At 45.3% G+C, this 279,158-nt stretch overlaps 1 protein-coding gene across 1 annotated transcript; it reads right to left on the bottom strand.

The window, feature by feature from the left end:
- Positions 1-36,312: 36,312 nt before the first annotated feature.
- On the bottom strand, positions 36,313-194,555 carry LOC110531155 (membrane-associated guanylate kinase, WW and PDZ domain-containing protein 1; the record flags this gene model as incomplete). The annotated part of the gene is made up of 22 exons (XM_036986939.1): positions 36,313-37,936; positions 40,066-40,204; positions 40,363-40,506; positions 41,125-41,188; positions 41,335-41,422; positions 43,042-43,245; positions 53,085-53,387; positions 53,614-53,809; positions 54,861-54,952; positions 75,640-75,904; positions 82,141-82,175; positions 125,919-126,545; positions 126,801-126,986; positions 128,396-128,518; positions 132,494-132,585; positions 133,039-133,096; positions 134,607-134,642; positions 136,554-136,636; positions 137,641-137,863; positions 139,063-139,272; positions 140,259-140,378; positions 194,531-194,555. Coding segments are annotated over 22 exons (4,449 nt in total), but the record flags the coding sequence as incomplete, so codon positions are not given.
- Positions 194,556-279,158: the final 84,603 nt, after the last annotated feature.

Here is a 279,158-nt window from a genome sequence, read left to right as displayed (position 1 = left end):
AGTCTGGAGTTTTTTTTCCTCTGGTTGCACATGTGACATGCTGGTAGAAATTAGGTAAAATGGATTTAAGTTTGCCTGCCTTAACTTCCCCGGCCACTAAATGCGCCGCTTCTGTATGAGCATTTTCTTTTGCTTATTGCCTTATACAGCTCGTTAGGTTTGGTGTTAGTGACAGCATCAGTTTGAGGTAGTAAATAGACAGCTATGAAAAATATAGAAGAAAACTCTCTTGGTATATAGTGTGGTCTACAGTTTATCATGAGGTACTCTACCTCAGGCAAGCAATGCCTCGAGACCTCCTTAAGATTAGACATTGCGCACCAGCTGTTATTGACAAATAGACACACACCCCCACCCTTCGTCTTACCAGACATAGCTGTTCTGTCCTGCCGATGCACGGAAACTCCTGCCAACTGAATATTTTCTGTGTCGTCATTCAGCCACGACTCGGTGAAACATAAGATATTAAAGATTTGAATGTCCCATTGGTAGGATATTTAGAGCGGAGATCATTCAGTTTATTTCCCAGTGATTACACGTTGTTGGCCAATAGAACGGATGGTAGAGGCAGGTTACCCACTTGCCAACAAATCTTTGCACCATGTATTTACGTCTTCGACTTCACGCGAATGATGGGGATTTGGGCCTGGCCTCGGAGAAGCAGTATATCCTTCAAGTTGGACTCAAATAAATAATCTTTGTCCAGTTCGAGGTGGGTAATAGCTGTTTTGATATCCTGAAGATCTTTTCGGTCATATGACACAGTAGCAGCAACATTATATACAAAATAAGCTAGACACAATTGAAAAATAAATACAAATAACACAGTTGGATAGGAGCCTGTAAAACGGCAGCCATCCCCTCCTGCACCATTATTAATTTCCTGCTTTTACTTATGCAGGAAAATAAAAGTAAGGCATGTCTCGTATCAGAAATAGTGTAATGGAATTATAGTCAATCTACAATATTGTCATAATTATATTTTATGCAGGTTTTATACACATGTTCCCTGACCAACATGGCTGACCTTTGGACCATCTTACAGTTTTTCTCAATTGCTAAAACACTAAAACCCATTGGCTGAACAAAGTTCTCAGTTGCATGGACTCATTTAGCTAATTAGGCAGTCTGTTGTAAATATCTTAAACCATTTCACACACCATTTCAGCAAAACTCTAAACACATTCTCATTCTCAAAACACATTCTGCACTCGAATGCACATGTCATCCATACTGGTAAACACAAGTGGCAACAATCAAATACAAATAGAGAACATATGTCATTGATTGAACACAACCATTCAAAATTGATTTAACCTGTTTCAAATGATACGACACAACCAATATAAACCCGTTCAGAGAGCAAACAGGTTGTTGAAGGTGGGAAGGAGAAATTCTGAGAATGGATACTGTAGTACAGTATTGTAGGCTGCATTGTCACGACTTCTACCAAAGGTAACTCCTCCTCCCTGTTCGGGTGGTGCTCGGCATCGCCGGTTTACTAGCCGCTACCGATCCCTTTTTCCTTTTCTTGTTGTTTTGTCTGTGTTCCTTTTCACACCTGGTTTCAATTGCTTTTATTTCTGTGTATATATAGGGCACCTGTTGCCTGCCTTAATTCGTGCAGGATTAAGCTTGTGGGTATTTGCGTTCGATTATCTATGCTGTTTATTGTTTTTGCTATTACGTACATGTATGTAGTGTCGGAACTGTGGTTGTTCCTCCGTTTATTGACACGAGTTTCTGTTCCTTCGAGAGCGTAGTTTTGGATTCTGTGCCAATTTTGTATTGGTGGACTATGTGTGTATATATATATATATATATATATATATATATATATATATATATGTATACATATATCTATATTAGACACGCTTCTCAGAAATCCCTGCTCTCCTGCGCCTGACTCCTACACCTCTCACCGAGACGCACCTTATCACATGTATACTGTACAATGGACAAATTGTATGGCCCTGAACATTGTGCTTTCCATTTATTATGTATTTTTTTTATGTATTTTCTATTTTTCGTGTATTGTTTACTGACTGCTTGAGAGTGTATATCATTTTGATCACTTTGTTTATGATTTGAGAGCCGTGTTTGATTTTGAACACAGGTAAAACTGTTTTGAGGCGAATGTTTCATTTTGCTAGAGGAGTCAGAGGTTATGTAAATAGTGCTTGAAGATGAGGTTTTGTGTTTAATGTTTTCAGGAAATTGAGCAAGGTTTCAGAAATTGTGTTTTAGCAATTGAGAAAAACTGTAAGAAGGTTCATGTCCATTTGAGTAAGAGTGGTGCCATCTGATGTGAGAGCTATAGTAGGTATGCATATTCCTATAAATAGGCTACACATTATGTACAGTGAATATAACTCTCTTGCACTTGGATTCTGATCCATCTGTAAACTATATGAGAGAGAGAGAGAGAGAGAGAGAGAGAGAGAGAGAGAGAGAGAGAGAGAGAGAGAGAGAGAGAGAGAGAGAGAGAGAGAGAGAGAGAGAGAGAGAGAGAGAGAGAGAGAGAGAGAGGTGAATTATTACTATAATTAATTTACATTTTTTGTAGGGGTTGATACATTTTTGATAAGGGAAAATTAAGTCTAAAATTTAGAAGTGGAAATTGCAAACTTTAGAAAGCTTTTAAACCTCGAATACATTACAAGTTTACATTTCTTGTTGGGTAGGAAAATTCCCAGCAACAAAATAGTGATCGAATTAAGATCCTACATCTGTAGTACCGTGTCAGACATCCCTTTGTGTCCAGAATAGCCTGAATTCTGCGGGCCATGGATTCTACAAGGTGTAGGAAATGTTTGTTGCTCAATTGGTTTCAAGGGACCTAAAGTGTGCCAGGGAAACATTCCCCACACCAGGACACCACCGCCACCAGCCTTTACCTTTGACATCAGGCAGGATGGGTCCATGGATTCATGTTCCTTATGCCAAATCCTTCCATCAGCATGACGCAATAGCATTCGTCAGACCAGGAGATGTTTTGCCGCTCCTCACTTGTCCAGAGTAAGTGATTGCGTGCCAATTGGAGCCGCTTTTTCTTGTTTTTAGCTGACAGTAGTGAAACCCGGTGTGGTCGTCTGCTGCAATAGCCTATCCGTGACAAGGATCAACGAGTTGTGCATTATGAGATGCCATTCTTAACATAATAGTTGTACTGCGCCATTATTTGTTTGTTTGTGGCCCACCTGTTAGCTTACACGATTCTTGTCGTTTTATTTTGACCTCTCTTATCAACGTGCTGTTTTCGCCTACAGGACTGCCTCTGACTCTATGTTTTTTGTTTGTCGCTCCATTCTCGGTAACCCTAGACACTGTTTTGCATGAAAAGCCCAGGAAGGTGGCCATTTCTGAGATACTGGGTCTGGCGTGCCTGGCACCGACGATCATACCAAGTTCAAAGTTGCTTAGGTTACTCTTTTTGCACATTCTAATCGAACAGTAACTGAATGCCTTGATGCGTGTCTTCCTGCTTTATATAGTAAGCCACGGCCACGTGACTCACTGTCTGTGGGAGCGATCCTTTTTGTGAACCGGATGGTGTACCTAATAAACTGGCTAATGAGTGTATTTTATACTCATAAATATTGTAAATATAGCATCAAAATGTTGAAAATTCGATTTTTTTAAAGTACAAGGTGAGGGTTGTAGATTTCTGTAGTGGTACGATTATATTCGTCAGCCCTTCTTCCTCTATCCTTCCTTCTCTGCATTCCTCCCCTAATCAAAACATTAACCATTGGTGTGGAAAATGCTAAACTGACCCTAGATCAGCGACTATGGGGCAACTTCACCCTACTCTCTCTCTGGTCACCTGATCACCCACCTGAGTCTTCCAGAATTGGGATTTACCTGGTACGCAGTATGGATAAAGCTATTTAAGGAGAATGTGAATACATGTGAAAACAATAAAATTAGGCTAATAAATTAAATGTAAACCATTATTTTTTTTAAATATCCCGGAATGAGTTGGTTCAGAATTAAAGACACCCAAGAGGAGTCCCCACATCCGTTTTTCAGGGGTAACAGAAGTTAAGTTGAAAATACTGTATCCCTGAATCCCGGAAACATCAGCTTTCTTCCGACCCGCAGAGAGGGCAGGTTCCATGTAGTCATGGCTCTATGAAGTACTGTGCGTCTCCCATAGTCTCTTCTGGACTTGGGGACTGTGAAGAGACCTCGGATGTCATGTCTTGTGGGGTATGCATGGGTGTCCAAGCTGTGTGCTAGCATTTTAAACAGACAGCTCGGTACCTTCCGCTTGTCAACACCTGTCACATAACAAGCAATCTCTCTTCCACTTTGAGCCATGAGAGATTGATATGCATGTCATTAATGTTAGTACTTTTAAGGGCCAGCCGTGCTCCCCTGTTCTAAGCCAACTGCAAAAAATCCATCTTTGTGGCACCTGACCACACGACTAGTCCAGGTGCAACAAAACCAGGGCCTGTAAGACCTGCCTTGTTGATAGTGATGTTAAGAAAGCAGAGCAGCACTTTATTATGGCCAGACTTCTCCCCATCTTTGCTACTGTTGTATCAATACGTTTTGACAATGAAAGTTTACAATCCAGGGTTACTCCAAGCAGTTTAGTCATCTCAACTTGCTCAATTTCCACATTATTCATTACGAGATATAGTTGAGGTTTAGAGTTTAGTGAATGATTTGTCCCAAATACAATGCTTTTAGTTTCGGAAACATTTAGGACTAACTTATTCCTTGCTACCCATTCCGAAACTAACTGCAGCTCTTTATTAAGTAAATCAAATCAAATCAAATCAATTCAAATTTTATTTGTCACATACACATGGTTAGCAGATGTTAATGCGAGTGTAGCGAAATGCTTGTGCTTCTAGTTCCGACAATGCAGTAATAACCAACAAGTAATCTAACTAACAATACCAAAACTACTGTCTTATACACAGTGTAAGGGGATAAAGAATATGTACATAAGGATATATGAATGAGTGATGGTACAGAGCAGCATAGGCAGGATACAGTACATGGTATCGGGTACAGTATATACATGAGGTGAGTATGTAAACAAAGTGGCATAGTTAAAGTGGCTAGTGATACATGTATTACATAAGGATGCAGTCGATGATATAGAGTACAGTATATACGTATGCATATGAGATGAATAATGTAGGGTAAGTAACATTATATAAGGTAGCATTGTTTAAAGTGGCTAGTGATATATTTACATAATTGCCCATCAATTCCCATTATTAAAGTGGCTGGAGTTGAGTCAGTGTCAGTGTCAGTGTGTTGGAAGCAGCCACTCAATGTTAGTGGTGGCTGTTTAACAGTCTGATGGCCTTGAGATAGAAGCTGTTTTTCAGTCTCTCGGTCCCAGCTTTGATGCACCTGTACTGACCTCGCCTTCTGGATGATACCGGGGTGAACAGGCAGTGGCTCGGGTGGTTGTTGTCCTTGATGATCTTTATGGCCTTCCTGTAACATCGGGTGGTGTAGGTGTCCTGGAGGGCAGGTAGTTTGCCCCCGGTGATGCGTTGTGCAGACCTCACTACCCTCTGGAGAGCCTTACGGTTGTGGGCGGAGCAGTTGCCGTACCAGGCGGTGATACAGCCCGCCAGGATGCTCTCGATTGTGCATCTGTAGAAGTTTGTGAGTGCTTTTGGTGAGAAACCGAATTTCTTCAGCCTCCTGAGGTTGAAGAGGCGCTGCTGCGCCTTCTTCACGATGCTGTCTGTGTGAGTGGACCAATTCAGTTTGTCTGTGATGTGTATGCCGAGGAACTTAAAACTTGCTACCCTCTCCACTACTGTTCCATCGATGTGGATAGGGGGGTGTTCCCTCTGCTGTTTCCTGAAGTCCATAATCATCTCCTTAGTTTTGTTGACGTTGAGTGTGAGGTTATTTTCCTGACACCACACTCCGAGGGCCCGCACCTCCTCCCTGTAGGCCGTCTCGTCGTTGTTGGTAATCAAGCCTACCACTGTTGTGTCGTCCGCAAACTTGATGATTGAGTTGGAGGCAGGGAGTACAGGAGAGGGCTCAGAACGCACCCTTGTGGGGCCCCAGTGTTGAGGATCAGCGGGGTGGAGATGTTGTTGCCTACCCTCACCACCTGGGGGCGGCCCGTCAGGAAGTCCAGTACCCAGTTGCACAGGGCGGGGTCGAGACCCAGGGTCTCGAGCTTGATGACGAGCTTGGAGGGTACTATGGTGTTGAATGCCGAGCTGTAGTCGATGAACAGCATTCTCACATAGGTATTCCTCTTGTCCAGATGGGTTAGGGCAGTGTGCAGTGTGGTTGAGATTGCATCGTCTGTGGACCTATTTGGGCGGTAAGCAAATTGGAGTGGGTCTAGGGTGTCGGGTAGGGTGGAGGTGATATGGTCCTTGACAAGTCTCTCAAAGCACTTCATGATGACGGAAGTGAGTGCTACGGGGCGGTAGTCGTTTATCTCAGTTACCTTAGCTTTCTTGGGAACAGGAACAATGGTGGCCCTCTTGAAGCATGTGGGAACAGCAGACTGTTATAGGGATTGATTGAATATGTCCGTAAACACACCGGCCAGCTGGTCTGCGCATGCTCTGATGGCGCGGCTGGGGATGCCGTCTGGGCCTGCAGCCTTGCGAGGGTTAACACATTTAAATGTCTTACTCACCTCGGCTGCAGTGAAGGATAGTCCGCAGGTTTTCTTTGCAGGCCGTATCAGTGGCACTGTATTGTCCTCAAAGCGGGCAAAAAAGTTATTTAGTCTGCCTGGGAGCAGGACATCCTGGTCCGTGACTGGGCTGGATTTCTTCTTGTAGTCCGTGATTGACTGTAGACCCTGCCACATGCCTCTTGTGTCTGAGCCGTTGAATTGAGATTCTACTTTGTCTCTGTACTGACGCTTAGCTTGTTTGATAGCCTTGCGGAATAGCTGCACTGTTTGTATTCGGTCATGTTACCAGTCACCTTGCCTTGATTAAAAGCAGTGGTTCGCGCTTTCAGTTTCACGCGAATGCTGCCATCAATCCACGGTTTCTGGTTAGGGAATGTTTTAATCGTTGCTATGGGAACAACATCTTCAACGCACGTTCTAATGAACTCGCAAACCGAATCAGCGTATTGGTCAATATTGTTATCTGACGCAATACGAAACATGTCCCAGTCCACGTGATGGAAGCAGTCTTGGAGTGTGGAGTCAGCTTGGTCGGACCAGCTTTGGACAGACCTCAGCGTGGGAGCCTCTTGTTTTAGTTTCTGTCTGTAGGCAGGGATCAACAAAATGGAGTCGTGGTCAGCTTTTCCGAAAGGAGGGCGGGGCAGGGCCTTATATGCGTCGCAGAAGTTAGAGTAACAATGATCCAAGGTTTTTCCACCCCTGGTTGCGCAATCGATATGCTGATAAAATTTAGGGAGTCTTGTTTTCAGATTAGCTTTGTTAAAATCCCCAGCTACAATGAATGCAGCCTCCGGATAAATGGATTCCAGTTTGCAAAGAGTCAAATAAAGTTTGTTCAGAGCCATCTGTGTCTGCTTGGGGGGGGATATATACGGCTGTGATTATAATCGAAGAGAATTCTCTTGGTAGATAATGCGGTCTACATTTGATTGTGAGGAATTCTAAATCAGGTGAACAGAAGGATTTGAGTTCCTGTATGTTTCTTTCATCACACCATGTCTCGTTAGCCATAAGACATACGCCCCCGCCCCTCTTCTTACCAGAAAGATGTTTGTTTCTGTCGGCGCGATGCGTGGAGAAACCCGCTGGCTGCACCGCCTCGGATAGCGTCTCTCCAGTGAGCCATGTTTCCGTGAAGCAAAGAACATTACAGTCTCTGACGTCCCTCTGGAATGCTACCCTTGCTCGGATTTCATCAACCTTGTTGTCAAGAGACTGGACATTGGCGAGAAGAATGCTAGGGAGTGGTGCACGATGTGCCCGTCTCCGGAGTCTGACCAGAAGACCGCCTCGTTTCCCTCTTTTTCAGAGTCGTTTTTTTGGGTCGCTGTATGGGATCCATTCCGTTGTCCTGGGTGAAAGGCAGAACACAGGATCCGCGTCGCGAAAAACATATTCTTGGTCGTACTGATGGTGAGTTGATGCTGATCTTATATTCAGTAGTTCTACTCGACTGTATGTAATGAAACCTAAGATGACCTGGGGTACTAATGTAAGAAATAACACGTAAAAAAACAAAACACTGCATAGTTTCCTAGGAACGCGAAGCGAGGCGGCCATCTCTGTCGGCGCCGGAAGTAGGAGTACGCAGTCATTTCAGTCACTGTAGTAGCTAACGTGTATAGTGTTGAGTCATCCGCATACATAGATACACCGGCCTTTCTCAAAGCCAGTGGCATGTCATTAGTAAAGATTGAAAATGCAAGGGCTACCCTGCAAACAGCTACCCTGGGGAATTCCTGATTCTACCTGGAATATGTTTGAGAGGCTTCTATTAAAGAACACACTCTGTGTTCTGTTAGACAAGTCTTTGTCCACATTATAGCAGTGGGTAGCAGTGGGTGTAAAGCCATAACACATATGCATATATTTCACACATATTATCCAGATACTGACTGTTAGCACTTGGTGGTCTTATATCAGCTTCCATCAATAATGGGCTTTAGGTGAGGCAGATTAACCTGTAGCCATGTTACTTCAAGAGCATTTAACATTAGATCGTCTCTAAGCTTTACAGGAATGTGGTTCTGAATATAGACCGCAACACCGCCTCCGTTGGCATTTCTGTCTTTTCGGTAGATGTTATAACCATGTATTGCTACCACTGTATCATCAAAGGTATTATCTAAGTGAGTTTCATAGATAGTCAGAAAATGAATGTCATCTATTCCAAGCAAGTTATTGACTTCATGGACCTTGTTTCTTAGGCTACATACGTTAATATGGGCTATCTTTAGCACTTTTCTGGGTTGCTTGATTGTTTTTAATTCTTTACTGGGAAGCTTATCAGAGGTAGACTTGATATTGCAGGGTGAGCTGCACAAAGTGGTCTTCCTACTGGGGCACATCGCCTCAGTGCTAACAGTGTAACTCTGGTTCATAGGCTCATGATTACTGCATACAATAGCTGTAAGATTAACAAAGGTATTCAGGGAAATTAGGGAGACGTAAATTAAGTTACTTACATTGTGTCTGCCAACTAGGATAATGTACATTTAATGCAGCATTATGACAACTCGTTGTCTTATTGGCAGGGATTAGCTGAGCTGGTCTTGGATCATTGATTAGTCATTGTTTCAACGCAGCCCTGAAATACATGGACAGAGTCCAGGAGCCAAGAGGATTTGGATGGACTCTGTCATTCCTGTAGAATATCTTCTGTTTCCAGAAGTTGTCAAAGTTATCTGCAAAAGTGATTCCAGCAGAACTGCAATACTATTTAAGCCAGATGTGTAAGCTGGGCTTCTGTGTCTCTCCCCCTCTGCAGAATCTGGAGGGATCCCGGGACAGACAAGCAGCGCTCACAGCAACTAAGCCCAACAGAGCCGCTGGATCTAAAATAAAATAAAAGTATATAAAAACATTGTCAGCTTTACAAAAAACAATAAACCGGCGTTCAACAGCGTTCAACAAAAAAAAGGGAGAGACTCCTGATTAACTAATTACCAAGACAGTCAATGGATCATTTAATATTCTGCATATAGTGGAAAGGTCATTTGGTGATTGATATCCAATCACACACTCTACACATGGTATTGTACATTAAAGCCTATTTCTGTGAAGTGCAGCTGCCTGCTGAGATGTGCCTTTTTGCCACAGCTTCGTCTTACTACTGCCCCCTCTAATCCTTATTGATGCTGAGAACCACCAACTCACAGAGAAATCTGGTCATGTTGATTGCTCTCCACTAGAGAGCACACTTTACCTACACATATTGACATATTGAATTCTTGGGAGGTTTTTGTGGTCTAGGGAAGGAGGAGCAGTATCTGAAGTAGGGGAAAGGGGGATACCTAGTCAGTTTTACAACTGAATGCATTAAACTGAAATGTGTCTTCGTGTATTTTACCCAACCCCTCTGAATCAGAGAGGTGAGGGGTCTGCCGTAATCAACATACATGGTGCCCAGGTAACAGTGAGTTAACTGCCTTGCTCAGGAGCAGAAAGACAGATTTTTATCTTGTCAGCTCAGGGATTCGATCCAGCAAGCTTCGGTTACTGTCCCAACATTCTAACCACTAGGCTACCTGCCGACCTGTAAGTAACCATTATACCTGTTATGTTTAAGGATAGAAGCGGCCACTGATGTCAGAGTTAACAGCATTCTTTTAATCATAATGTCCACTGAACAATACAGTACGTGGGGGTCGTAAACATGCCCCAGGGTCAAACAATGTAACAATGTTTCACGTCACTGACATATGTTTTCATGTACGGACATAACATTTATTTTCCTCCCCGTCACAGGAACCTGGGTGTGGAACTCAGTGTGAAAGTCATGCAGGTGCTCAGGCCTGCTATGAGTACAGACTTGCCTGGCTGAGGCCTGGTAGGGGTACGGACTGGCCGGGGCTCAGGCACTATGATGGCAGGTTGGGGAACTGTGACTTCAGGCTGAGATAGAGGTACCTGGGCGGCAGGTAGTCTAGTGGTTAAGAGCATTGGGCCAGTTATTGAAAGGGTACTGGTTTGAATCCCCGACCTGATTGGGTGTAAATTCTTCTTTGTGACTTTGATCAGGGCACACTTTCTAAATTAAATGGTCTATTTTTGGCTTTTTCTTTGCAACTCTACCCAGAAGGCCAGCATCCCGGAGTCGCCTCTTCCCTGTTGACGTTGAGACTGGTGTTTTGCTGGAACTATTTAAGGAAGCTGCCAGTTGAGGGCTTGTTAGGCATCTGTTTCTCAAACTAGACACTCTAATGTACTTGTCATTTTGCTCAGTTGTGCACCGGGGCCTCCCACTCCTCTTTCTATTCTGGTTAGAGCCAGTTTGCGCTGTTCTGTGAAGGGAGTAGTACACAGCATTGTACTAGATCTTCAGTTTCTTGGCAATTTATCGCATGGAATAGCCTTGATTTCTCAGAACAAGAATAGACTAACAAGTTTCATATTCTGGCCATTTTGAACCTGTAATTGTACCCATTAAATGCTGATGCTCCAGATACTCAACCAGCCTAAAGAAGGCCAGTTTTATTGCTTCTTTAATCAGCAACAACAGTTTTCAGCTGTGCTAAACACAATCGCAAAAGGGTTTTCTAATGATCTATTAGCCTTTTAAAATTATAAACTTGGATTAGCTAACACAATGTGCCATTGGAACACAGGAGTGATGGTTGCTGATAATGGGCCTCTGTATGCCTATGTAGAGATTTAATTGAAAATCTGCCGTTTCCAGCTACAATAGTCATTTACAACATTAACAATGTCTACACTGTATTTCTGATCAATTTGATGTTATTTTAATGGTCAAAAGATGTGCTTTTCTTTCAAAAACAAGGACATTTCTACATGATCCCAAACTTTAGAACAGTAGTGTATATACACATGCCCAAATATATATATGTATATATACATTAATTCATATACATATACATATTTACACATACACTGTAACGCTCATCTGAAGAAGAGGGAGTGGGCCAAAGCGCCGCATGGTAAGTGTTCATGATGTTTATTAAAATCTGAACACTAGAACAAAATAACAAAGAGCAAAAACGACAACAAACAGTGCTGTCAGATGCAGAAGCACAAAACAGAAAACAGCTACCCACAAAACACAGGTGGGAAAAAGCTGCCTAAGTATGATTCTCAATCAGAGACAACGATAGACAGCTGCCTCTGATTGAGAACCACACCCGGCCAAACACAAAGAAATAGAAAACATAGAAATGAAGAAACTAAAATGCCCAACCTTGTCACGCCCTGGCCAAACCAAATTAGAGAATAAAAGCCTCTCTATGGCCAGGGTGTGACATACACACTTTTTTTAGAATATACTTTCATTTACTATTCCCCTCTAACCCTACCACCCTTCCCCCAATTGGAGTAAACTAATAAACAATAACACTTCTACCTTCTATCTAACGCTTCTACCTTCCGTTTATACATACTATATACATTTTACAGACACAATCTATGTTACAATAGTTATAATTTGTTTGTTTTTTGTCCTGGCCTACCTCTGTTTCTTATGTCCATCCAGTTTGATTTCTATTTGCCATATATTTGGAACTTTGCTACTTCATAAAACTTCTGAGCCTGTATACATTTTACAGACCACGTATGTTTTACATTTGTTATCTTGTTGTTATTAGTCCCACCCTTCAGCTCCATTCAACCCCTCCCATCTATCTCTAAATCCCATCCATATTGGATTCCTATTTGCCATATATTTTTCAACTGTACTGTGATGATTCACAAAAGTACTGAACCTTTCTATTATCATAGTTTCCACAGATTACAAATTAAAGATAAAAATTGTTGCTAAAATAATTATTATATTATTGATCGATTGACTATGACTTTTCAAATCACCCAGTGTCTGCAGATTGTATTCCCCATGCGTATAACATTATATTTGTTACAAGAATTCTGTATAATAATTTAAATAAAAAAATTGTACGTTTTGAATCAGACTACATTTCATAAACCATGTGCCATGGAATCGGTTCATCGAAAATCTCTTCCCATCTACAGTCTTTTGCAAGTTATATGGCACAGCTGTCAATTTTTTGGTCCTTAAAATAAACTGTTATGTATTTTTATTTTATATTTTAATGCAGGGCTGACAGACAAGTTCCTTACTTTTCTCCCCTTCCATTTGTCTCTTCCATTTTTGTGGTTTTGCTGCAATTAGTTACTTGTAATTGTGGGTAGAGCAGACATTTCCATATGTCTGTGTTAGCTGCATGTGTGACATATCTCCACCAGTCCTATTTATGATATAGGTTACAAAAATTATACCTTTTTTTTAAATGCCACCAGGGCCACAATAATATGGCCCCTCACTGAATGTCTGAGTGTGACCACCTCCCCATGGGTTACTGCAGCTAGTGTTGCCAGCACTGCCACTGCCTGTGTGGGGCCACACCACCGGAATCCCCACCGGCTAGGTACAAGGTCGTGAAGGTTCTCATTAGCAGCTTTGAGAATTTCCTTGTATATTATGCTCTCCTTTCAGGGGGCTTTGGCTTTGCAGGACCAACCCAGCCAAGCTGGCTCGGAATCTTGACGGGGCGGTGCTGCTCTAGGTTTCTGACAGCATTTTGGGCTCTTACAGCAGGTCCATAAAACAGTTAGGGACTTCTGGGTCATTCTGGTGTCATATCAGGGTCATTCTGGTGGGTGTCTACGGTATAGGGCTGTGGACCATTCCATCAATATAGGATCATAAATAAATAAATTAGATGTATAATATATTTAAAACATTTTGTTCCCCATGATAGGACAATAAATACATTCTATGAATAATTTATTTTAAAACGCTGTTCCACCATGATAGGACAATAAATACATAAATAAGATGTAAAATTCATTATAAAATGTACATCCCTCATCTGAACAACATTGAGTGCTCTGTCACAGCGCCGCTCACAGCAATACATTGGTTCTGGGAAATGCAACCATTTCCTTATCACTCAACGCTTATTACTCAACGCCAAAAACACACACCACACCATTGATCCTGTGCCTTCTGTTTACTGAGTTTTTATCTCCACCATGTTGAATTAGTGCTTTTGTGTTCCAAATAGTTATATTTGAAGATATATTTTTTGTTGTATTATTACAATCCATAACAGGGCTAGAATTGTGTGTTTCCTTATTTGCCTCCTCTATGAGAACTTGATACTTTTTAAAATAGCCAAGGAGTAGTCTTTGTGTCTCTGAACAACTGGTTATCAATATACAGTTTAACGGCGGCGAGAGCTACTCGTTTCCCTTTCAATCTATTTTCCTTGAAAATTGGATACAGAACTTTATGCCGTTCTGCAATTTCCTCCGGGAACTGTTCATTCATGCCAATTTTCATGCCAGCAAGACGTTCACCCAGGCTTTTAAAAATTATTTTATCTTAAAGAAAGCACATTTGGCAATGATTGGGCGTTCATACCTCTGCCCTCTCTGTCCGAAGAGGTGTACACGTTCGAGTTGGATTTTGTCGATAGCTTCGCGTGGGATCTGAAGTTCTGTAAGGAGGAACTCTCTAACTACACATTCAGGAACGTCTCCTTATTTCTCTTGGATACCTGTAAGTATCAGATTTTCTCTCGTGGATCTAGTCTGTATGTCAAGTAAGGCTTCTCTCAGAATGACATTCTCCTTTTTAAGTTAATTAACTTCGGATTCAATCTTATTGACTATCCTTTTTAGCTTGTTTGTATCTTTCTCCAATGTCGCAGCTTTTTCATCACTCATCTCAAAGCTTGCCTTCAACCCATTTATATCCTTACTGACTAGTTCAAGTATACCCAGTTTGTCATTTTTTTATTTTAACAGATCGGTTTCGACCTTTACCATTCCCGGTGGTGAAAATATTAAATTGTCTGTGTCTGTAGAAGAGTCACGTTTTCGTTTTGTTGTAGGACCCCCTGTCTTACTCTCCGTCATGTTTGGGTGCTGCTTGTTTTCATAATATTTGTCGATAAATTTCCCTAGTCTTATGATTTGTTTTGTGTTGTTATCCAGATGGAAGGTTATTACACACCAGGTTGTGTAGTGCTAATATTTAGTCTAACTTACCAATATTGAATATTACGTTTTTACCTTGAGGTGGTATACATAGCTGTGTTCAGTCCGCCATCTTGCCACATCCATATCACTTGATGATAAACTTGGATTAGCCAACACAACGCACCATTGGAACACAGGGGAGATGGTTCTATCATTATTGTATTAAAGAAATCCTAAAGATGTTGATGAAGAAGCCACATTTGCTTCGGGATCCATCCCAGTTGGTATTCTGTGGAACCATGCATTTTCGGTGCGGCTCATTGTCCAGCCCTTTGTCCACTGATCTCCACGGATGGTTGTCGGCATGGTTGTATGCTCTGCAAAAACACATACACGTTTTTAATAGACAATTATTGATTTTATTACACAGTATGCCTATACATTGATAGGCTATATACCTACGGTAGGACAACAGTATATCTAAAAATATTTTTTTCATATCGACGTGTAGGTCTCCTGATTTAAACCTGATCGAACTTGTTTGGCATCAACTGAAAACATTCATCCGTAACGATATACTTCTCCCCCTACCCTCCTTCTTGGCAAGAGTCTATATCCCTGCTAATAGCCCATAATGGGTGGATTGATGGCTTATTTTGTATTCCAATGTATTGAACGAATGTATTAATTACAGTTATTTACCATTCTCATTCTCGGACTGGAAACGTTGTTTGCAGAGTTCATGATCTCATTTTCAAGTCCTACATTTTGGATATATTTTGGAGATTATTTCGTTTTCAAATAACCGAAAGTGAGTGGCTGTAATCTGAATAAAGGGAAAAAGGCCAATCTTGAACATGGGGTATGTAACGATCTTCTTCATCTGAGGAACAGGAAAGATCGGACCAAAACGCAGCGTGGTAAGTGTCCATGTTAATTTATTATAACTGAAAACGAAATACAAAATAACAAAGTGAAATAACGAAAATCGAAACCGTCCTGAAAGGTGACACAACACAAAACAACTACCCACAACCCATAGTGGGAAAACAGGCTGCCTAAGTATGGTTCTCAATCAGAGACAACGATTGACAGCTGCCTCTGATCGGGAACCATACCAGGCCAAACACATAGAACTATAACACAGAGAACAAACATAGAATGCCCACCCCAACTCATGCCCTGACCAAATTAAAATAGAGACATAAAAAAGGAACTAAGGTCAGGACGTGACAGGGTGAGACAATAGGCCCTTTTCATTTTGTCTGGCTTGCCATTCTAAATAAAATTGAATATATTTTGCTAATATAATTTAAACAGGTCGCTCTCCGCCAATGCCACCTGGCAATCAACCAAAAACTCAATATCTACCATGGTATTCAATTTCCAGCGAGTATTCAAGCCGTCGACTCACTGAGGGTTGAAGATGATGAGCGAGTGCTGCAAAACCAGTTCAGATTTAAGTATAACTTCTGTGTGACTGTCGCCTTTAGTGAGAGGTCTAATGTATTAATGTTTAAGCATTTCTGCCCTCCGGATTCATATTCATTATACAAATTGGCCCATGTGCACCTTCATCAGATAAACTTCAGCTAAAGCGATTTAATTCATGAATGCATAAAATCAACTAATGTCAGGATTTAATTGCTTTATTATCCAAATGTTTAAAGTACGTGTTGGCGACGGAGAGAATGCATTTGACTGTTAGCGCTTTCAGGAGGAACAGAAAAATGTGTGTCAAATCATAAAATATGTGTCATCGAAAATCTCTTCCCAACTATTTTGCAATCTGTATGGCTCTTCGCCAATAATTACATTTAGAGGATTGAAGGTTTCTAAATGAATATCTAAGGGGCATTTTTCATTAGGGCAAATCTGGAAAATGACATGAGCAAGAGACGGGGGTAATATTTATCCTTTTAGAGACTATAATGCATGGCATCCAGGTCAGGATAACCAACATTTTTTTTTATTAAAGACTATCAGAAAGAATGTTGGTACTTATTTATTTTGACCCAAAGCCATGAATGAGTGAGTCACTCAGCTTTATGTAGGTGCCGAGGCTATGTGACTGTGCCATCAACTTGATTATTTAGCAGACATCACCTAATTATATTTAGACAACACATACATCTTACGAATATCATGGAAAATAATTTAAAATTGTAGTTTCTAAATTCAATCACCTTCTTCAACCTCATCATTCAGTTTATTTAAATTCAATTTTGAAGTTGTGCACAATTATCAGTTTCTATTTGGTTTATATCACCCATTCATTATCAGGAAGAGACATATTTTGGCATCTTGGTACCCAAAAGCATAATCAGTGCTCTAACTCCCCCTTGCACTGGTCTGGAGCAATGAAGCAATGACGCAGGGTAACGTACAAACCACAAATTACCTCTAAATCCCGCAGTATAATCTCTAAACTTTTAGTTGAGCAACCACTGTATACCAGTGTGTTTTAGCTAGCTTGTGTAACGTGTGTCTGTGAGATGTCTCATTCTACACCATGCTGCTCTACCAGGAATACAGCAGTACACAATGATTGCCCATGAATGTTTAATAGTGTTTTCGTCTTTCTCTCACAGACACACCGCTTGGATTCAAAGAAGTTGATAACTCTCAAGAGGAGATGGGAAAGGTCCCATAAGAACAAACTCTCTTTGTATCAAATTGACTCCAAACACCTCACTGCACCACCAAAACAAACCGTATGCAAGTATTCCCTTTGTAGAACTGTAGTAATTATTATAAGCATTAGTAATATATTTCTGTTCTACTGTATATATGTCATACATTGCCATAACTGTTTCTGCATACTGCTGTATAAACTCACCATGGTCTCCAGAGCAAATAAGTGTTGTCTTTGTATACAAGCAATTTTTACTTATTTGTAAAGTTGACAGATTAATCTACTGTTTAGTTAAAACATGTTTACTTGCCAAAAAATTAGTTTAAATATACACCAACTCCCTGCATCGTTTATTTTAGCAGTAGACTGAAGCTAGTATGCAAACACATGTCATGAAAATCACAATATTTGATCAAGAAGTTGAAGTCAGTTTCTTATGCAGCTGGAATCATTCAGTCACTTGTATAAAAAAAAAAGAAAATGTATACATACGGTATGAACAAGAAGAAGAATTTATTAAAGAATAATGTGCAAATATTATACAATCCAGGTGTGCAAATTTGGGGCGGCAGGGTAACCTAGTGGTTAGAGTGTTGGACTACTAACTGGAAGGTTGCAAGTTCAAATCCTCAAGCTGACGAGGTACAAATCTGTCATTCTGCCCCTGAACAGGCAGTTAATTAACCAACTGTTCCTAGGCTGTCATTGAAAATAAGAATTTGTTCTTAACTGACTTGCCTAGTTAAATAAAGGTAAAAAAAAAAAAAATCTCTTAGAGACTTTACCCAGAAAGACTCACAGCTTTAATCGCTGCCAAAGGTGATTCTAACATTGATTGACTCAAGGGGTTTAACATTCAGGTAATCAAGATATATTAGTGTTTATTTTTCGCAATGTTACAATATTGTAGATTTTTAGTCAATGGATACCATCAAAAGTTTTCCAAGGCTTCTTGAATACAATACATTAAATAGCAAATAATAAAAAAAACAGTGCCTTCGGAGAGTGCCTTCACCCCTTTACTTTTCCCACATTTTGTTACATTTCAGCCTCAATCTAAAATTGATTAAATCATTTTTTCCCCCTAATAAATCTACACAATAACCCGTAGTGACAAAGCAAAAACAGGTTTTTAGAAATGTTTGTTAATTTATAAAAATTTACACATGTAAATATTACATTTACAATAGTTTTCAGACTCTTTACTCAGTACTTTGTTGAAGCACCTTTGGCAGTGGGTATGACGCCACAAGCTTGACACACCTGTATTTGGGGAGTTTCTCCCATTCTTCTCTGCAGATCCTCTCAAGCCCTGTCAGGTTGGATGAGGAGCATTGCTGCACAGCTATTTGCAGGTCTCTCGAGAGATGTTTGATCGGGTTCAAGTCTGGACTCTGGCTGGTCCACTCAAGGACATTCAGAGACTTGTCCTGCCACTCTTGCGTTGTCTTGGCTGTCTGCTTAGGGTCCTTGTCCTGGTTGTTGCCTGTGTGCTTAGGGTCGTTGTCCTGTTGGAAGATGAACTTTCACCTTTGCCTCGATCCTGACTGGTCTTCCAGTCCCTGACACTGAAAAACAACCCCACGGCATAATGCTGCCCCCACCATGCTTTGCCATAGGGATGGTGCCAGGTTTCCTCCAGACGTGACAATCAAGCCAAATTGTTAATCTTGTTTCTCATGGTCTGAGAGTCTTTAGGTTTCTTATGGAAAACTCCAAGCGGGCTGTCATGTTCCTTTTACTGACAAGTGCCTTCCATCTGGCCACTACCATAAAGGTCTGATTGGTGGAGTGCTACAGAGATGGTTGACCTTCTGGAAGGTTCTCCCATCTCCACAGGTGAACTCTAGAGCTCTGTCAATTTCACCATCGGATTCTTGGTCACCTCCCTGACCAAGGCCCTTCTCCCCCGATTGCTCAGTTTGACTGGGTGGCCAGCTCTGGGAAGAGTCTTGCTGATTCCATCCTTCTACCATTTACAAATGATGGAGGCATTTACAAATGATGGAGGCCACTGTGCTCCTGGGGATCTACAATGCTGCAGAAATGTTTTGATACCCTTCCCCAAATCTGTGCCACGACACAATCCTGTTTCGGGCGGAGCTCAAGGATAATCAATGGAAACAGGATGCACCTGAGATCAATTTCAAGTCTCATAGCAAAGGGTCTGACTACTTATGTAAACAAGGTATTTATGTTAATTATTTGTAATAAATTCAAAAAAATCTTAAAATCTGTTTTCACTTTGTGTGTGTGTAGATTGCTCAGGAATGTTTTTAATTTCATCCATTTTAGAATAAGGCTGTAACGTAACAAAATGTGGAAAAAGTCAGTACTTTCCGAAGGCACTGTATGTTGTGCACAGTTAAGTGTTATCATAGCTTTGGTAAAGATTTAAAGAAGGGAACAGTAATCTGATGTCAATCACGTCATCTTGTACTGAGAATGTAATGCGACTGCATGCTACTTATAAGAGCGGAGCAGGCGTGACAAACATAACATGAGTAGATGACAGGTCAATTGGCTTTAACAGCGCTCACGGGTGCCCCTAGTGGATGGTTTCCTGCCATCCTCAGACATGGACGGATGTCGAATACTGACTTGAATCACGGGTGACCTGGCTGGACAGGTCATCTTGTTATTGCCCCTGACTGGTACAGTATAGTCTAAGGTATAGCATGCTCTAGTTTTACTGTGGCTTGCTGAAACTGAATCAATCAAACTTTATTTGTCACATGCACTGAGTATATCAAGTGTAGACCTTACCATGAAATGCTTACTTACAAGCCCTTAAACAACAGTGCAGTTCAAGAAGACTAAAGAAAATATTTACGAAATAATAAACTAAAGTAAAAAAAAGTAACACAATAAAACGACAATAACGAGGCTATATACAGGGGGCACCGGTACCGAGTCAGTGTGCGGGGGTACAGGTTAGTTGAGGTAATATGTACATGTAGGTAGGGCTGAAGTGACTATGCATAGATAATAAACAGCAAGTAGTAGCAGTGTACAAAACAAATGGGGGGGTGTCAGTGTAAATAGTCTGGTGGCCATTTGATTCATTGTTCATCAGTCTTATGGCTTGGTTGGTAGACGCTGTTAAGGAGCCTTTTGGTCCTACACTTGGCGCTCTGGTACCGCTTGCCGTGCCGTAGCAGAGAAAACAGTCTATAGACTTGGGTGACTGGAGTCTCTGACAATTTTATGGGCTTTCCTCTGACACCGCCTATTATATAGGTCATGGATGGCAGAAATCTTGGCCCCAGTGATGTTCTGGGCCATTGAAACTACCCTCTATTGCGCCTTATAGTCAGATAACGAGCAGTTGGCATAACAGGCTATGATTCAACCAGTCAGGATGCTCTCGGTGGTGCAGAGTGTTTAACTTTTTGAGGATATAGGGACTCGTACCAAATCTTTTCCCTCTCCTGAGGGGGAAAATATTTTGTTGTGCCCTCTTCACGACTGTCATGGTGTGTTTGCACCAGGATAGTTTGTTGATGATGTGGAAACTCTCGACCCGCTCCACTACAGCCCCGTCAATGTTAATAGGGCCTGTTCGGCCTGCCCTTTCCTGTAGACCATGATCAGCTCCTTTGTCTTGCTCACATTGAGGGAGAGGTTGTTGTCCCAGCACCATACTGCCAGGTCTCTGACCTCCTCCCTATAGGCTGTCATCGTTGTCGGTGATCAGGCCTACCACTGTTGTGTCGTCAGCAAACTTAATGATGGTGTTGGAATCATGTTTGGCCACGCAATCGTGGGTGAACAGGGAGTACAGGAGGGAAAAAAGAACACACCCTGAGGGACCCCAGTGCTAGGGATCAGCGTGGCAGACGTGTTTCTGCCTACCCTTACCACCTGGGGGCGGCTCGTCAGGAAGTCCAGGATTTAGTTGCAGAGGGAAGTGTTTAGTCCCAGGGTCCTTAGCTTAGTGATGAGCTTCGTGGGCACTATGGTGTTGAACGCTGAGCTGTAGTCAACCAACAGCATTCTCACATAGGTGTTCCTTTTGTCCAAGTGGGAAAGGGCAGTGTGGCGTGTGATTGAGATTGCATCATCTGTCATCCGTCATCATTTGTTGGGGCGGTATGCGAATTGGAGTGGGTCTAGGGTATCCGGGAGGATGCTGTTGATGTGAGCCATGACCAGCCTTTCAAAGCACTTCATGGCTACAGACATGAGTGCAATGGGGCAATAGTAATTTAGGCAGGTTACCATCACTTCCTTGGGCACAGGAATTATGGTGGTCTGCTTGAAACATGTAGGTATTACAGACTCGGTCAGGGAAAGGTTGAAAATGTCAGTGAAGACAGTTGCCAGTTGGGCCGCGCATGCTTTGAGTACACTTCCTGGTAGTCCATCTGGCCCAATGGCTTTTGTGAATGTTGACCTGTTGAAAGGTATTTCTCACATTGGCTACTGAGAGCATTATCACACAGTCATCCAGAACAGCTGGTTGTCTCATGCATGATTCAGTGTTGCTTGCCTCGAAGCTAGCATAAAAGGCATTTAGCTCATATGGTAGGCACTGGGCAGCTCGAGTCTGGGTTTCCCTTTGTCGTCCGCAATAGTTTTCAAGCCATGACACTTCAGATTAGTGTCAGAGCCGGTGTAGTAGGATTTAATCTTAATCCTGTATTGACACTTGGCTTGTTTGGTGGTTCGTCTGAGGGTGTATCGGGATTTCTTATAAGCGTCCTCATTTGTACCCCGTTCCTTGAAAGCGGCAGCTCTAGCCTTTAGCTCTATGTGGAAATGCCTATAATCCGTTGCTTCTGGTTGGGATATGTACGTATGGTCACTGTTGGGATGATGTCTTCGATGCACTTATTAATGAAGCCGATGACTGAGGTGGTATACTCCTTAATGCCATTGGATGAATCCAGGAACATATTCCAGTCTGTGCTAGCAAAAACGTCCTGTAGCGTAGCATCCTCGTAATCTGACCACTTCCGTATTGAGCGAGTCACAGGGGCTTTTTTATTTTATTTTATTTTATTTTTATTTCACCTTTATTTAACCAGGTAGGCTAGTTGAGAACAAGTTCTCATTTGCAACTGCGACCTGGCCAAGATAAAGCATAGCAGTATGAGCAGACAACACAGACAACACAGGCTTCCTGCTTTAGTTTTTGCTTGTAAGCAGGAATCAGGAGGATATAATTATGGTCAGATTTGCCAAATGGAGGGCAGGGGAGAGCTTAGTATGCATCTCTGTGTGAGGTGTAAAGGTGGTCTAGAGTTGTTTTCCTTTGCTTGCACATGTGACATGCTGGTAAAAATTTTGTAAAACTGATTTAAATATGTCTGCATTCCCCGGCCACTAGGAGCGCCGCTTCCGGATGAGCATTTTCTTGTTTGCTTATGGCCTTATAGAGTTGTTTGAGTGCCTTCTTAGTGCCAGCATTGTTCTGTGGTGGTAAATAGACGGTCCAAATAATATAGATGAGAACTCTCTTCTAGATAGTGTGGTTTACAGTTGATCATAAGGTGCTCTACCTCAGGCGAGCAATACCTTGAGACTTCTTGAATCAGTTTCATCATTGAGTCATTGAAAATATGAGTTTTGCGACTTTTTTCAATCTGTGTAAAGTCTGTGCTATAAACTGTGTCTGTCTGTGTAATAAATGACAGCAACTCAGGGGGTGACGTGAGATTCCTTCACCTCAGTTGTGCAGAAATATCTGTCATACTGGAGCAAAACAAACACCTCGAGAACTCTCTCATAATGACCTTCATAGCGTAGCCATAGCAACCGTCATACCATCGGATCTCTAGTTGAATACAGATATGCTCCCTCGCCAAGGAACATGCTCCAATCCAGCTCCAGCAGAGAGAGGCTGAGGAAAACAACAACAAATCAATCACTGGCCACAGACCAGATTAAGGTCTGTGGTGAAGACAGGCAGGGAGTTGTAGGAGCATTACTTCTCATGATTTCCAATTCATACTATATGGAAGGCTTTCATCAATTCAGATGAAACAGGAACGTGACGTACTGTAAACAAACAAATGAACAGTGTTGGGGAAGCTACTCTGAAAATATGCCAAGCTACCAATTACTTCACAATAGAACATTTAAGCTATACTTAAGAAAAGTATATAGTTTACTTAACTGAAGTTACTTTCAAAAAGTGTTTCACTACATCCAAACTACTTTGTGAAAAAGGGTCATATCTAAATCTGAAATGTCATTGACTATAAACTGCAAGAACAGATCACTCTGGAGTCAGATGTTACCAGAAAGTGTCATTTAGGCCTAGATTAAATCCGATTAAGCGTTAACCGGTGACAGCCGACACCCTCATAGTTGATGTTTTGGCATAGCTGTCAAAATGGTGAGCAGCTGCTCTTGATCATTGTCAGGAAGTCACACCGTCATTAGAAGTTCAGTTCCAGAAAGTACTGGCTATATAATAATTGTGCTGAAATTGAAAGTCATTAAATTAAATAACTAGGATTTCTATCAGCCTAACCGAGGTGTAGATTACATCTCACATTCCAGTGTTTGAACTGCATGGGATTTCTATAGCAATGTCCACTTCAGCTATAATGCCAGCAGTGGCTTGTTGATTTGACAGCTCTAACGCAGTTCCAGGAGTGGCTTATGAATTTGACAGTTCCAACGCAATTCTACCTCCGCTATGCGGATGTCGGCTACAGCGGATCTGATTGAATAGAGCCCTAAACCTATTTAGCACAAAAAGTGAGAATTAGGAACTACCACCAAGCTACTGCAAAATGTAATTAGCATGTAATTATACTAGTTGAACTACATGCAGTTTATATAGGTACCTCCCTGGGAAGATAACAAATGTTGAAGTGGCTTTGCTTGGTGAGTGAGAAACGTGCAAAGAACTTGTTCAAATCTGCTTTAATTCACATATTGTACTGCAGTGTTATGCGAGCTAGCACACAAGCATTTCTCTGCATCTTTTATACCTGCTGTAAACTCTGTACGTGATGAATACAATATTTGATCCAAAATGCTTTTTTCATCTAGATGGTAGAAAAACACATTCATAAATCAGCAGTTAAGCTATGAGTGAGTCATGCAGTATGCTGTGAAGGCTCAGTTCTGTGCGTGCTTCCACATATATTAGCTATGGTATGGATCACTATGGAGTAATATTAAAATGCCTGCATGTCTATTCAAAGTTAATTTACATGCTAAGTAGCAACCCTATTATGTTCATATTTTTTAGACTCTTTTTTATAATTGTATTTTTTTACCCCCTTTTTCTCCCCAATTTTGTGATATACATTTACTATCTTGTCTCCTCCAAAACATGACCCGCTAAACCGTGCATCTTAACATCTTCCCGCTTAACCCGGAAGACAGCTGCATCAATGTGTTGGAGGAAACACCTTTCAACGGACTACCGAAGTCAGCCTGCAGGAGCCCGGCCCGCCACAATGAGCCAAGTAAAGCCCCCACCCGGCCAAAACCTCCCCTAATCCGGACGACACCCTATTTATTCTACATAATACTGCACTACTACTTTTGACCAGAGACAAGTAGTGCTCTATATAGGGAATAAACAGACAGACACAGCGTAAAGAGTAGACTGTTGTGCTATCATTACAGCCTCAGCCTGAATTTGTCCCCAGTGTAGGCTAGGTTTCTAATATGGCTTGTGTGATAAGAAGAAGACCCTTCTCAAGTTTAAAGTAATGGATGTTGCTATGCTTTTCGATGCTTGCAATGGAAAAAACACAGAAGGACGATACAGTAGCTGAAAGGCTGCCTCAGGGTTGCTTGTTAACAGCTGTGGATATCCATACAGTATGTGCTAGTGTAGTAGCAGTTTCCTGACATTCCATCCCAGTACCTTATCCATTATTAACAAGTAGATTAATTTCACTTCCGTGATGTACATACTGAATTATTCTGTCAACGGGTAACAATAAGATATTGATGTGATTTAATATACAGTTAGACATTCCTATTTTATCTACCGAAACCTCTGCTAGCCTGACAAATCTGAAATGTCAGATAGACACGTGTCACAACTTCCGGTTTCTCTCCTTGTTCGGGTGGCGTTCGGCGGTCGACGTCACCGGTCTTCTAGCCATCGCCGATCCACCTTTCATTTTCCATTTGTTTCATCTTGTTTTCCCACACACCTGGTTTACAACTGCTCTTAAACGCTAGTAAAACCAAATGCATGCTTTTCAACCGTTCGCTGCCTGCACCCGCACGCCCGACTAGCATCACCACCCTGGATGGTTCTGACCTAGAATATGTGGACATCTATAAGTACCTAGGTGTCTGGCTAGACTGTAAACTCTCCTTCCAGACTCATATCAAACATCTCCAATCCAAAATCAAATCTAGAATCGGCTTTCTATTTCGCAACAAAGCCTCCTTCACTCACGCTGCCAAACTTACCCTAGTAAAACTGACTATCCTACCGATCCTCGACTTCGGCGATGTCATCTACAAAATGGTTTTCAATACTCTACTCAGCAAACTGGATGCAGTTTATCATAGTGCCATCCGCTTGGTTACTAAAGCACCTTATACCACCCACCACTGCGACCTGTATGCTCTAGTCGGCTGGCCCTCACTACATATTCGTCGCCAGACCCACTGGCTCCAGGTCATCTACAAGTCCATGCTAGGTAAAGCTCCGCCTTATCTCAATTCACTGGTCACGATGGCAACACCCAACCGTAGCACGCGCTCCAGCAGGTGTATCTCACTGATCATCCCTAAAGCCAACACCTCATTTGGCCGCCTTTCCTTCCAGTTCTCTGCTGCATGTGACTGGAACAAATTGCAAAAATCGTTGAAGTTGGAGACTTTTATCTCCCTCACCAACTTTAAACGTCTGCTATCTGAGCAGTTAACCGATCGCTGCAGCTGTACATAGTCCATCGGTAAATAGCCCACCCAATTTACTTACCTCATCCCCATACTGTTTTTATTAATTTACTTTTCTGCTCTTTTGCACACCAGTATCTCTACCTGCACATTGATCATTTATCACTCCAGTGTTAATCTGCTAAATTGTAATTATTCACCTACCTCCTCATGCCTTTTGCACACAATGTATGTAGACTCTTTTTTTATATATATAAAAAATTATACTGTGTTATTGACTTGTTTATTGTTTACTCCATGTGTAACTCTGTGTTGCTGTCTGTTCACACTGCTATGCTTTATCTTGGCCAGGTCGCAGTTGTAAATGAGAACTTGTTCTCAACTAGCCTACCTGGTTAAATAAAGGTGAAATAAAAATGAAAAAAATCCCTCATTACGTGACATGTATATAACCCTCTGTTCCCCCCATGTCTGTGGAATGTTATGGTGAGTGAATGAGGACCCAAAAGCGAACTAACTTAAACAGAGCTTCTTTAATAACCAAACATAGGTAGGCTCAGATAGACCGGCAGATTCCGACAGGACAGGACAAGGTTACAGCAAACATGACGATAGTCTGGCTCAGGCATGAAACACAACAAACAAGAATCCGACAAGGACAGGAACAGAAACAGAGAGAGATATAGGGACCTAATCAGAGGGAAAAAGGGAACAGGTGGGAAACGGGGTGAATGGGTAGTTAGAGGAGACAAGGAACAGCTGGGGGAAAGCGGGGGAGAAAAGGTAACCTAACAACGACCAGCAGAGGGAGACAGGGTGAAGGGAAAGGACAGAGACAAGACACAACATGACAGTACATGACAGTACCCCCCCACTCACCGAGCGCCTCCTGGCGCACTCGAGGAGGAAACCTGGCGGCAACGGAGGAAATCCTCGATCAGCGCACGGTCCAGCACGTCCCGAGAGGGAACCCAACTCCTCTCCTCAGGACCGTACCCCTCCCAATCTACGAGGTACTGGTGACCACGGCCCCGAGGACGCATGTCCAAAATTCTACGGACCCTGTAGATGGGTGCGCCCTCGACAAGGATGGGGGGGGGGGGGAAGACGAGCGGGGGCGCGAAGGACGGGCTTGATGCAGGAGACATGGAAGACCGGGTGGACGCGACGAAGGTATCGCGGAAGAAGAAGTCGAACTGCGACAGGATTAATGACCCGAGAAATACGGAACGGACCAATGAACCGCGGGGTCAACTTGCGAGAAGCCGTCTTAAGGGGAAGGTTCTGAGTGGAGAGCCAAACTCTCTGACCTCGACAATATCTAGGACTCTTAGTTCTACGCTTATTAGCAGCCCTCACAGTCTGCGTCCTATAACGGCAAAGTGCAGACCTGACCCTCTTCCAGGTGCGCTCGCAACGTTGGACAAAAGCCTGAGCGGAGGGGACGCTGGACTCGGCGAACTGAGATGAGAACAGCGGAGGCTGGTACCCGAGGCTACTCTGAAAAGGAGATAGCCCGGTCGCAGACGAAGGAAGCGAGTTGTGGGCGTATTCTGCCCAGGGGAGCTGTTCTGACCAAGACGCAGGGTTACGAAAAGAAAGACTGCGTAAGATGCGACCAATAGTCTGATTGGCCCGTTCTGCTTGACCGTTAGACTGGGGGTGAAAGCCGGAAGAGAGACTGACGGAAGCCCCAATCAAACGGCAAAACTCCCTCCAAAATTGAGACGTGAATTGCGGACCTCTGTCCGAAACGACGTCTGACGGAAGGCCATGAATTCTGAAAACATTCTCGATGATGATTTGTGCCGTCTCTTTAGCAGAAGGAAGCTTAGCAAGGGGAATGAAATGAGCCGCCTTAGAGAACCTATCGACAACCGTAAGAATAACAGTCTTCCCCGCTGACGAAGGCAGTCCGGTGACAAAATCTAAGGCGATGTGAGACCACGGTCGAGAGGGAATAGGAAGCGGCCTGAGACGGCCGGCAGGAGGAGAGTTACCGGACTTAGTCTGCGCGCAGACCGAACAAGCAGCCACGAAACGACGCGTGTCATGCTCCCGGGTGGGCCACCAAAAACGCTGGCGAATGGAAGCAAGCGTTCCCCGAACGCCAGGGTGGCCGGCTAACTTGGCAGAGTGAGCCCACTGAAGAACGGCCAGACGAGTAGGAACGGGAACGAAAAGAAGGTTCCTAGGACAAGCGCGCGGCGACGGAGTGTGAGTGAGCGCTTGTTTTACCTGCCTCTCAATTCCCCAGACAGTCAACCCGACAACACGCCCCTCAGGGAGAATCCCCTCGGGGTCAGTGGAGGCTACTGAAGAACTGAAGAGACGAGACAAAGCATCAGGCTTGGTGTTCTTAGAGCCCGGACGATAAGAAATCACGAACTCGAAACGAGCGAAAAACAGCGCCCAACGCGCCTGACGCGCATTAAGTCGTTTGGCAGAACGGATGTACTCAAGGTTCCTATGGTCAGTCCAAACGACAAAAGGAACGGTCGCCCCCTCCAACCACTGTCGCCATTCGCCTAGGGCTAACCGGATGGCGAGCAGTTCGCGGTTACCCACATCATAGTTACGTTCCGACGGCGACAGGCGATGAGAAAAATACGCGCATGGGTGGACCTTGTCGTCAGAGAGGGAGCGCTGAGAAAGGATGGCTCCCACGCCCACCTCTGACGCGTCAACCTCGACAACGAACTGTCTAGAGACGTCAGGTGTAACAAGGATAGGAGCGGATGTAAAACGATTCTTGAGGAGATCAAAAGCTCCCTGGGCGGAAACGGACCACTTAAAGCACGTCTTGACAGAAGTAAGGGCTGTGAGAGGAGCTGCCACCTGACCGAAATTACGGATGAAACGACGATAGAAGTTCGCGAAGCCGAGAAAGCGCTGCAGCTCGACGCGTGACTTAGGGACGGGCCAATCAATGACAGCTTGGACCTTAGCGGGATCCATCTTAATGCCTTCAGCGGAAATAACAGAACCGAGAAATGTGACGGAGGAGGCATGAAAAGTGCACTTCTCAGCCTTCACAAAAAGACAATTCTCTAAAAGGCGCTGGAGGACACGTCGAACGTGCTGAACATGAATCTGGAGTGACGGTGAAAAAATCAGGATATCGTCAAGGTAAACGAAAACAAAGATGTTCAGCATGTCTCTCAGGACATCATTGACTAATGCCTGAAAGACAGCTGGAGCGTTAGCGAGGCCGAAAGGAAGAACCCGGTATTCAAAGTGCCCTAACGGAGTGTTAAACGCCGTCTTCCACTCGTCCCCCTCCCTGATGCGCACGAGATGGTAAGCGTTACGAAGGTCCAACTTAGTGAAAAACCTGGCTCCCTGCAGGATCTCGAAGGCTGAAGACATAAGAGGAAGCGGATAACAATTCTTCACTGTTATGTCATTCAGCCCTCGATAATCTATGCAGGGGCGCAGAGACCCGTCCTTCTTCTTGACAAAAAAAACCCCCGCTCCGGCGGGAGAGGAGGAGGGGACTATGGTACCGGCGTCAAGAGCTACAGACAAATAATCTTCGAGAGCCTTACGTTCGGGAGCCGACAGAGAGTATAGTCTACCCCGGGGGGGGGTGGTTCCCGGAAGGAGATCAATACTACAATCATACGACCGGTGTGGAGGAAGAGAGGTGGCCCTGGACCGACTGAACACCGTGCGCAGATCGTGATATTCCTCCGGCACCCCTGTCAAATCACCAGGCTCCTCCTGTGAAGAAGAGACAGAGGAAACAGGAGGGATAGCAGACATTAAACATTTCACATGACAAGAGACGTTCCAGGAGAGGATAGAATTACTAGACCAATTAATGGAAGGATTATGACAAACTAGCCAGGGATGGCCCAAAACAACAGGTGTAAAAGGTGAACGAAAAATTAAAAAAGAAATGGTTTCACTATGATTACCAGAAACAGTGAGGGTTAAAGGTAGCGTCTCACGCTGAATCCTGGGGAGAGGACTACCATCCAGGGCGAACAAGGCCGTGGGCTCCTTTAACTGTCTGAGAGGAATGTCATGTTCCCGAGCCCAGGTCTCGTCCATAAAACAGCCCTCCGCCCCAGAGTCTATTAAGGCACTGCAGGAAGCTGACGAACCGGTCCAGCGTAGATGGACCGACAAGGTAGTGCAGGATCTTGAAGGAGAGACAGGAGTAGTAGCGCTCACCAGTAGCCCTCCGCTTACTGACGAGCTCTGGCCTTTTACTGGACATGAAGTGACAAAATGACCAGCGGAACCGCAATAGAGACAGAGGCGGTTGGTGATTCTCCGTTCCCTCTCCTTAGTCGAGATGCGGATACCTCCCAGCTGCATGGGCTCAGCACCCGAGCCGGCAGAGGAAGATGGTAGTGATGCGGAGAGGGAGGCGACGGAGAGCGCGAGCTCCTTTCCACGAGCTCGGTGACGAAGATCAACCCGTCGCTCAATGCGAATAGCGAGTTCAATCAAGGAATCCACGCTGGAAGGAACCTCCCGGGAGAGAATCTCATCCTTTACCTCTGCGCGGAAACCCTCCAGAAGACGAGCGAGCAAGGCCGGCTCGTTCCAGCCACTGGAGACAGCAAGAGTGCGAAACTCAATAGAGTAGTCTGTTATGGATCGATTGCCTTGACATAGGGAAGACAGGGCCCTGGAAGCCTCCTCCCCAAAAACAGATCGATCAAAAACCCGTATCATCTCCTCCTTAAAGTCTTGATACTGGTTAGTACACTCAGCCCTTGCCTCCCAGATTGCCGTGCCCCACTCACGAGCCCGTCCAATAAGGAGAGATATGACGTAGGCGACACGAGCAGTGCTCCTGGAGTAAGTGTTGGGCTGGAGAGAAAACACAATATCACACTGGGTGAGGAACGAGCGGCATTCAGTGGGCTCCCCAGAGTAACACGGCGGGTTATTGATTCTGGGCTCCGGAGATTCGAAAGCCCTGGAAGTGGCCGGTGGATCGAGGCGGAGATGGTGAACCTGTTCTGTGAGGTTGGAGACTTGGGTGGCCAGGGTCTCAACGGCATGTCGAGCAGCAGACACTTCCTGCTCGTGTCTGCCTAGCATCGCTCCCTGGATCCCGACGGCTGAGTGGAGAGGATCCGAAGTCGCTGGGTCCATTCTTGGTCGGATTCTTCTGTTATGGTGAGTGAATGAGGACCCAAAAGCGAACTAACTTAAACAGAGCTTCTTTAATAACCAAACATAGGTAGGCTCAGATAGACCGGCAGATTCCGACAGGACAGGACAAGGTTACAGCAAACATGACGATAGTCTGGCTCAGGCATGAAACACAACAAACAAGAATCCGACAAGGACAGGAACAGAAACAGAGAGAGATATAGGGACCTAATCAGAGGGAAAAAGGGAACAGGTGGGAAACGGGGTGAATGGGTAGTTAGAGGAGACAAGGAACAGCTGGGGGAAAGCGGGGGAGAAAAGGTAACCTAACAACGACCAGCAGAGGGAGACAGGGTGAAGGGAAAGGACAGAGACAAGACACAACATGACAGTACATGACAGGAATTGTTTGTTGTAAAGTGTATGTGCATTTCTAACTGGTTTGCGACGGGTTATTTAAACACGTATTTTGTTGCTTCTGGGTGCAGTTTGTTTTGCCTAAATAAACTGCTCTGGTTGTTACCTATGTCTGCTCTCCTGCGTCTGACTTCCCTGCAGCCAATTACGCACCTCTTACAACACTTTATGTATTTTTTGCAGATATTCTGTTACTAAAGCATTGCGTTTACATATGCTGAGGTACCTTGGTGAATCATAAATCAATCTGTAAATGCTGCACTCCAAGGGGAATCTAAAATGTAGATCTTGTCAATAGGAATTCCCTGGAAATATAATTGCAAGCCACTGTAGAAAAAAAATATTTTGAATTTGTATGGAAAACTTTATTTGATAATAAAAATAGCATTCACAGACTTCTTTTGATAGCTACATATACATTGTGATCCCTCTCAAGGAAATAAGCTTTACTGGATAAGTCCACATTTACTTGTACTTATTAAACTAATGTTATGTATAGCTTCATGGGCCAAATAAAGCTATGAACAATGTAGTATTTATATATGCATAGTGTTTTATAAAAAAGATTGGCCCATATGCATGTACTGCTTTTATCAACACAGATATAGCATTATGTCTGGAGCACATTGCAAGAAATAATGCTTAAAGGACACAGACTGCATACAAGTGCTTTATAATACAAAGGCAGGCTAACCATCAAGAGATATTCAAACCAACAAACAGCTTCTAATTGACCAAATACAGTCGTCCATTTTTAGAATATCTTTACATACCTGATTCAGAGTACATTAACATATTTCCCATGAATCATCAGGTCCATTTCAGAAATATAAACACAATATCACATTCCTCACTGCAGAGGTTTCTCATAAATGTCTCTTTTGTACAAGAAAAAGGCAGCAATTTATTCCTTGACAAGTTCCTATTAGTTACATAGTAAAATTCTGTGCAGGCGGTGGCCGGCAGGTTATATTCTTCTTTAAATGTCATTTTTTTACAGTACCATGGAAAAAACAGTGATAAAAGAATGCATTGGTTGTAGTTTTTCCTATATCATTTTAGATGTTTTGTGAAACATAAAACATAAAATATACAGAAAAACAAGGTTAAAGCTGCAGTCATACTCCAGTGGTGTGAAAGCATGGCAGATACTTATGTATCGGAACTTTCCATATGTTACCATCACAACAACTTACCTTACATGATTACATCATCACCTCATTTCCTTGGACAGGGAGAGGAAGAGAGGAATTAATCCCATTTCACCTGTATGGGATCAGTGGGCCATTGATCTATATTTTCTATTGAATCTTCAAGCCAATCAGATGTGGTGGTTTAGCTTTCCTCACGTCTACATCGGTATATAGGATCAATTCATTCTAGGACTGTGGTTACATTCAAACCATTTGACCTCTCTTAGTCAACCTCTCCATGTTGCTTATAACTGTGAAACAGGTTTCATGTTACAGGCTCCCAGTCAGTTAACATGTTGCTTCTACTTTCCTCTGAATAGGAATACAAAACTTTGTTGAATTTTATTTCCACCACAGGCAGTCTACTCAGACACCTCTGACTGAGAGAAGAGGAGATGGATGTTAGTTTCCCTCTTTGGCGATTCTACAGCAAATCCAGCAGGGATAACAATGATTCTTATTTTCAGGTTATGGGGCATATAACTTGGTCCTTTAAGCTTTAACCAAGCTTCGTTGTGGTATGTGCCAATTGAAAATAAATACCAGGACAAATGCAAAAAGGTTGATTTCAAATATATTATTTCTAAAATTACTATTGGTTATAAAAATGTGAGTTTGCCTTTACTCTGTATGATATTCATTTAGGTATGCACACTGCAGTTGTCCATAAAATGTCACTACTACCAACATCTTGTGCTATAGTTTGCTTTATAAAGCAATTCTGAGGTGGAAAATGACATCAAAAACATAAAAAAAAGCCCACCATGAAGTACCAGTTACCACAGTAAGGAGCATGTTTGAAACCTCAGAGGGAACACATACAGTCGCTAGTGAAAGTCTACACACCTCTGGCAGTCGTCACGTTTTTGCTAACAACATTTGTATCTAAAAAGGGATTACATTCGATTTTCTTTTCTATAGATCTACACAACCTACTAAACATTTTTTTTAAACCTTTTGCGACTAGGGGGCAGTATTTAAATTTTGGGATAAAAACGTTCACATTTTAAACGGGATATTTTGTCACGACAAGATGCTCGACTATGCATATAATTGACAGCTTTGGATAGAAAACACTCTGACATTTCCAAAACTGCAAAGATATTGTCTGTGAGTGCAACAGAACTGATGTTACAGGCGAAACCCAGATAAAAATCCAATCAGGAAGTGCCGCATTTTTTTACACCGCTTCATGCCAATGACTCCTTATATGACTGTGAATGGGCTACGAATGAGCTTACACTTTCTACGTATTCCCCAAGGTGTCTACAGCATTGCAACGTCTTTTTACGCAATTATGTTGAAGAATAGCCGTAAGGGACCACATTGAGCAAGTGGTCACATGATGGCTCCCGCAGAAAATCTTGCGTAAAGTACTGAGGTAGCCATTTTTCCAATCGCTTCTTATAAGAAACCAATTGTCCCGATGGATATATTATCGAATAGATATGTGAAAAACACCTTAAGGATTGATTCTAAACAACGTTTGCCATGTTTCTGTCGATATAATGAAGCTAATTTGAAAAAAAGTTTGGCGTTGTAGTGACCGCATTTTCCGGTCGATTTCTCGGCCAAACGTGATGAACAAACGGGAGCTATTTCGCCTACAAAATAATATTTTTGAAAAAAAGGAACATTTGCTATCTAACTGGGAGTCTCCTGAGTGAAAACATCCAAAGTTCTTCAAAGGTAAATGATTTAATTTGATTGCTTTTCTTATTTTCGTGAAAATGTTGCCTGCTGCCAGCAGAGCCTAGCATAGCATTATGCCATGATAAACTTACACAAATGCTTGTCTAGCGTTGGCTGTAAAGCATATTTTGAAAATCTGAGATGACAGTGTGATTAACAAAAGGCTAAGCTGTGTCTCAACATATTTCATTTGTGATTTTCATGAATAGATTTTCTAGGAAGATGTATGTCCGCTGCGTTATGCTAATTAGTTTGAGGCGATGATTACGTTCCCGGATCCGGGTTTTGAGAGTCACAAGAATTATTAAGTGAAAGAAATATTATAGAACATAAAAACAGAATAATTTTGAATAAGATTTTACCAACTCTTAGGGCAACATAGCTCCATTGTTTTTGTCAAAATTGCTCAAGCTCAGTAAATTTGGTTGGGAACCATTGGTGGAAAGTAATATTCAAACTTTGTCTGTGATTTTAAAGACTATTTAAGTCAGGACTAAGACTGGATCACTCAACACCTCCTGAAAAGCCAGTCTGGTGTGTCTACCACTAATTACCTCTAGGTTTTCAGAAGACTTTTCTCAGACTTTTGACCTGTGCTTTGCTCCTTTCATATATTTTTTTTGATCCTGACAACCCCATTTCCTGTCAGTGACAAGCATACCCATTACATGATGCTGCCACCACAATACTTGAAAATACAGAGGATCAACAACATTGCATTCATTCCACATTAGTGGCCAGTATGATGAAGTGAAAAGAAGGAAACCTATGTTAAAACATCCACACCAGGCCTCCCGGGTGGCGCAGTGGTTAAGGGTGCTGTACTGCAGTGCCAGCTGTGCCATCAGAGACTCTGGGTACGCGCCTAAGCTCTGTCATAACCGGCTGCGACCGGGAGGTCTGTGGTGCGACGCACAATTGGCATAGTGTCGTCCGGGTTAGGGAGGGCTTGGCCGATAGGGATATCCTTGTCTCATCGTGCACCAGTGACTCCTGTGGTGGGCCGGGCGCAGTGCACGCTAGCCAAGGTTGCCAGGTGCACAGTGTTTCCTCCGACACATTGGTGCGGCTGGCTTCCGGGTTGGATGCGCCCTGTGTTAAGAAGCAGTGCGGCTTGGTTGGGTTGTGTATCAGACGACGCATGACTTTCAACCTTCGTCTCTCCCGAGCCCGTACGGGAGTGGTAGCGATGAGACAAGATAGTAGCTAGTAAACAATTGGATACCATGAAAAAGGGGTAAAAAATTCAACAACAAAAAACATCCACACCAAATCATCAATTATGTTTGCAACAAGGCTGTTAAATAATACTGCAAGACAAAACAGCAAATACATTCACTTTTTGGACAAAAAAAAAAATGCTGATTTGAATCAAATCTAATGCAACACAGAGGAAAACTCTCTCTGTATTATCAAGTATTGTGGTGGCAGCATCATGTTATGGGTAAGCTTGTCACTGGCAGGGATTGGGGAGTTTGTCAGGATAAAAAAAGCCCAGGTAAAAACCTGCCGTAGTTTTCTGAAAACCTAACCCTGGGACAGAGTTTTATTTGTCAGCGGGACATTTACACACATTTTAATACCAAAGACCCGCCAGGAGGGCTTTCGAAGAGGTGTAAAGTGTGAGTTTTCCAGTCTCAGTGCTGACTTAAATTTGCTTGAAAATCCGAGACAAGCCTGAAATATTGCTGGCCATCAATGATTCCCAACCACATTTACTGAGCTTGAGCAATTTTGACAAAAACAATGGATATACGTTGCGCTAAGAGTCATGCAATCAATAAAACATATTTGGAAGGGGGGGGGGGGGGGGGTGTTCTATAATTTTTCTTTCACTTCGAAAATGTGGAGTAGGTTTTGTAGATAATTGTTCTACCAATCTAATTTAATAAATGTTTGGATTGCATTTCGAGGCAGCAAAATGTGAAGACTGTGCAAGTGGTGTGTAGTCTTTCACTAGCGACTGTATGTGTTCCCTCTGAGGTTCCAAACAGAGATGCCCAAAAAAAGCTAAATCGCCATTTGTGATGTGATAGGCACATACACATACCTTCACTACAGTATTAACAACTGCCGTAATGCTCAAAATAATGTGAACAGAAGCAAAACATACAGTACAAACAAAAAAAAGATTGTACTCCTGCTGTGGTATGAATCTCTGTCCCGGATCACAAGTAGTCAAATCAATGAATCAATCAACCAGGCGATTGGATAAATCACGAGTTAATCTCCTTAGAAGTCCAAGTCCAGTGTATGTGCTGTGGCCTACACAGGTTGAGGGGTGAGAGGCCAGGGTCCAGGCTCTGTCCACTCAGATGCTGAGGTCCTTCGGGATCTCTTTGTAAAGCCTTCTCATAGGCACGGGGAACTGGTTCTGGGCGCGACCTACTCCGTTGTTGTGTCCTGCTGCTTTGTTGTGTCCTGCTGTGTTGTTGTGTCCTGCTGTGTTGTTGTGTCCTGCTGCGTTGTTGCAGTGTCCTGCTGCGTTGTAGCCTGTGTGGTTGTGAGTGGAGGCATTGTTCTTCAGTGTACTGCAGTAGTTCAGCTCCTCCCTGCTATAGCTGCTGTCTGGAGATGAATCTCTCTCTGACCTGTACCGTCTCTCTGGCGTTCCGTTCATCCCATACCTCTCCTCCCTCGTCTCAACCGGCGAGTCCCTCAGGAGGTTGCCGTTCTTCAGGCTGCCTCTGTCAGGAGTCCACCCCCTGGAAAGAGACAGGGAGGAAGCCCTTTTGTTCAGGCGCTCTGGGGTGGTGGCCTCTAAGTAGGCTCGGCCCAGGGTCTGTGGTTCCCTCAGGAGCCTGCGGTCGTAGAGTGGTTGTTCAGGAGTAGCCGCATGACTGATGAAACCTCCGTCCTCGCTCTCCTTTTCGGGTGTGCGGCCTCGGTGTGCTCGCTCAACCCTGCGGTCCATGGACTTGGCCCGCCGTCGGTCAGGGGAGGCTTTATGTTTACGGGTGGGCGAACGGTCGAGGGAGCCGCGGCGTGGTCGACTGTACCTCGGGTCTAGAGTACTGCTACTAGCGGAGAGCTCCCGCTCTCGTTCTGTAGCTGCCACTGCAGCTGCAGCCTTCTTCCTAGAGCTGTCCTTACGCAGAGTCTTTAATAGTTTTGAGATGCCGCTCTCTGACTCTGACTTGTTGACTTTGCGTCCCCGGCTCTTCTTATTGTTGCCGCCACTGTTTTCAGGGTAGTGTTGGCTGGGGGTGGTATGGCTGTGGTTGTTGTTCCAGGTGTGATGGTGGTGGGGGTTAAAGTGCTGGCCCTGGTGCTCCATCCTGTCCCTGTCTCGGCCCTGCGCAGCATCCTTGTGGCGTGATGGTTTGTGAAGGTCTTGTGGATAACTTGACTCCGATGAGGTGTGATATCGGCTGTTTGGTGGCAGGGTTCTCACTTCCGGAGAGTTTTGTGCCCCGGGTGTGGGAGAGTGCCCGTCATGGCTGGAGTCTGTATGAAAACAAAGGAAGAACATGAGAGACATTCTCAGACTGGATGGAGTTTAAACTAACTAAATAATATAAGCTTGGTAGCTAAGACAGTTCTCAGAAATTGCTTGAATCAATACAGATACAAGCAATACAGATATTGGTATTTAGTCAATACAGATATTTTTATGGAAACCATGTACTGCCATGCACTTCCATAAACAGTGACTTGTTTGAAAATTGGGACAATAAATATACTGGGGAAAAAGGGTAGTATTAAATATTCAAATTTGTACACAAATGACTTACTTTGATCCTCAAAATCAAAGTAAACAATTGCTACAGTATATTTTCAATGGGAGCATTGGGTTGCTACATGTAGGTGGCAGCAACACAACAAGTGCAAAACATTGCAAGTGGAGGGTTGGTGTTATCAATGACACAACAAGCAGCTATGACGTTAAAATAAAAATAATTTAAAAAGTCGATTATCATCGTTTGGGAATGGGAACTGCAGAAAAACAAAGAGCCTGAGAGAGGAGAAAACAAAAAACTGGAGAGTATTCTGCCCATGACTCTGCCCAATTAGTGGTTGTTATGGTAGCAGCAGGAGGCGAGCAGTGACATGAATCCTTCCAGAGGCGGGAGGAGGAGAAGCAGTGCATTCAGTGTGAATGGGTTCACATGGGTCATGAAAGCACAGTGCAGGTTGAGGAGTGAGCCAGGCCACACAGAACCAAACACATACCCATGGAGGTGCAGGTAGTGGGAGAGGAGGAAATGGTAGGGGGAGATGGATTAAGTAGGTGAGAGATGTTGGGGTGGAGGGTAAACAGTTAGGAGGGTGGGTTGGAACAGACTTGGCTACAAACCGTGGTCTGATTTTGGCCCATTAGGTAGAAACAGGGCTCTCCCATCTTGTCATTTCTCATAGTACCAACAGCGAGATGAGGAGCCATCATCGCTGGAGGGAGGAGGAAGAACCCAGAGAAAAGAAGTGGGGAGGAAAGAGACAGCAAAAAAATAAACAAAAATAGAGACAACAGAGGGCTTAGATCCTCAATAGAGATAAGAAAAATAAATGTAGTTGGTTCAGTTGACAAGTTTTTCTGTCAGGCACAGAAAAGGAAAACCTATGAAATTGACGGCTGAGTGGGATCCTTTGACCTTCTCGGCAGAAATAAGGAGAAACAATCCCAGATTAGGAGTGAGCAGAACATACATTATTTGGACAATAACAAGACTTGATTTATACAGGAAGAGGAACATTACATACTATGGCCAATGAAGGTTGTGAGTTTCATTGTCCTTGGTATCCACATCACCAGTGAACTATCCTGGTCCAAACATACCAAGACAGTTGTGAAGAGGGCACAACAACACCTTTTCCCCCTCAGGAGAGGCATGGGTCCCCAGATCCTGAAAAAGTTCTACAGCTGCACCATCGAGAGCATCCCGACCAGTTGCATCACTACCTGGTCTGGCAACTGCTCTGCATCTGACCATAAGGCACTACAGAGGGTAATGTGTATGGCCCAGTACATCACTGGGGCCAAGCTTCCTGACATCCAGGAACTATATACTAGGCGGTGTCAGAGGAAGGCCCAAAGAACTGTCAAAGACTCCAGTCACCCAAGTCATAGACTGTTCTCTCTCCTACCGCATGACAAGCGATAACGGAGCACCAAGTCTAGGACCAAAAGGCTCCTTAACAGCTTCTACCCTCAAGCTGAACAATTAATCAAATGACCACCCAAACTATTTACATCTATGCATTGTCACTTTACAAATGACCTCAACTAACCTGTACCCCCACACATTGACCCGGTACCGGTACCCCTTGTATATATCATTATTATTATGTAAATATCTTGTATTACTTTTTGATTACATTTATTTTTCTTTAGTTTATTTACTAAATATTTTCTTAACTCAATTCCTTGAACTGCATTGTTGGTTAAGGGCTTGTAAGTAAGCGTTTCACGGTAATGTTGTATTCGGTGCGTGTGACAAATAAAATTGGATTTGATTTGCTCACAGCAACAATAAACTGCAGACTACAGTGTCTGTCCTGTGTGTGGGGCCTAGTCAGAGTCAGTAATGTTAGTCATAGTATGGAGGGAACCTGTATCACATCACATCTCCACACACCATATTCAGGTACAGATCCATCGCCCCTCTTGAGGACCAGGTGTGCCCTCCGGCCACCATTCTTGATCAGCTCGATGGCCCGTGCGTGCTTCATGTTCTTTGTGCTCTCGCCGTTGATCTCCAGGATCTCATCTCCCACCTTTGTGTGCAGAGAGAGAGGAGGGAGGAGATTTATTGAGACAACCAGATAATTGATCCCAGGCAAGCTGAACTGTCTGTTTGTCAGAAATATTAGAATCCAAGTGCAACAGAGTGACAGGCCTCCAATAGTTGATATGATTTTTTCATGGAGCATACCCTCATCTTGCCATTCCTGCCAGCCGCCCCGTCCTCAGCCAGCCTCAACACATATAGGTCCATGTTGTACTCCCGTCCTCCTCTCAGGCTGAACCCAAAGCCTTTACTGTCCCGCTCCAGATCCACAGAGTAGAACTCGGCATCCTGAGAGAGTGAGAGACAGAAAGAAAGAAAAGTACATATTTACAGAGCAGATGTGCAAATACCCACAACTCATGGGCCAACAGGGGTGTCATGAAGTGTGTACTAAATTCAGGACTAATCAAGTCACATCCAGCAAAAACTCAGATAATAATATAAACCATTTAGCAGACACTTTTATCCAAAGTAACTTACAGTCATGCGTGCATACATTTTTACATATGGGTGGTCCCAGGAATTGAAACCACAACCCTGTCGTTACAAGCACCATGCTCTACCAACAGAGCTACAAAGGACCACACAAAATGAACAGGAGGTACAATACCCTGGAACCAATGAATAATTATTGCTGCCTGTGCAGAACACGAAGAAAGGGCACTGCAATGGCTGGACACAGGCTTACTGCACTCATCAAAAGTTTGGCTGTGGTACTGTCTCTCTTCCGTCCTCTTTTATTGATTATCTGATTCATTGATTGATTGCTTTGATGCTTTGAATGAAAATCTTTATCTCAGATTGAAGCTGCACTGTGTGTTGTTGTGAAGTAATGAATTACTGATTGCTTCCTTCTTTGGTGATTGATTGAAACAGACCGATAGAACATGTCTGTCTTTACAGTACCTGTGAGGGCTGAGCTTGTGTTGGAGGAGGTGGAGGAGGAGCCTGTTTCGACTTTGAGTTGTTCCTGGAAAATGTAATCATTCATATGAACACACAGATATGAAAATAAATAATATTCATATAGAAGTCATCTTTCATGCAATTGATAATATTTTACATTTGATTTAATCAAAAGCCTGTTTATTGATTGAGATCTTCATGGAAACTAACCGAGGCTCCGTGGCAGTTTGGGGTGTGTGCGTGGTGGTGATGGTGGCAATCTTCTCAGCGTTGGTCAACAGAGACGCGTTGGAGGACTCTGTGGAACCACAGTAGAGGATTGTGGGTAGAGGTCATAACTTCTAATCTATGAGTAATACATGGATTTTGGTAAGATGGCTTCTATCTTAGAGAAAAAACAAATGCGTCTGCTGTTAAATGATCTAAAATCGCTATTCTGCTAAACAATGTGTTTTGAGCCATAACTGATTCTTGGTCAGGATTGCTGTCTTTGACAACACATTTCCATACAAGAGTATTGCTCTCCAGAAAACACAGTCTTACCTCAAGGCTGCTCTGTTCAACCTGATGCTAATTGCCTACAATGTTGTCATCTACAATGTTGCTCACCGACACAGACAACACCAGTTCCACTCTACACAGGAACATCAAATCAAAACAAGCCTCTCTGCTTCCATCGTTCTGTTTTTCTTTAAATTCCAGGGGTAATTGTCCTTCCTTTCTTGCTGCACCACAAGCCACAACACGGCAGTTCACATTAGTCATCATAGACATTGGTTACTTATAGATGGAATGGGGTTCTGCCTGAAGTTAGCAAGAGCACCAGCCTGACTCATTCATCCCTCTCTCCCTCGCTACCCTGACAGCCCTGCCTGCCTTCCCCCATGATCACAAAGCTGTCTGGGGGACACAACCTGAACGGTTCAACCACAAATATCGCCACACAAAATTACACAGCCTAGTTGGGGAAGGTTGTGGCTGCATGGGTTCTATCTAGAGTTGTTCTACCATGAGAGAAAACAGTAGGCTATAAATAGATGCTATCATTGTGGTTGTTAAAACAAACTGCCATGCTTTATTTAATGACTGGTTTTGCATTTTCTCCTCCTTTGTGTGTGTGTGCGCCTGGCTCTCCTCCCATCTTAATGAAGCTACATTTTACCAGCTTTTCTGGAGAGCCCTTTAGAGGCAGAGCAGCAAACCTAGCACGCGCACGCACACACACACACACACGCACACGCACACGCACACGCACACGCACACACAGCTCATTGGTCCACAAGTCTCTCAGCCAATGACAGGCCATTCTAGGGGCTGGCTGTATTGTTGTTCTGGGACATGGCACAACTCAACACATTCCTACTCATGGGGATAGAGCCAATTTCCTGTCACAGCCTGTTCCTGCCAAAACCAGTATTACGTATGCATTTCCTGCCACCTTGTTCCATCCAGACTGAGGAGATTAACACTGATAGGAAACAGTGATTACACAGAAAACACATTTCACTGAGTTGATCATCTATTCATTTCAAAATGGCAGCTATTACCAAACTGGGAGAACGCAGTACATCCAAATGACATTATCAGTCTGCCTATTATACACTGTACAATCAACACACACATACTTATCAGCTTGCCCTCCCCAAATTCTAACCTTAACCATAAAAGGGGGGAAAGGTAAAACTGACTAGAGATACATATCTAGTGGCATCACCTCCCTACTCATTCACAGTCCCAACCCTCTCCCAGTTTGAAGCCAGGGCAGGGAGCATGGCCTCTCATAGCGCTAGATAGCTCCCCAGGTTGATAGAAAGTGCTTCTGCCAGCGCAGAGCAGTGATGCCCATTGACTCCAACTAGAACTATGAATAAGTCACCTCCCTACTGCATTATAAAACAGAAAGCCTCAAAGTCTTACCATCACCAGGAATGATCCTCAGAGAGACTGTGTTCCCGGCCTCCTTGATCAGGTTGACGATGTCCGAGTGGGACTTGTTGGTAATGGAGCAGCCGTTGACGGACAAGATGCGGTCGCCCACCTTCAGCTTCCCACAGCGGTCCGCAGGGCTCCCCTCGATGATGCGCCCTATTTTGTGGGGCATGGCCACACATGCATTGCCAGCTTTGATGTTAATGTGTAGTGTGTGTGTTTGTGTGATTTGGTTATTGATTATGTAATTTGATTATGAGAAAAGAAAGGGAAGGAAAAAAAGAGAGAAAAGAAGGCAAAGAGTTAAAAACTTCTTAGGGCTAGGAGGCAGTATTCGGAAGTTCGGATGACTGACGTGCCCAAAGTAAACTGCCTGTTACTCAGGCCCAGAAGCTAGGATATGCATATAGTTGGTAGCATAGGATAGAAAACACCCTGCAGTTTGAATGTTTGTGAGTATAACAGAACTGATATGGCAGGCGAAAACCCATGGAGAATCCATCCAGAATTTTTTGTTGTTGTTGTGACCACCCATTGAAATGCCTGTCTATGGGAAAATCAAAGGAAATCCTCACAGATTGCAGTTCCTATTGCTTCCACTAGATGACAACAGTCTTTAGAAAGGGTTTCAGGCTTGTTTTTCGAAAAATGAGCTCGAATTTGTAGTTTTTCAAGGTGGCTCTCATTTTGACTGTAGTGTTGTGGTGTCCGTGGATGAGGGCGTGCACTTCGTTATTTATCTCCGGTATTGAACACACTACTCTACGTCTTAAATTTGATTGTTTATTTACATATTAGGGTACCTGAGTATTGATTAGAAACAATGTTTGACTTTGTAACGCCTCTGCTAGTTTGGAAAATGTTTTTAATGCTTTTATACGTGGGCGCTGTCCTCAGATAATCGCATGGTATGCCTTTGCCGTAAAGCCTTTTTAAAATCTGACAAAACGGCTGAATTAACATGAAGTTAAGCTTTTAAATGATGTATGACACTTGTATTTTCATGAATGTTTAATATTATGATTTTTGTATTTTGAATTTCGCGCTCTGCAATTTCACCGGATGTTATCGAGGTGGGTCGCTAGTGGCACGTCTAGCCCAAAGAGGTTTTTAAATCATCCAAATCACCATAGGCCATTCACCCAGCCAACCGTGGCACTGGAAACTTGGTGCAATCACGGAGTATGCATCCGGATCACAGCTTACATCCCTAGTGGTGGACAGACTTATATTGTGTGGTCATTAAGGAATTCATGGACTCTGTTTTTGCCTCTGCTGTCATCCACTGCTCCCCTGATGCGTTAATCATTGGGACTTAAATCACCTGGAACTGGTCAGGGCCCTTTGTGGCCCCTGCTCAGCAGGCTATCAATGACCTTGACATGGCCTTACGACTGTCTTCCCCTTCCCCTCAGCACCAGGGACCACTGGGGAGGATGCAGCCTTTGCCACAGCGGAGTGGTTAGATGCTGGACGTGTCATTTGGTTTCTGACCCTTGTAACGGCTCAGAGAACGAGATGTATTACTAAAGAGTGATACTCAGAAATCTCAGGCTTCTCACCTATGTCAAGAGAGAATGCACACTTTATCAGAGAGGCTACAGACAGAGACATGCTAGCATTTCATGGGACTGTTTGCATACTGCGTGCTACACAAGCAAAGCAATACAAGCTGAGTGACAGCGTTCAATATAGCACATCTTGTTTACAGAGCAGCTCTGAACAGACTCTAGGGAGCTTTCTCTCTCTCTCTCTCTCCCTCCCTCCCTCCCTCCCTCCCTCCCTCCCTCCCTCCCTCATCCATATTTATCACATCACCTTGTGCGTCAAGCTCCCCTCCCTTCTTCTTGATTAAAAACTGCCCTTGTGTCCTGCCACTCTATCCAAATAATGAGATATGGGACATTACTGGGTGTGACAAAAACCCAGGATTTAATACCCATTCTGCTGATCACAACACCAGCGCACAGCAGCTCACAATGGTGGGATGGGCTGGAGGGAGAAAAGGGGTTTGCATAGTATGATGTATGGGAGAGGGATAAAGCCAGTGCAAAGCTCTTTGTCCGTCACAATACCCAAACATCTATGGCCCTCTCAGGCAAAATAATAATCCATAGATTGATCACAAATGGATGGAGGTGCACTATTTAATATTAATAATATCAATATTTACTCTTATGTCTCTCTCTATGTTGGACCTCCACTGGCGGTCGGGGAGATCTGGTAGAGAAGCATCTCCATCAGCACATTAATTCATCCCATCCCCACAATGAGACGGGAAGAAACTCTCAAATGATACCCACATGGGGCTCTGGTCTGGTCAGAAGCAATGCACTACATGGGGAACATAGAGGTCTGGCAAGAAGTAGTGCACTGCATGGAGAATATAGGGGTCTGGCCAGAAGTAGTGCGCTACATGGAGAATATCTGGTATAATTTGAGACACAACCAGAGACAGTTGAGACAGAAGTGTCACTGAGTCTGAGGATCCAGCTGCAGACAGTGCAGATGAGCACATTCAGGTCGCTCATAAAGAAAGACATCAAGTGTCAGTGGGATATCTCCTGCTTGTATAAATGATACGTAAACAACCTCTACTTCTACCTTCTATTTTATGGGGCTTCAACTATAGCTCAGAGGATCAATGGAACTGGGTCCATTGCACTGCACAGTAGCTAACAAAACATTAATTTTGAATTGAAGTAATATATACAGTACCAGTCAAAAGTTTGGACAACTACTCATTCAAAGGTTTTTCTATATTTGTATTATTTTCGACATTGTAGAATAGTAGTGAATACATCAAAACTATGAAATAACACATAGTGGAATCATGTAGTTACCAAAAAAGTGTTAAACAAATATATTTTATATTTGAGATTCTTCAAAGAAGCCACCCTCTGTCTTGATGACAGCTTTGCACACTCTCAGCATTCTCTCAACTAGCTTCACCTGGAATGCTTTTCCAACAGTCTTGAAGGAGTTCCCTCATACGAAGGAGTCCCACTAAGCGCAAACCAGGTTGGATGGCGAATCGCTCCAGAATGCTGTGTGGCCCCCCACACACACCATCACACCACCTCCTCCATGCTTCACGGTGGGGACCACACATGCGAAGATGAACCGTTCACCTACTCTGCGTCTCACAAAGACACGGCAGTTAGAACCAAAAATCTCACATCAAAGGACAGATTTTCACTGGTATAATTGGTCGTATTTCTTGGCCAAAGCAAGTCTCTTCTTCTTATTGGTGTCCTTTAGTAGTGGTTTCTTTGCAGCAATTCGACCACGAAGGCCTGATTAACGCAGTCTCATTTGAACAGTTGATGTTGAGATGTGTCTGTTACTTGAACTCTGTGAAGCATTTATTTGGGCTGCAATTTCTGAGGCTGTTAACTGTAATGAACTTATCCTCTGCAGCAGAGGTAACTCTAGGTCTTCCTTTCCTGTGACGGTCCTCACCACTTCATAGTGTTGATGTCTTCACTATTATTCTACAATGTATAATATAGTAAAAATAAAGAAAAACCCTTGAATGAGTAGGTGTGTCCAAACTTTTGACTGGTACTGTACATTTATTTATTTTTAATTTTTTTATTTCACCTTTATTTAACCAGGTAGGCAAGTTGAGAACAAGTTTTCATTTACAATTGCGACCTGGCCAAGATAAAGCAAAGCAGTTCGACACATACAACAACACAGAGTTACACATGGAGTAAAACAAACATACAGTCAATAATACAGTATAAACAAGTCTATATACGATGTGAGCAAATGAGGTGAGATAAGGGAGGTAAAGGCAAAAAGGCCATGGTGGCAAAGTAAATACAATATAGCAAGTAAAACACTGGAATGGTAGATTTGCAATGGGAGAATGTGCAAAGTAGAAATAAAAATAATGGGGTGCAAAGGAGCAAAATAAATAAATAAATTAAATACAGTAGGGAAAGAGGTAGTTGTTTGGGCTAAATTATAGGTGGACTATGTACAGGTGCAGTAATCTGTGAGCTGCTCTGACAGTTGGTGCTTAAAGCTAGTGAGGGAGATAAGTGTTTCCAGTTTCAGAGATTTTTGTAGTTCGTTCCAGTCATTGGCAGCAGAGAACTGGAAGGAGAGGCGGCCAAAGAAAGAATTGGTTTTGGGGGTGACTAGAGAGATATACCTGCTGGAGCGTGTGCTGCAGGTGGGAGATGCAATGGTGACCAGCGAGCTGAGATAAGGGGGGACTTTACCTAGCAGGGTCTTGTAGATGACATGGAGCCAGTGGGTTTGGCGACGAGTATGAAGCGAGGGCCAGCCAACGAGAGCGTACAGGTCGCAATGGTGGGTAGTATATGGGGCTTTGGTGACAAAACGGATTGCACTGTGATAGACTGCATCCAATTTGTTGAGTAGGGTATTGGAGGCTATTTTGTAAATGACATCGCCAAAGTCGAGGATTGGTAGGATGGTCAGTTTTACAAGGGTATGTTTGGCAGCATGAGTGAAGGATGCTTTGTTGCGAAATAGGAAGCCAATTCTAGATTTAACTTTGGATTGGAGATGTTTGATATGGGTCTGGAAGGAGAGTTTACAGTCTAACCAGACACCTAAGTATTTGTAGTTGTCCACGTATTCTAAGTCAGAGCCGTCCAGAGTAGTAATGTTGGACAGGCGGGTAGGTACAGGTAGCGATCGGTTGAAGAGCATGCATTTGGTTTTACTTGTATTTAAGAGCAATTGGAGGCCACGGAAGGAGAGTTGTATGGCATTGAAGCTTGCCTGGAGGGTTGTTAACACAGTGTCCAAAGAAGGGCCAGAAGTATACAGAATGGTGTCGTCTGCGTAGAGGTGATTCAGAGACTCACCAGCAGCAAGAGCGACATCATTGATGTGTACAGAGAAGAGAGTCGGTCCAAGAATTGAACCCTGTGGCACCCCCATAGAGACTGCCAGAGGTCCGGACAGCAGACCCTCCGATTTGACACACTGAACTCTATCAGAGAAGTAGTTGGTGAACCACGCAATCATTTGAGAAACCAAGGCTGTCGAGTCTACCGATGAGGATGTGGTGATTGACAGAGTCGAAAGCCTTGGCCAGATCAATGAATACGGCTGCACAGTAATGTTTCTTATTGATGGCGGTTAAGATATCATTTAGGACCTTGAGCGTGGCTGAGGTGCACCCATGACCAGCTCTGAAACCAGATTGCATAGCAGAGAAGGTATGGTGAGATTCGAAATGGTCGGTAATCTGTTTGTTGACTTGGCTTTCGAAGACCTTAGAAAGGCATGGTAGGATAGATATAGGTCTGTAGCAGTTTGGGTCAAGAGTGTCACCCCCTTTGAAGAGGGGGATGACCGCAGCTGCTTTCCAATCTTTGGGAATCTCAGACGACACGAAAGAGAGGTTGAACAGGCTAGTAATAGGGGTGGCAACAATTTTGGCAGATAATTTTAGAAAGAAAGGGTCCAGATTGTCTAGCCCGGCTGATTTGTAGGGGTCCAGATTTTGCAGCTCATTCAGAACATCAGCTGAGCAGATTTGGGAGAAGGAGAAATGGGGAAGGCTTGGGCGAGTTGTTGTGGGGGGTGCAGTGCTGTTGACCGGGGTAGGAGTAGCCAGGTGGAAAGCATGGCCAGCCGTAGAAAAATGCTTATTGAAATTCTCAATTATGGTGGATTTATCAGTCGTGACAGTGTTTCCTATCTTCAGTGCAGTGGGCAGCTGGGAGGAGGTGTTCTTATTCTCCATGGACTTTACAGTGTCCCAGAACTTTTTTGAGTTAGTGTTGCAGGAAGCAAATTTCTGCTTGAAAAAGCTAGCCTTGGCTTTTCTAACTGCCTGTGTATAATGGTTTCTAGCTTCCCTGAACAGCTGCATATCACAGGGGCTGTTCGATGCTAATGCAGAACGCCATAGGATGTTTTTGTGTTGGTTAAGGGCAGTCAGGTCTGGGGAGAACCAAGGGCTATATCTGTTCCTGGTTCTAAATTTCTTGAATGAGGCATGTTTATTTAAGATGGTTAGGAAGGAATTAAAAAAAAATATCCAGGCATCCTCTACTGACGGGATGAGATCAATATCCTTCCAGGATACCCCGGCCAGGTCGATTAGAAAGGCCTGCTCGCTGAAGTGTTTCAGGGAGCGTTTTACAGTGATGAGTGGAGGTCGTTTGACCCCTGACCCATTACGGATGCAGGCAATGAGGCAGTGATCGCTGAGATCTTGGTTGAAAACAGCAGAGGTGTATTTAGAGGGCAAGTTGGTTAGGATGATATCTATGAGGGTGCCTGTGTTTAAGGCTTTGGGGAGGTACCTGGTAGGTTCATTGATAATTTGTGTGAGGTTGAGGGCATCAAGTTTAGATTGTAGGATGGCTGGGGTGTTAAGCATGTTCCAGTTTAGGTCGCCTAGCAGCACAAGCTCTGAAGAAAGATGGGGGGCAATCAGTTCACATATGGTGTCCAGAGCACAGCTGGGGTAGAGGGTGGTCTATAGCAGGCGGCAACGGTGAGAGACTTGTTTTTAGAGAGGTGGATTTTTAAAAGTAGAAGTTCAAATTGTTTGGGTACAGACCTGGATAGTAGGACAGAACTCTGCAGGCTATCTTTGCAGTAGATTGCAACACCGCCCCCTTTGGCAGTTCTATCTTGTCTGAAAATGTTGTAGTTTGGAATTAAAATGTCTGAATTTTTGGTGGTCTTCCTAAGCCAGGATTCAGCTAGAACATCCGGGTTGGCAGAGTGTGCTAATGTTAACATGCATGAAACCAAGGCTATTACGGTTACAGAAGTCGTCAAAAGAGAGCGCCTGGGGAATAGGAGTGGAGCTAGGCACTGCAGGGCCTGGATTCACCTCTACATCGCCAGAGGAACATAGGAGGAGTAGAATAAGGGTGCGGCTAAAAGCAATAAGAATTGGTCGTCTAGAACGTCTGGAACAGAGAGTAAAAGGAGGTTTCTGGGGGCGATAAAATAGCATCAAGGTATAATGTACAGACAAAGGTAAGGTAGGATGTGAATACAGTGGAGGTAAACCTAGGTATTGAGTGATGAAGAGAGAGATATTGTCTCTAGAAACATCATTGAAACCAGGAGATGTCATTGCATGTGTGGGTGGTGGAACTAATATGTTGGATAAGGTATAATGAGCAGGACTAGAGGCTCTACAGTGAAATAAGCCAATAAACACTAACCAGAACAGCAATGGACAAGGCATATTGACATTAAGGAGAGGCATGCTCAGTCGAGTGATCAAAAGGGTCCAGTGAGTGGAGAGGTTGGTTGGGGGTCACGGCGATTTAGACAGCTAAATCGGTAGCAAGCTAGCATAGGAGCAAGCTAGCATAGGATAGAGGTCTGTTATTAGCCAACTCTTGCGTTCCGTCAGTAGATTAGTGGGTTTCCGTGTGGTAAAGGGGATTAATCCAAATCACACAACAACAACAAAAATAAAAACAATAGATATAGTTATAGAGGCCCAAGAAGAAAAATAAATAAATAAATAAAAATTAAATTAAATAAAAATTGTCCGATTGTCTATTCAGATAGCAGCCGATAAGATAGCCAACGGCTAGCAGGCCGCAGATGGGCGCCCAGGCAACGTTGCGTCGGAGGAGCCAGCCGGACAATTCCCTCGGGTAGACAACGTCGGCAGTCCAGCCGTGAAGGCCCGGTGGGGCTCCGCGTAGGCAGCAAAACGGGTCCGGATAGGTGACTGCAGCCCAGGAGTGATTGATGGAACTCTTCAGCTGGCTAGCTCCGGAACAATTGATGTTAGCTCCGGAATCGACGAAAGTCACACGGAGAGCAGCTAGCTAGCTGTGAGATCCAGGCATGGACGTCCAGAGCCAGCGGCCGAAATCCAGGGACATGGAGAGAAAAATTGGTCCAATATGTTCCGCTCCGAGCCGCGCTGCGCTGCACCGCGCCGTACAAAACTGGCGATAGATTCTCGAGCCAAAGGACAGCCGATGACCACAAACCGTGGTCAGCTGAGTACCAACAATTAGCCAGTAAATAAGCTAACTAGCTTCTGAACTAGCCCCTGAACCAGCTTCAGAGTAGCTTCTGGACCAGCTTCTGGCTAGCTCCCGGCTAGCTTCTGGCTAATTTCTGGCTAGCCTCGCGGAGGATCACAGATCTGAGGTAAATAATACTTTTTTATATAAATATAAATTGGTGAAGCGGATTGCAGGAGAGTGTTCTGAAGATGAGTTTTTGGAAAATTAAAAATGTATGTGAAAAAAAAGTTGTAAATATATATATATACGGGACACGACAGGACGAGGACAAAAATAAGTCTGAACTGCTATGCCATCTTGGCCATCTTGGCATGTACTGTAAGTAGGGGTAAAGTGACTATGCATAGATAATAAACAGAGAGTAGCAGCAGCATATGTGAAGGAATGTGATTGTGTGTGTGTGTGTGTGTGTGTGTGTGTGTGTGTGTCAGTGTAGTATGTGTGAGTGCGGGGTTAGAGTCCAGTGCGTGGCCCTGCAGTCATGGGTGAACAGGGAGTACAGGAGGGGACTAAGGACACACCTCTGACAGCCCCCAGTGTTGTTGGTCAGCGTGGCGGATGTGTTGTTGCCCCAGGATCCAGAGGGAGGTGTTAAGTCCCAGGGTCCTTAGCTAAATGATGAGCTTTGAGGGCACCATGGTGTTGAAAGCTGAGCTGTAGTCAATGAATAGCATTCTCACATAGGTGTTGATTTTGTCCAGGTGGGCAAGGGCAGTGTGAAATGCAATATGGATTGCGTCATCTGTGGATCTGTTGGGGCAGTATGCAAATTGGAGTGGGTCCAGGATTTATGGGATGTGAGCCATGACCAGCCTTTCAAAGCATTTCATGGCTACAGATGTGAGTGCTACGGACCCGAAGTCATTTAGGCAGGTTAGCTTGGCGTTCTTGGGCACAGGGACTATGGTAGTCTACTTGAAACATGGTATTAGACTAGGTCAGGGAGAGGTTGAAAATGTCAGTGAAGACACTTGCCAGTTGGTCAACGGATGCTCTGAGTACACATCCTGGTAATCCGCCTGGCCCTGCGGCCTTGTGAATGTTAACCTGCTTAAAGGTCTTACTCACATTGGCTTAAAATCCCTCTTTGACGGCGGAGTGACCTTAAATGGCGACAATTTCACAATTTTGCCTTCATACATAAACAGTACAGACAGCTATAGAATGTGCTCAGTGGAACTTAAATGACATGCTGAGTGAATCAGCCAGAACCGGCCATGTATTAACTCTGCCTCTGAATCGGTGTTGATAGTGTTTTTGATAAAGCATCAGCCAGCCAGTTATCCTGGGCACATAAAGAGATTTCTGTTTCCCTAAGCTCATGGTTATGGAGTTTGTGACCTCGAGCTGTACCATTAAGTCCACTCCCATCAGAAATTACTCCCTTGCCATTCATAAAGAAGGTGGGAATGAGGATACAATGAGTAGTGACTGTCAAAATATTGTAATTCCACCCCCAAGAAATGACATCAATCGTGTTGCTGAGTGGCGGGCGGTGTTGATGCACTTTAAGGGTCGTGTGTTTACTAGTGTGCAGCTTGGCAGACTCAGGTTGTTTCACGCACTGGGGCATCACTATTTCCCTGTCTCACTTTGTAAACTTTGAGAGGGACTTTTGATAACACAAGGAAATGGGCTGTCTAAATAACATCAGGGGGAGTGTTCTGTAGTCATTAGGCTTAGCTACGACTCAATCACCTCAGATCTTTTCAAGAGGATGTTTATTAATATATGCTTTTCATGCGTAAGTTAAGCCTTAAAGGGTTGGTTTTCAGAAAAGATTGTTAATATTGTAGAATAATAACCACAGTAAAGTCAAGCAGAAGAATCAGGATTTGCTCAGATTACAGGATATTTTACCAGATTATTACCCATTTTAACCCAGTTCAACCCATAACAAATTAAAACTGGTTCTCAGACCTGAGAACAGAAAATTGCAACTTTACCCAGCATAGCCCACTCTGGTAGTAGCAAAGCCCAGCTCACCATAACCCAGCCCAGCGTAGAATTGCCTACCCCACTCACCGAATGTAGTCCCAGCATCAGGCCTAGAGACAGATGACACAATGACGAATCCGAAGCCCTCATTCTCTCCACGTTGGATCTCCACGTCATAGGGCTGCAGGGCTGCGGTGACCACAGCACTGCCGGAGCCACCTCCTCCCCCACTGCCGATGCCACTGGTGGAGCCACTGCCAGAGCTGACCGTGTTGAGGGAGTTCTGGCTGCCCTGCGGGGTCCGCTTTCCCTCCGTCAGGGAGGGGGCCTGGGTGCTGCTGTGGTGGGACGAGGCAGGGGACGGGGGCACGTCACCCTCCCCTTTCGAAACTGTGGAAGAGATGGGGGAAGGAGGGGGGGATGAAGGAGGACAGGCAATACAAAAAAAGTGTTCAGCAAATATACAAACAACAATCAAACATTTGGCATGGGCTAGTAATAGTTAAATGAGCCACTAAGCACTAGGTCTCAGCCAGAACCCAGGCTTGTGTGGGTAGTGAGTGTGTGGGTGAGTGAGTGTGCATATGCCTGTGTAGTCTCTGTGACCTGTCCTCACCTCCGTATCCAGAGCTCTTGCGTCGGACTGTGAGGTTGACGTGGCCCTGCTTGGCGGCCTGCTGCATCAGCTGCACCACCAGCTGGTGAGACTTCCCCACCACCGCCGTGCCGTCCACACAGATGAGCTCGTCCCCAGAACGCAGGCGTCCGTCCTCATCTGCTGCACCGTACTTCACTATGTGTCCAATGTAGATCTACAAAGCGTATCACAAATCCATTAGCCCTGTAATTCACTTGCAGTTCATGTTCAATACAGCACAGTTAAATAAATCCCTTTTTTATGTTCCATGACAGGTTCCATGTTAGTCATAACTGAAGCTAAGCCTAGAGCGCATTGTAGTCTTTTGAGGCTGTAGAATGGATAGGGCTGGTCTTACTGCGTGGCGGAGGTGAGTGTGTGTGCGTCTGTAGGAAATTTAGTACAGGGTGTACCGCGGAGCATCCTTGGCACAAATAACAACTGCTAATTACTCTGTGGTAGGCTTGCTGCCTACAGTATCTCTATTTCTCACTCTCATCTCTCGCTCTTTCTCTTCATTATTTTTTCTTTCTCTCTCTTTTGCTGCCTTTCTCTACTTTTCTTTCTCTCTCTTCATGTCCCTTAGAAACACATTGCACAGAACCAAAGGCTTCTGGGTAAGGCCCTTACTTTCCCTAATAAGCTCTCTAAATGAACCTCCTGAGACCAGCATGCAGACCTACCTCATCTAACAGACAGCACCAGTCATCTCTCACAGTCAGACAGACAGCAGACTGTACATTTCTACTGCTCCCTATTATAGGTAGAGACTGGGGGAAGAACAAGTGATGCAGATGGAAGAGAGAAAGAAGACTAAGAGGCTGCCAGTTCTTGGCAGTTGGTTGAGCATCACAGTGTGAGTGTGATCTGACAGAGAATGAGTGTTGTGAAAGTGTTTGTGTTTGAAGCCTAACAAAGAAAGCCCTAAGGCAGGGACTCTGACAGGAAACATACCGTGATGAAGCTGTAACGGACCATTGAGGGTTCAGTACTATAGCTGCCCTTTTAACACACATTCATTAACATGCATTCATAACTCTGTTTAGTGTTTAACACAGGATGTAATTACCAGGCATGGGGAATGTTTAATCATCAGCCGTGAATAAGTGAATAGTGTGTCGTAAAGGGGAGTGGTTCAATATGAAAATGTCCCCTTTCCTTGGCACATCTAAACTAAACAGTGACAGAGAAGGGACATGGTGGAGGAATGGTGGAGAGATACTCACCGGCTCCCCAGGCTCATTTCCTCCAAGGATGCGGAACCCAAATCCTGTATCCTTCCGCCACAGGAAAATCTCCTGCTCCTGGCAATCTGGCTCTGAAACATACAACAACAAGAGCTCAGTGGAGGTGAAACAGGGAGCAGACCTGACACCCAGAAATGTAATTCTACGGCATGACTGTTGCATTAATCAATACACATTCAGTTAGGTAAGATCTTGTTATTAAACAATCTGGTATGAACACCCCCTCCTCTCTGCTCTCCTCTGCCTCACTGGGCATATTAGGTTCCTTCTCTCAGGTGTAAGGTTGGATCCCACAGGACAGGAAGAATTAAATGCCCGGATGCACTTGCTTTCTAGGTGAATGTGACCTGTTTTAATGAACACTTATACTCTCTCTACCTCTTTTTCTCTTTCCCCGTCTCTCGCTTTGGAACACACAAACTCACGCCACACACACACACACACGTTTGTAAGCCCTCTGCGGCTGTGGCAGGCTGTGTGAGGACTACAGCTGTTGCCGTGACCATATTATAGCCACACCGGCAGTCATGAGTCACGACCGCAGTACTCAGGGCTCTATGGTCCCTCTAACCACTCTGACAACAATGCAAATGCAATCAAAAATCATATCAAACATTTATCATCAAAACAGTAGGTCTATCATACTTTTAAAACTCAACTCACTGTGATGATCAATTTGAAGAACGAGGTTCAACAGCAGGTTGAAACCGTGTAAAACATGGTTGTGTAGGTTGTTTCAAAGCCTAATACAATGAAATGGACAGCGCTTTCTAAGGTGACGATTAATTCAAATAACCCGTACACATATTAGAGTTTATGCATAGGCTTATGAGCCCAAGCCAATATAACTGAATTAAAATTATGATTTTGCCATTACACAATACATGTGTTACGGTGCGTGAATGAGGACCCAAAAGCGAATCAACTTAAACAGAGCTTCTTTAATTACCAAACATAGGTAGGCTCAGATGGACCGGCAGATTCCGACAGGACAGGACAAGGTTACAGCAAACATGACGACAGTCTGGTTCAGGCATGAATGACACAAACAAACAAGAATCCGACAAGGACAGGAGCAGAAACAGAGAGAGATATTGGGACCTAATCAGAGGGAAAAAAGGGAACAGGTGGGGAACGGGGTGAATGGGTAGTTAGAGGAGACAAGGGACAGCTGGGGGAAAGCGGGGGAGAAAAGGTAACCTAACACGACCAGCAGAGGGAGACAGGGTGAAGGGAAAGGACAGAGACAAGACAACATGACAGTACATGACAGTACCCCCCCACTCACCGAGCGCCTCCTGGCGCACTCGAGGAGGAAACCTGGCGGCAACGGAGGAAATCATCAATCAGCGCACGGTCCAGCACGTCCCGAGAGCGAACCCAACTCCTCTCCTCAGGACCGTACCCCTCCCAGTCAACTAGGTACTGATGACCACGGCCCCGAGGACGCATGTCCAAGATTTTACGGACCCTGTAGATAGGTGCGCCCTCGACAAGGATGGGGGGGGGGGGGGGGAAGACGAGCGGGGGCGCGAAGAACGGGCTTAACACAGGAGACATGGAAGACCGGGTGGACGCGACGAAGATATCGCGGAAGAAGAAGTCGCACTGCGACAGGATTAATGACCTGAGAGATACGGAATGGACCAATGAACCGCGGGGTCAACTTGCGAGAAGCCGTCTTAAGGGGAAGGTTCTGAGTGGAGAGCCAAACTCTCTGACCGCGACAATATCTAGGGCTCTTAGTTCTACGCTTATTAGCAGCTCTCACAGTCTGCGCCCTATAACGGCAAAGTGCAGACCTGACCCTCTTCCAGGTGCGCTCGCAACGTTGGACAAAAGCCTGAGCGGAGGGGACGCTGGACTCGGCGAACTGAGATGAGAACAACGGAGGCTGGTACCCGAGGCTACTCTGAAAAGGAGATAGCCCGGTCGCAGACGAAGGAAGCGAGTTGTGGGCGTATTCTGCCCAGGGGAGCTGTTCTGACCAAGACGCAGGGTTGCGAAAAGAAAGACTGCGTAAGATGCGACCAATAGTCTGATTGGCCCGTTCTGCTTGACCGTTAGACTGGGGGTGAAAGCCGGAAGAGAGACTGACGGAAGCCCCAATCAAACGGCAAAACTCCCTCCAAAATTGAGACGTGAATTGCGGACCTCTGTCCGAAACGACGTCTGACGGAAGGCCATGAATTCTGAAAACATTCTCGATGATGATTTGTGCCGTCTCTTTAGCAGAAGGAAGCTTAGCAAGGGGAATGAAATGAGCCGCCTTAGAGAACCTATCGACAACCGTAAGAATAACAGTCTTCCCCGCTGACGAAGGCAGTCCGGTGACAAAATCTAAGGCGATGTGAGACCACGGTCGAGAGGGAATAGGAAGCGGCCTGAGACGGCCGGCAGGAGGAGAGTTACCGGACTTAGTCTGCGCGCAGACCGAACAAGCAGCCACGAAACGACGCGTGTCATGCTCCCGGGTGGGCCACCAGAAACGCTGGCGAATGGAAGCAAGCGTACCCCGAACGCCAGGGTGGCCGGCTAACTTGGCAGAGTGAGCCCACTGAAGAACGGCCAGACGAGTAGGAACGGGAACGAAAAGAAGGTTCCTAGGACAAGCGCGCGGCGACGGAGTTTGAGTGAGTGCTTGCTTTACCTGCCTCTCAATTCCCCAGACAGTCAACCCGACAACACGCCCCTCAGGGAGAATCCCCTCGGGGTCAGTGGAGGCTACTGAAGAACTGAAGAGACGAGACAAAGCATCAGGCTTGGTGTTCTTAGAGCCCGGACGATAAGAAATCACGAACTCGAAACGAGCGAAAAACAGCGCCCAACGCGCCTGACGCGCATTAAGTCGTTTGGCAGAACGGATGTACTCAAGGTTCCTATGGTCAGTCCAAACGACAAAAGGAACGGTCGCCCCCTCCAACCACTGTCGCCATTCGCCTAGGGCTAACCGGATGGCGAGCAGTTCGCGGTTACCCACATCATAGTTACGTTCCGACGGCGACAGGCGATGAGAAAAATACGCGCATGGGTGGACCTTGTCGTCAGAGAGGGAGCGCTGAGAAAGGATGGCTCCCACTCCCACCTCTGACGCGTCAACCTCGACAACGAACTGTCTAGAGACGTCAGGTGTAACAAGGATAGGAGCGGATGTAAAACGATTCTTGAGGAGATCAAAAGCTCCCTGGGCGGAAACGGACCACTTAAAGCACGTCTTGACAGAAGTAAGGGCTGTGAGAGGAGCTGCCACCTGACCGAAATTACGGATGAAACGACGATAGAAGTTCGCGAAGCCGAGAAAGCGCTGCAGCTCGACGCGTGACTTAGGGACGGGCCAATCAATGACAGCTTGGACCTTAGCGGGATCCATCTTAATGCCTTCAGCGGAAATAACAGAACCGAGAAATGTGACGGAGGAGGCATGAAAAGTGCACTTCTCAGCCTTCACAAAAAGACAATTCTCTAAAAGGCGCTGGAGGACACGTCGAACGTGCTGAACATGAATCTGGAGTGACGGTGAAAAAATCAGGATATCGTCAAGGTAAACGAAAACAAAGATGTTCAGCATGTCTCTCAGGACATCATTGACTAATGCCTGAAAGACAGCTGGAGCGTTAGCGAGGCCGAAAGGAAGAACCCGGTATTCAAAGTGCCCTAACGGAGTGTTAAACGCCGTCTTCCACTCGTCCCCCTCCCTGATGCGCACGAGATGGTAAGCGTTACGAAGGTCCAACTTAGTGAAAAACCTGGCTCCCTGCAGGATCTCGAAGGCTGAAGACATAAGAGGAAGCGGATAACGATTCTTCACTGTTATGTCATTCAGCCCTCGATAATCTATGCAGGGGCGCAGAGACCCGTCCTTCTTCTTGACAAAAAAAAACCCCGCTCCGGCGGGAGAGGAGGAGGGGACTATGGTACCGGCGTCAAGAGCTACAGACAAATAATCTTCGAGAGCCTTACGTTCGGGAGCCGACAGAGAGTATAGTCTACCCCGGGGGGGGGTGGTTCCCGGAAGGAGATCAATACTACAATCATACGACCGGTGTGGAGGAAGAGAGGTGGCCCTGGACCGACTGAACACCGTGCGCAGATCGTGATATTCCTCCGGCACCCCTGTCAAATCACCAGGCTCCTCCTGTGAAGAAGAGACAGAGGAAACAGGAGGGATAGCAGACATTAAACATTTCACATGACAAGAGACGTTCCAGGAGAGGATAGAATTACTAGACCAATTAATGGAAGGATTATGACAAACTAGCCAGGGATGGCCCAAAACAACAGGTGTAAAAGGTGAACGAAAAATTAAAAAAGAAATGGTTTCACTATGATTACCAGAAACAGTGAGGGTTAAAGGTAGCGTCTCACGCTGAATCCTGGGGAGAGGACTACCATCCAGGGCGAACAAGGCCGTGGGCTCCTTTAACTGTCTGAGAGGAATGTCATGTTCCCGAGCCCAGGTCTCGTCCATAAAACAGCCCTCCGCCCCAGAGTCTATTAAGGCACTGCAGGAAGCTGACGAACCGGTCCAGCGTAGATGGACCGACAAGGTAGTGCAGGATCTTGAAGGAGAGACAGGAGTAGTAGCGCTCACCAGTAGCCCTCCGCTTACTGACGAGCTCTGGCCTTTTACTGGACATGAAGTGACAAAATGACCAGCGGAACCGCAATAGAGACAGAGGCGGTTGGTGATTCTCCGTTCCCTCTCCTCAGTCGAGATGCGGATACCTCCCAGCTGCATGGGCTCAGCACCCGAGCCGGCAGAGGAAGATGGTAGTGATGCGGAGAGGGAGGCGACGGAGAGCGCGAGCTCCTTTCCACGAGCTCGGTGACGAAGATCAACCCGTCGCTCAATGCGAATAGCGAGTTCAATCAAGGAATCCACGCTGGAAGGAACCTCCCGGGAGAGAATCTCATCCTTTACCTCTGCGCGGAAACCCTCCAGAAGACGAGCGAGCAAGGCCGGCTCGTTCCAGCCACTGGAGACAGCAAGAGTGCGAAACTCAATAGAGTAGTCTGTTATGGATCGATTGCCTTGACATAGGGAAGACAGGGCCCTGGAAGCCTCCTCCCCAAAAACAGATCGATCAAAAACCCGTATCATCTCCTCCTTAAAGTCTTGATACTGGTTAGTACACTCAGCCCTTGCCTCCCAGATTGCCGTGCCCCACTCACGAGCCCGTCCAATAAGGAGAGATATGACGTAGGCGACACGAGCAGTGCTCCTGGAGTAAGTGTTGGGCTGGAGAGAAAACACAATATCACACTGGGTGAGGAACGAGCGGCATTCAGTGGGCTCCCCAGAGTAACACGGCGGGTTATTGATTCTGGGCTCCGGAGATTCGAAAGCCCTGGAAGTGGCCGGTGGATCGAGGCGGAGATGGTGAACCTGTTCTGTGAGGTTGGAGACTTGGGTGGCCAGGGTCTCAACGGCATGTCGAGCAGCAGACAATTCCTGCTTGTGTCTGCCTAGCATCGCTCCCTGGATCTCGACGGCTGAGTGGAGAGGATCCGAAGTCGCTGGGTCCATTCTTGGTCGGATTCTTCTGTTACGGTGCGTGAATGAGGACCCAAAAGCGAATCAACTTAAACAGAGCTTCTTTAATTACCAAACATAGGTAGGCTCAGATGGACCGGCAGATTCCGACAGGACAGGACAAGGTTACAGCAAACATGACGACAGTCTGGTTCAGGCATGAATGACACAAACAAACAAGAATCCGACAAGGACAGGAGCAGAAACAGAGAGAGATATTGGGACCTAATCAGAGGGAAAAAAGGGAACAGGTGGGGAACGGGGTGAATGGGTAGTTAGAGGAGACAAGGGACAGCTGGGGGAAAGCGGGGGAGAAAAGGTAACCTAACACGACCAGCAGAGGGAGACAGGGTGAAGGGAAAGGACAGAGACAAGACAACATGACAGTACATGACAACATGTCCTACCGCACATTACACATGGCGGAAAAAAAATAAAACAAAACTGATTTTAGCCTTTGAGTGTGGACTGTATTATTATGCATACTGGATGGACTTATGCTACACTCCAAAATGCAGATCCATGAGTGGGAGAGAATGTATAGGCCTAGGCGATGATGTTGTTTAACAGCTAGCCTACAATTACAACATTTGTATTTGATTTAGAATAGCCTAGTAATAGGTAATTTTATATTTTCATGATTAATTGGGTGACACATTACCTTTAGCTATACAGAATATCTCACCACTGTCATGACATTGGCCTGAGTGGGGGAAGATTATGACCCCCATAAATACCTTTCTCCCTTTCCTCTCTCTTGACTCTACAGAAGGACTCTTGAAAAGCCTTTGTTAAACATATCGAGTCTGGGAACATCAAAAGGTGGGGGGAAAGGAACCATATTTCGGTAATCCAACCAGTTGAAAATATGCGTTGGTACTTAATGAATATGATGCCAGATCAGTTGGCGTCTGAGACATTCTTACTAATGATAGGATGATATAAACTGTATCTTGGAAAGTCTACACATTATAGTTATCAGATTCACGTGGAATTATTGTGCAATTTAAATGTTTAAATATGGTGAAAAGATTAAATGTAATTTTAGCTTCCAAATGAGAGAATTGTCACGCCCTGGTCGAAGTATTTTGTGTTTATTTTCATTTATTTGGTCAGGCCAGGGTGTGGCATGGGTTTTTGTATGTGGTGTGTTGGGTTTGTAGCTTAGTGGGGTGTTCTAGTGAAGTCTATGGCTGTCTGAAGTGGTTCTCAATCAGAGGCAGGTGTTTATCGTTGTCTCTGATTGGGAACCATATTTAGGCAGCCATATTCTTTGGGTGTTTCGTGGGTGATTGTCCTTAGTGTCTTGATGTCCTTGTTCTGTCTGTATGTGCACCAGTATTAGGCTGTTTCGGTTTTCGTTACGTTTATTGTTTTGTAGCGTTTGTATTTAGATTTGTGTTGCTTCAGTTTAAATAAACATGGATCACAATCTACACGCCGCATTTTGGTCCGATCCTTGCTACACCTCCTCGTCAGAGGAGGAGATAGAAGAAAGCCGTTACAGAATCACCCACCACAACAGGACCAAGCGGCGTGTCAACAGGCAGGAGAAGCAACAGCGGCAGCAGGAGATACAAAATAAGGAATTCTGGACTTGGGAGGAGATCCTTGACGGAAGAGGACCCTGGGCTCAGCCAGGAGAATATCGCCGCACCAAAGAAGTACTGGAGGCGGCGAAAGCGGAGAGGCGCTGGTATGAGGAGGCAGCACGGCGACGCGGATGGAAGCCCGAGAGTCAGCCCCAAAAATGTATTGGGGGGGGGGGGGGCTAACAGGGAGTATGGCTACGCCAGGTAGGAGACCTGTGCAAACTCCCTGTGCTTACCAGGGGGCTAGAGAGACCGGGCAGGCACCGTGTTATGCTGTGGTGCGCACGGTGTCTCCAGTGCGGGTGCATAGCCCGGTGCGGTACATTCCAGCTCCGCGTATCGGCCGGGCTAGAGTGAGCATCGAGCCAAGTGCCATGAAGCCGGCTCTACGCATCTGGTCCCCAGTGCGTCTCCTTGGGCCGGCTTACATGGCACCAGCCTTGCGCACAGTGTCTCCGGTTCGCCTGCATAGCCCAGTGCGGGCTATTCCACCTCGCCGCACTGGCAGGGCGACCGGGACCATTCAACCGGGTAAGGTTGGGCAGGCTTGGTGCTCAAGAGTTCCAGTGCGCCTGCACGGTCCGGTCTAACCAGTACCATTTCCACACCCTTAGCCCTCCGGTAGCAGCTCCCCGCACCAGGCTTCCTGTGCGTGTCCTCGGCCCAGTACCACCAGTGCCAGCACCAAGCATCAGTCCTACAGTGCGCCTCGCCTGTCCAGCGCTGCCAGAGCCTTCCTCCTCTTCAGCGCTGCCGGAGTCTCCCGCCTATCTAGCGCTGTCAGAGCCTTCCTCCTCTACAGCGCTGCCGGAGTCTCCCGCCTGTTCAGCGCAGTTGGAGCCTTCCTCCTCTCCAGCGCTGCCGGAGTCTCCCGCCTGTTCAGAACTGCCAGTCTGCAAGGAGCTGCCAGTCTGCAAGGAGCTGCCAGTCTGCAAGGAGCTGCCAGTCTGCATAGAGCTGCCAGTCTGCATGGAGCTGCCAGTCTGCAAGGAGCCGTCAGAGCTGCCAGTCTGCAGGATGCCGCCAAAGCTGCCAGTCTGCAAGGAGCCGCCAGAGCTGCCAGTCTGCAAGGAGCCGCCAGAGCTGCCAGTCTGCATGAAGCCGCCAGAGCTGCCAGTCTGCATGGAGCAGCCAGGGCCGCCAGTCAGCATGGAGCAGCCAGAGCCGCCAGTCAGCATGGAGCAGCCAGAGTCGCCAGTCAGCATGGAGCAGCCAGTCAGCATGGAGCAGCCAGAGCAGCCAGTCAGCATGGAGCAGCCAGAGCTGCCAGTCAGCATTGAGCAGCCAGTCAGCATGGAGCAGCCAGAACTGCCAGTCATCCAGACTCTTCCAGATCTGCCAGTCAGCCAGACTCTTCCAGATCTGCCAGTCAGCCAGATTCTTCCAGATCTGCCAGTCAGCCAGACTCTTCCAGATCTGCCAGTCAACCAGACTCTTCCAGATCTGCCAGTCAACCAGACTCTTCCGGATCCGCCAGTCAGCCAGGATCTGCCAGAACCGCCAGCCAGCCAGGATCTGCCGGATCCAACTACCTGCCTGAGTTTCCTCTCAGTGCTGAGCTTCCTCCCAGTCCCGAGCTGCCCCTCAGTCCCGAGCTGCCCCTCAGTCCCGAGCTGCCCCTCAGTCCCGAGCTGCCCCTCAGTCCCGAGCTGCCCCTCAGTCCCGAGCTGCCCCTCAGTCCAGTGGGGTTCTGGGTGAGGACTACTACGGCTACTACGGCGGCGAGGGTGGACTATCCAGGGACGCGAGGAGGAGGGACTAAGACTTTGATAGAGTGGGGTCCACGTCCCGCGCCGGAGCCGCCACCATGGACAGACGCCCACCCGGACCCTTCCCTATGGTTTTTGGTGTGCGTCCGGGAGTCCGCACCTTGGGGGGGGGGAATTCTGTCACGCCCTGGTCGAAGTATTTTGTGTTTATTTTCATTTATTTGGTCAGGCCAGGGTGTGGCATGGGTTTTTGTATGTGGTGTGTTGGGTTTGTAGCTTAGTGGGGTGTTCTAGTGAAGTCTATGGCTGTCTGAAGTGGTTCTCAATCAGAGGCAGGTGTTTATCGTTGTCTCTGATTGGGAACCATATTTAGGCAGCCATATTCTTTGGGTGTTTCGTGGGTGATTGTCCTTAGTGTCTTGATGTCCTTGTTCTGTGTGTATATGCACCAGTATTAGGCTGTTTCGGTTTTCGTTACGTTTATTGTTTTGTAGTGTTAGTATTTAGATTCGTGTTGCTTCAGTTTAAATAAACATGGATCGCAACCTACACGCCGCATTTTGGTCCGATCCTTGCTACACCTCCTCGTCAGAGGAGGAGATAGAAGAAAGCCGTTACAAGAATTGGGTTTTCATAAGGTTAAAGCTCTGCTCACTCAGTAAGAGACATTGGTTATAAACTATGAAACACACCCTTCTCTCCCCACCTATATAAAGCCCTTGACGAAAATGTACCTTTCTGTTCAGAGGACGATAGGACGACGGTCCATACGTTAAAAATACTAACATGTCAACTACAGAACTAGGCCAAGCTCAGCGTGAGCTTTGGTTGAGAATGGTATGAACTCTTATTTACTAAAGAAGTGAGACATCCTAGTCGTTGAGTTAGCAACAGCAGCTGTAAACGTGGGCTAGGAAAGGACAGATAAAGTATCTGCCCTAACAAACAACACGATACTACCAAGTATCCAGTTTACCACCAGAGACATTCTTCAGAGGACAAGGAAGATCTCTGTTGGGCAACACGGCCAGCATCTACAATCAACCTACCGAAGTGCAGCTCAGAGTAAATATTTATTTCATTTTCCTTTTTCAAATGGGCGGTAATTTAGAATGCATAAGATACTGTATTTACAGCATAGCTGCCAACGGACCGATAGAGACATAGCTTCTCCCTCTGTTCCTCAGTCTTCCCGCTCCTTCATTTAAATCCAACCACCTCTATTTTTGTAACCAGCCATAATATCTGTTCTGTCCGCTAGGGACGTTTTCCTTTACGACATAATTTGAAATCAATGTATGATTCATTCTGTGTATATGTAATTCTGTGTGATTAGTTAGGTATTTAGTAAATAAATAATTAAACCCAATTATGTTTTGCTGATTCAACTTGTTAGCCAGCTTTCGTGAAGATAACCAAGAATTTACAACTTTCAGATGAGACTAAACAAGGTGACGATTAAATAATGACTGCTAATGATGTAGAAGATTACCAGGTCTTTAAGAGTTTATTCAGAAGATAACAGCTCTATAAACATTATTTCGTGGTGCCCCGATTTTCTAGTTAATTATTTACCTGATTAGCTTAATCAGGTAATATTAAATACAGAGAAATGATTTTATAGAATAGCATGTCATATCACTTAATCCGGCATAGCCAAAGACACGACACCACCATGCATTTCCATCTCCTCCTCTCCCTCCTTTGTTCCTTTCTCGAGCACACAGATGAGCTGACAACAGTTTAGTTTAAATATGTTTTGTTGCGGTGTTCTTGAACATATTTCACTTGGTTTCCCAAATGAAGCACTGGGTAGCTGCAGGAACAAGGTTGGAGACCCAATGGTATATAACGTTTGGGCAGAATATCACCTGTCGGGCAGTGAAAGCATGCTCCTCAAACAGTGGTTGATGCATGGAGTGAAATAAGTGTCCTTATATTTATTTCTCAGCTGCACATATTAAGCACACAGCCTCCATTCGCTATTCCAGTGCATTCCCCTGACCCTGCACATTTGATAAATGGGCCATTCGAAAAAGAAACTCATTTTACATATTATTAAAGACTAGATTAAATTGATAATAGTCTGATGGGTGAAAATATGATCACTTGACGAAAGAACAGCTGTGCAGCCTGAGGCAAGGAACAGAACACAAGCTATTTTTGCGACTTTCTCAAATCATCAATAATCTATAGTCACACCATGCAGCATACAGTGCATTGAGAAAGTATTCAGACCCCTTCACTCTTTCCAAATGTTTATACTTTACAACCTTATTTTAAAATGTATTTAAAAAATTAAATCCTCATCAATCTACACACAACAAGGACAAAGTGAAAACAGGTTTTTGGACATTTTTGCAAATATATATAAAAAAAAAAAACAGAAATACCTTAGTATTCAAACCCTTTGCTATGAGACTCGAAACTGAGTGCAGGTGCATCCTGTTTTCATTGATCATCATTGAGATGTTTCCACAACTTGATTGGAGTCCACCTGTGCTAAATTCAATTGATTGGACATGATTTGGAAAGGCACACACCTGTCTATATAGGTTCCCACAGTTGACAGTGAAAAAACCAAGCCATGAGGTTTAAGGAATGATCTGTAGAACTCGGAGACAGGATTGTGTCGAGGCACAGATCTGGGGAAAGGGTACCAAAACATTTCTGCAGCATTGAAGTTTCACAAGAACACAATGGCCTCCATCATCCTTAAATGGAAGAAGTTTGGATCCACTAAGACTCTACCTGGAGCTGGTCGCCCGGCCAAATTGAGTAATTGGAGAGAAGGCCCTTGGTCAGGGAGGTGACCAAGAACCAGATGTTCACTCTGACAGAGCTCCAGAGTTCCTCTGTGGAGTTGGGAGAACATTCCAGAAGGTTATCCATCTCTGCCGCACTCCACCAATAAGACCTTATGGTAGATGGTAAGACCTATGGTAGAGCGGCCACATGGAAGCCACTCCTCAGTAAAAGGCCCATGACAGCCCGCTGGGAGTTTGCCTAAAGGCACCTAAAGGATTCTGACTACGAGAAACAAGATTCTCTGATCTGATGAAAGAAAGATTGAACTCTTTGGCTTGAATGCCAAATGTCACATCTGGAGGAAACATGTCACCATCCCTACGGTGAAGCATGGTGGTGGTAGCATCATACTGTGAAGATGTTTTTCAGTGGCAGGGACTGGGAGGCCAGTCAGGATCAAGGGAAAGATGAACGGAGCAAAGTACATAGATATCCTTGATGAAAACCTGCTCCAGAGTACTCAGGACCTCAGACTGGGGTGAAGGTTCACCTTCCAACGGGACAATTACCCTAAGCACACAGCCAAGACAACGCAGGAGTGGCTTGGGGACAAGTCTCTGAATGTCCTTGAGTGGCCCAGCCAGAGCCCGGACTTAAACCTGATTGAACATCTTTGGAGAGACCTGAAATTAGCTGTGCAGCGTCACTCCCCATCCAACCTGACAGAGCTTTAGAGGATCTGCAGAGAAGAATGGGAGAAACTCCCCAAATACAAGTGACAAGCTTGTAGTGTTATACCCAAGAAGACTCGAGGCTGTAATCGCTGCTGAAGATGCTTCAACAAAGTACTGAGTAAAGTACTGGTCTGAATACTTCTGTAAATAAGAAATATTTTTTTACAATTTTTAATACATTTGAAAAAAATCTAAAACATGTTTGGGGTACCATGTCATTATGGGGTATTGTGTGCAGATTGATGAGGGAAATAAACTATTCAATTCATTTTAGAATAAGGCTGTAATGTAACACAATGTGGAAAAAGTGAAGAATACTTTCCAAATTTAACTAGGCAAGTCAGTTAAGAACAAATTCTTATTTTCAATGACGGCCTAGGAACAGTTCAGGAGCAGAATGAGAGATTTGTACCTTGTCGGCTCAGGGATTTGAACTTGCAACCTTTTGGTTACTAGTCCAACACTCTAACCACTAGGCTACCCTCATTCAAGGGTTTACCTTTATTTTTACTATTTTCTACATTGTTGAATAATAGTGAAGACATCAAAACTATTAAATAGCACACATGGAATCATGTAGTAACCAAAACAGTGATAAACAAATCTAAATATATTTTATGATTGAGATTCTTCAAATAGCCACCCTTGCCTTGATGACAGCTTTGCTCACTTGTTTGGCTACTACATGATTCCATATGTGCTATTTCATAGTTTAGATGTCTTCACTATTATTCAACAATGTAAAAAATAGTAAAAATAAAGGTAAACCCTTGAATGAGGGTAGCCTAGTGGTTAGAGTGTTGAACTAGTAACCAATAGGTTGCAAGTTCAAATCCCTGAGCTGACAAGGTACAAATCTCTCATTCTGCTCCTGAACAGGATAAATTAGTAAAAACAAAGAACAACCCTTGAATGAGTAGGTTGTCATGACGTTGGCCTGATTGGGGAGGTTTATGACCCCCATAAATGCCTTTACCCTTTTTCCTCTCTACTCTACCGATGTGACTATTGAAAATCCCATGGTTAACATTGAGAGAGAGTCTGGTGACATAAAAAGATGGGAACGGAACCATATTTCGGTAATCAAACCAGCTGAAAATACGCGTTGCTACAAAATGGATATGATGACAGATCAGTTGGCGTCTGAGACTTTTATTACTGATGACAGGACGACACACTGTATCTTGGAAAGTCTACACATTCTAGTTATCAGATTCACATGGAATTGTTGTGCAATTTAAATGTTTAAATATGAAAGTTTTTGTGAAAAGATGAAATGTCATTTTAGCTTCCAAATGAGAGAATTGGGTTTTCATAAGGTTGCACATGTGCACATGTGAACAGACATTGGTTATAAACTATGAAACACGCCCTTCTCTCCCCTCCTATATAAAGCCCTTGATGAAAATGTAACTTTCTGTTCCGAGGATGTTAGGGCGACAGTCCTACGTTAAAAGGGCTCAGATTATAAGCTGTTCCATGGATGTGAGGACTTGCGGTCCCCACGTTGAAAGGACAAAGGTCGCCTAAAGAACTAAGCCAACCTTAGCGTGAGCTCTGGTTGAATGACAAGAACCTAACGAAATTAGCATCGAATCTCAACGTGAAGGTGACGAGCTACACGGCGAAGGATGAATTTCGAGTATACCAGCCAGTATATAGCATGAGCTTAAAAGTATGGCAACTTGGTATGAATTTGGTATGAACTTTGAACTCTTATTCACTGAAGAAGTGATACCACCTAGCCATTGCGTTAGCAACCGCAGGTGTAAACGTGGGCTAGGAGAGGACGGACAAAGTATCCATTCTACCATGCTCCAGTTTACCACTAGACAGTCTTCAGAGGACCAGAGACCCATGCTGGACAACCCGGCCTACGATCTACGACCAATCTACCGAAGCGCAACTCAGGGTAAATATTTATTGCATTCTCCTTTTTCAAATGGGCGGTTATTTAGAATGCATAAGATACTGTATTTATCATAGTATAGCTTCTCCATTTGTTACTCATTCTTCCCGCTCTTTCACTCAAACTCCCCCCTTTTCTTTGTGTAACCAGCCGCTATATCGGCTCCGTTCACCAGGTCCATCAATGTATGATTTATTCTGTGTATATGTAATTCTGTGTGATTAGTTAGGTATTTAGTAAATAAATAATTAAACCCAATTTTGCGTTGCTGATTCAACTGGTTAGCCAGGGTTCGTGAAGGTAACCAAGAATTTACACCTTTCAGATGAGACTAAACAAGGTGACGATTAAATATTGACTGCTATTAATGTAGAAGATTACCAGGTATTTAAGAGTATTCGGAAGATAACGGCTCTATAAACATTTGTTCGTGGTGCCCGACTTTCTAGTTAATTATTTACCTGATTAGCTTAATCAGGTAATATTAATTACAGAGAAATGATTTTACAGAATAGCATGACATATCACTTAATCCGGCACAGCCAAAGACACGACAAGGTGTTCTAAAACTTTTGACCAGTAGTGTATGTTCTGATGTCTAAGACATTTTAGGGTTTGTATCATTCACAACTGAAGTTGCAAATTAACTCTAAATCTAGCATATAGGACCTGTTTCAAATGATCCCTTTTACACTCAACATAGCCATTTCATGTGCGTACTTTCTCCGTAATGGGAATTATATGTATACTTTATTCAGCTCAATTCAATTATATTCTTCTTAGTATAAAATCATATAAAATAAAATAATGGCACGGTACTTATAAGCATAGCTTGTCAGCCATAATGAAAAGACCAATGGCATAGTGTATAGGCAGATAACATACAGTAGTCCAACTCATATTTTGTTCCTCTGAAATACAATTTCTTAATCTCATAATGTTTCTTTACACTTGCCTAAAATAAATAATGGATGTATTATTATGGTGTGTATTACATTTATTTATTAGACATTTTTAAATGTAGGTGTTCCAAAGGGGCTCATCAACTGCTTGTTGTGTGGAGGCCTGGAAATGCAAAATGTGTCTATGTTAATTAACGGTCAATTACCGTGAGACCAGCAGGCTTTTGCATGACAATAACTGCCTGATAACATGTCATGACTTCCACAGCCCTAGTGAGAACACAGGCGATTTGGTGTCAGTCTGTTCACCCACAGGGCAAGTCTGAACACAGGGAACGGCCCATTTCTCCTGATCCGCCTTCTGTCTGCCATACAGTCTCCATTAGCCCTCAGCTCTGGGTCTGTGTGTGTGTCTGTGCTGGATAAGTCATTAGCCCTCCACTGATCCCTGTCCCTAGCACAGGGATCAGAGCTCTCACTTACACACACACACACAGGCACACACACACACGCAGCCTCTAAGCATCAGACAAAATGTTCTCTGCAGGAGGGTCCCAAGCATGGTCTCATCTCTATCTCTGTCTCAGTCCTGTCTCTGTCCTAGCCATCTCCTGGCACCACTAACACCACAGATCACCATAGTGCTGATATCTGTCCACAATCTACTACATGAAAACAGAGATGCGTCTGCATGTTCCTCTCCTCCTCCCACTCTCCAACCAATTCTAATAATCCAGCCCACTCAAACAGTAGGATCAGCTCCACAGCAGAGGGCTGCTGCTCCTTGAGGGGTTATCAAACATATATACCAATCAGGCTGAGCTTAAAGCAGCCCTCACCGGGCCCAGTTAATATTTAATCAGCAGCAGCAGACCTAGATTCTACTGGCTCTACTTTACCCACTGATTAACCAGAACTGCAACACCGCAGGCGCCTGCTAACACACACATACGACCAGGCTGAGGCTGGCTGGCAACTCGCACTAGTCATTTACATTCATCTATGGTGGGGAGTAACAGATTACATTCATCTATGGTGGGGAGTAACAGATTACATTAATCTATGGTGGGGATTACATTCATCTATGGTGGGGAGTAACAGATTACATTAATCTATGGTGGGGAGTAACAGATTACATTCATCTACGGTGGGGAGTAATAGATTACATTAATTATGGTGGGAATTACTTTCATCTATGGTGGGGAGTAACAGATTATATTCATTAGTATAGTCAGTGTAATCATGTAATCTGATTTGGGGAAAAAACTGTAATGTAATCGGTTACGTTATCATAATCTTTTGTTGTTTTTTAAAATCAGATTACAGATACTTTTGGGAAACCAGTTTACGTTTTAGATGATTTTTGTCATTTTGAAAAAGGATGTTTTCGGGGAAAAAAATACATTAACACCTTTCTGTTTCTCAATGACATTCAATTCAGCATTGAAAAAAGGTACAAGTTTAAGATTGTTCCACCTGAGCGAGTCTGACCATAAACCAGAGATCACTATGATGACACACCAAATGTAATTCATGGATCCTTTTCATCTTCTTCTAATTTCTCTTAAGGGGAAAGAATTCAAAAGTAATCAGATTACATTACTGACTTTGGGTAACCAAAAAGTTACGTTACTGATTACAATTTTGGACAGGTAACTAGTAACTGTGACAGATTACATTTAGAAAGTGACCTACCCAACCCTGGATGCATACACTCTTCAGCCCAAAAGACTACCATTAACACACACGCACACACGAACGCACAAACACACAAGCTGCAAAAGCACACGTAATGTGCATATTCTTCTGATGGGTGCGTTTTTAATACACCATACATGTAAACACATTATTGTAGACATCAGACAAGCAACAGCCAGCTGCTTATGAATTGCAAATGGCAATCGAGAAAAACAACATTACATCAAATCTAATCAAATCCATTTTTATTTGTCAAATACACATGGTTAGCAGATGTTAATGCTAGTGTAGTGAAATGCTTGTGCTTCTAGTTCCGACAATGCAGTAATAAGAAACGAGTAGTCTAACCTAACAATTCCAAAACTACTACCTTATACACACAAGTATAAAGGGATAAAGAATATGTACATAAAGATATATTAATGAGTGATGGTACAGAACACCATTGGAGTAGATGTAGATGCAGTTGATGGTATCTAGTACAGTATATACATATGAGATGAGTAATGTAGGGTATGTAAAAATAAAAGTGGCATAGTTTAAAGTGGCTAGTGAAACATGTATGACATAAAGATTGCAAGATGCAGTAGATGATATAGAGTACAGTATATACATATGAGATAAGTTATGTAGGGTATGTAAACATTATATTAAGTGGCATTGTTTAAAGTGGGTAGTGATACATTTTTACATCAATTTCCATCCATTTCCATTATTAAAGTGGCTGGAGTTGAGTCAGTATGTTGGCAGCAGCCACTTAATGTTAGTGGTGGCTGTTTAACAGTCTGATGGCCTTGAGATATAAGCTGTTTTGCAGTCTCTTGGTCCCTGCTTTGATGCACCTGTACTGACCTCGCCTGCTGGATGATACCGGGGTGAACAGGCAGTGGCTCGGGTGGTTGTTGTCCTTGATGATCTTTATGGCCTTCGGGTGGTGTAGGTGTCCTGGAGGGCAGGTAGTTTGCCCCCGGTGATGCGTTGTGCAGACCTCACTACCCTCTGGAGAGCCTTACGGTTGTGGGTGGAGCAGTTGCCGTTCAAGGCGGTGATACAACCCGACAGGATGCTCTCGATTGTGCATCTGTAGAAGTTTGTGAGTGATTAGGTGACAAGCCAAATTTCTTCAGCCTCCTGAGGTTGAAGAGCCGCTGCTGCGCCTTCTTCACAACGCTGTCTGTGTGGGTGGACCAATTCAGTTTGTCCGTGGTGTGTACGCCGAGGAACTTAAAACCTACTACCCTCTCCACTACTGTACCGTCGATGCGGATAAGGGGGTGCTCCCTCTGCTGTTTCCTGAAGTCCACAATCATCTCCTTAGTTTTGTTGACTTTGAGTGTGAGGTTATTTTCCTGACACCACACTCCGAGGGCCCTCACCTCCTCCCTGTAGGCCGTCTCGTCGTTGTTGGTAATCATGCCTACCACTGTAGTATCGTCCGCAAACTTGATGATTGAGTTGGAGGCGTGCATGGCCACGCAGTCGTGGGTGAACAGGGAGTACAGGAGAGGGCTCAGAACGCACCCTTGTGGGGCCCCAGTGTTGAGGATCAGCGGGGTGGAGATGTTGTTACCTACCCTCACCACCTGGGGGCGGCCCATCAGGAAGTCCAGTACCCAGTTGCACAGGGCGGGGTCGAGACCCAGGGTCTCGAGCTTGATGACGAGTTTGGAGGGTACTATGGTGTTAAATGCTGAGATGTAGTCGATGAACAGCATTCTTACATAGGTATTCCTCTTGTCCAGATGGGTTAGGGCAGTGTACAGTGTGGTTGCGATTGCGTCGTCTGTGGACCTATTGGGGCGGTAAGGAAATTGGAGTGGGTCTAGGGTGTCAGGTCGGGTGGAGGTTATATGGTCCTTGGCTAGTCTCTCAAAGCACTTCATGATAACGGAAGTGAGTGCTACGGGGCGGTAGTCGTTTAGCTCAGTTACCTTAGCTGTCTTGGGAACAGGAACAATGGTGGCCCTCTTGAAGCATGTGGGAACAGCAGACTGGGATAAGGATTGATGTCCGTAAACAGACCAGCCAGCTGGTCTGCGCATGCTCTGAGGATGCTGCTGGGGATGCCATCTGGGCCTGCAGCCTTGCGAGGGTTAACACGTTTAAATGTTTTACTCACGTCGGTTACAGTGGAGGAGAGTCCGCAGGTTTTGGTAGCGGGCCGTGTCAGTGGCACTGTATTGTCCTCAAAGCGAGCAAAGAAGTTATTTAGTCTGCCTGGGAGCGAGACATCCTGGTCCGCGACGGGGCTAGTTTTCTTTTTGCGATCCGTGATTGACTGTAGACCCTGCCACATACCTCTTGTGTCTGAGCCGTTGAATTGTAACTCTACTTTGTCTCTATACTGACGCTTAGCTTGTTTGATTGCCTTGCGGAGGGAATAGCTACACTGTTTGTATTCGGTCATGTTTCCAGTCACCTTGCCCTGGTTAAAAGCAGTGGTTTGTGCTTTCAGTTTCACGCGAATGCTGCCGTCAATCCACGGTTTCTGGTTTGGGAATGTTTAATCGTTGCTGTGGGTATAACATCGCCGATGCACTTTCTAATGAACTCGCTCACCGAATCAGCGTATTCGTCAATGTTGTTGTTGGGCGCAATGCGGAACATATCCCAATCCACGTGATCGAAGCAGTCTTGAAGCGTGGAATCAGATTGGTCGGACCAGCGTTGAACAGACCTGAGCGCAGAACTTCTTGTTTTAGTTTCTGTCTCTAGTCTGGAAGCAACAAAATGGAGTCGTGGTCAGCTTTACCGAAAGGAGGGCGGATAAGTTACAGTAAGTTCTGTTTGCTTGTCCCCCAGTCAGCCTTAACGTATATGTTGCAATGTAAATGACTCTTTAATATATTCCCCCGAGATGGGAATGAATGACCCATTGTTTGGAGAACAAACCATTTCTCTCAAGAGACTCTTGTAGTGAGTATAGTAAATAAGTGGGGTGGTTCCCTCCTTCCCATGAATAATAGAAGACCTGAGCTGTGATTGCAAAGGGAGAGCCTTAATTAACAGATGTTCTGCTTTTAGAATTCTAAATGGGTGTACATTCTATCGCCCCCGATGCTTAGAGAAAAAACTATTGTATGCGGCACACTATCAAATTAACGTTTTGGTCAATAGACTTCTTTTCTGCTGATTAGAACATCTATTGACGGAAACATTCACATTATTGTTATCAAATGGTTCTGCTTATCCACTAACCACAGTCACCCTCCAGTTGTGTTGCTGTACTCCTGCACAAGCAACACAGGAATAGCTCCTGACGTAAGCTTGGGTCAACATTGGATATATCATACTTAAATTCTGAGCCGTCAGCAAGGTAGGATGTATGTGACCCTTCATTTTTAACCCCTTCTTCCGGTGGCAAGGCAGTATACACACACCTACACAGTGTTTGGAAATGCAGGTGCTTCATATTGCAGGAGATGTCGATAGTACCACAGAGCAGGAAACACGTCTGTTTTTCAAGGAGACTATGCTCTCTGAGACACCTTTTGTCATAGAGTCAGGTTTGAGTCAGGTTTGAGTCATACCACACACACACACACACACACACACACACACACACGCACGCACGCACGCACGCACGCACGCACGCACGCACACGCACAATGAGCTGTTCCTACAAAGTACTCAACAATGATTCTCCTCCAGGATTCAATGCAACACCCACACACTTTCAATAAATTGATACGCTCTCTAGTATATTCCAAACAGAAAAATGTGAAAAGTTCCTCTCTTCCCACCAAACAACAGACAGGATTATTAAATACATGGCTCATTCACTAATGTCTCAACGTTTGTACCTGTTTGTACCTGTATCTGTATCTATAAAATATATATTATATCTAATATTTTTTGGCAACATTGTTGAACCTACCTTTATCAGTTGTCATCATAAACCACAATGAAGTATTTGATTTTGAGTCTACTCACGTCTGCTCTCATACATGCTCCTGGACTGGGCCCAGATCTTGAAGGGGTCTGGCTTCTTCTGGAGGGTCATGGTGCCATCTACAGGGTCCTGGGTGGGCAGCGGAGGCAAGCCAGGCAGTGGCTGAGTGGGTGCGGCCGGAGGGGGGGCCATGGCCTCACTGGGCATGTTGGAGGGGGGGTGGCTGGGGGAGTCTGTGTGGGTGCTGCGATGGCTGCACACACTGTGCTGGGAGCTGCTCTGACTGTCCTTCCTCTCCAGCTGCTGCTGAATGGACAGAATGGGGAGGGAGAGAGAGGAGGGAGGGGGGGAGAGGGTGCAACACGGGGGAGAGAGATAAGACGAGAGGAGAAGGTGAGGTGATAGTGAGAAAGGGAGGGTTAAGAGGGGAAGAAAGAGAGACGAATAAGATAGAAATAAGAAAGATGTGGAGAGAAAAGAAAGAGAGATCCGTAAGAAGGGAAGGTAGTAGAGAGCGAGAAGAAGGTAACAATAATCCAAGGTCAACATCATAGAAACACCAAGTGAATTGAGTGTGACTGTCAGTTAGAGCTGTAGTCTAATAGTGTTGGGGGAGAGATGGTTTCTATGACACCCACACACAGAAACACATGTTTTAAGTATGAAGTAGGCATTGGTCTGATGCCGAAATTCAAATGAGCACCACAATGCCTTCTTCATCCATGCTCTTTATTCATACACACACTACGTTCTACGTGTAAACACATTTATTGTTAAGATACTTTCTTTGATTTCAAATTCATATATTCAGTCCAAGACAAATCACTGAATACATGACCACTAAGCCTGGCTAAGACAAAGGGACATTTCGAAGAAGCTAATCAAAATGGACTGTGGATTAGTTCAAGGAAATCATGTCATCAAGTTGTGTCTATTTCAATTAAGATTTTTTACGGTTCAATTATATTTCTTATGGTTATTCAAATATTAAAACCAACACAAATCATGAAAAGAAAAGTTAACACATTTCAAAATAGTTTTGTTAGTAGAAACAAAAACACACTTACAAGCCAACACTTCATTTTGATCAAGAGAGAGTTGCAAATACACCAAGACAGTTGGGTCCTTCTTGCATATGGCAGTGTACTCTGAACACATATTTAAAGCCCAGCACCAGAGGCAGAACAGCTCTTAGAGGCTGACACAGAGTTGCATGCAGCCTGACATTTCAATGATATAACACAGAGGGGGAAAAGCCTGCTTTCCCCTGAGAAAAACTAATCAACGGTGACAGCCAACCAGGGTCACCATTGGTCCCTCTCGACCCCTACAGCACCCTGCCCCTCCCCCTCCCCCACCCTGTCACATGACCTCAATCGGCGACGCCCCTACTATGACTGATGCCACATCCCTGTTAATCTCTAATCCCAAATTTCCCAGCTTCCTGTTAACAGGAACACTGAAGTATGTATGTGAAGTATTATCCCTGCTGTAGTATACATGTATTCCTGTAGTCTACAGTACATACTTTATGGATGGCTCTGGGTAGAAGTTGGCCATAAGCACTGATTTTGACTATAGGCACCCTATGAAGACCTAAGGGTTGATGAATCGTCATAATAAAAACACACTTGGGAGAAGGAAATAGGGATTAATATATTTCCCCGAAAATCTACTACTAAGTCCCCGGAAATACGCGAAAATTGGAAATGCCAATTCAAAGCGTTTAACACAAAGTTTGGTCACTCAGGGTTCCCCAAAATAAGATTGTGGCTGTGCCACATTGACGTATTGGCTGTGCCGCTATTTATACATTTCACAGCAAATAAAATGAATATTTACAGTCTAAAATGAACAAAAATAGAAATGCTACATGCAACAATTTCAAAGGTTTTACTGAGTTACAGTTCATAAGAGGAAATCAGTAAATTTAAATAAATACATTTGGCCCTAATCTATGGATTTCACATGACTGGGAATACAAATATGCATCTGTTGGTCACAGATATATATTTTTTTTAAATGGACCTCACAATGGGCCTCAGGATCCCGTCAAAGTATTTCTGTTCATTCAAATTGTCATCGATAAAATGCAATTGTGTTCGTTGCCTGCCCATACCATAATCCCACCATGGGGAACTCTATTCACAATGTGACATCAGCAAACCCCTTGCCCACATGACGCCATTCACGTGGTCTGCAGTTGGGAGGCCGGTTGGACGTACTGTACTGCAAAATTCTCTAAAAGTCTGTTGGAAAAGGCTTATGGTAGAGAAAGTAATGTTCAATTCTCTGTCAACAGCTCTGGGGGACATTACTGAAGTCAGCATGCCAATTGCATGTTCCCTTAAAACTTGAGACGTCTGTGGCATTATGTTGTGTGACAAAACTGCTGATTTTACAGTGGCCTTTTATTGTCCCCAGCACAAGGTGTACCTGTATAATGACCATGTTGTTAAATCAGCATCTTGATATGCCACTCCGACACAGAGCACGCTCAGGACACACAGAGCACACCCAGAATAGGCCAGCATTGTCGATTCATTCAAACGTTGTAAAGCAGTCAAAAAAAGTCAAATGACCAAAGTTGTTAAGCTTGCTAGACAACCTCCAATGACGAATGACAGAATATTTGGCTAAATCGAGTTGATGATTATGCAGATAGCAGATCAGCTCATGAATAATGGGGAGGAAGTGAGGACATGGTTTATATATCAAGGGAAAAAAACGTTATTTGTTACTTTATTTGTTGCATGCGCAGAATAAAACATGTGTAGACCTTACCGTGAAATGCTTACTTACAAGCCCTTAACAATGCAGTTTAAGAAAGAGTTAAAAATATATAAAATATTTACTAAATAAACAAAAGTACAAAATAATAAAAAGGGGGTACCGGTACAGAGTCAATGTGCGGGGGTACAGGTTAGCCGAGGTAATTTGTAAAGTGACTATGCATAGATGTAAATAGTTTTGATTAATTGTTCAGCTTGGGGGTAGAAGCTGTTAAGGAGCCTTTTGGTCCTACACTTGACACACCGGTAACGCTTGCCGTGCGGTAGCAGAGAAAACAGTCTATGACTTGAGTGACTTTTTTGGGCTTTCCTCTGACACAGTCTACTATATAGGTCCTGGATGGCAGGAAGCTTGGCCCCAGTGATGTACTGGGCCATACACACTACACTCTGTTGCGCCTTATGGTCAGATCCTGAGCAGTTATCATACCAGGCGGTGACGCTACTGTTCAAGATGCTCTCGATGGGCAGCTGTAGAACCTTTTGAGGATCTGGGGACCCATGCCAAATCTTTTCAGTCTCCTAAGGGGGAAAAGGTGTTGCCATACCCTCTTAACCACTGTCTTGGTGTGTTTGGAACATTATAGTTTGTTGGTGATGTGGACACCAAGGAACTTGAAACTCTCGATCCGCTCCACTACAGCCCTGTCAATGTTAAATTGGCCTGTTCGGCCCGCCTTTTCCTGTAGTCCACGATCAGCTCTTTTGTCTTGCTCACATTGAGGGAGAGATTATTGCCCTGGCACCACACTGCCGGGTCTCTAACCTCCTCCCTATAGGCTGTCTCATTGCTGTCGGTGATCAGGCCTACCACTGTTGTGTCGTCAGAAAACATAATGATGTTGGAGTTGTGGGTGAATAGGGAGTACAAGAAGGGAAAAAGAACAGCAGACGTGCTGTAGCAGACGTGCTGTTGCCTACCCTTACCACCTGGGGACGGCCTGTCAGGAAGTCCAGAAGCCAGTTGCATAGGGAGGTGTTTAGTTCCAGGGTCCTTAGCTTAGTGATGAGCTCTGTGCCATTATGGTGTTGAACGCTGAGCTGTAGTCAATGAACAGCACTCACATAGGTGTTCCTTTTGTCCAAGTAGGAAAGGGCAGTGTGGAGTGTCATTAATATTGCATTATCTGTGGATCTGTTGGGGCAGGTCTAGAGTATCCGGGAGGATGCTGTTGATGTGAGCCATGACCAGCCGTGTGTGCTACCGGGCGGTAATAATTTAGGCAGGTTACATTTGCTTCCTTGGGCACAGGAACTATGGTTGGTCTGCTTTAAACATGTAGGTATTACAGTCAGTGAATACACTTGCCAGTTGGTTCACGAATGATTTGAGTACACATTCTGGTAATCCATCTGGCCCCACAGCTTCATGAATGTTGACCTGTTTAAAGGTCTTGCTCACATCGGCTACCGAGAGAGTTATCACACAGTCGTCCAGAACAGCTGGTGCTCTCATGCATGCTTCAGTGTTGCATGCCTCGAAGCAAGCATAAAGTACATTTAGCTTGTCTGGTAGGCTCGCGTCACTGGGCAGCTCGTGGTTGGGTTTCCCTTTCTAGTCTGTAATAGTTTTCAAGCCCTGCCACATCCGACGAGTGTCATAGCCAGTGTAGTAGGATTCAATCTTAATCCTCTATTGACGCTTTGCCTTTTTGATGGTTTGTCTGAGAGCATAGCGGGATTTCTTATAAATAGTCCGGATTAGTGTCACAATCTTTGAAAGTGGCAGCTCTAGCCATTAGCTCGATGCGGATGTTGCCTGTAATCCATGATTCTGGTTGGGATATGTATGTACGGTCACTGTTGGGACAACATCATCAATGCACTTATTGATGAAGCCGATGACTGAGGTGGTATTTTCCTCAATGCCATTTGATGAATCCTGGAACAAATGCCAGTCTGTGCTAGCAAAACAGTCCAGTAGCATAGCATCCGGGTCATCTGACCTCTCCGTATTGAGCGTGTCACTGGTACCCCCTGCTTTTATTTTTGCTTGTAAGCAGAAATCAGGAGGATAAAATCAACATACTACTGTTTCTTCATATCCTCACTCTGCTGCTGCCCGCCTTCACCTTGTTATTATCAACACCGGTTTACATCAACATACTACTGTTTCTTCATATCCTCACTCTGCTGCTGCCCGCCTTCACCTTGTTATTATCAACACTGGTTTACATCAACATACTACTGTTTCTAGAATTCTGGCTTTTTTTCTGGGTTCGGGCTCATTTAATTTCTGTGATGTCGGACCAGGCCTGGGTACGGGCTTCAGCCCACTGGGATTGGGACAGACCGGGATCGAATTTTCAGTTCTGATGAGAGCTCTAAACTGCATTCAGGTCTCCTGTGCAGACTGTCAGTGTCAATTATGTGTGTGCTTTATTTATGACAACTTTGTGTGAAGTAAATACTCTAGGTTATAGGCTTCCATCTGACAACCTGTTTGGCAAAAAATAAAATAGTACATTATCCAATCTGCTGCTGCACATTTCGTGGAATTGCATTAATGCAACATTGAGGGAAATGTTAATAATTTTCCAGGTCTTTTGTTTGTGAAATGTGAGATATTTACCTATTATAAACATTTTGAATATCACAAAAATTATAATTACACACACTTACCACAAAATGTACTAATTGTGATGGTATACATTTTTAAGAACCAGAAAGAAAGAAATATCAAGGTGACACCCCCACACCTATGATATCATTGAAAAGCCCAAAATGTCCTCTCAAAGGTACAACAGGACCTAACACATGGGCATGTATGGCCTTAGAGATACGGACCAAAAAACAAATGGACAAAAATGAATTGCTCGGTCTCAGGAGGATAGGTAGGCAGAACACAAAACTGACCTCAGATCAGTTTTTTGGGGACAACTTTCCCCTCTGGACGACGCTCCAGGGGATGCTATGGGTGTGTCTTTCACAGCGGTGATGGAGTCTCCTAACAGCCAGCATTGATTTCTCATCAGGTTACGATGAGTCGTAAAGATGAGGAGGCGTTTGCTCTTTAAACCTCAGAATAAAGTGATTGTCCCCGGAGAGACCATCCCACCGCTCCAGTACTGAGGTAGCTAGTCAGTCCCGTAGAACGGCTCCATCATTCCCTTCAGTTCTCTCCCTTATTCCATCATCATTTGTTAATCTCTCCTCTTCACTCTATCTTCACTCTATCGATACCTTTTGTATCTCTTTTCCCCTCGTCCTTGGCTCTGTGCATTTCAACTAGTTTCAACTAGCCACTGGTATAAGACAACCCCTCTCTCCTCTCATCCTCCTTTCCCCTCATCCATGACCCTGTGCCCTCCTTACCAGCTGGACACCATTACAATGACTCAATCAGGACACCCAGGCTACCCTTAAATCACTCAATGACAGCATGGGAGAGATGGAGGGAAGGAAGGGGTTAAAGAGAGAGAGAGAGAAAGACAATGGAGAGAGAGAAAATACCTAGGAGAGGGAGCAATGGAGAGCTTGCGAGTGAAAGAAAAAGGGGGTCACAGTGAGGGGGCGAGAGAGTCAAAGAAAGAAAGTGGGGAAAAAGGAAAGTAGCAGGGGAGGTCTATGGAAGGCTGGATGGAGAGCGGAAAAGGAAAGATTAGAATCCTGTCTTCCTTATCTCCATATCTTTTGTTCTTTAAATAGCCCCCACATCCATCCAGTAGGAAGTGGGCATGCACGGGGGGAATAACACAAACAAATGCAGAAGGGAGGAGATGAGGGAGAAGAGAGTTGTGGTGTACTCACCACCAGCTTGGGGCTCCTCTTGGCCGCCACCACTCCTGCAAAGCAGCGGCAGAGAGACAGAGAGAGTATCAATGGCAAGTGTAACTTTGTAACCCCCCCACTTCCCCCACCCCACCCAGAGCAAAAACAACCACTTCCCAGGAAGGACGGACGGACAGAGGGACGCAAGGATTGAGTGATGGACGACGGGTCCTGCTGCAGAGAAAAGTAGAGCTAGTCCAGCTCTCACTCGCTCTTCTTTTCACTCATTCCCTCTTTCTACAAGTGCCACTGCACTACATTGCGCGTTAGCCACAGCGATCTCTGCTCTGCTCTCTCTCACCCGCTTTCTCTCTCTCGCCTGCTATTAGGACAAGAGCTATTGATCTATCTGCATTAGTGAGGCTCACTGACTGATGCTACAGCTGCAGAGGGTTGCTCCCATCCACCGATCCACAGAGAGAGAACACTGAGCCACAGAGCGATTAAACCACCAAACAATAGGTTCTACCTCGGCGGGTCGGCAAGACGGAGCGCTCTGCAGGCAGAATTTCAACTATTACCAGCAGAGAAGGAGTCCAGGAGCTTGAGCATGATATGAAAGCCCAGCGTCAGCTCCCCTCTCACTGAGAGCATCTTCTGAACGTCTCTCTGTGTGTTCACCTACAGCAGGCAGCAGCTCCTCTGCTCAACACTCGCACATTGAAAAGCAGATTTTGTTTCCCTATGCCTTCCCTCTCCTTTTCCTTGCATGGTGTTGTTTGCTTGCTGGCATCCACCCCCTCCCCCCACCCCCCACCTCTCTCTCTCTTACCTCTCCTCTTACTTTCCCTCTCTCCTAATGAAATATTCACACAGGGAGTCAATTGTCTGGGGATACCACACAATACAAAACATGCAAGAAGTAATGGGATGAATATAATAATAATTTACATTTAAAGTTGACATCTTATTTCAAACCTCCCACACATACGATTTCTATTAATACAGCGTTTCTCTGTGAAACAGAAACTTATGTTGTCAAATCAACTGATAAAATCATCAACCTGTTTCAAACAACTGGTAAGGAATCCATGACAACAAGTACTGCCAGAACAACACAGAGACCGATAAGCTCTCTATTCTCCCTCACCTTTTTTGTCTTTGTATCAATTCAACAGACAATGTTTTTATCATTTGGAGAAAGAAAACTGTATATTAACTAGATGGGAAACTGTAATGAGGGTGTTTGACAATGCGTTCAACCTGTGGAAGAGCTTGACACTTCTAGAAGGTAGTTATCGAACAACAGCAGCACTTTCGGTTTAACAATAAGGCAGCATACTGCATCGGTACCTTCTAGAGAAGGTATTATTAATACCTCCTTGTGAGTATTTGATCCCTGAGGCATCTTCATCTATAGTACCTGAGCTCGGCGCCACTACCTACATCCACCTTAGATGAAGCCAATCCCACACTTTAGTCTTAAACTTATTTAAGTTTCACGTGTGGCCGATGCAGATATACCCTCAGGCTGTCACTATTCCCCGCGACCCAGCACAAAGAAAACACATGGCAAAGCCTTTTTTGAAAAATGTTTACTTTGTTTTTGTTCGTTTTTTAATACTGCAGATAGATCAATGTAATTGTCTGCATCACTTCCAACTCCCCGTATATATTTTTTGCAAATATATATAGGGAAAGGAGGGCTACCTAGTCAGTTGTACAACTGAATGCCTTCAACTGAAACACGTCTTCCGCATTTAACCCAACCCCTCTGAATCGTAGGCTTAATCAAATTCCACGTCTTCGGCGCCCGGGGAACAGTGGGTTAACTGCCTTGCTCAGGGGCAGAATGACAGACAGGGGCAGAACGACATATTTTTACCTTGTCAGCTCGGGGATTCAATACAGAAACCTTTCGGTTACTAGCCCAATGCTCTAACCATTAGGTTACCGGCCGCCTTAATAAAGTACCAGTCTGTACCAGTCTGGACACAAATCTGGACACATCTACTCATTCCACAGTTTTTCTATATTTTTACTATTTTCTACATTGTAGAACACATATGGAATCACGTAGTAACCAAAACAAATCAAAATATATTTTACATTTGATATTCCTCAAAGTAGCCTCCCTTTGCTTTGATGACAGCTTTGCACACTCTTGGCATTCTCTCAACCAGCTTCATGAGGTAGTCACCTGGAATGCATTTCAATTAACAGGTGTACCTTGTTAAGTTAATTTGTGGAATCTCTTTCCTTCTTAATGCTTGTGACAAGGTAGGGGTGGTATACAGAAAATAGCCCTTTTTGGAAAAAGACCAAGTCTATATTATGGCAAGAACAGCTCAAACAAGCAAAGAGAAATTACAGTCCATCATTACTTTAAGACATGAAGGTCAGTCAATACGGAACATTTCAAGAACTTTGAAAGTTTCTTCAAGTACAGTCCCAAAAACAATTAAACGCTATGATGAAACTGGCTCTCATGAGGACCGCCATAGGAAAGGCAGACTGTGTGAATCAGGCCTTCATGGTCAAATTGCTGCAAAGCAACCACTACTAAAGGACACCAGTGAGAAGAGACTTGCTCTGGCCAAGGAACAAGAGCAATGGACATTAAACCGGTGGAAATCTGTCCTTTGGTCTGATGAGTCCAAATATGGGATTTTTGGTTCTAACCGCCATGTCTTTGTAAGAATCAGAGTAGGTGAATGGATGATCTCCGCATGTGTGGTTGCCACGTGAAGCATGGAGTGCAGGAGGTGTGAATGTGTGGAGGTGCTTTGCTGGTGACATTTTCAGTGATTTATTTAGAATTCAAGGCACACTCAACCAGCATGGCTACCCCAGCATTTTGCTGCGATACCTCATTCCATCTGGTTAGCGCTTAGTGGGACTATCATTTGTTTTTCAACAGGACAATGACCCAACACACACCTCCAGGCTGTGTAAGGGCTGTTTGACCAAGAAAGAGAGTTATGGAGTGCTGCATCAGATGACCTGGCCTCCACAATCACTCAACCTAAACCCAATTTTATGTATTTATTTATTTCACCTTTATTTAACCAGGTAGGCAAGTCGAGAACAAGTTCTCATTTACAATTGCGACCTGGCCAAGATAAAGCAAAACAGTTCGACACATACCACAACACAGAGTTACACATGGAGTAAAACAAACATACAGTCAATAATACAGTAGAAAAATAAGTCTATATACAATGTGAGCAAATGAGGTGAGATAAGGGAGGTAAAGGCAAAAAAGGCCATGGTGGCGAAGTAAATACATTATAGCAAGTAAAACACTGGAATGGTAGATTTGCAGTGGAAGAATGTGCAAAGTAGAGAGAAATAATGGGGTGCAAAGGAGCAAAATAAATAAATAAATACAGTAGGGGAAGAGGTAGTTGTTTGGGCAATTTAAAGATGGGCTATGAACAGGTGCAGTAATCTGTGAGCTGCTCTGACAGCTGGTGCTTAAAGCTAGTGAGGGAGATAAGTGTTTCCAGTTTCAGAGATTATTGTAGTTCGTTCCAGTCATTGGCAGCAGAGAACTGGAAATAGAGGCGGCCAAAGGAAGAATTGGTTTTGGGGGTGACCAGAGAGATATACCTGCTGGAGCTCGTGCTACAGGTGGGTGCTGCTATGGTGACCATCGAGCTGAGATAAGGGGGGTCTTTACCTAGCAGGGGCTTGTAGATGACCTGGAGCCAGTGGGTTTGGCGACGAGTATGAAGCGAGGGCCAGCCAACGAGAGCATACAGGTCACAGTGGTGGGTAGTATATGGGGCTTTGGTGACAAAACGGATGGCACTGTGATAGACTGCATCCAATTTATTGAGTAGGGTATTGGAGACTATTTTGTAAATGACATCGCCGAAGTCGAGGATCGGTAGGATGGTCAGTTTTACGAGGGTATGTTTCGCAGCATGAGTGAAGAATACATTGTTGCGAAATAGGGAGCCAATTCTAGATTTAACTTTGGATTGGAGATGTTTGATGAGAATCTGGAAGGAGAGTTTACAGTCTAACCAGACACCTAGGTACTTGTAGTTGTCCACATATTCTAAGTCAGAACCGTCCAGAGCAGGTGCAGGCAGCAATCGGTTGAAGAGCATGCATTTAGTTTTACTTGTATTTAAGAGCAGTTGGAGGCCACGGAAGGAGAGTTGTATGGTATTAAAGCTCGTCTGGAGGGTTTTTAACACAGTGTGCAAAGAAGGGCCAGAAGTATACAGAATGGTGTCGTCTGCATAGAGGTGGATCAGAGACTCACCAGCAGCAAGAGCGACATCATTGATGTATACAGAGAAGAGAGTCGGCCCAGGAATTGAACCCTGTGGCACCCCCATAGAGACTGCCAGAGGCCCGGACAACAGGCCCTCCGATTTGACACACTGAACTCTATCAGAGAAGTAGTTGGTGAACCAGGCGAGGCAATCATTTGAGAAACCAAGGCTATCGAGTCTGCCGATGAGGATGTGGTGATTGACAGATTCGAAAGCCTTAGCCAGGTCAATGAATATGGCTGCACAGTATTGTTTCTTATCAATGGTGGTTAAGATATCGTTTAGGACCTTGAGTGTGGCTGAAGTGCACCCATGACCAGCTCTGAAACCAGATTGCATAGCTGAGAAGGTGTGGTGGGATTCGAAGTGGTCGGTAATCTGTTTGTTGACTTGGCTTTCGAAGACCTTAGAAAGGCAGGGTAGGATCGATATAGGTCTGTAGCAGTTTGGGTCAAGAGTGTCCCCCCCTTTGAAGAGGGGGATGACCGCAGCTGCTTTCCAATCTTTGGGAATCTCAGATGAAACGAAAGAGAGGTTGAACCGGCTAGTAATAGGGGTTGCAACAATTTTGGGATGGTTTGGGATGTGATGGACCGCAGAGTGAAGGAAAAGCAGCCAACAAGTGCTCAGCATTTGTGGAAACTCCTTCAAGACTGTTGGAAAAGCATTCCAGCTGAAGCTGGTTGAGAGAATTCAAAGAGTGTGCAAAGCTATCATCAATGGTGGCTACTTTGAAAAATCTAAAATATATTTTGATTCGTTTAACACTTTTTTGGTTACTACATGATTCCATATGTGTTAGTTCGTAGTTGTGATGTCCTCACTATTATTCTACAATTTCAAAAATAACAAAAATAAAGAAAAACCCTTGAATGAATATGAATGAATCCAAACTTTGACTGATAGGTAGGTACGTATGTACTTTTGACTGGTAGGTAGGTACGTACGTACATACATTCATACTAACATACATCATTGGAGTAAGCTTGTGAAAAACAACGCTTAGTTTCCACTTCCAGCTTAAGCATACTATATACATTTTGCACTGTCTATTTTACAATAGTTCTATTTTGTTTGCTTTTACTCCTGTCCTTCTTTTAACCTCAACCTATCCATCTATTTCTTTCACAAATGTTCTCAATCTATATATGTTTTACGGACCCAGTATGTTTTACAATAGTTATCTTGTTGTTATTAGTTGTTTTTATTCCCAACCTTCAGGTCCATTCAACCCTTCCCATCGCTTAACACCATCCATATTGGATGTATATTTGCCATATACTTTTCAAAACTGATTTTTTGGTAAAACATTTTTTTTTTACTCCAAGCACAAATAGGACACATGGAAATTAATTTCCTTAGGCATGAGTCAAGCATCATTGAGATTCAAACCTATAATCTTCAGTTCTCTATCCATGGAACTAGTCCACTGCACCACATAGATGGAGTCAGGATGCAATGTGTTTTCATGCATACAAATCTGTTCTAGTGTATTCAAACAGACCCCATTTCAAAGGAAACAAGCACTCATTAGGATCAGGTGTGGCCAATTGGTGGTGTGGCTATTACGTTCTAGCTGGGTTACCTAACGCCACTCAAATATATATCGATAGTCTAAAGAGCAGCAGCTCAAATACAGTGCCTTGCGAAAGTATTCGGCCCCCTTGAACTTTGCGACCTTTTGCCACATTTCAGGCTTCAAACATAAAGATATAAAACTGTATTTTTTTTGTGAAGAATCAACAACAAGTGGGACACAATCATGAAATGGAACGACATTTATTGGATATTTCAAACTTTTTTAACAAATCAAAAACTGAAAAATTGGCCGTGCAAAATTATTCAGCCCCTTTACTTTCAGTGCAGCAAACTCGCTCCAGAAGTTCAGTGAGGATCTCTGAATGATCCAATGTTGACCTAAATGACTAATGATGATAAATACAATCCACCTGTGTGTAATAAAGTCTCCGTATAAATGCACCTGCACTGTGATAGTCTCAGAGGTCCGTTAAAAGCGCAGAGAGCATCATGAAGAACAAGGAACACACCAGGCAGGTCCGAGATACTGTTGTGAAGAAGTTTAAAGCCGGATTTGGATACAAAAATATTTCCCAAGCTTTAAACATCCCAAGGAGCACTGTGCAAGCGATAATATTGAAATGGAAGGAGTATCAGACCACTGCAAATCTACCAAGACCTGGCCGTCCCTCTAAACTTTCAGCTCATACAAGGAGAAGACTGATCAGAGATGCAGCCAAGAGGCCCATGATCACTCTGGATGAACTGCAGAGATCTATAGCTGAGGTGGGAGACTCTGTCCATAGGACAACAATCAGTCGTATATTGCACAAATCTGGCCTTTATGGAAGAGTGGCAAGAAGAAAGCCATTTCTTAAAGATATCCATAAAAAGTGTTGTTTAAAGTTTGCCACAAGCCACCTGGGAGACTCACCAAACATGTGGAAGAAGGTGCTCTGGCCAAAATTGAACTTTTTGGCAACAATGCAAAACGTTATGTTTGGTGTAAAAGCAACACAGCTCATCATCATGGTGGTGGCAGCATCATGGTTTGGGCCTGCTTTTCTTCAGCAGGGACAGGGAAGATGGTTAAAATTGATGGGAAGATGGATGAAGCCAAATACAGGACCATTCTGGAAGAAAACCTGATGGAGTCTGCAAAAGACCTGAGATTGGGACGGAGATTTGTCTTCGAACAAGACAATGATCCAAAACATAAAGCAAAATCTACAATGCAATGGTTCAAAAATAAACATATCCAGGTGTTAGAATGGCCAAGTCAAAGTCCAGACCTGAATCCAATCGAGAATCTGTGGAAAGAACTAAAAACTGCTGTTCACAAATGCTCTCCATCCAACCTCACTGAGCTCGAGCTGTTTTGCAAGGAGGAATGGGAAAAAAATTCAGTCTCTCGATGTGCAAAACTGATAGAGACATACCCCAAGCGACTTACAGCTGTAATCGCAGCAAAAGGTGGCGCTACAAAGTATTAACTTAAGGGGGCTGAATCATTTTGCACGCCCAATTTTTCAGTTTTTGATTTGTTAAAAAAGTTTGAAATATCCAATAAATGTCGTTCCACTTCATGATTGTGTCCCACTTGTTGTTGATTCTTCACAAAAAAATACAGTTTTATATCTTTATGTTTGAAGCCTGAAATGTGGCCAAAGGTAGCAAAGTTCAAGGGGGCCGAATACTTTCGCAAGGCACTGTACATGTTGTACTAATGCATGTTAATGCGTCGTTCAGCACCTCACTGTGTCACAGTAGTTCCTGCACTGTGATATTGATGTACACCTATCTCAGTTCTGTCCTTGCTGCCACTGTGTGTTAAATACATATGATATGCACATATGATACAGGGGCAATTCCAATACTCTGAAACGGAACCATGAATCCGTTGGCCCGTTACTCCGTTGGCCCAGGCCCAGTCTTATGAATACTGAGCAGACCATGCTGTCTGAATGACTAAGAGGGCCTGGTCATTGTTATTATACTGTGAAGGGAAGTAAAAACCATGTTGGAGTGAAAGAGCAGTGTAGCCTGTGAGTTGAGCTTTAACACAGCTCAGAGAGGGACTCCTTGGGTCTGTTTCAAGAGTGTCAGACCCAGTCAGCAGACTAGATAGAAACAGCTATTAAATGGCAAGATTATGGGGAGAAAGTGTGTGTGTGTGTGGGGGGGGGGGGGGGGTCCCTGCATCCATATGTGTGAGAATGTATGCATATTGACATATGACAACACGTGCATATGCTGATGGGTTTGTACGTGTGTGTGTGTATGTGTGTGATTGTGTATGTGTTACAGTGTGTGGGATTGGGGGCTGGTTCTATATTTCATCAGGCCTTGAAAATATGTCCTGGCCATCTGTCACAAACTGTGTGTGTGTCTGTGTGTGCAGAAACCCTCTTCCTCTTTTCATGTCAAACACAGATGTAGTGGAATTGATGATTTCAAAACCATATATGTACTATGTCAGCACTGGTTTAAGATTAGCAAAAATGTGTGTTTGATTATGCGTGTGTAAGTGGGAATGTGAGAGTCAACTTTTGAGTGTGTGTGGGGGGGTGTATATGCGTGTGGGTCCATGACGTGTATTCTTTCAGAGTAGAACAATAACAGGTAGTAAATGGCTTGCTGTTTCTATGCTCGGATCAGGCTGCAGCCTTGGCTATGTTCTCAGCTGTGCCCACACTAAGGGAATGAATGGCCATTCTCAACTGCTCAAAAATCACAGTGCTACAAGAACCACATAAATGTCCTCTTTTGTTTGGCTAATCTTCTCTTTTCAATTTTAGTCCCTACTTCTGACTCTTTCTCTTTGCCACTCTTCCTTCCTTTATACAGTACATCCCCAAATTCTCTTTCTACACACCTCGCCATCTCTTCCTATTTTCTTGATATAACTCTTTTCTTCTTCCCATTTATCTCCTCTCTCTCCCTCCCTGCCTGTCAGTACAGTGATCTTGTGATCCATCATCACCCAGTGGACAGTTTCTCCTGAGGTGCTGCGAAGCATTGTCATGGCAACAAAGGCAAGATGGAGGATATGTACGACTTACCTCTCCAGGAGAGAGTAGGGGAGGGGGACGAGAAATGTTGTGGGTAGAAGGGTTTTATGGAGGAAAGGAGGAGAGGTAAGGGTGGGAGAGGATGAGAAGGGTTAATGTACTGTATGTTAATCTAAAACGTTCTCCTTCTCCTCTCTCGTGATATTATTATTTGGGTTCGTCATAGAAAATTAGGAGGCCCATGCATTGGGATGTCCTACATCCGAGCCAACATTCAAATCAACTCAGATACATTCTATTGTGGCAAGTATTGATGTAATGACAAAACACATTTTACAGCTAGACAATACGCATTCATTTAAATGTGTTACTGAGTAGCCAGCAAAACAGAACCCCTTACGGATAATCCATTTTCAAAGTGTTTACGTGAGGTTTTCTCCTCCATAAACAAACACATTTTACATTTAAAATAAACTATATTTTGCAGAAAACTCCTGGTCCCCTGGGGCAACAAGGATAAATGCTGAACTGTTGTTACATCATAAACAGTTTTCTGGCAAAGTTTAGTGATGACTATGACATGGCACATCTCTAATAATGCTGTCGTGTTGTACCATCATAAACAGTTTTCTGGAAATATTTAGGGAAGACTATGACATCATGGCACAACTTTAATAATGCTGAACTGTTGCATCATCATAAACCGTTTTCTGGCAATGTTTAGGGAAGACTATGACATGGCACATCTCTAATAATGCTGAAGTGTTGTATCATCATAAACAGTTTTCTGACAATGTTTAGGGATAACTATGACATCATGGCACATCTCTAATAATGCTGAAGTGTTATACCATCATAAACAGTTTTCTGGCAATGTTTAGGGATGACTATGACATGGCACATCTCTAATAACGCTGAAGTGTTGTATCATCAAACAGTTTTTTTGGCAATGTTTAGGGATGACTATGACATGGCAGATCTCTATTAATGCTGAAATGTTGTGTTATGTTTAGGGATTATTATGACATGGCACATCTCTAGTAATGCTGAACTGTTGTATCATAAATCATAAACAGTTTTTTTGGCAATGTTTAGGGATGACTATGACATGGCACATCTCTAATAATTCTGAACTGTTGTATCATCATAAACAGTTTCCTGGCAATGTTTAGGGATAATTATGACATGGCACACCTCTAGTAATGCTGAAGTGTTCTATCATCATAAACAGTTTTCTGGCAATGTTTAGGGATGACTGTGACATGCCACATCTCTAATAATTCTGAAGTGTTGTATCATCAAAAACAGTTTCCTGGCAATGTTTAGGGATAACTATGACATGGCACATCTCTAATAATGCTGAACTGTTTTTATCATCAAAAACAATTTTCTGGCAATGATTAGGGATTACTATGACATCATGGCACATCTCTAATAATGCTGAAGTGTTGTATAATCATAAACAGTTTCCTGGCAATGTTTAGGGATAACTATGCATGGCACATCTCTAATTATGCTGAACTGTTGTATCATCAAAAACAGTTTTCTGGCAATGATTAGGGATTACTATGACAAGGCACTTCTCTAGTAATGCTGAAGTGTTGTATCATCATAAAAACATAGTACAGGTGTCTGGCAATGTTTAGGGATGACTATGAAATCATTGCACATCTAATAATGCTGAATTGTTGTATCATCATAAACAGTTTTCTGGCAATGTTTAGGGATGACTATGACATGGCACATCTCTAATAATGCTGAACTGTTATACCATCATAAACAGTTTTCTGGCAATGTTTAGGGATGACTATGACATGGCACATCTCTAATAACGCTGAAGTGTTGTACCATCATAAACAAATTCCTGGTTATGTTTAGGGATGATTATGACATGTCACATCTCTAAAAATGCTGAAGTGTTGTATCATCATAAACAGTTTTTTTGGCAATGTTTAGGGATGACTATGACATGGCACATCTCTAGTAATGCTGAAGTGTTGTATCATCATAAACAGTTTTCTGGCAATGTTTAGGGATTATTATGACATGGCACATCTCTAGTAATGCTGAAGTGTTGTATCATCATAAACAGTTTTTTTGGCAATGTTTAGGGATTATTATGACATGGCACATCTCTAGTAATGCTGAAGTGTTGTATCATCATAAACAGTTTCCTGGCAATGTTTAGGGATAACTATGCATGGCACATCTCTAATTATGCTGAACTGTTGTATCATCAAAAACAGTTTTCTGGCAATGATTAGGGATTACTATGACATGGCACTTCTCTAGTAATGCTGAAGTGTTGTATCATCATAAAAACATAGTACAGGTGTCTGGCAATGTTTAGGGATGACTATGACATCATTGCACATCGAATAATGCTGAAGTGTTGTATCATCATAAACAGTTTCCTGGCAATGTTTAGGGATAACTATGCATGGCACATCTCTAACTATGCTGAACTGTTGTATCATCAAAAACAGTTTTCTGGCAATGATTAGGGATTACTATGACATGGCACTTCTCTAGTAATGCTGAAGTGTTGTATCATCATAAAAACATAGTACAGGTGTCTGGCAATGATTAGGGATTACTATGACATCATGGCACATCTCTAATAATGCTGAAGTGTTGTATCATCATAAACAGTTTCCTGGCAATGTTTAGGGATAACTATGCATGGCACATCTCTAATTATGCTGAACTGTTGTATCATCATAAACAGTTGTCTGGCAATGTTTAGGGATGACTATGACATGGCAGATCTCTAGTAATGCTGAAGTGTTGTATCATCATAAACAGTTTTCTGGCAATGGTTGGGGATGACTATGACATGGCACATCTCTAGTAATGCTGAACTGCTGTATCATCATAAACAGTTTTCTGGTAATGTTTAGGGATGATTATGACATGGCACATCCCTAATAATGCTGAAGTGTTGTACCATCATAAACAGTTTTTTGGCAATGTTTAGGGATGACTATGACATGGCACATCTCTAGTAATGCTGAAGTGTTGTATCATCATAAACAGTTTTCTAGCAACGTTTAGGGATTACTATGACATCATGGCACATCTCTAATAATGCTGAAGTGTTGTATCATCATAAACAGTTTCCTGGCAATGTTTAGGGATAACTATGCATGGCACATCTCTAATTATGCTGAACTGTTGTATCATCATAAACAGTTGTCTGGCAATGTTTAGGGATGACTATAACATGGCAGATCTCTATTAATGCTGAACGGTTGTATCATCATAAACAGTTTTCTGGCAATGTTTAGAGATGCTTATGACATGGCACATCTCTAATAATGCTGAAGTGTTGTACCATCACAAACAATTTACTGGTTATGTTTAGGGATGCCTATGACATACGGGCACATCTCTAATAATGCTGAAGTGTTGTAACATCAAACAGTTTTCTGGCAACGTTTAGGGATGACTATGACATCATTGCAAATCTCTAATAATGCTGAAGTGTTGTAACATCAAACAGTTTTCTGCAAATGTTTAGCGATGACTATGACATCATGGCACATCTCTAATAATGATGAAGTGTTGTATCATCATAAACAGTTTTCTGGCAATGTTTAGGGATGACTATGACATCATGGCACATCTCTAATAATGATGAAGTGTTGTATCATCATAAACAATTTTCTGGCAACGTTTAGGGATGACTTTGACATGGCAAATATATATTAATGCTGAACTGTTGTATCATCATAAACCGTTTTCTGGCAATGTTTAGGGATGACTATGACATAATTGCACATCTCTAATAATGCTGAAGTGTTGTAACATCAAACAGTTTTCTGAAAATGTTTAGCGATGACTATGACATCAATGCACATCTCTAATAATGATGAAGTGTTGTACCATCATAAACAGTTTTTTGGCAATGTTTAGGGATGACTATGACATGGCACATCTCTAGTAATGCTGAACTGTTATTCAATCGTAAACAGTTTTCTGGCAATGTTTAGGGATACTTATGACATGGCAGATCTCTATTAATGCTGAAATGTTGTATTATGTTTAGGGATTATTATGACATGGCAGATCTCTAGTAATGCTGAAGTGTTGTATCACCATAAACAGTTTCCTGGCAATGATTAGGGATAACTATGACATCATGACACATCTAATAATGCTGTAGTGTTGTATCATTATAAACAGTTTTCTGGCAATGTTTAGGGATAGCTATGATATGGCAGATCTCTAGTAATGCTGAAGTGTTCTATCATCATAAACAGTTTTCTGGCAATGTTTAGGGATGACTATAACATGGCAGATCTCTATTAATGCTGAACGTTTGTATCATCATAAACAGTTTTCTGGCAATGTTTAGAGATGCTTTTGACATGGCACATCTCTAATAATGCTGAAGTGTTGTACCATCATAAACAATTTACTGGTTATGTTTACGGATGCCTATGACATACGGGCACATCTCTAATAATGCTGAAGTGTTGTATCATCATAAACAGTTTTCTGGCAACGTTTAGGGATGACTATGACATCATTGCAAATCTCTAATAATGCTGAAGTGTTGTAACATCAAACAGTTTTCTGCAAATGTTTAGCGATGACTATGACATCATGGCACATCTCTAATAATGATGAAGTGTTGTATCATCATAAACAGTTTTCTGGCAATGTTTAGGGATGACTATGACATCATGGCACATCTCTAATAATGCTGAAGTGTTGTATCATCATAAACAGTTTTCTGGCAATGTTTAGGGATGACTATGACATGGCACATCTCTAGTAATGCTGAAGTGTTGTATCATCATAAACAATTTTCTGTCAACGTTCAGGGATGACTTTGACATGGCAAATATATATTAATGCTGAACTGTTGTATCATCATAAACCGTTTTCTGGCAATGTTTAGGGATGACTATGACATAATTGCACATCTCTAATAATGCTGAAGTGTTGTAACATCAAACAGTTTTCTGAAAATGTTTAGCGATGACTATGACATCAATGCACATCTCTAATAATGATGAAGTGTTGTACCATCATAAACAGTTTTTTGGCAATGTTTAGGGATGACTATGACATGGCACATCTCTAGTAATGCTGAAATGTTGAATTATGTTTAGGGATAGCTATGATATGGCAGATCTCTAGTAATGCTGAAGTGTTCTATCATCATAAACAGTTTTCTGGCCATGTTTAGGGATGACTATAACATGGCAGATCTCTATTAATGCTGAACGGTTGTATCATCATAAACAGTTTTCTGGCAATGTTTAGAGATGCTTATGACATGGCACATCTCTAATAATGCTGAAGTGTTGTACCATCATAAACAATTTACTGGTTATGTTTACGGATGCCTATGACATACGGGCACATCTCTAATAATGCTGAAGTGTTCTATCATCATAAACAGTTTTCTGGCAATGTTTAGGGATGACTATAACATGGCAGATCTCTATTAATGCTGAACGGTTGTATCATCATAAACAGTTTTCTGGCAATGTTTAGAGATGCTTATGACATGGCACATCTCTAATAATGCTGAAGTGTTGTACCATCACAAACAATTTACTGGTTATGTTTAGGGATGCCTATGACATACGGGCACATCTCTAATAATGCTGAAGTGTTGTAACATCAAACAGTTTTCTGGCAACGTTTAGGGATGACTATGACATCATTGCAAATCTCTAATAATGCTGAAGTGTTGTAACATCAAACAGTTTTCTGCAAATGTTTAGCGATGACTATGACATCATGGCACATCTCTAATAATGATGAAGTGTTGTATCATCATAAACAGTTTTCTGGCAATGTTTAGGGATGACTATGACATCATGGCACATCTCTAATAATGATGAAGTGTTGTATCATCATAAACAATTTTCTGGCAACGTTTAGGGATGACTTTGACATGGCAAATATATATTAATGCTGAACTGTTGTATCATCATAAACCGTTTTCTGGCAATGTTTAGGGATGACTATGACATAATTGCACATCTCTAATAATGCTGAAGTGTTGTAACATCAAACAGTTTTCTGAAAATGTTTAGCGATGACTATGACATCAATGCACATCTCTAATAATGATGAAGTGTTGTACCATCATAAACAGTTTTTTGGCAATGTTTAGGGATGACTATGACATGGCACATCTCTAGTAATGCTGAACTGTTATTCAATCGTAAACAGTTTTCTGGCAATGTTTAGGGATACTTATGACATGGCAGATCTCTATTAATGCTGAAATGTTGTATTATGTTTAGGGATTATTATGACATGGCAGATCTCTAGTAATGCTGAAGTGTTGTATCACCATAAACAGTTTCCTGGCAATGATTAGGGATAACTATGACATCATGACACATCTAATAATGCTGTAGTGTTGTATCATTATAAACAGTTTTCTGGCAATGTTTAGGGATAGCTATGATATGGCAGATCTCTAGTAATGCTGAAGTGTTCTATCATCATAAACAGTTTTCTGGCAATGTTTAGGGATGACTATAACATGGCAGATCTCTATTAATGCTGAACGTTTGTATCATCATAAACAGTTTTCTGGCAATGTTTAGAGATGCTTTTGACATGGCACATCTCTAATAATGCTGAAGTGTTGTACCATCATAAACAATTTACTGGTTATGTTTACGGATGCCTATGACATACGGGCACATCTCTAATAATGCTGAAGTGTTGTATCATCATAAACAGTTTTCTGGCAACGTTTAGGGATGACTATGACATCATTGCAAATCTCTAATAATGCTGAAGTGTTGTAACATCAAACAGTTTTCTGCAAATGTTTAGCGATGACTATGACATCATGGCACATCTCTAATAATGATGAAGTGTTGTATCATCATAAACAGTTTTCTGGCAATGTTTAGGGATGACTATGACATCATGGCACATCTCTAATAATGCTGAAGTGTTGTATCATCATAAACAGTTTTCTGGCAATGTTTAGGGATGACTATGACATGGCACATCTCTAGTAATGCTGAAGTGTTGTATCATCATAAACAATTTTCTGGCAACGTTCAGGGATGACTTTGACATGGCAAATATATATTAATGCTGAACTGTTGTATCATCATAAACCGTTTTCTGGCAATGTTTAGGGATGACTATGACATAATTGCACATCTCTAATAATGCTGAAGTGTTGTAACATCAAACAGTTTTCTGAAAATGTTTAGCGATGACTATGACATCAATGCACATCTCTAATAATGATGAAGTGTTGTACCATCATAAACAGTTTTTTGGCAATGTTTAGGGATGACTATGACATGGCACATCTCTAGTAATGCTGAAATGTTGAATTATGTTTAGGGATAGCTATGATATGGCAGATCTCTAGTAATGCTGAAGTGTTCTATCATCATAAACAGTTTTCTGGCCATGTTTAGGGATGACTATAACATGGCAGATCTCTATTAATGCTGAACGGTTGTATCATCATAAACAGTTTTCTGGCAATGTTTAGAGATGCTTATGACATGGCACATCTCTAATAATGCTGAAGTGTTGTACCATCATAAACAATTTACTGGTTATGTTTACGGATGCCTATGACATACGGGCACATCTCTAATAATGCTGAAGTGTTGTATCATCATAAACAGTTTTCTGGCAACGTTTAGGGATGACTATGACATCATTGCAAATCTCTAATAATGCTGAAGTGTTGTAACATCAAACAGTTTTCTGCAAATGTTTAGCGATGACTATGACATCAATGCACATCTCTAATAATGATGAAGTGTTGTACCATCATAAACAGTTTTCTGGCAACGTTTAGGGATACTTATGACATAGCAGATCTCTATTAATGCTGAAATGTTGTATTATGTTTAGGGATTATTATGACATGGCAGATCTCTAGTAATGCTGAAGTGTTGTATCACCATAAACAGTTTCCTGGCAATGATTAGGGATAACTATGACATCATGACACATCTAATAATGCTGTAGTGTTGTATCATTATAAACAGTTTTCTGGCAATGTTTAGGGATAGCTATGATATGGCAGATCTCTAGTAATGCTGAAGTGTTCTATCATCATAAACAGTTTTCTGGCAACGTTTAGGGATGACTATTACATCATTGCAAATCTCTAATAATGCTGAAGTGTTGTAACATCAAACAGTTTTCTGCAAATGTTTAGCGATGACTATGACATCATGGCACATCTCTAATAATGCTGAAGTGTTGTATCATCATAAACAGTTTTCTGGCAATGTTTAGGGATGACTTTGACATGGCAAATATATATTAATGCTGAACTGTTGTATCATCATAAACCGTTATCTGGCTATGTTTAGGGATGACTATGACATAATTGCACATCTCTAATAATGCTGAAGTGTTGTAACATCAAACAGTTTTCTGGCAATGTTTAGGGATGACTATGACATAATGACACATCTCCAAAAATGCTGAAGGGTTATATAATAATAAACAGTTTTCTGGCAATGTTTAGGGATGACTGTGACATGGCAGATCTATATTAATGCTGACCTGTTGTATCATCATAAACAGTTTTCTGGCAATGTTTAGGGATGACTATAACATGGCAGATCTCTATTAATGCTGAACGGTTGTATCATCATAAACAGTTTTCTGGCAATGTTTAGAGATGCTTATGACATGGCACATCTCTAATAATGCTGAAGTGTTGTACCATCATAAACAATTTACTGGTTATGTTTACGGATGCCTATGACATACGGGCACATCTCTAATAATGCTGAAGTGTTGTATCATCATAAACAGTTTTCTGGCAACGTTTAGGGATGACTATGACATCATTGCAAATCTCTAATAATGCTGAAGTGTTGTATCATCATAAACAGTTTTCTGGCAATGTTTAGGGATGACTATGACATCATGGCACATCTCTAATAATGCTGAAGTGTTGTATCATCATAAACAGTTTTCTGGCAATGTTTAGGGATGACTATGACATGTCACATCTCTAGTAATGCTGAAGTGTTGTATCATCATAAACAGTTTTCTGGCAACGTTTAGGGATGACTTTGACATGGCAAATATATATTAATGCTGAACTGTTGTATCATCATAAACCGTTATCTGGCTATGTTTAGGGATGACTATGACATAATTGCACATCTCTAATAATGCTGAAGTGTTGTAACATCAAACAGTTTTCTGGCAATGTTTAGGGATGACTATGACATAATGACACATCTCCAAAAATGCTGAAGGGTTATATAATAATAAACAGTTTTCTGGCAATGTTTAGGGATGACTGTGACATGGCAGATCTCTATTAATGCTGAACGTTTGTATCATCATAAACAGTTTTTTGGCAATGTTTAGGAATGACTACGACATGGCCCATCTCTAATAATGCTGAAGTGTTGTACCATCATAAACAGTTTCCTGGCTATGTTTAGGGATCATTATGACATAAGGGTACATATCTAATAATGCTGAAGTGTTGTATCATCATAAACAGTTTTCAGGTAATGTTTAGGGATAACTATGACATTATGGCACATCTATAAAAATGCAGAAGTGTTATATCATCATAAACACAGAAAACAGTTTTCTGGGAGTGTTTAGGGATGACTATGACATCATGGCACATCTCTAACAATGCTGAAGTGTTGTAGCATCATAAACAGTTAACTATCAATGTTCTGGGATGACTACAACATTGCACATCTCTAATAATGCTGCACTGTTGTATCATCATAAACAGTTTTCTGGCAATGTTTAGGGATGACTATGACATGGCACATCTCTAGAAATGCTGAAGTGTTGTATCATCATAAACAATTTTCTGGCAACGTTCAGGGATGACTTTGACATGGCAAATATATATTAATGCTGAACTGTTGTATCATCATAAACCGTTTTCTGGCAATGTTTAGGGATGACTATGACATAATTGCACATCTCTAATAATGCTGAAGTGTTGTAACATCAAACAGTTTTCTGAAAATGTTTAGCGATGACTATGACATCAATGCACATCTCTAATAATGATGAAGTGTTGTACCATCATAAACAGTTTTTTGGCAATGTTTAGGGATGACTATGACATGGCACATCTCTAGTAATGCTGAAATGTTGTATTATGTTTAGGGATAGCTATGATATGGCAGATCTCTAGTAATGCTGAAGTGTTCTATCATTATAAACAGTTTTCTGGCCATGTTTAGGGATGACTATGACATCATGGCACATCTCTAATAATGCTGAAGTGTTGTATCATCATAAACAGTTTTCTGGCAATGTTTAGGGATGACTATGACATGTCACATCTCTAGTAATGCTGAAGTGTTGTATCATCATAAACAGTTTTCTGGCAACGTTTAGGGATGACTTTGACATGGCAAATATATATTAATGCTGAACTGTTGTATAATCATAAACCGTTATCTGGCTATGTTTAGGGATGACTATGACATAATTGCACATCTCTAATAATGCTGAAGTGTTGTAACATCAAACAGTTTTCTGGCAATGTTTAGGGATGACTATGACATAATGACACATCTCCAAAAATGCTGAAGGGTTATATAATAATAAACAGTTTTCTGGCAATGTTTAGGGATGACTGTGACATGGCAGATCTATATTAATGCTGACCTGTTGTATCATCATAAACAGTTTTTTGGCAATGTTTAGGGATGACTACGACATGGCAGATCTATATTAATGCTGAACTGTTGTATCATCATAAACAGTTTTTTGGCAATGTTTAGGAATGACTACGACATGGCCCATCTCTAATAATGCTGAAGTGTTGTACCATCATAAACAGTTTCCTGGCTATGTTTAGGGATCATTATGACATAAGGGTACATATCTAATAATGCTGAAGTGTTGTATCATCATAAACAGTTTTCAGGTAATGTTTAGGGATAACTATGACATTATGGCACATCTATAAAAATGCAGAAGTGTTATATCATCATAAACACAGAAAACAGTTTTCTGGGAGTGTTTAGGGATGACTATGACATCATGGCACATCTCTAACAATGCTGAAGTGTTGTAGCATCATAAACAGTTAACTATCAATGTTCTGGGATGACTACAACATTGCACATCTCTAATAATGCTGCACTGTTGTATCATCATAAACAGTTTTATGGCAATGTTTAGGGGTGACTATGACATCATGGCACATCTCTTATAATGCTGAACTTTTGTATCATCATAAACCGTTTTCTGGAAAGTTTAGGGATGACTATGACATGGCACATCTCTAATAATGCTGAAGTGTTGTATCATCATAAACAGTTTTCTGGCAATGTTTAGGGATGACTATGACAAGACAGATCTATATTAATGCTGAAGTGTTGTATCATCATAAACAGTTTTCTGGCAATGTTTAGGGATTACTATGACAGCCAGGGAGCAGGTATCGAACCCTCGACCTTCTAGCCCGAGGTCCGGCACGCTATCGCCTGTGCCGCAAAAGCATGCACGTGTGGCAGGGTCGATTTCTGCGCTTATAAACCCAGGGTCGTTACAATGGCAGATAACTATTAATGCTGAAGTGTTGTATCATCATAAACAGTTTTCTGGAAAAATTTAGGGATGACTATGACATGCCACATCTCTAGTAATGCTGAACTGTTGTGTCATCATAATAAGTTTTCTGGCAAATTTTAGGAATGACTATGACATGGAACATCTCTAAAAATGCTGAAGTGTTGTATCATCATAAACAGTTAACTATCAATGTTCTGGGATGACTACAACATTGCACATCTCTAATAATGCTGCACTGTTGTACCATCATAAACAGTTTTCTGGAAATATTTAGGGAAGACTATGACATCATGGCACAACTTTAATAATGCTGAACTGTTGCATCATCATAAACCGTTTTCTGGCAATGTTTAGGGAAGACTATGACATGGCACATCTCTAGTAATGCTGAAGTGTTGTATCATCATAAACAGTTTTCTGACAATGTTTAGGGATAACTATGACATCATGGCACATCTCTAATAATGCTGAAGTGTTATACCATCATAAACAGTTTTCTGGCAATGTTTAGGGATGACTATGACATGGCACATCTCTAATAACGCTGAAGTGTTGTATCATCATAAACAGTTTTTTTGGCAATGTTTAGGGATTATTATGACATGGCACATCTCTAGTAATGCTGAACTGTTGTATCATAAATCATAAACAGTTTTTTTGGCAATGTTTAGGGATGACTATGACATGGCACATCTCTAATAACGCTGAAGTGTTGTACCATCATAAACAGTTTCCTGGTTATGTTTAGGGATGATTATGACATGTCACATCTCTAAAAATGCTGAAGTGTATCATCATAAACAGTTTTTTTGGCAATGTTTAGGGATGACTATGAAATGGCAGATCTCTATTAATGCTGAAATGTTGTGTTATGTTTTGGGGTTTATTATGACATGGCAGATCTCTAGTAATGCTGAAGTGTTGTATCATCATAAACAGTTTTTTTGGCAATGTTTAGGGATTATTATGACATGGCACATCTCTAGTAATGCTGAACTGTTGTTTCATCATAAACAGTTTTCTGGCAATGTTTAGGGATGACTGTGACATGCCACATCTCTAATAATTCTGAACTGTTGTATCATCATAAACAGTTTCCTGGCAATGTTTAGGGATAACTATGACATGACACATCTCTAATAATGCTGAACTGTTGTACCATCACAAACAGTTTCCTGGCAATGTTTAAGGATAACTATGCATGGCACATCTCTAATTATGCTGAAGTGTTGTATCATCATAAACAGTTTTCTGCCAATGTTTAGGGATGACTGTGACATGCCACATCTCTAATAATTCTGAAGTGTTGTATCATCATAAACAGTTTCCTGGCAATGTTTAGGGATAACTATGACATGGCACATCTCTAATAATGCTGCACTGTTGTACCATCATAAACAGTTTTCTGGAAATATTTAGGGAAGACTATGACATCATGGCACAACTTTAATAATGCTGAACTGTTGCATCATCATAAACCGTTTTCTGGCAATGTTTAGGGAAGACTATGACATGGCACATCTCTAGTAATGCTGAAGTGTTATACCATCATAAACAGTTTTCTGGCAATGTTTAGGGATGACTATGACATCATGGCACATCTCTAATAATGCTTAAGTGTTATACCATCATAAACAGTTTTCTGGCAATGTTTAGGGATAACTATGACATCATGGCACATCTCTAATAATGCTGAAGTGTTATACCATCATAAACAGTTTTCTGGCAATGTTTAGGGATGACTATGACATGGCACATCTCTAATAACGCTGAAGTGTTGTATCATCATAAACAGTTTTTTTGGCAATGTTTAGGGATGACTATGACATGGCAGATCTCTATTAATGCTGAAATGTTGTGTTATGTTTAGGGATTATTATGACATGGCACATCTCTAGTAATGCTGAACTGTTGTATCATAAATCATAAACAGTTTTTTTGGCAATGTTTAGGGATGACTATGACATGGCACATCTCTAATAATGCTGAACTGTTGTATCATCATAAACAGTTTCCTGGCAATGTTTAGGGATAATTATGACATGGCACATCTCTAGTAATGCTGAAGTGTTCTATCATCATAAACAGTTTTCTGGCAATGTTTAGGGATGACTGTGACATGCCACATCTCTAATAATTCTGAAGTGTTGTATCATCAAAAACAGATTCCTGGCAATGTTTAGGGATAACTATGACATGGCACATCTCTAATAATGCTGAACTGTTTTTATCATCAAAAACAATTTTCTGGCAATGATTAGGGATTACTATGACATCATGGCACATCTCTAATAATGCTGAAGTGTTGTATCATCATAAACAGTTTCCTGGCAATGTTTAGGGATAACTATGCATGGCACATCTCTAATTATGCTGAACTGTTGTATCATCAAAAACAGTTTTCTGGCAATGATTAGGGATTACTATGACAAGGCACTTCTCTAGTAATGCTGAAGTGTTGTATCATCATAAAAACATAGTACAGGTGTCTGGCAATGTTTAGGGATGACTATGAAATCATTGCACATCTAATAATGCTGAATTGTTGTATCATCATAAACAGTTTTCTGGCAATGTTTAGGGATGACTATGACATGGCACATCTCTAATAACGCTGAAGTGTTGTACCATCATAAACAGTTTCCTGGTTATGTTTAGGGATGATTATGACATGTCACATCTCTAAAAATGCTGAAGTGTTGTATAATCATAAACAGTTTTTTTGGCAATGTTTAGGGATGACTATGACATGGCAGATCTCTATTAATGCTGAAATGTTGTGTTATGTTTAGGGATTATTATGACATGGCAGATCTCTAGTAATGCTGAAGTGTTGTATCATCATAAACAGTTTCCTGGCAATGTTTAGGGATAACTATGACATGACACATCTCTAATAATGCTGAACTGTTGTACCATCACAAACAGTTTCCTGGCAATGTTTAAGGATAACTATGACATGGCAGATCTCTAGTAATGCTGAAGTGTTGTATCATCATAAACAGTTTTCTGGCAATGGTTGGGGATGACTATGACATGGCACATCTCTAGTAATGCTGAACTGCTGTATCATCATAAACAGTTTTCTGGTAATGTTTAGGGATGATTATGACATGGCACATCTCTAGTAATGCTGAACTGTTGTTTCATCATAAACAGTTTTCTGGCAATGTTTAGGGATGACTGTGACATGCCACATCTCTAATTATGCTGAAGTGTTGTATCATCATAAACAGTTTTCTGCCAATGTTTAGGGATGACTGTGACATGCCACATCTCTAATAATTCTGAAGTGTTGTATCATCATAAACAGTTTCCTGGCAATGTTTAGGGATAACTATGACATGGCACATCTCTAATAATGCTGCACTGTTGTACCATCATAAACAGTTTTCTGGAAATATTTAGGGAAGACTATGACATCATGGCACAACTTTAATAATGCTGAACTGTTGCATCATCATAAACCGTTTTCTGGCAATGTTTAGGGATGACTATGACATGGCACATCTCTAATAACGCTGAAGTGTTGTATCATCATAAACAGTTTTTTTGGCAATGTTTAGGGATGAATATGACATGGCAGATCTCTATTAATGCTGAAATGTTGTGTTATGTTTAGGGATTATTATGACATGGCACATCTCTAGTAATGCTGAACTGTTGTATCATAAATCATAAACAGTTTTTTTGGCAATGTTTAGGGATGACTATGACATGGCACATCTCTAATAATTCTGAACTGTTGTATCATCATAAACAGTTTCCTGGCAATGTTTAGGGATAATTATGACATGGCACATCTCTAGTAATGCTGAAGTGTTCTATCATCATAAACAGTTTTCTGGCAATGTTTAGGGATGACTGTGACATGCCACATCTCTAATAATTCTGAAGTGTTGTATCATCAAAAACAGTTTCCTGGCAATGTTTAGGGATAACTATGACATGGCACATCTCTAATAATGCTGAACTGTTTTTATCATCAAAAACAATTTTCTGGCAATGATTAGGGATTACTATGACATCATGGCACATCTCTAATAATGCTGAAGTGTTGTATCATCATAAACAGTTTCCTGGCAATGTTTAGGGATAACTATGCATGGCACATCTCTAATTATGCTGAACTGTTGTATCATCAAAAACAGTTTTCTGGCAATGATTAGGGATTACTATGACAAGGCACTTCTCTAGTAATGCTGAAGTGTTGTATCATCATAAAAACATAGTACAGGTGTCTGGCAATGTTTAGGGATGACTATGAAATCATTGCACATCTAATAATGCTGAATTGTTGTATCATCATAAACAGTTTCCTGGCAATGTTTAGGGATGACTATGACATGGCACATCTCTAATAATGCTGAACTGTTATACCATCATAAACAGTTTTCTGGCAATGTTTAGGGATGACTATGACATGGCACATCTCTATTAATGCTGAAATGTTGTGTTATGTTTAGGGATTATTATGACATGGCAGATCTCTAGTAATGCTGAAGTGTTGCATCATCATAAACAGTTTTTTTGGCAATGTTTAGGGATTATTATGACATGGCACATCTCTAGTAATGCTGAAGTGTTGTATCATCATAAACAGTTTTCTAGCAACGTTTAGAGATGACTATGACATCATTGCAAATCTCTAATAATGCTGAAGTGTTGTACCATCATAAACAGTTTTCTGGCAATGTTTAGGGATAGCTATGATATGGCAGATCTCTAGTAATGCTGAAGTGTTCTATCATCATAAAAGGTTTTCTGGCAATGTTTAGGGATGACTATAACATGGCAGATCTCTATTAATGCTGAACGGTTGTATCATCATAAACAGTTTTCTGGCAATGTTTAGAGATGCTTATGACATGGCACATCTCTAATAATGCTGAAGTGTTGTACCATCATAAACAATTTACTGGTTATGTTTACGGATGCCTATGACATACGGGCACATCTCTAATAATGCTGGAGTGTTGTATCATCATAAACAGTTTTCTGGCAACGTTTAGGGATGACTATGACATCATTGCAAATCTCTAATAATGCTGAAGTGTTGTATCATCATAAACAGTTTCCTGGCAATGTTTAGGGATGACTATGACATGGCACATCTCTAATAATGCTGAACTGTTATACCATCATAAACAGTTTTCTGGCAATGTTTAGGGATGACTATGACATGGCACATCTCTATTAATGCTGAAATGTTGTGTTATGTTTAGGGATTATTATGACATGGCAGATCTCTAGTAATGCTGAAGTGTTGCATCATCATAAACAGTTTTTTTGGCAATGTTTAGGGATTATTATGACATGGCACATCTCTAGTAATGCTGAACTGTTGTTTCATCATAAACAGTTTTCTGGCAATGTTTAGGGATGACTGTGACATGCCACATCTCTAATAATTCTGAACTGTTGTATCATCATAAACAGTTTCCTGGCAATGTTTAGGGATAACTATGACATGACACATCTCTAATAATGCTGAACTGTTGTACCATCACAAACAGTTTCCTGGCAATGTTTAAGGATAACTATGCATGGCACATCTCTAATTATGCTGAAGTGTTGTATCATCATGAACAGTTTTCTGCCAATGTTTAGGGATGACTGTGACATGCCACATCTCTAATAATTCTGAAGTGTTGTATCATCATAAACAGTTTCCTGGCAATGTTTAGGGATAACTATGACATGGCACATCTCTAATAATGCTGAAATGTTGTATCATCATAAACAGTTTTCTGGCAATGTTTAGGGATAACTATGACATGACACATCTCTAATAATGCTGAACTGTTGTACCATCACAAACAGTTTCCTGGCAATGTTTAAGGATAACTATGCATGGCACATCTCTAATTATGCTGAACTGTTGTATCATCAAAAACAGTTTTCTGCCAATGTTTAGGGATGACTGTGACATGCCACATCTCTAATAATTCTGAAGTGTTGTATCATCATAAACAGTTTCCTGGCAATGTTTAGGGATAACTATGACATGGCACATCTCTAATAATGCTGAAATGTTGTATCATCATAAACAGTTTTCTGGCAATGATTAGGGATTACTATGACATCATGGCACATCTCTAATAATGCTGAAGTGTTGTATCATCATAAACAGTTTCCTGGCAATGTTTAGGGATAACTATGCATGGCACATCTCTAATTATGCTGAACTGTTGTATCATCAAAAACAGTTTTCTGGCAATGATTAGGGATTACTATGACATGGCACTTCTCTAGTAATGCTGAAGTGTTGTATCATCATAAACACATAGTACAGGTGTCTGGCAATGTTTAGGGATGACTATGACATCATTGCACATCTAATAATGCTGAAGTGTTGTATCATCATAAACAGTTGTCTGGCAATGTTTAGGGATGACTATGACATGGCAGATCTCTAGTAATGCTGAAGTGTTGTATCATCATAAACAGTTTTCTGGCAATGGTTGGGGATGACTATGACATGGCACATCTCTAGTAATGCTGAACTGCTGTATCATCATAAACAGTTTTCTGGTAATGTTTAGGGATGATTATGACATGGCACATCTCTAATAATGCTGAAGTGTTGTACCATCATAAACAGTTTTTTGGCAATGTTTAGGGATGACTATGACATGGCACATCTCTAGTAATGCTGAAGTGTTGTATCATCATAAACAGTTTTCTAGCAACGTTTAGAGATGACTATGACATCATTGCAAATCTCTAATAATGCTGAAGTGTTGTACCATCATAAACAGTTTTCTGGCAATGTTTAGGGATAGCTATGATATGGCAGATCTCTAGTAATGCTGAAGTGTTCTATCATCATAAAAGGTTTTCTGGCAATGTTTAGGGATGACTATAACATGGCAGATCTCTATTAATGCTGAACGGTTGTATCATCATAAACAGTTTTCTGGCAATGTTTAGAGATGCTTATGACATGGCACATCTCTAATAATGCTGAAGTGTTGTACCATCATAAACAATTTACTGGTTATGTTTACGGATGCCTATGACATACGGGCACATCTCTAATAATGCTGGAGTGTTGTATCATCATAAACAGTTTTCTGGCAACGTTTAGGGATGACTATGACATCATTGCAAATCTCTAATAATGCTGAAGTGTTGTAACATCAAACAGTTTTCTGCAAATGTTTAGCGATGACTATGACATCATGGCACATCTCTAATAATGATGAAGTGTTGTATCATCATAAACAGTTTTCTGGCAATGTTTAGGGATGACTATGACATCATGGCACATCTCTAATAATGCTGAAGTGTTGTATCATCATAAACAATTTTCTGGCAACGTTTAGGGATGACTTTGACATGGCAAATATATATTAATGCTGAACTGTTGTATCATCATAAACCGTTTTCTGGCAATGTTTAGGGATGACTATGACATAATTGCACATCTCTAATAATGCTGAAGTGTTGTAACATCAACCAGTTTTCTGAAAATGTTTAGCGATGACTATGACATCAATGCACATCTCTAATAATGATGAAGTGTTGTACCATCATAAACAGTTTTTTGGCAATGTTTAGGGATGACTATGACATGGCACATCTCTAGTAATGCTGAACTGTTATTCAATCGTAAACAGTTTTCTGGCAATGTTTAGGGATACTTATGACATGGCAGATCTCTATTAATGCTGAAATGTTGTATTATGTTTAGGGATAGCTATGATATGGCAGATCTCTAGTAATGCTGAAGTGTTGTATCACCATAAACAGTTTCCTGGCAATGATTAGGGATAACTATGACATCATGACACATCTAATAATGCTGTAGTGTTGTATCACCATAAACAGTTTTCTGGCAATGTTTAGGGATAGCTATGATATGGCAGATCTCTAGTAATGCTGAAGTGTTCTATCATCATAAACAGTTTTCTGGCAATGTTTAGGGATGACTATAACATGGCAGATCTCTATTAATGCTGAACGGTTGTATCATCATAAACAGTTTTCTGGCAATGTTTAGAGATGCTTATGACATGGCACATCTCTAATAATGCTGAAGTGTTGTACCATCATAAACAATTTACTGGTTATGTTTACGGATGCCTATGACATACGGGCACATCTCTAGTAATGCTGAACTGTTATTCAATCGTAAACAGTTTTCTGGCAATGTTTAGGGATACTTATGACATGGCAGATCTCTATTAATGCTGAAATGTTGTATTATGTTTAGGGATAGCTATGATATGGCAGATCTCTAGTAATGCTGAAGTGTTCTATCATCATAAACAGTTTTCTGGCAATGTTTAGGGATGACTATAACATGGCAGATCTCTATTAATGCTGAACGGTTGTATCATCATAAACAGTTTTCTGGCAATGTTTAGAGATGCTTATGACATGGCACATCTCTAATAATGCTGAAGTGTTGTATCATCATAAACAGTTTTCTGGCAACGTTTAGGGATGACTATGACATCATTGCAAATCTCTAATAATGCTGAAGTGTTGTAACATCAAACAGTTTTCTGCAAATGTTTAGCGATGACTATGACATCATGGCACATCTCTAATAATGATGAAGTGTTGTACCATCATAAACAGTTTTCTGGCAATGTTTAGCGATACTTATGACATGGCAGATCTCTATTAATGCTGAAATGTTGTATTATGTTTAGGGATTATTATGACATGGCAGATCTCTAGTAATGCTGAAGTGTTGTATCACCATAAACAGTTTCCTGGCAATGATTAGGGATAACTATGACATCATGACACATCTAATAATGCTGTAGTGTTGTATCATTATAAACAGTTTTCTGGCAATGTTTAGGGATAGCTATGATATGGCAAATCTCTAGTAATGCTGATGTGTTCTATCATCATAAACAGTTTTCTGGCAATGTTTAGGGATGACTATAACATGGCAGATCTCTATTAATGCTGAACGGTTGTATCATCATAAACAGTTTTCTGGCAATGTTTAGAGATGCTTATGACATGGCACATCTCTAATAATGCTGAAGTGTTGTACCATCATAAACAATTTACTGGTTATGTTTACGGATGCCTATGACATACGGGCACATCTCTAATAATGCTGAAGTGTTGTATCATCATAAACATTTTTCTGGCAACGTTTAGGGATGACTATGACATCATTGCAAATCTCTAATGATGCTGAAGTGTTGTAACATCAAACAGTTTTCTGCAAATGTTTAGCGATGACTATGACATCATGGCACATCTCTAATAATGCTGAAGTGTTGTATCATCATAAACAGTTTTCTAGCAATGTTTAGGGATGACTATGACATCATGGCACATCTCTAATAATGCTGAAGTGTTGTATCATCATAAACAGTTTTCTGGCAATGTTTAGGGATGACTATGACATGTCACATATCTAGTAATGCTGAAGTGTTGTATCATCATAAACAGTTTTCTGGCAACGTTTAGGGATGACTTTGACATGGCAAATATATATTAATGCTGAACTGTTGTATCATCATAAACCGTTATCTGGCTATGTTTAGGGATGACTATGACATAATTGCACATCTCTAATAATGCTGAAGTGTTGTAACATCAAACAGTTTTCTGGCAATGTTTAGCGATGACTATGACATCATGGCACATCTCTAATAATGATGAAGTGTTGTACCATCATAAACAGTTTTCTGGCAATGTTTAGGGATACTTATGACATGGCAGATCTCTATTAATGCTGAAATGTTGTATTATGTTTAGGGATTATTATGACATGGCAGATCTCTAGTAATGCTGAAGTGTTGTATCACCATAAACAGTTTCCTGGCAATGATTAGGGATAACTATGACATCATGACACATCTAATAATGCTGTAGTGTTGTATCATTATAAACAGTTTTCTGGCAATGTTTAGGGATAGCTATGATATGGCAAATCTCTAGTAATGCTGATGTGTTCTATCATCATAAACAGTTTTCTGGCAATGTTTAGGGATGACTATAACATGGCAGATCTCTATTAATGCTGAACGGTTGTATCATCATAAACAGTTTTCTGGCAATGTTTAGAGATGCTTATGACATGGCACATCTCTAATAATGCTGAAGTGTTGTACCATCATAAACAATTTACTGGTTATGTTTACGGATGCCTATGACATACGGGCACATCTCTAATAATGCTGAAGTGTTGTATCATCATAAACATTTTTCTGGCAACGTTTAGGGATGACTATGACATCATTGCAAATCTCTAATGATGCTGAAGTGTTGTAACATCAAACAGTTTTCTGCAAATGTTTAGCGATGACTATGACATCATGGCACATCTCTAATAATGCTGAAGTGTTGTATCATCATAAACAGTTTTCTGGCAATGTTTAGGGATGACTATGACATCATGGCACATCTCTAATAATGCTGAAGTGTTGTATCATCATAAACAGTTTTCTGGCAATGTTTAGGGATGACTATGACATGTCACATATCTAGTAATGCTGAAGTGTTGTATCATCATAAACAGTTTTCTGGCAACGTTTAGGGATGACTTTGACATGGCAAATATATATTAATGCTGAACTGTTGTATCATCATAAACCGTTATCTGGCTATGTTTAGGGATGACTATGACATAATTGCACATCTCTAATAATGCTGAAGTGTTGTAACATCAAACAGTTTTCTGGCAATGTTTAGCGATGACTATGACATCATGGCACATCTCTAATAATGATGAAGTGTTGTACCATCATAAACAGTTTTCTGGCAATGTTTAGGGATACTTATGACATGGCAGATCTCTATTAATGCTGAAATGTTGTATTATGTTTAGGGATTATTATGACATGGCAGATCTCTAGTAATGCTGAAGTGTTGTATCACCATAAACAGTTTCCTGGCAATGATTAGGGATAACTATGACATCATGACACATCTAATAATGCTGTAGTGTTGTATCATTATAAACAGTTTTCTGGCAATGTTTAGGGATAGCTATGATATGGCAAATCTCTAGTAATGCTGATGTGTTCTATCATCATAAACAGTTTTCTGGCAATGTTTAGGGATGACTATAACATGGCAGATCTCTATTAATGCTGAACGGTTGTATCATCATAAACAGTTTTCTGGCAATGTTTAGAGATGCTTATGACATGGCACATCTCTAATAATGCTGAAGTGTTGTACCATCATAAACAATTTACTGGTTATGTTTACGGATGCCTATGACATACGGGCACATCTCTAATAATGCTGAAGTGTTGTATCATCATAAACAGTTTTCTGGCAACGTTTAGGGATGACTATGACATCATTGCAAATCTCTAATGATGCTGAAGTGTTGTAACATCAAACAGTTTTCTGCAAATGTTTAGCGATGACTATGACATCATGGCACATCTCTAATAATGCTGAAGTGTTGTATCATCATAAACAGTTTTCTGGCAATGTTTAGGGATGACTATGACATCATGGCACATCTCTAATAATGCTGAAGTGTTGTAACATCATAAACAGTTTTCTGGCAATGTTTAGGGATGACTATGACATGTCACATATCTAGTAATGCTGAAGTGTTGTATCATCATAAACAGTTTTCTGGCAACGTTTAGGGATGACTTTGACATGGCAAATATATATTAATGCTGAACTGTTGTATCATCATAAACCGTTATCTGGCTATGTTTAGGGATGACTATGACATAATTGCACATCTCTAATAATGCTGAAGTGTTGTAACATCAAACAGTTTTCTGGCAATGTTTAGGGATGACTATGACATAATGACACATCTCCAAAAATGCTGAAGGGTTATATAATAATAAACAGTTTTCTGGCAATGTTTAGGGATGACTGTGACATGGCAGATCTATATTAATGCTGACCTGTTGTATCATCATAAACAGTTTTTTGGCAATGTTTAGGGATGACTACGACATGGCAGATCTATATTAATGCTGAACTGTTGTATCATCATAAACAGTTTTTTGGCAATGTTTAGGAATGACTACGACATGGCCCATCTCTAATAATGCTGAAGTGTTGTACAATCATAAACAGTTTCCTGGCTATGTTTAGGGATCATTATGACATAAGGGTACATATCTAATAATGCTGAAGTGTTGTATCATCATAAACAGTTTTCAGGTAATGTTTAGGGATAACTATGACATTATGGCACATCTATAAAAATGCAGAAGTGTTATATCATCATAAACACAGAAAACAGTTTTCTGGGAGTGTTTAGGGATGACTATGACATCATGGCACATCTCTAACAATGCTGAAGTGTTGTAGCATCATAAACAGTTAACTATCAATGTTCTGGGATGACTACAACATTGCACATCTCTAATAATGCTGCACTGTTGTATCATCATAAACAGTTTTATGGCAATGTTTAGGGGTGACTATGACATCATGGCACATCTCTAATAATGCTGAACTTTTGTATCATCATAAACCGTTTTCTGGAAAGTTTAGGGATGACTATGACATGGCACATCTCTAATAATGCTGAAGTGTTGTATCATCATAAACAGTTTTCTGGCAATGTTTAGGGATGACTATGACAAGACAGATCTATATTAATGCTGAAGTGTTGTATCATCATAAACAGTTTTCTGGCAATGTTTAGGAATTACTATGACAGCCAGGGAGCAGGTATCGAACCCTCGACCTTCTAGCCCGAGGTCCGGCACGCTATCGCCTGTGCCGCAAAAGCATGCACGTGTGGCAGGGTCGATTTCTGCGCTTATAAACCCAGGGTCGTTACAATGGCAGATAACTATTAATGCTGAAGTGTTGTATCATCATAAACAGTTTTCTGGAAAAGTTTAGGGATGACTATGACATGCCACATCTCTAGTAATGCTGAACTGTTGTGTCATCATAATAAGTTTTCTGGCAAATTTTAGGAATGACTATGACATGGAACATCTCTAAAAATGCTGAAGTGTTGTATCATCATAAACAGTTGTGTAGCAATGTTTAGGGATGACTATGACATGGCAAATCTCTAATAATGCTGAACTGTTGTATCATCATAAACAGTTTTCTGGGAATGGTTAGGGATGACTATGACATCATGGCACATCTCTAATAATGCTGAAGTGTTGTATCATCATAAACACATAGAACAGTTTTCTGGCAATGTTTAAGGATGACTATGGCATCATGGCACAATCTATTTATGCTGAACTGTTGTATCATCATAAACAGTTTTCTGGCAATGTTTAGGGATGACTATGACATCATGGCACATCTCAAATAATGCTGAACTATTGTATCATCATAAACCCTTTTCTGGAAAGTTTAGGGATGACTATGACATGGCACATCTCTAATAATGCTGAACTATTGTATCATCATAAATGATGACAGCCAGGGAGCAGGTATCGAACAGGTATCGAACCCTCGACCTTCTAGCCCGAGGTCCGGCACGCTATTGCCTGTGCCGCAAAAGCATGCACGTGTGGCAGGGTCGATTTCTGCGCTTATAAACCCAGGGTCGTTACAATGGCAGATAACTATTAATGCTGAAGTGTTGTATCATCATAAACAGTTTTCTGGAAAAGTTTAGGGATGACTATGACATGCCACATCTCTAGTAATGCTGAACTGTTGTGTCATCATAATAAGTTTTCTGGCAAATTTTAGGAATGACTATGACATGGAACATCTCTAAAAATGCTGAAGTGTTGTATCATCATAAACAGTTGTGTAGCAATGTTTAGGGATGACTATGACATGGCAAATCTCTAATAATGCTGAACTGTTGTATCATCATAAACAGTTTTCTGGGAATGGTTAGGGATGACTATGACATCATGGCACATCTCTAATAATGCTGAAGTGTTGTATCATCATAAACAAATAGAACAGTTTTCTGGCAATGTTTAAGGATGACTATGGCATCATGGCACAATCTATTTATGCTGAACTGTTGTATCATCATAAACAGTTTTCTGGCAATGTTTAGGGATAACTATGACATGGCACATCTCTAATAATGCTGAACTGTTGTATCATCATAAACAGTTTTCTGGCAATGTTTAGGGATGACTATGACATCATGGCACATCTCAAATAATGCTGAACTATTGTATCATCATAAACCCTTTTCTGGAAAGTTTAGGGATGACTATGACATGGCACATCTCTAATAATGCTGAACTATTGTATCATCATAAAATGTTTTCTGGCAATGTTTAGCGATGACTATGACATAATTGCACATCTCAAATAATGCTGAACTGTTGTATCATCATAAAATGTTTTATATATATATATATATATATATATATATATATATATATATATATATATATAAATAATAATGCTAACGGCACAGTCGTTTTAATAAATACTTTCAGTATCCAAACCAGAGTCTTAACTCAAATGAGACCAAGTCATAGAGGATGCTAGATGGCTGTTGTCTGCCTACCTTCACAACTGCTGGTTATGAAGGTATTGATTTGTCGTCATGATGTACATCTCTTGTGTTTCTTGTGACATTGTGCTTTCAGTCATCTCACTCACTCTCAGAACAGATTGATGACTCACAGATCAAATAACATCTCATTGTATTGGTCACATGCGTCGAATACAACATGTGTAGACTTTACAGTCCATTCCCAACAATGCATAGTTAAAAGTAAGAAAATAATTGCTAAATAAAAAAGGAAAGGGTATACACAAGCAGTACCAGTACCAAGTCAACGTGCAGGGGTAAAAATGACTAGTCAATCAGGATATATAATAAACAGAGTAGCAGCAGCACATGTGAAAGTGTGTCTATGCATGAGTGTGGTGTGAATATTCATTTGTGTGAGTGTGCGTGTGTTTTGTCTGTATGAACGTACAGTTGAAGTCAGAAGTTTACATAAACCTTAGCCAAAGACATTCAAACTCAGTTTTTTACAATTCCTGACATGAAATCATGTCAAAAGAATTTCCTTTCTTAGATCAGTTAGGATCACCACTTTAATTTAATAATATGAAATGTCAGAATAATAGTGGAGAGAATGATTTATTTCAGCTTTTATTTCTTTCATCATATTCCCAGTGGGTCAGAAGTTAACATACACTCAATCAGTATTTGGTAGCTTTGCGTTTAAATTGTTTAACTTGGGTCAAACGTTTCGGTTAGCCTTCCACAAACTTCCCACAATAAGTTGGGTGAATTTTGGCCTTTTCCTCCTGACAGAGCTGGTGTAACTGAGTCAGATTTGCAGGCCTCCTTGCTTGCACACACTTTTTCAGTTCTGCCCACACATTTTCTATGGGATTGTGGTCAGGGCTTTGTGTCGGCCACTCCAATACCTTGACTTTGTTGTCCTTAAGCCATTTTGCCACAACTTTGGAAGTATGCTTGGGGTCATTGTTCATTTGGAAGAACCATTTGCAACCAAGCTTTAACTTCCTGACTAATGTCTTGAGATGTTGCTTCAATATATCCACATAATTTTCCTACCTCATGATGCCATCTATTTTGTGAAGTGCACCAGTCCCTCCTGCAGCAAAGCACTCCCACAACATGATGCTGGTTTTGGAGCAGTGGCTTCTTTCTTGGGACTAATTTAACTGTGGATATAGATACATTTGTACCGGTTTCCTCCAGCATCTTCACAAGGTCCTTTGCTGTTGTTCTGGGATTGATTTGCACTTTTCGCACGAAGGTACATTCATCTCTAGGAGACAGAAAGCGTCTTCTTCCTGAGCGGTATGATGGTATGATGGTCCCATTGTGTTTATACCTGCATACTATTGTTTGTACAGATGAATGTGGTACCGTCAGGCTTTTGGAGATTGCTCCCAAGGATGGACCAGACTTGTGGAGGTCTCCAATGTTTTTGGCTGATTTCTTTTGATTTTCCCATGATGTCAAGCAAAGACGTACTGAGTTTGAAGGTAGGACTTGAAATACATCAACAGGTACACCTCCAATTGACGCAAATGATGTCAATTAGCCCACCAGAAGCTACTAAACCGATGACATCATTTTCTGGAATTTTCCAAGCTGTTTAAAGGCACAGTCAACTTAGTGTATGTAAACTTCTGACCCCCTGGAATTGTGATGCAGTGCACTCGAAGTGAAATAATCTGTCTGTACACAGTTGTTGGAAAAATTACTTGTGTCATGCACAAAGTAGATGTCCTAACCGACTTGCCAAAACTATAGTGTCTTAACAAGAAATTGGTGGAGAGGTTGAAAAACAAGTTTTAATGACACCAACCTAAGTGTACGTAAACTTCCGACTTCAACTGTACATAGTGTGCGTGTGTGTTGGAGTGTCACTGTAGTATATGTGAGTGTTTGGGTAGAGTTTAGTGAGTGTACATAGAGCCATTGCAAGGGAATCAGTGCAAAAATAATTAAATAATTAAATTAAATAAATAATAAAGGGGGCCAATGTAGATAATCAAAAGGCTACCCAGACTAACTGTTCAGCAGTCTTTAGGTTTGGGGGTAGAAGCTGTTCAGGTTCCTTTTGGTCCCAGACGTGGCACTCCGGTACTGCTTGCTGGGCAGTAGCAGAGAGGACAGTCGGAACACCGCCGTGTAGCTCCCTGAGCTATTGCTTCTGGGCCGGGTCGAGGTCCTCATTGCTCGGGACCACCACTGGTCCCGTTGGCATCCTGGGTCCCGACCATAACACGACCAAGGCTGTCCTCTCATGCCACTTCTTCAACAGGTGCACGTGGTAAATCTATTGAAGTTTCCGTCTCCCCGGCTGCCGTACGCGATAATTGACAGCCATCTTCTCGACCACCTCATATGGTCCGTGACATGTTGCCAGGAACTTACTTTTGGCCGTCGTGGGGATCAAGAAGAACACCCTGTCTCCCACCTGGAATTCTCGGGGCTGGGCTCCCCGATTGTAGACCTGGGCTTGGGCGTGTTGGGCCTTCTCCATATGTTCCCTCACAACGGGCCATATGGCTGTCATCCGCTCCCTCATCGTCTTCATGTGCTCTACCATGCTGCGTAATGGGGTCGGTTGGGTTTCCCACACCTCCTTCGCGAGGTCCAGTAGGCCGCGTGGCCTCCTCCATAGTGGAGCTTGAACGGGGAAAACCCAATGGAGGATTGGGGTATTTCTCAGATTGAGAAAATCAGGTGGGGCAGTAGCTGGTCCCAGTTCTTCCCGTCCTGCTCGACGACCTTCTGCGCATTTGTTTGAGCGTTTTACTAAAGCGCTCGATGAGCCCATCCGTCTGCGGGTGGAAAACGAAGGTCTGGATCTGCTTGATCTGCAGGAGGGCACACAAATCTTTCATGAGGCAGGACATAAACTCCGTACATTGGTCGGTCAAGATCTCGTTCGGGATGCCCACCCGGCTAAAGAGGTGGAACAGCTCCCGGGCAATTCCTTTGGATACTGCTTCCCATAGGGGAATGGCCTCGGGATACCGGGTGGCATAATCTACTATCACCAGGATGTACCGGTGTCCTCGTGGTATTTTTACCAGGGTTCCCACCATTTCCATGGCGATGCATTCAAAGGGCACCCCGATGATCGGAAGGGGGACCAACGGGCTTCGGAAGTGGACTTTCGGGGGCGTGAGTTGACACTCCGGGCAGCTGCAACAGTAGTCTCCCACGGTCCTCCTCATCCCGGGCCAGTGGAACCGGGCGGCGATCCATTCCCGGGTCCTCTACAATCCCAGGTGCTCCCCAAAAAGGTGGGTGTGGGCCAGCTGATGAACGATCCCCGCGTACCGTCGGGGCAGCTACAATACCTCTCGAAGTTCCCCCTGTTGGCGTGACACCTGATAAAAAAGGTTATTCTTGATTTGGAAATGGGGTATCGCCAGTCACTCACACCCGGAAGTAGCTGTCCATCCACCGCTATCACTTGGGCTTTGGCGGTTTTCAAGTTCCGATCCTCCCACTGGGCCGTCCGGAATTGTCCCCTCAGTTGACCCCCAGCGGTGGTCTCGACTGGCCCCTCGAAATCTAGGAGGTGGAAGATGGGCTCTTCCTCCAGGGGTTCCCCAGGGGGTTCCGGTTCCGGTGCCCCCTCCGACTCCGATTCCAAAGCCGTAGACCCATGCTGGTTAACCGGTTGCTTCCGGGCCGCACAGGCTATTGGTCATCCCCGCTCTCTTTTTCGGCCGGCTCATACCTTCTTCCTCAACTCGTGCCCCCATAGGGCCACGAACAGTGGACAATCCCGTCCCACTAGGAGAGGTACCGGCAGCACGGGCACTACACCCACCGTCGCCTGGCAGCTCTCTTGTGGAGTCACGATGGAGGTCCATACGGTTGGATACTAGTTTGTGTCACTGTGAACACAGAAATGGACATCCTCCTACCCCTTTCGGTATCCTGGTTAAGCAGGCTCGTGGTTACGAGAGTAACCATACTTCCGGAGTCCAATAACGCTTTCGTGTTGTGTCAGTCAACCTTCACCGGGACCATGGGTGCAGTTGATTTAGAGTGCACCCAACAGGAGCTGACATAGCTCATGGCGTGACCTGCCTCGCCGCCGGGGCTCGCTGATGGCATCAACTCTTCTCGAGCCAGGCAATTCCAGGCAATGTGCCCCCGGGCGCCGCACTCATAACACCTCCTTTGGTCTCCATCTACCTGGGGTTCGCGGGGACAGTCGGCCTTACCCCAGCCATTTCTCCACGGGTTTGCGGTCCTTTGGCCCTGCGTGTTATGATGCGTCGTCACTTCTTCCAGGAGGCCCTCCAAGGTTTGATGCGCGCATAGACTCGCTGCCCTCTTCATGTCGTAGGGTAGCGCCTGTAAGAAACGATCCAGGACCACTTTGTCGAGGATGCAGAGGGTGGACACGTCGGTTAGGAGCCATGCCCTGGTGACGCACAGTAGGTCGCTCATCTGTGTTCGGGGGAAGGCGTCGGCTACGAACCTCCAGTCAAGGAACCGTTGAGCTCGGACTGATGGACTGATGAACATCAAGGCTTTTAGAGATCCTTTTGTAACCCTTTCCAGGTATATGCAAGTTAACAATTCTTAATCTCAGGTCTTCTGAGATCTCTTTTGTTCGAGGCATGATTCACATAAGGTAATGCTTCTTGTAAATAGCAAACTCAAATTGTGAGTGTTTTTTATAGGGCAAGGCAGCTCTAACCAACATCTCCAATCTCGTCTCATTGATTGGACTCCAGGTTAGCGGACTCCTGACAATGCAGTGTATTAGACTGCTGTGCCACTCAGGAGGCCAAACTCAGTCATCATGTGCTGTTTTCTAAGGCTTTCCCCAAAAAAACTTCCCAATTAAATGTTGACTAAAAAGTAGGCCTACGTGGCAGAATGATATCATGATGATTTGTATCACGGGGCATTGTTTTGCAAACTCTGCTACAACACGTAGCCTGCACTGTAAATTGTACAGTACAAAAACACTGCTACCCAAACACAATGGTCTCTTGCTAGGTGTGCAATTGAGTTAAAGGGCAACTACAACCTCCAATTTTTGCTGTTCACCGAAAACAAAAGTGGTCTCCTGATGTGGTTTAAGCATTGTTGTGGACTTAAAACATCAAATTTTTTCCCCCTAGAAAATAAAGTTTGATTTTGATAGTGAAAACCTAAACAAATTAGGAATACTCAGAAACCAGGATTTTTTTTACCAAAAGATAAAACTGATTTTATACAACTTTTACAACTTTAGTGACTGTTCAAAATTGCTAACAATAACACTTTTTTATTGATTGCGCAAAAGTAAAACATTTTCCTCCAAACAATCAATGTAAAGATAGTATTGTCAAGTTCAAATGTAATTATTTGTGTATGAAGGGTAGGTTGTTATAGGCTATAGGGTACTTTCTCAGCCCGCAAATTAAAGATAATATAATTCACTTTCCCAGTCCAGTATTCTTTTTATTCAGGCCAGTATCTTTCAGTTGGCAATGTCCCGGTGTGCCACTGGCAAATTTACCTGAATGTCAAGCCCAGCAAAGCCTTGCTAATTTTAAATATGTCTAGTCATTATTAGCTTGGTTCTGAATAATTTGCTGGTGCAATCAAGTGAAAAAGTTGGAAGCATCAGTGCCATCAGTGGAAAAAGTTAGTCTTGAACCCTGAGTAAACAAGCCAAATTTTGGACCCTGCCATTGAGCCCTGTTGAGTCTCCTCCTCCTCCCTTTCTCTCGTCTCCTTATCCGCCTTCTCCTCACTCTCCTCTCTAAAACACATACACCTTGGACATTCCCCATCTTTGACTCCTCCCTCTTATTCTCTTTCCTGACTACCCTGTCCTCCTCCTTCCCGCTCCTCTGACCCTCTAAATGTGTTGTTTGTTGTGGTTTATGAGGCATTATGGCTCCTAATCACCAGAAAGGTCACCGCATCCACCTCCTCTGACAGCCAGCCAGACAGCTGCAGCTCCCTCCTCACCGACAACATCAATCTGCTGCTCTGCTGACCTGCTCACAGCCTCAAAGACAATCCAATCCTCCATAACAAAGTTAACACAAGCCCACAGTTTCTCAGTACCTCATCAGCAGGAAACTGACCCAGGCCCTGACATGGGTCTAGTGTAATGGTCACCTGCCTTCTATGCTAAGGAAGAGGCCAATAATGATGCGGACATTTAACACAATACAGCACTGTCATTTCAGCCCAGGCACACAAGGTCAACTCATTAGAAATCAGAATGGATGCTGCCTGCATATCCCCACCCTCAGCTAGTAGGGATCTAGGGCAGGGTTAGCAATTACACCAACTATGGGGGCTTAACCCACATAAGTGTCTTTTTACAAACTGTATGGATTTGGTTGTCATTAACAGTTTGTCTCTTGCTCTAGCCTCGCAAAAAACTTAGCAAATTATTTTAACACGGTAGGGTAAGAACGCTGTTGAGTAAGGTTTTAATGTACAGTGGTGGCCAAAGGTTTTGAGAATGACACAAATATTAATTTTCACAATTCTGCTGCCTCAGTTTGTAGTATGATGGCAATTTTCATATACTCCAGAATGTTGTGAAGAGTGATCAGATGAATTGCAATTAATTGCAAAGTTCCTCTTTGCCATGCAAATTAACTGAATCCCAAAAAAACATTTTCACTGCATTTCAGCCCTGCCACAAAAGGACCAGCTGACATCATGTCAGTAACTCTCTCGTTAACACAGGTGTGAGTGTTGACGAGGACAAGGCTGGAGATCACTCTGTAATGCTGATTGAGTTCAAATAACAGACTGGAAGCTTCAAAAGGAGGGTGGTGCTTGGAATCATTGTTCTTCCTCTGTCAATTATGGTTACCTGCAAGGAAACACGTGCCGTCATCATTGCTTTGCACAAAACAAGCAAGCAAGGATATTGCTGCCAATAAGATTGTACCTAAATTAACAATTTATCAGATCATCAAGAACTTCAAGGAGAGCGGTTCAATTGTTGTGAAGAAGGCTTCAGGGCGCCCAAGAAAGTCCATCAAGCGCCAGGACCATCTCCTAAAGTTGATTCAGCTGCGGGATCGGGGCACCACCTGTACAGAGCTTGCTCAGGAATGGCAGCAGGCAGGTGTGAGTGCATCTGCACACACAGTGAGGCGAAGACTTCTGGAGGATGGCCTGGTGTCAAGAAGGGCAGCAAAGAAGCCACATCTCTCCAGGAAAAACATCAGGGACAGACTGATATTCTGCAAAATGTACAGGGATTGGACTGCTGAGGACTAGGGTAAAGTCATTTTCTCTGATGAATCCCCTTTCCGATTGTTTGGGGCATCCGGAAAAAAGCTTGTCCGGAAAAGACAAGGTGAGCGCTACCATCAGTCCTGTGTCATGCCAACAGTAAAGCATCCTGAGACCATTCATGTGTGGGGTTGCTTCTCAGCTAAGGGAATGGGCTCACTCACAATTTTGCCTAAGAACACAGCCATGAATAAAGAATGATACCAACACATCCCCGAGAGCAACTTCTCCCAACCATCCAGAAACAGTTTGGTGACGAACAATGCCGTTTCCAGCATGATGGAGCCCCTTGCCATAAGGAAAAAGTGATAACTAAGTGGCGGGGAACAAATATCGATATTTTGGGTCCATGGCCAGGAAACTCCCCAGGCCTTAATTCCATTGAGAACTTGTGGTCAATCCTCAAGAGCCGGGTAGACAAACAAAAACCCATAAATTTTGACAAACTCCAAGCATTGATTATGCAAGATTGGGCTCCATCAGTCAGGATGTGGCCAAGAAGTTAATTGACAGCATGCCAGGGTGGATTGCAGAGGTCTTGAAAAAGAAGGGTCAACACTGCAAATATTGACTCTTTGCATCACCTTCATGTAATTGTCAATAAAAGCCTTTGACACGTATGAAATGCTTGTAATTATACTTCAGTATTCCATAGTAACATCTGACAAAATATCTAAAGACACTGAAGCAGCAAACTTTGTGAATATTAATATTTGCGTCATTCTCAAAACTTTTGGCCAGGACTGTATAGATGCACCTATAGGTTCAACTTCATTCCTCTACCAACGTTTTTGAGCAGGCCTATTATGTTTAATCTCCAGTGGTTATTCATGTTTGAAAGATGGTCTGGGTTGTAGTGACAGAGGAAGGTCAATCATAGACATTAATGATGTGTGAAAACAGCTCTTCTGCTGCTAATGGCCTCGACTAGCTCTGCCTCCCATTCACTTATTCCTCTAATCAGAATCAATGGCTGTTCTCTCTTCTATGTATCGCTTTACCTATCCCTTCCTCTCCTTTCACTCCACCTTACCCTGTGTTCCAATCTTTATCTCTTTTCCACTTTCTTTCTCTCTCTCCCATGGTAATTGAAAAACAAGACACTTTCATCAGAGTAAGACAGCGTCTTTGGCTGAGCCCTCTCACTGTTAAAACACCCAATAATACTCTAAGCAACGCAAACACAGAGCCAGAGATGAAGACAGACAGAGAGAGGGTGAGAGATTGTGTAAGAGAGATATAAAGTGAGAAAGAATATAGGAAAGACAGTGAGTGAGATAAAAAAAAGTTTGAGAGCTAGAGACCAGTGAAAAATAATAATTGAAATAGATAGAAAAAGACGAGAGAGAGAAAGGCAGGAGGGCCTATTTCACAGATTGACCTGACAGAACACACGGAGACTAGCGCTGTCTCAGCGGAGTCACTTCCCATCCATATTCATGACAGATAAGAGTCCCTGACCTAACGCTCTCATCTTCTCTTCTTCTTTGTCTCTTCGTCCATCCTGCCCCTGCTCTCCACCCTACCACCAAATCCTGCTCTCACTCATCTGATCACCTACTCTCTTCAGCTCTCACTCCTTCTCAAAGTTACACCCACTCCCTCCTTTATTCATCCACTTACTCACTCTTTCCCTTCATCTTAGCTATTCATGCTGTTAGCCAGACACTATGCCTTTTCTGGTGACACACCGCCATCCTTCCCGCTCCCTTCTGGGCGGTTGACATATCAGCATGACCAGACACATCTTGATCCCATCCCTCCATCCCTTTCCTCCTTTGCCTCCCTCCTGACCATGATCAGTGGACTACGTACCTCTCTGCACCAGCATGGTGACCTCGCTCCCTCTGGGACACTTGCTGAGCAGGTCCACCACCTGGTTGTGGCTCATGTTCTGGACATTCCTCTTGTTCACCTCCATCAGAATATCTGACTCCTTCAGGCCCCTGCAGCGGGGGTAATCCACGATCTGCTTCACCCTCTGACCCCCTCCCGTCAGGCTGTCAGCGATGGTGAACCCAAAGCCCTTATCGCCTTTCTCCATGTGCACTGTGATCAGCTCTGGCTGCCCAGCGATGGATGATGCCAGGGTGACCACGTCGCTGGAGGAGTAGCCGTGAGAGCCGTTGGACACCACCTCTGCCGAGGGACTGTGGGCCCGCGGCTCCCTCATCCCGTTAACAGGCCCTCCGGTCTGACTGCCGTGGCTGGACGGAGAGTCGTAGCTCTCCTGGCCATTGACGATGATGGGCTCCTTGTCCAGGATGGCCACGGAGGTCACCAAGCTGGTGTTGGGGTCGTCAGGGTCAAATGGCAGGGGGTAGCCGCGGCACAGGGCCAGGTCCACCATGGAGCCGATCGGGATGGACTGGAAAATCTTCACCACCTGGGCGTGGGTGTAGCCCAGAACGATGGTGTCGTTCACACTCACTATCACGTCACCTACAGGAGGGGAGGGAGGGAGACGGAGAGGACAGTTAGTAACACAGTAACAGGATTACAAGCACATTAGTATCACAGTAAGTAATACAATTAATGTACTATGTAGGGTGCAAGTAACGTGACATACTGTACGGCCCCTATATGTTTAACTCTTAGCTTACACAATCACTTCAACCACCATAGGAATGGGGCAAATGCTTCCTATATAAATGGTGCAAAACAGTGCCCTCGGTGGGCTGAAGCGGTGTACTGCACCTGTCTCCATCTTCCCATCCACAGCAGCAGGACCATCCAGGACTAAACTCTTGATCTGCAGGAACTCATCCGGCTCATCGCCCCCAACTACGGTGAAGCCGAATCCGCGGCGGCTCTTCTTCAGTTTGGTGTTGATGAAAGTTCCCTTCAGCTCTGCTGGGTTCCGTGTGAAGAATGGCTTCTCTCCTATAGAACACAGGGAAAGGAACATTATCTGGAACATATCTACATATCTCTGTCTGACTGTCTGCCTGTATGGGTCAGTTAGTCATGTATTACTTCACCATATTTGTCTACCTATGCCTTCAGAAAATATTTATACCCCTTGAACTTATTCCACATTTTGTTGTGTTACAGCCTCAAGGGGTTTGAACATTTTCTGAAGGCACTGTATGTCTGTCTGTCTATCCACCACCCTTAGCATCCATATACTGTATTTATTAAAATGATCACCATTTCATTAATCAGTGAAAACAGTAAAATGGTTGCCAGGAGAGAATGCTAATATACATTTCCTAGTGATCCATCAATAACGAATGAGTCATAGCTAGTTGAAATACATAGAGCTTTCATTATGGTTAAAGAACGTGTGGGCTGATAGACAGGTTAATGACATTATATGGTAACCCTTGATCATGAGGGTCGCCTGGTCTGTGCCTGGTCATGCATGTGTGTTGCACGTGTCGTGGCAGAATCAGAATTATTTAGGTAACATTTATAAATAATATGTTTTATTTATTTTATTGCATGCTTATGTGAGATATGTCATTAGAATGTCTATTTTTGGATAATAATGTTGGTTGGTTGCAGTTATCTGTTCTCTGTCAGGTTTCAGTTACTTGGGCTGCAGAGAGGGGAGAGGTCAAGCTTGTTTTCATATGTAAACATATATTTTAAACCATTTTAAGGGATGATTGAGGGGGAACCAATTATCTCTTGGCTCCACAATGTCTGTGTGCCAGTCACTGTGTCTCTGTGATCTTGTCCAGGAGGGGTGTATTTGATATATGCCTGTTGATGAGGTTTTGTTTTATGGTCCTGAGAGCGAGATAAGAACATAGTTTAGGAGACAAAGCTGAATGATAGCCAATGCTGTCTGGCTATGTGTGTCTTTGCTATAAAGGATATCAGTTGCAATGTGTAAGGACTCTCAGAGAATTCATTTATAGACACTGAATTGATCTGAGAGTCACAGGGTTGTGATGGAGCTCATATAATGAAAGATGGACTTTATGATAACTCTGACTTGTGTGTGGTTTGCTCTCATGATTTGGTAAATACAGGAAATTTACACTACACACGGTACACTGAAACTTTGTTACTTTTTCGATACTAGAACTGTTACTTTCGGTACTTCTATCAAATGTGTCTCATCATCTACTGATGGAGAGATGATCAAGTCTGTCTATCAGAGCAGCCCATGTCCCCTTACAGCGCGAGCGCACCGTGTCTGCTCCACTTAATCATTGCTACACTCTTAGAAAAAAAGGTGATATCTAGAACCTAAAAGGGCTCTTCGGCTGTCCCCATAAGATAACTCTTTGAAGAACCCTTTTTGGTTCCAGGTAGAACCCTTTAGGTGTAACCCCACTCACGTTTGGCCCCTCCCAGAGCAGGGGGCAGCGGGGGCGGGACCTGCGGGTCGCGGTACGTCTCTAGGTGGTTATTGGCATAGTTGGCCAGGGGAGCACCAGCTGAGGAGTGCTCCTCTATCCACTCTGTACAGAGAGAGAGACACAGAGGGACTGTGAAATCACACACACAAACACACACACACACACGCACACGCAGACACACACGCAGACGCACACCCACGATACAGAAAATACAAACATAGGTACACACACACACACATAAGCATCACATTCATGCATTTGCTCACTCAAACTTGCTCTACACAGTTAGTACATATACAATATACACCCAAAATCATTGACAGACTAACAAATTATTCACAATAACTGGCAAGTAGACGTTTATTCTAACCTAGTAAATTATACAATGAGAGAGACATGTATTTGTAAGATGTTTTAACATTACATGACGTTTTATCATAACACTGTGTCTCAGTGGTCCCAACACTTAGCAAGCATGATATCAGCAGCAGTTAGGGTTAAGCATGATATAACTAGCTGTTTGGGTTAGGAATAAGCATGATATAAGCAGCAGTTAGGGTTAAGCATGATATAACTAGCTTTTTGGGTTAGGAATAAGCATAATATCAGCAACAGTTAGGGCTAGCATTAAGCATGATATCATCAGAAGTTAGGGTTAGGGTTGAGCAGAATATCAGTATTTGTTAGGGTTAAGCATGATATCAGCAGCAGTTAGGGTTAAGCATGATATCAGCATTTGTTAGGGTTAAGCATGATATCAGCGTTTGTTAGGGTTAAGCGTGATATCAGCAGCAGTTAGGGTTAAGCGTGATATCAGCAGCAGTTAGGGTTAAGCATGATATCAGCAGCAGTTAGGTTAGGGATAAGCATGATATCAGCAGCAGTTAGGGTTAAGCATGATATCAGTAGCAGTTAGGGTTAAGCATGATATCAGTAGCAGTTAGGGTTAAGCATGATATCAGCAGCAGTTAGGGTTAGAGCTGAGCAGGATATCCGCATTTGTTAGGGTTACGCATGATATCAGCATTTGTTAGGGTTAAGCATGATATCAGTAGCATTTAGGGTTAGGAATAAGCATGATATAAGCAGCAGTTAGGGTTAAGCATGATATAACTAGCTTTTTGGGTTAGGAATAAGCATAATATCAGCAACAGTAAGGGCTAGCATTAAGCATGATATAATCAGAAGTTAGGGTTAGGGTTGAGCAGGATATCAGCATTTGTTAGGGTTAAGCATGATATCAGCAGCAGTTAGGGTTAAGCATGATATCAGCATTTGTTAGGGTTAAGCATGATATCAGCGTTTGTTAGGGTTAAGCGTGATATCAGCAGCAGTTAGGGTTAAGCGTGATATCAGCAGCAGTTAGGGTTAAGCATGATATCAGCAGCAGTTAGGTTAGGGATAAGCATGATATCAGCAGCAGTTAGGATTAAGCATGATATCAGTAGCAGTTAGGGTTAAGCATGATATCAGTAGCAGTTAGGGTTAAGCATGATATCAGCAGCAGTTAGGGTTAGGGCTGAGCAGGATATCCACATTTGTTAGGGTTACGCATGATATCAGCAGCAGTTAGGGTTAAGCATGATATCAGCAGCAGTTAGGTTAGGGATAAGCATGATATCAGCAGCAGTTAGGGTTAAGCATGATATCAGTAGCAGTTAGGGTTAAGCATGATATCAGTAGCAGTTAGGGTTAAGCATGATATCAGCAGCAGTTAGGGTTAGGGCTGAGCAGGATATCCGCATTTGTTAGGGTTACGCATGATATCAGCATTTGTTAGGGTTAAGCATGATATCAGTAGCATTTAGGGTTAGGAATAAGCATGATATAAGCAGCAGTTAGGGTTAAGCATGATATAACTAGCTTTTTGGGTTAGGAATAAGCATAATATCAGCAACAGTAAGGGCTAGCATTAAGCATGATATAATCAGAAGTTAGGGTTAGGGTTGAGCAGGATATCAGCATTTGTTAGGGTTAAGCATGATATCAGCAGCAGTTAGGGTTAAGCATGATATCAGCATTTGTTAGGGTTAAGCATGATATCAGCGTTTGTTAGGGTTAAGCGTGATATCAGCAGCAGTTAGGGTTAAGCGTGATATCAGCAGCAGTTAGGGTTAAGCATGATATCAGCAGCAGTTAGGTTAGGGATAAGCATGATATCAGCAGCAGTTAGGATTAAGCATGATATCAGTAGCAGTTAGGGTTAAGCATGATATCAGTAGCAGTTAGGGTTAAGCATGATATCAGCAGCAGTTAGGGTTAGGGCTGAGCAGGATATCCACATTTGTTAGGGTTACGCATGATATCAGCATTTGTTAGGGTTAAGCATGATATCAGTAGCATTTAGGGTTAGGAATAAGCATGATATAAGCAGCAGTTAGGGTTAAGCATGATATAACTAGCTTTTTGGGTTAGGAATAAGCATGATATCAGCAACAGTTAGGGCTAGCGTTAAGCATGATATCATCAGAAGTTAGGGTTAGGGTTGAGCAGGATATCAGCATTTGTTAGGGTTAAGCATGATATCAGCAGCAGTTAGGGTTAAGCATGATATCAGCATTTGTTAGGGTTAAGCATAATATCAGCATTTGTTAGGGTTAAACGTGATATCAGCAGCAGTTAGGGTTAAGCATGATATCAGCAGCAGTTAGCGTTAAGCATGATATCAGCAGCAGTTAGGTTAGGGATAAGCATGATATCAGCAGCAGTTAGGCTTAAGCATGATATCAGAAGCAGTTAGGGTTAAGCATGATATCAGCAGCAGTTAGGGTTAGAGATAAGCATGATATCAGCAGCAGTTAGGGTTAGAGATACGCATGATATCAGCAGCAGTTAGGTTAGAGATAAGCATGATATCAGCAGCAGTTAGGGATAAGCATGATATCAGCAGCAGTTAGGGTTAGAGATAAGCATGATATCAGCAGCAGTTAGGGTTAGAGATAAGCATGATATCAGCAGCAGTTAGGTTAGGGATAAGCATGATATCAGCAGCAGTTAGGGATAAGCATGATATCAGCAGCAGTTAGGGTTAGAGATACGCATGATATCAGCAGCAGTTAGGGTTAGAGATAAGCATGATATCAGCAGAAGTTAGGTTAGGGATAAGCATGATATCAGCAGCAGTTTGAGTTAGGGTTAAGCATGATATCAGCAGCAGTTAGGGTTAGAGATAAGCATGATATTGTGACGACCCTCCCACTCTGTCTGTCTGCCGTATTCTGTCTTTGTTCTTGTTTCCTTATTAGGATGCCGGTGGGCGGAGTTGAGAGGGTCGTCAGCTTCACCTGGGCCAGGTGTCTCCCAGGATAAATAGACCTCTTCCACATTCATGGAGGAGACTCTCTCCATGCAGACACCTTTGTAGATTGTGTTGTGGTTCTTGGTGGCCTTTTGTTTGCTTGCTTTGGCACCTTTCAACACCCTGCATTATCACATTCATGCATGCAAAACACTCACTTACACTACTGATTACTGATTACACACACCATTGTATATTTTCCTTAGTTGCTTTATTTAATAAATATATATTTTGTTACTCCTTATCTCCACGTTGTCTCCTTTTGTTACGGGCTTTGAGCCGGTTCGTGACAATATCAGCAGCAGTTAGGGTTAGAGATAAGCATGATATCAGCAGCAGTTTGCACATACAGTAGATGGCAGCATCGACAGCTCCAAGCCTCTGATGACAAATAAGCAAATGCTACAGTACATGCCTTGAAAGGATGATAATGATGCTTTAATGATCTTTAAACAAACTAATAAGTACCCAAACACAGACTGGACAGGACAACAGGGATGGGGTCAGTTCCACGTCAAATCCAGGATAATTCATTGAAATTCCAATTCTGAGGAACTGAAATGTGACACCCATTTTTAATGGCAACTTTTCAATATGAACTGGGATTTCAATTCACTTCCTGGAATGATTGAATTCAAATGGAATAGACCCCAACCCTGCAGGACAAGACATGAGACAAGACGTGACGAGACACAGACAAGACGAGACAGAGAGACATGAAGAAAGAAAGAAATGGTGCCTTGCCAGGGCAGGAAACGAACCTCGAATGTACCGCTCACCTTCAGGAGGCTGCGGCTGCTGCTGCTCCAGCTGCATCCTGCGCCTAGCCTCCACTATGGGGTTCTCATACTGGGTCTTCCTGTTGATGTGACTGGAGAGAGGGGGAGAAGAGAGAGAGCGAGACAGAGAGAGAAAAAGAGATTCATTGTCACCATGATAAATGGCCGTACACAGTGTTTGACATCCTCTGGCTCACAGCCTCTCAAATCCCTCCACCTCAGTGATAACCGCATAAAACACACTGGCCACACAAAATGGAGTCCAGGTTCAGTTAAATCTACATAGATTCAAACCTGTTATAAAACATTGAATTTATAACAGGTCTGACAGCTAGCCATTGAAAGTCAGAATGTGCGGTCAAATCGGAGAGAGGAAAGCGCTAGTCCAGCTGAAATGACGCAGTTTACAGTAAACTATATGAATATGCTGGCGCATAACAATCAATCCAATTGATTCAGTCTTATTCATTATTGTGGGATAAATGAGAGGAATGTGAAAAGAGCTAGCTATGAACCGTTAGGTGTCAGTGAGGTGTTCAACTTACTCTACGTAGTACACCCCATACACTGGGTCATCTATCTTCTCCCATCCTGCAGGCAGCTCTGAAACAGAGTAGGAGCAGCCATGTTACATCACTGTAATGATACATTCACTACAGATGCTGGTGTTGTAAGAGTGGTCAGAATAGAGTAGTGTGGTGTGATGATTCTCAAATGAGCTCAGTGGTCAGATGAGTATTTATAAGGGGTAGTGTTCTCGTTCAGGAAGTTTTTCCGAGGGTGACGCTGTCCTGTTTTTCTTATTCAAGGTCTCTCAGGTGAATATACTGTATGTTTACCTGACCTGACTTTTGCTTTATTATTCATACTTTTTCATTTTTCTCTGCATCATCAGTGGGCCACGGTGCAGGCATGTAATAATGGAGTCAAACGACTTGCTCTACCTCGTTGAGCAAGGCACACACAGGCTATATACACAGCCAGCTGTCAGGGGAGTCTCTGAACTAAATTACAGACTGCAGAGATTGACTGCTGCCTCCTCCTCGATGGACTATTCATACGTTCAGGTCTAGCCCACTCACAATGGCTCCAGATGGGTCGTTTTTATGTCTGTCTTTAGGACAGAACCAGGTTGTTTTCTATACAAGGAGTCAACTGCTACAAACAGGATAGATGTACACAACTGCATGCCTCACGCAGGTTTGACAGAGAGGGCCTACTCCAGTCTACTTTTTAGCTCAGTTATCATCTGATTTACTTCACAAAAGGTACATCTCAATAGGTTGTCCAGCCAGCCCAGGTATCCTCATGACACGGCACAAGAAGGGGGCGTTCCTCTTTTGTTCCTTATTGATCCTCTATTGTTCCTAGAGCAATAGTGAGGCCAATAACACAAATCCCCATCAGACCAACTCCTTGAATGCCCTACTCCTTGAAGTTTACAGTCTAAAAAACATATTGTTTTACCTTTTAGTGTGTGTACTTTATTGTATTGATACTTGGGATAGTAAAAGTAAAACAAATTGCTGTAAGTCTCTTTAAACTAACACACTCCTATTAAAGCGATAGCATCTCATTTTCCTCAACACTGTATTTGATTTCGTACAAAGACATTAGCGCCGTGTGTTAGCGTGGGCTGCTGCCAACTCCCATAAACACTTTTGGAGCGGGCTGGATTTCACAATCGATAATCAGACTGCCTGCTTCTGATGTACCAGAAATAATAGGAGCCCATAGGCCCGACTCAGAGCCCTGAAAGAGTCAGAGATTTCATTCCCTTTCAAGAGCATGTCTGTTTCTGCCAAATAGTCTACAAAGTGGCCTGTGAATCAGCAGTGCTATTTTCCAGTCTGTGGAGCTGCTCAAAGTACATAGATGAACCTGAGTTGTCCAACCAAACACATTCCTAATGTGCTCTGTTGCGTTAACGGAAATCACTCCTGCCACTCCCTCAGTAGTTCAAAGGAAGCAGTACATCACATTTGAGCTAAAATCTAAGATGATTCTAGTATACAAAAGGACAGATTTTGACAGCCAATAGCAAACGCAATGACATAAACAGAGAGAGAGAGAGCGAGAGAGAGAGAGAGAGAGAGCAAATAAAGGTGCATACCTAGTTCATTGTCTGGTTCCTCAGTATGTACCCCTTCTTCTCCAAGGTGATGAGATGGAATGACGAAGAAAGGGATAGAATGACAAAGAAGGGATGGAATGAGGAAGAAAGGGATGGAATGAGGAAGAAAGGGATGGAATGAGGAAGAAAGGGATGGAATGAGAAAGAAAGGGGAGGAATGAGGAAGAAAGGGATGGAATGACAAAAAGGGATGGAATGAGGAAGAAAGAGATGGAATGAGGAAGAAGGGATGGAATGACAAAGAAAGGGGAGGAACGAGGAAGAAAGGAATGGAATGAGGAAGAAAGGGATGGAATGAGGAAGAAAGGGATGGAATGACAAAGAAAGGGGAGGAATGAGGAAGAAAGGAATGGAATGAGGAAGAAAGGGATGGAATGAGGAAGGAAGGGATGGAATGAGGAAGAAAGGGATAGAATGAGGAAGAAAGGGAAATAAAGAGACGGAGTAAAGTAATATTACAGAGAAAGACAAGTAGGTAGAGAAATAGATATCTTTAAGTCACAAATGAGTATTTACAAAAAAATAGATGTTCCATAATCCATCAAATCAGTGACATATTGAAACTAAGATATGGTGGTGCATTTTCTGATATTGGTTTTTCTGAATTTGAGTACCAGTTCCTGTGTTCTCAAGATTCACACGCCGACATCTTATCATTACTTGTTTGTTCTTAAACAAAATGTATGTCACATTCTTACATAGATATTTGTTTAACTACAATTTAACAGTGGAGTAACAAACAAATCTTTAAACAAGCTATTAGACAATTCCTTAGATGGAAAGCCAATCTCAAAGTAATGACAGGACCAGTGAAAACTGACCGCCACTTTAGAGATTCAAATCACTTTATTGGCCAATTGTACAGGTCCAACCCAAATCTCACTACCCCTCGGAAAGGGGTTGGGACCTAAAAAACACAAATGAGTTACCTCTGGTTTGTTTAGCCAGACACACCGGTAGGATTGTCAAACTTTTGCCTGCCAACAGTACTTAGCATCTCTGAACAGAGTGTCGGCAGTCAGTCTATTTTGTGTTCACACAGCAAATACCTTTAAGTTGTCAACCACTCAGCCTTGTTAAAATACTCCAAACCAGGAGGTGGCAATAGCGTTGTTTGTCTGTGTGTTGCTTAGTTTATGGTCTAGATTCCAATGTTAGCTAGCTAGCTAGCTGTGCTAATGTAATTTTTTTTGTAGAAAGCCCTTGTTGACACTAGCCAGATGGCCACAGCTAGATAACTAACTAGCAAGATGACGTAGAAACAATTTAATTCACTCTCCTTAATCCCATAATGCCAGTTCCAGCCCATAGCCATATGTTTAGCTAGCTAGATTACGTTAGCATATTCACTAGCCAACGCAACATAGCTAGCTAGCTAAGGACAGTGCACTAATTTTGCAGCTAACACAGGCAGCTGATTATGGAAACAAATCCATTGTGATTTAATTATGTCAATACTTGCTAGAACAAAAGTGGTACCTGCTGCGTGCCGACCCGGCAGCAACGAACCTGCTCTTTCTACTAATAGAATCGTAATGCTTGTCAGTGGCCAACAACTTGACTTTGAGCCAATCACAGAGCACAAATCCCCATTTGGGGGAGTCAACAGTAGTGCCAACAAAAAGGAAAAAAGAGAACATTTTCTCCATACGTCCACGGTTAAATATTATGGACCCATAAGCTTTGTCCAAAGAGCCACGACGGAGTTGTAGTGCCTACAAAAAGACACCATTGCTATTTCTATCTATTGAAAAACACTTAATCATATTTATATCTGTGACTAAGAGTTCAGTAGCACCATCTACTGATTGCATCAACAAGGTGCAAGATTAGGTGGTAAACAATACAGCACAGAAATGAGTGTAACACAGCTCACACACACACACACACACACACACACACACACACACACAGGGCCTGGCTTACCATCATCCTCACACTCTTCCAGAGGTTTCAGAGGTTTCTCAAGACACCGGGGGTCGATCCACGATGTGGTCTTTGTGTTGTGGCTGAGGAAACAACACATACACAGAGCTGTTAAAGACTGGCTCTGAAGTCAAGGTGATAAGCACAAAAAGCAACAAAAGCCCAATGATCTCATCAGCACATGGATGTGAGGGGTTAATGTCTATAGGCTTGTCGCTAAAACAAACAAGTGAAATCAAAGAGAGATCAATTCTACAATAAAACAGACTCTCCCCCATTGAGAAACACAAAGAAGAGGGTTGGAAGGAGACCTGTCAGTGCTGACGTGTTGTATAGAATAGGTGGCTGGTGCCTCAACATCACCACACAAGCTCTCCTTTCAATTCTCTTGACTTTGCCAGTCCAATAATAAAAGCAGACCAACATGCAGGTGATGAATGCACCCAGCCATTTCCTCATCCTCTCCCAGCTAGTCAGGCAGGCAGCCCCAGCTCTGTGTGTTGGTCTGAGGACAGAGGGCTGGGCTGCATGGAAGTGGTCAGGTGATCTGACCTGCCTGTGATCTCTAAGGAGATCAGTCTATGGAGGATTAACGGCCTAGAGAGAACTGAGCAATGACAGGCCTGTCTGGGGGAGAGGAGGAGGGAGAGTACAGGGAAACAGGAACGAGAGGCTTGTATAGTATAGTAGTATACATAGTATAGGGAGTATACAGTATAGAGTTCTGTTTGGGTATTTAGTCTATGAAGTAGACCTCTCTGTTCTTGGTACAAGATAAGAGTAGTTACTGTACATAGGGTAATAGGGTGAATATGTACACTATGATGCAAGCTATTGTGGGTTGTAGGATGACGTGTATAGGGTATATCATATATACTTTGTAAAGTACATGTTCTGTATAGGTTAACAAAAGGCTAAGCTTGAGAGCTAATATATTTATTTCATTTCATTTGCGATTTTCATGAATAGTTAACGTTGCGTTATGGTAATGAGCTTGAGGCTATAAATAGGATCCCGGATCCGGGTTTGCTCGTCGCAACAGGTTAAGGGTGGGTGGGGTATATGGTATAAGATATATTATAAATACTCTATAAAGTAGACTTCTCCATTCTCTGTGTAGGCCATCTCCCAGTTGTCTGGCAGGGGTCCCAGGGGGTCTTCAGGAGAGGCCTGGGGTTGGGCATGCGTCTGCTGCCCGTTGTCCGAGGTGGAGGCGGCCACGTTGTTCAGACCATAGGACGGAGCATTCTCGCGCGCGGGATATGGCCGAAGAACACCGCCGCGGCTCTCGTCCTGGTCGCTAGAGTTACCTGTGCACAACAAGGGAGAGGGGAAGAGACTACGCACTAAGGATCCTGGGTATATAAGGAGCACAACACGAAAAAAACAGAGAGGGAAGGTTTAGGTTTCATGCAGCAATCGGAATGTGTGAATCTACAGGTGGAATGATAAGACACTTTATGCTAAGACGACTGTATGCATTATATCAATGCATGACCTGATCATGACCACAAAACATCCTTCCCGCTTTATCTTCTTTCTCTCCCTCCCTATCGCCCTCCTTCTGGTAACCCCCTGGCTGTTGGTCCAAAAGGAATGGGGCCCAATGACTATAATGCATAAGCGGTCAGCTTCCATTTCTCTAAACCCCAACTCCTAGTTCCTCCCTTCCCTCCAGGCCTCCCTCACATCCGTGAGCCGTTCAGGGGTGATCAAACGCTAATTCACCACTCTGCCAGGATGGCAGGACACACAGAGAGGGCCATAGATTCATACCGTCCGCCCACCCGACTAGGAAAAAGCCCCTCCATCTAGGAACTGACTGAATGTCTCACACACTCTCCAGGATGGAACAGACTTCAAAGAGAGGGAGACGGACAGAGAGAAAAACACTCATCCGTGCCCATCAGCTAGCTTTATTTCTGGGCAAACACATTAACACCGGTTCTGATAGGCAATATTTCAAACTTAGTTAGACACAAAGTGATATACTCATCACCTTAAATAGGTGGGAAATATTAACACTCTATTAACAGATAGATTAGTGCATTAGACGAAGACACAAATGAGAGGAAGAGAGAAGAATGAGTAGAATAGAGAGAAAAAGAAGAGGGAGAGATAAAAAAATGAGTGGAAGAGAGAAGGAGTAGAACAGAGAGAGAAAAAGATGTGAGGGAGAGAGAAAGAGTGACAGAGGAGATCGAGGCCCTATGAATTCTGCTTGTACTGTGTTTCTCCCCTCCTCGCAGGCAGATGGCAGTGTTAAGACTCACACAAAGAGAAATCAGCATCACAAAGACATGATGCAACCTCCAGACACCCAGCAATACAGAGCAGAAGAAAGCACAAACACAGGCACACTCCCTCACATGCTCTTTCACGCGTGTAGACATACTAGCACACATACAAACACACATGCACGAACACACACACACCACAGTGAACACCAGCCTGGTTTGGTAGTGTTCGTCTGTATCTAACTGTCTGACTGCAATGTACAATGACTCACCTGTAAAACTGTTGTTCATTTCCGTGGTCTGGTCGTCATCCTCGTAGTCAGCAGGCACTACTCGGGTGTTTTGCATGTCATTGTAGGACTTGGTGTGCTTGGGAGTTGACTGCTGGGAGCCTGGGGGGCCGTTGAGGAGCACAGCATTACTGAAAATCACTGTCCCAACCACGGGCTGCCTCGGCGGCTTGGGGGTCCCATAATAGTTACCTAGGCAACAAGAGGGACATTAGCATGCCTGAGAGAGAGGGAGGGAGGAAGAGAGAGGGAGGGGAGAGAGAGGAACAGAGATAAAGAGGGGGGCAAGAAAAAGATCCAGAGAGAAAAAAGGAAGGGAAAGAGAGACAGAGGACAGAGATAGCAGGAAGGAGATCTATAAAATCTCTAAATCTTACGCAGGGGAAAAAAAGACAATGCCAGAGCACAATGCATCCTGAAATGGTGGGAATAAGCAGCTGCTGGAAAAGCAGGCTTTTCCCGCTAGCCAATGGTGTTATAGACTGAGAGGGGAGAGCTCTATTGTCTGGGAGCAGGGAGCATACACAGATAATACAATGGACCGGCTCAGAAGGGAAGAGAATCTTTACCTCGTTAAAGTATACATTCAAATGACTGGCTTACATTGGTCAGTGCCAGATCTGTTACTAAGATGTATTTCCCACAATGCAATCCAAGAGATAGCAACACATGTTCATAACAAAACACAAATTGTATGTCATTATCTACAACTGAAGCTGTATATCCTGAAAGTATCTTTAAAAAGTCTATCCACAATTCTCTGGGAAAGTGACAATTTTGGATATGAAAATGCAACTCTTATCTCAATGCCACTGCATGTCATGTCACTGACACACTGTACGTAGGTCTGCTTTGTATGTATTTGTATTTGGAAGGCAATAGGCTCCTGTGGACAGGCATTTGACATTGTCTGCGGGGCAGAGAGAAAGGTGTCAAACACACAGTGGTACAGGCACCAAGCAGATTAACGCTGTTACACACACACAACCCACACACACACACAACACACAGGTGGATTGTAGTTTCTGTCAGGACAGAAGACTTATCACTGCGGTGCACTGTACTAATCTAGGTGAGGAGAATCTGGTGAACTGGTGAAAGATCCTATTCTCCACTCCTACAGTCTACCATCATCACCACCACCACCAAACCAACATAACCAACATCACCATCCTCACCTTCATACGTTCCTATTTCCAGTAGTGTTCCACACTGCTCAAGATTTAGGAAGTCCTCTATGGACATAAAGTTGTAATCAACCCCAGGGACCTCACCGTCTCGAGGGGGGCGTGTCGTACCTGTGGAAAGAGGAAACCAAGGTCATTAATCAGCATTACTACCAACCAGCTTGACCTAAAACGAGGGAGCAGTTTTGTTGGTGGTTAACTCAATGGCAATTACATTTGCCAAAACATAGGGCTCAATTAACAAACACAAATGTTGTTGCCTCACTGTGGGCGGAAACCAAGATTGAGAACGAGGAAGGAGCAAGTAATATATAGTAAATATTCAAACACAGCTAGGTCCATTAATCATAGGACTGAGAGAGAACCACTCAGAAGAACAGGTCCCCACAAACAGGAAGTGTGGGAGTTGAATGCAGGCCAGCTCACCCATTAGGCAGGATTAGGCGGCCGCTTATGGCGGCAGATTGGCAAAGGCGGCATTTTCCGAGCTTAGTTGACCAAGACGCACCTCGGGGGGCAGGGTAGCCTAGTGGTTAGAGTGTTGGACTAGTAACCGGAAGGTTGCGAGTTCAAACCCCCGAGCTGACAAGGTACAAATCTGTCGTTCTGCCCCTGAACAGGCAGTTAACCCACTGTTCCCAGGCCGTCATTGAAAATAAGAATTTGTTCTTAACTGACTTGCCTGGTTAAATAAAGGTAAAATAAAAAAAAAAAATAAAAAAGACGCACCTCCAACAACACATAATTCTTCCCTAAAAAACAAAAAAATGTATCTCAACCAGTGGCAGTCATATGGGCTTTATAGGTGAGCGCTGATGCCGCCCTGAGATAAGCAGTGCCCACTTTGTCAAAGGCAGGGGCGTAAAACATTTTGCTTGTCCATTCCCAGCGCATCTTGGTGCTGTTGGACCAAATCTGAAACAATCATAGACGTCTATGTTTGGTTCAGATTTGGTCCAGTCTGAAACAGCCTTGATTTGGTCAAAACATAGACATCTATGAATTACGTATTTTCAACTTTAATTCTTAACCGAAAAGAAACCTGATTTCAAAGTCAAGAAAATACGTATTTTCAATGTCCGGGATAAAGACATATTTTAAACATGAGGGAAATATGTATTTTCACCTTTCATTCAGAAAATAAAATATACAAATTTCACCGCCTGGAAAATATGTATTTTATAAATCTTTTTAACATAATTTTGCTTACTGGGACTATTCTAGTTTTGCGGGAGTACAGGAGGGTGGCAGAACGTCCACGACCGTGTCTGGCTGAATCTGACAGGGTGCGATTTTGGTCACTGCTTGCTTTGAGACTGCAGTGAACAAAGCAGGTGGACGTGGACATGATGCGAGGAACCAGGAAATTAAGAAAGTCTCACACACACCCCTATCTACTAGTGGTGGCATATCACAGGCTTTAAACGCACACAGGAGGTAAAAGACGGGTCATCTTTATCAACACAGAGGAACTGACACTATCGTCTGGGTATTTTATTTCCCTTCTGGCATTGTGATCATACAGTATGGCTCAAAAAACCCTCTGTGATAGTTTAATTTTAAAAGATTTGTCTTCATGGTCTAACTGAACCACGAATAGGCCCATATTTGTCTCCAAAGTTCATCTGTAGTATAAAGGCCTACCTATATCACCATGAAAAAATGTGGACTATGTTGTTACACATAATGGTCTGAAAAAAAACAACAAATGTGTGGGCTATTCAGGGGAGATTACTTTCTACTACATCTGGTCAATTCATTTTCTCCTTATGGCCTGCACCTTTAAAGTTAGCACTCTTCTCAATATCAACCATCTGGCCACGTTTTCAGTTAAAAGGTTGGCTAATGTCAAAATGAGCTTCAAGTTCCTTGGCGTCCACATCACTAAGGACTTAACATGGTCCACACACACACCCGTATAGTTGTGAAGAGGGCACAGCAGCGCCTCTTCCCCCTCCGGAAGCTGAAAAGATTTGGCATGTGCCCTCGGATGCTCAAAAAGTTCTACAGCTGCACCATCGAGAATAATAAAATAGTAACACTACCTCGTTCAAAGAAACTTAAATATGTTGTCTTTCAATTTAACCCTCTGAATGGAGCATATACACAATCCATGTCTCAATTGTCTCAAGGATTAAAAATCCTTCTTTAACCAGTCACCTCCCCTTCATCTACACTGATTGCAGACAGACAGACAGACACAGACACAGACAGACAGACAGACAGACAGACAGACAGACAGACACAGAGCCTCAGTATCACTACAGTGGGAGGGAGTGAGAGAAGACAATAGAGAGAGGGGTCATTGAGGTCCTCTCTTTACAGAGACAGAGATGACAGGAGCCGTCACACACCTGGCAGATGGCTGACTGAAGTCGTAACCCATCTGTGAGTAGGAAAGTCAGGACACACACGCACACATTGCCGTGGAGGCATGCACGCACACACAGCTTGGTAAGTGCTCAAAGTTGCCGTCCAGAACCAAAGCTGTTTCTCTGACACAAACATTCAAGCACTATATTTGAACTCGAAGCATTTGATCACTCAGGAAACAACGTGTCTCTAAACATCTCAAAATAACTACAGTTCATCGTGGCACAGACTTAAGATTTAGTGTCTTTTCTCTTTTCCATTTTAAATGACAGAGACAATGAACTACAGCAGCAGCGGTTTCATACTAAGGCCATCTCCCTATTAAAGAGCCATACAATACCCTTTGATGAATCACCTAATTGGCAAATGTATTGGGATTATACTGTCCTTCTGCCGCTCTGTGTGTGTCACAGTGACCTGAGTTGAAGAAAATAAAGTTTGCTGGGAGTTTGAGTCATCGTCGTTGCCATACAAAGTGTGTCCCTTGATGATCTATGAGTCTGTGGTAATCTAATGAATGTCTCTGCTGTGGAGGGAGTGGATGAGCTGTTCTCTCTCTGGTAGTATTTCCCACACTGGGGGCATTTGATGCAGGTGTGCTGATAGAGTAGCTCAGTACTTCTGTAACAAGTACTGTATCATTGAATAATTCTAAAGCAGCTCCACCAACTTGGATTGAGGCTTGTTGGGTTTTAGAGAGTTGCAAGTTATTTTCCAAGCCAATGTTTTTCAATTAAACTCCTCCCAGTCTGAAATAGTAGGACTCTTTTTTTTAGAAAGGCTCAAAATGCTCAGTCATCACCGTCATCTTAAAACCATGAAACACTGTTCAAAATAGGAATTCAAGGTTTCTTTCAAATTCAAACCCTATTGTCAGTTGTGCTCTCAGCAGCTCTGGACATGTGAGATACATGACATAATGGATTCTCAATGCAGGCAGGCAGGCAGCAGGCAGACAAAAGGCTCAGTGAAGACAGGCTTGGCCTCATTACAATCTGTGTCCCTCTTCTCAATTCTACAGGAACAATGAACTGGGCCTAACTCAGGCTGATGAACTTCCAAAACCACTCAGCATCAATGGTAGGACTCTTTGTCTAGTCGTGAGAAGCTCCAGTTTCTTGTATGAATGGAAAAAATAGAACACAAGTAATCATAACTGTTTCAGCAACGAAAGACCTTGGGAACTGTACAAATCGGGAATAACTATAGCACTGGTCTTCTGTTCCTAAATACAGTGAGAGAAAGTAGGATCGAGAAAAATGGTCTCTCATTACTGTTTTCAGCCTCACCTCTTACAGTAACAGGCCAAATTCAAATTCACACAATTTAGTTTTGATGGTAAATAATCCCTTTAACTGTTTGTACTAAAGTAACTACTGAGTGTAATTATGACTGACCCCTGAGGTGTGAGAGGGAAATATGCCCAGGCAAAACACATGCACCAGAACAGATAACAGACACATTCAGTAGAACTAGACTGCTACAGCTTCTGTGCAACATTCAGTTTCAGACCTGTTGCTAAGGACAACCAGAGATGAGGTTTACATGTTGCACTTCCTGTGTGCAAGAAAACCCGAAAGATTAAATATTTATCAGGATATAAACGGCAGTGTGTGTGTGTACAGAGTTAGAGCTTGATGATATACATGAATATTGTTGCTAGAATTGAATAGAATACTGTAATAATTTAATAGAATGTCCTTGTATAATTGTGGCCTACTGTATGTCATGTTTAGGAACTGAGTAACTGAGTGATTAATGAATGACTTACCTTAGACACATAATTTACAATACATGGTATTAGCACATCATACAGCCTGGCAGTGTTACACTGTCTGACTTTGACTTTGTGTTGACATGAGGAGTGGCCTACCTGTTAGTATCGCTGTCCTGTTTACAGTAGCGTCAACACAGGAGACATAACCTCTCTCCCCAGGGAAGACCTGCTACCAACAGCACCACACCAATTATACATGTTCCCAGTCAGAGCATGGAGTCATTACACTAGCATACGACATACAGGAGCTGAAAGACACACGTCAGTGCAGTGCACAGTGAACTAAGCCCTGTGTAGAAAGCATTAGAAAGGGACTAACATAAGAAAATGGTCCTGATGACCTACAATAGGACTGTGCCTTTGCTTAGAATATTATTATGATTAGGCTATATTTCAAATGTAAGGCAGGAATTGTTTTCACTTTCACTAGCTTTGCTAGACAACAGATAAATTAACACGTAGGGAGGATGTGTGGAATGTTTCTGTCTCCTTACTCTCTTTATCCCTCTCGTTTTATCCTTCCCTGTTCTTCTCTCCTATCCCACTCAAGTGAATTCCAGCCTATCTCCCTATCTCTAACCCTCTCTCTCTTCCTATCTCTAGCTCTTGAACCATCTCGCTATCTCCTTCCTCTGCTCTCTCTCCATCCATCCCTCTATGTTACATGGCATTAGCGGTAGAAAAATATGCCACTAGTTGTGACGAGGTGCCCGGCACGCGGCTGACGTTCTCCTGCTACTGGGGAAGGTTGGGAAATAGAGCACGGATTGTCCAATCAGCATCAATCCCCCACCCCTCGCAGCCTCAACATCAATCAGCAGCTGTCATCCACTCCACCAGGGGTGAAGGGAGGGGGCTGTTGTTGGGGGGCTGCAGCCAAATGGTAGAATGTGGCGGTGGGAAAAGAGTTTGGGGGAGCAGAAAAATATAATTTATGAGGGAGAGAAAGAAAGAGCGAGAGCGCTCAAGACAGAGAGAGAGACTGGCCGTCACAGACAACTCTGGCTACCCAGAGAGGATAGGTTGTGCTCACTCTGCCCTGAGACAGATCTGCATTTTCTCCTACCCGGCGAGAACTACACAGACTTACGGCAATTTTATTTCACAAATTGAAAACAAATACATTATTTTTAAACAAAGCAGAAAAGGAGAAAATCCAATATCTATTGGGAGAAAAAAACCTTTATGCCATATTAGCTGCAAAATATGTAGCTTCCTGCCACACCCGTAGGGATAGCTAGTGGAGTGACCAACCAGAGCAATAACATTGTTACATGTGTCTTTCTCACTATTTCATTATTGTCCTCATTCATTTCTTACTGTATTGTCAAGTTACTTGTTACTAATCATTGAATATTACTATTTATCTGTGTCATCATTGATTTGATCTATATGTTTGCTTGGCAATGTATGTGGGAACAATTTCCATGCCAATGAAGTCATTTGAGAGAGAGAGAATAAAAATACCAAATAATGAATGCAGAGCAGATTTAGGATGATCCCTGCTAATTATCAAAATCCCAACCAAATCATTAGAAAACAAAAAGATAATTACTTGACACATTGGAAGGAATTAACCAAAAAAAACAAGTGAACTGGAAGCACAGTGGCAGAATACCTGACCACTGTGACTGACTCAAAATTAAGGGAAGCTTTGACTCAGTGAGCACAGCCTTGCTGTTGAGAGAGGCCACTGTAAGCAGACCTGGCTCCGAGAGCCCACAAAATGAGGTGCACTTCCTAACCTCATTCCAAATGTATGACTATATTAGAGACACATATTTCAGATTATACCAACCCACAAAGAATTTGAAACAAAATACAATTTTCCAACAAATAACCTCCCACATCTATTTAGTGAAATACCAGTGAGCCATCACAGCAAGATTTGTTACCTGTTGCTACAACAAAAGGTAAACCAGTAAAGCACAAAAGGCGACAGGAAAAACAATCACCTAATGGGTGTTTAAACCACTCTCCAGCACAAAAACTTTCCGGCTATCCCCCACTGCTCCTCTCGTTGTCTAATAAACAAGACAATACCAAACTGCACAAACGCACGCACAGTCCAATATATACATAGAACCCCTGGCTTGTTTAGCACACTCTATCTCAATCCCTGTCTGTTTGTGCAGTTTCCCTGTAGGATCAGGTCTTCACTATCATTGGGAGCATCTTGTTAAGGATCTCTCCTTCCTCTTTCTCGTTTACGCTCCATGTCACTTCTTTGTATTCGTCTGTCTGTGTGTGTGTGTGTGTTGTGTGTGAGCTGTGAAGTATCGATTGAAGCCCTGCTAAAAGGATGAGGAGGCAGAGGCAAGACTGTCTGTGAGTCTGTCATGTCATCAACATTGTTCAACATTGTTTCCACAACCTGCCACTGAACTGCAGCATCATCGAAAGCTCTCTCTGTCTCTCCGCTCTGTGTACATAACATTACACTTTAGCTAGGTCTCAAGGCAAAACAATTGATTGTCCAACGTCTGCCATCAGGTATAGAATTTTAGTGTGCTGTAAACACTAATTTAGTCACTCAGTTAGTCACAGACACGCACACAGGCACATACACACACATACACATGCACACACAACCCATATAAAATACAAACATGCCATATAAAACGTGTGAACTATGAATAGCTTATAGCAAGAGCTAGTTCCTCTCCTTGCTGGCAGTTCATAAAACGCTGCTGTGGAGCAGGATCAGTAGCAGGGGAGCAGGGGACGAATGTCCCTGAAGTGGCCTGTAGAGTGTCTCCTCTGACCCATATCCTGCCTCCCAACACTGGGCCGCTCTCTGGGCTGGGGCCCGGTTCCTTAATCAATCAACAGCTAAAGCAAGAGCAATGTTACTGATCTCAGTGAATGGTCATCACAAGTCGTCACTGGCATCACTCTCCCTTGATATTTTCACTCAATGTGATTCCCTGGTGATATATTGGTTATAAATAATAATGTCAACAAAACTTAGTGATTTAGACAGACATTTGGAAATTTCGGAACTTTGTCTAAGTGCCTAAAGTTCTCTGACATAGTGTTGGACTGTTTGCCAAAGTGCGGACCTCTCTAACTTTAGGAGGAGAGCGAGGAGGAGAGCGAGGTAGAGCGAGAGTGAGTGCTACGCCACAACCCAGCTATCACATTTGGTTCCTAGGAAGTTGTTGGAAAGTAAGTGTAAGTAAGTGTTCGGTTTCCCATTGGTTCTGGGAACGACGCCCAATACATTTCCTGACCAGTAAAACCAAACGTTTTTTAAATGTTCTGAGAACAGAAGTGAAAATGTTGCCTGTTCTGTTTAGGTTGCAGGGAGGTTCTGAGAATGTTTTATTATGGTTCCCTGAAAGTATTCCTGGGAGGTTTAATTAACGTTCTGAGAACAGACATTATAAGTTATTTAAAAGGTAATTAAATAATGTTCTGAGAACATTCTAAATTTTGTGAATAAATTAAACTAAATGTAAAAGGTTATTTGGAGGTTTTTGAATACTTTTAATAACACTGCTAGCTTAGTTTTGGTTAACTGCTTGGAACTCTAAGCACAAATAGGACACATGGAAATGAACTTGCTTAGACAGTAATCAAACAAACACATTTCACATTCCACAGCGTCAGTGATACGAACCTATCCATGAAATTAGTCCACTGTGCCACCAGGATGGAGATAGCATGCCATGTTTGTTTTTTTACACGTACAAAGCTGTTCATTTTAGTCTTTTCAGGTACTAGTTGGTGCGGCCAACACACCTGAACACACTTAACAAAGTAGAAGATAGAGTTTTGTTGACGCTGAGAACAGAATGTACATGTTTTTAAAGAACATTCTAAGAAAGTTCTCTGACCACCGTTAATATTTTCTTCTTAATGTTCTGAGAACATGACTTCAAATAGAACCATGAGGAAACCTACAGAAGACGTTATGCTGAAGCACTGAAATTCCCACAGAAGAATGTTGTTATAATATGCTACGTGAGTGAAAGTTTATTTATATATATATATATATATTTTTTATATATATAAATATATTTTGCAAACTGCTCGTGACAGTGTTGTGTTCATGAGGTGTGTTGCACACGCAGAAAGCTCTGCTTGCTTGGCTGAGATCTCAGTAAAGGTAAAATTGTGAACCTGTGACCAAGCCTCCAGTTTGTTTGTTTGTGTGTATATCTGAGTGGTTGGATAAAAGTAGTAAAATACTAAATTTCCATCTCGGGTGGATTTATCAAGTATATCTTATCTTAAGTCAGAGATGTTTAGGAACTTTCCTAAATTTGACATTGTTCCCCTATAAGTGATCAGACATCATGCCTAATGCCCATATAATGCAGTCAGTAGACTATCGGCAGATTTTGGACTCGCAGAGAAACACAGCGAGTGCCTGGTGGAATTCCAGATCAGTGTGGACCAGAGACAGCAGCAGCATCTCCCGGTGAGGGGGCAAGATGGAAAACAACAGCCCTGCCAGGACACCACACTGATAAGACTAATATGAGGCCCTTTATCTCAGAGAAAGGGGAACAGCACACTAACCTACATATACCAGACACTACAAAGACTCTGCATTTCATAAGAATCTATTTTAATATCAAGGCACAATTTTGAATCCCCATTTTACGTACAGTATGTCATTCTCCACTCTCCTCTATTGTAGCCATGGCTGGATTGAGGTGCCTAGGTATGGCTTTCAAATATAAGGGGATGCAATTAAACTAGAAACAGGTGTACTCAATGTACTCAATTGCCTGCAGAGTGGGAAGGTGTTGCCAATCCAGCTGACAACTCTGAGAAACAAAAGGGGGAAACAAACAAGTAACAAAATAAAATGTGTAGAGGTTGAATCCATTTGGAGCAACAACACATCTTGTGTGAAACAATCAGAACTGGGTTCAAATACATGTACTTGGGTGTCTGGTTTTTAAAACATATTTTTCTCTGTATTTGAGTATTTCTAAATACTCAGCCCCCCCACAAAAGTACTTTTATTTGAATATGTGTAAGTACCAAATAGTCTACCAACTGTATTTGAGTATTTTCAAATACTTATTTCAAATAAGAGCACTTCCTCCCAGCTGCCCACTGAAATGAGGCTAGGAAACACTGTCACTACCGATAAATCTTCGAAAATTGAGAATTTCAATGAGCAGTTTTCTACGGCTGGCCAGGCTTTCCACCTGGCTACTCCGACCCCAGTCGATAGCCCTGCGCCCCCCACAGCAACTTGCCCAAGCCTCCCCCATTTCTCCTTCACCCAAATCCAGATAGCTGATGTTCTGAAAGAACTGCAAAATCTGGACGACTACAAATCAGCCGGGCTAGACAATCTGGGCCCTCTCTTTCTAAAATGATCTCCCGAAATTGTTGCAACCCCTATTACTAGCCTCTTTCGTGTCGTCTGAGATCCACAAAGATTGAAAAGCTGCCGCGGTCATCCCCCTCTTCAAAGGGGGAGACACTCTAGACCCAAACTGCTAGAGAACTGCGTAAATCTATCCTACCCTTCCTTTCTAAGGTCTTCGAGAGCCAAGTTAACAAACAGATTACCGACCATTTTGAATCCCACCTTACCTTCTCAGCTATGCAACCTGGTTTCAGAGCTTGTCATGGGTGCACCTCAGCCACGCTCAAGGTCCTAAACGGTATCATAACCGCCATCGATAAGAGACAATACTGTGCAGCTGTCTTCATCGACCTGGCCAAGGCTTTCGACTCTGTCAATCACCACATTCTCATCGGCAGACTCAACAGGCTTGGTTTCTCAAATGACTGCAACGCCTGGTTCACCAAATACTTCTCAGACAGAGTTCAGTGTGTTAAATCGGAGGGCCTGTTGTCCGGAACCTCTGGCAGTCTCTATGGGGGTGCCACAAGGTTCAATCCTCGGGCCGACTCTTTTCTCGGTATACATAAATGATGCCGCTCTTGCTGCTGGTGATTCTCTGATCCACCTCTACGCAGACCATATACAGACACCATTCTGTATACATCTGGCCCTTCTTTGGACACTATGTTAACTAACCTCCAGACGAGAGTCAATGCCAAACAACTCTCCCTTTGTAGCCTCCAACTGCTCTTAAATGCAAGTAAAACTAAATGCATGCTCTTCAACCGATCGCTGCCCATACCTGCCCGCCTGTCCAGCATCACTACTCTGGACGGTTCTGACTTAGAATATGTGGACAACTACATACCTAGGTGTCTAGTTAGACTGTAAAATCTCCTTCCAGACTCACATTAAGCATCTCTAATCCAAACCTAAATCTAGAATCAGCTTCCTATTTCGCAACAAAGCATCCTTCACTCATGCTGCCAAACATACCCTCGTAAAACTGACTATCCTACCGATCCTTGACTTTGTCGATATAATTTACAAAATAGCCTCCAACATTCTACTCAGACTGCATCCAATTAGCTATCACAGTGCCATCCATTTTGTCACCAAAGCCCCATATACTACCCACTACTATGACCTGTATGCTCTCGTTGGCTGGTCCTAGCTTCATATTCGTCGCCAAACCCACTGGCTCCAGGTCATCTATAGGTCTTTGCTAGGTAAAGCCCCGCCTTATCTCAGCTCACTGGTCACCATAGCAGCACCCACCCATAGCACATGCTCCAGCAGGTACATTTCACTGGTCACCCCAAAGCCAGTTCCTCTTCGGCCGCCTTTCCTTCCAGTTCTCTGCTGCCAATGACTGGAACGAACTTCAAAAATCACTGAAGCTGGAGACTCATATCTCTCTCACTAGCTTTAAGCACCAGCTGTCAGAGCAGCTCACAGCCCATCCAACTACCTCATCCCCATGCGGTTATTTACTTTATTAATTTTGCTCCTTTGCACCCCAGTATCTCTACTTGCACACTCATCTTCTGCACATTTATCAATCCAGTGTTTAATTGCTATATTGTAATTATAACGCCACTATGGCCTATTTAATTGCCGTATCATACCTAATTTGCACACGTTGTATATAGACTTTTTCTATTGTATTATTGACTGTATGTTTGTTTATTCCATGTGTAACTCGGTGTTGTTGTTTGTGTCGCACTGCTTTGCTTTATCTTGGCCAGGTCGCAGTTCTTGTTCTCAACTAGCCTACCTTGTTAAATAAAGGTGAAATAAGAATAATTTAAAAATAACATTTTTGAATACCTGGGTTAAATGCATGGTAGTGTATTTGAGTTAGTGTATTGAAGTATTATCAAATACTTTCCAAGTATATTTCCAAATACATTAACATATTAAACTACTTGTCTCGTGAAATAAAATATATCTGATGACTTACTTTGAATGTATGTGAAAGTAATTGAGATATTTGAAATCGTATTTGAACCCAGGTCTGGAAACAATCACAGACCATAACACAACACTTTGGTATTCTGAGTAGTGGCCCAGCTATAAATTCTAGGGAGAGAGAGAACGTTTTCTGTAATGTTAACCGTAAAGTTCCCCTGATGTTTGAGTGTCCAGTTTTCAGTTAGTTAGGGGAACATTCTATGTATGTTAGCAAAAACCTCCTGAGAACCTATTTAGCATGTTTTGGCATGAAGAGTTAGAGAGTAGCATTCCCTTAATGTCAATCCGAACTTACCCAGAATGTACAAAAAAGTGTCTAGAATATTCATATCTTATATTTTGAGAACATGGCAACCATGTTCTGTGTATGTTTGGTGTGACGTTGATGGAATATTCTGCTTAGCCTCAGAAAACTGGACACTTCCACGTTCCAATGAAACGGGTCTAGAACAGTCATATTGAATATTCTGAGTAAGTGGTAACAACGTTCTGGGTAAGTTCAGTTTCACATTAAGGGAATGGTCTCTTGAAAACAGCCCTTGCACATCACTGGAGCATTCATATGAAAACGTTAGGTAACGACCTAATGAGACTTGTGTACACACAAAAAAATACCTTGAAGTCATCAGCCACTCAGCCTTGTTAAAAAAAAAACAGGTGGAATTAGCGTTTTTTGGCAATGCATGTCTGTGTGTGTTGCTTTGTGGTCTAGTCAATGTTAGATAGGTAGCTAGCTGCGCTAATGTTTCAATTGTTGTAGAAAGTCTTTGCTGATACTAGCCAGATGGCCACAACTAGCTAGCAAGATGAAAAATAAACAATTAAAATTCACTCTCCATAATCGCATACAGTCCATACATAAACTCAGCAAAAAAAGAAACATCCTCTCTGTCAACTGCATTTATTTTCAACAAACTTAAAATTAACGTGTAAATATTTGTATGAACATAACAAGATTCAACAAATGAGACAAACTGAACAAGTTCCACAGACATGTGACTAACAGAAATGGAATAATGTGTCCCTGATCAAAGGGGGGGTCAAAAGTAACAGTCAGTATCTGGTGTGGCCACCAGCTACATTAAGTACTGCAGTGCATCTCCTCCTCATGGACTGCACCAGATTTGCCAGTTCTTGCTGTGAGATGTTACCCCACTCTTCCACCAAGGCACCTGCAAGTTCCCGGAAATTTCTGGGGGGAATGGCCCTAGCCCTCACCCTCCAATCCAACAGGTCCTAGACGTGCTCAATGGGATTGAGATCCGGGCTCTTTGCTAGCCATGGCAGAACACTGACTTTCCTGTCTTGCAGGAAATCAGCCATACTGCTCGTTCTGTGCGTGGTGGCATTGTTATGCTGGAGGGTCATGTCAGGATGAGCCTGCAGGAAGGGTACCACATGAGGGAGGAGGACGTCTTCCCTGTAACGCACAGCGTTGAGATTGCCTGCAATGACAACAAGCTCAGTCTGATGATGCTGTGACACACCGCCATAGACCATGACGGACCCTCCACCTCCAAATCGATCCCGCTCCAGAGTACAGGCCTTGGTGTAATGCTCATTCCATCGACGATGAATCCAGACAAAACCGCGATTCGTCAGTGTAGAGCACTTTGTCAGTCCTGTCTGGTGCAGCGATGGTGGGTTTGTGCCCATAGGCAACAGTGTTGCGGGTGATGTCTGGTGAGGACCTACAGTGCCTTGTGAAAGTATTCGGCCCCCTTGAACTTTGCGACCTTTTGCCACATTTCAGGCTTCAAACATAAAGATATAAAACTGTATTTTTTTGTGAAAAATCAACAACAAGTGGGACACAATCATGAAGTGGAACGACATTTATTGGATATTTCAAACTTTTTTAACAAATCAAAAACTGAAAAATTGGGCGTGCAAAATTATTCAGCCCCTTTACTTTCAGTGCAGCAAACTCTCTCCAGAAGTTCAGTGAGGATCTCTGAATGATCCAATGTTGACCTAAATGACTAATGATGATAAATACAATCCACCTGTGTGTAATCAAGTCTCCGTATAAATGCACCTGCACTGTGATAGTCTCAGAGGTCCGTCAAAAGCGCAGAGAGCATCATGAAGAACAAGGAACACACCAGGCAGGTCCGAGATACTGTTGTGAAGAAGTTTAAAGCCGGATTTGGATACAAAAAGATTTCCCAAGCTTTAAACATCCCAAGGAGCACTGTGCAAGCGATAATATTGATATGGAAGGAGTATCAGACCACTGCAAATCTACCAAGACCTGGCCGTCCCTCTAAACTTTCAGCTCATACAAGGAGAAGACTGATCAGAGATGCAGCCAAGAGGCCCATGATCACTCTGTATGAACTGCAGAGATCTACAGCTGAGGTGGGAGACTCTGTCCATAGGACAACAATCAGTCGTATATTGCACAAATCTGGCCTTTATGGAAGAGTGGCAAGAAGAAAGCCATTTCTTAAAGATATCCATAAAAAGTGTCGTTTAAAGTTTGCCACAAGCCACCTGGGAGACACACCAAACATGTGGAAGAAGGTGCTCTGGTCAGATGAAACCAAAATTGAACTTTTTGGCAACAATGCAAAACGTTATGTTTGGCGTAAAAGCAACACAGCTCATCACCCTGAACACACCATCCCCACTGTCAAACATGGTGGTGGCAGCATCATGGTTTGGGCCTGCTTTTCTTCAGCAGGGACAGGGAAGATGGTTCAAATTGATGGGAAGATGGATGGAGCCAAATACAGGACCATTCTGGAAGAAAACCTGATGGAGTCTGCAAAAGACCTGAGACTGGGACGGAGATTTGTCTTCCAACAAGACAATGATCCAAAACATAAAGCAAAATCTACAATGGAATGGTTCAAAAATAAACATATCCAGGTGTTAGAATGGCCAAGTCAAAGTCCAGACCTGAATCCAATCGAGAATCTGTGGAAAGAACTGAAAACTGCTGTTCACAAATGCTCTCCATCCAACCTCACTGATCTCGAGCTGTTTTGCAAGGAGGAATGGGAAAAAATGTCAGTCTCTCGATGTGCAAAACTGATAGAGACATACCCCAAGCGACTTACAGCTGTAATCGCAGCAAAAGGTGGCGCTACAAAGTATTAACTTAAGGGGGCTGAATAATTTTGCACGCCCAATTTTTCAGTTTTTGATTTGTTAAAAAAGTTTGAAATATCCAATAAATGTCGTTCCACTTCATGATTGTGTCCCACTTGTTGTTGATTCTTCACAAAAAAATACAGTTTTATATCTTTATGTTTGAAGCCTGAAATGTGGCAAAAGGTCGCAAAGTTCAAGGGGGCCGAATACTTTCGCAAGGCACTGTACCTTACAACAGGCCTTCAAGCCCTCAGTCCAGCCTCTCTCAGCCTATTGCAGACAGTCTGAGCACTGATGGAGGGTTTGTGCGTTCCTGGTGTAACTCGGGCAGTTATTGTTGCCAGCCTGTACCTGTCCCGCAGGTGTGATGTTCGGATGTACCGATCCTGTGCAGGTGTTGTTACACGTGGTCTGCCACTGCGCTGTCTTAGGCGTCTCACAGTATGGACATTGCAATTTATTGCCCTGGCCACAGTCCTCATGCCTCCTTTCAGCATGCTTAAAGCACATTCACACAGATGAGCAGGGGCCCTGGGCATCTTTATTTTGGTGTTTTTCAAAGTCAGGAGAAAGGCCTCTTTAGTGTCCTAAGTTTTCATAACTGTGACCTTAATTGTATACCGTCTGTAAGCGGTTAGTGTCTTAAGACCGTTCCACAGGTGCATGTTCATTAATTGTTTATGGTTCATTGAACAAGCATGGGAAATAGTGTTTAAACCCTTTACAATGAAGATCTATGAAGTTATTTGGATTTTTACAAATTATCTTTGAAAGACAGGGTCCTGAAAAAGGGACGTTTCTTTTTTTGCTGAGTTTACATGTTTAGCTTGCTGGCTAACATTAGCAACATTTTTAGCATGATTCACTAGCTAGCGAGCCGTTGTTCTAGCTAGGTAAAGTAAAGACACTGCATTGACTCTCAGCAACCAGCTACAGGCAGCTGCTTCAAGGAAACAAGTATAATGAATTCTAATGTTACAAGCTACAGTGGCCAGATTAGTAAAGCATGTGGTGTGGTGTGCATTGTGGTGCACTTACCACACAATTTGTTTCATATGAAGTGTGTGTGACTGCCTTTCTCAGTTAGCAAGTGAACGTTAGCTAGCTAGCTAATAAGCTAGTGCACATTATCAAACCTAACAAAAAAAATCCTTCTTCAAGCACAAAACGCCTTAGCTAGACAAAAAAAGAGTAAAAAACTTGATCTAGAAAAAAATGTATTATGCAGCTTTATTGTTTTAGTTTAGAACAATTCTGATGAAAAGGGTGGATTAGACCAAAAAGGCCCCTATTTCTTTTTCATTATTCTTTCATTTTTCTTGTCACTCCTGTCGGATTCTCCACATGGAGGTTAGCGCTCTCTGATTGGCTGAAAGTCAAGTTGTCGACCACTGCTGAGCATTGGGATTCTACAAGTAGAATCGGGAGTTTCTTCATTACCAGGTCGGTACATATTTTGTTCTAGCAAGAGAAGGAACGTAGGAGGTACTTTGATAATTTCGTAATGCACACACGCACGCACGCACGCACGCACGCACGCACACACACACACACACACATACATTATATAGAATTTGTATGATGCAACATCAATCTATATAATTACAAGAACGAAACACTTATGAATATACAATAACTCCAATCCCATTATTGGAAATCATCAAATCATCATTTGAGGCATAATATTTGGGATTCTTTGTGGGAGTGTTGAATTCCAACATCCCATAATAGAATGTAGTAAACACGTGAGCTCTTGGGAACAACATTCAGCCTCCATTTTGTCAGGTGTGAGATTTTCAAGCCATCTGGCTACTGAATCATTCACAATCCACAGGGCCCCACTTTGTCTGTTTAGTGGAGGGCAAATCGTGAAATCTCCTTTTTTTGAAATGCTATATCCCAAAATAGCATTTCAGTACTGGTACTATTCAACAATTCAAAAAAGACTATTTCAGGAAGTCTTTGTGATGAGTCTTGACTTTTAAAGTGAATATCAGAGTGAATATGACAGTGACATCACTAAGTTATTCATAGATGTGTGTGCATTGTGTTATCTTGTCACAGCCATATTTAGCAAGATGCAGAGAGGGGAATTATTCCCAAACTGCTCCGGCTTAATCAAAATAGTGTATATACAGTACCTATAGATTCATCAGTAATAACAGCTAGGTATACACTGGCAATGTGATCTGACCAGGTACAACTCTGAGCCCTATAATGTATGTGTATGGTATATGGGTCACGATGAATGACAATGTCAGCTGTGTGAGATGGCAATGGGCTACCAACCAATATGGCTCTCCACATCTCCCATGTTATTACTACTAGTTAGACAACAACAGAGTTCAGGAAAGACTTACCGATTTAAATGGAACGACATGCATAAATTATGCATTATTATTCCAAGCAATTGTAGTGCACTCTGATTTTCCAGTTCACCTTTCTGCCTAACAGAATTACTTGCCATTGAAAATACAACTAGCTATAATACACCCATACCAGAGTAAATCTTATTTTATTGTCAATAAAAAACAAAAAACATGGTTGGTCTAAGTGCCATTACTTGGGTAGTGTAGGGATAGGAACTTGCAGGATGCCACTAGTTGTGTTAGTTGATACAGTACTGAGAGAGAAGGCGGGTTGTCTGTGCATGCCGACTAAATATTTAACTGGTGTGACCCAGTGACTGTTTGCGTTTACTAAAAGTGGTCCAAGCCACCTCTTGAGAGCATGATGTGACTGAGGCAACATTACATGTACTGTAGTGTATCCTACATGCACAAGCAAGGGACCTTCAGAGTGCTGAAACTCCCTAATAATTCAACCTCTCAATAGAGTAAAGAGATGACTGTTATAAGGTTTGAAAACACCTAAAGGGATATACAGACAATACGCAAACAGGGCTGACGGAGTGCAGCGCAATTACTGTATGCCTATGTCCAGAGGAGGAGCATCTGTGTGGGCTGGTGAGACAATACGAAAACCCTTACAACCCTTCAATACGCTTGTTTTCAGACAAGCAAGCCAAAAACAACCGCTGTAGGAAGATATCACAACATTTGACCATCGACTACTGATAAGAAACATGGAGAAAGAATCGGGACCAGCAGGTTCACAATCTGAAAAGGGTTGACGGAGACGAGGAGTGGAGCTGCCAGTGGTTATCAGACAACAGGGTTGGCTTCGTGTTCTTGTGAAGCATCGTCAGACAGACACCAATATGCCAGATACGGAATGCACTCATCACGCAGCCGAGTCCTTTTGTACAGTTTGTGTGCTTGTGATTTTATGTCTAGCAGACCTAGTTAGAACATGTGAAATCAGCACTTTTCGGGATGGGAGAAACTATGAGTGGGAAATACTTATTGCCTAGGTTGTTATAATAATGATTAGCAGGGCTAGTTCAAACATCTGAAAACATACGAAAACAGAGTGTATTGTACGCGTGTTAATTAGATTGAGATGTTTATGAAATCAGTTTTTTAGGGGTAAACATCTCCGATGGAGATGTTTTAAGATTGCTTGTATTGTGTTCTAATTGTGTTTTGGACTGTCCAGAGAAGGAGCCGAGGTGGTTCATCTCCCTTTGATTCATCTCCCCGGCCTGGTTCATCACCTCTCCGGCCCCTATCCCCAACGCCCAGGCCCTTCTCACCAACACCCAACCCACCGTCCAGGTGCCCCATTTCTCTCTGCCCTGAAACTCCATCAACCTCCACCCCATCTCCCCGACTCAGCTCCAATGGCTGGAAGAGGAAGACACCTGAGGATCCTTTGGACACTGACATTACGCAGCGGGTGGATGACTTCAAGAAATGGCAGTAGGAGTTACAGAAATAGCATCAGTGTCCAGCAAATGTCGTCTACGACATAATGGCACCATGGATTCCTGCTGAATAACGTCTCCCATTTGTCAGGGAATTGATGTACTTTTCACAGGACCATCGTTCAGTACTGTGTCCACTCCGTCTGCTCTCAAGTGAGACAGAGCCCTCCGTCTGACGCAAAATCAGTTGTGTTTCTTTTTGTTTTGGTGGGTAATTTACTGTTTTTTTCCTTCATGTTTCTTATACTTATTTCCTCATTCACATGTTACTGGTGTGAACTTTGCATTTTTTTCTCTTATTTTTTGTAATTTAATCACACTTTTCACCTGTGAATTATATTGTGTTTAACATAGTGTTTAGTACTGTTTTCCAATTGTGATAGATAAATATCTAAAAAGGTCTGCAAATGTATTTGTCCGGGTAATTTTTGGTTAATATTACTGTTTTGAATCAGTCAATCAGTAAACTTGTACTTATTTGTACATGAGTGGCTTGCGAAAGTATTCCCCACTCTTGACATTTTTCCTATTTTGTTGCCTTACAACCTGGAAATAAAATAGATTTTTGGGGGGGGTTGTTTCATTTGAATTACGCAACATGCGTACGTACCACTTTGTAGATGCTACCACCAGCATACTTCACTGTGGGGATGTTGTTCGAGGTGATGAGAGGTGTTGGGTTTGCACCAGACAGCATTTTCCTTGATGGCCAAAAAGATACATTTTAGTCTCATCTGACCAGAGTACCTTCTTCCATATGTTTGGGAGTCTCCCACATGCCTTTTGGCGAACACCAAATGTTTTCGCATTTTTTTTTCTTTAAGCAATGGCTTTTTTTCTGGCCACTCTTCCATTAAGCCCAGCTCTGTGCTTAAAGTGGTCCTATGGACAGATATTCCAATCTCCGCTATGGATCTTTGCAGCTCCTTCAGGGTTATATTTGGTCTCTTGTTGCCTCTCTGATTAATGCCCTCCTTGCCTGGTCTGTGAGTGTTGATGGGCGGCCCTCTCTTGGCAGGTTTGTTGTGGTGCCATATTCTTTCAATATTTTTATAATGGATTTAATGGTGCTCCGTGGGATATTTTTTTTAACCCAAACCTGATCTGTACTTCTCCACAACTTTGTCCCTGACCTGTTTGGAGAGCTCTTTGGTCTCCACAGTGCCGCTTGCTTGGTGGTGGCCCTTGCTTAGGGGTGTTGCAGACTCTGGGGCCTTTCAAAACAGGTGTATATATTCTGAGATCATGTGACAGATCATGTGACACTTAGATTGCACACAGGTGGACTTTATTTTACTAATTATGTGACTTCTGAAGGTAATTGGTTGCTCCAGATCTTATTTAAGGGCTTCATAGCAAAGGGGGTGAATACATATGCACACACCCCTTTTCTGTTTTTTATTCTAGACACTTTTTAAACAAGTTATTTTTTCACTTCACTTAACCAATTTTGACTATTTTGTGTATGTGCATTACATGAAATCCAAATAAAAATACATGTAAATTACAGGCTGTATTGCAACAAAATAGGAAAAACGCAAAGGGGGATGAATACTTTTGCAAGGCACTGTAGATGAGGTTAATGCCTCAAGGGTCTAGCCTTATTGTCTACAGCTGGACAGCCATTCTCATTGTGTTTGGGTCCCCGGCCAGCACCCTGGTCTTGGTAGCGGCAGCTGGCCTGCAATAAGTTAGGAGCCGAACATTCTTTGTGAGAAGATTCCTGCATCTCCCGACCATATGCGCCCAACGTCGATCATGGTGAAGCAGTACCTTGCATCGCAGACTCTAATCAGGAACATTGAGAAAAAAACACTTGTCGTTGTAGTAATCACTTCCTGAGTTTGCCGGAGCTCGGATGCGAACATGTTATCCGTCGACAGCTCCTTAACAAAACGGATTATTCCAACAATCCCCAAAATCGTTGGCAATTTCTGCCCATTGTTCCGTGGAGGGCTAAGCAATAACATCCTCTTCAGGACATGCCAGATAGACTTGCGTGTCGATGGCCGAAACTCTTGAGATTACTACCTTACAACTCGCTGCCACTTTGCTGTGCGCTGCTACTCTCCAAAAACTGACAGCCTTTCTGCAGCACTTACGGGCAAGCTGTGAGTTCTCTTGTGTGAGATGTGAGGGGCAAGCCGCTGAAGCAAGTCGTCAAATCTGGCAACCGACATCCAAATTTGTTTCAAATGTCTTTCCTCGTCAATGCTTCGCATATGTTGGACAAGAGACAAGTATTCTCCATCATCCCCTCTTGTAGTGTTCTGTGGACAAACATGCCATTTTCTTAGTCTTTCTTTCTTCTCCTCCTAAGTAGTAAAAGCAGTTCAAGCTCTATCGATTGCAATTAAAGAAGAGACATATTTGTTCTGTGGCTAAAAAGTAGTGTCGTAAAGCATAGAATACCAGACTAACCTGACATGTAACTTGCATTTGTTAACAGGCAAATAACACCAAATCTAGAAGTTTAAACGTCGTCACTAACTAGAGTCAAAAAGAGTGCCTCGGTCCCTCTTGCTTGGTAAGCTACTCTGACGCCACAAGCCCCCTAGTGGATATACACTACACAAGGCGGACTTCCTCTCTGGGTGGAAAGCAGTGAAAGGAGACCGCTGCTGCCTCCCCCCCCCCCCCCCCCCCTCCAAAAAACGTTGATCAACAGAATAGAGCTTGAAGCCACCTCAAACCATCACCTCGCTGACTGTCATTTTTCTACATACATACATACATACATACATACATGCATGCATACATACATACATACGTGAGAATGCTGTACATTGACTACAGCTCAGCGTTCAACACCATCCTCAAAGCTCCTCGCTAAGCTAAGGACCCAGGGACTAAACACCTCCCTCTGCAACTGGATCATAGACTTCCTGACGGGCCAACCCCAGGTGGTAAGGGTCGGCAACAATACGTCTGCCATGCTGATCCTCAACACTGGGGCCCCTCGGGGGTGTGTGATTAGTCTCCTCCTGTGCTCCCTGTTCACCCATGCCTTCATGGCCAAACACGTTTCCAACATCATCATTAAGTTTGCTGACGACACAACAGTGGTAGTAGGCCTGATCACCGACAACGATGACAGCCTATAGGGAGGAGGTCAGAGACCTGGCAGTGTGGTGCTTGGACAACAACCTCTCCCTCAATGTGAGCAAGACAAAGGAGCTGATCGTGGACTACAGGAAAAGGCAGGCCAAACAGGCCCCAACAGGTGTCCACGTCACCAATGAACTATGATGGTCCAAACATACCAAGACAGTCATGAAGAGGGCACAACAACCTTTTCCCTCTCAGGAGACTGAAAAGATTTGGTATGGGTCCCCAGATCCTCAAAAAAGTTCTACAGCTGCCCCATCGAAAGCATCCTGATCGGTTGCATCACCAACTGGTCTGGCAACTGCTCTGCATCTGACAGTAAGGCACTACAGAGGGTAGTGAGTACAGCCCAGTACATCACTGGGGTCAAGCTTCCTGCCATCCAGGACCTATATACTTGGCGGTGTTAGCGGAAAGCCCGAAAAATTGTCAAGGACTCCAGTCACCCAAGTCATAGACTGTTCTGTCTGCTACCTCACAGCAAGCGGTACCGGAGTGCCAAGTCTAGGACCAAAAGGCTCCTTAACAGCTTCAAGCCCCAAGCCATAAGACTGCTGAACAATTAATCAAAATGGCCACCCAGACTATTTACATTGACCCCCCACCCCCTCATTTATTTTTTTCACTGCTGCTACTCGCTGTTTATTATCTCTACGTAGTCTCTTTACCCCAACCTACATGTACAAATTACCTCGACAAACTTGTATCCCCACACATTGACTTGGTACCAGTACCATATACCCCCTGTATATATCCTCGTTATTGTTATTTTATTGTTACTTTTTATAATTTGTTCATCTATTTTATTTGGGTAAATATTTCTTAACTCTTTCTTGAACTGCATTGTTGGTTAAGTAAGGAAGCATTTCAATTAAGGTCTACACTTGTTGTATTCGGCGCATGTGACAAATAAAGTTTGATTTGATATGATCTGATCCCCAAAACACCTCAAGAACTCTGCCTTCAACAGAAGAGGCAATGAAGACACCTGCTTTGTGTGGCACTTACCTTGCAAACCAATCAAACGGATGTATTCTGAGAGTATGGAAGCAAGTTTATCTTACATTTCCCCAAAGTATGTAGAAGCACCTCAAGTTCCTTTCACACCGTGATCTCCCTCCCATAGGCCTGCTGTAACCTGTGGAGCTGGTTACCAGGAGCTGAGGAAATGCTAACTTGGCACAACTTTCCATACAGTGGATATTCCACTGATCTTCTAGTGTCTTTGCTATTTTTTGAAGGGTCTATGTACTGTGCATGTACACATTTTAAATGATTAAGAACTGGATATTGCTCATCGTAGTTACACGATTATCCAGATTTAATAGCTTGTTTTTAAAATCAGAAATTAACCCCTGATTCGCTTTGATGGCACACCACAACAGCAGCAGCATTGGTTCTCCATAATCAAGCTCTCACAGACACAATATATTTTCCTCAGAATGTATAGCAGTTGCAACATCTAGAATGTATGCAGACACTCACACACCAAGAGACAAATACAGGTGAAATATTTACTCTCTGTCTGGTGGCATCTGATACCTTGAATCGACTTCCTCCTGTTATTAGTCTGGGCAGCTTCCACTCATTGTCTGATACACACACACACACGCGCGTGCGTGCAAACACACACATACGCGCGCGCACATGCACACACATGCACACACACACACACACACACACACACACACACACACACACACACACACACACACACACACACACACACACACACACACACACACACACACACACACACACACACACACACACACACACACACACAGCCAACCATCTGCCACTCTTAACCCCTGCTGGTTTGAGTGTGTATGCGTGGGGGGAGATTGTATGTGTCTTGTACTAGATACATTTCTCAGCTTAGTACAACTGACCTGAGGATAACATTAGCAGCACAAAACAGTGGATGTTTTCTATGTAAATTACTGAGCATCACTGCAGCAAAGACAGAATAGATGCTAGTGCTGTAGACAGGGTTAAAGTCGCACTCCAGTCTCCTTTTCACCTCATTTAACCCCTGATTTACTTAACAAAAGGCATATCTCAATAGGTGGTCCAGGTATCCTCATGACATGGCACAATTGGGGAGTGAGTGTATATTACTGTATTTATACATAAGATATTGTTTTTCAACAGGAAAAGTAAGAAAAATTGCTGGAGTGCATCGTTATAAAGAAAAAGAACATGGAACAAATAGCTGACCCTGAATATACAATTGATGTTTATTAGCTACCATTATTTACATTTCTTGCCATTCTATGGGGAGATACTATTGGCACACTAAAACCTGCACATTCTTTTATGTTTTTACACGTACCAACATATGGATGTGATCATTCTACAGTGGTCCCTGCAGCATATACTCAAACTGGTTTGATTAGAACGCTTATTTGGAACGTCCAGTTTCAATTGACGCAACAATCAGCATAACACAATCATCCAAACCGGGAAATCTAGGCTACATTTGTCCTAGCGCTAACTGAGTAAAGATTGACATTACACAAGCGGTCATATTTTTATATCTCGGCTGACAGAAACTGCAATATGAATTAGCTAATAGCAATGACTATTTATAATTAACCTCATTATAACATATTTAGTCTGACAGATGTTAACGTGACACCCAGAATGATTAGTATAATGTCAACAAACATGGCGCCACGCATACACATAGCTGGCAAATAGCTTAGCATTAGCTCATGATAATCAGTACAACCTTCAAAAAAGTATTTTACCTACATCATAGGTGTCCATTACAATCTAACTATTTGTCACCAGTACTTGAAAACATGTGAATAAAAGTGTAAATATATTATGCTCCATACATACATACATACATACATACATACGAGTCGTTCCACCTTTGAAAGTTGTGTCATACTGCATCACACCTTGTGGGCTGCAGCAGAATTCTATGACACCTTATTTAATTGTCAGCCATTGTTGCCATTAATGCTAGTTAGTGCTAGTTTGACCACCAGAGGGCATCTTTGAGAAGCATTTGACAGTTTTTAATATTGGCTGTACTCGAGAATTTAAAACCTTTTTTTGTAAGAACAAGGTATATGGGATAGATTTAAAGAAATGTAGGTTAATTAATTTGATTAATATTATGGTGTTTCTTTTCCAAGAAAAACAAAAAACAAAACCCTCAAGGTTTCCGTCAGGAAAATATGGTGCTGGGAGCTGGGGGGGGGGTGCAACTAAAATATAGCTGATATGTACTGTACAGTAGTTGAAATAAACAACTGCATTTTGAAAGTACTTTTTATTGTTATTTCATTAACGAAAGCATAAATATGTTGATTAACAGATACTGTGTAAAACGTTAGAGTACTTAAGTTAGGGGGATATTCACACCTACAGTAGCCGGGCTATTAAACTAAGTGTTGGATGACAGATTGGCTCTCGGAACTCATTAACTCCTCCTTCCCCTCGGACCGCTCTAAGACATCGTACCTCATCACGCTGATGTCCGGGAGGGCTCTCGCCTGGGCTACGGCAGTACGGGAACAACAGTCAGCCGTATGCTTCAGTCTAGAGGAGTTTGTGGCGGAGGTAAAGAACGTTTTTGATGCTCCATTGTCCGGGAGAGCTGCCTGGAAGTTACTCCAGCTTCGGCAAGACTCTCGCAGTGTGGCAGACTATGTGGTGGATTTCCGCACCTTGCCTGGAACCTGGAAGCGTTGTTTGATATTTTCCTGCACGGAGTATCGGAGGAAGTAAAGGACGAGCTTGCAGCCTGGGAACAGACGGATCTTGACTCGCTCATCACCTTGACCATTCAGATCAATGGGCGACTACAGGAATGAAGAAAGGAGAGGAGATTCGATTTCATTCATCCACCCAAGGATTCCACCTCGCCTCCGAGGCATCTCGGAAGTCCCTGACAGCTCCGTTGCCGAGAGAACAAAATAAAAACATCTGTCTTGTCCACGAGCAGTATACACAGACCCGTGTCCTATAGCCAATCAGAGCTACAGTAGGCCTTTATACAAACAAGCCATTTGCCACACGGGCCTGCCATCTTTAACTTGGAACTGAACTTTGTGTTTATAGGCAGTTACAACAATGCGGCTTTAGATCATTAAAACACATTTACCAAAAGCCACAAAATATCCCTGAATAGATTTCTGCAAATATGTAAACACCTCGGGAGTTCTTACATTTGGGAACTTTACAGTCCTGTTGATCAAACAACCATGAAAAGGTAGGCTCTCTCTCCTTCAGTTTTGCACATCAACAACAACAACAACAACAACAACAACTAATGCTAGCCAGAGCAAGATGAGCTAAAATCTAACAAAGGAATATTAGATAAACCCTCTCAAACGTTTTCAGTTAGTTGGCCGTAAAAATTGCACTGAGAAACGATGGGAAATTGTAGCCTCCTCGTCCTTCTGCAGTTTGCCTGCCAACGCATGCCTGTCCCAACCAAGCACCCAAGCTAACTGGATAATGTTGGCTAGCTAGCTACTTCCAGACACAAATGAGAGAACATCTCACTCTGACCATTTCATTCGCCATAGCAGAGCTAGTTAGGCTGTTTACTTATCTAGAGCGTTCTTGACTAACTATTACTATTTCTGTTAAGTTTTAGTGACACCGGCCTTAGACTCAGGAGCCCCAGCCTTAGTTACATTCGTCCGTTTTTGTCCAGAATATTGAGTCATTGAAACTGAAACAGTGCATCCCGAATATAGGCAACAAAAAATGTACCAGGCCAGCTGTGATTTGCAACCTGACAGCAATATTTTTTGGACTACTAAGACATGTCTTGGTTGAATTATATTAATCATGCAATGAACTGCATCCATCTATTCTGCCAACAATGCCTTAGTGTATATGTCATGGAACGTTGAGTCAAATTGAACCTATTTTTAAAGCCTCTTATAAAGTTGGCTTTGTACCATAAACTGGGAATTAGATATTTTTGACTGATATTATGATTTTTTTTTCCATATCTGCAAAATAGTTAAACTGCTGTCAGTTCCACTTTAACCTTTAGGTCAGTGGTTACTTTTTTTTAATGTTTTTTTGCAATGGGAAGTAATAGTTGTAATTTTCGATTGGGAAATACTTAATGGTTGTGTTTTTGTATTGTTATGATTGGGACCTGGCTTATTATGTCAGAGTGAATGGACTGCTTATCCTTGAACATCATGCCGTGTGTGACTGCTGTCTATTCATTGGCCCTATGCAGCCGTGCAGTGGTGCCTGGAGAAGTGGATATACGCAAAAGAATGGCAAAAAAAGTGTGAAAAATCCTGTTTTCTTATCTTTTTTAAATGAGTTTTTGTATATATTACAGGTTTTCACTCTCAAAACCCCTTTTTTATATATAGAAAAAAATCCAATAATGTGATGGCCTAAGTGTACAACAATGCTTAAACCACATCAATCTGATTGGGTGGGCCTGTTAGGGCCTGGCTCACCGGGCTCACCAGTGAATGGGCCTCTGTCCACCCAGACCCATCCTTGTCTACACCCCTGAACGCATCACCAGGGGCAAACTACCTGCCCTCCAGGACACCTACACCACCCGATGTCACAGGAAGGCCATAAAGATCATCAAGGACAACAACCACCTGAGCCACTGCCTGTTCACCCCGCTATCATCCAGAAGGCGAGGTCAGTACAGGTGCATCAAAGTTGGGACCGAGAGATTGAAAAACAGCTTCTATCTCAAGGCTATCAGACTGTTAAACAGCCACCACTAACATTGAGTGGCTGCTGCCAACACACTGACTCAACTCCAGCCACTTTAATAATGGGAATTGATGGGAAATTATGTAAAATATATCACTAGCCACTTTAAACAATGCTACCTAATATAATGTTTACATACCCTACATTATTCATCTCATATGTATTTGTATATGCTGTACTCTATATCATCTACTGCATCTTTATGTAATACATGTATCACTAGCCACTTTAACTATGCCACTTTGTTTACATACTCATCTCATATGTATATACTGCACTCAATACCATCTACTGTATCTTGCCTATGCCGCTCTGTACCATCACTCATTCATATATCTTTATGTACATATTCTTTATCCCCTTACACTTGTGTCTATAAGGTAGTAGTTTTGGAATTGTTAGCTAGATTACTTGTTGGTTATTACTGCATTGTCGGAACTAGAAGCACAAGCATTTCGCTACACTCGCATTAACATCTGCTAACCATGTGTATGTGACAAATAAAATTTGATTTGAACAGTGCATGATGACAATTGCACATCACAAATAGCCTACTAATCAACACTTAGGACTAAACTTTTTAAATGCCTGGTTTGCATACCCATTGTTGGCTTAGTTAGCATTTACCCTACTGGCTAATTCATCTGTGAGCTACTCCATGACAAAACCAGTTGAGAGCTGGACACTTTTTTTGCCTGCAGATTATATTCCGCTGAAACTAGACTGTGTGTGGCACGCATGTGAATATACTTTGTGCATGATTTCTCTATTGTACTACATAATTGATAAAACGTTTACTTACACTACTATACTTTGATAAGAATCCGTAGGAATTAAAACGTGAGCATACGCAGTGCCCACTGAAAAATAAAGTGGGTATCCGGCGTATAACTGCGTATAGACTCCACTACACCACTGGCACTTTGTGTTTTACAAAAAGTACACTCTCCATTATGAGTGCACTGGTATTATGGTTGCTGTCCTTTCAGAATCACCAACCTGTCACACACTGAAGGCCTATAGGTTTGCCACTGCACAAACATGTCTATCTATAATATATATAAATACTGTTAAAGTTACTGTATTAATGTTTCAAGAAAAGTGAATATATTTGGCCCGGGGAAGCGGTTTTCTGCGCTGACTGAATGAAGGCTGGTAATTATATTTTTTTTTACTCAGCTTGTCTCGGCTGGTCTAGGGAATACATTACTTGTCCTCACTGTCCAAGACCAAGTCAAGAACGAGTACAAATGTATCCAACACAAGGCCGAGACACTCAGAGGCCGAGTACTACAACACTGGTAGTAGCAACTACACAGGTTATTCAAGTAAGAGCATGATCATCATTCAAGATTCATTCAGACCCTTTGGCTCGAGCGATCTAAGCAGTCGATCCAAAGTGCCTCTCTCTAACAATTTCCTCACTATATTGCCAGTTCTAGAGGAAATAATTTCAAGGAAGAGGCTGAGCCCTGATTGGCATTCACGTAATGCCGTGCAATTGCAGGTTATTCAAGCAAGAGCATAATCATCATTCAAGATTCATTCAGACCCTTTGGCTCGAGCGATCTAAGCAGTCGATCCAAAGTGCCTCTCTCTAACAATTTCCTCACTATATTGCCAGTTCTAGAGAAAATCATTTCAAGGTAGAGGCTGAGCCCTGAATGGCATTCACGTAATGCCGTGCAATTGCAATATTACAGTGCCTTACAGAAGTATTCATCCCTCTTGGCGTTTTTCATATTTTGTTGCATGACAACCTGTAATTTAAATTGATTTTTATTTGGATTGGACATGGACATGGACATACACAAAATAGTCCAAATTGGTGAAGTGAAATGAAAAAAACATGTTTAAAAAAATATACATATAAAAAAATTGAAAAGTGGTGCGTGCATATGTATTCACCCCCTTTGCTATAAAGCCACTAAATAAGATCTGATGCAACCAAATACCTTCAGAAGGCACAGAAATAGTTAAATAAAGTCCACCTGTATGCAATATAGGTGTCACATGATCTGTCACACGATCTCAGAATATATACACCTGTTCTGAAAGACCCCAGTGTCTGCAACACCACTAAGCAAGGGCCACCACCAAGCAAGCGGCACCATAAAGACCAAGGAGCTCTCCAAACAGGTCAGGGACAAAGTTGTGGAGAAGTACAGATCAGGGTTGGGCTTTAAGAAAATAACCACAACTTTGAACATCCCCGGAGCACCATTAAATCCATTATAACAAAATATGGCACCACAATAAACCTGCCAAGAGAGGGCCGCCCACCAACACTTACGGACCAGGCAAGGAGGGCATTAATCAGAGAGGCAACAAAGAGACCAAAGATAACCCTGAAGGAGCTGCAAAGCTCCACAGCGGAGATTGGAGTATCTGTCCATAGGACCACCTTAAGCCATACACTCCACAGAGCTAGGCTTTACTGAAGAGTGCCCAGAAAAAAAGCAATTGCTTAAAGAAGAAAATAAGCAAACACTTTTGATATTCACCAAAAGGCATGTGGGAGACTCCCCAAACATATGGAAGAAGGTACTCTGGTCAAATGAGACTAAAATGTAGCTTTTTGGCCATCAAGGAAACCGCTGTCTGTCACAAAAAAACACCTCTCATCACCTCGAGAACACCATCCCCACAGTGAAGCATGCTGGTGGTAGCATCATGCTCTGGGGATGTTTTTCCATCGGCAGGGACGTTTTCCCCCTTTTTTTTAATCTACTCTGTCATTGACTTGTTTGTGTTATTGGCTTGTTTATTGTTTACTCCATGTGTAACTCTGTGTTCTTGTCTGTGTCACACTGCTTAGCTTTATCTTGGCCAGGTCGCATTTGTAAATGAGAACTTGTTCTCAACTAGCCTACCTGGTTAAATAAAGGTGAAATAAAAGAAAAAAATATTTTTTTTCAAACTGGTCAGAATGAAAGGAATGATGGATGGTGCCTTATACAGGGAAATTCTTGAGGGAAACCTGTTTCAGTCTTCCAGAGATTTGAGACTGGGGCAGAGGTTCATCTTCCAGCAGGACAATGAGCCTAAGCATACTGCCAAAGCAACACTCGAGTGGTTTAAGGGGAAACATTTAAATGTCTTGGAATGGCCTAGTCAAAGCCCAGACCTCAATCCAATTGAGAATCTGTGATATGACTTAAAGATTGCTGTACACCAGCGGAACCCATCCAACTTGAAGGAGCTGGAGCAGTCAAATGCACAAGGTCCTCTACTTCGACAATTAATCCACAGATAAAAGGGTAAACCGAGTTTGTTATTCGTAATCTCTTTCTCTTCAGGCTTCTTCTTCTTATTTGGACTTTATATGGTGGTTGGCAACCAACTTTAAGGTGCATTACCACTAAGGACTGGACTGGAGTGTGGACCTCAGTTCATCTTTCAATCACCCACGTGGGTATATGCTCCTAAAAACCAATGAGGAGATGGGAGAGGTGGAAATTGCAGCACGTCGAGAGTCACAAATAGAACCAAGATCTATTTTAGCGCTTGGCCACACAGACACTCGTTGACTCACGCGAGCAGTGTGGGTGCAATGATTGAATAACATGTACGCGTAAGTTTATTTTGCAACGCTCGCACATGTGATGTGAGTGGTGTGATCAGCATGTTAGTTCCAATAGAACCAAGATGCAAAATCTTTGAGTGAAGGGTCACTCTGGAGAATGTGCCAGTGTTTGAGAATGGGCGGCTCTATCAGTCTCTTGTGCTCGGTTATGAGCCATGTTGAGGAGACTGAAGCCTTGTTCAAGGAACCTCTTTTTCATTATTTCAGCTTTAGTCTCAAAATCATTTGATTTGCTGCAGTTCCACCTTAGTCTGAGTAATTGACCAGTATGAATATTGCATTTGAAAGGTTTAGGTTGATTTCTAATATACCTTAGAACTGTGTTCTTACTGAGACGTTTGCGAAAAATAGTAGTTCCAAGCGTATCACTGCCACCTTAAAAATAGTGAGGTCCAGGAAATTGAACAGGTTACTTAGCTGGTGTCTGGTGCGAGCTTTACACACATACATTAAACAGACCGGGATATCCAGTTATGTGACCAACTTTTTGCCTGTTTTGTTAATCCAGCTCTCGGCAGGGCGCTCCCGAAACAGCGTCTCTCTCCCTGGATCGTGGAGGCATATAGCAGCAAGGGTTACCTAGCGGTGTACACGCCCACTCCACAAAGGTTCTGGCAGCGTCTTGGGCATTGTTTAAAGGGTTAACTATAGGAGCTACAGTGCCTTGCGAAAGTATTCGGCCCCCTTGAACTTTGCGACCTTTTGCCACATTTCAGGCTTCAAACATAAAGATATAAAACTGTATTATTTTGTGTAGAATCAATAACAAGTGGGTCACAATCATGAAGTGGAACGACATTTATTGGATATTTCAAACTTTTTTAACAAATCAAAAACTGAAAAATTGGGCGTGCAAAATTATTCAGCCCCTTTACTTTCAGTGCAGCAAACTCTCTCCAGAAGTTCAGTGAGGATCTCTGAATGATCCAATGTTGACCTAAATGACTAATGATGATAAATACAATCCACCTGTGTGTAATCAAGTCTCCGTATAAATGCACCTGCACTGTGAGTCTCAAAGGTCCGTTAAAAGCGCAGAGAGCATCATGAAGAACAAGGAACACACCAGGCAGGTCCGAGATACTGTTGTGAAGAATTTTAAAGCCGGATTTGGATACAAAAAGATTTCACAAGCTTTAAACATCCCAAGGAGCACTGTGCAAGCGATAATATTGAAATGGAAGGAGTATCAGACCACTGCAAATCTACCAAGACCTGGCCGTCCCTCTAAACTTTCAGCTCATACAAAGAGAAGACTGATCAGAGATGCAGCCAAGAGGCCCATGATCACTCTGGATGAACTGCAGAGATCTACAGCTGAGGTGGGAGACTGTGTCCATAGGACAACAATCAGTCGTATATTGCACAAATCTGGCCTTTATGGAAGAGTGGCAAGAAGAAAGCCATTTCTTAAAGATATCCATAAAAAGTGTTGTTTAAAGTTTGCCACAAGCCACCTGGGAGACACACCAAACATGTGGAAGAAGGTGCTCTGGTCAGATGAAACCAAAATTGAACTTTTTGGCAACAATGCAAAACGTTATGTTTGGCGTAAAAGCAACACAGCTGAACACACCATCCCCACTGTCAAACATGGTGGTGGCAGCATCATGGTTTGGGCCTGCTTTTCTTCAGCAGGGACAGGTAAGATGGTTAAAATTGATGGGAAGATGGATGGAGCCAAATACAGGACCATTCTGGAAGAAAACCTGATGGAGTCTGCAAAAGACCTGAGACTGGGACGGAGATTTGTCTTCCAACAAGACAATGATCCAAAACATAAAGCAAAATCTACAATGGAATGGTTCAAAAATAAACATATCCAGGTGTTAGAATGGCCAAGTCAAAGTCCAGACCTGAATCCAATCGAGAATCTGTGGAAAGAACTGAAAACTGCTGTTCACAAATGCTCTCCATCCAACCTCACTGAGCTCGAGCTCAGCAAGGAGGAATGGGAAAAAATGTCAGTCTCTCGATGTGCAAAACTGATAGACATACCCCAAGCGACTTACAGCTGTAATCGCAGCAAAAGGGGGCGCTACAAAGTACTAACTTAAGGGGGCTGAATAATTTTGCACGCCCAATTTTTCCGTTTTTGATTTGTTAAAAAAGTTCTAAATATCCAATAAATGTCGTTCCACTTCATGATTGTGTCCCACTTGTTGTTGATTCTTCAGAAAAAAATACAGTTTTATATATTTATGTTTGAAGCCTGAAATGTGGCAAAAGGTCGCAAAGTTCAAGGGGGCTGAATACTTTCGCAAGGCACTGTATTTGTGCTGCGGTGAGTTGGCTATCACCACACACTTTTGTCAGGTTTTATGCTTATGGCTGGGACAGGGAAATGTCACTAGGCACGCACTCTATGTGCACAATACCCAGACTGCTGGATCTGGCGGGGTCAGATCTGGGTCGTCTGCCATGGGCAGTTTCATTTAGTATATGTTGGGGTCAGCTTGGGGCGTGATTATATTTCCATGTAGTATGTTGTAGTAAAGTTGACTGACTGAAAGGGAACACCTCTTTCTAATCTGGTTAGAGTCAGTTTGTGCTGTTCTGTGAAGGGAGAAGCGCTGTACGAGATCTTTCGTTTCTTGGCAATTTCTCGCATGGAACAGCCTTCATGTCTCAGAACAAGAATGGACTGACGAGTTTCAGAAGAAAATACTTTGTTTCTGGCCATTTTGAACCTGTAATCGAACCCACAAATGTTGATGCTCCAGATACTAAACTAGTCTAAAAAAGGCCAGTTTTATTGCTTCTTTATTCAGAACAACAGTTTTCAGCTGTGCTAACATAATTCCAAAAGGGTTTTCTAATGATCAAGTAGCCTTTTAAAATTATAAACTTGGATTAGCTAACACAATGTGCCATTGGAACACAGGAATGATGGTTGCTGATGATGGGCCTCTGTACGCCTATGTAGATATTCCATTAAAAATCAGCCATTTCCAGCTACAATAGTCATTTATATTAACAATGTCTACACTGTATTACTGATCAATTTGATGTTATTTTAAAGGACAAAAAACATGCTTTTCTTTCAAAAACAAGTTTTTTTCTAAGTGACCCAAAACTTTTGAACGGTAGTGGACATATTACCTCTATTATCTCGACTAACATCTGACCTCGCACATTGACTCTGTACTGGTACCACCTGTATATAGCATCACTACTGTTATTTTACTGCTGCTCTTTAACTATATGTTATTTTATATTTATCCATTTTTTACTTAACACTTATCTTTCTTAAAACTGCATTGTTGGTTAAGGGCTTGTAAGTAAGGCCTACACTTGTTGTATTCAGCGCATGTTACAAATACAATTTGATTTGATTTGACTTGAAACACAAGCAATGGACATTGGACCAGTGCAAATCTGTCCTTTGGTCTGATGAGTCCAAATACAATATTTTTGGTTCCAACCACCGTGTTTTTGTTAGAAGCAGAGTAGGTGATCTCCCCATGTGTGGTTCCCACCGTGAAGCATTGGGGAGGAAGTGTGATGGTGTGGGGGTGCTTTGCTGGTGACACTGTCGGGATTAATTTAGAAATTAAAGCACACTTAACCAGCATGGCTACCACAGCATTCTGCAGCGATACGCCATCCCATCTGGTTTGTGCTTAGTTGGACAATCATTTGTTTTTCGATAGAACAATGACTCAACACACCTCCAGGCTGTGTAAAGGCTATTTGAGCCAAGAAGGAGAGTGATGGAGTGCTCAGCATTTGTGGGAACTCCTTCAAGTCTGTTGGGAAAACATTCCAGGTAACCTCATGAAGCTGGTTGAGACAATGCCAAGAGTTTGCAAAGTTGTTATCAAGGCAAAGGGTGTTTACTTAAAAGAATCTAAAATCTAAAATATATTTTGATTTGTTTAACACTTTTTTGGATACCACATGATTCCATATGTGTTATTTCATAGTTAATGTCTTCACTATTATTCTACAATGTAGAAAATAGTTTTTTTTTTTTTTACTTAAATGAGTGTGTCCAAACTTTTGACTGGTACTGTATATTTTTTAAGCTTAATTATCCAGATACCTTGCTAAAATACACAAAACAAGTTTTCCCCTTTTTTCTTCTGTCCCTACTAAAAGCTCGGTCAGCACAGGCATGCAGGATGAAAGAGGGAGAAAAGAGCTTTAAACCGTCCATTTAGAACAACAAATGGTGCTGACAGATAGGGCTGCCATTCTTCTAGCTCTTAGGAAACTTTGCATTATTTTGTTTTTTTGTAGTATTATTTCTTACATTATTAGCCCAGAATTTTACATACAGTCATATTACATACAGTCGGGAATAACTTTTGGATATCAGAGTGGAGGTAACTCACCAGCATTACAACCAGGAATACTGTATCTTAGTTGATTCCGCTCTGACATTGCTCACCCAAATATTTATATATGCTTAATTCCATTCCTTTACTTTACATTTGTGTGTTTTGTTGTAAAATTGTTAGATAATACTTGTTAGAAATTACTGCACTGTTAGAGCTAGAAACACAAGCATTTTGCTACACCCACAATGACATCTGCTAAACATGTGTATGTGACAAATAACATTTGATTTGATTTTTAAAGAGTAAGCTGTGAGACGAGGAAGTTAGTACCCCATTCATAGATGCTAACTGCTTTAGTGCCTATTGACGATTGGGTCTTCTGACCGGGGGTGGTTTGTTAAGAGCCCCGACCCTTGCTCTAAATGTTAACACGCATAGCATGCAGTACAGTTTTGGAAACATAAGGAACGTATCTTTCATTTCAGCGAGAAACTATTTTCAAAAACCAAAAGGTTAAATTACTACACACCTTTATAGGGTTATGGTTCCCACATTGCCATATATCCATGTTACAGTGCTTGTTTACGGAAAACAGATGAAAGACAGGTGATTAGCACAAGTTGTCCATTCTATCTGCGTCTTCGAACTCCGGTGTATAAACGGAAGAGGGACACCACAAATGTGTTGTCACTGAAAAATACTGTCAGCTGCAACTGTGTTAAAACATTGTACAGTAAGTGTGTATTTTGCATTTGTGAAATTATCCTGATGTTATATGAAAGTATATGGATTCAAGTTTATAGAACCATTCCGCAATTGAGAATCGATTCATGTTTATGGAGTGTTTAGCTGTTTTGGCTGCCAGTGCCAATTCGACTTTAAACAGAACATGTAAGGTCTTTGGACTATAAAGAGTAACGTTAGTCTCATTTAGTCCATTATTGGGCTAGGGGTTAGTAGACAGGCACCGGCAGAGATTTATATATATATATATATATAAAGAGAGAGAGCAAGAGAGAGAGAGAGAGACGCTGTGCAGCCATACGGGATAACGTCCTTCAGCAATAGGCGAGTGTGTGAACAGATCAGCGTTTAAATCAGCCACTCCGCTCTTCAAACACTGTCTCAGCACACAGACAAAACACACACACTCAGACAAGTAGCTTCGTTATCTCACAAACGCACACACAATCTGCTCAGCCATCACACACACACAGACAACACATCACAGTTCAATATCACCACAGATCTGCATAAGCACGGATTCAATCAGTATTTCAACTTAACACACAGAAATATTCTCCCCCTCTCTCTTGCTCTATCCATCTATCATCCCCCACCCACACCAGCTAATCTCAGAAGCTAGGGCAACACTACACACAGGAGGAAAGGTAAATGTCACAGATTTACCTCAGTGGCTTTCCTGCTCCTCTCCCTCTCTTTTATTCCACAGAAATATTCCTAGCAGCATACATCCAAACAGGCTGAAATCTATGGGTCTTCCTCCACCCAAAGCCATCCATGGATCATCTAGTCATTCTTCTGTTAACATAGTGCTACCCTACTCCCCCGCTAGCTCATGCAGGCACACACAGGCAGCTATAGGCAGCTGCTTTCTTTCCTTCAAAGCTCTACAAGCAGAGCAAAGCAAATTAAAGGTCCAGCCCAGCTTAGAGCCTAAACCAATGTGAGCTATTCACACTCCAGCTCCTGTCTGAGGCTAATGGCTGCAGCCCCACAGCCCCCTGCATGCGTGCCCCCGCCCACAGCAACTCTGATATCCTCTCTCTCCCTCTATTTATCTGTTTCTGTCTCCATCTCCAGGGCCCTATAAAATCCATTACATTTTGGCCTGATTCCATTGAGTTTTTTTTCTAAGGTTTCCATTTCCCTGTTTTTTCAGGTTTACATTCTCAAAATCATACTTTTTAAATAGAAAACAAAATAATTAAACCACATCCGGTGTCTACTTTGAGGACTGGGATTTTTTGTTTTAATTTAGGTGGTTTTGCTCATTTTGAAGCTCTCTCTTTATCTCTAAATATCTCCCTCTTCCCCAAAACCCAAGCATTCAACCCTTTCTCCCTCTCTCTCTTTTACACACATACACACACACACACACTGTCATGCCCTGACCTTAGAGAGCGTGTTTATTTCTCTATTTGGTTAGGTCAGGGTGTGATTTGGGTGGGCATTCTAGTTTTCTATTTCTTTGTTGGCCGGGTATGGTTCCCAATCGCAGGCAGCTGTCTATCGTTGTCTCTGATTGGGAATCATACTTAGGCAGCCTATTTTCCACCTGAGTTTGTGGGATCATGTTTTTGCACAGTTGCTGTATAGCCCTGCAGAACTTTACGTTCGTTGATCTTTTGTTGGTTTTTTTGGTGTTCATATTTAATAAAGAAAGATGTACACTTTCCACGCTTTGGTCTCATTCCGACGACGGACGTAACACACACACTCATGACTCTTACCAGCACATGCTCCCTCCTGAAAAGACTAGGCATTCTGATCAGCCTCATGTAGGTATTGTAAAAGAGTGTAAATCAACACAGCAAGTACTGAGCTATGGCAGGCGGTAAGGGATATTGTAATGGCTGAGGTATGGGTTTGGGTGTAGACCCAAGGTGGGGGCAGGGGGCAGGGGATAGGGTTGGGGGGTACTGCATAAGAGTATGATTGGTAATGAAGATGGGGTTGTGGGTGGGGTAAGGGCTGCTAGATGATGTAAGAGTATAGATGAATGTGAAGAGGGTGGTAAAGCTATGGCTCTGGACTGAGAAGCTTGGATTTGGCCAAGAGGCAGGGCTACAGAGAGGACAAGGGGAGGATTAGTTTTGAGAGATGCAGACCTAGAGTAAAGCTAGATAAGGCAAGCCCATACCTGCATGGATATAGCCTGTTGCACAGGGTTTATACAAACTGCCCACCAACCATGTGAGCTGCACTCATGGCGACAAGACTACAGTTAACTTTGTTTACAGTTACCTTCAAATTCACACATTCAGAAGATTTTGCTCTTACCACCACAGACAGATGCTGGCACTAAGACCACACTCAGTCAGCTGTATAAGGAAACAAGCAAACAGGAAAGAACTCACCCAGAGGCGGCGCTCCTAGTGGCCAGAGACTTTAATGCAGGGAAACTTATATCACTTATACTAAATTTCTACAAACATGTTAAATGTGCAATCAGAGGGAATTTTTTTTACTCCGCACACAGAGATGCGTACAAAGCTCTCCCTCTCCTCTCCATCCATTTGGTAAATCCGACCATATCTCTATCCTCCTGATTCCTGCTTACAAAATTAAAGCAGGAAGCACCAGTGACTCGGTCTATAAAAAAGTGGTCAGATGAAGCAGATGCTAAATTACAGGACTGTTTTGCTATCACAGACTGGAACATGTTCCGGGATTCTTCTGATGGCATTGAGGAGTACACCACATCAGTCACTGGCTTTATCAATAAGTGCATCGAGGACATCGTCCCCACAGTGACTGTACGTACATACCAACCTGAAGCCATAGATTACAGGCAACATTCGCACTGAGTTAAAGGGTAGAGCTGCCGCATTCAAGATGCGGGACTCCAACCCGGAAGCTTACAGGAAATCCTGCTATGCCCTGCGACGCACCATCAAACAGACAAAGTGTCAATAAAGGGCTAATATTGAATCATACTACACTGGCTCCGACAAACTATAACAGGCTACAAAGGGAAGCACAGACATGAGCTGGTCAGTGAGACGAGCCTACCAGACGAGCTAAATCTCTTCTATGCTCGCTTCGAGGCAAGCAACACAGGCATGCATGAGAGCATCAGCTGTTCCAGATGACTGTGTGATCACGCTCTCTGTAGCCGACCTGAGTAAGACCTTTAAACAGGTCAAAATACACAAGGCTGCGAGGCCAGACTGATTACCAGGACGTGTGCTCCGGGCATATGCTGACCAACTGCAATGTGTTTTCACTGACATTTTCAACATGTCCCTGATTGAGTCTGTAATACCAACATGCTTCAAGCAGACCACCATAGTCCCTGTTTCCAAGAACACAAAGGCAACCTGCCTAAATGACTACAGACACGTAGCACTCAAATCTGTAGCCATGAAGTGCTTTGAAAGGCTGGTAATGGCTTACATCAACACCATTATCCCAGAAACCCTAGACCCACTCCAATTTGCATACTGGCCAAAAATATCCAAAGATGATGCAATCTCTATTGTACTCCACATTGCCCTTTCCCACCTGGACAAAAGGAACACTTATGTGAGAATGCTGTTCATTGACTACAGCTCAGCGTTCAACACCATATCACATCACTAAGCTAAGGATCCTGGGACTAAACACCTCCCTCTGCAACTGGATCATGGACTTCCTGATGGGATGCCCCCCAGGTGGTGAGGGTAGGTAGCAACACATCTGCCACGCTGATCCTCAACACAGGAGTCCTCCAAGCGTGTGTGCTCTGTCCTCTCCTGTACTCCCCGTTCACAAATGCCTGCATGGCCAGACACGACTCCAACACCATCATTAAGTTTGCTAACGACACAACAGTGGTAGGCCTGATCACCGACAATGACGAGACAGCCTATAGGGAGGAGGTCAGAGACCTGAACGGGTGGTGCCAGAATAACAACCTGTCCCTCAACGTAACCAAAACTAAGGAGATGAATGTGGATTACAGGAAAAGAGGACCGAGTTGCCCCCCCATTCTCATCGACGGGGATGTAGTGGAGCAGGTTGAGAGCTTCGAGATCCTTGGTGTCCACATCACCAACAAACTAGAATGGCCCAAACACAAAGCATATTCCCCCTCAGGAAACTGAAAAGATTTGGCATGAGTCCTGAGATCCTCAAAAGGTTCTACAGCTGCAACATCGATTATTGCATTACTGCCTGGTATGGAAATTGCTCGGCCTCCGACCGCAAGGCACTACACTGGGGATAAGCTGCCTGCCATACAGGACCTCTACACCAGGCGGTGTCAGAGGAAGGCCCTAAAAATTGTCAAAGACCCCAGCCACCCCAATCATAGACTGTTCGCTCTACTACCGCATGGCAAGCGGTACCATAGTGCCAAGTCTAGGACAAAAAGGCTTCTCAACAGTTTTTACCCCCAAACCATAGGACCCCTGAACAGGTAATCAAATGGCTACCCGGACTATTTGCATTGTGTGCACCCCCAACCCCTCTTTTACACTGCTGCTACTCTCTGTTTATCATATATGCATAGTTTATCATATATGCATAGTCACTTCAACTATACATTCATGTACATACTACCTCCATTGGCCCGACCAACCAGTGCTCCAGTACATTGGCTAACCGGGCTATCTGCATTGTGTCCCGCCACCCACTACCCGCCTACCCCTCTTTACGCTACTCCTTCTCTCTGTTCATCATATATGCATAGTCACATTAACCATATCTACATGTACATACTGCCTCAATCAGCATGACTAACTGGTGTCTGTATGTAAACTCGCTACTGTTATAGCCTTGCTACTGTATATAGCCTCGCTACTGTTTTTCACTGTCTTTTTTACTGTTGTTTTTATTTCCTTACTTAACTATTGTTCGCAAAACCTTTATTTGCACTACTGGTTAGAGCCTGTAAGTATGCATTTCACTGTAAGGTCTGTAAGGTCACATGCCTGTTGAATTTGGCGCATGTGACAAATACACTTTGATTTGATTTTATTAAGAGCATGTCAAATAGTATAATAATTGAGTGTCAAATGAAAGCTAAGAGTCTCTATTTTTTTTTAATTAAGGAATATATACATGTTTTCCAAACATTTTCCACCCTAAAAATGTGGAATAAGCAAAGGTTTAGATTTTTGTTCAAACTGATGGAAAAGGGGTCTCTATGGGATCGGTGTCGCTTCACCAGGATGGTTGAGCTAACGTGTGCTAATGTGATTAGCATGACATTATAAGTAACAAGAACGTTTCCCAGGACATAGACATGTCTTATATGTGCAGAAAGCCTCAATTCTTGTTAATCTAATGGCACTGTCCAATTTACAGTAACTATTACAGTGAAAAAATAACATGGTATTGTTTGAGGAGAGATCACGGCAACTGGTTTGATGCATTCATCTCTTAAGGTAAATAATGTACTTACATTCAGTAATCTTGCTCTGAGTTGTCATCCTGAGGGTCCCAGAGATAAAATGTAGCATAGTTTTGTTTGATAAAATATTTGTTTTATTCAAATGTAGGAACTGGGTTCTACAGTTTGAACCCCTGCTGTTTCTGAACCTATCAACCCCTATATATTTTAAGATATTTTCACATCTCTCTCTCACATGGAAAATAGAAGTTCGCAGAAGTAACAAGTAAAGGTAGCTCTACCAATTTATTAGTGTTTCTAATGATATCAAGTTTGTTTATGAATTAATAAGTGAATTAAAACGCCTTCTATTACCAAATCAATAAGGAAATTACTGCAATCGAATTGGCTATAATGGGAAATCATAGTAATCACAAACCCCAGATGGGTCACCTGCTACTGTTCTCCCTTCCACTGGCAGTTTTTTTTTCAATTTTTCTGTTGTCTGGTGATCAAAGACCAACTGTGAAAACCATCTGGACAATCCCTCCCTCTCACTCTCCTTGACACCTACCCTCTATCAATTTACTGTAACAAGCATTCTCACCCACTAAGCACCTGCCGTCCATAAGTAGTTGAAATTTGGTTAGTCCGCCCTGGCCGGACCAAATCTGAACAAATCATATTACATTTTTATTTATTTAACTTGGCAAATCAGTTAAGAACAAATTCGTATTTACAATGACGACCTACCCCTAACCTGGACGACGCTGGGCCAATTGTGCGCCACCCTATGGGGTTCCCAATCACGGCAGGATGTCATACAGCCTGGAATCAAACCAGGGACTGTAGTGACACCTCTAGCACTGAGATGCAGTGCCTTAGACTGCTGCACCACTCGGGATGTCTATGTTTCACAAGATAAAGACAGACCAGTGAATTAAAGAAAAGAAAAGTAGAATTGAGTTGAGTAGAATTCAGTACAGTACAGCACACTAGAGTAGAGTACATATCTACTTTACTGTACTGTACTGAACTCTACTTTACTCTGCTGTGCTGTGATGTCCAAACTTCTGAAACATAGATGTCTATAATTGTTTTAGATTTGGTGTTGTCTGGACCAACCAAATGTGGTCTTATTTGGGGGCGGAGCTCATTACAATTATAGCCAGTGTGTAGAATAATACTTGTGTTTATCTATTCAAGATAAATCACCATGAAGAGAATTATATTCATTTCCAAAATTATGCATTTCTGTATAGAACAGATTAGGGACCCATGATGTAATTCTGCTACCGTAACTCTGTTAACAGATACAAATCCACTTCCCCTACTGTAGTTGAATAACCAAAATAATTTATTTCAAACTCAAGGTGTCATGTCATAGCTGACACTGTCACTTCCACTCCCGCACGCAACGTCACAGGTCTACAAATCACCGGTTCTGGCAAACCATCTTTATGCACACCTGGACTTCATTACTCCCTTGATTACTTACCCTTTGTATAGCACTCTTGTTATCAGCCATTAGATTGTATTTTTTATTTGTATTTGTCAGAAACTTCTCTTGTTTTGTATTGCTCCATGTTCATTATTATAAAACTCACTAACTGCACCTACTTCCTGACTCCCTGCGTCTATGTTACAGAATACTACCTCAACAAATGGGAGCAGCAGTTAACTAAGACATCTACTAGATGGTCGGAGAACTAGTAACACCATGACAAGCTGTCTCATTTGGGGACGGTTATGGATGAGGTCCTCCGTGTTCTTCAATTAGTCAACATTACTCAAGGGGCATGATCTCCAAATAGCAAAGGATTCTCTACCGCAAGTTGACCCAGCAAGCCAGTACCCCATACAGCAGTCCGTCCTGCTCAGTGACGCCCGATTGTCCCTACCGGACAAATATGACGGGACTCCATTGAAATGCCGTGGCATCCTACTCCAGTGCACCATTTATTTCACTCATCAGAATAGAGTCCCCACCCCCGAGAGGTCCGAGTTTGCCACGGTTATTTCTCTGCTGACTGGACGGGCTTTGGAGTGGACCACGGCTGTCAGGGAGAGAGGAGAGGAAGAGCTGGGTTCCTATGAGAGGACCATGGCTCAGGGGGGTCTTTGACCATCCACCAGAGGACAGAGATGGGGGTGAGCACCTACTCCAACTATGGCAGGATGGCCAGACCACGGCGGACTATGCACTAACCTTTCAGACAGTGGCAGCATCCATCGGATGGAATGAGCCGGCGCTCCAGAGCCTATTCAGAAGACGATTGTGCGAAGAGGTCCAGGTGGAGTTGACGTACCAAGACGGAAACCTACCCTTGGACGCCCTCATTGATGGCCATTCGTCTGGATATTCGTCTTCGGGAGTGTTGGTATCCCCATCGCCTTTCTCCCTAATCTGTTGTCAGAGCCTGAACCCATGGAGGTGAGGGCCACACATCTCTCCGCGTCTGAGCGAAGCCGTCGTGGGGCTCTGTCCTTATTGAGGAGGGGGCACTAGCTTCAACTGTGTCCCCCACGTTCTAACCGGGGTTCAATGGGAGCAGAGGGAGAGCCACTTGAGTTAGGTTGTGAGTATTACATCATCATCCCATTCCACCAAACCTTTCTTCGTAATGATTTCACTGGCTGGCTGTCCTTCATGTTTTGTTTCTACAGCTCTAGTGGACAACGGTGCTGCAGGGAATTTTATTGACCAGGCCCTCACCACCTCTACTCTCCTTGTCCAGTTCAAGCACTGGATAGTCAACCACTGGGATCCGGGACAATCACACACATCACAGCACCACTCACCCTCACCGTGGACTCCATACATCAAGAAAGCCTTCCCTTCCTCATCATCAGTGCACCTGTATACAACATCATCCATGGCCTCCCATGGCTTCAATGTCATAACCCCACCATCTCATGGCCGAGGATGAAAATCACACTGTGAACCTTTATTTTTTATTTCACCTTTATTTAACCAGGTAGGCTAGTTGAGAACAAGTTCTCATTTGCAACTGCGACCTGGCCAAGATAAAGCGTAGCAATTATCGACACATACAACAACACAGAGTTACACATGGAATAAATAAAACATACAGTCAATAATACAGTATATAATAATAATACTGTTTTCCTAAGCCAGGATTCAGACACGGCTAAGACATCTGGGTTGGCAGAGTGTGCAAAAACAGTGAGTAAAACAAATTTAGGGAGTAGGCTTCTAATGTTAACATGCATGAAACCAAGGCTTTTACGTTTACAGAAGTCAACACATGAGAGCACCTGGGGGGTGGGAGTGGAGCTAGGCACTGCAGGACCTGGATTATCCTCAACATCACCAGAGGAACAGAGGAGAAGTAGGATAAGGGTATGGCTAAAGACTATACGAACTGGCCGTCTAGCACGTTCAGAACAGAGAGTAAAAGGAGCAGGTTTCTGGGCACGATAGCATAGATTCAAGGCATAGTGTACAGACAAAGGTAAGGTAGGATATGAGTACATTCGGCATTGAGTAATGAAGGGAGAGATATAGTCTCTAGAGATGTTTAAAACAGGTGATGTCATCGCATATGTAGGAGGTGGAACAACATGGTTGGTTAAGGCATATTGAGCAGGGCTAGAGGCTCTACAGTGAAATAAGACAGTAACCAGGACAGTAATGGACAAGGCATATTGATATTAGAGAGAGGCATGCGTAGCCAAGTGAAAATATGGGTCCAGTGAGTGGTTGGGCTGGCTGGGGACACAGCGATTCAGACAGTTAGCAGGCTAACAAGCTAAACAAGCTAGCAGCTAGTAGACCAGGGCATGCTAGCAGTTAGCAGGCCGGGTTAGCAAGCAAGCAGTTAGCATGGGCTAGCAGTTAGTAGACCAGGGCAAGCTAGCAGTTAGCAGACCGGGTTAGCAAGCAAGCAGTTAGCAAGGGCTAGCAGTTAGCAGACCGGGCAGGCAAGCTAGCAGTTAGCAGACCAGGGCCTGGCAGTTTAGCAGTTAGCAGACCGGGTTAGCAAGCAAGCAGATAGCAGGGGATAGAAAGTTAACCTTTGGGGGGGGGGGGGACGTCGCGATGGGGGTAAGTCTGTTTTTGCCTCTTCATGCGGTGACGTCGATGGACCAGTCATGGAATTAGTAGGGTTCTTTACCTCGATCGCCTCTCCTCTCACTTTTCTCCTGAAGGGTGGTTTCCTGAAGTTCAGATGGAATTCTCCAGCTGACGAAGCCTTCCGCCTACTGAAGGGTTATTTCACCTCCATCATGTTGCTTGAACACCAGATCTTATGCTGCCCTTTGTGTTGGAGGTGGACGCTTCAGAAGTAGGTGTGGTGGCTGTCCTGTCCCATCGTCTAGGTAATCCACAGAAATTGTATGCTTATTACTCAAAAAAGCTGTCTCCTGTAGAGAGGAACTATGATGTTGGCGATCGGGAGCTCCTGGTGGTGAAGTTGACATTAGAGGAGTGGAGACACTGGCTGGAGGGCCCCCAGGACCCATTTCTCATCCTCACCAACCATCAGAACCTGGAGTACATACGGACAGCGAGGCGACTGAACCCGCACCAAGCCAGGTGGGCCCTTTTCTCCACCAGATTGGATTTCATCCTGACACATCGCCCAGGTAAAAAAAAAACTTCAAAGACGATGCCCTGACCCATCTCTATGATTCGGGAGAGGATCCTGTCTTGAGTCCACCCATAATCACTCCCTCTCGAGTCATAGCCTCTGTGTTCTGGGAAGTAGATGTGGACATTCGCCTGGCCTCGGGGAGGGAACCCACACCTGCCACCTGTCCTCCTGAGCTCACCTACATTCCCACAGGGATAAGTGATCTGCTATTGACCTGGTTGCACACAGCTTTTGTCGCTGGACATCCAGGTATCACCGGAACCATTCAGTCCATCACTGGAAAGCCCACCTTGGCGCAAGGACGTAACTCGTTATGTAAACTCCTGTTCCATATGTGCCCAATCCAAATCCCCCCGCAATGCTCCAGCGGGGGAACTCCTTCCCTTTCCCGTGCCTCAGCATCCCTGGTCTCATCTGTCCATTGACTTTGTCACTGATCGTCCTGCACTGTTCCAGCAGGAATACCGGCACTATGGCCTTCTGGAGGATATCGTCTCTGATCGTGGCCCAGAATTCACATCACGTGTATGGAAGACTTTCATGGAGAAGCTGGGGGTCATGGTCAGCCTCACTTCTGGGTACCGGCATCAGTCTAACGGGAAGGTGGAAAGGATGAACCAGGAGATGGAGAGGTTTCTGAGGAGCCACTGCCAGGACCTGCAGGAGGAGTGGGCCCAATTCCATCAAATGTTATTTGTCACATGCACTGAATACAACAGGTAGAGCTTACCATGAAATGCTTTCTTACATGCCCTTATCCAACAATACAGTTTTAAGAAAAATAAGAGTGAAGAAAAATATTTACTAAATAAACTAAAGTAAAAAATTAAAGGGGAACAATTAAAGGGGAACAATAAAATAACAATAACGAGGCTATATACTGGGGGTACCGGTACTGAGTCAATGTGCGGGGTACAGGTTAGTTGAGGTAATTGAGGTAGGGGTATAGGGACTATGCATAGATAATAAATAACAAACAGTGAGTAACAGCAGCGTAAAAAAATTGGGGCGGAATCAATGCAAATAGTCTGGGTAGCCATTTGATTAGCTGTTCAGCAGTCTTATGGCTTGGGGGTAGAAGCTGTTAAGAAGCCTTTTGGACCTAGACAAGGCTCTCCGTTACTGCTTGCCATGCGGTAGCAGAGAGAACTGTCTATGACTAAGGGTAGCTGGAGTCTTTGGCAATTTCTAGGGCCTTCCTCTGACAACGCCTGGTATAGAGGTCCTGGATTGCATATACCAGGCCGTGTTGCAACCAGTCAGGATGCTCTCGATGGTGCAGCTGTAGAACTTTTTGAGGATCTGAGGACACATGCCAAATCTTTTCAGTCTCCTGAGGAGGAATAGGCATTGTCATGCCCTCTTCATGACTGCCTTGGTGTGTTTGGACCATGATAGTTGGACACCAAGGAACTTGAAACTCTCAACCTGCTCCACTACAGCATCGTCATTTCTGATGGTCCACAATCATCTCCTTTGTCTTGATCACGTTGAGGGAGAGGTTGTTTCCATGCACCACACCTCCAGGTCTTTGACTTCCTCCCTATAGACTGTCTCATCATTGTCATTGATCAGGCCTACCACTGCTGTGTCATCGGCAAACTTAATGATGGTGTTGGAGTTGTGCTTGGCCATGGAGACATGGGTGAACAGGGAGGACAGGAGGGGACTAAGCACGCACCCCTAAGGGGCACCTGTGTTGAGGATCAGAGTGGAAGATGTGTTGTTGCCTAACCTTAACACCTGTCGGTGGCCCGTCAGGAAGTCCAGGATCCAGTTGCAGAGGGAGGTGTTTAGTCCCAGGGTCCTTAGCTTAGTGAGAAGCTTTGAGGGCACTATGGGGTTGACCGCTGAGCTGTAGTCAGTAAACAGCATTCTCACATAGGTGTTCCTTTTGGGGCGGCAGGTAGCCTAGTGGTTAATGCATTGGACCAGTAACTGAAAGGTTGCTAGATCGAATCCCTGAGCTGCCAAGGTAGAAATCTGTTGTTCTGCCCCTGAACAACGCAGGTAACCCAGTGTTCCCCAGTAGGCCGTCATTGTAAATAAGAATTTGTTCTTAACTGACTTGCCTTGTTAAATAAAATGTTAAATTGTCCAGGTGGGAAATGGCAGCGTTGAGCACAATAGTGATTGCATCATCTGTTGGGGCGGTATACAAATTGGAGTGGGGTCTAGGTTTTCTGGAATGTTAATGTGAGCCATGACTTACACTTCATGGCTACAGACGTGAGTGCTTCGGGTCGGTAGTCAATTAGACAGGTTAACTTGGTGTTATTGGGCACAGGGACTATGGAGGTCTTCTTGAACCATGTAGGTATTACAGACTCGGCCATGGGCAGGTTGAAAATGTTAGTGAAGACAGTTTGTCAGCGCATGCTCGGAGTACACGTCACGGTAATCTGTCTGGCCCGGCAGCCTTGTGAATGTTGACTTGTTTGAAGGTCTTGCTCACATCGACTAAGGCGAACATGATCACACAGTCGTCCGGACCTGCTGTTGCTCTCATGCTTAACTCAAAGTAATTTAGCTCATCTGGTAAGCTTGTGTCACTGGGCAGCTTGTGGCTGGGCTTCCCTTTGTAGTCTGTAATAGTTTGCAAGACCTGCCACATCCAACGAGCATCTGAGCCGGTGTACTAGGATTTAATCTTAGTCCTGTATATATGCTTTTCCTATTTGATGGTCAGTCTGAGGGCGTAGTGGGATTTCTTATATAGGTCCATGTTAGATTACCGCTCTTTGAAAGTGGCAGCTCTACCCTTTAGCTCAGTGCGGATGATGCATGGCTTCTGGTTGGGGTATGTATGTATGCATGTACGGTCAATGTGGGGACAATGTGATCGATGCGCTTATTGATGAAGCCCGTGACTGATGTAGTAAACTCCTCAATGCCATCAGATGAGTCCCGGAACATATTCCAGTCTGTGCTAGCAAAACAGTCCTGTGGCTTAGCATCTGTGTCATCTGACCACTTCTGTATAAAGCGAGTCACTGGTAATTCCTGCTTTAGTTTAGGTAAAAAGGATTTAAGTTTCCTTGTATTAAAGTCCCCGGCCAAAAGGAGCGATGCCTCTGGATGAGCACTTTGTTTGCTTATGGTTTTATACAGCTCGTCGAGTGTGGTCTTAGTGCCAGCATCTGTTTGTGGTGGTAAATAGACAGCTACAAAAAAATATTGATGAAAACTCTTGGCAAATAGTGTCGTCTACAGCTTGGAAATGCATGGAAAAAAACAGCCAACTGTATATTATCCATGTCGTGGTTCAGCCACGACTCAGTGAAACATAAGATATTACAGTTTTTAAATGTCCCATTGGTAGGATAGTCTTCAACGGCGCTCATCCAGATTATTCTCCAATGATTGTACGTTGGCCAACAGGACAGATGGTAGAGGCGGGTTACCCACTCACCGACAAATTCTCACAAGGCACCCTGACCTGCGTCCCCTTTGGATTAAATCCTATGCGTGCGACTCAAAGAAAAAATCTTCGTCCAGTTCGAGGTGAGTAATCGCTGTTCTGATATCCAGAAGCTCTTTTCAGTCATAAGAGACAGTGGCAGAAACATTATGTCTAAAATAAGTTTAAAAAACAAGGTGAAAAAACACACAAAATAGCACAATTGGTTAGGAGCCTATAAAACGCCAGCCATCTTCTCCGGCGGCATTCTATTCACAATACGCCCAGAATTCATTGAGACACTCCTCCACCGGGCTAACTCCCTTCCAGTGTGTTCTGGGTTATCAGCCAGACCTGGCTCCGTGGACTCCGAGCCAGACCGAAGTTCCTGTGATGGACGAAAAAACAAGAGATGGTTTAGGTGCTTAGAAGAGGTATGGAACGATGCCCACGTGAGAGTCCAGCATGCCGTCCACTGTCAGAAAGTGCAGGAAGATTGTCACCGCAGTGAGGCTCCCGTGTTCCATACTGGTGATCACGTCTGGCTCTCCACCAGGAACCTCCCGCTATGCCTGCCCTGTAAGAAGCTGAGTCCACGGTTTGTGGGGCCGTTCAAGGTCCTTCGTAGGGTCAACGAGGTAACTTACAGATTGCAACTCCCCACTACCAGATCTCTTCATGTTTCCCGCCTCAGTCCGGTGGTTCCTGGTCCCTGGCTGATGCCGTCCCCCACGACACCCCTCCGCTTCCCATGGACATCGAGGGGAGCCCCGCCTGTGCCGTCAGATCAGTCATTGACTCCCAACGTTGTGGGGGTCAGCTCCAGTACCTGGTGGACTGGGAGAGATACAGTCCAGAGCAGCAGTGTTGGGTTCCGGCGGACAACATTTCAGATCCCAACATCATCCGAGATTTCCACCTTTGTCGTCCGGACCAGCCCGCTCCTGGCTCTCGGGGCAGTCCTTCTGGCCGGTGTCGTCCTGCGGCAGGAGCCACGAGTTGGGTGGTGGGGGTACTGTCACGTCCACTCCAGCGCTCGATGTCACCTGTCTACTAACCACCGGTCCTGGCAACCCATCTTCATGCACACCTGGCAACCATCATTACGCACATCTGTGTCTCATCATCAGTCACAGCTAGACTTCCTTACACCCTTGATTACTTACACTTTATATAGCACTCTTTTGTTATCAGTCACCAGGTAGTATTTTTTATGATTCTATGTAAGATGTATCTCTTGTTTAGTATCGCTCCATGTTCGTTATTATTTATCTCACTAACTGCACCTGCTCCCTGACTCCGCATTAGACAACCCATTCGTTCTGCAGACATCTTTGAATCTTAATTTGAACCATCATTTTGTTACCAAAACTTGCAACTGCACAATTCTTCCAGTAAATGTGTTTTTGTGAAATGTTCTGTGTAAATTGTTCAAAGTAATCGTTGTGCATATACTGTAGTTGCATGGTTTGTTAAACTTTGAAATCAATGTTTTTTGTTTAGAATACATTGTAAAATGTCAAATCTGAGTCAAAGCTTAATTCTGTTACGTGGAATTGCACTTTCATGGAAGATGTTTTCATGGTAAGGTGACATTTCTCAACATGTTACTACTGTATATCTAACCTGCTTCGCAAAAGATACCCACACTGGATGAACAAAAAATGACATCCACAGCAATATGTGTCTCTGTAGTAGTGAAGTTGAGTGAATCAGAATAGGATATCAGTCAGACGAATACAACAAAGTGTGAGACATCCCAAAGCCGTGGGAAGGAAGGAGCTGCTGCTATTTTTAGTCTTTTAGGATGAATCATTTCTCGCCCTGTGATCCTCTGATTGTTTTGTGAGAAATTATAGATGGCCACAGGAACACTTCCTGTAGCCTATCACACGCTCTGCCTGGAGTTAGCTGGCCTAACTCACAAAGAGCAACACACACGTACGCACACACAGACAAACACACGTGCACACTCACACAATATATGTATGAGAACAAATGTGGTTTACACAGACACCCACATACAGTACAGTAGTCACACAAACACAAGATCACACACAAGGGAGTCAAATAACTCTAGGAAATCTGACAGAAGCAGTGAATCTTTCTTCGTCATGAATAGTTGAACTCTGCCTGTCCTCAAAACATGATAGTAACATAATTAAAGTCCATCGTCCACCATTAATTCCATATCACTAGAGTCATTGGAAGAATGTCATGATGCTTTCCTGCTCTATTAATAGCTCAGAGAGATTGGTCTCTCTCTCTCTCTCTCTCAAAACATTTCAAATGTCGTACAACTATTTACAGTGTTGTAATGATGTGCAAATAGTTAAAGTACAAAAAGTATAGGTTGTATTTACAATGGAATGGTGTTTATTCTTCACTGGTTGCCCTTTTCTTGTGGCAACAGGTCACCAATCTTGCTGCTGTGATGGCACAGTGTGGTATTTCACCCAACAGATATGGGAGTTTATCAAAATTGGATTTGTTTTCGAATTCTTTGTGGGTTTGTGTAATCTGAGGGAAATATGTGTCTCTAATATGGTCATACATTTGGACGGAGGTTAGGATGTGGGCAGTGTGCACATAGCCGGTCTTCTCTTGAGAGCCAGGTCTGCCTTCGGTAGCCTTTCTCAATAGCAAGGCTATGCTCACTGAGTCCGTACATAGTCAAAGATTTCCCTAAATTTGGGTCAGTCACAGTGGTAAATTATTCTGCAACTGCGTACTCTCTGTTAAGGGCCAAATAGCATTCTAGTTTGTTCAGTTTTTTTGCAAATTCTTTCCAATATGTTAAGCAATTTTCTTTTTGTTTTCTCGTGATTTGGTTGGGTCTAATTGTGTTGCTGTCCTGGGGCTCTGTGGGGTCTGTTTGTGTTTGTGAATAGAGCCCCAGGACCAGCTTGCTTAGGGGGCTCTTCTCCAGGTTAATTTCTCTGTAGGTGATGGCTTCGTTATGGAAGGTTTGGGAATTGTTTCTTTTTAGGTGGTTGTAGAATTTAACGGCTCTTTTCTGGATTTTGATCATTATTTGGTATCGGCCTAATTCTTCTCTGCATGCATTATTGGATGTTTTACGTTGTACACAGAGGATATTTTTGCAGAATTCTGCATGCAGAGTCTAAATTTGGTGTTTGTTCCATTTTGTGAATTTGTGGTTGGTGAGCAGACCCCAGACCACACGACAATAAAGGGCAATGGGTTCTATAACTGATTCAAGTATTTTTAGCCAGATCCTAAGGTCTAAATTGTTCCTTTTGATGGCATAGAAGGCTCTTCTTGCCTTGTCTCTCAGATCGTTCACAGCTTTGTGGATATTACCTGTGGTGCTGATGCTTAGGCAGAGGTATGTAGAGTTTTTTTGTGTGCTCTAGGGAATCAGTGTCTAGATAGAATTTGCATTTGTGGAACACCATTTTTAAAAAAAATAATACTGCCAGGGCCTTAGTGCTGCTGTATGCCCTCCTTGGTTGAGGAAAGAAGCACCATATCATCAGCAAACAGTAGACATTTGACTTCAGATTCTAGTAGGGTGTGGCTTGATAGAATAGAGCACCAAACTGCATTTTTGTCTTAAAAAACAGTATCTGGTATCAGAATGAATGGTTCACTATTATGATGATGTATGACTTTACACAGACCATTGTGGTCATAGGTGTAGACTCTATAGTAACTCAAAACAAAACCAATGGAATATCTTAAAACCATCCAATCGCTAGGTGCAAAATCACCTTGTAGAAAAATGACCACTACATTAGCAGAAGCATACAATACAAAGGTAAAGAGATACATATCTGTGGTTGTTTTGGAGGAATTGCACATTGGTATAAAGTGTACCATAGTGAAAACAATGGCTGCCAACCCCAGTGCACTCTACTACCCACTCTTACTGTGGGGTTACCAATCACACTGACACTAAAACCACAATGAGGTTGTTTGGTCCATTTGTCCTGTCAATGACATCATTGTTATTGTGTATAGTGTGTGTAGAGTGTGTGTGTGTGTGTGTGTGTGTTCGTTCACATATTTAGGGTTGAATACAGCTTCAAAACACATACATTACACATACATGACAAACATGTTGTGTGCACACACACAACTCAGCACCTGTCATCGCGCCATTACTATGAACAAACACATATTTGCCCCGTTTCCTTAAAGCTATTGCTTCAACATTATAATTCTCGCACCAAATGCCATGATTGTTAGCACATGCGTTAGTCTGTGGCTACATGGGGGAAATATTTACCGAGTGACTGTGAAAATCAGGCTAACAGAAGCTGGGGCCCAGCCATCCGTTACAGGGCTGAATGGCCATAATTAGCATGAGGCTCTCCGGCAGCATCCTTCAGTGCAGCGACACATACACAATGGCGAGTGCCACGCTTCCCCCTGCCGTTCCCCCAGAAAAGCCCTTTGTCCCCGCAGCATCTGGAACTGACCTCCATGCATTCTGGGGCTGGTGACCCCCTCTCCTCTCTTATCTACCTCTACTCAAAAGGTACCTGCTAAAAGGGATCCTTGGAACGTCCTTACCCCATTGAAGTTTAAATAAAAAATGGTTAAGGTAAGGGTTAAGGGTAGGGGTTAAGGTAAGGGTTGGAGTTTAGGGTAGGAACGTCCCAAGGATTCCGGATAGCACTGACCCTCTGCCTCCACAGCAACCCCCCTATCTCTATATTCTTCCCTTTTTACAATCAAACACACCTCCCCCAGCCCTCCCTCTCTTTTAGCTACAGAGTGCAGCAGTCTCTGGCTCCTTGAAAAGAAGGTCTGTGTACTATTGGGCCCTTACACAAAGCCAGCGGGGTGAATTAAAAAACGAAAGAGGAAAAAAGCTCCATGGCTACTGGCCATCTGTCCCTCTGGGTTGGAAGTGCCTGGCCCAGTGTGCCTGCCTTGCCCTCCCCTTCCTTCACCTCATCCCCACCCCCAACCTCCAACCCCGAATCCCTTAACCTATATATACACACAATCAACCATAATAACATTCTGCCATGCATCTCCTTCCTTGCTTCTCTGCATACATCACAGGCTTCACCAAACAGATGATAGATGGCAACAACGAAGGAGACTGAGAGGAGAAGGAGAAATAAGGAGTGCTGCCACTTGCCTGGATGTGGAGAGCCGAAGCCAGTGAATCAAGCCGTAATCCTGTCTTTGTGTAAGCGGCAACCAGAAAAATGTGTCTCAATGATTTCCAGAGCTCGGCAGTGGAGTGGAAACGAGAAATCGAGAGAGTGAGGGTGAGCAAGAGGGAGGAAGGCAGAGAGTGAGTGAGGGAGAGCAAGCTAGAGAGAGAGCAGCAGCAGAAACGGAGACAGCAGGAGCGTGCGACAGAGAGAGAGAGGCAGGAGCCACCTTCAAGCCACAGGGACGCTGACAGAGAGAGGGAGCAGAGAGAGAAATCAGGTGGGGGAGGGAGGGTTGGTCAATTGGTTTGCTGCGTGGCTCTAACACTGGGATAATGCTGAGATAACCCTCATGTCAGAGCAGAGAAGCAGCTGTAGACGTGAGAGGGAGGTGAATCCCGCGCGCGAGAGAGAGAGAGACTTCTCTGTCAGTTGTGACATTTGGGGCACATGATAACAATGGCCATTTGTAGCAACAGGGCTCGGGAGGAAAGAGGGGAAGGAGGGGTAGTTATGGAAGGGGTGGGAGTTCACATGGCAAGTGTTCTCTTCCTAGAAACACAAAACAACACTCAAGCCTCTGGCGGAGAAACAGGCACCTGTTCGAGTCTGGCATAGGGAGACAAGCAGGGGGCAGAGAGACAGAAACACATGTGCAGGGATAGGTGAAGGAGGAGGGAGACAAAGGGAAAGAGAGGACAAAGGAGGAGTGTGGGTTCATTTTATTTCACTGCTTTGGCAGTTGAAGATTTGTCTTGTCATGGCATAGAAACATTTGAATTGAATTCAGTGGCATGGAACCGGGAGAAAGAAGGAGAGAGAGCCCAAGAGAAAAGACAAAAAGATGGACATACTGTACATGATTAGGATTGCACAATTCTGTAAAATTCCCTCCTGATTCCGGGAATCTTCCAACTGGTATTTCTGAAAAACCTATGAATTCTGAAAGTTACCAGAATTTTGCAATCCTGGACAAGATGTATCTCATGATGTATTTTTTCATTCACAGTTAAAACACCCTGCACTTGTTTTGGAGTCCATCTGTTTTTTCTTTACACTGTGACGTGTACAGACGATGACGACGTACGATAACTCACCAAATACTGTGAATTTTTCCACTATCCAGATGTTTAACATTCAGGCAAACCATTTTAATTTCAGATTTAACCAAATAAGATGGACTATGCATTAATTACATAGCTATATCCAGGGGCGACTGTCTGACTAAGCACTGGTCTCCCTCTATTTGAACTGTCCCTCCTCTTCACATTACTCTGCCCAGGGTTCCCCACTGAAATATAGGTGCATGAATTTAGGAAAGGACAATTGCATGCGTGTATATCCACAGTCAAGGTTTCAAACGTTTTATGCTCCTACCGGGACAGTATGGATCCTTTGGGAATCCCTGCTCCTTCTGTCTTCTGAGGCTGGGAGATAGTCATTTCCCCATCTCCCCGTTGGGCTCTTTTCTAAAGCTCAACATGTTCATCACATAATCAGGCAGCAAATCTATTTTCAATATATCAGAACATCATAATCCCAGTCAGGCCACCGGGCGAGCAGCTCAAGGAGGATTTACCAGTCACATGGCCCAGGCAGAGAGAGAGGAATGGGCGAACGAGAGAGAAAAAAAGAAAACGAGGGGAAGGGAAAAAAATGGAGAAAATATTAATCTAGCACCAGAAATACGGTTAAGCAGAGCCGCACACACACACAATCACACATATCCTAGATGCATAAAGGGGTGCTGTGTGGTATGGAAAGGCAATCTCCACTGATGGGATCGTGCCTGTGCAAACCTAGGCATGTGATCATAAAAACAACATCCCCAAGGAGACCACAACAACATATTCAGAACACACACACACACACAATGACACATGCGAGCACACACACACACAAACACAAACATTCACAAACACCCACAGTGTATTTGTGACCAACTTCTGTCAGGCCCTCGACAAGGTACTGTACACTGTGGTTGATCACAAAGGCTTCACTGATTCAGAGGAAGGTTCGGGCCTACAGACCACTCAACCAGCTACACACAGCCATTTTGGATCTTAAACTCCACTTTCAAAAACACTTTATATTTAACCTTTATTTAAAACCAGTTCCATCTCTAGGGGCGCTATTTCATTTTTGGATAAAAAACGTTCCCGTTTTAAGCGCGATATTTTGTCATGAAAAGATGCTCGACTATGCATATTCTTGACAGTTTTCGAAAGAAAACACTCTGAAGTTTCAGAATCTGCAAAGATTTTGTCTGTAAGTGCCCCAGAACTCATTCTACAGGTGAAACCAAGATGATAAGTCAAACAGGAAATGAGCAGAATTTCTGAAGCTCTGTTTTCTAATGTCTCCTTATATGGCTGTGAATGCGACAGGAATAAGCTTAGACCTTCTGCCGTTTCCCCAAGATGTCGGCAGCATTGTGACGTATTTGTAGGCATATCATTGGAAGATTGGCCATAAGAGACTACATTTTCCAGGGGTCCGCCCGGTGTCCTTTGTCTAAATTTGTGCGTAATCTTCAGGTGCGGGCATTTTCTCCTGGGATTCAGGAGAGAAAGCACACTTCCACGAACGATATATCATCGAAGAGATATGTGAAAAACACCTTGAGGATTGATTCTAAACAACGTTTGCCATGTTTTCAGTCGATATTATAGAGTTAATTTGGAAAAAAGTTTGCGTTTTGAGGACTGAATTTTCGTTTTTTTTTGGTAGCCAAATGTGATGTACAAAACGGAGCTATTTCTAATACACAAAGAATCTTTTTGGAAAAACTGAGCATCTGCTATCTAACTGAGAGTCTCCTCATTGAAAACATCTGAAGTTCTTCAAAGGTAAATGATTTTATTTGAAGGCTTTTATGTTTTTGTTGAAATGTTGCGTGCTGGATGCTAACGCTAATGCTTATGCTAAATGCTAACGCTAAATGCTACGCTAGCTAGCTACTTTTACACAAATGATTGTTTTCCTATGGTTGAGAAGCATATTTTGAAAATCTGAGATGACAGTGTTGTTTACAAAAGGCTAAGCTTGAGAGATGGCATATTTATTTCATTTCATTTGCGATTTTCATGAATAGTTAACGTTGTGTTATGCTAATGAGCTTGCTGATAGATTTACACAATCCTGGATACAGGGGTTTTTTCATAGCTAAACGTGACGCAGAAAACGGAGCGATTTGCCCTAAACAAATAATCTTTCAGGAAAAACTGAACATTTGCTATCTGAGAGTCTCCTCATTGAAAACATCTGAAGTTCTTCAAAGGTAAATGATTTTATTTGAATGCTTTTCTGTTTTTTTGTGTAAATGTTGCCAGCTGAATGCTAATGCTAAATGCTACGTTAGCCATCAATACTGTTACACAAATGCTTGTTTTGCAATGGTTGAGAAGCATATTTTGAAAATCTGAGATGACAGTGTTGTTAACAAAAGGCTAAGCTTGAGAGCTAGCATATTTATTTCATTTCATCTGCGATTTTCATGAATAGTTAACGTTGCGTTATGGTAATGAGCTTGAGTCTGTATTCACGATCCCGGATCCGGGATGGGGAGATCAGAAAGGTTAACTAGGCAAGTCAGTTAAGAACGGCCTACCCCGGCCAAACCCTCACCTAACCCGGATGACACTGGGCCAATTGTGTGCCGCCTTATGGGACTCCCAATCACAGCCGGTTGTGATACAGGCCGAGATCAAACCAGGGTCTGTAGTAACGCCTCTAGCATTGAGATGCAGTGCCTTAGACAGCTGTGCCACTCGGGAGCCACTTATTCAAATGTATCAGAGAATACAAGGAGTAAACTCTCAAATAGTGTTGCGCTGCAGAAGTGTACCATGGCAGCACAGATCCCATCCAACAGACAGTGGGCTGACCTCACAGTATCACAGTTGTCAGCTCTGGCATCCACCCGGATCATTGGCCCAACACACCACACATTCTGTACTGTAGCTATGTGAAACAGCTGGGAGGGCAGCATTCCCATGTTGGGATAACAAGTAGCTCCCTACCTGAAAAAAAGACTACAGTTTACCATAGAATACTATAGTACTTACTATAGAATTCCATAGAATCGTAGTATACAATACTCCACACTGTAGTATCCTTCGAATGTGAAGTGCCTGTTCCTGAAGTGCTGCAGGTACAGGATTTTGGGCCAATGAGGCACCACACCTGACAAACTGAGATAATTGATCAGTTCAGTGATTGCCTAAATTCAACACACCTGGTCTTCCAGGGCGGTAAAATCAAAAACATGAAGTGCCGACGGTACTCCAGGACCAGGGTTGCCTACCCCTGGTATAGTGCTTAAAATAGAATTCTGTAGTATACTGTACAATACTATCCGTTCAGACTCCAGTCCTAACTACCTACAGGTTATGGAACATTGGCTTAATATTTGTGTCACACCTTGATCTGTTTCACCTGTCTTTTTGCTTGTCTCCACCCCTCTCCAGGTGTCGCCCATCTTCCTCATTATCATCAGTGTATTTACACCTGTGTTCTCTGTTCGTCTGCTGCCAGTTCATCTTGTCAGGTCTTACTAGTGTATTTTCCCATCTCCCTGCTTTCTCAAGCTCTGACCTCTTCTGTAAGAGCCTAACTCTGACCCATTTACGAATCTCTGCCTGTCCTGAGCCCCAGAGCCTGCCTGCTGTTCTGTACCTTATCAACCCTGCCATGGATTACGGACCTCTGCCTGCCTTTGACCTGTCTTTTGCTGCCCCGTTTAGGTCAATACACATCTGTGACTCTAGCTGTCTGAATCTGAGACTTATCCTGAGTTCTGATAATTTGTTCAGTATGTGTCCTCAAGGAGAAAGCCCCCACTTCAATGTCAAATATAATAAAACAAAAACACTATAGTAAATACCACAGTAATGTCTGCAAAAACGCTACATTAATTACTATAGTATATACTATAGTTTTTTAACTAAAGTAATATTACAGTATACTACAGTAATGTCCACAAAACACTACAATGAATACTGTAGTATCTAAATATAGTAATACTACAGTATTTAGACCATAATACTGGCATTACAAAAAACAAAAAACAAAATATTTTATTAGATTACATCTGAATGGCTTGTTTGTGCCAATAGGTTCCACTTAAACTTTATGGATGGACCGAGAGGATGCAGAGGGGGTGGAGAAGGAATAGGAATAGGAGTAGGCTCAGAGAGAATGCAGAGGAGGAATAGGAGAAGGAGGAGACTCAGAGAGAATGCAGAGGAGGTGGAGGACGAATAGGAGTAGGAGGAGACTCAGAGAGAATGTGGAGGAGGTGGAGAAGGAATAGGAGTAGGAGGAGACTCAGGGAGAATGCGGAGGAGGTGGAGGAGGAATAGGAGTAGGAGGAGACTCAGAGAGAATGCGGAGGAGGTGGAGGAGGAATACGAGGAGACTCAGAGAGAATGCGGAGGAGGTGGAGAAGGAATAGGAGTAGGAGGAGACTCAGAGAAGATGCGGAGGAGGAGGAGAAGGAATAGGAGTAGGAGGTGACTCAGAGATAATGCGGAGGAGGTGGTGGAGGAGGACTAGGAGCAGGAGGAGACTCAGAGAAGATGCGGAGGAGGAGGAGAAAGAATAGGAGTAGGAGGTGACTCAGAGATAATGTGGAGGACGAATAGGAGTAGGAGGAGACTCAGAGAGAATGTGGAGGAGGTGGAGAAGGAATAGGAGTAGGAGGAGACTCAGGGAGAATGCGGAGGAGGTGGAGGAGGAATAGGAGTAGGAGGAGACTCAGAGAGAATGCGGAGGAGGTGGAGGAGGAATACGAGGAGACTCAGAGAGAATGCGGAGGAGGAGGAGAAGGAATAGGAGTAGGAGGAGACTCAGAGATAATGCGGAGGAGGAGGAGAAGGAATAGGAGTAGGAGGTGACTCAGAGATAATGCGGAGAAGGTAGAGGTGGAGGAGGAATAGGAGTATCAGGAGACTCAGAGAAGATGCGGAGGAGGTGGAGAAGGAATAGGAGTAGGAGGTGACTCAGAGATAATGCGGGGGAGGTAGAGGTGGAGGAGGAATAGGAGTAGGAGGACACCCAGAGAGAATGTGGAGGAGGAGATGGAGGAGGAATAGGAGTAGGAGGAGACTCAGGGAGAATGCAGAGGGGGTGGAGGAGGAATAGGAGTAGACTCAGAGAGAATGCGGAGGAGGTGGAGAAGGAATAGGAGTAGGAGGTGACTCAGAGATAATGTGGAGGACGAATAGGAGTAGGAGGAGACTCAGAGAGAATGTGGAGGAGGTGGAGAAGGAATAGGAGTAGGAGGAGACTCAGGGAGAATGCGGAGGAGGTGGAGGAGGAATAGGAGTAGGAGGAGACTCAGAGAGAATGCGGAGGAGGTGGAGGAGGAATACGAGGAGACTCAGAGAGAATGCGGAGGAGGAGGAGAAGGAATAGGAGTAGGAGGTGACTCAGAGATAATGCGGAGGAGGAGGTGGAGGAGGACCAGGAGTAGGAGGAGACTCAGAGAAGATGCGGAGGAGGAGGAGAAGGAATAGGAGTAGGAGGTGACTCAGAGATAATGCGGAGAAGGTAGAGGTGGAGGAGGAATAGGAGTATCAGGAGACTCAGAGAAGATGCGGAGGAGGTGGAGAAGGAATAGGAGTAGGAGGTGACTCAGAGATAATGCGGGGGAGGTAGAGGTGGAGGAGGAATAGAAGTAGGAGGACACCCAGAGAGAATGTGGAGGAGGAGATGGAGGAGGAATAGGAGTAGGAGGAGACTCAGGGAGAATGCAGAGGGGGTGGAGGAGGAATAGGAGTAGACTCAGAGAGAATGCGGAGGAGGTGGAGAAGGAATAGGAGTAGGAGGTGACTCAGAGATAATGTGGAGGACGAATAGGAGTAGGAGGAGACTCAGAGAGAATGTGGAGGAGGTGGAGAAGGAATAGGAGTAGGAGGAGACTCAGGGAGAATGCGGAGGAGGTGGAGGAGGAATAGGAGTAGGAGGAGACTCAGAGAGAATGCGGAGGAGGTGGAGGAGGAATACGAGGAGACTCAGAGAGAATGCGGAGGAGGAGGAGAAGGAATAGGAGTAGGAGGTGACTCAGAGATAATGCGGAGGAGGAGGTGGAGGAGGACCAGGAGTAGGAGGAGACTCAGAGAAGATGCGGAGGAGGAGGAGAAGGAATAGGAGTAGGAGGTGACTCAGAGATAATGCGGAGAAGGTAGAGGTGGAGGAGGAATAGGAGTATCAGGAGACTCAGAGAAGATGCGGAGGAGGTGGAGAAGGAATAGGAGTAGGAGGTGACTCAGAGATAATGCGGGGGAGGTAGAGGTGGAGGAGGAATAGGAGTAGGAGGACACCCAGAGAGAATGTGGAGGAGGAGATGGAGGAGGAATAGGAGTAGGAGGAGACTCAGGGAGAATGCAGAGGGGGTGGAGGAGGAATAGGAGTAGACTCAGAGAGAATGCGGAGGAGGTGGAGAAGGAATAGGAGTAGGAGGAGAAGCAGAAAGAAGGAAAATTAGGTGGAGAAGGTATAGGAGTAGGAGGAGACTCAGAGAGAATGCGGAGGACGTGGAGGAGGAATAGGGGTAGGAGGAGGCTCAGAGAGAATGGAGGAGGAGGAATAGGAGTAGGAGGAGACTCGGATAGAATGCAGAGGAGTTGGAGAAAGAATAGGAGTAGGGGGAGACTCAGAGATGATGTGAAGTAGGTGGAGGAAGAATAGAAGTCGGAGGAGACTCAGAGAGAAGGAGGAAGAGGTGGATAAGTAATAGAAGTAGGAGGAGACTCAGCGAGAATGCGGAGGAGTTGGAGGAAGAATAGGAGTAGGGGGAGACTCAGAGAGAAGGAGGAAGAGGTGGAGAAGGAATAGGAGTAGGAGGAGATGCTGAAAGAATCCGGAGGAGGTGGAGAAAGAATAGGAATAGGAGGAGACTCAAAGACAATGCGGAGGAGGTGGAGGAGGAATACAAGGAGACTCAGAGAGAATGCAGAGGAAGTGGAGAAGGAATAGGAGGAGAGTCAGAAAAGATGCGTAGGAGTTGGAGAAGGAATAGGAGTAGGAGGAGATTCAGAGAGGATGCGGAGGAGGAATAGGAGTAGGAGGACACTCAGAGAGAATGCGGAGGAGGTGGAGAAGGAATAAGAGTAGGAGGAGTGTCAGAGAATGCGGAGGAGGTGGAGAAGGAATAGGAGTAGGAGGAGACGCAGAAAGAATGACGAGTAGAAGGAGAAGGAATAGGAGTAGGAGGAGAGTCAAGAGAGAATGCGGAGGAGGTGGAGTAGGAGGAGACTCAGAGAGAATGCGGAGGAGGTGGAGGAGGAATACGAGGAGACTCAGAGAGAATGAGGAGGAGGTGGAGAAGGAATAGGAGTAGGAGGAGACTCAGAGAGAATGCGGATGAGGAGGTGGTGGATGAATAGGAGTAGGAGGAGACTCAGAGAGAATGAGTAGGAGGTGGAGGAGGAATATGAGTGGGAGGAGACTCAGAAAAGATGCGCAGGAGTTGGAGAAGGAATAGGAGTAGGAGGACACTCAGAGAGAATGCGGAGAAGGTGGAGAAGGAATAGGAGTAGGTGCAGACTCAGAGAGAACGCGCAGGAGGTGGAGAAGGAATAGGAGTAGGAGGAGACTCAGAGATAATGCAGAGGAGGTCCAGGTGGAGGAGGAATGGGAGTAGGAGGAGACTCAGGGAGAATGCGGAGGAGGTGGAGGAGGAATAGGAGTAGGAGGAGACTCAGGGAGAATGAGGAGGAGGTGGAGGAAGAATAGGAGTAGGAGAAGACTCAGAGAAAATGCGGAAGAGGTAGAGGTGGAAGAGGAATAGGAGTAGGAGGACACATGTAGGGAGAATGCGGAGGAGGTGGAGGAGGAATAGGAGTAGACTCAGAGAGAATGCGGAGGAGGTGGAGAAGGAATAGGAGTAGGAGGAGACACAGAGTGAATGCGGAGGAGGTGGAGAAGGAATATGAGTAGGAGGAGACTCAGAGAGAATGCGGATGAGGAGGTGGAGAAGGAATAGGAGTAGGAGGAGACTCAGGGAGAATGAGGAGGAGGTGGAGGAGGAATAAGAGTAGGAGGAGACTCAGAGAGGATGAGGAGGAGGTGGAGAAGGATTAGGAGTAGGAGGAGACGCAGAAAGAATGACGAGTAGAAGGAGAAGGACTAGGAGTAAGAGGAGAGTCAAGAGAGAATGCGGAGGAGGTGTAGGAGGAAAAGCAGTAGGCTCAGAGAGAATGCGGAGGAGGAATAGGAGTAGGAGGAGACTCAGCGAGAATGCGTAAAAGTTGGAGGAAGAATAGCAGTAGGGGGAGACTCAGAGAGGATGCGGAGAAGGAGGTGGAGGGGAATAGGAGTAGGAGGAGACACAGAGAGAATGCGGAGGAGGTGGAGAAGGAATAGGAGTAGGAGGAGACTCAGAGGATGAGGAGGAGGTGGAGGAAGAAGAGGAGTACTAGGAGACTCAGAGAGAATGCGGAGAAGGTGGAGAAGGAATAGGAAAGGAATAGGAGTAGGTGCAGACTCAGAGAGAATGACGAGAATGAGGAGAAGGAATAGGAGTAGGAGGAGACTCAGAGAGAATGTGGATGAGGAGGTGGAGGAGGAATAGGAGTAGGAGGAGACTCAGAGATAATGCAGAGGAGGTCCAGGTGGAGGAGGAATGGGAGTAGGAGGAGACTCAGAGATAATGCGGAAGAGGTAGAGGTGGAAGAGGAATAGGAGTAGGAGGAGACTCAGAGATAATGCGGAAGAGGTAGAGGTGGAGGAGGAATAGGAGTAGGAGGACACATTTAGGGAGAATGCGGAGGAGGTGGAGGAGGAATAGGAGTAGACTCAGAGAGAATGCGGAGGAGGTGGAGAAGGAATAGGAGTAGGAGGAGACACAGAGAGAATGCGGAGGAGGTGGAGAAGGAATAGGAGTAGGAGGAGAAGCAGAAAGAAGGAAAATTAGGTGGAGAAGGTATAGGAGTAGGAGGAGACTCAGAGAGAATGGAGGAGGAGGAATAGGAGTAGGAGGAGACTCGGATAGAATGCAGAGGAGTTGGAGAAAGAATAGGAGTAGGGGGAGACTCAGAGAGGATGCGAAGTAGGTGGAGGAAGAATAGAAGTTGGAGGAGACTCAGAGAGAAGGAGGAAGAGGTGGATAAGTAATAGAAGTAGGAGGAGACTCAGCGAGAATGCGGAGGAGTTGGAGGAAGAATAGGAGTAGGGGGAGACTCAGAGAGGATGCGGAGTAGCTGGAGGAAGAATAGGAGTAGGAGGAGACTCAGAGAGAAGGAGGAAGAGGTGGAGAAGGAATAGGAGTAGGAGGAGATGCTGAAAGAATTCGGAGGAGGTGGAGAAAGAATAGGAATGGAGGAGACTCAGGGAGAATGAGGAGGAGGTGGTGGAGGAATAGGAGTAGGAGGAGACTCAGGGAGAATGCGGAGGAGGTGGAGGAGGAATAGGAGTAGGAGGAGACTCAGGGAGAATGAGGAGGAGGTGGAGGAGGAATAGGAGTAGGAGAAGACTCAGAGATAATGCGGAAGAGGTAGAGGTGGAAGAGGAATAGGAGTACGAGGAGACTCAGAGTGAATGCGGCGGAGGTGGAGGAGGAATAGGAGTAGGAGGACACATTTAGGGAGAATGCGGAGGAGGTGGAGGAGGAATAGAAGTAGGAGAAGACTCAGAGATAATGCGGAGGAGGTAGAGGTGGAAGAGGAATAGGAGTAGGAGGAGACTCAGAGTGAATGCGGCGGAGGTGGAGGAGGAATAGGAGTAGGAGGAGACTCATGGAGAATGAGGAGGAGGTGGAGGAGGAATAGGAGTAGGAGGAGACTCAGAGAGAATGAGGAGAAGGAGGAGAAGGAATATGAGTAGGAGGAGACTCAGAGAGAATGCGGAGGAGGTGGAGAAGGAATAGGAGTAGGAGGAGACTCAGAGAGAATGAGGAGAAGGAGGAGAAGGAATAGGAGTAGGAGGAGACTCAGAGAGAATGCGGAGGAGGTGGAGAAGGAATAGGAGTAGGAGGAGACTCAGAGAGAATGTGGATGAGGAGGTGGAGGAGGAATAGGAGTAGGAGGAGACTCAGAGATAATGCAGAGGAGGTCCAGGTGGAGGAGGAATGGGAGTAGGAGGAGACTCAGGGAGAATGTGGAGGAGGTGGAGGAGGAATAGGAGTAGGAGGAGACTCAGGGAGAATGAGGAGGAGGTGGAGGAGGAATAGGAGTAGACTCAGAGAGAATGCGGAGGAGGTGGAGAAGGAATATGAGTAGGAGGAGACTCAGAGAGAATGAGGAGAAGGAATAGGAGTAGGAGGAGACTCAGAGAGAATGTGGAGGAGGTGGAGGAGGAATAGGAGTAGGAGGAGACTCAGAGATAATGCAGAGGAGGTCCAGGTGGAGGAGGAATGGGAGTAGGAGGAGACAGAGAGAATGCGGAGGAGGTGGAGAAGGAATAGGAGTAGGAGGCGACTCAGAGAGAATGCGGAGGAGGTGGAGAAGGAATAGGAGTAGGAGGAGACAGAGAGAATGAGGAGAATGAGGAGAAGGAATAGGAAAGGAATAGGAGTAGGTGCAGACTCAGAGAGAACGCGCAGGAGGTGGAGAAGGAATAGGAGGAGACTCAGAGATAATGCAGAGGAGGTCCAGGTGGAGAAGGAATAGGAGTAGGAGGCGACTCAGAGAGAATGCGGAGGAGGTGGAGAAGGAATAGGAGTAGGAGGAGACTCAGAGAGAATGTGGATGAGGAGGTAGAGGAGGAATAGCAGTAGGGGAAGACTCAGAGAGGATGGGGAGTAGGTGGAGAAGGAATTGGAGTAGGAGGAGACTCAGAGAGAATGCGGAGGAGGTGGAGAAGGAATAGGACTAGGAGGAGACTCAGAGATAATGAGTAGGAGGTGTAGGAGGAATATGAGTAGGAGGAGACACTTAGATAATGTGGAGGAGGTGTAGGAGGAATATGAGTAGGAGGAGACTCAGCGAGAATGCGGAGGAGTTGGAGGAAGAATAGGAGTAGGGGGAGACTCAGAGGATGCGGAGGAGGAGGTGGAGGAGGAATAGGAGTAGGAGGAGACTCAGAGAGAATGCGGAGGAGGTGGAGAAGGAATAGGAAAGGAATAGGAGTAGGTGCAGACTCAGAGAGAACGCGCAGGAGGTGGAGAAGGAATAGGAGTAGGAGGAGACTCAGAGAGAATGCAGAGGAGGTGGAGAAGGAATAGGAGTAGGAGGGGACTCAGGGAGAATGAGGAGGAGGTGGAGGAGGAATAGGAGTAGGAGGAGACTCAGAGATAATGCGGAAGAGGTAGAGGTGGAAGAGGAATAGGAGGAGACTCAGAGTGAATGCGGCGGAGGTGGAGGAGGCGTAGGAGGACACATTTAGGGAGAATGCGGAGGGGGTGGAGGAGGAATAGGAGTAGGAGGAGACTCAGAGAGAATGAGGAGAAGGAGGAGAAGGAATAGGAGTAGGAGGAGACTCAGAGAGAATGCGGAGGAGGTGGAGAAGGAATAGGAGTAGGAGGAGACTCAGAGAGAATGCGGAGGAGGTGGAGAAGGAATAGGAGTAGGAGGCGACTCAGAGAGAATGCGGAGGAGGTGGAGAAGGAATAGGAGTAGGAGGAGACGCAGAAAGAATGACGAGTAGAAGGAGAAGGAATAGGAGTAGGAGGAGAGTCAAGAGAGAATGCGGAGGAGGTGGAGTAGGAGGAGACTCAGAGAGAATGCGGAGGAGGTGTAGGAGGAATAGGAGTAGGCTCAGAGAGAATGCGGAAGAGGAATAGGAGTAGGAGGAGACTCAGAGCGGATGAGGAGGAGGTGGAGGAAGAAGAGGAGTTGGAGGAGACTCAGAGAGGATGAGGAGGAGGTGGAGGAAGGAGAGGAATAGGAGGAGACTCAGAGAGAATGCGGAGGAGGTGGAGAAGGAATAGGAGTAGGAGGAGACGCAGAAAGAATGAGGAGTAGAAGGAGAAGGAATAGGAGTAGGAGGAGAGTCAAGAGAGAATGCGGAGGAGGTAGAGTAGGAAGAGACTCAGAGAGAATGCGGAGGAGGTGTAGAAGGAACAGGAGTAGGAGGAGACTCAGAGAGAATGCGGAGGAGGTTGTGGTGGAGGAGGAATAGGAGTAGGAGGAGACTCAGAGAGAATGAGGACGAGGTGTAGGAGGAGTAGGAGGAGACTCCGAGAGAATGCGGAGGAGGTGGAGTAGGAATAGGAGTAGGAGGAGACTCAGAGAGAATGTGGAGGAGGTGGAGGAGAAATGGAGTAGGAGGAGACTCAGAGAGAATGTGGATGAGGAGGTGGAGGAGGAATAGGAGTAGGAGAAGACTCAGAGAGAATGCGGAGGAGGTGGAGAAGGAATAGGAATAGGAGGCGACTCAGAGAGAATGCGGAGGAGGTGGAGAAGGAATAGGAGTAGGAGGAGACTCTTAGAGAATGTGGAGGAGGTGTAGGAGGAATATGAGTAGGAGGAGACTCAGGGAGAATGAGGAGGAGGTGTAGGAGGAATATGAGTAGGAGGAGACTCAGCGAGAATGCGGAGGAGTTGGAGGAAGAATAGGAGTAGGGGGAGACTCAGAGGATGCGGAGGAGGAGGTGGAGGAGGAATAGGAGTAGGAGGAGACTCAGAGAGAATGCGGAGGAGGTGGAGAAGGAATAGGAAAGGAATAGGAGTAGGTGCAGACTCAGAGAGAACGCGCAGGAGGTGGAGAAGGAATAGGAGTAGGAGGAGACTCAGAGAGAATGCAGAGGAGGTGGAGAAGGAATAGGAGTAGGAGGGGACTCAGGGAGAATGAGGAGGAGGTGGAGGAGGAATAGGAGTAGGAGGAGACTCAGAGATAATGCGGAAGAGGTAGAGGTGGAAGAGGAATAGGAGGAGACTCAGAGTGAATGCGGCGGAGGTGGAGGAGGCGTAGGAGGACACATTTAGGGAGAATGCGGAGGAGGTGGAGGAGGAATAGGAGTAGGAGGAGACTCAGAGAGAATGAGGAGAAGGAGGAGAAGGAATAGGAGTAGGAGGAGACTCAGAGAGAATGCGGAGGAGGTGGAGAAGGAATAGGAGTAGGAGGAGACTCAGAGAGAATGCGGAGGAGGTGGAGAAGGAATAGGAGTAGGAGGCGACTCAGAGAGAATGCGGAGGAGGTGGAGAAGGAATAGGAGTAGGAGGAGACGCAGAAAGAATGACGAGTAGAAGGAGAAGGAATAGGAGTAGGAGGAGAGTCAAGAGAGAATGCGGAGGAGGTGGAGTAGGAGGAGACTCAGAGAGAATGCGGAGGAGGTGTAGGAGGAATAGGAGTAGGCTCAGAGAGAATGCGGAAGAGGAATAGGAGTAGGAGGAGACTCAGAGCGGATGAGGAGGAGGTGGAGGAAGAAGAGGAGTTGGAGGAGACTCAGAGAGGATGAGGAGGAGGTGGAGGAAGGAGAGGAATAGGAGGAGACTCAGAGAGAATGCGGAGGAGGTGGAGAAGGAATAGGAGTAGGAGGAGACGCAGAAAGAATGAGGAGTAGAAGGAGAAGGAATAGGAGTAGGAGGAGAGTCAAGAGAGAATGCGGAGGAGGTAGAGTAGGAAGAGACTCAGAGAGAATGCGGAGGAGGTGTAGAAGGAACAGGAGTAGGAGGAGACTCAGAGAGAATGCGGAGGAGGTTGTGGTGGAGGAGGAATAGGAGTAGGAGGAGACTCAGAGAGAATGAGGACGAGGTGTAGGAGGAGTAGGAGGAGACTCCGAGAGAATGCGGAGGAGGTGGAGTAGGAATAGGAGTAGGAGGAGACTCAGAGAGAATGTGGAGGAGGTGGAGGAGAAATGGAGTAGGAGGAGACTCAGAGAGAATGTGGATGAGGAGGTGGAGGAGGAATAGGAGTAGGAGAAGACTCAGAGAGAATGCGGAGGAGGTGGAGAAGGAATAGGAATAGGAGGCGACTCAGAGAGAATGCGGAGGAGGTGGAGAAGGAATAGGAGTAGGAGGAGACTCTTAGAGAATGTGGAGGAGGTGTAGGAGGAATATGAGTAGGAGGAGACTCAGGGAGAATGAGGAGGAGGTGTAGGAGGAATATGAGTAGGAGGAGACTCAGCGAGAATGCGGAGGAGTTGGAGGAAGAATAGGAGTAGGGGGAGACTCAGAGGATGCGGAGGAGGAGGTGGAGGAGGAATAGGAGTAGGAGGAGACTCAGAGAGAATGCGGAGGAGGTGGAGAAGGAATAGGAAAGGAATAGGAGTAGGTGCAGACTCAGAGAGAACGCGCAGGAGGTGGAGAAGGAATAGGAGTAGGAGGAGACTCAGAGAGAATGCAGAGGAGGTGGAGAAGGAATAGGAGTAGGAGGGGACTCAGGGAGAATGAGGAGGAGGTGGAGGAGGAATAGGAGTAGGAGGAGACTCAGAGATAATGCGGAAGAGGTAGAGGTGGAAGAGGAATAGGAGGAGACTCAGAGTGAATGCGGCGGAGGTGGAGGAGGCGTAGGAGGACACATTTAGGGAGAATGCGGAGGAGGTGGAGGAGGAATAGGAGTAGGAGGAGACTCAGAGAGAATGAGGAGAAGGAGGAGAAGGAATAGGAGTAGGAGGAGACTCAGAGAGAATGCGGAGGAGGTGGAGAAGGAATAGGAGTAGGAGGAGACTCAGAGAGAATGCGGAGGAGGTGGAGAAGGAATAGGAGTAGGAGGCGACTCAGAGAGAATGCGGAGGAGGTGGAGAAGGAATAGGAGTAGGAGGAGACGCAGAAAGAATGACGAGTAGAAGGAGAAGGAATAGGAGTAGGAGGAGAGTCAAGAGAGAATGCGGAGGAGGTGGAGTAGGAGGAGACTCAGAGAGAATGCGGAGGAGGTGTAGGAGGAATAGGAGTAGGCTCAGAGAGAATGCGGAAGAGGAATAGGAGTAGGAGGAGACTCAGAGCGGATGAGGAGGAGGTGGAGGAAGAAGAGGAGTTGGAGGAGACTCAGAGAGGATGAGGAGGAGGTGGAGGAAGGAGAGGAATAGGAGGAGACTCAGAGAGAATGCGGAGGAGGTGGAGAAGGAATAGGAGTAGGAGGAGACGCAGAAAGAATGAGGAGTAGAAGGAGAAGGAATAGGAGTAGGAGGAGAGTCAAGAGAGAATGCGGAGGAGGTAGAGTAGGAAGAGACTCAGAGAGAATGCGGAGGAGGTGTAGAAGGAACAGGAGTAGGAGGAGACTCAGAGAGAATGCGGAGGAGGTTGTGGTGGAGGAGGAATAGGAGTAGGAGGAGACTCAGAGAGAATGAGGACGAGGTGTAGGAGGAGTAGGAGGAGACTCCGAGAGAATGCGGAGGAGGTGGAGTAGGAATAGGAGTAGGAGGAGACTCAGAGAGAATGTGGAGGAGGTGGAGGAGAAATGGAGTAGGAGGAGACTCAGAGAGAATGTGGATGAGGAGGTGGAGGAGGAATAGGAGTAGGAGAAGACTCAGAGAGAATGCGGAGGAGGTGGAGAAGGAATAGGAATAGGAGGCGACTCAGAGAGAATGCGGAGGAGGTGGAGAAGGAATAGGAGTAGGAGGAGACTCTTAGAGAATGTGGAGGAGGTGTAGGAGGAATATGAGTAGGAGGAGACTCAGGGAGAATGAGGAGGAGGTGGAGGAGGAATAAGAGTAGGAGGAGACTCAGACAGGATGAGGAGGAGGTGGAGGAAGAAGAGGAGTACTAGGAGACTCAGAGAGAATGCGGAGGAGGTGGAGAAGGAATAGGAAAGGAATAGGAGTAGGTGCAGACTCAGAGAGAACGCGCAGGAGGTGGAGAAGGAATAGGAGTAGGAGGAGACTCAGAGAGAATGCAGAGGAGGTGGAGAAGGAATAGGAGTAGGAGGAGACTCAGAGAGAATGCGGATGAGGAGGTGGAGGAGGAATAGGAGTAGGAGGAGACTCAGAGAGAATGGGGAGGAGTTGGAGGAGGAAAATGAGTAGGAGGAGACTCAGAGAGAATGCGGAGGAGGTGGAGAAGGAATAGGAGAAGGAGGAGACTCAAGAGAGAATGCGGAGGAGGTGGAGGAGGAATAGGAGTAGGAGGAGACTCAGAGAGAATGAGGAGGAGGTGGAGAAGGAATAGGAGTAGGAGGCGACTCAGAGAGAATGCGGAGGAGGTGGAGGAGGCGTAGGAGGACACATTTAGGGAGAATGCGGAGGAGGTGGAGGAGGAATAGGAGTAGGAGGAGACTCAGAGAGAATGAGGAGAAGGAGGAGAAGGAATAGGAGTAGGAGGAGACTCAGAGAGAATGCGGAGGAGGTGGAGAAGGAATAGGAGTAGGAGGAGACGCAGAAAGAATGACGAGTAGAAGGAGAAGGAATAGGAGTAGGAGGAGAGTCAAGAGAGAATGCGGAGGAGGTGGAGTAGGAGGAGACTCAGAGAGAATGCGGAGGAGGTGTAGGAGGAATAGGAGTAGGCTCAGAGAGAATGCGGAAGAGGAATAGGAGTAGGAGGAGACTCAGAGCGGATGAGGAGGAGGTGGAGGAAGAAGAGGAGTTGGAGGAGACTCAGAGAGGATGAGGAGGAGGTGGAGGAAGGAGAGGAATAGGAGGAGACTCAGAGAGAATGCGGAGGAGGTGGAGAAGGAATAGGAGTAGGAGGAGACGCAGAAAGAATGAGGAGTAGAAGGAGAAGGAATAGGAGTAGGAGGAGAGTCAAGAGAGAATGCGGAGGAGGTAGAGTAGGAAGAGACTCAGAGAGAATGCGGAGGAGGTGTAGAAGGAACAGGAGTAGGAGGAGACTCAGAGAGAATGCGGAGGAGGTTGTGGTGGAGGAGGAATAGGAGTAGGAGGAGACTCAGAGAGAATGAGGACGAGGTGTAGGAGGAGTAGGAGGAGTAGGAGGAGACTCCGAGAGAATGCGGAGGAGGTGGAGTAGGAATAGGAGTAGGAGGAGACTCAGAGAGAATGTGGAGGAGGTGGAGGAGAAATGGAGTAGGAGGAGACTCAGAGAGAATGTGGATGAGGAGGTGGAGGAGGAATAGGAGTAGGAGAAGACTCAGAGAGAATGCGGAGGAGGTGGAGAAGGAATAGGAATAGGAGGCGACTCAGAGAGAATGCGGAGGAGGTGGAGAAGGAATAGGAGTAGGAGGAGACTCTTAGAGAATGTGGAGGAGGTGTAGGAGGAATATGAGTAGGAGGAGACTCAGGGAGAATGAGGAGGAGGTGGAGGAGGAATAAGAGTAGGAGGAGACTCAGACAGGATGAGGAGGAGGTGGAGGAAGAAGAGGAGTACTAGGAGACTCAGAGAGAATGCGGATGAGGAGGTGGAGGAGGAATAGGAGTAGGAGGAGACTCAGAGAGAATGGGGAGGAGTTGGAGGAGGAAAATGAGTAGGAGGAGACTCAGAGAGAATGCGGAGGAGGTGGAGAAGGAATAGGAGTAGGAGGAGACTCAAGAGAGAATGCGGAGGAGGTGGAGGAGGAATAGGAGTAGGAGGAGACTCAGAGAGAATGCGGAGGACGTGGAGAAGGAATAGGAGTAGGAGGAGAATCAGAGAGAACGTGGAGGAGGTGAAGGAGGAATAGGAGGAGACTCAGAGAGAATGCGGAGGAAGTGGAGAAGGAATGGGAGTAGGAGGAGACTCAGAGAGAATGCGGAGGAGGTGGAGTAGGATTAGGAGTAGGAGGAGACGCAGAAAGAATGACGAGTAGAAGGAGAAGGAATAGGAGTAGGAGGAGAGTCAAGAGAGAATGCGGAGGAGGTAGAGTAGGAAGAGACTCAGAGAGAATGCGGAGGAGGTGTAGGAGGAATAGGAGTAGGCTCAGAGAGAATGCGGAAGAGGAATAGGAGTAGGAGGAGACTCAGAGAGAATGAGGAGAAGGAGGAGAAGGAATAGGAGTAGGAGGAGACTCAGAGAGAATGCGGAGGAGGTGGAGAAGGAATATGAGTAGGAGGAGACTCAGAGAGAATGCGGAGGAGGTGGAGGAGGAATAGGAGTAGGCTCAGAGAGAATGCGGAGGAGAAATAGGAGTAGGAGGAGACTCCGAGAGAATGCAGAGGAGGTGGAGAAGGAATAGGAGTAGGAGGAGACTCAGGGAGAATGAGGAGGAGGTGGAGGAGGAATAGGAGTAGGAGGACACATTTAGGGAGAATGCGGAGGAGGTGGAGGAGGAATAGGAGTAGGAGGAGACTCAGAGAATGAGGAGAAGGAGGAGAAGGAATAGGAGTAGGAGGAGACTCAGAGAGAATCCGGAGGAGGTGGAGAAGGAATAGGAGTAGGAGGAGACTCAGAGAGAATGAGGAGAATGAGGAGAAGGAATAGGAGTAGGAGGAGACTCAGAGAGAATGCGGAGGAGGTGGAGGAGGAATAGGAGTAGGCTCAGAGAGAATGCGGAGGAGAAATAGGAGTAGGAGGAGACTCTGAGAGAATGCGGAGGAGGTGGAGTAGGAATAGGAGTAGGAGGAGACTCAGAGAGAATGTGGAGGAGGTGGAGGAGAAATGGAGAAGGAGGAGACTCAGAGAGAATGCAGAGGAGGTGGAGAAGGAATAGGAGTAGGAGGAGACTCAGAGAGAATGCAGAGGAGGTGGAGAAGGAATAGGAGTAGGAGGAGACTCAGAGAGAATGCGGATGAGGAGGTGGAGGAGGAATAGGAGTAGGAGGAGACTCAGAGAGAATGGGGAGGAGTTGGAGGAGGAAAATGAGTAGGAGGAGACTCAGAGAGAATGCGGAGGAGGTGGAGAAGGAATAGGAGTAGGAGGAGACTCAAGAGAGAATGCGGAGGAGGTGGAGGAGGAATAGGAGTAGGAGGAGACTCAGAGAGAATGCGGAGGACGTGGAGAAGGAATAAGAGTAGGAGGAGAATCAGAGAGAACGTGGAGGAGGTGGAGGAGGAATAGGAGGAGACTCAGAGAGAATGCGGAGGAAGTGGAGAAGGAATGGGAGTAGGAGGAGACTCAGAGAGAATGCGGAGGAGGTGGAGTAGGATTAGGAGTAGGAGGAGACGCAGAAAGAATGACGAGTAGAAGGAGAAGGAATAGGAGTAGGAGGAGAGTCAAGAGAGAATGCGGAGGAGGTAGAGTAGGAAGAGACTCAGAGAGAATGCGGAGGAGGTGTAGGAGGAATAGGAGTAGGCTCAGAGAGAATGCGGAAGAGGAATAGGAGTAGGAGGAGACTCAGAGAGAATGAGGAGAAGGAGGAGAAGGAATAGGAGTAGGAGGAGACTCAGAGAGAATGCGGAGGAGGTGGAGAAGGAATATGAGTAGGAGGAGACTCAGAGAGAATGCGGAGGAGGTGGAGGAGGAATAGGAGTAGGCTCAGAGAGAATGCGGAGGAGAAATAGGAGTAGGAGGAGACTCCGAGAGAATGCAGAGGAGGTGGAGAAGGAATAGGAGTAGGAGGAGACTCAGGGAGAATGAGGAGGAGGTGGAGGAGGAATAGGAGTAGGAGGAGACTCAGAGAGAATGCGGAGGACGTGGAGAAGGAATAAGAGTAGGAGGAGACTCAGAGAGAATGCGGAGGAGGTGGAGAAGGAATAGGAGTAGGAGGAGACTCAAGAGAGAATGCGGAGGAGGTGGAGGAGGAATAGGAGTAGGAGGAGACTCAGAGAGAATGCGGAGGACGTGGAGAAGGAATAAGAGTAGGAGGAGAATCAGAGAGAACGTGGAGGAGGTGGAGGAGGAATAGGAGGAGACTCAGAGAGAATGCGGAGGAAGTGGAGAAGGAATGGGAGTAGGAGGAGACTCAGAGAGAATGCGGAGGAGGTGGAGTAGGATTAGGAGTAGGAGGAGACGCAGAAAGAATGACGAGTAGAAGGAGAAGGAATAGGAGTAGGAGGAGAGTCAAGAGAGAATGCGGAGGAGGTAGAGTAGGAAGAGACTCAGAGAGAATGCGGAGGAGGTGTAGGAGGAATAGGAGTAGGCTCAGAGAGAATGCGGAAGAGGAATAGGAGTAGGAGGAGACTCAGAGAGAATGAGGAGAAGGAGGAGAAGGAATAGGAGTAGGAGGAGACTCAGAGAGAATGCGGAGGAGGTGGAGAAGGAATATGAGTAGGAGGAGACTCAGAGAGAATGCGGAGGAGGTGGAGGAGGAATAGGAGTAGGCTCAGAGAGAATGCGGAGGAGAAATAGGAGTAGGAGGAGACTCCGAGAGAATGCAGAGGAGGTGGAGAAGGAATAGGAGTAGGAGGAGACTCAGGGAGAATGAGGAGGAGGTGGAGGAGGAATAGGAGTAGGAGGACACATTTAGGGAGAATGCGGAGGAGGTGGAGGAGGAATAGGAGTAGGAGGAGACTCAGAGAATGAGGAGAAGGAGGAGAAGGAATAGGAGTAGGAGGAGACTCAGAGAGAATCCGGAGGAGGTGGAGAAGGAATAGGAGTAGGAGGAGACTCAGAGAGAATGAGGAGAATGAGGAGAAGGAATAGGAGTAGGAGGAGACTCAGAGAGAATGCGGAGGAGGTGGAGGAGGAATAGGAGTAGGCTCAGAGAGAATGCGGAGGAGAAATAGGAGTAGGAGGAGACTCTGAGAGAATGCGGAGGAGGTGGAGTAGGAATAGGAGTAGGAGGAGACTCAGAGAGAATGTGGAGGAGGTGGAGGAGAAATGGAGAAGGAGGAGACTCAGAGAGAATGCAGAGGAGGTGGAGAAGGAATAGGAGTAGGAGGAGACTCAGAGAGAATGCGGATGAGGAGGTGGAGGAGGAATAGGAGTAGGAGGAGACTCAGAGAGAATGGGGAGGAGTTGGAGGAGGAAAATGAGTAGGAGGAGACTCAGAGAGAATGCGGAGGAGGTGGAGAAGGAATAGGAGTAGGAGGAGACTCAAGAGAGAATGCGGAGGAGGTGGAGGAGGAATAGGAGTAGGAGGAGACTCAGAGAGAATGCTGAGGACGTGGAGAAGGAATAGGAGTAGGAGGAGAATCAGAGAGAACGTGGAGGAGGTGGAGGAGGAATAGGAGGAGACTCAGAGAGAATGCGGAGGAAGTGGAGAAGGAATGGGAGTAGGAGGAGAAGGAATAGGAGTAGGAGGAGAGTCAAGAGAGAATGCGGAGGAGGTAGAGTAGGATTAGGAGTAGGAGGAGACGCAGAAAGAATGACGAGTAGAAGGAGAAGGAATAGGAGTAGGAGGAGAGTCAAGAGAGAATGCGGAGGAGGTAGAGTAGGAAGAGACTCAGAGAGAATGCGGAGGAGGTGTAGGAGGAATAGGAGTAGGCTCAGAGAGAATGCGGAAGAGGAATAGGAGTAGGAGGAGACTCAGAGCGGATGAGGAGGAGGTGGAGGAAGAAGAGGAGTTGGAGGAGACTCAGAGAGGATGAGGAGGAGGTGGAGGAAGGAGAGGAATAGGAGGAGACTCAGAGAGAATGCGGAGGAGGTGGAGAAGGAATAGGAGTAGGAGGAGACGCAGAAAGAATGAGGAGTAGAAGGAGAAGGAATAGGAGTAGGAGGAGAGTCAAGAGAGAATGCGGAGGAGGTAGAGTAGGAAGAGACTCAGAGAGAATGCGGAGGAGGTGTAGAAGGAACAGGAGTAGGAGGAGACTCAGAGAGAATGCGGAGGAGGTTGTGGTGGAGGAGGAATAGGAAAAGGAGGAGACTCAGAGAGAATGAGGAGGAGGTGTAGGAGGAATAGGAGTAGGCTGAGAGAGAATGCGGTGGAGAAATAGGAGTAGGAGGAGACTCCGAGAGAATGCGGAGGAGGTGGAGTAGGAATAGGAGTAGGAGGAGACTCAGAGAGAATGTGGAGGAGGTGGAGGAGAAATGGAGTAGGAGGAGACTCAGAGAGAATGTGGATGAGGAGGTGGAGGAGGAATAGGAGTAGGAGGAGACTCAGGGAGAATGAGGAGGAGGTGGAGGAGGAATAGGAGTAGGAGGAGACTCAGAGATAATGCGGAAGAGGTAGAGGTGGAAGAGGAATAGGAGTAGGAGGAGACTCAGAGTGAATGCGGCGGAGGTGGAGGAGGAATAGGAGTAGGAGGACACATTTAGGGAGAATGCGGAGGAGGTGGAGGAGGAATAGGAGTAGGAGGAGACTCAGAGAGAATGAGGAGAAGGAGGAGAAGGAATAGGAGTAGGAGGAGACTCAGAGAGAATGCGGAGGAGGTGGAGAAGGAATAGGAGTAGGAGGAGACTCAGAGAGAATGCGGAGGAGGTGGAGGAGGAATAGGAGTAGGCTCAGAGAGAATGCGGAGGAGAAATAGGAGTAGGAGGAGACTCCGAGAGAATGCAGAGGAGGTGGAGAAGGAATAGGAGTAGGAGGAGACTCAGGGAGAATGAGGAGGAGGTGGAGGAGGAATAGGAGTAGGAGGACACATTTAGGGAGAATGCGGAGGAGGTGGAGGAGGAATAGGAGTAGGAGGAGACTCAGAGAATGAGGAGAAGGAGGAGAAGGAATAGGAGTAGGAGGAGACTCAGAGAGAATCCGGAGGAGGTGGAGAAGGAATAGGAGTAGGAGGAGACTCAGAGAGAATGAGGAGAATGAGGAGAAGGAATAGGAGTAGGAGGAGACTCAGAGAGAATGCGGAGGAGGTGGAGGAGGAATAGGAGTAGGCTCAGAGAGAATGCGGAGGAGAAATAGGAGTAGGAGGAGACTCCGAGAGAATGCGGAGGAGGTGGAGTAGGAATAGGAGTAGGAGGAGACTCAGAGAGAATGTGGAGGAGGTGGAGGAGAAATGGAGTAGGAGGAGACTCAGAGAGAATGCAGAGGAGGTGGAGAAGGAATAGGAGTAGGAGGAGACTCAGAGAGAATGCGGATGAGGAGGTGGAGGAGGAATAGGAGTAGGAGGAGACTCAGAGAGAATGGGGAGGAGTTGGAGGAGGAAAATGAGTAGGAGGAGACTCAGAGAGAATGCGGAGGAGGTGGAGAAGGAATAGGAGTAGGAGGAGACTCAAGAGAGAATGCGGAGGAGGTGGAGGAGGAATAGGAGTAGGAGGAGACTCAGAGAGAATGCGGAGGACGTGGAGAAGGAATAGGAGTAGGAGGAGAATCAGAGAGAACGTGGAGGAGATGGAGGAGGAATAGGAGGAGACTCAGAGAGAATGCGGAGGAAGTGGAGTAGGATTAGGAGTAGGAGGAGACGCAGAAAGAATGACGAGTAGAAGGAGAAGGAATAGGAGTAGGAGGAGAGTCAAGAGAGAATGCGGAGGAGGTAGAGTAGGAAGAGACTCAGAGAGAATGCGGAGGAGGTGTAGGAGGAATAGGAGTAGGCTCAGAGAGAATGCGGAAGAGGAATAGGAGTAGGAGGAGACTCAGAGCGGATGAGGAGGAGGTGGAGGAAGAAGAGGAGTTGGAGGAGACTCAGAGAGGATGAGGAGGAGGTGGAGGAAGGAGAGGAATAGGAGGAGACTCAGAGAGAATGCGGAGGAGGTGGAGAAGGAATAGGAGTAGGAGGAGACGCAGAAAGAATGAGGAGTAGAAGGAGAAGGAATAGGAGTAGGAGGAGAGTCAAGAGAGAATGCGGAGGAGGTAGAGTAGGAAGAGACTCAGAGAGAATGCGGAGGAGGTGTAGAAGGAACAGGAGTAGGAGGAGACTCAGAGAGAATGCGGAGGAGGTTGTGGTGGAGGAGGAATAGGAGTAGGAGGAGACTCAGAGAGAATGAGGAGGAGGTGTAGGAGGAATAGGAGTAGGCTCAGAGAGAATGCGGAGGAGAAATAGGAGTAGGAGGAGACTCCGAGAGAATGCGGAGGAGGTGGAGTAGGAATAGGAGTAGGAGGAGACTCAGAGAGAATGTGGAGGAGGTGGAGGAGAAATGGAGTAGGAGGAGACTCAGAGAGAATGTGGATGAGGAGGTGGAGGAGGAATAGGAGTAGGAGAAGACTCAGAGAGAATGCGGAGGAGGTGGAGAAGGAAAAGGAGTAGGAGGCGACTCAGAGAGAATGCGGAGGAGGTGGAGAAGGAATAGGAGTAGGAGGAGACTCTTAGAGAATGTGGAGGAGGTGTAGGAGGAATATGAGTAGGAGGAGACTCACGGAGAATGAGGAGGAGGTGGAGGAGGAATAAGAGTAGGAGGAGACTCAGAGAGGATGAGGAGGAGGTGGAGGAAGAAGAGGAGTACTAGGAGACTCAGAGAGAATGCGGAGGAGGTGGAGAAGGAATAGGAAAGGAATAGGAGTAGGTGCAGACTCAGAGAGAACGCGCAGGAGGTGGAGAAGGAATAGGAGTAGGAGGAGACTCAGAGAGAATGCAGAGGAGGTGGAGAAGGAATAGGAGTAGGAGGAGACTCAGGGAGAATGAGGAGGAGGTGGAGGAGGAATAGGAGTAGGAGGAGACTCAGAGATAATGCGGAAGAGGTAGAGGTGGAAGAGGAATAGGAGTAGGAGGAGACTCAGAGTGAATGCGGCGGAGGTGGAGGAGGAATAGGAGTAGGAGGACACATTTAGGGAGAATGCGGAGGAGGTGGAGGAGGAATAGGAGTAGGAGGAGACTCAGAGAGAATGAAGAGAAGGAGGAGAAGGAATAGGAGTAGGAGGAGACTCAGAGAGAATGCGGAGGAGGTGGAGAAGGAATAGGAGTAGGAGGAGACTCAGAGAGAATGCGGAGGAGGTGGAGGAGGAATAGGAGTAGGCTCAGAGAGAATGCGGAGGAGAAATAGGAGTAGGAGGAGACTCCGAGAGAATGCAGAGGAGGTGGAGAAGGAATAGGAGTAGGAGGAGACTCAGGGAGAATGAGGAGGAGGTGGAGGAGGAATAGGAGTAGGAGGACACATTTAGGGAGAATGCGGAGGAGGTGGAGGAGGAATAGGAGTAGGAGGAGACTCAGAGAGAATGAGGAGAAGGAGGAGAAGGAATAGGAGTAGGAGGAGACTCAGAGAGAATGCGGAGGAGGTGGAGAAGGAATAGGAGTAGGAGGAGACTCAGAGAGAATGAGGAGAAGGAATAGGAGTAGGAGGAGACTCAGAGAGAATGCGGAGGAGGTGGAGGAGGAATAGGAGTAGGCTCAGAGAGAATGCGGAGGAGAAATAGGAGTAGGAGGAGACTCCGAGAGAATGCGGAGGAGGTGGAGTAGCAATAGGAGTAGGAGGACACATTTAGGGAGAATGCGGAGGAGGTGGAGGAGGAATAGGAGTAGGAGGAGACTCAGAGAGAATGAAGAGAAGGAGGAGAAGGAATAGGAGTAGGAGGAGACTCAGAGAGAATGCGGAGGAGGTGGAGAAGGAATAGGAGTAGGAGGAGACTCAGAGAGAATGCGGAGGAGGTGGAGGAGGAATAGGAGTAGGCTCAGAGAGAATGCGGAGGAGAAATAGGAGTAGGAGGAGACTCCGAGAGAATGCAGAGGAGGTGGAGAAGGAATAGGAGTAGGAGGAGACTCAGGGAGAATGAGGAGGAGGTGGAGGAGGAATAGGAGTAGGAGGAGACTCAGAGAGAATGAGGAGAAGGAATAGGAGTAGGAGGAGACTCAGAGAGAATGCGGAGGAGGTGGAGGAGGAATAGGAGTAGGCTCAGAGAGAATGCGGAGGAGAAATAGGAGTAGGAGGAGACTCCGAGAGAATGAGGAGGAGGTGGAGGAGGAATAGGAGTAGGAGGACACATTTAGGGAGAATGCGGAGGAGGTGGAGGAGGAATAGGAGTAGGAGGAGACTCAGAGAGAATGCGGAGGAGGTGGAGAAGGAATAGGAGTAGGAGGAGACTCAGAGAGAATGAGGAGAAGGAATAGGAGTAGGAGGAGACTCAGAGAGAATGCGGAGGAGGTGGAGGAGGAATAGGAGTAGGCTCAGAGAGAATGCGGAGGAGAAATAGGAGTAGGAGGAGACTCCGAGAGAATGCGGAGGAGGTGGAGTAGGAATAGGAGTAGGAGGAGACTCAGAGAGAATGTGGAGGAGGTGGAGGAGAAATGGAGTAGGAGGAGACTCAGAGAGAATGCAGAGGAGGTGGAGAAGGAATAGGAGTAGGAGGAGACTCAGAGAGAATGCGGATGAGGAGGTGGAGGAGGAATAGGAGTAGGAGGAGACTCAGAGAGAATGCGGAGGAGGTGGAGAAGGAATAGGAGTAGGAGGAGACTCAAGAGAGAATGCGGAGGAGGTGGAGGAGGAATAGGAGTAGGAGGAGACTCAGAGAGAATGCGGAGGAGGTGGAGGAGGAATAGGAGTAGGATCAGAGAGAATGCGGAGGAGAAATAGGAGTAGGAGGAGACTCCGAGAGAATGCAGAGGAGGTGGAGAAGGAATAGGAGTAGGAGGAGACTCAGGGAGAATGAGGAGGAGGTGGAGGAGGAATAGGAGTAGGAGGACACATTTAGGGAGAATGCGGAGGAGGTGGAGGAGGAATAGGAGTAGGAGGAGACTCAGAGAGAATGAGGAGAAGGAGGAGAAGGAATAGGAGTAGGAGGAGACTCAGAGAGAATGCGGAGGAGGTGGAGAAGGAATAGGAGTAGGAGGAGACTCAGAGAGAATGAGGAGAAGGAATAGGAGTAGGAGGAGACTCAGAGAGAATGCGGAGGAGGTGGAGGAGGAATAGGAGTAGGCTCAGAGAGAATGCGGAGGAGAAATAGGAGTAGGAGGAGACTCCGAGAGAATGCGGAGGAGGTGGAGTAGGAATAGGAGTAGGAGGAGACTCAGAGAGAATGTGGAGGAGGTGGAGGAGAAATGGAGTAGGAGGAGACTCAGAGAGAATGCAGAGGAGGTGGAGAAGGAATAGGAGTAGGAGGAGACTCAGAGAGAATGCGGATGAGGAGGTGGAGGAGGAATAGGAGTAGGAGGAGACTCAGAGAGAATGGGGAGGAGTTGGAGGAGGAAAATGAGTAGGAGGAGACTCAGAGAGAATGCGGAGGAGGTGGAGAAGGAATAGGAGTAGGAGGAGACTCAAGAGAGAATGCGGAGGAGGTGGAGGAGGAATAGGAGTAGGAGGAGACTCAGAGAGAATGCGGAGGACGTGGAGAAGGAATAGGAGTAGGAGGAGAATCAGAGAGAACGTGGAGGAGGTGGAGGAGGAATAGGAGGAGACTCAGAGAGAATGAGGAGGAAGTGGAGAAGGAATGGGAGTAGGAGGAGACTCAGAGAGAACGCGGAGGAGGTGGAGGAGGAATAGGAGTAGGAGGAGACTCAGAGAGAATGCGGAGGAGGTGGAGGAGGAATAAGAGGAGACTCAGAGAGAATGCGGAGGAGGTGGAGAAGGAATAGGAGTAGGAGGAGACTCAGAGATAATGCGGATGAGGAGGTGGAGGAGGAATAGGAGTAGGAGGAGACTCAATAGAGAATGCCGAGGAGGTGGAGGAGGAATAAGAGTAGGAGGAGACTCAGATAGAAAGCGGAGGAGGTGTAGGAGGAATAGAGTAGGCTCAGAGAGAATGCGGAGGAGGTGAAGGAGGAATATGAGTAGGAGGAGACTCAATAGAGAATGCGGAGGAGGTGGAGGAGGAATAAGAGTAGGAGGAGACTCAGATAGAAAGCGGAGGAGGTGTAGGAGGAATAGGAGTAGGCTCAGAGAGAATGCGGAGGAGGTGGAGAAGGAATAGGAAAGGAATAGGAGTAGGTGCAGACTCAGAGAGAACGCGCAGGAGGTGGAGAAGGAATAGGAGTAGGAGGAGACTCAGAGAGAATGCAGAGGAGGTGGAGAAGGAATAGGAGTAGGAGGAGACTCAGGGAGAATGAGGAGGAGGTGGAGGAGGAATAGGAGTAGGAGGAGACTCAGAGATAATGCGGAAGAGGTAGAGGTGGAAGAGGAATAGGAGTAGGAGGAGACTCAGAGTGAATGCGGCGGAGGTGGAGGAGGAATAGGAGTAGGAGGACACATTTAGGGAGAATGCGGAGGAGGTGGAGGAGGAATAGGAGTAGGAGGAGACTCAGAGAGAATGAAGAGAAGGAGGAGAAGGAATAGGAGTAGGAGGAGACTCAGAGAGAATGCGGAGGAGGTGGAGAAGGAATAGGAGTAGGAGGAGACTCAGAGAGAATGCGGAGGAGGTGGAGGAGGAATAGGAGTAGGCTCAGAGAGAATGCGGAGGAGAAATAGGAGTAGGAGGAGACTCCGAGAGAATGCAGAGGAGGTGGAGAAGGAATAGGAGTAGGAGGAGACTCAGGGAGAATGAGGAGGAGGTGGAGGAGGAATAGGAGTAGGAGGACACATTTAGGGAGAATGCGGAGGAGGTGGAGGAGGAATAGGAGTAGGAGGAGACTCAGAGAGAATGAAGAGAAGGAGGAGAAGGAATAGGAGTAGGAGGAGACTCAGAGAGAATGCGGAGGAGGTGGAGAAGGAATAGGAGTAGGAGGAGACTCAGAGAGAATGCGGCGGAGGTGGAGGAGGAATAGGAGTAGGAGGACACATTTAGGGAGAATGCGGAGGAGGTGGAGGAGGAATAGGAGTAGGAGGAGACTCAGAGAGAATGAAGAGAAGGAGGAGAAGGAATAGGAGTAGGAGGAGACTCAGAGAGAATGCGGAGGAGGTGGAGAAGGAATAGGAGTAGGAGGAGACTCAGAGAGAATGCGGAGGAGGTGGAGGAGGAATAGGAGTAGGCTCAGAGAGAATGCGGAGGAGAAATAGGAGTAGGAGGAGACTCCGAGAGAATGCAGAGGAGGTGGAGAAGGAATAGGAGTAGGAGGAGACTCAGGGAGAATGAGGAGGAGGTGGAGGAGGAATAGGAGTAGGAGGAGACTCAGAGATAATGCGGAAGAGGTGGAGGAGGAATAGGAGTAGGAGGACACATTTAGGGAGAATGCGGAGGAGGTGGAGGAGGAATAGGAGTAGGAGGAGACTCAGAGAGAATGAGGAGAAGGAGGAGAAGGAATAGGAGTAGGAGGAGACTCAGAGATAATGCGGAAGAGGTAGAGGTGGAAGAGGAATAGGAGTAGGAGGAGACTCAGAGTGAATGCGGCGGAGGTGGAGGAGGAATAGGAGTAGGAGGACACATTTAGGGAGAATGCGGAGGAGGTGGAGGAGGAATAGGAGTAGGAGGAGACTCAGAGAGAATGAAGAGAAGGAGGAGAAGGAATAGGAGTAGGAGGAGACTCAGAGAGAATGCGGAGGAGGTGGAGAAGGAATAGAAGTAGGAGGAGACTCAGAGAGAATGCGGAGGAGGTGGAGGAGGAATAGGAGTAGGCTCAGAGAGAATGCGGAGGAGAAATAGGAGTAGGAGGAGACTCCGAGAGAATGCGGAGGAGGTGGAGTAGGAATAGGAGTAGGAGGAGACTCAGAGAGAATGTGGAGGAGGTGGAGGAGAAATGGAGTAGGAGGAGACTCAGAGAGAATGCAGAGGAGGTGGAGAAGGAATAGGAGTAGGAGGAGACTCAGAGAGAATGCGGATGAGGAGGTGGAGGAGGAATAGGAGTAGGAGGAGACTCAGAGAGAATGGGGAGGAGTTGGAGGAGGAAAATGAGTAGGAGGAGACTCAGAGAGAATGCGGAGGAGGTGGAGAAGGAATAGGAGTAGGAGGAGACTCAAGAGAGAATGCGGAGGAGGTGGAGGAGGAATAGGAGTAGGAGGAGAGTCAAGAGAGAATGAGACTCAGAGAGGATGAGGAGGAGGTGGAGGAAGAAGAGGAGTACTAGGAGACTCAGAGAGAATGCGGAGGAGGTGGAGAAGGAATAGGAAAGGAATAGGAGTAGGTGCAGACTCAGAGAGAATGCGCAGGAGGTGGAGAAGGAATAGGAGTAGGAGGAGACTCAGAGAGAATGCAGAGGAGGTGGAGAAGGAATAGGAGTAGGAGGAGACTCAGGGAGAATGAGGAGGAGGTGGAGGAGGAATAGGAGTAGGAGGAGACTCAGAGATAATGCGGAAGAGGTAGAGGTGGAAGAGGAATAGGAGTAGGAGGAGACTCAGAGTGAATGCGGCGGAGGTGGAGGAGGAATAGGAGTAGGAGGACACATTTAGGGAGAATGCGGAGGAGGTGGAGGAGGAATAGGAGTAGGAGGAGACTCAGAGATAATAAGGAAGAGGTGGAGAAGGAATAGGAGTAGGAGGAGACTCAGAGAGAATGCGGAGGAGGTGGAGAAGGAATAGGAGTAGGAGGAGACTCAGAGAGAATGCGGAGGAGGTGGAGGAGGAATAGGAGTAGGCTCAGAGAGAATGCGGAGGAGAAATAGGAGTAGGAGGAGACTCCGAGAGAATGCAGAGGAGGTGGAGAAGGAATAGGAGTAGGAGGAGACTCAGGGAGAATGAGGAGGAGGTGGAGGAGGAATAGGAGTAGGAGGAGACTCAGAGATAATGCGGAAGAGGTGGAGGAGGAATAGGAGTAGGAGGACACATTTAGGGAGAATGCGGAGGAGGTGGAGGAGGAATAGGAGTAGGAGGAGACTCAGAGAGAATGAGGAGAAGGAGGAGAAGGAATAGGAGTAGGAGGAGACTCAGAGAGAATGCGGAGGAGGTGGAGAAGGAATAGGAGTAGGAGGAGACTCAGAGAGAATGAGGAGAAGGAATAGGAGTAGGAGGAGACTCAGAGAGAATGCGGAGGAGGTGGAGGAGGAATAGGAGTAGGCTCAGAGAGAATGCGGAGGAGAAATAGGAGTAGGAGGAGACTCCGAGAGAATGCGGAGGAGGTGGAGTAGGAATAGGAGTAGGAGGAGACTCAGAGAGAATGTGGAGGAGGTGGAGGAGAAATGGAGTAGGAGGAGACTCAGAGAGAATGCAGAGGAGGTGGAGAAGGAATAGGAGTAGGAGGAGACTCAGAGAGAATGCGGATGAGGAGGTGGAGGAGGAATAGGAGTAGGAGGAGACTCAGAGAGAATGGGGAGGAGTTGGAGGAGGAAAATGAGTAGGAGGAGACTCAGAGAGAATGCGGAGGAGGTGGAGAAGGAATAGGAGTAGGAGGAGACTCAAGAGAGAATGCGGAGGAGGTGGAGGAGGAATAGGAGTAGGAGGAGACTCAGAGAGAATGCGGAGGACGTGGAGAAGGAATAGGAGTAGGAGGAGAATCAGAGAGAACGTGGAGGAGGTGGAGGAGGAATAGGAGGAGACTCAGAGAGAATGCGGAGGAAGTGGAGAAGGAATGGGAGTAGGAGGAGACTCAGAGAGAACGCGGAGGAGGTGGAGGAGGAATAGGAGTAGGAGGAGACTCAGAGAGAATGCGGAGGAGGTGGAGGAGGAATAAGAGGAGACTCAGAGAGAATGCGGAGGAGGTGGAGAAGGAATAGGAGTAGGAGGAGACTCAGAGATAATGCGGATGAGGAGGTGGAGGAGGAATAGGAGTAGGAGGAGACTCAATAGAGAATGCCGAGGAGGTGGAGGAGGAATAAGAGTAGGAGGAGACTCAGATAGAAAGCGGAGGAGGTGTAGGAGGAATAGGAGTAGGCTCAGAGAGAATGCGGAGGAGGTGGAGGAGGAATATGAGTAGGAGGAGACTCAATAGAGAATGCGGAGGAGGTGGAGGAGGAATAAGAGTAGGAGGAGACTCAGATAGAAAGCGGAGGAGGTGTAGGAGGAATAGGAGTAGGCTCAGAGAGAATGCGGAGGAGGTGGAGAAGGAATAGGAGTAGGAGGAGAGTCAAGAGAGAATGAGACTCAGAGAGGATGAGGAGGAGGTGGAGGAAGAAGAGGAGTACTAGGAGACTCAGAGAGAATGCGGAGGAGGTGGAGAAGGAATAGGAAAGGAATAGGAGTAGGTGCAGACTCAGAGAGAACGCGCAGGAGGTGGAGAAGGAATAGGAGTAGGAGGAGACTCAGAGAGAATGCAGAGGAGGTGGAGAAGGAATAGGAGTAGGAGGAGACTCAGGGAGAATGAGGAGGAGGTGGAGGAGGAATAGGAGTAGGAGGAGACTCAGAGATAATGCGGAAGAGGTAGAGGTGGAAGAGGAATAGGAGTAGGAGGAGACTCAGAGTGAATGCGGCGGAGGTGGAGGAGGAATAGGAGTAGGAGGACACATTTAGGGAGAATGCGGAGGAGGTGGAGGAGGAATAGGAGTAGGAGGAGACTCAGAGAGAATGAGGAGAAGGAGGAGAAGGAATAGGAGTAGGAGGAGACTCAGAGAGAATAAAGGAGAATGAGGAGAAGGAATAGGAGTAGGAGGAGACTCAGAGAGAATGCGGAGGAGGTGGAGGAGGAATAGGAGTAGGCTCAGAGAGAATGCGGAGGAGAAATAGGAGTAGGAGGAGACTCCGAGAGAATGCGGAGGAGGTGGAGTAGGAATAGGAGTAGGAGGAGACTCAGAGTGAATGTGGAGGAGGTGGAGGAGAAATGGAGTAGGAGGAGACTCAGAGAGAATGCAGAGGAGGTGGAGAAGGAATAGGAGTAGGAGGAGACTCAGAGAGAATGCGGATGAGGAGGTGGAGGAGGAATAGGAGTAGGAGGAGACTCAGAGAGAATGGGGAGGAGTTGGAGGAGGAAAATGAGTAGGAGGAGACTCAGAGAGAATGCGGAGGAGGTGGAGAAGGAATAGGAGTAGGAGGAGACTCAAGAGAGAATGCGGAGGACGTGGAGAAGGAATAGGAGTAGGAGGAGAATCAGAGAGAACGTGGAGGAGGTGGAGGAGGAATAGGAGGAGACTCAGAGAGAATGCGGAGGAAGTGGAGAAGGAATGGGAGTAGGAGGAGACTCAGAGAGAACGCGGAGGAGGTGGAGGAGGAATAGGAGTAGGAGGAGACTCAGAGATAATGCGGATGAGGAGGTGGGAGGAATAGGAGTAGGAGGAGACTCAATAGAGAATGCGGAGGAGGTGGAGGAGGAATAAGAGGAGACTCAGAGAGAATGCGGAGGAGGTGGAGAAGGAATAGGAGTAGGAGGAGACTCAATAGAGAATGCGGAGGAGGTGGAGGAGCAATAAGAGTAGGAGGAGACTCAGATAGAAAGCCGAGGAGGTGTAGGAGGAATAGGAGTAGGCTCAGAGAGAATGCGGAGGAGGTGGAGAAGGAATAGGAGTAGGAGGAGACTCAATAGAGAATGCGGAGGAGGTGGAGGAGCAATAAGAGTAGGAGGAGACTCAGATAGAAAGCGGAGGAGGTGTAGGAGGAATAGGAGTAGGCTCAGAGAGAATGCGGAGGAGGTGGAGAAGGAATAGGAGTAGGAGGAGAGTCAAGAGAGAATGCGGAGGAGGTGTAGGAGGAATAGGAGTAGGCTCAGAGAGAATGCGGAGGAGGAATAGGAGTAGGAGGAGACTCAGAGAGAATGTGGAGGAGGTGGAGAAGGAATAGGAATAGGAGGAGACTCAGAGAGAATGTGGAGGAGTTGGAGAAGGAATAGGAGTAGGAGGAGACTCAGAGAGAATGCGGAGTAGGTGGAGAAGGAATAGGAGTAGGAGGAGAGTCAAGAGAGAATGCGGAGGATGTAGAGTAGGAGGAGACTCAGAGAGAATGCGGAGGAGTTGGAGAAGGAATAGGAGTAGGAGGAGACTCAGAGAGAATGCGGAGGAGGTGGAGAAGGAATAGGAGTAGGAGGAGAGTCAAGAGAGAATGCGGAGGAGGTGGAGAAGGAATAGGAGTAGGAGGAGAAGCAGAAAGAATGAGGAGTAGAAGGAGAAGGAATAGGAGTAGGCTCAGAGAGAATGCGGAAGAGGAATAGGAGTAGGAGGAGACTCAGAGCGGATGAGGAGGAGGTGGAGGAAGAAGAGGAATCGGAGGAGACTCAGAGAGGATGAGGAGGAGGTGGAGGAAGGAGAGGAATAGGAGGAGGTTCAGAGAGAATGCGGAGGAGGTGGAGAAGGAATATGAGTAGGAGGAGACGCAGAAAGAATGAGGAGTAGAAGGAGAAGGAATAGGAGTAGGAGGAGAGTCAAGAGAGAATGCGGAGGAGGTAGAGTAGGAAGAGACTCAGAGAGAATGCGGAGGAGGTGTAGAAGGAATAGGAGTAGGAGGAGACTCAGAGAGAATGCAGAGGAGGTGGAGAAGGAATAGGAGTAGGAGGAGACTCAGGGAGAATGAGGAGGAGGTGGAGGAGGAATAGGAGTAGGAGGAGACTCAGAGATAATGCGGAAGAGGTAGAGGTGGAAGAGGAATAGGAGTAGGAGGAGACTCAGAGTGAATGCGGCGGAGGTGGAGGAGGAATAGGAGTAGGAGGACACATTTAGGGAGAATGCGGAGGAGGTGGAGGAGGAATAGGAGTAGGAGGAGACTCAGAGAGAATGAGGAGAAGGAGGAGAAGGAATAGGAGTAGGAGGAGACTCAGAGAGAATGCGGAGGAGGTGGAGAAGGAATAGGAGTAGGAGGAGACTCAGAGAGAATGAGGAGAATGAGGAGAAGGAATAGGAGTAGGAGGAGACTCAGAGAGAATGCGGAGGAGGTGGAGGAGGAATAGGAGTAGGCTCAGAGAGAATGCGGAGGAGAAATAGGAGTAGGAGGAGACTCTGAGAGAATGCGGAGGAGGTGGAGTAGGAATAGGAGTAGGAGGAGACTCAGAGAGAATGTGGAGGAGGTGGAGGAGAAATGGAGTAGGAGGAGACTCAGAGAGAATGCAGAGGAGGTGGAGAAGGAGAGGAATAGGAGGAGGCTCAGAGAGAATGCGGAGGAGGTGGAGAAGGAATATGAGTAGGAGGAGACGCAGAAAGAATGAGGAGTAGAAGGAGAAGGAATAGGAGTAGGAGGAGACTCAGAGAGAATGCAGAGGAGGTGGAGAAGGAGAGGAATAGGAGGAGGCTCAGAGAGAATGCGGAGGAGGTGTAGAAGGAATAGGAGTAGGAGGAGACTCAGAGAGAATGCAGAGGAGGTGGAGAAGGAATAGGAGTAGGAGGAGACTCAGAGATAATGCGGAAGAGGTAGAGGTGGAAGAGGAATAGGAGTAGGAGGACACATTTAGGGAGAATGCGGAGGAGGTGGAGGAGGAATAGGAGTAGGAGGAGACTCAGAGAGAATGAGGAGAAGGAGGAGAATGAATAGGAGTAGGAGGAGACTCAGAGAGAATGCGGAGGAGGTGGAGAAGGAATAGGAGTAGGAGGAGACTCAGAGAGAATGAGGAGAATGAGGAGAAGGAATAGGAGTAGGAGGAGACTCAGAGAGAATGCGGAGGAGGTGTAGAAGGAATAGGAGTAGGAGGAGACTCAGAGAGAATGCAGAGGAGGTGGAGAAGGAATAGGAGTAGGAGGAGACTCAGGGAGAATGAGGAGGAGGTGGAGGAGGAATAGGAGTAGGAGGAGACTCAGAGATAATGCGGAAGAGGTAGAGGTGGAAGAGGAATAGGAGTAGGAGGAGACTCAGAGTGAATGCGGCGGAGGTGGAGGAGGAATAGGAGTAGGAGGACACATTTAGGGAGAATGCGGAGGAGGTGGAGGAGGAATAGGAGTAGGAGGAGACTCAGAGAGAATGAGGAGAAGGAGGAGAAGGAATAGGAGTAGGAGGAGACTCAGAGAGAATGCGGAGGAGGTGGAGAAGGAATAGGAGTAGGAGGAGACTCAGAGAGAATGAGGAGAATGAGGAGAAGGAATAGGAGTAGGAGGAGACTCAGAGAGAATGCGGAGGAGGTGGAGGAGGAATAGGAGTAGGCTCAGAGAGAATGCGGAGGAGAAATAGGAGTAGGAGGAGACTCCGAGAGAATGCGGAGGAGGTGGAGTAGGAATAGGAGTAGGAGGAGACTCAGAGAGAATGTGGAGGAGGTGGAGGAGAAATGGAGTAGGAGGAGACTCAGAGAGAATGCAGAGGAGGTGGAGAAGGAGAGGAATAGGAGGAGGCTCAGAGAGAATGCGGAGGAGGTGGAGAAGGAATATGAGTAGGAGGAGACGCAGAAAGAATGAGGAGTAGAAGGAGAAGGAATAGGAGTAGGAGGAGACTCAGAGAGAATGCAGAGGAGGTGGAGAAGGAGAGGAATAGGAGGAGGCTCAGAGAGAATGCGGAGGAGGTGTAGAAGGAATAGGAGTAGGAGGAGACTCAGAGAGAATGCAGAGGAGGTGGAGAAGGAATAGGAGTAGGAGGAGACTCAGGGAGAATGAGGAGGAGGTGGAGGAGGAATAGGAGTAGGAGGAGACTCAGAGATAATGCGGAAGAGGTAGAGGTGGAAGAGGAATAGGAGTAGGAGGACACATTTAGGGAGAATGCGGAGGAGGTGGAGGAGGAATAGGAGTAGGAGGAGACTCAGAGAGAATGAGGAGAAGGAGGAGAATGAATAGGAGTAGGAGGAGACTCAGAGAGAATGCGGAGGAGGTGGAGAAGGAATAGGAGTAGGAGGAGACTCAGAGAGAATGAGGAGAATGAGGAGAAGGAATAGGAGTAGGAGGAGACTCAGAGAGAATGCAGAGGAGGTGGAGAAGGAATAGGAGTAGGAGGAGACTCAGAGAGAATGCGGATGAGGAGGTGGAGGAGGAATAGGAGTAGGCTCAGAGAGAATGCGGAGGAGAAATAGGAGTAGGAGGAGACTCCGAGAGAATGCGGAGGAGGTGGAGTAGGAATAGGAGTAGGAGGAGACTCAGAGAGAATGTGGAGGAGGTGGAGGAGAAATGGAGTAGGAGGAGACTCAGAGAGAATGCAGAGGAGGTGGAGAAGGAATAGGAGTAGGAGGAGACTCAGAGAGAATGCGGATGAGGAGGTGGAGGAGGAATAGGAGTAGGAGGAGACTCAGAGAGAATGGGGAGGAGTTGGAGGAGGAAAATTAGTAGGAGGAGACTCAGAGAGAATGCGGAGGAGGTGGAGAAGGAATAGGAGTAGGAGGAGACTCAAGAGAGAATGCGGAGGACGTGGAGAAGGAATAGGAGTAGGAGGAGAATCAGAGAGAACGTGGAGGAGGTGGAGGAGGAATAGGAGGAGACTCAGAGAGAATGCGGAGGAAGTGGAGAAGGAATGGGAGTAGGACGAGACTCAGAGAGAACGCGGAGGAGGTGGAGGAGGAATAGGAGTAGGAGGAGACTCAGAGATAATGCGGATGAGGAGGTGGGAGGAATAGGAGTAGGAGGAGACTCAATAGAGAATGCGGAGGAGGTGGAGGAGGAATAAGAGGAGACTCAGAGAGAATGCGGAGGAGGTGGAGAAGGAATAGGAGTAGGAGGAGACTCAGAGATAATGCGGATGAGGAGGTGGGAGGAATAGGAGTAGGAGGAGACTCAATAGAGAATGCGGAGGAGTTGGAGGAGGAATATGAGTAGGAGGAGACTCAGAGAGAATGTGGAGGAGGTGGAGAAGGAATAGGAGTTGGAGGAGACTCAATAGAGAATGCGGAGGAGGTGGAGGAGGAATAAGAGTAGGAGGAGACTCAGATAGAAAGCGGAGGAGGTGTAGGAGGAATAGGAGTAGGCTCAGAGAGAATGTGGAGGAGGTGGAGAAGGAATAGGAGTAGGAGGAGAGTCAAGAGAGAATGCGGAGGAGGTGTAGGAGGAATAGGAGTAGGCTCAGAGAGAATGCGGAGGAGGAATAGGAGTAGGAGGAGACTCAGAGAGAATGTGGAGGAGGTGGAGAAGGAATAGGAATAGGAGGAGACTCAGAGAGAATGCGGAGGAAGTGGAGAAGGAATGGGAGTAGGACGAGACTCAGAGAGAACGCGGAGGAGGTGGAGGAGGAATAGGAGTAGGAGGAGACTCAGAGATAATGCGGATGAGGAGGTGGGAGGAATAGGAGTAGGAGGAGACTCAATAGAGAATGCGGAGGAGTTGGAGGAGGAATATGAGTAGGAGGAGACTCAGAGAGAATGTGGAGGAGGTGGAGAAGGAATAGGAGTTGGAGGAGACTCAATAGAGAATGCGGAGGAGGTGGAGGAGGAATAAGAGGAGACTCAGAGAGAATGCGGAGGAGGTGGAGAAGGAATAGGAGTAGGAGGAGACTCAGAGATAATGCGGATGAGGAGGTGGGAGGAATAGGAGTAGGAGGAGACTCAATAGAGAATGCGGAGGAGTTGGAGGAGGAATATGAGTAGGAGGAGACTCAGAGAGAATGTGGAGGAGGTGGAGAAGGAATAGGAGTTGGAGGAGACTCAATAGAGAATGCGGAGGAGGTGGAGGAGGAATAAGAGTAGGAGGAGACTCAGATAGAAAGCGGAGGAGGTGTAGGAGGAATAGGAGTAGGCTCAGAGAGAATGCGGAGGAGGTGGAGAAGGAATAGGAGTAGGAGGAGAGTCAAGAGAGAATGCGGAGGAGGTGTAGGAGGAATAGGAGTAGGCTCAGAGAGAATGCGGAGGAGGAATAGGAGTAGGAGGAGACTCAGAGAGAATGTGGAGGAGGTGGAGAAGGAATAGGAATAGGAGGAGACTCAGAGAGAATGTGGAGGAGTTGGAGAAGGAATAGGAGTAGGAGGAGACTCAGAGAGAATGCGGAGTAGGTGGAGAAGGAATAGGAGTAGGAGGAGAGTCAAGAGAGAATGCGGAGGATGTAGAGTAGGAGGAGACTCAGAGAGAATGCGGAGGAGTTGGAGAAGGAATAGGAGTAGGAGGAGACTCAGAGAGAATGCGGAGGAGGTGGAGAAGGAATAGGAGTAGGAGGAGAGTCAAGAGAGAATGCGGAGGAGGTGGAGAAGGAATAGGAGTAGGAGGAGAAGCAGAAAGAATGAGGAGTAGAAGGAGAAGGAATAGGAGTAGGAGGACAGTCAAGAGAGAATGCGGAGGAGGTAGAGTAGGAAGAGACTCAGAGAGAATGTGGAGGAGTTGAAGAAGGAATAGGAGTAGGAGGAGACTCAGAGAGAATGCGGAGGAGGTGGAGAAGGAATAGGATTAGGAGGAGACTCAGAGATAATGCGGAAGAGGTTGTGGTGGAGAAGGAATAGGAGTAGGAGGAGAGTCAAGAGAGAATGAGAATCAGAGAGGATGAGGAGGAGGTGGAGGAAGAAGAGGAGTACTAGGAGACTCAGAGAGAATGCGGAGGAGGTGGAGAAGGAATAGGAAAGGAATAGGAGTAGGTGCAGACTCAGAGAGAACGCGCAGGAGGTGGAGAAGGAATAGGAGTAGGAGGAGACTCAGAGAGAATGCAGAGGAGGTGGAGAAGGAATAGGAGTAGGAGGAGACTCAGGGAGAATGAGGAGGAGGTGGAGGAGGAATAGGAGTAGGAGGAGACTCAGAGATAATGCGGAAGAGGTAGAGGTGGAAGAGGAATAGGAGTAGGAGGAGACTCAGAGTGAATGCGGCGGAGGTGGAGTAGGAATAGGAGTAGGAGGAGACTCAGAGAGAATGTGGAGGAGGTGGAGGAGAAATGGAGTAGGAGGAGACTCAGAGAGAATGCAGAGGAGGTGGAGAAGGAATAGGAGTAGGAGGAGACTCAGAGAGAATGGGGAGGAGTTGGAGGAGGAAAATGAGTAGGAGGAGACTCAGAGAGAATGCGGAGGAGGTGGAGAAGGAATAGGAGTAGGAGGAGACTCAAGAGAGAATGCGGAGGACGTGGAGAAGGAATAGGAGTAGGAGGAGAATCAGAGAGAACGCGGAGGAGGTGGAGGAGGAATAAGAGGAGACTCAGAGAGAATGCGGAGGTGGTGGAGAAGGAATAGGAGTAGGAGGAGACTCAGAGATAATGCGGATGAGGAGGTGGGAGGAATAGGAGTAGGAGGAGACTCAATAGAGAATGCGGAGGAGTTGGAGGAGGAATATGAGTAGGAGGAGACTCAGAGAGAATGTGGAGGAGGTGGAGAAGGAATAGGAGTAGGAGGAGACTCAATAGAGAATGCGGAGGAGGTGGAGGAGGAATAAGAGTAGGAGGAGACTCAGATAGAAAGCGGAGGAGGTGTAGGAGGAATAGGAGTAGGCTCAGAGAGAATGCGGAGGAGGTGGAGAAGGAATAGGAGTAGGAGGAGAGTCAAGAGAGAATGCGGAGGAGGTGTAGGAGGAATAGGAGTAGGCTCAGAGAGAATGCGGAGGAGGAATAGGAGTAGGAGGAGACTCAGAGAGAATGTGGAGGAGGTGGAGAAGGAATAGGAATATGAGGAGACTCAGAGAGAATGCGGAGTAGGTGGAGAAAGAATAGGAGTAGGAGGAGAGTCAAGAGAGAATGCGGAGGATGTAGAGTAGGAGGAGACTCAGAGAGAATGCGGAGGAGTTGGAGAAGGAATAGGTGTAGGAGGAGACTCAGAGAGAATGCGGAGGAGGTGGAGAAGGAATAGGAGTAGGAGGAGAGTCAAGAGAGAATGCGGAGGAGGTGGAGAAGGAATAGGAGTAGGAGGAGAAGCAGAAAGAATGAGGAGTAGAAGGAGAAGGAATAGGAGTAGGCTCAGAGAGAATGCGGAAGAGGAATAGGAGTAGGAGGAGACTCAGAGCGGATGAGGAGGAGGTGGAGGAAGAAGAGGAGTCGGAGGAGACTCAGAGAGGATGAGGAGGAGGTGGAGGAAGGAGAGGAATAGGAGGAGACTCAGAGAGAATGCGGAGGAGGTGGAGAAGGAATATGAGTAGGAGGAGACGCAGAAAGAATGAGGAGTAGAAGGAGAAGGAATAGGAGTAGGAGGAGAGTCAAGAGAGAATGTGGAGAAGGTAGAGTAGGAAGAGACTCAGAGAGAATGCGGAGGAGGTGTAGAAGGAATAGGAGTAGGAGGAGACTCAGAGAGAATGCGGAGGAGGTGTAGGAGGAATAGGAGTTGGCTCAGAGAGAATGCGGAGGAGGAATAGGAGTAGGAGGAGACTCAGAGAGAATGCGGAGGAGGTGGAGTAGGAATAGGAGTAGGAGGAGACTCAGAGAGAATGCAGAGGAGGTGGAGAAGGAATAGGATTAGGAGGAGAGTCAGAGATAATGCGGAGGAGGTAGAGGTGGAGGAGGAATAGGAGTAGGACGAGACTCAGAGAGAATGTGGAGGAGTTGAAGAAGGAATAGGAGTAGGAGGAGACTCAGAGAGAATGCGGAGGAGGTAGAGAAGGAATAGGATTAGGAGGAGATTTAGAGATAATGCGGAAGAGGTTGTGGTGGAGGAGGAATAGGAGTAGGAGGAGACTCAGAGAGAATGCGGAGGAGGTGGAGGAGGAATACGAGGAGACTCAGAGAGAATGCGGAGGAGGTGGAGAAGGAATAGGATTAGGAGCAGACTCAGAGATAATGCGGCAGAGGTTGTGGTGGAGGAGGAATAGGAGTAGGAGGAGACTCAGAGAGAATGCGGAGGAGGTGGAGGAGGAATACGAGGAGACTCAGAGAGAATGTAGAAGGTGGAGGAATAGGAGTAGGAGGAGACTCAGAGAGAATGCGGAGGAGGTGTAGGAGGAATAGGAGTAGGAGGAGACTCAGAGAGAATGCGGAGGAGGTGGAGAAGGAATAGGATTAGGAGGAGACTCAGAGATAATGCGGAAGAGGTAGAGGTGGAGGAGGAATAGGAGTAGGAGGAGACTCAGAGAATGCGGAGGAGTTGGAGAAGGAATAGGAGTAGGAGGAGACTCAGAGAGAATGCGCAGGAGGTGGAGAAGGAATAGGAGTAGGAGGAGACTCAGAGAGAATGCGCAGGAGGTGGAGAAGGAATAGGAGTAGGAGGAGACTCAGAGAGAATGCGCAGGAGGTGGAGAAGGAATAGGAGTAGGAGGAGACTCAGAGAGAATGCGCAGGAGGTGGAGAAGGAATAGGAGTAGGTGGAGACTCAAGAGAGAATGCGGAGGAGGTGGAGTAGGAGGAGACTCAGAGAGAATGCGGAGGAGGTGGAGAAGGAATATGAGTAGGAGGAGACTCAAGAGAGAATGCGGAGGAGGTGGAGTAGGAGGAGACTCAGAGAGAATGCGGAGGAGGTGGAGTAGGAATAGGAGTAGGAGGAGACAGAGAGAATGCGGAGGAGGTGGAGGAGGAATATGAGTAGGAGGAGACTCAGAGAGAATGCGGAGGAGGTGGAGGAGGAATAGGAGTAGGCTCAGAGAGAATGCGGAGGAGAAATAGGAGTAGGAGGAGACTCCGAGAGAATGCAGAGGAGGTGGAGAAGGAATAGGAGTAGGAGGAGACTCAGGGAGAATGAGGAGGAGGTGGAGGAGGAATAGGAGTAGGAGGAGACTCAGAGATAATGCGGAAGAGGTAGAGGTGGAAGAGGAATAGGAGTAGGAGGAGACTCAAGAGAGAATGCGGAGGAGGTGGAGGAGGAATATGAGTAGGAGGAGACTCAGAGAATGAGGAGAAGGAGGAGAAGGAATAGGAGTAGGAGGAGACTCAGAGAGAATGCGGAGGAGGTGGAGAAGGAATAGGAGTAGGAGGAGACTCAGAGAGAATGAGGAGAATGAGGAGAAGGAATAGGAGTAGGAGGAGACTCAGAAAGAATGCGGAGGAGGTGGAGGAGGAATAGGAGTAGGCTCAGAGAGAATGCGGAGGAGAAATAGGAGTAGGAGGAGACTCCGAGAGAATGCGGAGGAGGTGGAGTAGGAATAGGAGTAGGAGGAGACTCAGAGAGAATGGGGAGGAGTTGGAGGAGGAAAATGAGTAGGAGGAGACTCAGAGAGAATGCGGAGGAGGTGGAGAAGGAATAGGAGTAGGAGGAGACTCAAGAGAGAATGCGGAGGAGGTGGAGGAGGAATGGAGTAGGAGGAGACTCAGAGAGAATGCAGAGGAGGTGGAGAAGGAATAGGAGTAGGAGGAGACTCAGAGAGAATGCGGATGAGGAGGTGGAGGAGGAATAGGAGTAGGAGGAGACTCAGAGAGAATGGGGAGGAGTTGGAGGAGGAAAATGAGTAGGAGGAGACTCAGAGAGAATGCGGAGGAGGTGGAGAAGGAATAGGAGTAGGAGGAGACTCAAGAGAGAATGCGGAGGAGGAGGAGGAGGAATAGGAGTAGGAGGAGACTCAGAGAGAATGCGGAGGACATGGAGAAGGAATAGGAGTAGGAGGAGAATCAGAGAGAACGTGGAGGAGGTGGAGGAGGAATAGGAGGAGACTCAGAGAGAATGCGGAGGAAGTGGAGAAGGAATGGGAGTAGGAGGAGACTCAGAGAGAATGCGGAGGAGGTGTAGGAGGAATAGGAGTAGGCTCAGTGAGAATGCGGAAGAGGAATAGGAGTAGGAGGAGACTCAGAGCGGATGAGGAGGAGGTGGAGGAAGAAGAGGAGTTGGAGGAGACTCAGAGAGGATGAGGAGGAGGTGGAGGAAGGAGAGGAATAGGAGGAGACTCAGAGAGAATGCGGAGGAGGTGGAGAAGGAATAGGAGTAGGAGGAGACGCAGAAAGAATGAGGAGTAGAAGGAGAAGGAATAGGAGTAGGAGGAGAGTCAAGAGAGAATGCGGAGGAGGTAGAGTAGGAAGAGACTCAGAGAGAATGCGGAGGAGGTGTAGAAGGAACAGGAGTAGGAGGAGACTCAGAGAGAATGCGGAGGAGGTTGTGGTGGAGGAGGAATAGGAGTAGGAGGAGACTCAGAGAGAATGAGGAGGAGGTGTAGGAGGAATAGGAGTAGGCTCAGAGAGAATGCGGAGGAGAAATAGGAGTAGGAGGAGACTCCGAGAGAATGCGGAGGAGGTGGAGTAGGAATAGGAGTAGGAGGAGACTCAGAGAGAATGCGGAGGAGGTGGAGAAGGAATAGGAGTAGGAGGCGACTCAGAGAGAATGCGGAGGAGGTGGAGAAGGAATAGGAGTAGGAGGAGACTCTTAGAGAATGTGGAGGAGGTGTAGGAGGAATAAGAGTAGGAGGAGACTCAGAGAGGATGAGGAGGAGGTGGAGGAAGAAGAGGAGTACTAGGAGACTCAGAGAGAATGCGGAGGAGGTGGAGAAGGAATAGGAAAGGAATAGGAGTAGGTGCAGACTCAGGGAGAATGAGGAGGAGGTGGAGGAGGAATAAGAGTAGGAGGAGACTCAGGGAGAATGAGGAGGAGGTGGAGGAGGAATAGGAGTAGGAGGAGACTCAGAGATAATGCGGAAGAGGTAGAGGTGGAAGAGGAATAGGAGTAGGAGGAGACTCAGAGTGAATGCGGCGGAGGTGGAGGAGGAATAGGAGTAGGAGGACACATTTAGGGAGAATGCGGAGGAGGTGGAGGAGGAATAGGAGTAGGAGGAGACTCAGAGAGAATGAGGAGAAGGAGGAGAAGGAATAGGAGTAGGAGGAGACTCAGAGAGAATGCGGAGGAGGTGGAGAAGGAATAGGAGTAGGAGGAGACTCAGAGAGAATGCGGAGGAGGTGGAGGAGGAATAGGAGTAGGCTCAGAGAGAATGCGGAGGAGAAATAGGAGTAGGAGGAGACTCCGAGAGAATGCAGAGGAGGTGGAGAAGGAATAGGAGTAGGAGGAGACTCAGAGATAATGCGGAAGAGGTGGAGGAGGAATAGGAGTAGGAGGACACATTTAGGGAGAATGCGGAGGAGGTGGAGGAGGAATAGGAGTAGGAGGAGACTCAGAGAGAATGAGGAGAAGGAGGAGAAGGAATAGAAGTAGGAGGAGACTCAGAGAGAGAGCGGAGGAGGTGGAGAAGGAATAGGAGTAGGAGGAGACTCAGAGAGAATGAGGAAAATGAGGAGAAGGAATAGGAGTAGGAGGAGACTCAGAGAGAATGCGGAGGAGGTGGAGGAGGAATAGGAGTAGGCTCAGAGAGAATGCGGAGGAGAAATAGGAGTAGGAGGAGACTCCGAGAGAATGCGGAGGAGGTGGAGTAGGAATAGGAGTAGGAGGAGACTCAGAGAGAATGTGGAGGAGGTGGAGGAGAAATGGAGTAGGAGGAGACTCAGAGAGAATGCAGAGGAGGTGAAGAAGGAATAGGAGTAGGAGGAGACTCAGAGAGAATGCGGATGAGGAGGTGGAGGAGGAATAGGAGTAGGAGGAGACTCAGAGAGAATGGGGAGGAGTTGGAGGAGGAAAATGAGTAGGAGGAGACTCAGAGAGAATGCGGAGGAGGTGGAGAAGGAATAGGAGTAGGAGGAGAATCAGAGAGAACGTGGAGGAGGTGGAGGAGGAATAGGAGGAGACTCAGAGAGAATGCGGAGGAAGTGGAGAAGGAATGGGAGTAGGAGGAGACTCAGAGAGAACGCGGAGGAGGTGGAGGAGGAATAGGAGTAGGAGGAGACTCAGAGATAATGCGGAAGAGGTAGAGGTGGAAGAGGAATAGGAGTAGGAGGAGACTCAGAGTGAATGCGGCGGAGGTGGAGGAGGAATAGGAGTAGGAGGACACATTTAGGGAGAATGCGGAGGAGGTGGAGGAGGAATAGGAGTAGGAGGAGACTCAGAGAGAATGAGGAGAAGGAGGAGAAGGAATAGGAGTAGGAGGAGACTCAAAGAGAATGCGGAGGAGGTGGAGAAGGAATAGGAGTAGGAGGAGACTCAGAGAGAATGAGGAGAATGAGGAGAAGGAATAGGAGTAGGAGGAGACTCAGAGAGAATGCGGAGGAGGTGGAGGAGGAATAGGAGTAGGCTCAGAGAGAATGCGGAGGAGAAATAGGAGTAGGAGGAGACTCCGAGAGAATGCGGAGGAGGTGGAGTAGGAATAGGAGTAGGAGGAGACTCAGAGAGAATGTGGAGGAGGTGGAGGAGAAATGGAGTAGGAGGAGACTCAGAGAGAATGCAGAGGAGGTGGAGAAGGAATAGGAGTAGGAGGAGACTCAGAGAGAATGCGGATGAGGAGGTGGAGGAGGAATAGGAGTAGGAGGAGACTCAGAGAGAATGGGGAGGAGTTGGAGGAGGAAAATGAGTAGGAGGAGACTCAGAGAGAATGCGGAGGAGGTGGAGAAGGAATAGGAGTAGGAGGAGACTCAAGAGAGAATGCGGAGGACGTGGAGAAGGAATAGGAGTAGGAGGAGAATCAGAGAGAACGTGGAGGAGGTGGAGGAGGAATAGGAGGAGACTCAGAGAGAATGCGGAGGAAGTGGAGAAGGAATGGGAGTAGGAGGAGACTCAGAGAGAACGCGGAGGAGGTGGAGGAGGAATAGGAGTAGGAGGAGACTCAGAGATAATGCGGATGAGGAGGTGGGAGGAATAGGAGTAGGAGGAGACTCAATAGAGAATGCGGAGGAGGTGGAGGAGGAATAAGAGGAGACTCAGAGAGAATGCGGAGGAGGTGGAGAAGGAATAGGAGTAGGAGGAGACTCAGAGATAATGCGGATGAGGAGGTGGGAGGAATAGGAGTAGGAGGAGACTCAATAGAGAATGCGGAGGAGTTGGAGGAGGAACATGAGTAGGAGGAGACTCAGAGAGAATGTGGAGGAGGTGGAGAAGGAATAGGAGTAGGAGGAGACTCAATAGAGAATGCGGAGGAGGTGGAGGAGGAATAAGAGTAGGAGGAGACAGATAGAAAGCGGAGGAGGTGTAGGAGGAATAGGAGTAGGCTCAGAGAGAATGCGGAGGAGGTGGAGAAGGAATAGGAGTAGGAGGAGAGTCAAGAGAGAATGCGGAGGAGGTGTAGGAGGAATAGGAGTAGGCTCAGAAAGAATGCGGAGGAGGAATAGGAGTAGGAGGAGACTCAGAGAGAATGTGGAGGAGGTGGAGAAGGAATAGGAATAGGAGGAGACTCAGAGAGAATGCGGAGGAGGTGGAGGAGGAATACGAGGAGACTCAGAGAGAATGCGGAGGAGGTGGAGAAGGAATAGGATTAGGAGCAGACTCAGAGATAATGCGGAAGAGGTTGTGGTGGAGGAGGAATAGGAGTAGGAGGAGACTCAGAGAGAATGCAGAGGAGGTGGAGGAGGAATACGAGGAGACTCAGAGAGAATGTAGAAGGTGGAGGAATAGGAGTAGGAGGAGACTCAGAGAGAATGCGGAGGAGGTGTAGGAGGAATAGGAGTAGGAGGAGACTCAGAGAGAATGCGGAGGAGGTGGAGGAGGAATACAAGGAGACTCAGAGAGAATGCGGAGGAGGTGGAGAAGGAATAGGATTAGGAGGAGACTCAGAGATAATGCGGAAGAGGTAGAGGTGGAGGAGGAATAGGAGTAGGAGGAGACTCAGAGAATGCGGAGGAGTTGGAGAAGGAATAGGAGTAGGAGGAGAGTCAAGAGAGAATGCGGAGGAGGTGTAGGAGGAATAGGAGTAGGCTCAGAAAGAATGCGGAGGAGGAATAGGAGTAGGAGGAGACTCAGAGAGAATGTGGAGGAGGTGGAGAAGGAATAGGAATAGGAGGAGACTCAGAGAGAATGCGGAGGAGGTGGAGGAGGAATACGAGGAGACTCAGAGAGAATGCGGAGGAGGTGGAGAAGGAATAGGATTAGGAGCAGACTCAGAGATAATGCGGAAGAGGTTGTGGTGGAGGAGGAATAGGAGTAGGAGGAGACTCAGAGAGAATGCAGAGGAGGTGGAGGAGGAATACGAGGAGACTCAGAGAGAATGTAGAAGGTGGAGGAATAGGAGTAGGAGGAGACTCAGAGAGAATGCGGAGGAGGTGTAGGAGGAATAGGAGTAGGAGGAGACTCAGAGAGAATGCGGAGGAGGTGGAGGAGGAATACAAGGAGACTCAGAGAGAATGCGGAGGAGGTGGAGAAGGAATAGGATTAGGAGGAGACTCAGAGATAATGCGGAAGAGGTAGAGGTGGAGGAGGAATAGGAGTAGGAGGAGACTCAGAGAATGCGGAGGAGTTGGAGAAGGAATAGGAGTAGGAGGAGACTCAGAGAGAATGCGCAGGAGGTGGAGAAGCAATAGGAGTAGGAGGAGACTCAGAGAGAATGCGCAGGAGGTGGAGAAGGAATAGGAGTAGGAGGAGACTCAGAGAGAATGTAGGAGGTGGAGGAATAGGAGTAGGAGGAGACTCAGAGAGAATGCGCAGGAGGTGGAGAAGGAATAGGAGTAGGAGGAGACTCAGAGAGAATGCGGATGAGGAGGTGGAGGAGGAATAGGAGTAGGAGGAGACTCAGAGAGAATGGGGAGGAGTTGGAGGAGGAAAATGAGTAGAAGGAGACTCAGAGAGAATGCGGAGGAGGTGGAGAAGGAATAGGAGTAGGAGGAGACTCAAGAGAGAATGCGGAGGACGTGGAGAAGGAATAGGAGTAGGAGGAGAATCAGAGAGAACGTGGAGGAGGTGGAGGAGGAATAGGAGGAGACTCAGAGAGAATGCGGAGGAAGTGGAGAAGGAATGGGAGTAGGAGGAGGCTCAGAGAGAACGCGGAGGAGGTGGAGGAGGAATAGGAGTAGGAGGAGACTCAGAGATAATGCGGATGAGGAGGTGGGAGGAATAGGAGTAGGAGGAGACTCAATAGAGAATGCGGAGGAGGTGGAGGAGGAATAAGAGGAGACTCAGAGAGAATGCGGAGGAGGTGGAGAAGGAATAGGAGTAGGAGGAGACTCAGAGATAATGCGGATGAGGAGGTGGGAGGAATAGGAGTAGGAGGAGACTCAATAGAGAATGCGGAGGAGTTGGAGGAGGAACATGAGTAGGAGGAGACTCAGAGAGAATGTGGAGGAGGTGGAGAAGGAATAGGAGTAGGAGGAGACTCAATAGAGAATGCGGAGGAGGTGGAGGAGGAATAAGAGTAGGAGGAGACTCAGATAGAAAGCGGAGGAGGTGTAGGAGGAATAGGAGTAGGCTCAGAGAGAATGCGGAGGAGGTGGAGAAGGAATAGGAGTAGGAGGAGAGTCAAGAGAGAATGCGGAGGAGGTGTAGGAGGAATAGGAGTAGGCTCAGAAAGAATGCGGAGGAGGAATAGGAGTAGGAGGAGACTCAGAGAGAATGTGGAGGAGGTGGAGAAGGAATAGGAATAGGAGGAGACTCAGAGAGAATGCGGAGGAGGTGGAGGAGGAATACGAGGAGACTCAGAGAGAATGCGGAGGAGGTGGAGAAGGAATAGGATTAGGAGCAGACTCAGAGATAATGCGGAAGAGGTTGTGGTGGAGGAGGAATAGGAGTAGGAGGAGACTCAGAGAGAATGCGGAGGAGGTGGAGAAGGAATAGGAGTAGGAGGAGACTCAGAGAGAATGTAGGAGGTGGAGGAATAGGAGTAGGAGGAGACTCAGAGAGAATGCGCAGGAGGTGGAGAAGGAATAGGAGTAGGAGGAGACTCAGAGAGAATGCGGATGAGGAGGTGGAGGAGGAATAGGAGTAGGAAGAGACTCAGAGAGAATGGGGAGGAGTTGGAGGAGGAAAATGAGTAGAAGGAGACTCAGAGAGAATGCGGAGGAGGTGGAGAAGGAATAGGAGTAGGAGGAGACTCAAGAGAGAATGCGGAGGACGTGGAGAAGGAATAGGAGTAGGAGGAGAATCAGAGAGAACGTGGAGGAGGTGGAGGAGGAATAGGAGGAGACTCAGAGAGAATGCGGAGGAAGTGGAGAAGGAATGGGAGTAGGAGGAGGCTCAGAGAGAACGCGGAGGAGGTGGAGGAGGAATAGGAGTAGGAGGAGACTCAGAGATAATGCGGATGAGGAGGTGGGAGGAATAGGAGTAGGAGGAGACTCAATAGAGAATGCGGAGGAGGTGGAGGAGGAATAAGAGGAGACTCAGAGAGAATGCGGAGGAGGTGGAGAAGGAATAGGAGTAGGAGGAGACTCAGAGATAATGCGGATGAGGAGGTGGGAGGAATAGGAGTAGGAGGAGACTCAATAGAGAATGCGGAGGAGTTGGAGGAGGAACATGAGTAGGAGGAGACTCAGAGAGAATGTGGAGGAGGTGGAGAAGGAATAGGAGTAGGAGGAGACTCAATAGAGAATGCGGAGGAGGTGGAGGAGGAATAAGAGTAGGAGGAGACTCAGATAGAAAGCGGAGGAGGTGTAGGAGGAATAGGAGTAGGCTCAGAGAGAATGCGGAGGAGGTGGAGAAGGAATAGGAGTAGGAGGAGAGTCAAGAGAGAATGCGGAGGAGGTGTAGGAGGAATAGGAGTAGGCTCAGAAAGAATGCGGAGGAGGAATAGGAGTAGGAGGAGACTCAGAGAGAATGTGGAGGAGGTGGAGAAGGAATAGGAATAGGAGGAGACTCAGAGAGAATGCGGAGGAGGTGGAGGAGGAATACGAGGAGACTCAGAGAGAATGCGGAGGAGGTGGAGAAGGAATAGGATTAGGAGCAGACTCAGAGATAATGCGGAAGAGGTTGTGGTGGAGGAGGAATAGGAGTAGGAGGAGACTCAGAGAGAATGCGGAGGAGGTGGAGGAGGAATACGAGGAGACTCAGAGAGAATGTAGAAGGTGGAGGAATAGGAGTAGGAGGAGACTCAGAGAGAATGCGGAGGAGGTGTAGGAGGAATAGGAGTAGGAGGAGACTCAGAGAGAATGCGGAGGAGGTGGAGGAGGAATACAAGGAGACTCAGAGAGAATGCGGAGGAGGTGGAGAAGGAATAGGATTAGGAGGAGACTCAGAGATAATGCGGAAGAGGTAGAGGTGGAGGAGGAATAGGAGTAGGAGGAGACTCAGAGAATGCGGAGGAGTTGGAGAAGGAATAGGAGTAGGAGGAGACTCAGAGAGAATGCGCAGGAGGTGGAGAAGGAATAGGAGTAGGAGGAGACTCAGAGAGAATGCGCAGGAGGTGGAGAAGGAATAGGAGTAGGAGGAGACTCAGAGAGAATGTAGGAGGTGGAGGAATAGGAGTAGGAGGAGACTCAGAGAGAATGCGCAGGAGGTGGAGAAGGAATAGGAGTAGGAGGAGACTCAGAGAGAATGCGCAGGAGGTGGAGAAGGAATAGGAGTAGGTGGAGACTCAGAGAGAATGTGGAGGAGAAATGGAGTAGGAGGAGACTCAGAGAGAATGTGGAGGAGGTGGAGAAGGAATATGAGTAGGAGGAGACTCAAGAGAGAATGCGGAGGAGGTTGAGTAGGAGGAGACTGAGAGAGAATGCGGAGGAGGAGGAGGAGGAATATGAGTAGGAGTAGGAGGAGGCTCAGAGAGTATGCAGGGGAGGAATAGGAGTAGGAGGAGACTCAGGGAGAATGTGGAGGAGTTGGAGGAGGAATAGGAGTAGGGGGAGACTCAGAGAAGATGCGGAGAAGGTGGAGGAGGAAATGGAGTAGGAGGAGACTCAAAGAGAATGAGGAAGAGTTGAAGAAGGAATAGGTGTAGGAGGAGACTCAGAAAATGCGGAGGAGGAGATGGAGGAGGAATAGGAGTAGGAGCAGACTCAGAGAGAATGAGGAGGTGGAGGAGGAATATGAGAAGGAGTAGACTCAGAGAGAATGCGGAGGAGGTGGAGGAGGAAATGGAGTAGGAGGAGACTCAAAGAGAATGCGGAGGAGGTGGAGGAGGAATATTGTAGGAGGAGACTCAGAGAGATTGCGGAGGAGGTGAAGGAATAGGTGTAGGAGGAGACTCAGAGAGAATGAGGAGGTGGAGGAGGAATAGGGGTAGGAGGAGACTCAAAGAGAATGAGGAGGAGGGTGAAAAGGAATAGGAGTAAGAGGAGAGGATGAGAGGATGAGGAGGAGGGTGAAAAGAAATAGGAGTAGGAGGAGACTCAGAGGATGCTTAGGAGGTGTAGAAGGAATAGGAGTAGGAGGAGACTCAGAGAGAATGCGGAGGAGGTGTAGGAGGAATAGGAGTTGGCTCAGAGAGAATGCGGAGGAGGAATAGGAGTAGCAGGAGACTCAGAGATAATGCGGAAGAGGTTGTGGTGGAGGAGGAATAGGAGTAGGAGGAGACTCAGAGAAAATGCGGAGGAGTTGGAGAAGGAATAGGAGTAGGAGGAGACTCAGAGAGAATGCGGAGGAGGTGGAGGAGGAATACGAGGAGACTCAGAGAGAATGCGGAGGAGGTGTAGGAGGAATAGGAGTAGGCTCAGAGAGAATGCGGAGGAGAAATAGGAGTAGGAGGAGACTCAGAGAGAATGCGGAGGAGGTGGAGTAGGAATAGGAGTAGGAGGAGACTCAGAGAGAATGCGGAGGAGTTGTAGAAGCAATAGGAGAAGGAGGAGACTCAGAGAATGCGGAGGAGGAGATGGAGGAGGAATAGGAGTAGGAGCAGACTCAGAGAGAATGAGGAGGTGGAGGAGGAATATGAGAAGGAGTAGACTCAGAGAGAATGCGGAGGAGGTGGAGGAGGAAATGGAGTAGGAGGAGACTCAAAGAGAATGAGGAGGTGGAGGAGGAATAGGGGTAGGAGGAGACTCAAAGAGAATGAGGAGGAGGGTGAAAAGGAATAGGAGTAAGAGGAGACTCAGAGAGAATGCGGAGGAGGTGGAGAAGGAATAGGAGTAGGAGGAGACTCAGAGAGAATGAGGAGAATGAGGAGAAGGAATAGGAGTAGGAGGAGACTCAGAGAGAATGCGGAGGAGGTGGAGGAGGAATAGGAGTAGGCTCAGAGAGTATGCGGAGGAGAAATAGGAGTAGGAGGAGACTCCGAGAGAATGCGGAGGAGGTGGAGTAGGAATAGGAGTAGGAGGAGACTCAGAGAGAATGTGGAGGAGGTGGAGGAGAAATGGAGTAGGAGGAGACTCAGAGAGAATGCAGAGGAGGTGGAGAAGGAATAGGAGTAGGAGGAGACTCAGAGAGAATGCGGATGAGGAGGTGGAGGAGGAATAGGAGTAGGAGGAGACTCAGAGAGAATAGGGAGGAGTTGGAGGAGGAAAATGAGTAGGAGGAGACTCAGAGAGAATGCGGAGGAGGTGGAGAAGTAATAGGAGTAGGAGGAGACTCAAGAGAGAATGCGGAGGACGTGGAGAAGGAATAGGAGTAGGAGGAGAATCAGAGAGAACGTGGAGGAGGTGGAGGAGGAATAGGAGGAGACTCAGAGAGAATGCGGAGGAAGTGGAGAAGGAATGGGAGTAGGAGGAGACTCAGAGAGAACGCGGAGGAGGTGGAGGAGGAATAGGAGTAGGAGGAGACTCAGAGATAATGCGGGTGAGGAGGTGGGAGGAATAGGAGTAGGAGGAGACTCAATAGAGAATGCGGAGGAGGTGGAGGAGGAATAAGAGGAGACTCAGAGAGAATGCGGAGGAGGTGGAGAAGGAATAGGAGTAGGAGGAGACTCAGAGATAATGCGGATGAGGAGGTGGGAGGAATAGGAGTAGGAGGAGACTCAATAGAGAATGCGGAGGAGTTGGAGGAGGAACATGAGTAGGAGGAGACTCAGAGAGAATGTGGAGGAGGTGGAGAAGGAATAGGAGTAGGAGGAGACTCAATAGAGAATGCGGAGGAGGTGGAGGAGGAATAAGAGTAGGAGGAGACTCAGATAGAAAGCGGAGGAGGTGTAGGAGGAATAGGAGTAGGCTCAGAGAGAATGCAGAGGAGGTGGAGAAGGAATAGGAGTAGGAGGAGAGTCAAGAGAGAATGCGGAGGAGGTGTAGGAGGAATAGGAGTAGGCTCAGAAAGAATGCGGAGGAGGAATAGGAGTAGGAGGAGACTCAGAGAGAATGCGGAGGAGGTGGAGAAGGAATAGGAATAGGAGGAGACTCAGAGAGAATGCGGAGGAGGTGGAGGAGGAATACGAGGAGACTCAGAGAGAATGCGGAGGAGGTGGAGAAGGAATAGGATTAGGAGCAGACTCAGAGATAATGCGGCAGAGGTTGTGGTGGAGGAGGAATAGGAGTAGGAGGAGACTCAGAGAGAATGCGGAGGAGGTGTAGGAGGAATAGGAGTAGGAGGAGACTCAGAGAGAATGCGGAGGAGGTGGAGGAGGAATACAAGGAGACTCAGAGAGAATGCGGAGGAGGTGGAGAAGGAATAGGATTAGGAGGAGACTCAGAGATAATGCGGAAGAGGTAGAGGTGGAGGAGGAATAGGAGTAGGAGGAGACTCAGAGAATGCGGAGGAGTTGGAGAAGGAATAGGAGTAGGAGGAGACTCAGAGAGAATGCGCAGGAGGTGGAGAAGGAATAGGAGTAGGAGGAGACTCAGAGAGAATGCGCAGGAGGTGGAGAAGGGATAGGAGTAGGAGGAGACTCAGAGAGAATGTAGGAGGTGGAGGAATAGGAGTAGGAGGAGACTCAGAGAGAATGCGCAGGAGGTGGAGAAGGAATAGGAGTAGGAGGAGACTCAGAGAGAATGCGCAGGAGGTGGAGAAGGAATAGGAGTAGGTGGAGACTCAGAGAGAATGTGGAGGAGAAATGGAGTAGGAGGAGACTCAGAGAGAATGTGGAGGAGGTGGAGAAGGAATATGAGTAGGAGGAGACTCAAGAGAGAATGCGGAGGAGGTGGAGTAGGAGGAGACTGAGAGAGAATGCGGAGGAGGAGGAGGAGGAATATGAGTAGGAGTAGGAGGAGGCTCAGAGAGTATGCAGGGGAGGAATAGGAGTAGGAGGAGACTCAGGGAGAATGTGGAGGAGTTGGAGGAGGAATAGGAGTAGGGGGAGACTCAGAGAAGATGCGGAGAAGGTGGAGGAGGAAATGGAGTAGGAGGAGACTCAAAGAGAATGAGGAAGAGTTGGAGAAGGAATAGGTGTAGGAGGAGACTCAGAGAGAATGAGGAGGTGGAGGAGGAATATGAGAAGGAGTAGACTCAGAGAGAATGCGGAGGAGGTGGAGGAGGAAATGGAGTAGGAGGAGACTCAAAGAGAATGCGGAGGAGGTGGAGGAGGAATATTGTAGGAGGAGACTCAGAGAGATTGCGGAGGAGGTGAAGGAATAGGTGTAGGAGGAGACTCAGAGAGAATGAGGAGGTGGAGGAGGAATAGGGGTAGGAGGAGACTCAAAGAGAATGAGGAGGAGGGTGAAAAGGAATAGGAGTAAGAGGAGAGGATGAGAGGATGAGGAGGAGGGTGAAAAGAAATAGGAGTAGGAGGAGACTCAGAGGATGCTTAGGAGGTGTAGAAGGAATAGGAGTAGGAGGAGACTCAGAGAGAATGCGGAGGAGGTGTAGGAGGAATAGGAGTTGGCTCAGAGAGAATGCGGAGGAGGAATAGGAGTAGCAGGAGACTCAGAGATAATGCGGAAGAGGTTGTGGTGGAGGAGGAATAGGAGTAGGAGGAGACTCAGAGAAAATGCGGAGGAGTTGGAGAAGGAATAGGAGTAGGAGGAGACTCAGAGAGAATGCGGAGGAGGTGGAGGAGGAATACGAGGAGACTCAGAGAGAATGCGGAGGAGGTGTAGGAGGAATAGGAGTAGGCTCAGAGAGAATGCGGAGGAGAAATAGGAGTAGGAGGAGACTCAGAGAGAATGCGGAGGAGGTGGAGTAGGAATAGGAGTAGGAGGAGACTCAGAGAGAATGCGGAGGAGTTGTAGAAGCAATAGGAGAAGGAGGAGACTCAGAGAATGCGGAGGAGGAGATGGAGGAGGAATAGGAGTAGGAGCAGACTCAGAGAGAATGAGGAGGTGGAGGAGGAATATGAGAAGGAGTAGACTCAGAGAGAATGCGGAGGAGGTGGAGGAGGAAATGGAGTAGGAGGAGACTCAAAGAGAATGAGGAGGTGGAGGAGGAATAGGGGTAGGAGGAGACTCAAAGAGAATGAGGAGGAGGGTGAAAAGGAATAGGAGTAAGAGGAGAGGATGAGAGGATTTGGAGGAGGTGGAGTAGGATTAGGAGTAGGAGGAGACTCAGAGAGAATGCGGAGGAGGTGGAGGAGGAATACGAGGAGACTCAGAGAGAATGCGTAGGAGTTGGATAAGGAATAGGAGTAGGAGGAGAGTCAAGAGAGAATGCGGAGGAGGTAGAGTAGGAAGAGACTCAGAGAGAATGCGGAGGAGGTGGTGAAGGAATAGGAGTAGGAGGAGACTCAGAGATAATGCGGAAGAGGTTGTGGTGGAGGAGGAATAGGAGTAGGAGGAGACTCAGAGAGAATGCGGAGGAGGTGGAGAAGGAATAGGAGTAGGAGGAGACTCAATAGAGAATGCGGAGGAGGTGGAGGAGGAATAAGAGTAGGAGGAGACTCAGATAGAAAGCGGAGGAGGTGTAGGAGGAATAGGAGTAGGCTCAGAGAGAATGCGGAGGATTAATAGGAGTAGGAGGAGACTCAGAGAGAATGCGGAGGAGGTGGAGCAGGAATAGGATTAGGAGGAGACTCAGAGATAATGCGGAAGAGGTTGTGGTGGAGGAGGAATAGGAGTAGGAGGAGACTCAGAGAGAATGCGGAGGAGGTGGAGAAGGAATAGGAGTAGGAGGAGACTCAATAGAGAATGCGGAGGAGGTGGAGGAGGAATAAGAGTAGGAGGAGACTCAGATAGAAAGCGGAGGAGGTGTAGGAGGAATAGGAGTAGGCTCAGAGAGAATGCGGAGGAGGTGGAGAAGGAATAGGAGTAGGAGGAGACTCAGATAGAAAGCGGAGGAGGTGTAGGAGGAATAGGAGTAGGCTCAGAGAGAATGCGGAGGAGGTGGAGGAGGAATACGAGGAGACTCAGAGAGAATGCGGAGGAGGTGGTGAAGGAATAGGAGTAGGAGGAGACTCAGAGAGAATGCGGAGGAGGTGTAGGAGGAATAGGAGTAGGCTCAGAGAGAATGCGGCGGAGGTGGAAAAGGAATAGGAGTAGGAGGAGAGTCAAGAGAGAATGCGGAGGAGTTAGAGAAGGAAGAGACTGAGAGAGAATGCGGAGGAGGAGGAGGAGGAATATGAGTAGGAGTAGGAGGAGGCTCAGAGAGTATGCAGGGGAGGAATAGGAGTAGGAGGAGACTCAGGGAGAATGTGGAGGAGTTGGAGGAGGAATAGGAGTAGGGGGAGACTCAGAGAAGATGCGGAGAAGGTGGAGGAGGAAATGGAGTAGGAGGAGACTCAAAGAGAATGAGGAAGAGTTGAAGAAGGAATAGGTGTAGGAGGAGACTCAGAAAATGCGGAGGAGGAGATGGAGGAGGAATAGGAGTAGGAGCAGACTCAGAGAGAATGAGGAGGTGGAGGAGGAATATGAGAAGGAGTAGACTCAGAGAGAATGCGGAGGAGGTGGAGGAGGAAATGGAGTAGGAGGAGACTCAAAGAGAATGCGGAGGAGGTGGAGGAGGAATATTGTAGGAGGAGACTCAGAGAGATTGCGGAGGAGGTGAAGGAATAGGTGTAGGAGGAGACTCAGAGAGAATGAGGAGGTGGAGGAGGAATAGGGGTAGGAGGAGACTCAAAGAGAATGAGGAGGAGGGTGAAAAGGAATAGGAGTAAGAGGAGAGGATGAGAGGATGAGGAGGAGGGTGAAAAGAAATAGGAGTAGGAGGAGACTCAGAGGATGCTTAGGAGGTGTAGAAGGAATAGGAGTAGGAGGAGACTCAGAGAGAATGCGGAGGAGGTGTAGGAGGAATAGGAGTTGGCTCAGAGAGAATGCGGAGGAGGAATAGGAGTAGCAGGAGACTCAGAGATAATGCGGAAGAGGTTGTGGTGGAGGAGGAATAGGAGTAGGAGGAGACTCAGAGAAAATGCGGAGGAGTTGGAGAAGGAATAGGAGTAGGAGGAGACTCAGAGAGAATGCGGAGGAGGTGGAGGAGGAATACGAGGAGACTCAGAGAGAATGCGGAGGAGGTGTAGGAGGAATAGGAGTAGGCTCAGAGAGAATGCGGAGGAGAAATAGGAGTAGGAGGAGACTCAGAGAGAATGCGGAGGAGGTGGAGTAGGAATAGGAGTAGGAGGAGACTCAGAGAGAATGCGGAGGAGTTGTAGAAGCAATAGGAGAAGGAGGAGACTCAGAGAATGCGGAGGAGGAGATGGAGGAGGAATAGGAGTAGGAGCAGACTCAGAGAGAATGAGGAGGTGGAGGAGGAATATGAGAAGGAGTAGACTCAGAGAGAATGCGGAGGAGGTGGAGGAGGAAATGGAGTAGGAGGAGACTCAAAGAGAATGAGGAGGTGGAGGAGGAATAGGGGTAGGAGGAGACTCAAAGAGAATGAGGAGGAGGGTGAAAAGGAATAGGAGTAAGAGGAGACTCAGAGAGAATGCGGAGGAGGTGGAGAAGGAATAGGAGTAGGAGGAGACTCAGAGAGAATGAGGAGAATGAGGAGAAGGAATAGGAGTAGGAGGAGACTCAGAGAGAATGCGGAGGAGGTGGAGGAGGAATAGGAGTAGGCTCAGAGAGTATGCGGAGGAGAAATAGGAGTAGGAGGAGACTCCGAGAGAATGCGGAGGAGGTGGAGTAGGAATAGGAGTAGGAGGAGACTCAGAGAGAATGTGGAGGAGGTGGAGGAGAAATGGAGTAGGAGGAGACTCAGAGAGAATGCAGAGGAGGTGGAGAAGGAATAGGAGTAGGAGGAGACTCAGAGAGAATGCGGATGAGGAGGTGGAGGAGGAATAGGAGTAGGAGGAGACTCAGAGAGAATAGGGAGGAGTTGGAGGAGGAAAATGAGTAGGAGGAGACTCAGAGAGAATGCGGAGGAGGTGGAGAAGTAATAGGAGTAGGAGGAGACTCAAGAGAGAATGCGGAGGACGTGGAGAAGGAATAGGAGTAGGAGGAGAATCAGAGAGAACGTGGAGGAGGTGGAGGAGGAATAGGAGGAGACTCAGAGAGAATGCGGAGGAAGTGGAGAAGGAATGGGAGTAGGAGGAGACTCAGAGAGAACGCGGAGGAGGTGGAGGAGGAATAGGAGTAGGAGGAGACTCAGAGATAATGCGGGTGAGGAGGTGGGAGGAATAGGAGTAGGAGGAGACTCAATAGAGAATGCGGAGGAGGTGGAGGAGGAATAAGAGGAGACTCAGAGAGAATGCGGAGGAGGTGGAGAAGGAATAGGAGTAGGAGGAGACTCAGAGATAATGCGGATGAGGAGGTGGGAGGAATAGGAGTAGGAGGAGACTCAATAGAGAATGCGGAGGAGTTGGAGGAGGAACATGAGTAGGAGGAGACTCAGAGAGAATGTGGAGGAGGTGGAGAAGGAATAGGAGTAGGAGGAGACTCAATAGAGAATGCGGAGGAGGTGGAGGAGGAATAAGAGTAGGAGGAGACTCAGATAGAAAGCGGAGGAGGTGTAGGAGGAATAGGAGTAGGCTCAGAGAGAATGCAGAGGAGGTGGAGAAGGAATAGGAGTAGGAGGAGAGTCAAGAGAGAATGCGGAGGAGGTGTAGGAGGAATAGGAGTAGGCTCAGAAAGAATGCGGAGGAGGAATAGGAGTAGGAGGAGACTCAGAGAGAATGCGGAGGAGGTGGAGAAGGAATAGGAATAGGAGGAGACTCAGAGAGAATGCGGAGGAGGTGGAGGAGGAATACGAGGAGACTCAGAGAGAATGCGGAGGAGGTGGAGAAGGAATAGGATTAGGAGCAGACTCAGAGATAATGCGGCAGAGGTTGTGGTGGAGGAGGAATAGGAGTAGGAGGAGACTCAGAGAGAATGCGGAGGAGGTGTAGGAGGAATAGGAGTAGGAGGAGACTCAGAGAGAATGCGGAGGAGGTGGAGGAGGAATACAAGGAGACTCAGAGAGAATGCGGAGGAGGTGGAGAAGGAATAGGATTAGGAGGAGACTCAGAGATAATGCGGAAGAGGTAGAGGTGGAGGAGGAATAGGAGTAGGAGGAGACTCAGAGAATGCGGAGGAGTTGGAGAAGGAATAGGAGTAGGAGGAGACTCAGAGAGAATGCGCAGGAGGTGGAGAAGGAATAGGAGTAGGAGGAGACTCAGAGAGAATGCGCAGGAGGTGGAGAAGGGATAGGAGTAGGAGGAGACTCAGAGAGAATGTAGGAGGTGGAGGAATAGGAGTAGGAGGAGACTCAGAGAGAATGCGCAGGAGGTGGAGAAGGAATAGGAGTAGGAGGAGACTCAGAGAGAATGCGCAGGAGGTGGAGAAGGAATAGGAGTAGGTGGAGACTCAGAGAGAATGTGGAGGAGAAATGGAGTAGGAGGAGACTCAGAGAGAATGTGGAGGAGGTGGAGAAGGAATATGAGTAGGAGGAGACTCAAGAGAGAATGCGGAGGAGGTGGAGTAGGAGGAGACTGAGAGAGAATGCGGAGGAGGAGGAGGAGGAATATGAGTAGGAGTAGGAGGAGGCTCAGAGAGTATGCAGGGGAGGAATAGGAGTAGGAGGAGACTCAGGGAGAATGTGGAGGAGTTGGAGGAGGAATAGGAGTAGGGGGAGACTCAGAGAAGATGCGGAGAAGGTGGAGGAGGAAATGGAGTAGGAGGAGACTCAAAGAGAATGAGGAAGAGTTGGAGAAGGAATAGGTGTAGGAGGAGACTCAGAGAGAATGAGGAGGTGGAGGAGGAATATGAGAAGGAGTAGACTCAGAGAGAATGCGGAGGAGGTGGAGGAGGAAATGGAGTAGGAGGAGACTCAAAGAGAATGCGGAGGAGGTGGAGGAGGAATATTGTAGGAGGAGACTCAGAGAGATTGCGGAGGAGGTGAAGGAATAGGTGTAGGAGGAGACTCAGAGAGAATGAGGAGGTGGAGGAGGAATAGGGGTAGGAGGAGACTCAAAGAGAATGAGGAGGAGGGTGAAAAGGAATAGGAGTAAGAGGAGAGGATGAGAGGATGAGGAGGAGGGTGAAAAGAAATAGGAGTAGGAGGAGACTCAGAGGATGCTTAGGAGGTGTAGAAGGAATAGGAGTAGGAGGAGACTCAGAGAGAATGCGGAGGAGGTGTAGGAGGAATAGGAGTTGGCTCAGAGAGAATGCGGAGGAGGAATAGGAGTAGCAGGAGACTCAGAGATAATGCGGAAGAGGTTGTGGTGGAGGAGGAATAGGAGTAGGAGGAGACTCAGAGAAAATGCGGAGGAGTTGGAGAAGGAATAGGAGTAGGAGGAGACTCAGAGAGAATGCGGAGGAGGTGGAGGAGGAATACGAGGAGACTCAGAGAGAATGCGGAGGAGGTGTAGGAGGAATAGGAGTAGGCTCAGAGAGAATGCGGAGGAGAAATAGGAGTAGGAGGAGACTCAGAGAGAATGCGGAGGAGGTGGAGTAGGAATAGGAGTAGGAGGAGACTCAGAGAGAATGCGGAGGAGTTGTAGAAGCAATAGGAGAAGGAGGAGACTCAGAGAATGCGGAGGAGGAGATGGAGGAGGAATAGGAGTAGGAGCAGACTCAGAGAGAATGAGGAGGTGGAGGAGGAATATGAGAAGGAGTAGACTCAGAGAGAATGCGGAGGAGGTGGAGGAGGAAATGGAGTAGGAGGAGACTCAAAGAGAATGAGGAGGTGGAGGAGGAATAGGGGTAGGAGGAGACTCAAAGAGAATGAGGAGGAGGGTGAAAAGGAATAGGAGTAAGAGGAGAGGATGAGAGGATGAGGAGGAGGGTGAAAAGAAATAGGAGTAGGAGGAGACTCAGAGGATGCTTAGGAGGTGTAGAAGGAATAGGAGTAGGAGGAGACTCAGAGAGAATGCGGAGGAGGTGTAGGAGGAATAGGAGTTGGCTCAGAGAGAATGCGGAGGAGGAATAGGAGTAGCAGGAGACTCAGAGATAATGCGGAAGAGGTTGTGGTGGAGGAGGAATAGGAGTAGGAGGAGACTCAGAGAAAATGCGGAGGAGTTGGAGAAGGAATAGGAGTAGGAGGAGACTCAGAGAGAATGCGGAGGAGGTGGAGGAGGAATACGAGGAGACTCAGAGAGAATGCGGAGGAGGTGTAGGAGGAATAGGAGTAGGCTCAGAGAGAATGCGGAGGAGAAATAGGAGTAGGAGGAGACTCAGAGAGAATGCGGAGGAGGTGGAGTAGGAATAGGAGTAGGAGGAGACTCAGAGAGAATGCGGAGGAGTTGTAGAAGCAATAGGAGAAGGAGGAGACTCAGAGAATGCGGAGGAGGAGATGGAGGAGGAATAGGAGTAGGAGCAGACTCAGAGAGAATGAGGAGGTGGAGGAGGAATATGAGAAGGAGTAGACTCAGAGAGAATGCGGAGGAGGTGGAGGAGGAAATGGAGTAGGAGGAGACTCAAAGAGAATGAGGAGGTGGAGGAGGAATAGGGGTAGGAGGAGACTCAAAGAGAATGAGGAGGAGGGTGAAAAGGAATAGGAGTAAGAGGAGAGGATGAGAGGATTTGGAGGAGGTGGAGTAGGATTAGGAGTAGGAGGAGACTCAGAGAGAATGCGGAGGAGGTGGAGGAGGAATACGAGGAGACTCAGAGAGAATGCGTAGGAGTTGGATAAGGAATAGGAGTAGGAGGAGAGTCAAGAGAGAATGCGGAGGAGGTAGAGTAGGAAGAGACTCAGAGAGAATGCGGAGGAGGTGGTGAAGGAATAGGAGTAGGAGGAGACTCAGAGATAATGCGGAAGAGGTTGTGGTGGAGGAGGAATAGGAGTAGGAGGAGACTCAGAGAGAATGCGGAGGAGGTGGAGAAGGAATAGGAGTAGGAGGAGACTCAATAGAGAATGCGGAGGAGGTGGAGGAGGAATAAGAGTAGGAGGAGACTCAGATAGAAAGCGGAGGAGGTGTAGGAGGAATAGGAGTAGGCTCAGAGAGAATGCGGAGGATTAATAGGAGTAGGAGGAGACTCAGAGAGAATGCGGAGGAGGTGGAGCAGGAATAGGATTAGGAGGAGACTCAGAGATAATGCGGAAGAGGTTGTGGTGGAGGAGGAATAGGAGTAGGAGGAGACTCAGAGAGAATGCGGAGGAGGTGGAGAAGGAATAGGAGTAGGAGGAGACTCAATAGAGAATGCGGAGGAGGTGGAGGAGGAATAAGAGTAGGAGGAGACTCAGATAGAAAGCGGAGGAGGTGTAGGAGGAATAGGAGTAGGCTCAGAGAGAATGCGGAGGAGGTGGAGAAGGAATAGGAGTAGGAGGAGACTCAGATAGAAAGCGGAGGAGGTGTAGGAGGAATAGGAGTAGGCTCAGAGAGAATGCGGAGGAGGTGGAGGAGGAATACGAGGAGACTCAGAGAGAATGCGGAGGAGGTGGTGAAGGAATAGGAGTAGGAGGAGACTCAGAGAGAATGCGGAGGAGGTGTAGGAGGAATAGGAGTAGGCTCAGAGAGAATGCGGCGGAGGTGGAAAAGGAATAGGAGTAGGAGGAGAGTCAAGAGAGAATGCGGAGGAGTTAGAGTAGGAAGAGACTCAGAGAGAATGCGGAGGAGGTGTAGGAGGAATAGGAGTAGGCTCAGAGAGAATGCGGAGGAGGAATAGGAGTAGGAGGAGAGTCAAGAGAGAATGCGGAGGAGGTGGAGGAGGAATACGAGGAGACTCAGAGAGAATGCGGAGGAGGTGTAGGAGGAATAGGAGTAGGCTCAGAGAGAATGCGGAGGAGAAATAGGAGTAGGAGGAGACTCAGAGAGAATGCGGAGGAGGTGGAGTAGGAATAGGAGTAGGAGGAGACTCAGAGAGGATGCGGAGGAGGTGGAGGAGGAATATGAGTAGGAGGAGACTCAGATTGAATGCGGAGGAGGAGGAATAGGAGTAGGAGTAGGAGGAGGCTCAGAGAGTATGCAGGGGAGGAATAGGAGTAGGAGGAGACTCAGGGAGAATGCGGAGGAGTTGGAGGAGGAATAGGAGTAGGGGGAGACTCAGAGAAGATGCGGAGAAGGTGGAGGAAGAATAGGAGTCGGAGGAGACTCAGAGAGAATGAGGAAGAGTTGGAGAAGGAATAGGTGTAGGAGGAGACTCAGAGAGAATGCGGAGGAGTTGTAGAAGCAATAGGGGAAGGAGGAGACTCAGAGAATGCGGAGGAGGAGATGGAGGAGGAATAGGAGTAGGAGCAGACTCAGAGAGAATGAGGAGGTGGAGGAGGAATATGAGAAGGAGTAGACTCAGAGAGAATGCGGAGGAGGTGGAGGAGGAAATGGAGTAGGAGGAGACTCAAAGAGAATGAGGAGGTGGAGGAGGAATAGGGGTAGGAGGAGACTCAAAGAGAATGAGGAGGAGGGTGAAAAGGAATAGGAGTAAGAGGAGAGGATGAGAGGATTTGGAGGAGGTGGAGTAGGATTAGGAGTAGGAGGAGACTCAGAGAGAATGCGCAGGAGGTGGAGAAGGAATAGGAGTAGGAGGAGACTCAGAGAGAATGCGGAGGAGGTGGAGAAGGAATAGGAGTAGGAGGAGACTCAATAGAGAATGCGGAGGAGGTGGAGGAGGAATAAGAGTAGGAGGAGACTCAGATAGAAAGCGGAGGAGGTGTAGGAGGAATAGGAGTAGGCTCAGAGAGAATGCAGAGGAGGTGGAGAAGGAATAGGAGTAGGAGGAGACTCAGATAGAAAGCGGAGGAGGTGTAGGAGGAATAGGAGTAGGCTCAGAGAGAATGCGGAGGAGGTGGAGGAGGAATACGAGGAGACTCAGAGAGAATGCGAAGGAGTTGGATAAGGAATATGAGTAGGAGGAGAGTCAAGAGAGAATGCGGAGGAGGTAGAGTAGGAAGAGACTCAGAGAGAATGCGGAGGAGGTGGTGAAGGAATAGGAGTAGGAGGAGACTCAGAGATAATGCGGAAGAGGTTGTGGTGGAGGAGGAATAGGAGTAGGAGGAGACTCAGAGAGAATGCGGAGGAGGTGGAGAAGGAATAGGAGTAGGAGGAGACTCAATAGAGAATGCGGAGGAGGTGGAGGAGGAATAAGAGTAGGAGGAGACTCAGATAGAAAGCGGAGGAGGTGTAGGAGGAATAGGAGTAGGCTCAGAGAGAATGCGGAGGATTAATAGGAGTAGGAGGAGACTCAGAGAGAATGCGGAGGAGGTGGAGCAGGAATAGGATTAGGAGGAGACTCAGAGATAATGCGGAAGAGGTTGTGGTGGAGGAGGAATAGGAGTAGGAGGAGACTCAGAGAGAATGCGGAGGAGGTGGAGAAGGAATAGGAGTAGGAGGAGACTCAATAGAGAATGCGGAGGAGGTGGAGGAGGAATAAGAGTAGGAGGAGACTCAGATAGAAAGCGGAGGAGGTGTAGGAGGAATAGGAGTAGGCTCAGAGAGAATGCGGAGGAGGTGGAGAAGGAATAGGAGTAGGAGGAGACTCAGATAGAAAGCGGAGGAGGTGTAGGAGGAATAGGAGTAGGCTCAGAGAGAATGCGGAGGAGGTGGAGGAGGAATACGAGGAGACTCAGAGAGAATGCGTAGGAGTTGGAGAAGGAATAGGAGTAGGAGGAGAGTCAAGAGAGAATGCGGAGGAGTTAGAGTAGGAAGAGACTCAGAGAGAATGCGGAGGAGGTGTAGGAGGAATTAGGAGTAGGCTCAGAGAGAATGCGGAGGAGGAATAGGAGTAGGAGGAGACTCAGAGAGAATGCGGAGGAGGTGGAGAAGGAATAGGAGTAGGAGGAGACTCAGAGAGAATGTGGAGGAGGTGGAGGAGGAATAGGAATAGGACGAGACTCAGAGAGAATGCGGAGGTGTAGGAGGAATAGGAGTAGGCTCAGAGAGAATGCGGAGGAGGAATAGGAGTAGGAGGAGACTCAGAGAGAATGTGGAGGAGGTGGAGTAGGAATAGGAATAGGAGGAGACTCAGAGAGAATGCGGAGGAGTTGGAGAAGGAATAGGAGTAGGAGGAGACTCAGAGAGAATGCGGAGTAGGTGGAGAAGGAATAGGAGTAGGAGGAGAGTCAAGAGAGAATGCGGAGGATGTAGAGTAGGAGGAGACTCAGAGAGAATGCGGAGGAGTTGGAGAAGGAATAGGAGTAGGAGGAGACTCAGAGAGAATGCGGAGGAGGTGGAGAAGGAATAGGAGTAGGAGGAGAGTCAAGAGAGAATGCGGAGGAGGTGGAGAAGGAATAGGAGTAGGAGGAGAAGCAGAAAGAATGAGGAGTAGAAGGAGAAGGAATAGGAGTAGGAGGAGAGTCAAGAGAGAATGTGGAGGAGGAAGAGTAGGAAGAGACTCAGAGAGAATGCGGAGGAGATCTAGGAGGAATAGGAGTAGGCTCAGAGAGAATGCGGAAGAGGAATAGGAGTAGGAGGAGACTCAGAGCGGATGAGGAGGAGGTGGAGGAAGAAGAGGAGTCGGAGGAGACTCAGAGAGGATGAGGAGGAGGTGGAGGAAGGAGAGGAATAGGAGGAGACTCAGAGAGAATGCGGAGGAGGTGGAGAAGGAATATGAGTAGGAGGAGACGCAGAAAGAATGAGGAGTAGAAGGAGAAGGAATAGGAGTAGGAGGAGAGTCAAGAGAGAATGCGGAGGAGGTAGAGTAGGAAGAGACTCAGAGAGAATGCGGAGGAGGTGTAGAAGGAATAGGAGTAGGAGGAGACTCAAAGAGAATGAGGAGGTGGAGGAGGAATAGGGGTAGGAGGAGACTCAAAGAGAATGAGGAGGAGGGTGAAAAGGAATAGGAGTAAGAGGAGAGGATGAGAGGATTTGGAGGAGGTGGAGTAGGATTAGGAGTAGGAGGAGACTCAGAGAGAATGCGCAGGAGGTGGAGAAGGAATAGGAGTAGGAGGAGACTCAATAGAGAATGCGGAGGAGGTGGAGGAGGAATAAGAGTAGGAGGAGACTCAGATAGAAAGCGGAGGAGGTGTAGGAGGAATAGGAGTAGGCTCAGAGAGAATGCGGAGGAGGTGGAGAAGGAATAGGAGTAGGAGGAGACTCAGATAGAAAGCGGAGGAGGTGTAGGAGGAATAGGAGTAGGCTCAGAGAGAATGCGGAGGAGGTGGAGGAGGAATACGAGGAGACTCAGAGAGAATGCGTAGGAGTTGGAGAAGGAATAGGAGTAGGAGGAGAGTCAAGAGAGAATGCGGAGGAGTTAGAGTAGGAAGAGACTCAGAGAGAATGCGGAGGAGGTGTAGGAGGAATTAGGAGTAGGCTCAGAGAGAATGCGGAGGAGGAATAGGAGTAGGAGGAGACTCAGAGAGAATGCGGAGGAGGTGGAGAAGGAATAGGAGTAGGAGGAGACTCAGAGAGAATGTGGAGGAGGTGGAGGAGGAATAGGAATAGGACGAGACTCAGAGAGAATGCGGAGGTGTAGGAGGAATAGGAGTAGGCTCAGAGAGAATGCGGAGGAGGAATAGGAGTAGGAGGAGACTCAGAGAGAATGTGGAGGAGGTGGAGTAGGAATAGGAATAGGAGGAGACTCAGAGAGAATGCGGAGGAGTTGGAGAAGGAATAGGAGTAGGAGGAGACTCAGAGAGAATGCGGAGTAGGTGGAGAAGGAATAGGAGTAGGAGGAGAGTCAAGAGAGAATGCGGAGGATGTAGAGTAGGAGGAGACTCAGAGAGAATGCGGAGGAGTTGGAGAAGGAATAGGAGTAGGAGGAGACTCAGAGAGAATGCGGAGGAGGTGGAGAAGGAATAGGAGTAGGAGGAGAGTCAAGAGAGAATGCGGAGGAGGTGGAGAAGGAATAGGAGTAGGAGGAGAAGCAGAAAGAATGAGGAGTAGAAGGAGAAGGAATAGGAGTAGGAGGAGAGTCAAGAGAGAATGTGGAGGAGGAAGAGTAGGAAGAGACTCAGAGAGAATGCGGAGGAGATCTAGGAGGAATAGGAGTAGGCTCAGAGAGAATGCGGAAGAGGAATAGGAGTAGGAGGAGACTCAGAGCGGATGAGGAGGAGGTGGAGGAAGAAGAGGAGTCGGAGGAGACTCAGAGAGGATGAGGAGGAGGTGGAGGAAGGAGAGGAATAGGAGGAGACTCAGAGAGAATGCGGAGGAGGTGGAGAAGGAATATGAGTAGGAGGAGACGCAGAAAGAATGAGGAGTAGAAGGAGAAGGAATAGGAGTAGGAGGAGAGTCAAGAGAGAATGCGGAGGAGGTAGAGTAGGAAGAGACTCAGAGAGAATGCGGAGGAGGTGTAGAAGGAATAGGAGTAGGAGGAGACTCAAAGAGAATGAGGAGGTGGAGGAGGAATAGGGGTAGGAGGAGACTCAAAGAGAATGAGGAGGAGGGTGAAAAGGAATAGGAGTAAGAGGAGAGGATGAGAGGATTTGGAGGAGGTGGAGTAGGATTAGGAGTAGGAGGAGACTCAGAGAGAATGCGCAGGAGGTGGAGAAGGAATAGGAGTAGGAGGAGACTCAATAGAGAATGCGGAGGAGGTGGAGGAGGAATAAGAGTAGGAGGAGACTCAGATAGAAAGCGGAGGAGGTGTAGGAGGAATAGGAGTAGGCTCAGAGAGAATGCGGAGGAGGTGGAGAAGGAATAGGAGTAGGAGGAGACTCAGATAGAAAGCGGAGGAGGTGTAGGAGGAATAGGAGTAGACTCAGAGAGAATGCGGAGGAGGTGGAGGAGGAATACGAGGAGACTCAGAGAGAATGCGTAGGAGTTGGATAAGGAATAGGAGTAGGAGGAGAGTCAAGAGAGAATGCGGAGGAGGTAGAGTAGGAAGAGACTCAGAGAGAATGCGGAGGAGGTGGTGAAGGAATAGGAGTAGGAGGAGACTCAGAGATAATGCGGAAGAGGTTGTGGTGGAGGAGGAATAGGAGTAGGAGGAGACTCAGAGAGAATGCGGAGGAGGTGGAGAAGGAATAGGAGTAGGAGGAGACTCAATAGAGAATGCGGAGGAGGTGGAGGAGGAATAAGAGTAGGAGGAGACTCAGATAGAAAGCGGAGGAGGTGTAGGAGGAATAGGAGTAGGCTCAGAGAGAATGCGGAGGATTAATAGGAGTAGGAGGAGACTCAGAGAGAATGCGGAGGAGGTGGAGCAGGAATAGGATTAGGAGGAGACTCAGAGATAATGCGGAAGAGGTTGTGGTGGAGGAGGAATAGGAGTAGGAGGAGACTCAGAGAGAATGCGGAGGAGGTGGAGAAGGAATAGGAGTAGGAGGAGACTCAATAGAGAATGCGGAGGAGGTGGAGGAGGAATAAGAGTAGGAGGAGACTCAGATAGAAAGCGGAGGAGGTGTAGGAGGAATAGGAGTAGGCTCAGAGAGAATGCGGAGGAGGTGGAGAAGGAATAGGAGTAGGAGGAGACTCAGATAGAAAGCGGAGGAGGTGTAGGAGGAATAGGAGTAGGCTCAGAGAGAATGCGGAGGAGGTGGAGGAGGAATACGAGGAGACTCAGAGAGAATGCGTAGGAGTTGGAGAAGGAATAGGAGTAGGAGGAGAGTCAAGAGAGAATGCGGAGGAGGTAGAGTAGGAAGAGACTCAGAGAGAATGCGGAGGAGGTGGTGAAGGAATAGGAGTAGGAGGAGACTCAGAGAGAATGCGGAGGAGGTGTAGGAGGAATAGGAGTAGGCTCAGAGAGAATGCGGCGGAGGTGGAGAAGGAATAGGAGTAGGAGGAGAGTCAAGAGAGAATGCGGAGGAGTTAGAGTAGGAAGAGACTCAGAGAGAATGCGGAGGAGGTGTAGGAGGAATTAGGAGTAGGCTCAGAGAGAATGCGGAGGAGGAATAGGAGTAGGAGGAGACTCAGAGAGAATGCGGAGGAGGTGGAGAAGGAATAGGAGTAGGAGGAGACTCAGAGAGAATGTGGAGGAGGTGGAGGAGGAATAGGAATAGGACGAGACTCAGAGAGAATGAGGAGGTGTAGGAGGAATAGGAGTAGGCTCAGAGAGAATGCGGAGGAGGAATAGGAGTAGAAGGAGACTCAGAGAGAATGCGGAGGAGGTGGAGAAGGAATAGGAGTAGGAGGAGACTCAGAGAGAATGTGGAGGAGGTGGAGTAGGAATAGGAATAGGAGGAGACTCAGAGAGAATGCGGAGGAGTTGGAGAAGGAATAGGAGTAGGAGGAGACTCAGAGAGAATGCGGAGTAGGTGGAGAAGGAATAGGAGTAGGAGGAGAGTCAAGAGAGAATGCGGAGGATGTAGAGTAGGAGGAGACTCAGAGAGAATGCGGAGGATTTGGAGAAGGAATAGGAGTAGGAGGAGACTCAGAGAGAATGCGGAGGAGGTGGAGAAGGAATAGGAGTAGGAGGAGAGTCAAGAGAGAATGCGGAGGAGGTGGAGAAGGAATAGGAGTAGGAGGAGAAGCAGAAAGAATGAGGAGTAGAAGGAGAAGGAATAGGAGTAGGAGGAGAGTCAAGAGAGAATGTGGAGGAGGAAGAGTAGGAAGAGACTCAGAGAGAATGCGGAGGAGATGTAGGAGGAATAGGAGTAGGCTCAAAGAGAATGCGGAAGAGGAATAGGAGTAGGAGGAGACTCAGAGCGGATGAGGAGGAGGTGGAGGAAGAAGAGGAGTCGGAGGAGACTCAGAGAGGATGAGGAGGAGGTGGAGGAAGGAGAGGAATAGGAGGAGACTCAGAGAGAATGCGGAGGAGGTGGAGAAGGAATATGAGTAGGAGGAGACGCAGAAATAATGAGGAGTAGAAGGAGAAGGAATAGGAGTAGGAGGAGAGTCAAGAGAGAATGCGGAGGAGGTAGAGTAGGAAGAGACTCAGAGAGAATGCGGAGGAGGTGTAGAAGGAATAGGAGTAGGAGGAGACTCAGAGAGAATGCGGAGGAGGTGTAGGAGGAATAGGAGTTGGCTCAGAGAGAATGCGGAGGAGGAATAGGAGTAGGAGGAGACTCAGAGAGAATGCAGAGGAGGTGGAGGAGGAATACGAGGAGACTCAGAGAGAATGCGGAGGAGGTGGAGCAGGAATAGGATTAGGAGGAGACTCAGAGATAATGCGGAAGAGGTTGTGGTGGAGGAGGAATAGGAGTAGGAGGAGACTCAGAGAGAATGCGGAGGAGGTGGAGGAGGAATACGAGGAGACTCAGAGAGAATGCGGAGGAGAAATAGGAGTAGGAGGAGACTCAGAGAGAATGCGGAGGAGGTGGAGTAGGAATAGGAGTAGGAGGAGACTCAGAGAGAATGCGGAGGAGGTGGAGAAGGAATAGGATTAGGAGGAGAGTCAGAGATAATGCGGAGGAGGTAGAGGTGGAGGAGGAATAGGAGTAGGAGGAGACTCAGAGAGAATGCGGAGGAGGTGGAGCAGGAATAGGATTAGGAGGAGACTCAGAGATAATGCGGAAGAGGTTGTGGTGGAGGAGGAATAGGAGTAGGAGGAGACTCAGAGAGAATGCGGAGGAGGTGGAGGAGGAATACGAGGAGACTCAGAGAGAATGTAGAAGGTGGAGGAATAGGAGTAGGAGGAGACTCAGAGAGAATGCGGAGGAGGTGTAGGAGGAATAGGAGAAGTGTCATGTATTGTCATGTTGTGTCTCTGTCCTTTCCTTTCACCCTGTCTCCCTCTGCTGGTCGTATTAGGTTACCTTTTCTCCCCCGCTTTCCCCCAGCTGTTCCTTGTCTCCTCCTGACTACCTCGTCAACCCGTTTCCCACCTGTTCCCTTTTTCCCTCTGATTAGGTCCCTATATCTCTCTCTGTTTCTGCTCCTGTCCTTGTCGGATTCTTGTTTGTTGTGTTTCATGCCTGAGCCAGACTATCGTCATGTTTGCTGTAACCTTGTCCTGTCCTGTCGGAATCTGCCGGTCTATCTGAGCCTACCTATGTTTGGTTATTAAAGAAGCTCTGTTTAAGTTAGTTCGCTTTTGGGTCCTCATTCACTCACCGTAACAGAAGAATCCGACCAAGAATGGACCCAGCGACTTCGGATCCTCTCCACTCAGCCGTCGAGATCCAGGGAGCGATGCTAGGCAGACACGAGCAGGAATTGTCTGCTGCTCGACATGCCGTTGAGACCCTGGCCACCCAAGTCTCCAACCTCACAGAACAGGTTCACCATCTCCGCCTCGATCCACCGGCCACTTCCAGGGCTTTCGAATCTCCGGAGCCCAGAATCAATAACCCGCCGTGTTACTCTGGGGAGCCCACTGAATGCCGCTCGTTCCTCACCCAGTGTGATATTGTGTTTTCTCTCCAGCCCAACACTTACGCCAGGAGCACTGCTCGTGTCGCCTACGTCATATCTCTCCTTACTGGACGGGCTCGTGAGTGGGGCACGGCAATCTGGGAGGCAAGGGCTGAGTGTACTAACCAGTATCAGGACTTTAAGGAGGAGATGATACGGGTTTTTGATCGATCTGTTTTTGGGGAGGAGGCTTCCAGGGCCCTGTCTTCCCTATGTCAAGGCAATCGATCCATAACAGACTACTCTATTGAGTTTCGCACTCTTGCTGCCTCCAGTGGCTGGAACGAGCCGGCTTTGCTCGCTCGTCTTCTGGAGGGTCTCCGCGCAGAGGTAAAGGATGAGATTCTCTCCCGGGAGGTCCCTTCCAGCGTGGATTCCTTGATTGAACTCGCTATTCGCATTGAGCGACGGGTTGATCTTCGTCACCGAGCTCGTGGAAAGGAGCTCGCGTTCTCCGTTGCCCCCCTCTCCGCATCACTACCATCTTCCTCTGCCGGCTCGGGAGCTGAGCCTATGCAGCTGGGAGGTATCCGCATCTCGACTAAGGAGAGGGAACGGAGAATCACCAACCGCCTCTGTCTCTATTGCGGTTCTGCTGGTCATTTTGTCACTTCATGTCCAGTAAAAGCCAGAGCTCATCAGTAAGCGGAGGGCTACTGGTGAGCGCTACTACTCCTGTCTCTCCTTCAAGATCCTGCACTACCTTGTCGGTCCATCTACGCTGGACCGGTTCGTCAGCTTCCTGCAGTGCCTTAATAGACTCTGGGGCGGAGGGCTGTTTTATGGACGAGACCTGGGCTCGGGAACATGACATTCCTCTCAGACAGTTAAGGGAGTCCACGGCCTTGTTCGCCCTGGATGGTAGTCCTCTCCCCAGGATTCAGCGTGAGACGCTACCTTTAACCCTCACTGTTTCTGGTAATCATAGCGAAACCATTTCTTTTTTGATTTTTCGTTCACCTTTTACACCTGTTGTTTTGGGCCATCCCTGGCTAGTTTGTCATAATCCTTCCATTAATTGGTCTAGTAATTCTATCCTCTCCTGGAACGTCTCTTGTCATGTGAAATGTTTAATGTCTGCTATCCCTCCTGTTTCCTCTGTCTCTTCTTCACAGGAGGAGCCTGGTGATTTGACAGGGGTGCCGGAGGAATATCACGATCTGCGCACGGTGTTCAGTCGGTCCAGGGCCACCTCTCTTCCTCCACACCGGTCGTATGATTGTAGTATTGATCTCCTTCCGGGAACCACTCCCCCCCGGGGTAGACTATACTCTCTGTCGGCTCCCGAACGTAAGGCTCTCGAGGATTATTTGTCTGTAGCTCTTGACGCCGGTACCATAGTCCCCTCCTCCTCTCCCGCCGGAGCGGGGTTTTTTTTTGTCAAGAAGAAGGACGGGTCTCTGCGCCCCTGCATAGATTATCGAGGGCTGAATGACATAACAGTTAAGAATCGTTATCCGCTTCCTCTTATGTCTTCAGCCTTCGAGATCCTGCAGGGAGCCAGGTTTTTCACTAAGTTGGACCTTCGTAACGCTTACCATCTCGTGCGCATCAGGGAGGGGGACGAGTGGAAGACGGCGTTTAACACTCCGTTAGGGCACTTTGAATACCGGGTTCTTCCTTTCGGCCTCAATAACGCTCCAGCTGTCTTTCAGGCATTAGTCAATGATGTCCTGAGAGACATGCTGAACATCTTTGTTTTCGTTTACCTTGACGATATCCTGATTTTTTCACCGTCACTCCAGATTCATCTTCAGCACGTTCGACGTGTCCTCCAGCGCCTTTTAGAGAATTGTCTTTTTGTGAAGGCTGAGAAGTGCACTTTTCATGCCTCCTCCGTCACATTTCTCGGTTCTGTTATTTCCGCTGAAGGCATTAAGATGGATCCCGCTAAGGTCCAAGCTGTCATTGATTGGCCCGCCCCTAAGTCACGCGTCGAGCTGCAGCGCTTTCTCGGCTTCGCGAACTTCTATCGTCGTTTCATCCGTAATTTCGGTCAGGTGGCAGCTCCTCTCACAGCCCTTACTTCTGTCAAGACGTGCTTTAAGTGGTCCGTTTCCGCCCAGGGAGCTTTTGATCTCCTCAAGAATCGTTTTACATCCGCTCCTATCCTTGTTACACCTGACGTCTCTAGACAGTTCGTTGTCGAGGTTGACGCGTCAGAGGTGGGCGTGGGAGCCATTCTTTCTCAGCGCTCCCTCTCTGACGACAAGGTCCACCCATGCGCGTATTTTTCTCATCGCCTGTCCCCGTCGGAACGTAACTATGATGTGGGAAACCGCGAACTGCTCGCCATCCGGTTAGCCCTAGGCGAATGGCGACAGTGGTTGGAGGGGGCGACCGTTCCTTTTGTCGTTTGGACTGACCATAGGAACCTTGAGTACATCCGTTCTGCCAAACGACTTAATGCGCGTCAGGCGCGTTGGGCGCTGTTTTTCGCTCGTTTCGAGTTCGTGATTTCTTATCGTCCGGGCTCTAAGAACACCAAGCCTGATGCTTTATCTCGTCTCTTCAGTTCTTCAGTAGCCTCCACTGACCCCGAGGGGATTCTCCCTGAGGGGCGTGTTGTCGGGTTGACTGTCTGGGGAATTGAGAGGCAGGTAAAGCAAGCGCTCACTCACACTCCGTCGCCGCGCGCTTGTCCTAGGAACCTTCTTTTCGTTCCCGTTCCTACTCGTCTGGCCGTTCTTCAGTGGGCTCACTCTGCCAAGTTAGCCGGCCACCCTGGCGTTCGGGGTACGCTTGCTTCCATTCGCCAGCGTTTTTGGTGGCCCACCCGGGAGCATGACACGCGTCGTTTCGTGGCTGCTTGTTCGGTCTGCGCGCAGACTAAGTCCGGTAACTCCCCTCCTGCCGGCCGTCTCAGGCCGCTGCCCATTCCCTCTCGACCGTGGTCTCACATCGCCTTAGATTTTGTCACCGGACTGCCTTCGTCAGCGGGGAAGACTGTTATTCTTACGGTTGTCGATAGGTTCTCTAAGGCGGCTCATTTCATTCCCCTTGCTAAGCTTCCTTCTGCTAAAGAGACGGCACAAATCATCATCGAGAATGTTTTCAGAATTCATGGCCTTCCGTCAGACGTCGTTTCGGACAGAGGTCCGCAATTCACGTCTCAATTTTGGAGGGAGTTTTGCCGTTTGATTGGGGCTTCCGTCAGTCTCTCTTCCGGCTTTCACCCCCAGTCTAACGGTCAAGCAGAACGGGCCAATCAGACTATTGGTCGCATCTTACGCAGTCTTTCTTTTCGCAACCCTGCGTCTTGGTCAGAACAGCTCCCCTGGGCAGAATACGCCCACAACTCGCTTCCTTCGTCTGCGACCGGGCTATCTCCTTTTCAGAGTAGCCTCGGGTACCAGCCTCCGCTGTTCTCATCTCAGTTCGCCGAGTCCAGCGTCCCCTCCGCTCAGGCTTTTGTCCAACGTTGCGAGCGCACCTGGAAGAGGGTCAGGTCTGCACTTTGCCGTTATAGGACGCAGACTGTGAGGGCTGCTAATAAGCGTAGAACTAAGAGTCCTAGATATTGTCGCGGTCAGAGAGTTTGGCTCTCCACTCAGAACCTTCCCCTTAAGACGGCTTCTCGCAAGTTGACCCCGCGGTTCATTGGTCCGTTCCGTATTTCTCGGGTCATTAATCCTGTCGCAGTTCGACTTCTTCTTCCGCGATACCTTCGTCGCGTCCACCCGGTCTTCCATGTCTCCTGTATTAAGCCCGTTCTTCGCGCCCCCGCTCGTCTTCCCCCCCCCCCCCCCATCCTTGTCGAGGGCGCAGGATTTTGGACATGCGTCCTCGGGGCCGTGGTCACCAGTACCTCGTTGATTGGGAGGGGTACGGTCCTGAGGAGAGGAGTTGGGTTCCCTCTCGGGACGTGCTGGACCGTGCGCTGATCGAGGATTTCCTCCGTTGCCGCCAGGTTTCCTCCTCGAGTGCGCCAGGAGGCGCTCGGTGAGTGGGGGGGTACTGTCATGTATTGTCATGTTGTGTCTCTGTCCTTTCCTTTCACCCTGTCTCCCTCTGCTGGTCGTATTAGGTTACCTTTTCTCCCCCGCTTTCCCCCAGCTGTTCCTTGTCTCCTCCTGACTACCTCGTCACCCCGTTTCCCACCTGTTCCCTTTTTCCCTCTGATTAGGTCCCTATATCTCTCTCTGTTTCTGCTCCTGTCCTTGTCGGATTCTTGTTTGTTGTGTTTCATGCCTGAGCCAGACTATCGTCATGTTTGCTGTAACCTTGTCCTGTCCTGTCGGAATCTGCCGGTCTATCTGAGCCTACCTATGTTTGGTTATTAAAGAACCTCTGTTTAAGTTAGTTCGCTTTTGGGTCCTCATTCACTCACCGTAACAAGAAGGAGGAGACTCAGAGATAATGCGGAAGAGGTAGAGGTGGAGGAGGAATAGGAGTAGGAGGAGACTCAGAGAGAATGCGGAGGAGTTGGAGAAGGAATAGGAGTAGGAGGAGAGTCAAGAGAGAATGCGGAGGATGTAGAGTAGGAGGAGACTCAGAGAGAATGCGGAGTAGTTGGAGAAGGAATAGGAGTAGGAGGAGACTCAGAGAGAATGCGGAGGAGTTGGAGAAGGAATAGGAGTAGGAGGAGAGTCAAGAGAGAATGCGGAGGAGGTGGAGAAGGAATAGGAGTAGGAGGAGAAGCAGAAAGAATGAGGAGTAGAAGGAGAAGGAATAGGAGTAGGAGGAGACTCAGAGAGAATGCGGAGGAGGTGGAGTAGGAATAGGAGTAGGAGGAGACTCAGAGAGAATGCGGAGGAGGTGGAGAAGGAATAGGATTAGGAGGAGAGTCAGAGATAATGCGGAGGAGGTAGAGTTGGAGGAGGAATAGGAGTAGGAGGAGACTCAGAGAGAATGCGGAGGAGGTGGAGAAGGAATAGGATTAGGAGGAGACTCAGAGATAATGCGGAAGAGGTTGTGGTGGAGGAGGAATAGGAGTAGGAGGAGACTCAGAGAGAATGCGGAGGAGGTGGAGGAGGAATACGAGGAGACTCAGAGAGAATGTAGAAGGTGGAGGATTAGGAGTAGGAGGAGACTCAGAGAGAATGCGGAGGAGGTGTAGGAGGAATAGGAGTAGGAGGAGACTCAGAGAGAATGCGGAGGAGGTGGAGGAGGAATACAAGGAGAATCAGAGAGAATGCGGAGGAGGTGGAGAAGGAATAGGATTAGGAGGAGACTAAGAGATATTGCGGAAGAGGTAGAGGTGGAGGAGGAATAGGAGTAGGAGGAGACTCAGAGAGAATGCGGAGGAGTTGGAGAAGGAATAGGAGTTGGAGGAGAGTCAAGAGAGAATGCGGAGGATGTAGAGTAGGAGGAGACTCAGAGAGAATGCGGAGGAGTTGGAGAAGGAATAGGAGTAGGAGGAGACTCAGAGAGAATGCGGAGGAGGTGGAGAAGGAATAGGAGTAGGAGGAGAAGCAGAAAGAATGAGGAGTAGAAGGAGAAGGAATAGGAGTAGGAGGAGACTCAGAGAGAATGCGGAGGAGTTGGAGAAGGAATAGGAGTAGGAGGAGACTCAGAGAGAATGCGGAGTAGGTGGAGAAGGAATAGGAGTAGGAGGAGAGTCAAGAGAGAATGCGGAGGATGTAGAGTAGGAGGAGACTCAGAGAGAATGCGGAGGAGTTGGAGAAGGAATAGGAGTAGGAGGAGACTCAGAGAATGCGGAGGAGGTGGAGAAGGAATAGGAGTAGGAGGAGAGTCAAGAGAGAATGCGGAGGAGGTGGAGAAGGAATAGGAGTAGGAAGAGAAGCAGAAAGAATGAGGAGTAGAAGGAGAAGGAATAGGAGTAGGAGGAGAGTCAAGAGAGAATGTGGAGGAGGAAGAGTAGGAAGAGACTCAGAGAGAATGCGGAGGAGATGTAGGAGGAATAGGAGTAGGCTCAGAGAGAATGCGGAAGAGGAATAGGAGTAGGAGGAGACTCAGAGCGGATGAGGAGGAGGTGGAGGAAGAAGAGGAGTCGGAGGAGACTCAGAGAGGATGAGGAGGAGGTGGAGGAAGGAGAGGAATAGGAGGAGACTCAGAGAGAATGCGGAGGAGGTGGAGAAGGAATATGAGTAGGAGGAGACGCAGAAAGAATGAGGAGTAGAAGGAGAAGGAATAGGAGTAGGAGGAGAGTCAAGAGAGAATGCGGAGGAGGTAGAGTAGGAAGAGACTCAGAGAGAATGCGGAGAAGGTGTAGAAGGAATAGGAGTAGGAGGAGACTCAGAGAAAATGCGGAGGAGGTGTAGGAGGAATAGGAGTTGGCTCAGAGAGAATGCGGAGGAGGAATAGGAGTAGGAGGAGACTCAGAGAGAATGCAGAGGAGGTGGAGGAGGAATACGAGGAGACTCAGAGAGAATGCGGAGGAGGTGGAGAAGGAATAGGAGTAGGAGGAGACTCAGAGAGAATGCGGAGGAGGTGGAGCAGGAATAGGATTAGGAGGAGACTCAGAGATAATGCGGAAGAGGTTGTGGTGGAGGAGGAATAGGAGTAGGAGAAGACTCAGAGAGAATGCGGAGGAGGTGGAGGAGGAATACGAGGAGACTCAGAGAGAATGTAGAAGGTGGAGGAATAGGAGTAGGAGGAGACTCAGAGAGAATGCGGAGGAGGTAGAGGTGGAGGAGGAATAGGAGTAGGAGGAAACTCAGAGAGAATGCGGAGGAGGTGGAGAAGGAATAGGATTAGGAGGATACTCAGAGATAATGCGGCAGAGGTTGTGGTGGAGGAGGAATAGGAGTAGGAGGAGACTCAGAGAGAATGCGGAGGAGGTGGAGGAGGAATATGAGGAGACTCAGAGAGAATGTAGAAGGTGGAGGAATAGGAGTAGGAGGAGACTCAGAGAGAATGCGGAGGAGGTGGAGGAGGAATACAAGGAGACTCAGAGAGAATGAGGAGGTGGAGAAGGAATAGGATTAGGAGGAGACTCAGAGATAATGCGGAAGAGGTAGAGGTGGAGGAGGAATAGGAGTAGGAAGAGACTCAGAGAGAATGCGGAGGAGTTGGAGAAGGAATAGGAGTAGTAGGAGACTCAGAGAGAATGCGGAGGAGTTGGAGGAGGAAATGGAGTAGGAGGAGACTCAAAGTGAAGGCGGAGGAGGTGAAGGAGGAATATTGCAGGAGACTCAGAGAGATTGCGGAGGAGGTGAAGGAATAGGAGTAGGAGACTCAGAGAGAATGTAGGAGGTGGAGGAATAGGAATAGGAGGAGACTCAGAGAGAATGCGGAGGAGGTGGAGAAGGAATAGGAGTAGGTGGAGACTCAGAGAGAATGTGGAGGAGGTGGAGGAGAAATGGAGTAGGAGGAGACTCAGAGAGAATGCGGAGGAGGTGGAGAAGGAATAGGAGTAGGTGGAGACTCAGAGAGAATGTGGAGGAGGTGGAGGAGAAATGGAGTAGGAGGAGACTCAGAGAAAATGCGGAGGAGGTGGAGTAGGAATAGGAGTAGGAGGAGACAGAGAGAATGCAGAGGAGGTGGAGGAGGAATATGAGTAGGAGGAGACTCAGATTGAATGTGGAGGAGGAGGAGGAATAGGAGTAGGAGGAGGCTCAGAGAGTATGCAGGGGAGGAATAGGAGTAGGAGGAGACTCAGGGAGAATGCGGAGGAGTTGGAGAAGGAATAGGTGTAGGAGGAGACTCAGAGAGAATGCGGAGGAGTTGTAGAAGCAATAGGAGAAGGAGGAGACTCAGAGAATGCGGAGGAGGAGATGGAGGAGGAATGGGAGTAGGAGCAGACTCAAAGAGAATGCGGAGGAGGTGGAGGAGGAATATTGTAGGAGGAGACTCAGAGAGATTGCGGAGGAGGTGAAGGAATAGGTGTAGGAGGAGACTCAGAGAGAATGAGGAGGTGGAGGAGGAATAGGGGTAGGAGGAGACTCAAAGAGAATGAGGAGGAGGGTGAAAAGGAATAGGAGTAAGAGGAGAGGATGAGAGGATGAGGAGGATGGTGAAAAGAAATAGGAGTAGGAGGAGACTCAGAGAGGATGCGTAGGAAGTGGAGAAGGAATAGGAGTAGGAGGAGATTCAGAGAGGATGCGGAGGAGGAATAGTAGTAGGAGGAGACTCAGCGAGAATGCGGAGTAGGTGGAGAAGAATTAGGAGTAGGAGGAGACTCAGAGAGAATGAGGAGGAGTTGGAGAAGGAATTGGAGTAGGAGGAGACTCAGAGAAAATGCGGAGGAGGTGGAGAAGTAATATAAGTTGGAGGAGACTCAGAGAGAATGCAGAGGTGGAGGAGGAACGGGAGTAAGAGGAGACTCAGAGATAATGTGGAGGAATCTTATGCGGAAGAAGAGGGAAAGATGAGGTGTGGATGAAAGAGAAGACAAAGGAGAAGGACTATTGTGTGGATGATGTGGAGTTTTAGGAGGAGGAAGATGAGGCTGAAGATGATGTACTCACAAGGCACAGCGTTGCGGTAGAGGTTATCTCTGATGGTCTGTTGGAGCTCATGGTCAAGAGAGTATTTCTGAAACTTCAGGCTCAGGTAGTGCTTCAGGTCTTTGTTCAGTTTGTTACCTGCACAGGGAAACCACACAGGAACAGTTGTTACGCCTCATATTTCCTATAACATAATTTGCATAGCAAATGTAAACATACAGTGCCTTGCGAAAGTATTCGGCCCCCTTGAACTTTGCGACCTTTTGCCACATTTCAGGCTTCAAACATAAAGATATAAAACTGTATTTTTTTGTGAAGAATCAACAACAAGTGGGACACAATCATGAAGTGGAACGACATTTATTGGATATTTCAAACTTTTTTAACAAATCAAAAACTGAAAAATTGGGCGTGCAAAATTATTCAGCCCCCTTAAGTTAATACTTTGTAGCGCCACCTTTTGCTGCGATTACAGCTGTAAGTCGCTTGGGGTATGTCTCTATCAGTTTTGCACATCGAGAGACTGACATTTTTTCCCATTCCTCCTTGCAAAACAGCTCGAGCTCAGTGAGGTTGGATGGAGAACATTTGTGAACAGCAGTTTTCAGTTCTTTCCACAGATTCTCGATTGGATTCAGGTCTGGACTTTGACTTGGCCATTCTAACACCTGGATATGTTTATTTTTGAACCATTCCATTGTAGATTTTTCTTTATGTTTTGGATCATTGTCTTGTTGGAAGACAAATCTCCGTCCCAGTCTCAGGTCTTTTGCAGACTCCATCAGGTTTTCTTCCAGAATGGTCCTGTATTTGGCTCCATCCATCTTCCCATCAATTTGAACCATCTTCCCTGTCCCTGCTGAAGAAAAGCAGGCCCAAACCATGATGCTGCCACCACCATGTTTGACAGTGGGGATGGTGTGTTCAGCTGTGTTGCTTTTATGCCAAACATAACGTTTTGCATTGTTGCCAAAAAGTTCCATTTTGGTTTCATCTGACCAGAGCACCTTCTTCCACATGTTTGGTGTGTCTCCCAGGTGGCTTGTGGCAAACTTTAAACAACACTTTTTATGGATATCTTTAAGAAATGGCTTTCTTCTTGCCACTCTTCCATAAAGGCCAGATTTGTGCAATATATGACTGATTGTTGTCCTATGGACAGAGTCTCCCACCTCAGCTGTAGATCTCTGCAGTTCATCCAGAGTGATCATGGGCCTCTTGGCTGCATCTCTGATCAGTCTTCTCCTTGTATGAGCTGAAAGTTTAGAGGGACGGTCAGGTCTTGGTAGATTTGCAGTGGTCTGATACTCCTTCCATTTCAATATTATCGCTTCCACAGTGCTCCTTGGGATGTTTAAAGCTTGGGAAATGTTTTTGTATCCAAATCCGGCTTTAAACTTCTTCACAACAGTATCTCGGACCTGCCTGGTGTGTTCCTTGTTCTTCATGATGCTCTCTGCGCTTTTAACGGACCTCTGAGACTATCACAGTGCAGGTGCATTTATACGGAGAATTGATTACACACAGGTGGATTGTATTTCTTCATCTTTAGTCATTTAGGTCAGCATTGGATCATTCAGAGATCCTCACTGAACTTCTGGAGAGAGTTTGCTGCACTGAAAGTAAAGGGGCTGAATAATTTTGCACGCCCAATTTTTCAGTTTTTGATTTGTTAAAAAAGTTTGAAATATCCAATAAATGTCGTTCCACTTCATGATTGTGTCCTACTTGTTGTTGATTCTTCACAAAAAAATGTAGTTTTATATCTTTATGTTTGAAGCCTGAAATGTGGCAAAAGGTCGCAAAGTTCAAGGGGGCCGAATACTTTCGCAAGGCACTGTACATTTCTTTTGCATGACTGGTCTTTGAGCTGCCTACTCCTCTGACTATTGTTGTCATGCCATATGTGTAGTTAAATAAGAAACAACATGTTCAAATGTAATTACATAACAACTTCCAAATAACCATTTACATTGGCTTCTTTTGGATTCACATTCAGCACCATAGCCACATGAAGTAAGGGTGCTGGAGGTGCAGCAGCACTAGTGATGGGGGCAAAAATCTATTTAGTAACATATAGCAATATTAATTTTGGACTATATATTTTTACTCTAAGTATCAATTTGTAAAAAAAAATCATAATAATAATAAAAATAATGCTTATGTAGGTAGCGTTAGCTAGTGCAAGTAGGCTGTACCTGCACAAAAACTCAGGTATTTTTCATTTTTCATCTTCTTTTGAAATAGTGAGCCATGTTTTCAGCACTTTTATTTCCATGACTGATCAAAACTCATTTTCTCATGCTCTCTCTTGTCTCTCTGCAGCAGACATATAGTGAGCAATGTGTTTGAAACATAACATCGTAATAAAATCCCAGTACCAAATACATATAGAATCGTGAGAATCGCAATACATATCATATCGGCACCTAAGTATCATGATAATATCATATCGTGAGGACCCTGGCAATTCCCAGCCTTTTAAATTTGACAAAAATTATATTATTTCTCCTGTCTGTACCCTACAGACACCAATACAATCATTAACAATAACAAAGAGACGCAATTTGGGCAGAAAGCGTGAACAGCTTGTTGTGTTGCGGCTATAGAAATATAATCCATAGAAGGGTCTTGGAACTTCTAACCCTGGCAATTTGTCTGGTAAACTCATGGGTGAACTCACAATGGCTGCCAGTCCTGACTTGAATGGGCTTGTCTGTTCTATGGATTCTGTTTCTATAGTTGCTGCCGTCAGTGAACAGCAGCTACAATTGGCCTTTAGCTAATTTCTAAATACAATCAAATATATATTTTTTTGTTTGGAAAATGCCTTCAGCTGAAAATAAAATGTGAATCTGTCTGTAAAGCTACCAAATGTTTTCTGAACAACTCAATTTTTTGCCAACAGCACTGTTTTTTCAAAATAGCCTACCGGTGAGTAGCCTACACATGCATATTCATGCTATCTCTATCATTTGTGTGAGTCAGTGCCAGTGGAAAGTATTTTGTCAGTGTCCGACTATGGAAAGAATTAGAAGGTGCTCAACCAACGTGAGTAGAGCTGCAACCTAAAAATGTGTAGACATCATTGGACAGGAAGAGGCATAACGCTTGCTCACCATTTAAAATAAGTTTCAAAGATTGACGTTTCGGCCTTCAATGGCCCATTTACATGCTAAGTCATGTAAATTACGTAGAATTGCATGAAATTCGTTTATGAAAAGCACATTTTATTCCGGGCCCTGCTAAAAATAAATCACAATTTATGCAAATCCTACCAACGCCTCCGCTACTACGTAAAAGGGATGATAGATGCGTGCAATCCTTTATTATAAAGGAGATATCTTCTGTGCTCAGTAAGCTACGCCACTGCCCAGCGGTCTGTCTCACTACCCCAGTGTGGCCTCCTTCATCAATGCATCCATTTCAGTTGCCACAAAGCTGACTGACCCCACCATGAGGAATCAACTTCACCCACAGACACAGAGAGAGGAGAAAAGAGAAGAATACAGAGATAGGGTGAAGTAGAGAGAGAAGAGAGAGAGAGAGAGAGAAGACAGAGAGAGAGCGAGAGAGAGAGAGATGGAGAGGTAAAGAGAAAGATGAGACCCACAGAGAGGCACAGGCCGGGAGGCAGCAAGAGAGGTGGGCTGAGGTAATTGAGAACAACAGTTCCCTGATTGGCTTAGAGCTTCCAGGTTCAGTCAGCGAGAGTCAGTGAGAGTTCCAGAAGGAGAGGAGTCACAATGGGGACAGATGGACAGGGCTTTCTCTCACGCCAGGGTCTCGTTTAGGACCATTTAATGATCTCCAAATATATCATCCATGTCTGGGGAGCTGGCCAGCCATTTTGAGGGCTTTGGCCAGTGTCTCTCCACACAGACCCCTGACCATGATGGAAGCTGCTTAGTAGATATTGCCTCTGTACTGAAATGACACTCTTCAATGTGTATAGATATATTTATAAAATATATAAATTATACAACCACTTTAACATGAACAAATATATTAAATAAAATAGGTTTATATGTTAGCATTTTCAAAAGAAAACGTGGTATTTTACATGGATGATGTCGAAAGTTTTTGGTAGTATGCAAAAATATGTTCACCATTTGAGAGTGCATACTAACCACTTGCTGCTAGTCACTCTGAGATTCAGCCAATCAACTACTCATCGATTAATATTTTGATTATAACTTATCAACTAATTGAGGTCATGATTCTTTTTTGCCCACCTGATTAGTTGGAAACAAGATTATTTGGGAACAAAAGCCGGCTGTCCCCAGTGGCCCTGAGGTACAGCCAGACCGCCAGACAGGCAGACATCTGTCACACAGCCCTGTGGCCCTGCATCACCTCAGCTTCCCATGGACTCACACACACAGACAGCTTAACCATAGACCACACCCTCATTTGTCAATGTCCATCCGAACCCACCTGTTCATAACTGACAGTACAGACTTACTTCAGTCTTACCAATGCAAAACCCACAACCCGTGACCTATAAGATATACCAAGGAGTCCTCACAAACACAGCATCATTGGGAACATC

Source organism: Oncorhynchus mykiss, chromosome 9, assembly GCF_013265735.2.
Source record: "Oncorhynchus mykiss isolate Arlee chromosome 9, USDA_OmykA_1.1, whole genome shotgun sequence".
Lineage (NCBI taxonomy): Eukaryota > Metazoa > Chordata > Actinopteri > Salmoniformes > Salmonidae > Oncorhynchus > Oncorhynchus mykiss.
Note: the sequence above shows the minus strand (reverse complement) of the source record. Positions and strands in the feature narration are given on the sequence as shown.